The 255,134-nt window shown below is 47.8% G+C and overlaps 3 protein-coding genes, 1 long non-coding RNA gene and 3 pseudogenes across 30 annotated transcripts, besides 26 other annotated features; 4 read left to right on the top strand and 3 right to left on the bottom strand.

Annotated features, from left to right (window-relative positions):
- Nucleotides 3,707–4,208: an enhancer, noted in NCBI's record as "H3K4me1 hESC enhancer chr15:89574853-89575354 (GRCh37/hg19 assembly coordinates)". NCBI's record gives its function as "activates a minimal SCP1, AML or CMV promoter by ChIP-STARR-seq in naive H9 embryonic stem cells {active_cell/tissue: H9 hESC(naive)}" and the evidence as "EXISTENCE:reporter gene assay evidence [ECO:0000049][PMID:30033119]".
- Nucleotides 31,434–31,934: an enhancer, noted in NCBI's record as "H3K27ac hESC enhancer chr15:89547127-89547627 (GRCh37/hg19 assembly coordinates)". NCBI's record gives its function as "activates a minimal SCP1, AML or CMV promoter by ChIP-STARR-seq in naive H9 embryonic stem cells {active_cell/tissue: H9 hESC(naive)}" and the evidence as "EXISTENCE:reporter gene assay evidence [ECO:0000049][PMID:30033119]".
- Nucleotides 32,738–33,032: a silencer, noted in NCBI's record as "tiled region #4646; K562 Repressive DNase matched - State 5:Enh". NCBI's record gives its function as "represses a minimal TATA promoter and a strong SV40 promoter by Sharpr-MPRA in K562 cells {active_cell/tissue: K562}" and the evidence as "EXISTENCE:reporter gene assay evidence [ECO:0000049][PMID:27701403]".
- Nucleotides 33,050–33,661: an enhancer, noted in NCBI's record as "H3K27ac-H3K4me1 hESC enhancer chr15:89545400-89546011 (GRCh37/hg19 assembly coordinates)". NCBI's record gives its function as "activates a minimal SCP1, AML or CMV promoter by ChIP-STARR-seq in primed H9 embryonic stem cells {active_cell/tissue: H9 hESC(primed)}" and the evidence as "EXISTENCE:reporter gene assay evidence [ECO:0000049][PMID:30033119]".
- Nucleotides 36,166–36,969: an enhancer, noted in NCBI's record as "OCT4-NANOG-H3K27ac hESC enhancer chr15:89542092-89542895 (GRCh37/hg19 assembly coordinates)". NCBI's record gives its function as "activates a minimal SCP1, AML or CMV promoter by ChIP-STARR-seq in naive H9 embryonic stem cells {active_cell/tissue: H9 hESC(naive)}" and the evidence as "EXISTENCE:reporter gene assay evidence [ECO:0000049][PMID:30033119]".
- Nucleotides 41,762–42,663: an enhancer, noted in NCBI's record as "OCT4-NANOG-H3K27ac-H3K4me1 hESC enhancer chr15:89536398-89537299 (GRCh37/hg19 assembly coordinates)". NCBI's record gives its function as "activates a minimal SCP1, AML or CMV promoter by ChIP-STARR-seq in primed H9 embryonic stem cells {active_cell/tissue: H9 hESC(primed)}" and the evidence as "EXISTENCE:reporter gene assay evidence [ECO:0000049][PMID:30033119]".
- Nucleotides 45,522–46,608, top strand: LOC100129942 (capping actin protein of muscle Z-line subunit alpha 2 pseudogene; annotated as a pseudogene).
- Nucleotides 48,525–48,744: a transcriptional cis regulatory region, noted in NCBI's record as "candidate enhancer chr15.3129 targeted for multiplex CRISPR interference". NCBI's record gives its function as "positively regulates HAPLN3 and MFGE8 gene expression with high confidence in K562 cells {active_cell/tissue: K562}" and the evidence as "EXISTENCE:mutant phenotype evidence [ECO:0000015][PMID:30612741]".
- Nucleotides 49,502–50,392: a transcriptional cis regulatory region, noted in NCBI's record as "candidate enhancer chr15.3128 targeted for multiplex CRISPR interference". NCBI's record gives its function as "positively regulates MFGE8 gene expression with high confidence in K562 cells {active_cell/tissue: K562}" and the evidence as "EXISTENCE:mutant phenotype evidence [ECO:0000015][PMID:30612741]".
- Nucleotides 59,605–59,805: a silencer, noted in NCBI's record as "peak2418 fragment used in MPRA reporter construct". NCBI's record gives its function as "represses an SCP1 promoter by STARR-seq MPRAs in K562 erythroleukemia cells {active_cell/tissue: K562}" and the evidence as "EXISTENCE:reporter gene assay evidence [ECO:0000049][PMID:32103011]".
- Nucleotides 70,485–70,685: a silencer, noted in NCBI's record as "peak2417 fragment used in MPRA reporter construct". NCBI's record gives its function as "represses an SCP1 promoter by STARR-seq MPRAs in K562 erythroleukemia cells {active_cell/tissue: K562}" and the evidence as "EXISTENCE:reporter gene assay evidence [ECO:0000049][PMID:32103011]".
- KRT18P47 (keratin 18 pseudogene 47) lies at nt 74,715–76,110 on the bottom strand (annotated as a pseudogene).
- LOC124903572 (non-histone chromosomal protein HMG-14-like) lies at nt 82,981–86,644 on the bottom strand (annotated as a pseudogene).
- Nucleotides 85,649–85,708: an enhancer, noted in NCBI's record as "active region_10038". NCBI's record gives its function as "activates an Ori minimal core promoter by ATAC-STARR-seq in GM12878 lymphoblastoid cells {active_cell/tissue: GM12878}" and the evidence as "EXISTENCE:reporter gene assay evidence [ECO:0000049][PMID:35858748]".
- Nucleotides 85,719–85,808: an enhancer, noted in NCBI's record as "active region_10037". NCBI's record gives its function as "activates an Ori minimal core promoter by ATAC-STARR-seq in GM12878 lymphoblastoid cells {active_cell/tissue: GM12878}" and the evidence as "EXISTENCE:reporter gene assay evidence [ECO:0000049][PMID:35858748]".
- Nucleotides 114,955–115,220: a transcriptional cis regulatory region, noted in NCBI's record as "candidate enhancer chr15.3124 targeted for multiplex CRISPR interference". NCBI's record gives its function as "positively regulates MFGE8 gene expression in K562 cells {active_cell/tissue: K562}" and the evidence as "EXISTENCE:mutant phenotype evidence [ECO:0000015][PMID:30612741]".
- Nucleotides 117,487–117,607: a transcriptional cis regulatory region, noted in NCBI's record as "candidate enhancer chr15.3123 targeted for multiplex CRISPR interference". NCBI's record gives its function as "positively regulates MFGE8 gene expression with high confidence in K562 cells {active_cell/tissue: K562}" and the evidence as "EXISTENCE:mutant phenotype evidence [ECO:0000015][PMID:30612741]".
- Nucleotides 117,771–118,004: a transcriptional cis regulatory region, noted in NCBI's record as "candidate enhancer chr15.3122 targeted for multiplex CRISPR interference". NCBI's record gives its function as "positively regulates MFGE8 gene expression with high confidence in K562 cells {active_cell/tissue: K562}" and the evidence as "EXISTENCE:mutant phenotype evidence [ECO:0000015][PMID:30612741]".
- On the top strand, nt 122,451–137,147 carry MFGE8 (milk fat globule EGF and factor V/VIII domain containing). 10 transcript variants are annotated; one of them, NM_001310320.2, is made up of 9 exons: nt 122,451–122,583; nt 123,654–123,706; nt 125,907–126,038; nt 128,454–128,635; nt 129,052–129,204; nt 129,929–130,073; nt 134,095–134,279; nt 136,019–136,174; nt 136,298–137,147. In NM_001310320.2, exons 2-9 carry the CDS (start codon nt 123,658–123,660, stop codon nt 136,433–136,435), a joined length of 1,140 nt encoding a protein of 379 aa, NP_001297249.1. In that variant the 5' UTR covers nt 122,451–122,583; nt 123,654–123,657; the 3' UTR covers nt 136,436–137,147. The 10 variants fall into 10 exon arrangements, 9 of the variants coding, with proteins under 9 accessions (NP_001297249.1, NP_005919.2, NP_001297248.1 ...); XM_047432533.1 differs by lacking the exon at nt 122,451–122,583 and adding an exon at nt 122,662–123,402; XR_931838.4 differs by lacking the exons at nt 123,654–123,706; nt 136,298–137,147 and adding an exon at nt 135,072–135,173.
- Nucleotides 122,710–123,241: an enhancer, noted in NCBI's record as "H3K27ac-H3K4me1 hESC enhancer chr15:89455820-89456351 (GRCh37/hg19 assembly coordinates)". NCBI's record gives its function as "activates a minimal SCP1, AML or CMV promoter by ChIP-STARR-seq in naive H9 embryonic stem cells {active_cell/tissue: H9 hESC(naive)}" and the evidence as "EXISTENCE:reporter gene assay evidence [ECO:0000049][PMID:30033119]".
- Nucleotides 127,949–128,934: an enhancer, noted in NCBI's record as "H3K4me1 hESC enhancer chr15:89450127-89451112 (GRCh37/hg19 assembly coordinates)". NCBI's record gives its function as "activates a minimal SCP1, AML or CMV promoter by ChIP-STARR-seq in primed H9 embryonic stem cells {active_cell/tissue: H9 hESC(primed)}" and the evidence as "EXISTENCE:reporter gene assay evidence [ECO:0000049][PMID:30033119]".
- Nucleotides 130,796–130,985: a silencer, noted in NCBI's record as "silent region_6792". NCBI's record gives its function as "represses an Ori minimal core promoter by ATAC-STARR-seq in GM12878 lymphoblastoid cells {active_cell/tissue: GM12878}" and the evidence as "EXISTENCE:reporter gene assay evidence [ECO:0000049][PMID:35858748]".
- Nucleotides 138,158–138,452: an enhancer, noted in NCBI's record as "tiled region #11373; K562 Activating DNase unmatched - State 5:Enh". NCBI's record gives its function as "activates a minimal TATA promoter and a strong SV40 promoter by Sharpr-MPRA in K562 cells {active_cell/tissue: K562}" and the evidence as "EXISTENCE:reporter gene assay evidence [ECO:0000049][PMID:27701403]".
- Nucleotides 138,172–138,221: an enhancer, noted in NCBI's record as "active region_10036". NCBI's record gives its function as "activates an Ori minimal core promoter by ATAC-STARR-seq in GM12878 lymphoblastoid cells {active_cell/tissue: GM12878}" and the evidence as "EXISTENCE:reporter gene assay evidence [ECO:0000049][PMID:35858748]".
- On the top strand, nt 140,286–158,536 carry HAPLN3 (hyaluronan and proteoglycan link protein 3). 8 transcript variants are annotated; one of them, XM_011521261.2, is made up of 6 exons: nt 140,286–140,371; nt 142,718–142,802; nt 148,485–148,655; nt 154,105–154,473; nt 156,561–156,863; nt 157,574–158,536. In XM_011521261.2, exons 2-6 carry the CDS (start codon nt 142,718–142,720, stop codon nt 157,858–157,860), a joined length of 1,215 nt encoding a protein of 404 aa, XP_011519563.1. In that variant the 5' UTR covers nt 140,286–140,371; the 3' UTR covers nt 157,861–158,536. The 8 variants fall into 8 exon arrangements, with proteins under 8 accessions (XP_011519563.1, NP_001294881.1, XP_047288131.1 ...); NM_001307952.2 differs by having other exon boundaries at nt 142,718–142,856; XM_047432175.1 differs by lacking the exon at nt 157,574–158,536 and adding an exon at nt 156,362–156,412 and having other exon boundaries at nt 142,718–142,856; nt 156,561–156,653.
- Nucleotides 140,449–141,060: an enhancer, noted in NCBI's record as "H3K4me1 hESC enhancer chr15:89438001-89438612 (GRCh37/hg19 assembly coordinates)". NCBI's record gives its function as "activates a minimal SCP1, AML or CMV promoter by ChIP-STARR-seq in primed H9 embryonic stem cells {active_cell/tissue: H9 hESC(primed)}" and the evidence as "EXISTENCE:reporter gene assay evidence [ECO:0000049][PMID:30033119]".
- Nucleotides 149,857–150,568: an enhancer, noted in NCBI's record as "H3K27ac hESC enhancer chr15:89428493-89429204 (GRCh37/hg19 assembly coordinates)". NCBI's record gives its function as "activates a minimal SCP1, AML or CMV promoter by ChIP-STARR-seq in naive and primed H9 embryonic stem cells {active_cell/tissue: H9 hESC(naive and primed)}" and the evidence as "EXISTENCE:reporter gene assay evidence [ECO:0000049][PMID:30033119]".
- Nucleotides 156,705–157,280: an enhancer, noted in NCBI's record as "H3K27ac-H3K4me1 hESC enhancer chr15:89421781-89422356 (GRCh37/hg19 assembly coordinates)". NCBI's record gives its function as "activates a minimal SCP1, AML or CMV promoter by ChIP-STARR-seq in naive H9 embryonic stem cells {active_cell/tissue: H9 hESC(naive)}" and the evidence as "EXISTENCE:reporter gene assay evidence [ECO:0000049][PMID:30033119]".
- ACAN (aggrecan) lies at nt 160,477–232,394 on the bottom strand. Of its 9 annotated transcripts, NM_001369268.1 has the most exons (19): nt 232,021–232,394; nt 199,554–199,630; nt 196,784–197,167; nt 195,644–195,818; nt 193,963–194,090; nt 192,182–192,475; nt 189,948–190,325; nt 188,413–188,587; nt 187,792–187,919; nt 186,099–186,392; nt 183,797–184,036; nt 176,413–180,978; nt 175,391–175,504; nt 167,501–167,614; nt 164,290–164,448; nt 163,745–163,827; nt 162,805–162,949; nt 161,806–161,988; nt 160,477–161,425 (listed from the first exon to the last, which is right to left on the bottom strand). In NM_001369268.1, the coding sequence occupies exons 2-19, from the start codon at nt 199,621–199,623 to the stop codon at nt 161,349–161,351; spliced, it is 7,707 nt and encodes a 2,568-aa protein (NP_001356197.1). In that variant the 5' UTR covers nt 199,624–199,630; nt 232,021–232,394; the 3' UTR covers nt 160,477–161,348. The 9 variants fall into 9 exon arrangements, with proteins under 9 accessions (NP_001356197.1, NP_037359.3, NP_001398026.1 ...); NM_013227.4 differs by lacking the exon at nt 167,501–167,614; NM_001411097.1 differs by lacking the exon at nt 175,391–175,504.
- Nucleotides 187,689–187,856: a silencer, noted in NCBI's record as "fragment chr15:89391205-89391372 (GRCh37/hg19 assembly coordinates)". NCBI's record gives its function as "represses an EF-1alpha promoter that drives an FKBP-Casp9 reporter gene in an ReSE screen in HepG2 liver carcinoma cells {active_cell/tissue: HepG2}" and the evidence as "EXISTENCE:reporter gene assay evidence [ECO:0000049][PMID:32094911]".
- Nucleotides 187,914–188,414: an enhancer, noted in NCBI's record as "H3K4me1 hESC enhancer chr15:89390647-89391147 (GRCh37/hg19 assembly coordinates)". NCBI's record gives its function as "activates a minimal SCP1, AML or CMV promoter by ChIP-STARR-seq in primed H9 embryonic stem cells {active_cell/tissue: H9 hESC(primed)}" and the evidence as "EXISTENCE:reporter gene assay evidence [ECO:0000049][PMID:30033119]".
- Nucleotides 188,415–188,915: an enhancer, noted in NCBI's record as "H3K4me1 hESC enhancer chr15:89390146-89390646 (GRCh37/hg19 assembly coordinates)". NCBI's record gives its function as "activates a minimal SCP1, AML or CMV promoter by ChIP-STARR-seq in primed H9 embryonic stem cells {active_cell/tissue: H9 hESC(primed)}" and the evidence as "EXISTENCE:reporter gene assay evidence [ECO:0000049][PMID:30033119]".
- LOC105370960 (uncharacterized) lies at nt 232,312–239,681 on the top strand. 3 transcript variants are annotated; one of them, XR_001751648.1, is made up of 3 exons: nt 232,312–232,380; nt 237,026–237,174; nt 237,926–239,368. It is a non-coding gene; the product is annotated as an uncharacterized LOC105370960 (long non-coding RNA). The 3 variants fall into 3 exon arrangements; XR_932593.3 differs by lacking the exon at nt 232,312–232,380 and adding an exon at nt 236,770–236,891 and having other exon boundaries at nt 237,917–239,681; XR_932592.2 differs by lacking the exon at nt 232,312–232,380 and adding an exon at nt 236,770–236,891.
- The last annotated feature ends 15,453 nt before the right edge of the window (nt 239,682–255,134 follow it).

Below are 255,134 nucleotides of genomic sequence, written 5' to 3'. Positions count from 1 at the left end.
TCTTACAAAACTAAATATACTTTTACCATATGAACTAGCAATTGTGCTGCTTGGTATTGACCCAAATGAATTAAAAACTGGTGTCCACACAGAAATCTGCCCATGGATGTTTATAATCAGCTTTATTTATAATCATCAAAATGTGGAAGCAAGCAAGATGTCCTTCAGTAGGTGAATGTGTAAATAAACTATAGGTACTTCCAGACAATGGAATATTATTCAGCACTAAAAGAAATGGGCTTTGGGTGATAATAATGTGTCAATGTAGGTTCATTGATTATAACAAATTTACCTCTCTGTTGCAGAATGTTGATAGTGGGGGAGGCTGTGTATGTGTAGGGCCAGGGAGTGTATGAGAACGCTCTGTACTTCTAAATTTTGCTGTGAACTAAAACTGCTCTAAAAGATAAAGTCTATTTAAAAAAAGACTGCCAGTTAACTATATGACATGATGCCATAACGACAGCCTTGCATGACACATGATTGATCACACCAGCCCTTCATGGCTTTGAAATTTCTTGCATCTATTCTGAGAGATCTGGCAATTTCCCCAGTCTTAAATTGCATTGTCTGGCATGAATTTGAGTAGGTAACATTCCTTTTTCTCTTTTGGGTATCTTCCACTTTGGGGTCCTCAAATGGACCAAGCATGCATCAGCAGCATCAATATCACCAGAGGGCTTGTTAGAAACGTGGAATCTGAGGCCAGACGCCGTGGCTCACACCTGTAATCCCAGCACTTTGGGAGGCGGAGGTGGGCAGATCATGAGGTCAGGAGTTCGAGACCAGCCTGGCCAACATGGTGAAACCCTGTCTCTACTAAAAGTACAAAAAATTAGCCAGGCGTGGGGGTATGTGCCTGTAGTCCCAGCTACTTGGGAAGCTGAGGCAGGAGAATCGCTTGAACCCGGGAGGCTGAGGTTGCAGTTAGCAGAGATCGCACCATTGCACTCCAGCCTGGGTGACAGAGCAAGACTCCATCTCAAAAAAAAAAAAAAAAAAAAAAAAAGAAATGTGGAATCTGACCCATGCCAGACTTAGTGAATCAAAATCTGTGTTTTATCCAGATCCCAGCGGATTTGTGTGCACATTGCAGTCAGAGAGGTACTGCTGCTGAAAACCTCTCAATGGTTGCTCTGCAAGAAAATATGGAATGGAAATCATTACTCTAACAATTCATAAATTCGCTTCACTAATATCAATTTTGCACCTCACTGTTGTTTCTGTAACTTTCTGCATCCACAGTGACCTTTCATTTAAATGCTGATAGTACCGTCTTTTTGAAGATATTTTAAATAGCAAGTAAAGTCAGCGCATGTAGCGTCAACAATGCACATAAATCATTTGAAATGATGACAATACCAAAGCTATAGCCAAGTTTGCTCAAGTGCAGGCAATGGTATCAATGTGATGAGAGCCACCTAGCTGACAGCTATTGTAAGACACATCCTGATTTCAGAGATGTTAAAATGTGAAAAAACATGTATATCTTAGAAGTCAATGAAATATGGTAACAAAATAGGCTGCTTCTGGGGTAGGAACTGGATGGCTAGAGAATAAATGGGAGGGAGATATTTCATTGTATCTTCTATTTTGTAATCCCAGGACCCAAACCCCAAATCTCTGAATCACTTGTGTACTACTCAGTGATAGTAGACACTGTTTTTAATGTAATTTAAGATTGACTTGGCTTGGTGGTGGCTTATATCTGTAATCCCAGCACTTTGGGAAGCCAAGGCGGGTAGATCACCTGAGGTCAGGAGTTCAAGACCACCTTGGCCAACATGGTGAAACCCTATCTCTATTAAAAATACAAAAATTAGCCAGGCATGGTGGCGGGCACCTGTAATCCTAGCTATTCGGGAGGCTGAGGCAGGAGAATTGCTTGAACCCAGGAGGTGGAGGTTGCAGTGAGCTGAGAACGTGTCATCATATTACAGCCTGGGTGACAAGAGCGAGACTCTGTCTCAAATTAAAAAAAAAAAAATTGCCTTGGCTTGGCTGGGTGCAGTGGCTCATGTCTGTAGTCCCAGCACTTTGGAGGCCAAGGCAGGAGGATCACTTGACCCCAGAAGTTCGAGGAAACATGGCAAAACCCCATCTCTACAAAAAATTTAAAAGCTAGCCAGGCATGGTGGTGCTTGCCAGTGGTTCCAGCTACTCAGGAGGCTGAGGACGGGAGATGGCTGGAGCCTGGGAGGTCTAGGCTTCAGTGAGCTATGATCACACCACTGCATTCCAGCCTGGGCAACAGAGCAAGACCCTGTCTCAAAAAAAAAAAAAAAAAAAAAAAAAGACTGACTTGCCTTTTTGGAAGGCTCTATGTTTCAAGGTTATAGTAAAAAACAAAAGAAAACAAAAATCTCTAAAACTTCGGAGCCTTTTCCACAAATACTATTAAATGACTTATGCTCCTCATTTGTAACTGTTTTTTTTTTTTCTTATTTGGGTGTGAAGGGATGGGTGGAGATGATGGGAAGGCTTACATTTATCCCTGTTGAATAAGAGGCTGTTGGAGTCAGCCCACAGGTCTAAAACTTTGATTTTCAAATTCTAGTGTGCATCAGAGCCACCTGGAGGGCTTACTAAAACACAGATTTCTGCTGGGCGCGGTGGCTCATGCCTTAATCCCAGTATTTTGGGAGGCTGAGGTGGGTGGATCACTTGAGGTCAGGAGTTCGAGACCAGCGTGGTCAACATGTCGAAACCCCGTCTCTACTAAAAATACAAAAATTAACCGGGCATGGTGGCGGGCATCTGTAGCCCCAGCTACTCAAGAGACTGAGGCAAGAGAATTGCTTGAACTGGGGTGCAGAGGTTGCAGTGAGCCAAGATCACGCCACTGCACTCCAGCCTGGGCAATGGAGTGAGACTCTGTCTCAAAAAAAAAAAAAAAAAAAAAAAAAGAAAGAAAGAAAGAAAAAAAAGAGATTTCTGGGTCCCACTCCTGGAGTTTCTGATTTCAATAAGTCTGAGGTGGAGCCTAAGAATTTGCATGTCTAACAAGTTCCCAGGTGACGCTGATAGTGCTAGTCTGAGGACTACACTTCGGTCAGTTGCTATAGCCAGCCTGTGGAAATTCCTTTGGATCATGACGCCATCCTTAAGATATTAGCTGTCCCTCCCAGCCTATTTTCTGTACCTTCATCTAAATCATTGACAAAAGGTTGAACAAGGAGAGACTGAGGACCCAGCTTTGCAGCAAGAAGCTTCAGACTGCCAAGGATCTACTCATCAGTTCTTGTAGGATATGATGGGTTTCCATCAGCGAGAAACCAATAGTCATACTCCTCAGCCTACAAGCTCCATCCTGTTCGTGGAAACAGCCCAAGGAACTTTATGAAAACCTTGCTGACATCTAGGCAGGCACAGGGTTTATGTATTCCAGTCCACAGTTTTGAGGGTTGTTGCCATGCCCTGTTGAAGGCTGTGTGACCGTTGGCAATTGCCTAGTTTTCTTTCTCCATCTCATTTGGGGTGAGAGAGGCAGGAGCCAGCTCAGATGCATGAGTTTAAATTAGTCACACTCCTCAGCATCACTGGTCACCGAAAGATTCTCTCTTGTTTTATTTAGTTGATTATACCCCGTATTAATCAGAGTAGGCTAGGATTGAGAGGTGACAGCATGATGGCAGCCCTCACAGCCCTCGCTCGCTCTTGGTGCCTCCTCGGCCTCGGCGCCCACTCTGGCCGCGCTTGAGGAGCCCTTCAGCCCGCCACTGCGCTGTGGGAGCCCCTTTCTGGGCTGGCCAAGGCCGCAGCCGGCTCCCTCAGCTTGCAGGGAGGTGTGGAGGGAGAGGCGCGGGCGAGAACCAGGGCTGCCCGCGGTGCTTGCAGGCCAGCGCGAGTTCCGGGTGGGCATGGGCTCGGCGGGCCCCACACTCGTAGCGGCCGGCCCCGCCGGCCCCGGGCAGTGAGGGGCTTAGCACCTGGGCCAGCAGCTGCTGTGATCAATTTCTCGCCGGGCCTTAGCTGCCTTCCCGTGGGGTAGGGCTCGGGACCTGCAGCCCGCCATGCCTGAGCCTCCCCGGATCCGCTGAGGGCTCCTGCACGGCCGGAGCCTCCCCTATGAGCGCCACCCCTGCTCCACGGGTGCCCAGTCCCATCGACCCCCCAAGGGCTGAAGAGGGCGGGGGCACGGCGTGGGACTGGCAGGCAGCTCCACCTGCGGCCCCGGTGCGGGATCCACTGGGTGAAGCCAGCTGAGCTCCTGAGTCTGGTGGGGACTTGGAGAACCTTTATGTCTAGCTAAAGGATTGTAAATACACCAATCGGCACTCTGTATCTAGCTCAAGGTTTGTAAACACACCAATCAGCACCCTGTGTCTAGCTCAGGGTTTGTGAATGCACCAATGGACACTCTGTATCTAGCTACTCTGGTGGGGACTTGGAGAACCTTTGTGTCCACACTCTGTATCTAGCTAATCTAGTGGGGAGGTGGAAAACTTTTGTGTCTAGCTCAGGGATTGTAAACGCACCAATCAGCACCCTGTCAAAACGGACCAATCAGCTCTCTGTAAAATGGACCAATCCACTCTCTGTAAAATGGACCAATCAGCAGGATGTGGGTGGGGCCAGATAAGAGAATAAAAGCAGGCTGCCCGAGGCAGTAGTGGCAAACCGGCTGGAGTTCCGTTTTGCGATGTGGTTTCGTTCTTCTTTCGCTCTTTGTAATAAATCTTGCTACTGCTCACTGTTTGGGTCTACACTGCCTTTATGAGCTGTGACACTCCCCAGGAAGGCCTGCAGCTTCACTCCTGAAACCAGCGGGACCACGAACCCATCAGAAGGAAGAAACTCCAAACACATCCCAATATCAGAAGGAACAAACTCCAGACACGCCGCTTTTAAGAACTGTAACACTCACCGCGAGGGTCTGCAGCTTCATTGTTGAAGTCCGTGAGACTAAGAATCCTCCAATTCCGGGCACAGGATTATGCTGCAGTAACAAACAACCCAAGTCCCAGGAGCTTAAAACAAGAGTTTATTTTTCACCAAAATTATCTATTTAATAATGCAGGTTGGCAAGATGGAGACTAGGGGAGGGTTCAGCTAGTTGTATTTTTTCAGGGATCCAGGGTGATGGAAGTTTCTTCTCAACTTTTGTCTTCAGGATCATCTGTGGTAGTGGATCAGAGCATTCAATGATCTTCCACCACAAGTTAAATGCTCTGGTCTAAGCTAGCACACATGACTTCCACCCACAACTCTTCAGGTAGCACTGATTCCATGTCCTTGCCCAACTACAGGGTGGAGGAGGCAGAGAAGTACAATCCACCCAGGAGCTTGGGAGGAAAGGAGAATAGCCTCTGAATCATAGAAGACTCCATGGCAGCTGCTTTTGTCTCCCTTTGTCACTGCCACGCCTCCTCTTCCTCCATAAATAGACATTCCAGTGCTTTTGGTGTGTATCCTCTTTATTTGCATGTGTTCTTGCAAAATGTGTAGCGTTGTATTATGGACATGTGCTTGTGATGTATGTAGATCTATTGCGCTGCAAGGCTTTTAGTCTATTTTTCTCTTTTTTTTTTAATTTAACACTTTTTAATATCCATCCATTTTGCTAAATGTGAATCTAGTCTTATAACTGCTGCGCATATCACATTTTACTTATTTACTCTCTCAGTGATGGGTATCTAGATCACATCTTGCTGTCATAATACCACTGTGAACTTTTTTTTTTTTTTTTTTGCCTGATGAGAAGGCATTTTTATATATTGGGGCTAACCTTCTGTCTTTTACATTCCATGTGTATTTTTATCAGTCTGTGATATGTATGTTAACTTTCTTCATGTCTCCCATGGAATCAAAATCCTTAATTTTGGCCAGGCATGGTGGCTCATGCCTGTAATCCCAGCACTTTGGGAGGCCAAGGTGGGCAGATCCCTTGAGGTAAGACAGGCAGATCACTTGAAGTCAGGAGTTCAAGACCAGCCTGGCCAACATGGTGAAATCTCACCTCTACTAAAAATACAAAAATTAGCCAGGTGTGGTGGTGCACGCCTGTAATCCCAGCTACTTGGGAGGCTGAGGCATGGGAATCACTTGAACCTGGAAGGTGGAGGTTGCAGTGAGCCGAGGTCGCGCCACTACACTCCAGCCTGGGCAACAGAGCAAGACTGTCTCAAAAAAAAAAAAAAATCCTTAATTTTGTATTATCAAATCAGTGAAATTGTTGCCTATAGATATACTTTCAGAGTTTTAAAAAATTCTTCTGTATCCCTCTGTTGTCCTATATTATAATTCATATAATTTATTATTTTCCATTTTCAAATTTAGATATAGAATCCATTGGATTTCCAGCTTCATATATTGTATTAGGGAGATATGCAATTGTATTTTTCTTTATATGAGTAATCAGTCTTCCCAATGCAACTTATTAAATATTCTGTCCTTTCATAATTGGCATGTGGTGATTACTTTTTCTGTATCTATGGTGTCTGCAGCTGTCTCATTTATTTATTTGTATATTTTCTTTTTCTATATTAACTAGTCCTACCATAAGTCTATGTACTGATACATATTTTCAAAGAACAAACTTTTGGTTTTATGAATTTTCTTTGTTTTCTATTTCATTAAATTTTTAATTTTTAAATTCCTTCTTATTTCTTTATGCCTGCTTTATTACTCTTTCTCCAACTTCTTGAGCTAAATATTTACCCATTTATTTAAATCTATTTTGTTCTCTGGTAAATGTAAGGAAAGCTATATAATATTTAACTCTCTAAGTAAGTATTGCTTTAAGCATGCCACTCAGGATTTGACTTATATTAATCATCATTCAACTCTCAGAATTACATAATTTCCCCTATGGTTTTTTAACCCAAGAATTATAAAATAATGTTTTGTTTCCAGATATATGAGATTTTTGGTTATCATTTTGTCATTGACGTATATTTTTTAGTCAGATAACGTAATCTGTGAGATGTATTTTATTTAAGCTGCCTTCATGGTATTGTATATGGAAAATTTGTTGTAAGCATTCCGTGTGCTTAAAAAAATGTAGGCTAGATGCAGTGGCTCACATTTCTAATCTTAGTACTTTGAGAGGCTGGGGTGGGAGGATCCCTGAGCCCAGGAGTTCAAGACACACCTGGTCATCATAGCAAGACCCCATCTCTATGCAAAAAAAAAAGTTTTACTAGTTGGGGGTGGTGGCGTTTGCCTGTGGTCCCAGCTACTTGGGAGGCTGAGGTGTGAGGATTGCTTGAACCCCGGAGGTCAAGGCTGCAGTTAGTAGTGATCGTGTCACTGCACTCCAGCCTGGGTCACAGAGTGAGGACACACAAAAAATGTATATCCTCTGAATTGCTTGTATTAGTCTGTTTTCCTACTGCTATAAAGAACTGCCCAAGACTGGGTAATTTATAAAGGAAAGAGGTTTAATTGACTCACAGTTCAGCATGACTGCGGAGGCCTCAGGAAACTTACAATCATGACGGAAGGCAAAGAGGAGGCAAGACACCTTCTATACGAGGCAGCAGGAAGGAGAAGTGCTAAGTGAAGGGGGACGAGCTCCTTATAAAGCCATCAGATCTCATGAGAACTCACTCACTATTACGAGAACAGCATGGGGGAAACCGCCCCCATGATTCAATTACTTCCACCTGCTCTCTCCCTTGACACATGGGGATTACGGGGATTATAACTCAAGAGGAGATTTAGGTGGGGACACAAAACCTAACCATATCATTGCTTAAGCATACTAATTTTATTTTTCAGATCCTCTAGAGCTCTGCCTTTTTGTTATTATTGTTGCTATTACTTGATCTACCAGTTTTTGAGAAGAGTGAATTAAAATCCTCACTGCAGGCCAGCCACGGTGGCTCACGCCTGTAATCCCAGCACTTTGGGAGGCCGAGACCGGCGGATCACCTGAAGTCGGGGGTTTGAGACCAGCCTGGCCAACATGGTGAAAACGCAAATCTACAAAAATATAAAAATTAGCCGGGCATGATGGTGGGTGCCTGTAATCCCAGCTACTTGGGAGGCTGAGGCATGAGTATTGCTTCAACCCAGGAGGTGGAGGTTGCAGTGAGCCAAGATCATGTCATTGCACTCCAGCCTGGGCAACAGAGTGAGACTCCCTCTCCAAAAATAAAAATAAAAAGAATAAAATAATAAAATAAAATCCTCAATGCAATTGATTTACCTATTTCTCCCCAGTTGGTCAGTACTGCTTTATATATTTAGGTGGTATTGTTAGCCAAATATATAGTCCTTTATATGTTTACATGATATTATTGGGTAAAATATATATATATTCTTTTTATTTTTTATTTTTATTTTTGAGACAGAGTGAAGTCCAGACTAGAGTGTAGTGGTATGATCTCAGCTCACTGCAACCTCCATTTCCCGGGTTCAAGTGATTGTTGTGCTTCAGCCTCCTGAATACCTGGGATTACAGGCATGTGCCACCATGTCCGGCTAATTTTTGCATTTTTAGTAGAGAAGGGGTTTCGCCATGTTGGCCAGGCTGGTCTTGAACTTCTGACCTCAAGTGATCTGCCTGCCTCAGCCTCCCAAAGTGCTGAGATTACAGTTGTGAGCCAATGAGCCCAGCTAATATATATCTATTCTTTATATGCCAGTATATAATGCTCCTCTTGCCCCTTATGATATGTATATTTTGGTCTTAAATTCTGTTTTGTCAGTGATTCTGCTTGCTATCCCAGGTTTCTTTTGGTTCATATTTGCTTGGTATTTTCCCTGTCTCTGGATGATTTCTATGTAGACATTTCCTTGTGTATTCTTCAGCTTCATTAAAATGTTTCTAGATGTGAATTTTTAAAATTACGCTTTATTTATTATCAAAAATAGTAATTGGCCGGGCAAGGTGGCTCATGCCTGTAATCCCAGCACTTTGGGAGGCTGAGGCGGGTGGATCACAAGGTCAGGAGATCGAGACCATCCTGGCTAATATGGTGAAACCCTGTCTCTACTAAAAATACAAAAAATTAGCCAGGCATGTTGGCAGGTGCCTATAGTCCCAGCTACTTGGGAGGGTGAGGCAGGAGAATGGCATGAACCTGGGAGGCGGAGCTTGCGGTGAGCCGAGATAGCGCCACTGCAGTCCAGCCTGGATGAAAGAGCAAGACTCCGTCTCAAAAAAAAAAATTAATCTTTAAAATTATTTTTAGTCAGTTTTGGAAAATACATAGCTGTTATCATTTTAAATATTTCCTGTTGTGGCAGACACACTCTAAGGTGCCCCGTCTCTCCATCGATCTCTACCTCCTGGTGTTCATGCCTTTGTGTAATCCCCTCCCCTTGTGGGTGGGCAGAACCTGTGACCTGCTTCTAAGCAATAGGATATGGTGATGGTGATGGGCTGTCACTTTTGTGAGTGTTACATTATATAAGAGTCTGTCTTTTTTGACTCACTCCAGAGGCTCTCCTTGCTTGCTAGATGAAGTAAACAGCCAAGTTGGGAAAGCTCATGTGGCAAGGAACTGTGGGTGGCTTTGAGAAACTGTGGATGGCATCCAAGAGCTGCCAGCAAGAAGCTGGGGCCTTCTTGCCCACAACTGCAAGGGAATAATTTCTGACCACAATCTCAGCAAACTTTGAAGCAGACTCTTCCCCCATTGAGACTCCAGATGAGAATGCAGCCCAGCCAACACCTTGATTGCTGTCTGCAAAACCTTAAGCAGAGGATCCAGTTAAGCCATGTGCAAGCTCCTGGCCAACATAAACTGTAAAACAATAAATGTGTGTTATCTGAAGCCACCAATTTAAAAAACGAAAACAGTCAACCCCCTGTATCTGCAGGTTCCATGTCATTGGATTCAACCAGCTGCAAATTAAAAGTATTTGGAAAAAATACAAATAAAAAACCAATACAGTATGACAACTATTTACATTGTATTAGGTATTATAAGTAACCTAGAGAGGATTTCAAGTTTATGGGAACATGTGCACAGGTTACATGCAAATATTATGCCATTTTATATAAGGGACTTTTGTGTCTGTGAATTTTGCTATCTTTGGGGGATCCTGGAACCAATCCCCCAAGGTTATCAAGAGAATAACCATACATCTCCTTTTATCCTTTTTATGCTTTCCTTCTGAGACTCTGATTAGATAGATATTTTAGACCTTCTCATTCTGTCTTCCATATCTCTTAACTTTTGTGTCTTCCATCTCCTTGTCTCTCTGGGTAACTCCTTTATGTATAACTTCCAGTTAACTAATTCTTTCTTTGTTTGAGACAGGGTCTTGCTCTGTCACCCAGGCTAGAGTGTAGTGTCACGGTCTCACTGGCTCACTTCAACCTCTGCCTCCGAGGCTCAGGTGATCCTCCTGCCTCAGCCTCCCAAGTGGCTGGGACCACAGGCATGTGCCACCATACCTGGGTAATTTTTTGTATTTTTGTAGAGATGGGGGTCATACTATGTTGTTCAGGCTGGTCTCGAACTCCTGGGCTCAAGTGATCCTCCAGCCTTGGCCTCCCAAAGTGCTGGGATTACAGGCATGAACCACTGTGTCCGGCCACTGCTGGTCATTTTTGACAGTATCTTGTTGTTTACTTAGTTTTGTGATTCCTCAACATTTCGTACATAGTTATCTTAAGTCTGTAACTGACAGTTCAAATATCTAAAGTCCCTGGAGGTCAAACTCTATGGTTAATTGTCTCCAGACTTTCATTCATAGCGGTTGGTTTCCTTATGTTTTGATCACCTTTGATTGTGAGCTCATTTTAGCTGACCTGTCTGTGGAAAATGTGGAGACCTAAATTGAGAAATCCTTTCTCAGAGCAGAGAGGATTTGCACTTGAACCCATAGGAGCTATTGATCTGGATTTATTCCAACCCCCAATCCAGGCTCTTATGCTTAATCTGGGAAACTCAGTTACATTCTCTCTCACCTTGCCACAGGTCCAAGGCCTAGGTTTCAAGTAAATGCCACCCTTGATGGAGATGAATACTTTGGTTTTGTCTCAAAACATTTTACTTTTAAATTTTTTGGGGGGAGGCTTGGTGTTATCCCTTATGGCCTGTAAGTTTAGGAAATCAAAAAAGCCATATTTTACACGGAATTCAGTTGGTTTGAAGAATATATTCTCCCTATTTCCTGATAATCTAGTCCACCACTGCTAAAATCTTTTGGTTTCTTTTTAAATATGCCTATTGTAGACAATTTATTGCTGGATTTTTTTACCTGCTCTGAGAGTCTCTAACTTTTAGTTGATGAATTTATTGCATTTACAATGGTTGTAATTGCTGTTAGAAAAGTACAAATTTCTATTCCTATCTTGATTTTTTATTTATTGCCTTTTCTTTTTATCACCTCCTTTTCACTGGATAGATCAAATTTTCCTCTGTTGTCTTAAAAGCTACACATTCTATTTTATGGTTAAAAGCTACACATTCTATTCTGTGGTTACGGTTAAAAGCTATACATATCTATCTTATGGTTAAGAGCTTTGTTTATTTGCTTCTACTGAAATCTTAAATTTATCACTCTCTTATCTTCCCCTTAAAAGACAAGTAAAATCTATATTCCTATTTACCCCATCTATTTTTATTTTTAACTATTTTAATATGTAATATTTCCACTTGATTCTTCTTATGACTTCATTCCTGATATACTCGTTAATTAATATAACATCACTGCAGAACTTGGCATCTTAAAACAACAAACATTTATTTATGTATTTATTTATTTATTTTTTCTGAGACAGCGTCTCTCTCTGTTGCCCAGACTGGAGTGCAGTGGTGTGATTTCGGCTCTCTGCAACCTCTGCCTCAGCCTCCCTAATAGCTGGGATTACAGGCACTCGCCACCACGCTTGGCTAATTTTTTTTATTTTTGGTAGAGACGGGGTTTCACCAGGTTGCCCAGGCTGGTTTCAACTCCTGACCTCAGGTGATCTGCCCACCTCAGCCTCCCAAAGTGCTAGGACTATAGGCGTGAGCCACACCACCCAGCCATTAAAACAACAAACGTTTATTATTTCAGTTTCCATGGGTCAGAAATTTAGGAGTGGCTTAGTTAGGTGGCTCTGGCTCATAATCTCTCATGAGTTTGCGGCCAAGGCTGCTGTTAAGTGAAGACTTGCCTGGGGCTGGAGGACTGGTTCCCAAGGTTGCTCACTCACAAGGCTATAGGCAGGAGGCCTCAGGTCCTTGCTGACTCTTTGTAGGAGGGATCAGTTCCACAACACATGGGCCTCTCAGTAGCGTTTCTTGAGAACCCCCCTATATAGCAGCTGGCTTTTTCCAGAACCAACAACCCAACACGGTGAAAGCAAGAAGAAGCCATGGTGTATTTTATGACTGTCATTTCTGCCATAGTCCATTCGTTAGAAGTGAATCATTAGTCCAGCTCATACTCAAGGAGGAGGGAATTAATCACTACTTGAAGAGAGGATTATGAAATAATTTAGGCACATAGTTTAAAACGACCCCATCTGTTAATATTACTAATACTCTTAACTCTTTGAAGATTCCTATTTTAAATCCTTATGAATTTTGCTTCCCATACTATATTTTGTCCCATTTTCTCCACGTCTGTGTATGTACTAGGGTATGTACTCCTCAGCTATCTGTAGGTTTCCTTGGAAATATCCAATGCTCTATTTCTTGGGGACATTCATGTCCTCTCAGGTGCCCCGATGAGTTCATGGAGAATGACATGGGCCAGGCACGGTGGCTTATGCCTGTAATCCCAGCACTTTGGGAGGCCGAGGTGGGTGGATCACCTGAGGTCAGGAGTTCGAGACCAGCCTGGCCAACATGGCAAAACCCCGTCTCTACTAAAAATACAAAAATTAGCCGGGCATGGTGGCAGGCGCCTGTAATCCCAGCTACTCGGGAGGCTGAGGCAGGAGAATCACTTGAACCCGGGAGGCGGAGATTGCAGTGAGCCCAGATTGCGCCACTGCACTCCAGCCTGGGCAACAAAAGCGAAACTCCATTTCAAAAAAAAAAAAAGAAAAGAAAGAAAGAGAATGGCATGGATGGAGCCAAGCATACAGCCCCTGGCACCATGCAGTCACAACTGATTCCCCATCCTCCCCTTCCTGTTTGTCACTGGGCCACCAAGCAATGCCTCTGGTCAGGCATTCATGCTTGAACTCTTAGGAGGAAGCTGTGCTGTGAGGAGGACGCTTTCCCACGGGACTTCACCAGCCCTGGGGGTGAGACAGAGAAGGGGGGAAAAGTGAATGTTTGAGGGAATCTGGTCAACCCATACCTGTTCTCACCAGCTTCTCACTCCAGCTGTGCTACTAGGGTGCCCTGATATTACCCCACCATCACTGGAACCTGAGCTATTGCTCCTGACTTCTATCACAAAGAGGCAGTGGGGCAGCAATGACTGTCCCAATCAATGTGGGGAAGAAGTAAGAGAAGGCCCTGAGAGAGCTCTTCCAACCCTTCCTCTCACTGGTGGATCAGGTGGATGCCCACTGCCATGGACACTTTAGTTCAAAGCAGCTCTTGCTCTTCCTGGGAGCTCTGACAGTTTCTAGGTTTGTTGCTCAGGTCCAAGCTTCTCTGCTTCTGTAGTTTCTCTGGGGTTGACTTTGTGAACAGGAACCTGCAGCCCACCCTAGATTGCTATCTTCTGAGGAATCAGAAGTGCTCCCACTCCTGTTTCTTTTCTCTGAGTCTCTATAAAATAATGACAGGGTGTGGATTAGATCAGGGCCACACACTCAAATGCCTGCTGGAGCTGGCTAGATTAAAATAATAAATAGGCTGGGTGCAGTGGCTCATGCCTGCAATCACAGCACTTTGGGAGACCGAGGAGGGTGGATCACTTGAGGTCAGGAGTTTGGGACGAGCCTGGCCAACATGGTGAAACCCTGTCTCTACTAAAAATAACAAAATTAGCTGGGCATGGGGACGGGCGCCTATAATCCCAGCTACTCGGGAGGCTGAGGCAGGATAATTGCTTGAACCCGAGAGGCGAAGGTTGCAGTGAGCCAAGATCGTGCCACTGCGCTCCAGCCTGGGTGACAGAGTGAGACTCCATCTCAAAATAAAATAAAATAAAGTAATGAATGAAGCTGGTCAAGGGAGAGGCACTAGGGAATGGCAGGGCCAGGGTGGACGGGAGTGTGTATGCTGCATGTACCTGCTTCATCTATTGAGGGCAGTGATACCCACTGCTGGGCAGGAAGGAAGGTCAGTGCCATCATGAAGCCAGAAAGGCTGATTTGATGGGAAATTTTATTCATTTAAATATCTGAGGGTTGAATTCAGCTGGAGTCACCAGTTTGCCATCCCTGGTTTTTTAATCCCTAAAGGTTTTTTTCAGATTTAACAAGCCAGAAGTCTTGGAGTCTGGAGTATTCCCTTGAGTAACCTGCCAGGCTAAGAACTTTCTCAAATATGGTAAAAACGCCCATTTGGCACAGCCCGTCCTTAGTAAGCCCATACTAGAGCCTTGTCTAGTTCACCAGCCTGCAATTCTTGGAAACTGCTTGTTCCTCTTTTAGAAAATTAGAACAACATTTGCCCATTTCCAGTCAGGTGGGGCCTCACCCATTCTCCAAAATTCTTCCAAGATTATAAACACTAGTGGAGCCTTGGAATTTACCACAGCAGCCCTTGTTGACTTTAGCTTTTTTATTTTTTTCTTTTTAAACCAGCCTCACCTCTTTCTATGCTTTATTTCCCCCCTATATTCTCTTTCTATGGGACTCTATCGTTTAAAAAATATTTGTCTTGGCCCAGTATGGTGGCTCATACCTGTAGTCCCAGCACATTGGGAGGCTAAGGCAGGAGGATCACTTGAGCCCAGGAGTTCGAGACCAGCCTGAGCAACATGGCAAAATCTAGTCTTTATGAAAAATACAAAAATTAGCCAGGTGTGGTGGCAGCTACTCAGGAAGCTGAGGTGGCAGCTACTAGTCCCATCCACTCAGGAAGATGAGGTGGAAGGATTCCTTGAGCCCAAGAAGTAAAGGCTGTGGTAAGCCTTGGTTGTGCCACTGCACTCCAGCCTGGGTGACAGAGCAAGACCCTGTCTCAATAAAATAAAAAATGAAAAATAATTTGTCTTTACTCTGACAGACCAGGTTTTTGGTTTGCTTGTTTGTTTGTTTTTTGAGATGGAGTTTCATTCTCATTGCCCAGGCTGGAGTGCAATGGCACAATCTTGGCTCATCGCAACCTCCAACTCCCGGGTTCAAGTGATTATCCTGCCTCAGCCTCCTGAGTAGCTGGGATTACAGGCATGCACCACCACACCCAGCTAATTTTGTATTTTTAGTAGAGATGGGGTTTCTCCATGTTGGTTAGTCTGGCCTCGAACTCCCGACCTCAGGAGATCCGCCCACCTCAGCCTCCCAAAGTGCTGGGATTACAGGAGTGAGCCACTGCGCCTGGCCTCAGACCAGGTTTTGACTCTTTCTTCTCACATACCTCTTCCCCCACTTACATCCAGTCAAATGCAGAATCCCATCATAGTTGTGCCATCTTAGGCAAATCACCTAAATTCTCTGTAGCTCAGTGTTCTCTTCTGTAAAATGGAGGAGTTGAACTGGTTGGTCACTGAGGTCCCTTGGAAGACTATCTTTGGGTTAGGGATCCCTTTGACAATTGGTTAAAAACAGTGGCCCCGGGGCCAGGTACAGTGGCTCACGCCTGTAATCCTAGCACTTTGGGAGGCCGAGGTGGGCAGATCACTTGAGGTCAGGAGTTCCATACCAGTCTGGTCAACATGGTGAAACCCCGTCTCTACTAAGAATACAAAAATTAGCCGGGCACGGTGGTGGGCGCCTGTAATCCCAGCTACCCAGGAAGCTAAGGCAGGAGAATCACTTGAACCCGGGAAGCGGAGGTTGCATTGAGCCAAGATCACGCCATTGCACTCCAGCCTGGGTAACAAGAGCGAGACTCCATATCAAAACAAACAAACAAACAAACAAAAACAAACAACCCCCCCCAAACCAAACAAAACAAAAACGGTGGCCCTTCATTTCAGAAAAGCAATCCCATGTCATGTACTGGCTGACTTTGTTTTGTCTGCTACAACCATCATCCCCTTCTTTCAGGGGACATTTCTCCCCCACGCCTACTGTTTGGCTCTGGATGGGAGACCAATGAAAGTACCCCATCTCACTCTGCCCAGAAGAGTGGGTACTTCAAGTCCTTTTCTGTTGGTTTGTTTGGTTTGTTCTTCTTTTAAACGGAACTGGGAGGGAAGGTTTCTTTTCCTTTTTGGTAGAGGACCAAGGTTATGAATCTTGAACTGCCTGGGGCCATATTTCCTGGTGTGCATAGAAAGCCCTTCTGTGTGGAAGAGAAGAAAGGCTGCAGAGAGGGGGAAGCCCAGAGTTTGGGGAAAGTGGGTGAAGTAGGAAGGGGAAGGGTGGGGGTTATGGGAAAGGGGAGAGAAATTCTTGCTGGCATTCAGTCCCGGATTCCACTGTCACTGAAGCTCAGCACATTCTTCCTATCCTTTGGCTCAGTGAATCAATAAATTCCTTTTTGTTATTGTTGTTTAAGTGAATTTTAGTTGATGAACTGACATTAGCAGCAGAATGAGTCCTGATTAGCAGAGGCACTACCTTCCCCTGCTTTGCATTGTTGACCCTGATATTTTCATACTGCCTCGCGTTTCTTGTCCTCATTCTCATTGTCCTCAGATTCTAACCTCTTTTAAGGCATCTTTAAAATATCTTACACAACTCTTACACCAGTGCTCAATTGGGTCTGAGGGAATTAAACAGAACTTTATTTTCTCACATGTCCCCATGTTATTACCCTCTCTCCCACTGGACTATACATTTTTGGATGACAAAGACACTATTTTCTAATGTTTATAAGTTCCTTTAAAATAGGCCAGGCATGGAGGCTTACACCTGTAATCCCAGCACTTTGAGAGACCGAGGTGGGCAAATCACTTCAGGTCAGGAGTTCAAGACCAGTCTGGCCAACATGGCGAAACCCCATCTCTACTAAAAATACAAAAATTAGCTAGTGTGGTGGTGAGTGCCTGTAATCCCAACTACTTGGGAGGCTGAGGTACAAGAATCGTTTGAGCCCAGGAGGCTGAGGTTGCAGTGAGCTGAGATCATGTCACTGCACTCCAGCCTGGGTGACAGAGGGAAACTCTTGTCTCAATAAATAAATAATAAATGTTCCTGAAAACTGCTGTACACATAGTAGGAACCCAAAAATGCTGGAGATTGTGATGATGGTGGTGACCGTGTCATGAAAGGAGCCCATCTCATTGAGTGCCAGTGTCACTGAGAGGCTGTGAATCAAACGATTGACAAGGTCGCAGGGCCACAGTGGATATCCTTCTGCTAGGAGTCCTGAGGTCCAGCCTAGAAGCTAAGAGTACGTGTGACCCCCCTCACAGGCCCCCTGGGAATTTCAGTTGGGCCTGGCTGACTGGCTGGGCAGCAGCTCAGGAATTTCTCCTGATGAATGGAGCACTGGGCAGTGAGACAAGATACTGACAGGAGTGGCTAAAGCCATGGTCTATTTTTAACATTAGGGCCAGAGTGCCCTGGCACGGCTAGCGGATCTCTGACCTAAGGCCCTGAGAAGCTCCTGAAATTATAGTGAGGAAGCTCTGTGCATACGCAGCACACACATGCACACATCACGGATGTTGTCAGCAGATAATACAAATAATATGCCTTATCTATTTATGTAAGTGCAATTTTTCAGAAACATTTTCTCCAGCAATAGAAATTAAAAGCACATATTAATCATGAGTATTTCAGGAGTAGAGGGTGGATGCTTGAGGGTGTGATGCCGACATTGAGGTGTTTAGACTTGCAAAAGGATCCTTTATATCCGGAAAGCAGAGTCCGGTGGGCTCTGACAAGAGAAATGTCGTCAGCCAAACGCAGGATCCCTGGCAGAGCAGAGGTGGGTCAGTGTTTCCCAGCCTTGACTGCACACTGTGATCCCCAGGGGACGCCCGGATTGCATCAGGCCAATTAAGTCAGAATCTCTCGCAGGGGGAGGCGCGGATAGAGTCCGGTACCCAGGCATCGGTGTTTCGCAGGTCCCCGGGTGATTCCCACGCTCAGCCAAGGTTGAGAACCGCAATTTAGGTGGTTGGGGTTGGGGGCGAGAAAGCCGTGAGTCCAGTTAACCACGAGAGGGCGCGGTGGAGCAGGAAACTCAAGGTTGGGCGGAGGCCGCACATTTTTCTCTCCAGCATCAAATACCAGAGATGCGGATCTCTTTTACAGATAGAGACCGAGGCGCGTGGCCAACGGTGATCGCGCGGGAGCAAAACTGCACCACCCTGTCTTGTGCTTTGGCCATTTCACGGCTTCCGCTTCCAGGAAAAGCCAGGGAAGTTCCGCCTCTGTGGCTAAGCTTCAGCCGTGCAAGGCAGGGCTCAGCTTCGGTACAGTTCCAAACTGGGCGTCGTCCTGGCTGGGTTCTCCAGCCACCGAGACACACCTGTGTTCCTCCCTGCTCACTCTGGCACCTAGGACAGGTCCCTCAGGCAGTGAAGGGATTCCTTAAGGGGAGGCAAAGAGAGGAAGGCAGTAATTTCTTTTTATTTTTTAAATTGACAAATAAAAATTGTATGCATTTGTGGTATACAACATGATGTTTTGAAATATGTATACCTGGCAGAATGGCTTTGTCAAGAGAGTTAACATATGTACTACCTCACAGACTTACTTATTTGTTGTGGGAACGCTTAAAATCTACTCTCCTAGCAATTTTCAAGTATTGTGTACAATGCATTAATTATAGTCATCAGATTGTACAATAGATCCCTTGAACTAAGTCTTGCTGTCTAATTCTGTATCCTTTGACCAACACCTCCACCCTCCACCCCGACGCCAGCCCTTGGTGACCACCATTCCACTCCTCTCCTGTCTCTGTGTTCCGCTGGTTTAAATTCCTCATGTGAGTGAGATCATGCGGTATTTCTGAAAGCCGCCATTTCTGCCTACACTGAGCCTGTTTTTTCTGCAGGCAGCCACAGGAAGCACTCCTTTTGGACAGGAGCGACCTCAGTGTTTCCAGGTGAGTGGGTGTCCAGGAAGTGCCCAAGGAGTTGCCTCCAGGAGAATGAATCACTTAGTGGGAAAATAACAAAAGCACTTACTTGCCAAGACGGTGAAGACACTTTATCCAGCAACTGAAAGCGTGTCTTTTTCCACTGCTGCCCTGATGTTGTCACTGGCAAGGAGACTGACTGCAGAAGCCAAGAAAAGGATTCTTGCCCCTTAAAAAACCTTTTGGGCCACAGATGGTGGCCCGGGATGCTTCAACACTCTATGGGGGCGCCGAGATCTGCGGATCACTTGAGGTCAGGAGGCTCCCTGCACTTAGAAGGCTCAATGGAAACTTCCCCCAGTTGAAATCCTGAACCCGGTATCCCTTTTGCATCAGCAGAGCCCTCTGCCTTCTTAGTGAATGATCAGCTACTGAGCCTCAGCTGGGCCAAGAGGCATTTATTGAGTGTTCTGCATATAGTACATAAGGTCTGTGGAGTGAATGTCTGCTTCATTGAGAAAATAAAGGTTTTGGCCAGGTGCGGTGGCTCACGCCTGTAATCCCAGCACTTTGGGAGGCCAAGGTGGGCAGATCACTTGAGGTCAGGAGTTCAAGACCAGCCTGGCTAACACGGTGAAACCCCATCTCTACTAAAACTACAAAAGAAAAAAAAAATTAGCTGGGCGTGGTGATGTATGCCTGTAGTCCCAGCTACTTGGGAGGCTGAGGCAGGAGAATCCCTGAGCCTGTAACACGGAGGTTGCAGTGAGTCGAGATCACGCCTCTGTACTCCAGCCTGGACAACAGAGCAAGACTCTGTCTCAAAAAGAAAAAAAAAAAAAGGTTTAGTAATTCCTTAATTTCTTTCTCTTCTTCCTCCAAGTTTTATATGCATTTGTACTCTTTCTTTCTCTCACCTCTTCCTTCCTTTTTCACATACCATAACATTCATCATGTTAAAGTATACAATTCAATAGCTTTTAGGATACTCACAGAGTTGTGCAACAATCACTACTATCTGATTCGAGAAACTTTCCATCACCCTAAAAAGAAACTCTGTTCCCATGAGCAGTTGCTCCCCCTTTCCCTTCCACCCAGCCTCTGGAAACCACAAATCTACTTTCTGACTGTACCTATTTCTTATTCCGGACACGTCATGTAAGTGAAATCAAAGGATATGTGGCGTTTGTGACTGGGTTCTTTCACTTAGTGTAATGTTTTCAAGGCTCACCCATGTTGTAGCATTCATTAGCACTTTATTCCTTTTTATTGCTGAATAGTATTCCATTGTATGGATATACCACTTTGTTTATTACAGACATGTGATTTCCAAATGTCTTCTCCTATTAGGTGGGTTGTCTTTTCAGTTTTTTTGGTAGTATCCTTTGAAGTACAAAAGCTTTTAGTTTTGGTAAAGTTCAACTTGTCAAACTTGTCTGTTTTATCTTTTGTTACTGTTGACGGACATTTGGGTTGTTTCCACCTTTTGGCTATTATGAATAGTGCTGTAATGAACACTTGTATACAAGCTTTTGTGCAGATACATGTTTTTATTTCTCCTGGCCATACGCATAGGAGTGGAGTTGCTAGGTCATATGGTAATTTTATGCTTAATCTTTTGAGGAACCGTCACACTGTTTTACAACATGGTTTTGCCATTTTATATTCCCACCAACAATATATGAGAGTTCCAATTTCTCCACGTCCCCACTCACGCTTTTCATTGTCTGTGTTTTTGGTTTTAGCCATACTAGTGGATATGAAGTGCCGTCTCATTGTAATTTTGACATGCATTTCTCCAGTGATTGATAATGTTGAATATCTTTTTGTGTGCTTATTGGCCACTTGTATACCTTTTTGGAGACATATCTATTTAAATCCTTTGCCCATTTTAAAATTCGGTTATCTCTTTTTTCTTAAATTATAAGAGTTCTTTATGTATTCTCATATCAGACCTTTATTAGACATGCGATTTGCAAGTATTTTCTCCCATTCTGTGGGTTGTCTTTTCACTTTTTTTGGTAGTGTCCTTTGAAGTACAAAAGTTTTTAGTTTTGATAAAGTCCAGCTTATCTGTTTTTTCTTTTGTTACTTGTGTTTTGTGTCATATTTAAGAAATCCTTGCCTAACCCAAGTTCACAATAATTTACTTCTATGTTTTCTCTATGAGTTTTATAATTTTAGATCTTACATGTAGGCTTTGATCCTTTTTGACTTAATTTTTGTATATGGTGTGATGTAGGGGATTAAACTTTTTTTTTTTTTTTTTTGGATGTGGATATCCAGTTGTCTCAGCACCATTTGTTGAAAAGCTATGTCTTTTCCTCATCGAATGGGCTTGCCACCTTGTCAAAAGTCAATTGCCCATAAATATGTGGGTTTAGTTCTAGACTCTCAGTTTTGTTCTCTTGGTTTATGTGTCTGTCCTTGTCCCAGTACCACTTAGTCTTGAATCAGAAACTGTGAATCCTCTAACTTTGTTCTTCTCAAGATTGTTTTGCCTATTCCGGGTCCCATGCATTTCCATATGCATTTTAGGATCAGCTTTTCAATTTCTGCAAAACAGGCAGCTAGAATTTTGACAGGGATGGTGTTGAGGCTGGGCATGGTGTCTCACGCCTGTGATCCCAGCACTTTAGTAGGCTGAGGCGGGCGATCACCTGAGGCCAGGAGTTCAAGACCAGCCTGGCCAACATGGCGAAACTCCATCTCTACTAAAAATACAAAAATTAGCCAGGCATGGTGGCATATGCCTATAATCTCAGCTACTTGGGAGGCTGAGGCAGGAGAATTGCTTGAACCCAGGAGATGGAGGTTGCAGTGAACCGAGATTGTGCCACTGCACTCCAGCCTGGGAGACAGAGCGGGACTCTGTCTCAAAAACAACAACATTGTGTTGAACTTGTACATTAATTTGAATAGTATCGCCATTTTACCAAGTCTCCCAATCCAAAAACAGGCGGCATCTTCCTTTTATTTATTTCAATGATTGTAGTTTTAGATGTGTATGTCATTCCTTCTTTTGTTAAATTTACTTATAAATATTTTATTCTCTTTCATGTAACTATAAATAGAATTGTTTTTTTAATTTCATTTTTTGGATTATTTCTAGTGTATAAAATACAGTTGATTTTTATATATTGGTCTTGTATCCTTCAACCTTGTTGAGCTTGTTTATAGCTCTCATAGTTGCGCCAGTACATGTGTGTATGTGATTTCTTAGGATTTTCTATGTACAAGATCAAGTCATCGGTGAACACAGAGTTATACTTCTTCCTTTTCAATCTGTATGCCTTTAAATTATTTTTCCTGCCCAGTTGCTTTGGCTGGAAGCTCCAGTACAATGTTAAATAGATGGGGTGAGAACGGACATCCTTGTCTTTTTCCTGATCTTACTGGGAGAGCATTCAGTCTTTCATCATTAAGTCTAATGTTAGCTGTGGGATTTCTGTAGATGTCCTTTATTAGGTTGAGGGAGTTCTCTTCTACTCCTTCTTGTTGAGTATCACGAAAGTTGTTGGAATTTGTCAAATGCTTTCTCTGCATCTATTGAGATGATCGTGTGGTTTTGTCCTTTATTCTATTAACATGGTGTATTACATTGATTGATTTTCAGTGTTAAACCAACTTGGCATATCCTGGAGTAAATCTTGCTTGGTCATGGTGTATAGTCCTTTTTATATGTTGCTAGAGTCCACAAATTCTTTCTTTCTCTCTTATGTACCCTCCTTGTCTCATAGGTTTATTTTTATCTAGCTTCATAATATATGTTTATTTACGTCATAAAAATAATCCATGAATCTCATTCCTTTTTTTTTTTTTTTAGACAGAGTCTCACTCTGTCACCCAGGCCGGAGTACAATGGTGCAGTCTTGGCTCACTGCAACCTCCACCTCCTGGGTTCAAGCAATTCTCGTGCCTCAGCCTCCTGAGTAGCTGGGATTACAGGTGTATGCCATCACACCCGGTTAATTTTTGAATTTTTAGTAGAGACAGGGTTTCACTGTATCGGCCAGGCTGGTCCCAAACTCCTGACCTCAGGTGATCCTCCTGCCTTGGCCTCCGAAAGTGCTCGAATTACAGGTGTGAGCCACTGCGCTCAGCCCATGAACACCATTTCTTAATACTAATTCCCTCGGTTTAACAAAGTAGAACATGCAACATCAACGTCTCCTGCTTCATCTTCCCAACCCCATTCCTACCACCCAGAGGTAGTGATTTTACCACTCTGTTTTGTGTCTTTTCTGTTGTCAGTATTACACTAAATCACTGTTTCTGTCTTGTTTGAAATGTTTGTTCCCCGGTGCCATGAAGAAATAGCACTTGAACATTAATTTAATTCCTCAGCAAGGCCATTTTTATACTTTCTGCAGAAAGGGTACACTCATCAGCAGTTTTGCCATGAGAGCACACCAAACAAAGGAGACAGGGTCATTTATAACCTGACGTGTCTTCCCTACTGCTGTGTCTGGTTTCCACTGGCTTGAGCAGGACCTGACATTCTGTATTTGTCCCGATTGGCTAGCAACTTAGAACTTTTTTTTTTTTTTTTGAGACGGAGTCTCGCTGTCACCCAGGCTGGAGTGCAGTGGCGCGATCTCGGCTCACTACAAGCTCTGCCTCCAGGGTTCATGCCATTCTTCTGCCTCAGCCTCCCGAGTAGCTGGGACTTCAGGCGCCCGCCACCACGCCTGGCTAATTTTTTTGAATTTTTAGTAGAGACGGGGTTTCACTATGTTGGCCAGGATGGTCTCGATCTCCTGACCTCGTGATCCACCTGTCTCGGCCTCCCAAAGTACTGGGATTTCAGGCGTGAGCCACCTCACCCGTCTGCAACTTAGAACTTTTTAAAAGAGGCAAAGGCAGAGGAGAACAAAGGAAGGAGGAAGTAACTTATGGAATGCTGAAAAAGGTAAAAACACCTTCAAATAAGGAAGAGGAACAGGCCATGCTTGGACCAGTATAAGCATGCCAGGGCATATATTTAGGCTAAATTGTGGGAGCTAAGAGCATAAAGTACATTGATTTCTTTATTATGGCTGGCAGATATTTAAGAATGTTAGCATAGGTCTTTGAATAAATTTTGCTTCTAAGAAAAGTTACTATCTATTCCTAATTAGACAGGGAGGAAAGTCTTTGAAGAGGAACCTCTACTTTACTTTTTACAGTCTCATATTTATTGATTTATCAACATCTGACTGTATCCAGAGTAAATAATTTTCAAGCTAGCTCTCTCAGCTCCCTTCCCACCTGTCTTCTCCCCAAGTGTCTGTTATCTGTCTGTTTTCTTCTAGTGGTAGGGTAGATTGTGTTCTCAATGTTGGACGCAACGAGATGTCCCATCCTACGTGCTCTTTTGCAGTATTAATTTGCTTTCCCTCCATTAAGAGGCGGAGTCTAGTTTCCCTTCCCTTGAATTTTGGCTGGCCCTGTGACCTATTTCTATCAATAAAATGCACGAAAAGTGAAAATGTGTACCTTCCAAGGCTGGGGTTCTTTTTGGTTTTGTTTTGTTTTTAAGATGGAGTCTCACTCTGTCGCCCAGGTTGGAGTGCAATGGCACGATTTTGGTTCACTGCAACCTCTGCTTCCTGGGTTCAAGCAATTCTCCTGCCTCAGCCTCCTGAGTAGCTGGGATTACAGGCACGTGCCACCACGTCAGGCTAGTTTTTGTATTTTTAGTAGAGACAGGGTTTTGCCATGTTGGCCAGGTTGGTCTCAAACTCCTGACCTTAGGTGATCCGCCCGCCTAGGCCTCCCAAAGTGCTGGGATTCCAGGCGTGAGCCACCGCGCCTGGCCCCAAGGCTGGGTTTTAAGACATCTGCAACATCTATCTTCAGTTCTTGAGAGGTTCCTTCTTAGAACCCCTTCCCTGAGGAAGCCTGAGCAGCCTGGAGAGAGGCTCACAGGAGAACAGAGGTCCCTGGCCAGCAATCCCAGCTGAGCTTAAGCTGGCTGATAGCACCCACTGCCAGTCATGCAAGTGGGCCATTCTGGAGTCTCCAGCTATCCCAGTGCTTCAGCCACTACCATGAGAAATAGCACCCGCCAACCAAGTGTGACTTGCCTTCCTGGCCCACAGAACCACAAGCAAATAAAATAGTTGTTGCTTTAAGCCGCTAAATGTTGGAGTAGGTTGTTACACGGCAATAGACTGAAACAAATGGTTACACTATAATTCTAAATTCTATACTTAAATTTCTGTTGATTCACTTCCTACTATGTAAAATGTGTTCATCCTGTTATCTCCCCACATTTCCCAACCTCTGTGACTATATCCTTACTTTTACTTTGTCAGTGTTTGTAATACTTACATTCTATCCTCTATAATAAATTATCCCATCCATATAAACATACTTTGCAATAAATTACTCTGTGCATTATCTAGATTTGCTCTGTCCACCGTGGTAGCCACTAGCCATGTGTGGCCCTTGGAACAGGGACAGTCTGAATTGATTTGTGTTGTAGGTGTAATATACAAGATTGCAAAGACTTAGTGCTAAAAACAATATAAAAGGTAAACTCTCTTATTAATAATCGTATGTTGGTTAAATGTTGAAATGGTAATATTCTGGATGTTTCATTAAAATATACATTAGGCCAGGCGTAGTGGCTCAAGCTTGTAATCCCAGCACTTTAGGAGGCTGAAATGGGAAGATCGCTTGAGGCCAGAAGTGTGAGACCAGCCTGGGCAACGTGGTGAAACCCTGTCTCTTAAAAAAATACAAAAAAATTAGCTGGAGATGGTGGTGTACACCTGTAGTCCCAGCTACCTGAGAGGCTGAGGTGAGAAGATCACCTGAGCCTTGGAGGTTGAGGCTGCAGTGAGCTGTATCATGCCACTGCACTCCAGCCTGGGGGACAGAGACCTAGTCTCAAAAAAAAACAAAAAAAAACCTACTTATCTATCAATTACATTAAAATTAATTCTATCTGTTTCTTTTTCCTTTTGTAATGTTATTAGGGGCGGCAAATATGTGGGTTACCAGTGGCAAATACGTATCGGTCTGCAGCTACCTTAATTCTTGCTTCCTCAGAAAAAAGGTTTTGACTGAGGGGCATAAGGCAGAAAAAGAGACCGAGGCAAGTTTCAGAGCAGGAGTGGAAGTTTACTAAAAAGCTTTACAGCAGCAAAGGAAGGAAAGCACACTTGGAAGACACCCAGATGGGCACCGTGAAGGTCAAGTGTGATGTTGGATCTTTTGACTTAGGGTTGTATATGCTGGCCTACTTCCAGTGTCTTGTTCCCATTTCCCTTCATCCTTCCCATACGGCGAGCTGCCCGCATGCACGGTGCCCTCTCTGCGCTTTGGAGGTGAGCATGCACAGTGTGTTTTAGAAGTTGTATGCATGCTCACCTGAGGCATTCTTTCCTTTTCTGGTGGAATGCCCACGAAGTCATACTCCACCATTTTGTCTCTTAATGTGCATGCCTAAACTCACGCGCCCAATTCCGGATAAATTATTGGAAGCTGCTGATGACGAATTTCAAGTGTTTTTATCTATTGAGAAATTGCCTCTCCTTGGTGCCTGTGACCAATTATTTAGTGTGACAACTGTGGGCCATCAGGAAATTGCCTCTCCCTAGCACCAGCTGCCAAATATCATTTTTAGAGAGGCAGTGTGACAACTGCCAAACCATCACCTGATGGTTGCCTGACATTCCTGGTGGGTGAGGGGAGCCCTCTCCTGCCCCACTCATGCCTGATTCAACTTCCTACTGTAACAATGTGGCTACTAGAACGTTTAAAATGACTTAATGTGGGCATGGTGGCTCACATCTGTAATCCCAGCACTTTGGGAGGCCGAGGAGGGTGGATCACGAGGTCAGGACTTCAAGATCAGCCTGGTCAAGATGGTGAAACCCCATTTCTACTAAAAATACAAAAATTAGCCGGGTGTGGTTGCGAGTGCCTGTAATCCCAGCTACTTGGGAGTCTGAGGCAGGGGAATCACTTGAACCTGGGAGGCAGAGGTTGCAGTGAGCCAAGATCATGCCACTGCACTCCAGCCTGGGTGACAGAGCAAGACTCTATCTAAAATAAATAATAAAATAAAATAAAATAAAATAAAATAACCTACGTGGTTCACGTTTCCACTGAGATGTGGGCTTTAGGAATTGAAAACCAATTGTAGGCTGTGTGTGGTGGCTCATGCCTGTAATCTCAACACTTTGGGAGGCCAAGACAGGCAGATCATCTGAAGTCAGGAGTTCCAGAGCGGCCTGACCAAAATGGTGAAACCCCGTCTCTACTAAGAACACAAAAATGAGCTGGGCATGGCGCACGCCTGTAATCCCAGCTACTCAGGAGGCTAAGGCAGGAGAATTTCTTTAACCCGGTAGGCAGAGGTTGCAGTGAGCCAAGATGGCGTCACTGCACTCTAGCCTGGGTGACAGAACGAGACTCTGTCTCAGACAAAAAAAAAAAAAAAAGAAAACCAACTGTAGTGGGCTGAATGGTGGCCCCCCAAAGGACATGTCCATGACCTAATCTCTGGAACCTGTGAATATGACCTTAGTTGGAAAAAGGTCTTTGCAGATATAATTATATCTTTGCAGATATAATTGATTTAAAATCTCAAGATGAGGAGATTATCCTAGATTAGCCAAGTGAAGCTTGAATACAGACAGTGACAACTGTCCTTATAAGAGACACACAGAGAAGATACAGAGAAGGGGAAAAAGCAGTGTGACCACAGAGGTAGAGATTACAGTGATGTGGCCACAAGCCAAAAAATGTCTGGAGCCACCAAAAGCTGAAAGAGGCAAGAAAGGATTCTTCCCCAGGACTTCAGAGGAAGAGCAGCCTGTCAAGACATTGATTTCAGACTTCTGGCCTCCAGAACTGTGAGAGAATAAATTGTATGTTGTTAGTTTAAGCCACTATGTTTGTGGTAATTTGTTACAACAGTCCTAGGAAACCAATACACCCATAAATATTGTTTATAATGTTAGGACAAAAAATTGTGATGAGTGGCCGGGTGCGGTTGCTCATGCCTGTAATCCCAGCACTTTGGGAGGCTGAGGAGGGCAGATCACTTGAGGTCAGGAGTTCGAGACCAGCCTGGCCAACATAGTGAAACCCCGCCTCTACTAAAAATACAAAAATTAGCTGGGCGTGGTGGCGTGCACCTGTAATCCCAGATACTTGGCAGGATGAGGCGGGAGAATCGCTTGAACCCAGGAAGCAGAGTTTGCAGTGAGTCAGATCGTGCCACTGCACTCCAGCCTGGGTGACAGAGCAAGACTCTGTCTCAAAAAAAAGATCCATAAGGAATTAAATGTAATTATTTGCACTGCACTTGTGCTGCTTGAAGGAGACATTCTAAGAATCCAGGTGGAATGGCCACCCAGTTATCATACTTCATCTGTTTCTCAATATTAGCCTCTTTCAGATCAGCAATTGCTTTGGGGTGAGGAGGATTGACTGGGAAAGGACATGAGGAAAATTCTGGGGTGATGAAATATTCTTTGTCTTGATAGGGGTATATGTTAAATGAGGGTATTTCTATCTCAAAATAAATACAACATGAACCACAGATGTATTTTAAAATTTTCTAGTAGCCCCATTACAAAACAAAAAAGAAACAGATGAAATGAATGTTAATGCTATATTTTACTTACATTATTTGATAAAAATGGTTGGATGCTACTCTTAAAATCTGAGTATTTTTCCATGTGTACATTATACCTCAATTAAGAAAAATAGACTGGGTACAGTGGCTGACACTTGTAATCCTAACACTTTGGGAGGCTGAGGCGGGCAGATCGCTTGAGCCCAGGAGTTTGAGACCAGCTTGGGCAACATGGCAAAACCTTGTCTCTACAAAAAATACAAATATTAGCGGGGCATGGTGGCACATGCCATCAGCTACTTGGGAGGCTAAGGAGGGAGGATGGCTTGAGCCCTCGAGGTGAAGGCTGGAGTGAGCCGAGATTGCACCACTGCACTCCAGCCTAGGGAACACAGAGAAAACCTGTCTCGAAAAGAAAAGAAGATGGATCACGAGGTCAGGAGATCGAGACCATCCTGGCTAACACAGTGAAACCCCGCTTCTACTAAAAACACAAAAAATTAGCCAGGTGTGGTGGCGGGTGCCTATAGTCCCAGCTACTCGGGAGGCTGAGGCAGGAGAATGGCGTGAACCCGGGAGGCGGAGTTTGCAGCGAGCTGAGATCGTGCCATTGCACTCCAGCCTGGGTGACAGAGCAAGACTCTGTCTCAAAAAAAAAAAAAAAAAAAATATATATATATATATATAAATAAAAAAGAAAAGAGGAGAAAAGAAGGGAAAGAGAAAAGGCTTGCTTCACATATGGGCCACAACTTACATAACCTTTTGTTTTTCCTGGAGTTTTGTTTATTGCTTCTCTGGCTTTTTTACTGATGGAGAGACAAAGATCATCCTCTTTCATAAACATTATTTGTTGATTGGAATCCACTTTCTTCTTGAAATCATTTTTTAATGTAATTAAAAATTTGCTATTCTAACTGAACCACTAACTTTGCTGGTCTGTGGACAACTGTCATTCTGGGATTTTTTTTTTTCCACATTGTGCTCCTCAGTTAATTTCACTATTTCCTGTTTGTGAATTCGTTTTTTATTTTGCTGGAGTATGTCTTTGAACCTTTTTTTTCCCCAGAAAATGCACGCGGGTGTACATCTATAGCATCAAAACTCCCTGAGAACTTGGAAGGCGCTCTTTCAATATATATCTTAGACGTCTTCTAGAACCCAATATTGCCGATGACAAATTTGATGCTAGTTGCAGGTGACCTGTTTTCCTCACTCCAGAAACATGTAGAAAGCTTTTCATTATCCTTAGAGTGCTGCAGTATTACCAGGCTGTGTCTAGTTTTGTTTTTGGCTTTTCTTTGTCTTGCTTGACACTTGAACTCTTTCAATCTGAAGATTCATGTCTTTCTTCAACTTAGGGATTTTTTTCCTATTATTTCTTTCTTCCCCCCACCCAACCCCGAGACACAGTCTTACTCTGTCACCCAGGCTGGAGTGCAGTGGCATGATCTTGGCTCACTGCAACCTCCGCCTCCTGGGTTCAAGCAATTCTCCTGCCTCAGCCTCCAGAGTGGCTGGGATTACAGGTGTATGCCACCATGCCCAGCTAATTTTTTTTTTCATATTTTTAGTAGAGACGGGGTTTCACCATGTTGGCCAGGCTGGTCTTGAACTCCTGACCTTGTGATCCGCCAGCCTCAGCCTCCCAAAGTGCTGGGATTACAAGCGTGAACCACCGCACCCGGCATTTTTCCTATTATTTCTATCCTCTCTCTTTTCTCTCTCTCTCCTTTTTTTTTTTTTTTTAATTGAGACAGAGTTTTGCTCTTGTCCCCCAAGTTGAAGTGCTGTGGCGCGATCTCCACTCACTGCAACCTCCGCCTCCCAGGTTCAAGTGATTCTCCTGCCTCAGCCTCCTGAGTAGCTGGGATTATAGGTGCAAGCCACCAAGCCTGGCCAATTTTTTGTATTTTTAGTAGAGACGAGGTTTCACCATGTTGGCCAGGTTGGTCTCGAATTCCTGACCTCAGGTGAACTGCCTGCCTCGGCCTCCTAAAGTGCTGGGATTACAGGGGTGAGCCACCATGCCCAGCCTTTCTGTCTCTTTCTTCTCTTTCTCTGGAACTTGGAGATGGACTGCCCCTCCTGTCCCCCTTTTTCCTCTTTTTTGGCACCTCTTTACCTGCCAGTCCTTTGAATGCTGGAATTTCCTCAGCGTGGAGCCAGCACTTCTCCTGTCACTCATCACTTCTCTTCCACTCCTGCAACTTCACCTCTCTCCGGGATTTTGAGGCCCACCCAAACCACAGTGTCTTTCTCCACTGCTCTCCTGAGCTGTGGATCCTAACTTCCTTCTGCCTTCTCAGCCTGTCCACATGGGCATCCCACAGATACCTTCAATTTAACATCTCAAACCCAAATAACTTTCTTCCCACCCGCTCACCAACTCTTCCCCATATCCTGTGTCAGTAAAGGGCTTCACCTCCCAACCAGCCTCCCCAACACTACCAGGCCCTGCTTCTGCCCTCCGTGCCTCTGACCGGGCTGCTGCGCCTGCACCTGTTCCTGCCCTTCCACACCATGCAGTTGGCTTGATTCCTGTCCTTGTGCCTTGCAATCACTTCCCAGAGTGGGCCCTTTCTCTCCCACTGTATTCACTGTCTGCACATTTGTGGAAACTAGAGACAAGATGAGAAGGAGTGGGCAAAGGGAAAAGGTAGAAGGGAAGGGGAGGGGAGGGAACGGAAGGAGGAAGGGAGGGAGGGAAGAAGGGAAGGGGGAAGAAGGAAAGAAGGAAAGAAAAGACTCAAGGGATAGATACTTCCTGAAAGGGGAAAGGCTGCTGATAAGTCTTTGATCAATACACTTGTTTTTACATTGATGAAGTTGGGATAAATCATACTTAAGGACAACCTTAAAGAGGAAAAGAAATCAGCAAAGGATCACAGGCCTGCTGGGGGTTGTGTAAAACAGGAGAGGATGGGGCTCAGGGAGAGGAGGGCCAGGAGCGCGGGGATGAGTTCCAGCTCAGCGGTGTAAGGCTCCTAAGCACCAGCTGGGGGCACCCAGCTTCTCAGAGTCCTGCCTCACATCCCCATTGCACCCTGCAGCAGAAGCCGCAGAGACCCAGGGCCTTGCAGATCATAAGGATAGTTCTCGGCCTGGGAATACAGTAACACCTGGATTGGTTCTGGAGGTTGGGGGGTGGAGGGAGAGAGATTTATTGTAAGGCATGGGATGTCAGGGCTGAAATGTTTAGGGTAAGTCTGCACGCTGGACATCAGCAGGAGTCAGTGCTACAACCTTGAGGAGGTAACAACTCCCAAATCTCATGGCTTCTAACAACAATGGCTTGTTGCTTGCTCTCACGTTATATGTTGGTGGCTGCAGCTCTGCCCCTGTGACCTCTCATTCCAGGACTCAAGGTGAAGGAGGAGCCCCAGTCTGGAACTAGGTATCCCCGAGGCAGAGAGCAGGACAGCTGCAGGAAGCAACGCAATGGCGCTTGTGAAAGGAAAATAGAAACTCCGGACCCCAGTTCACTGTGCTGAAAGGGAAAAAAATTAAGCTGAAAGCTGCATCATGCAATCCACTGCCTTTCCTTTTGTTCCTAAGCAGGTAGCTACAGGTAAAAGGTTAGAAATCTCCACAGGTGGCCAGGCGCGGTGGCTCTCGCCTGTCCCTCAATTTGGGAGGCTGAGGCAGGTGAATCACGAGGTCAGGAGATGGAGACCATCCTGGCTAACATGGTGAAACCCCGTCTCTACGAAAAATACAAAAAATTAGCCAGGTGTGGTGGTGGCACACGCCTGTAGTCCCAGCTACTCAGGAGGCTGAGGTATGAGAATTGTTTGAACCTGGGAGGTGGAGGTTGCAGTGAGCTGAGATCGTTCTACTGTACTCCAGCCTGGTGACAGAGCAAGATTCCGTCTCAAAAAAAAAAAAAAAAAAAAAGAAAGAAAGAAAGAAAGGAATCTCCACAGGTAGCTACTGTGTTCACCTTATGTGAAGTCCTGATTACTGAGTGCCAGATGAATACATAATTACATAATTGACTGTCCCCTTCCTTGCTCCTTTTCTCTTGTAACATGTGAATTACTGTGCTGTCTTTTCCCTCCAGCCCACTTTCCCCTTTAAATATTGATACCTTCAAAATCATCTTTGGAGAAAGGCACTGACCTGTCTCTCAGGTGTGTCCTTAACTTTGGCAAAATAAGCTTCTCCATTGATTGAGACCTGTCTTGGATACTTTTTGGTGTACATGCTTAGAGCCTCTGCTCGGAGCTGGCCTGTGTCACCTCCACCATGTTTCATGGGCCATAATCACTCATGTGGCCAGGCCTGACAGGGCAGGAAAGGCACACTCTTTCCCCGGGAGGCACCACACATCTCATGGCTGGTGGGGATAAACAGTCTGCTTCTAGGAAGCGGGGCAGCGGATGACAGAAACCAGAATCTAATCCAATCGCCCACACCTGGTCAACTTTCTTTTCACAACTATAACTGGCCTTTTTAGCAGCATTATTTCATAAATGCAGCTGACAAGAAAGAAAGTCATTTTACACCGTGGAGTCCGTGGTAGAAGACCAGGCACTGGGATGAAAAGGTCAGCGCTGGGGTACAGGGCCCCCCTTTTCAGTTCATTCACGGTGCTCCTGCCGGGGTCAGGGGGTGGCCAAGCCCTCCTCAGGCCACTGGGATTCCCCTCACCTCAGGCTGCCCTCCCTCCCTGAGGTTATGGGTTCAGCCTGTCTGGGACCTTGGTGGTAGGGTTTTTTGGTGGTAGTCAGGCGTTTGCTTTTTTTCTCTAATAAACAAAGCAAGAGGTCAGTGGGATGAGCTGGCCACACTGTCTGAAGCAGGCGGAAGTGCTGTGGTTTCTGGCGACTGTAAACATCTGTGTGCAGGAGGTGGTGTGGGCAGATGTGCTGGCAGAGAGGAGGGCCACTCTGCAGAAGCCCCAGGCTCTGATATCTCTCTCTCCCTTGTTGTTTTGGCAAAAGAATCACATGGTTAAAATAGTAGAAGTTCAGATCAAAAATAGAACTAGATAGCCAGGGGCAGTGGCTCATGCCTGTAGTCCCAGCTACTCAGGAGCCTGAGGCAGGAGGATCATTTGAGCACAGGAGTTAAAGACCAGTCTGCACAACTTAGGGAGACCCTGTCTCTAAAAATAATAATAATAATAATAATAATAATAATAATAATAATAATAATAAAGATATAATCTGTGTACAGCACCCTTGACCCAACTAACTCCATCTTAGAAAAAGACTCCATTTTATATTTCACAGGGCACTTTGCCAACAAGGATAAGATATTTTGCTTAATAAGCAGAAAAAAAAAAAGATAAAGGCTGCATCCAACCAGATAAAGACACAAACAAGCACAACTCTTCCAACTGTCAGTTGTCACCAGAGAACTCTGTGACTCTAAAAGAGCAGGCCTGGCTGGGCACGGTGGCTCACACCTGTAATCTCAGCACTTTGGGAGGCTGAGGCGGATGAATCACGAGGTCAGGAGTTGGAGACCAGCCTGGCCAACATGGTGAAACCTCGCCTCTACTAAAAATACAAAAATTGGCCAGGCATGGTGGTGCATACCTGTAATCCCAGCTACTCAGGAAGCTGAGGCAGGACAATTGCTTGAACCTGAGGTTCCTTGTCTCATGGCCACAGAGATCAAGGATGCGGACACACAAAGAGTGAGGGGTTAAGAGTGGAAATTTAATCAGCAAAAGAAAGAGAATAGCTTTCTACTACAGAGAGGTGTCCTGAAAAAATGGGTTGCTGATCCATGGTGAAATGCAGGGGGGGTTATAGATGAGCTAGTGGGAAGGTGGTGTCTGATCTACATAGGGCATGAAAAACTGGTTGGGACCAAGTGTCCTACATCTGCCACCCACCTGCATAGGGTGTGAATCTCTGGCAGCCCCCACCCAGTCTTTTATTATGCAGGTGGGTTCCCTGCCTGAGCTGCGCCATGTTGCCCATTTCTTTCTTACTGTATACATGCTGACAAAAAACGGGAAGGTGGAGCTTCCACGGTGGACATGCTTGGCCCCCAGGTAGCCCTTTTCTATTGGTGCAGCTGCTGGCAATCCCCCATGCAAGCTTCCAGCTTTCTTATTTATGTTTGCAGCTTGATTTTTCAGGCTGCTCTTTGTTAGGGAAAAAAAATAATAATTTCTTGGGCTGCTTTTTGTTAGGAGAGGAGTTCTGCCAAGGACTCTTTTGCCCTATCTGCCTAAATAATTTCTATCTCCTGTGTCAACACCAGTGTCTTGACTGACACTTATCATGAGTGACAAGAACTCCACATCTGCACCCAAGGCCCTGCCGTCAAAAACTTTTTTTGTTTTTTGAGATGGAGTCTTGCACTGTTGCCCTGGCTGGAGTGCAATGGTGCGATTTCGGCTCACTGCAACCTCCGCCTCCCGGGTTCAAGCGATTTTCCTGCCTCAGCCTCCCAAGTAGCTGGGATTACAGGTGCCTGCCACCATACCCGGCTAATTTTTTGTATTTTTAGTAGAGACGGGGTTTCACTATGTTGGCCAGGCTGGTCTTGAACTCGTGACCTCGTGATCTACCCGCCTCGGCCTCCCAAAGTGCTGGGATTATAGGCATGAGCCACTGCGCCCTGCCAAAAACTGTTTCTTGCAAGACTGACTGATGGCCTGGCCCAGACCAGGACTCTTCACTCTACTTCGCTCCCCCTAGACTGGTTTGTTAACCTTTTCTCCTTTCTCTTTTTCCTCTTGATGTTAAATATGACTTTGTTTGTTGTGGCCTGTTTAACCTATAACATTTCTATATTAAGTATACTATTATGTATCGTTTGCAATATTGATGGACTTGTGGAATGGCTTGAGCCTGTGTGCCTGCGGCTCTGACTTCCAAGTGAACGGCAAGTACTGCCTCCTTGGGAACTCCCTGTAGCTCGTGGCTTTTGTGATGGAAACAGCATCAATAAAGGCCTGACATTATGGTGTGATCAGAAAATAAAAACTTGGGACCCCAATTCACTGTGCCAGAAGGAAAAAATTAAGCTGAAAGCTGAGTTATGCAGAAAGCTACAGAAAACAAACAAACAAACAAAAAGGTTAAATATCTGCACAAGGAGCTACTCTATGCTCACTTTATTTTTTATTTTTTTTTTTGAGATGGAGTTTTGCTCTTATTGCCCAGGCTGGAGTGCAATGGTACAATCTCGGCTCACTGCAACCTCCGCCTCCCGGATTCAAGTGATTCTCCTGCCTCAGTCTCCCACGTAGCTGGGATTACAGGCATGCACCACCACGCCCAGCTAATTTTGTATTTTTAGTAGAGACAAGTTTCTCCATGTTGGTCAGGCTGGTCTCGAACTCCTGACCTCAGGTGATCTGCCCACCTCGGCCTCCCAAAGTACTGGGATTGCAGGCGTGAGCCACTGTGCCCAGCTGCTCACCTTATCCTATGTAAAGTGCTGATTTGCTGAGTGCAAGATGAGTATATAATTGACTATTCTCCTACCTGCTCCTTTTCTCTTGCAACACGTAGACTCAGTAATGTGACCACACACTCCCCTTTCCCCTCCAGCCTGCTTTTCCCCTTTAAATAGGGAAACCCTCAAAATCATCTTTGGAGAAGGGCACATGAAACCACCTTTGCAAAAATTGTATCAGTGAGGAAAATTATAACAGTAAGCGAAGCTAACTGTTCAACCCCCATCTCGCCTTTCTCTGAATTTTTCCTGGGCTATTGGGCCACGATAACTTTGGAAGACATTTAGGCTATAGTTTAAATGATAATAGGCCTTGCCCCAAACTCAACTGCTTTTGTAAAGTTAATGGAAGGCCATCAGGTTCACTGGAGGGACCTGAGTCCTGCTAAGGCACAGACATAAAGGGATCAGCCATTATTCCGGAGGTTATAAGATGCAACTTCCCCAATTGCTCCTGCAAATAACACCACTATTGTAGATTGGCCTTTTGAGATATATTTCCAGTTTTTCTGTATGTCCGATGCCCATGGCTCCACCTGGACCGGATGGCTCCACCTGGACTGCCAACCCTGTTCCTGTGGCCCCACCCAGAAGAGATTCAGCCCACAGGAGAACTTCAACCCCTTATGATTTAATCCCCCCAACCAATCAGCAGCAAGTATCTGTTACTTGGCCACTCCCACCACTTCCCCTAAGCTGTCTTTGAAAAACCCCTAACCTGTGAGCTTAGGACAAGATGATTTGCATATGAACTCCCTCTCCCATGTGGTGAGGCTGGCCTCATGTCTATTAAACTCTTTCTCTACTACAATGCTGTGGTCTTTATGCAGCAGGCAGGAGGAACCCCTCGGGCAGTTACACACAGACCTGTCTCCCAGGTATGTCCTTAACCTTGGCAAAATACACTTCTAAGTTGAAGACCTGTCTTGGATACTTTTTGGTTTACAGTGGAAAGACACAAACATGCGTGGACCTGGTTATCGCTAACCTTACACCACTCATGACATAATCACAAAAGGCAAGATTTGAAAGAGACTCTGGAAACCAAGGTTTGCTGAAAAAACAGCTGACAAAAGGCAAATAGGAGAAAAGTCACACAAATTTATTTGGTCATAGTTTTATGTGACACAGGAAACTGCAAAATGAAGACCCAAGATACAGCAGAGTATGGAACCCCAAATATCTGAGGCAGATCTCAGTCGATTTATTTATTTATTGAGACATTCTCACTCTGTCGCCCAGGCTGGAGTGCAATGGCATGATCTCGGCTCACTGCAGCCTCCATCTCCTGAGTTCAAGAGATTCTCCTGCCTCAGCCTCCAGAGTAGCTAGAATTACAGGCGCCTGCCACGATGCCCGAATAATTTTTGAATTTTTAGTAGAGATGGGGTTTCACCATGTTGGTCAGACTGGTCTCGAACTCCTGAGGTCTCAGTCAATTTAGAACGTTTATTTTGCCAAGGTTAGGGAAGCACTCGTAACATAGCTTCAGGAGGTCCTGATGACATGTGCCCAAGGTGGTTGGGCACAGCTTGGTTCTAAGCATTTTAGGGAGACTTGAGACGTCAATCAATATATGTAAGATGTATTTAATACATTGGTTCAGTCTGGAAAGGCGGAACAACTCAGAGTTTTGTGTGTGGGGGGTGCTTCCAGATCATAGGTAGAAAAGACATAAACGGGTGCATTCTTTTGAGTATCTGATTAGCCTTTCACTGAATGCACAATTTACAGGAATATGCCTTAGTCTGGATTAGTGTGAAACAACAGGGCAAAGGAAGTCATCACATATGCATTTGTCCCATGTGAGCAGAGGGATGACTTTGAGTTCTGTCCTTTGTCCACAAGGAATTTCCTTGTGGGCAAATTGTGAAGGAGGTATGTAGCCTTTTTTTTTTAATTTTTATTTTTTTTATCTTTGTAGCTATCTTATTTAGGAATAGAATGAGAGGCAGGTTTGCCCAACGCTGTTCCAAACTTGACTTTTCCCTTTGGCTTAGTGATTTGGGGAAGATTTATCTTCCTTTCACAGGAGATTGTCCCTTTCTTTGCTTAGGTTCAACAAAGTATGGACAGCTGTATAGAAATATGATTGGACAAAAAGGGTGTGATGTAGTGCTAACAGCCCGAGTGGGGGAACCCAGCAAGGCCTGTTTGTGTAGATTCTTCTTGGCCTGTCTCTGCAGCAGTCCCTTTTTTTCTGGGTGTGGGGCAGGACTCTCTCCGGAATGGGGATCTTATGACCCACAGTCAAACAAGGTAGGTTAATTTCTTTATGACCAGTTTTTACACAGAAAGGGGGTGGGATTAGAGCAATATTTTGGGGTTTTATGGCTGGCTGTGGGGAAAAGGGGCTCTGATTCCTATGGCTCGCCTTGGGGAAAGGTTCTAGTTTCTATGGCTAGCCTGTGGGGGAACAAGGGGCCAGAGACAAAAGGGCAGAAGGTCATAGAAAAACTTATTTCTGGAGCTGCTTCTGAGACTTTCATCTTGGAGTATGGTATTGTGGGCCCCAACACACCTGTAGATGAAAAGAGTCAAACTCTGTAAAATATTTGAAGAGATTTATTCTGAGCCAAATATGAGTGACCATGGCCCAGGACACAGCCCTCAGGAAGCCCTGAGAACATATGTCCAAGGCGGTCGGGATGCAGCTTGGTTTTATACATTTCAGGGAGACATGAGACTTCAATCAAATACATTTAAGAAATACATTAGTTTGGTTCAGAAAGGTGGAAGTGGGGGCTTCCGGGCTATCGATAGATTTTAAAATTTTCTGGTTGACAATCGGTTTTTATCTAAAAATCCATCAGGATCAATAGAAAGGAAATGTCTGGGTTAAGATAAAGGATGGTAGAGACCAAATTCTTACTTGCAGAAGAAGCCTCCAGGTAGCAGGCTTCAGAAAGAATAGGTTGTAAATGCTTCTTATTAGACTTAAAGGTCTGTGTTGCTGTTAATATTGGAGAGGTATAATGAGGCATGTCCGATCCCTACTTCCCATCATGGCCTGACCCATCTCTCATGTTAAATTTTAAGAGCGATTTAGAATCCTTTGGGTATATACCCAGTATAGGGATGGCTGGGTCAAATGGTATTTCTGGTTCTAGATCCTTGAGGAATTGCCACACTATCTTCCACAATGGTTGAACTGATTTACACTCCCACCAACACGTATGTTTATTGCAGCACTATTTACAATAGCAAAGACTTGGAACCAATCTGAATGCCCATCAATGATAGACTGGATAAACAAAATGTGGCACATATACACCATCGAATACTATGCAGCCATAAAAAATGAATGAGTTCATGTCCTTTGCAGAGACATTGATGAAGCTGGAAACCATCATTCTCAGCAAACTAACACAGGAACAGAAAACCAAACACTGCATGTTCTCGCTCCTAAGCAGGAGTTGAACAATGAGAACACATGGACACAGGGAGGGGAATATCACACACCAGGGCCCGTCAGGGGGTCGGGGGCAAGGGAAGGGAGAGGGAGGGCATTAGGACAAATAGCTAATGTATGCGGGGCTTAAAACCTAGATGATGGACTGATAGGTGCAGCAAAGCAACATGGCACATGTATACCTATGTAACAACCCTGCACATTCTGTAAATATATCCCAGAACTTAAAGGAAAAAAAAGAAAAAGGCCGGGTGCAGTGGCTCACGCCTGTAATCCCAGCACTTTGGGAGGCTGAGATGGACAGATCACGAGTTCAAGAGATCGAGACCATCCTGCTAACACAGTGAAACCACATCTCTACTAAAAAAAAAAAAAAAAAAAATTAGCCGGGCATGGTGGCACGTGCCTGTAGTCCCAGCTACTTGGGAGGTTGAGGCAGGAGAATCACTTGAACCTGGGAGGCGGAGGTTGCAGTCAGCCGAGATCATGCCGCTGCACTCCAGCCTGGGCGACAGAGCAAGACTCCATCTCAGCAAAAAAAAAAAAAAAAGAAAAATTTAAGAGCGCCCTGGCCAAGGAGAAAGTCCATTCAGAGGGTTGGCGGGGTGGGGGGTGGGGGGCGCTTAGAATTTTATTTTTGGTTTATACACTTCATAAAAAGAAAACCTATGTATGTTAAGTGTGCAGTCCAAAGTCACTTAGGGAAAGCTGCATACACTGCATTCTGCCATCCCCAGTGCTCAGCACCCAGTGAGTATTGGGTAATGGGATAGATTCATCCATGAATCCTCGAGCTCCTGTACATTCCACTCCAGGGTTTCCAGCTGATAGGGCTCAGGCAGGGAAGCCTCCACAGCAGTGTAAAGGTCTTCAAGATCTGGGATTCCTTTTGTTCACTAGTCAGTGGGGAGGGACACCTTGAAGCCTCTCCTGGTTTGTATCTCCAGCTTTTCAAGGTAATGTCAGCCTAAAAGCTTCTTTAGATGTCCTGTGAACAATGTAAGATCCACAAGCGAGCCAAACAGAACACGTAACTGTTGGGCCCACAGATCTGACATTTCTTCTGGAAACGAGACTCCTGAGACTTTATTTTTTTGAGACAGGGTCTCGCTCTATCAAGCAGATGACTGCAGAGGCATGATCACGGCTCACTGCAGCCTCAAGGGATCCTCCTGCCTCAACCTCCCCAGTAGCTGGGACTACAGGTGTGCACCACCTTGCCCGGGTAATGTTTATATTTTTAGTAGAGATGAGATTTTGCCATGTTGGCCAGGCTGGTCTTTAACTCCTGAACTCAAGTGATCCTCCCACCTCAGCCTCCTAAAATGCTGGGATTACTGGTGTGAGCCACTGCACCCAGCTCGGTGCTGTAAACTTGGTCTGAGTTAAACTTCAGACTCTGGGATTCCACTTCAGAAGGAGGATACTTATAGATGTGAATGGAATTTGTAAAATGCCAAATTAGGCTGGGCACTGTGGCTCACGACTGTTAATCCCAGCACTATGGGAGGCCGAGGCAGGCAGATCACGAGGTCGAGTTCAAGACCAACCTAGCCAACATGGTGAAACCCTGTCTCTACTAAAAATACAAAAATTAGCTGGGCCTGGTGGTGCACACCTGTAATCCCAGCTACTCGGAAGGCTGAAGCAGGAGAATCGCTTGAACCCGGGAGGCGGAGGTTGCAGTGAGCTGAGATCGTGCCATTGCACTCCACCCTGGGCGACAGAGCGAGACTCCGTCTCAAAATATATATATATGCCAAATCAAATAGAATTCAACAGGTTGTGTTATCAGGGGCAAAGCCCACCTTTATTGAGCCCTCACTAATCTGTCATGGACTGTTCTGAATGTTAAAATTAAAAGAGTTCGTGTATTTAGAACAAACACTATGTGGTAGGTACTATGATGAAAACACTGGAGCACAGACAGAGTCAGTAACTTATCCCAGATCACACAGAAAGAAAGCAGCAGGAGCTGAGATTCAAGCCCAGGCAACTCACACTCTTGGCCCATAGCACACATTGCTACATAGTCTGTAGCAATGATCACTATTCACTGAGCATTTACTTTGCCTAGGACATGGAGCTAGTGTCTTAGAGCTACCTAATTTTATGTTGTCCTCAGCACAGTCCCTTCAGGTGAGAGGTATTATTCTCACTTATGCAGAGACTGAACAACTTACCCAGGGTCCTGGTGTGTCCGGAATATGGTTCCTTCCGGTGGGTTCGTGGTCTACGCTGACTTCAAGAATGAAGCTGCGGACCTTCGCCCTGAGTGTTACAGCTTAAAGTTGGCACGAACCTAAAGAGCAAAAGAACAAAGCTTCCACAGCATGGAAGGAGACCCAAGTGGGTTGCCTGCTGCAGGCTGGTGGTGTAGGGGGGTGTGGGGGTGGGGGCAGTTTTTATTCACTTATTTGTCCCTGCCCATGTCCTGCTGATTGGTCCATTTTACAAACCTGTAGCTAGTTACAGAAAAGTTCTCCAAGTCCCCACTTGACTCAGGAAGTCCAGCTGACTTCACCTCTCACCGGTGAATTGGTGGTGGGATTGGATTTGGACATGAGGTTGACTCCCAAATCCCTCCTCTCCCATATTCTTTCTGTTTTGTGAGAGGCAGGGTCTTGGTGTGTTGCCCAGGCTGGAGTGCAGTGGTGCGATATAGACTCACTGCAGCTTCGACCTCCTGGGCTCAGGCCATCCACCTCAGCCCCCGGAGTAGCTAGGATCACTAGCTAGCACCACTACACCTGGCTAATTTCACTTTTTTTTTTTTTTTTAGACACAGGGTCTCACTAAGTTGCCCGGGCTGATCTTGAACTGCTCAAGAGATCCTCCCACCTTGGCCTCCCAAAGTGCTGGGATTACAGGCATGAGCCACTATGCCAGGCTCTCTATATTCTATTTTTTTTGAGGCAGGATCTCACTTTGTCGCCCAGGCTGGAGTGCAGTGGCGCTATCACAGCTTACTGCAGCCTTAACTTACCAGGCTTGAACAATTTTCCCACCTCAGCCTCCTCAGTAGCTGGGACTACAGGTGCATGCCATCATACCTAGCTGATTTTTGTGTTTTTTGTAGAGATGGGGTTTCATCATGTTGCCCATGCTGATCTCAAACTCTTGAGCTTAAGCCGTCTGCCTGCCTCTCCCTTCCAAAGTGCTGGGATTACAGGTGTGAGCCACTGTGCCTGGCTCCTCCATATTCTTAAATGTTAATTGAGGAGAGCAAAAATCTCCTGGTGACCATCAAGCAGACCTCCGGAGACAAAAACCCCTGTCTCTGAGGAATTTAGACGTAATTAGGCTTCCCTATTATCTAAAGGCACCTGGTTCCAGGCCTCTTTTCAAGTTAAAATTAGTAAGTAACTAGAATTTCTATACATCTCTGGAATGCATGCATGCAGAACCCTTGCTGATATCAAGGCACCAAATGTCTAAAAATGTAATCATTTATCGTGCAAATTACCCTTCAGCTCCTGCTTTAGGTCCATAAATACCCCTGTGGAAAAGTCCGCTGTGATGCGCTCTGTCCTGTCTCGCTGAGGCCTCCACTGAACTCTGCTGCAGGGTTCCTTCTAACAAAACTTTCCTTTTTCTTTCTTTCTTTCTTTCTTTTTAAGATGGAGTTTCGCTGTTGTTGCCCAGGCTGGAGTGCAGTGGTGCGATCTTGGCTCACCGCAACCTCTGCCTCCCGGGTTCAAGTGCTTCTCCTGCCTCAGCCTCCCAAGTAGCTGGGATTACAGGCATGCACCACCACACCCGGCTAATTTAAAACTTTCCTTTTTCAAACTTATACTGTCAGTAAATTCTTCTTACTAACCCGCAAGTCGACCACTTTCCGAAGCCAGAGCTCTGACATGTCGCCTGGCATTAATAATTGTTGAAGGTGGATGATGGGTCCTGTATGGAGCCTAATGATCTGTTCAATCCATTGTAAAGGAAAAGAAAAATCTCAGAACCCCAAAACTCTTTGTACCAAAGTGAAGCCTGGAGACTGAGTCATGCAGTAACACCAACCTTTTCCCAAGCGGAGAGCTGCTGTTTCACAGGCTTGTGTTAAAGCATTATACATTAGCCAGACTCCCACAAGGAGACGAAAAGTCTCACGACTGCCCTCACAAATTGCTCATAAATTCTTTGCTGGCCCCTAAACCTTTCAAGATATATAGATCCTCCCATAAAACAAGCACATATTAAGTATAACTTTAGGTTTGTAACCTAAGCCTAACCCCTAAAACTAAAGTCTGTTAGATTTTTCACACTGAGAAGTTCGATTACAAACTCACCTCCTAACTCCCTCTTCCTAGGTGTCTTCTTCCCTTTAAAGACATTTGTAAATTCTGAAAACTGCTTCTAAGAGCATGGGCCACAGATGTTTCTGTGGCCTGTTTCTCCTGGGTGTGACCTCAAACTCTCACTCAACAAATCTCGATGAACTGAGACCCCTGGCTCAGTCTCTAATTTTGGGTTAACACTGTCTTAGTTCTGAAGTGGAATATCTGGCTGGGTTTAGGAACCAAATTAAATACAAGAAAGATTAACAAGAGAAAAGCATTCAAGTTTTTTGTTGTTTGTTTGTTGTTTTTGAGACGGAGTCTAGCTCTGTCACCGAGGCTGGAGTTCAGTGGTGTGATCACAGCTCACGGCAGCCTCAAATTCCTGGGCTCAAGGAATCCTCCCACCTTAACCTCCCGAGCAGCTGGGACTACAGGCATGCCATACCCAGCTAGTATTTACATTTTTTGTAGAGAGAGTCTCCCTATGTTGCCCAGGCTGGTCTTGATCTCCCAGGCTAAAGCGATCCTCCTGTCTTGGCCTTCCAAAGTGCTGGGATTACAGGCGTGAGCCACCAAGCCCAGCTACAAGTTTTATTAATTTTACATACACATGAGGATCTTCACAAGAGAGTGAAGACCTAAGAAATGACCAAAGCAGAAAGCCTTTTGGACAAAGAATGATCAGTTTTATGAAGGCACTGGGAGAACAGGGGTGTGGGGGGGAGAATGGGCTGGAGCCATGGGAAGTTTGCGCCCTTTGCAGGGGAGAGGAACCTGGCCTCTCCTGTTCCTGGGTGGTAACCTGGGATTCAATCTGTGAGGCGGGAAGCCTGCTAGCAGGACTCTTGCTTTGCTAAGAATCCCTGTTCCCTTTTTTTTGTTGTTCCTTTTCACCCAATAAATCCTACCCTTCTCACCCTTCAAAGTGTCTGTGAGCCTGTCATGACTGTGAGAAAAGAACCCAGTTTTTTCCACAACACTAATGAGAGACCACTGGATGTGTAGACATAAATGACTGCAGCCATTATTCTGGAGGTCATGAGATATGCCAATTCCAGCCAGATACGGTGACTCACACCTGTAATCCCAGGACTTTGGGAGGCTAAGGCAGGAGGATCTCTTGACCCCAGGAGTTTGAGACTAGCCTGGGCAATATACTGAGACCTTGTCTCTATTTATTTAAAAAAAAATTATTTTACACAAAGATATGGGTTGGGCGCAGTGGCTCATGCCTGTAATCCCAACACTTTGGGAGGCTGAGACGAGAGGATCACTTGAGGTCAGGAGTTCCAGACCAGCCTGGCCAACATGGTGAAACCCCATCTCTACTAAAAATATAAAAATTAGCCAGGCATGGTAGCACACACCTGTAATCCCAGCTACTCGGGAGGCTGAGGTGGGAGAATGGCTTGAACCCGGGAGGCAGAGGTTGCAGTGAGCCGAGATAGTACCACTGCAGTCCAGCCTGGCAGCAGAGCAGAACAAAAAAAAAAAAAGAGAGAGAAGAAAAGAAAAAAAAGCTATGCAAATTTCCCAGTTATTCCTGCAGATAACATCATTATGACAGAACCTAAGATTGGCCTTTTGAGATGTCTTGTTGCATTTCTGACAACCGATGACTCCACGAGGACCGGCCAGCTGCTCCTGTGGCCCCACCCAGAAGCAACTCACTACACGAAGACCATTTTCCACACCCCTATGATTGCACCCCGAGCCAATCAGCAGCAAGCACCCATTGCCCAGCCACCCGCCCTTCCCCCAAACTGTCCTCGAAAAACCTCAGCCTCCAATTTTTGAGGAGGCTGATTTAAGTAATAATAAAACTCCGGGGGTGGTGCGCGGCGCCGAGCACCGCACGGAAAGGGGTAAGTCACGTGGCCACTGCCCCCGCCCCCGCCACAGTTTGTTGCTAGAAGGAAGATGGCGGGTCTGGAGGAGGAGCTGTCTGATGAAGAGAAGGGAAAAAGCAGCCCGTGCGTCTGCACAGTATAACTTGGAGCAGTTTACTCCTGTAAAAATGGAAGGTTATGAAGATCAGGTATTGATGACAAAACATGGCGACTTGGGAAATGGAAAGTTTTAGGATCCAAAGAACAGAATCTGTTTTAAATTTGATCACTTAAGAAAGGAGGCAACTGATCCAAGACCCTGTGAAGTAGAAAATGCAATTGAATCATGGAGAACTTAAGTAGAAACTACTCTGTGAGCTTACGTAAAAGAACATTACCCGAATGGAGTCTGCACTGCGTATAGCAAAAAAAAAAAATAGATGGACAGCAAACCACTATTGCATGCATAGAAAGCCATCAGTTCCAAGCAAAAAACTTTTGGAATGGTCATTGGAGGTCAGAATGGAGGTTTATAATCACTCCTTCAACCACTCAAGTGGTTGGCATCTTGAAAATTCAGGTTCATTATTATGAAGACAGTAATGTTCAGCTAGTGAGTCATAAAGATATACAAGATTCCCTAACAGTGTCTAATGAAGTGCAAACAGCAAAAGAATCTACAAAGATTGTAAAAGCTGCAGAAAATGAATACCAGACTGCCATTAGTGAGAATTATCAGACAATGTCGGACACTACTTTCAAAGCCTTACATCGACAATTGCTACTTACACGCACTAAGATTGATTGGAACAAGATCCTTAGCTACGAGGTTGGCAAAGAGATGCAGAATGCATAAGATGGACATTGCATGACCCCATCATTTTAGTGTCTTTGCGTTAAAAAACTATTGCAAAAGTATTCTGAACTGTCAAGCTGCCCAGTCTGATGGGCTGTTGCCATTTTAAATCACTGTAATTAGTTTGATTAGAGCACAAAGCTTAGCTAATCCACCATTATTTTTCATTTTGTTCTAAGAGGATTGAAAATCAGTTTAGTTTAAATGTCTTACTTTCTGTTAGTCCTTTCTTTCGTACAATGAAGAGATGATTCTCTAGTTTATGGTTAAAAGTTTTTGAAGTGTTTCAAAAATATTTTACTTACTGTAACCCTAAAATTGTTATCTTTTGGTTTATGAAATGGTTAATTTTTGATATTTCCCCAGTTAGTGTTTGATGGATTTAGCCATATAGGCTGCTAAAGAAATTGTCTACCTTTTCTTCCTCACCTGTTCCATTTATGTAAGGTTGAGATTAGAGGGAAAACATTTTCTATATCAATTGTGTTTTTAAACCTTTCAAGAAGGTTATTTAGCTTAGTATTTAACTTAATTTTTTTTAAACAAGGCAAGGTCTAATGCTGTTTTGAGATTCTGAAATTAAATGAAAATACTTATTTCAGAAATGCATTTAATGCTTTTTTTCTTGTGACAGTTACGCAAATCAGCTTGAATTCCATATGTCCCTGAGTTATTTTTATCATAAAGCCACAAATGTATTATAACAAGGCAAATTGTAATATATATAATCCTGAACTCAAAAAGAAAAAAGAAAAAAAACTCCGATCTTCTGTGTAGCCGGCCCTACGTCTATAAAATTCTTTCTCTATTGCAATTCCCCTGCCTTGATAAATCTACTCTATCTAAGCAGCAGGCAAGAAGAACCCATGGGGAGGTGACAAAAGGGTGGCTCAGAAGGTCCTATCTTATCTACAACTGCTGCTTCTCAGATGCTTTCGGCTTGAAATAATCAATATGCCAGGTCAGGGTATTTTGGGGTGTTATGTCCTTAACTCCTTTGGTCCAAAGAGTTGATTTTACTAATCATTCTCCTTGTGTGTATTTGAAAATTGCCTTCAAAACAAAACCCATGCCTTAACCACTGTGTGGTCCCAACTTAGCAGGTTACTGTAGGTTTCTGAGATGGGTGGGGGAAGGGAAAGGAGGGGGAGGGTTGAACTTGGGTTAGCCAAATTCCTCAAACGTTTGTAGCTGTAGAACCCCTTTTGTTTTATTTGAAGCATTTTTAAGAGACTAGTAATCGAAGACCTTTCTTTGGGAAGCTGATGTCTCACTCCCTGGGAGGATGCTCAGCCTTGCCTGGCCTGGTGCCCTCAGAGAGCTGCCTTCTGTGGCTCTTGCGCTGGGGTCGGTAACAGCAGGAAGCCTGTTGACAGGTAACAGCAAGAGAACAGGGGCGGGGGTGCTGGGTCTGGGGAGAGGGCTCTCAGCGACCTGCTTATAGCTACAGGAACCTTCCAAGCAAGCACAGAGGAGACCTCTCTGAGTAGTGGCCTGGGAGGAGCAGGCAGGCCCCTGGGCAAGGGAATGGGTGGTTACAGCACTTCCAGGTCACTGCAGAAGACAGAAGGGGAACACGGCAAGTCAGGCTGGGACTTGAAATTTCCTGAGTTCATTATGCTAATTTATCTTTGTACACTTTCCCACACAGCAGCTCACTCCATCTCCACAACGCTTCAGGAAGTGGGCAACGTGGATGCTGCGCCTCCCAGTTTTCAGCACTGAGGGGAGAGTTTCTGTGACTTGTCAAGGTCACACAATCAAAGGTCACAGAAGGGAGGGCACCATGGGAGCCCAGGATGTCCATGCTCTTTCTACTCTGTCACTCAGCATCGGCGGGTTTGGAATCTTTAATTTTGGGGGATCCATTTGGTCTAGAAAGTGTGGGTGCGGCCTGAGGTTGCCTGGGAGAGGCAGACAAAGCCGGCTGAGTGCCCCTGGGAGGGGGGTGCCTCATGCAAGCTGTGCAATGCCTCAGACAGGAGCGGGAGTGCCTCATGCAGGCTGTGCAATGCCCCAACAGTAGAGGGGGTGCCTCATGCAGGCTGTGCAATGCCTCAGACAGGAGAGGGGGGTGCCTCATGCAGGCTGTGCAATGCCCCAACAGGAGAGGGGGTGCCTCATGCAGGGTCTGGTTTAGGAGGCAAGAGGCTGGATTCATGAACTGTGAGCGAGGGAATTGAATGTGGAGGAGGGGGCCTGAGTCCGGGAGGGGCAGAGAGCAGATCCAGGAAAGGGTTCCTGTGCCTTGGAGTCCTGATGGGCCAGATGCGTCCCCGGTCTGAGCCCAGCCTGCAGTGCAGGCCCAGCTGGGTGGAGGCACCGCCCCGTGAAGACACCACCCCGGGGCTCCAGGCTGATTCAGACCCTGGACGCCCCTTTACCGGGTCCTCACCTCCCACATGCCATCAGCTGCTGCTCCCTCTGGTATTGTTTACTTCTCTCTGGGTTTATTTACTCAGTCCCCAACCCCCTCATTATTGCCTTGTGTTATCACCCAGAGTTTTACCGTGAGTAAAACCTACCTGTTTTGTTTCTTTGTTTCACAACTTTCTTAAAAGTGAAAATAAAAATAAGAAAGAAGTCATTTGGATGTTTACAAAAAAACAAAACAAAACAAAACAGAAACAAGGTGGGCTCCTATCACCTTGGCTTGGAAAGGGGTGGGCACCAGTTACACTCCCGAGAGGCAGGAGCAGAGCTGTGACTCCAGCTTGATTAGTTTACCATGGTAAAGTGTGCATAATGTAAAATTCATCATTTTAATCATTTTAATTTATTACTTATTTATTTTTAGAGACAGGGTCTCTCTCGCCCAGGCTGGAGTGCAGTTGCATGATCATAGCTCACTGTAGCTTCAAACTCCTGGGCTCAAGCAATCCTCCCACTTCAGCCTCCTGAGTAGCTGGGACTACAGGAGGGGACCACTGTGGCAGGCCAGGTCTCACTAACGCAGGCTTCCAGCGCAGCTGTTTCAGTACTGACTGAGTGGTTAGGTTAAATATTAAAAGCTGAAGAAAAGCCAGTACCCTTATACAAATGATACAGGAGTTATTAAGAAATAATTTTTAGGCAGATAGTAAGTGCAAAGGTTCTTGGTGGAAATTTTCTTGTAATAAGAAACAACCCCTGAACCATCTCTTTTCTAACAGAAAAGGTGGCTCGAAGGGCTGGGCCAGCAAGCTTTAATATGCAAATGCCAGCCATTAGAAACTGGGCTCACTCAATATGGCGATTCCCACCATCTTCTCCTTGTAACCGGGAGTACCAAGTGTCATGGCCACCTCCAGATAACACCATGTGTTCGGAATATCATGGCGACCCGCATTTGCATATTAGAGGACTAAGGTGGGAGGGCCAGGTTTTTTGAGGGCTGTGTAAATGACTCACCTGGTCCAACCAATCCCCTGGGTCTTATGGAAACCAGACACCACCTCCTCCAGCATCGCAACATAAGCAACCACTTTTCTGCCACACATGGGGTTTTCTTTTTGTTGGAATCCCCCCTCCCTCTGTCTCTGTATGGGGGAGTTTTCCTCTTCCTTCCTTCTTTCTTGCCTGTTAAACTTTTCGTGCCTTAAAGTCACTCCACGTGTGTCCATGTCGTTAATCCTATCAGTGTGAGACAGAAGACGCTGGTGTTCCTCCAGTCATCGGAACCGTATCACAAAGGCTGGAATGTAACAAAAGCCCACCAAGAGTTTTGCCTAGGCCTTTTCTGGGCCTTAAAGCATGACAAAATAATGAAGGAATTCTTAACAGGACCCATTTAGAATTAAACAAGTTTTATTGGGGTTCTGAAGAAACTCCCCAGGCCTCCACAAACATGGTTATTGGAGGTCTGAAGGAACTCCTCAAACCTCCATGATTTAGCAGGAGACAAGATAAGGGTAATCACCCCAGCACAGCACCCAGACCCATTTAGATTAACTTACTGAGGCTCCTGAAGAAGGTCTTCCGGACTCAGACCTTAGTTGTAGAGTAAAAGAAGTTAATCACTTATGTCTTTAGATGAATGCACACTTCCACACGGACATAGAGCTTAGAAGGTATATAAGCTCTGAAAAACTCTGTAGTTTTGAGTTGGTCTGGTGATAATTTCCAGGCCTTCTTTCTGTAACGGGTTACAGAAATAAAAACTCTCTTCCTCCCCAGTTCATCTGCATCTCATTACTGGGCCTCGAGAAATAGCAGACTGACCCTCAGTTTGGTCCAGGAACACCGCCATGCCCAGCTAATTTTATTTTTTAAAATTTTTGGTAGAGGCTGAGTCTCACTATGTCGCCCAGGCTGGTCTCCAACTCCTGGCCTCAAGGCATCCTCCTGCTTTGTACTCCCAAAACACTGGATTATAGGCATGAGCCATCATACCCAGTCATGCCATTTAACCATTTTAAGTGTATAACTCAGTAGCACTTAGTACATTCACAATTTTGTGCAAACTTACCCACTATCTAGTTCCAGCATATTCCATCATTCCAACATTCCAAATGGAAATCTTTCTACCTATGAAGCCGTCATTCCCCACTCCCCTTTTCCCCTACCCCCTGCAACCACCAATCTATTTTCTGTCTCTACAGATTTGCCTAGTCTGGGTATTTCATATAAATGGCATCATACGGCTGGGTGCGGTGGCTCACGCCTGTAATCCCAGCACTTTGAGAGGCCGAGGCAGGTGGATCAGGAGGTCAGGAGATCGAAACCATCCTGGCCAAAATGGTGAAACCCCGTCTCTACTAAAAATGCAGAAATTAGCCAGGCATGGTGGTGGTACCTGTAGTCCCAGCTACTACAGAGGCTGAGGCAGGAGAATCACTTGAACCCAGGGCGTGGGGGTTGCGGTGGGCTGAGATGGTGCCACTGCACTCCTACCTGGGTGACAGAGTGAGACTCCATCTCAAAAACAAATTAAAAAATAAATAAATGGCATTATACAATATAAGGCCTTTTGTATCTGTCTTCTTTCACTTAGCAGAATGTTTCTTAGGTTGGTTCATGTTGTAGCATGTAGTACTTCATTCCTTTTTATGACTGAATAATATTTCATTGCATGGATATTCCACTTTTATCCATTTATTGGTTGGTGACATCTAGTTGTTTCTACCTTTTGGCTATTGTGAAGAATGTTGCTGTGAACATTTGTGTATACGTTTTTGTTCGAACACTTGTTTTCAGTTCTTAGGAGTTGAATACCTGGGAGTGGAATTGCTGGATTACGCCGCTAATTCTATGATTAACTTAGGAACATTGGTTTGATTTTAGTTGCGTAACTCAGATTCTAATTTTATGTCACCATGCCTCAGTTTCCCTATAGGAGAGGGTGCAGAGGTGTCAGGTCAGACTGGTACCAGAGCCTGCCAGGCAAGGGCCACCTGCAAGGATAGAGAGACTGTGTCTCCCATTGTGCTAGTTCTCCCCTTCTTGTTCCCTGGCTGCTAGGAATGTGCATGATAATGACCAGCATGGATTCAGTGCTTACCAAGTTCCAGACGCCATTCCCAATGGGAAGTGTGAATGAAATGGCACTTGTCCTTTTACCTGAAATCCTTCCTCATGGCACTCTCATCCATTTTATTTCATTTTTATTTATTTATTTATTTAGAGACAGGGTCTTGCCCTGTCGCCTAGGCTGGAGCACAGTGGCACGATCACGGCTCACTGCAGCCTCAACTTCCTGGGCTCAAGCAATCCTCCAGCTTCAGCCTTCTGAGTACCTGGGACTACAGGCATGCACCATCACACTCGGCTAATTTTTAAATTTTTTATAGATACGGGATCTCGTTATGTTCCTCAGGCTGGTCCTGACCTCCTGGGCTCAGGCGATCTTCTTGTCTTGGCCTCCCAAAATGCTGGGATTACTGGTATGAGCCACTGTGCCCAGCCCTTCATCTATTTGAATATTATTTCAGTCATTTCATCAAATGTCCAGGTGTGTATGGAATGGCGAGGTTATGTAACAAGGTTTGGCTTCCTGTGTCCCAGACCCCCTTAGTCACTCTTGTGGGAACGCTCTTGTGTCTGGGACCCCAGGACTTATGGGAGGGGCAATATGATATAGTGACTATGCTACCTCCTGGCTGTGTGACCTCGGCCAAATTCCTTAACTGCCTATACCTGAGTTCTCCATCTATCAAATAAGAGCACTTTTTAAAATAGGGTTGTTGTGAGGATAGAAGTTAGTACACGTAACAGAGAGGTCCATGTTCTAACCCCAAAACCTGTGAATGTCACCTTATTTGGGAAAAGAGTCTTTGCAGATGTAATTAAGTCAGGGATCTTGAGATAAGGAGATCATCTTGGATTATCCAAGTGGGCCCTAAATCCAATGACAATGACAGGGGCAGAAGAGGAGGAGACATGCAGGGAGGAGGAGACATGCAGGGAGGAGGAGGTTGGAGTGAGGCAGCCACACACCAAAGAACACCTGGGGCCACCAGGAGCTAGAAGGGTCAAGGAAGGAGTCTCCTCTTGAGCCTTTGGAGGGAGCTTGGCCCAGCCAAATACCTTTTCAGGTTCCGGTTTCCAGAACTGTGAGAAAATAAGTTCTTGTTGTTTTAAGCCACCCAGTGTCTGGCAATTTATTACAGCATCCACAGGAAACTAATACAATGCTTAAAGCAGGACTCTTCTTAAGGAAGTGAGAGTGAGCTGCTATTATGTTAGGGTTAGCTATGATTTTGCTCTCTGAGCTGTGTCAACCACAGCCCAGAGAGTGCTGGGCCACAGGAACCTCTGGGCCGTATGCTGGGACTACAGGTGGCTCTGGGCTCTCTGCAGCTTTTTAAATGGTCACTCAGGCTCCCACGCCTAGTGGATACTTCCTCTCCTGAGGATTGACTCAGAATTTCAGAAGACCTCTGGACTCAGGCCAGTTCCCACAGCATCATGGAATATCTGGCTACAGGGAGTCCTCCTGGGAGCTCTAGCAGGGGCCTGGGGCTGGGGCTGCGGCTGCAGCTCTAGCAACCTTCAGGGACAGTGGGGCTGTCCATCCTACACTGCCCCGTGCCAGAAGGTCTGTTCTGACCCAGTGTGCCCTGTCCCCTTAGATGCAGTGCCAGAGCCATCTGATTCAGGGCCGTCACCCTTGTCTAGAGCCAGCTTATCTGATGCCAGGTCAGAAGGCCTCGGCAGGAAATGCTGCCTCCCACTTTGTTCTTTTTTTTTTTTTTTTTTGAGCTGGAGTTTCGCTCTTGTTGCCCAAGCTGGAGTGCAATGGCGTGATCTTGGCTCACTGCAACCTCCGCCTCCCAGGTTCAAGCAATTCTCCTGCCTCAGCCCCCCGAGTAACTGGAATTACAGGCATGCACCACCACGCCCAGCTAATTTTGTATTTTTAGTAGAGATGGGTTTTCTCCATGTTGATCAGACTGGTCTCAAACTCCCGACCTCAGGTGATCCACCCACCTCGGCCTCCAAAAGTGCTAGGATTACAGGTGTGAGCCACCGCGCCTGGCCCCACTTTGTTCTTGAGGAAGGATCAGGCTGAAATTCTAGGAATTTCCAAATGGACTGGGTTGGCTGGAGGGAAGAGGAAGTTAAAGGAATGTGAGGCTCAGGACTTGGGGTCTAGCTGGGAAGATGGTGAATCCCTCTTCAGTCCAGTGAGTGAGAAGCCCCTTCTGGCTTCCAGCACTTCGACAGGAGCCGCACAGGATGCCAAAGGTCCGTTTATTCCTGTTCTCCGCAGGGTCTGCCCTCTCAGGATTTCAAAGCATTTATAGTGTCTCAATCATTGTGTTTGCTCAGTGGATGGATCACTGCTTTTAAGACATCAAGTAAAAATGTAAAGAGCCTAACAATGGTTAGTGAGTCATTTTATAACTAGAATTATTACCCACTGGCTTATTCTCGCTTCCAAAATTTGGGTTTTTGTAAATTGAGTTTTCTGAAGTGGTTACGTATTTAAAAGGAAAAAAAGGAGAAAAATAAATTCTGCAGTCATACGTTCCAAAGAAGTAGCTACTATATATTATTCGGGACTTTCTATGTGCCAGAAACTATTTCATTGATTGATTGATGGAGACAAGGTCTTCCTCTGTCGCCCAGGCTGGAATGCAGTGGTATGACCATGGCTCAGTGCAGCCTCAATCTCCCAGGCTCAAGCAATCCTCCCACCTCAGCCTCCTGAGTAGCTGGGACTACAGGCTCATGCCACCACTCCCGGCTCCTTTTTAAATTTTTTATAGAGATAGAGTCTTGCTATGTTACCAGGACTGGTCTTGAACTCCTGGGCTCAAGCAATCCTCCCACCTCAGCCTCTCAAAGTGTTGGGATTACAGGCATGAGCCATCATGCCCAACTCAGGCACTATTTTAAATCATTAAATATATTATCTCTTTTAATCTTTATAGTTACTCTGTGTGATAAGCATGATCATGCATCACTTAACAACAGGGATATGCTCTTTGAAATGCATCATTAGGTGATTTCTTTGTTGTGAGAACATCATAGAGTGTCCTACACAAACGTAGATGGCATGGCCTACTACACACCTAGGCTATATGGTGTAACCTATTGCTCCTAGGCTACAAACCTGTATAGCATGTTACTGTACTGAATACTGTAGGCAATTGTAACACAATGGTAAGTTTTGTGTATCTAAACATGTCTAAACATAGAAAAGGTACAGTAAAAATACTGTAAAAAAGATTAAAAATGGGCCCGGCGTGATGGCTCCTGACTGTAATCCTAGTGCTTTGGGAGGCCAAGGCAGAAGGAATGCTCGAGGCCAGGAGTTCAAGATTAGCCTGGGCAACATAGTGAGACCCCGTCCCTAAAATTTTTAAAAAAAATTAGCCAGGCCTGATGGCATGTACCTGTAGTCCTAGCTTCTTGGGAGGCTGAGGAAGGATGATCACTTGAGACTAGGAGTTTGAGATCAGCCTGGGCAACACAGCAAGACCCCATCTCAAAAAAGAAAAGAAAAAAATGGTATGGTATACATATGGTACATGTATATAGGGCACTTACCATGAATGGAGTTTGCAGGACTAGAAGTTGCTCTGAGTGAGTTCATCAGTAAACAGTGAGTGAATATGAAGGCCTAGGACATTACTATACATGTTTGTATGACTACAGCACAGTGGGTTTGTTTACACCAGCATCACCCCAAACATACAAGTAATATGTTGTGCTATCACCCTCAACATGTGAATAATGTCAGCAGCTATAATGTCACTAGGTGATAGGAATTTTAAGTTCCATTATAATTTTTTTTTTTTGAGACGGAATTTTGCTCTTGTTGCCCAGGCTGGAGTGCAATGGTGCACTCTTGGCTCACCGCAACCCAGGTTCAAGCGATTCTCGTGTCTCAGCCTCCTGAGTAGCTGGGATTACAGGCATGCACCACCATGCCCAGCTAATTTTGTATTTTTAGTTGTGGGGGTTCAGTCAGGTTGGTGGGGAAAATTATAAGCCACAAACCTTCTTGGAAGGCCTGAAGGTTTTTGCAAAAGTCTCAGGATAAGGTTATGGCTGAAGGCAACCTAATTCTTACCTTGAGTAAATAGCTTAAAGTGGGTACAAAGGAAGGTAGAGTAGTTTATCTAACTAGCTTGTTTATTCATGTGGTCTTAAGACCAACCTTTGATCATTCACCGGTGCGTGGTAGCTCCCTCCAGGGTGGGGGCGACCAGGTTAATTACTTACCCACAGGTGTGTTTACTCACGACCTTTCTCAATTAATCCTTACTGAATGCAAGTCTCGCTGATAAGTCGAGGCCATGGCTGCTGACTCTGTACAGAACCTTCCTTGGTGTCTGTAAGTGGCACGGACACTCAGCCGGATTGGCAAAGCAGAATATCTATATGTCAATGTACATTATTCATCCATTGTTGGGTCAGGGTCTGCAGGACAGACCCCCGCATTTAGTAGAGATGGGGTTTTTCCATATTGGTCAGGCTGGTCTCGAACTCCCGACCTCAGGTGATCCACCTGCCTCGACCTCCCAAAATGCTGGGATTACAGGAGGGACCCACCGCACCTGGCCCCATTATAATCTTATGGGACCACTGTCATATATGCAATCCATTGTTTACTGAAATGCTGTTTGTGACACATGATGTACTATTATTATTATTATTATTATTATTATTGTTGTTGAAACAGGGTCTCACTTTGTCACCCAGCCTGGAATGCAGTTGCACAAACATGGCTCACTGCCGCCTCGACCTCCTGGGCTCAAGTGATCCTCTTGCCTCAGCCCCCCACAAGTAGCTTGGACTACAGGTGTGCACCACCATGCCCAGCTAATTTTGTTTTTTGTATTTTTTTGTAGAGACAGGGCTTTGTCATTTTGCCCAGGCTGGTCTCAAGCTCCCGAGTTCAAGTGATCCACCCGCCTCAGCCTCTCAAATTTTGGGATTACAGGTGTGAGCCACTGCACCTGGCCTGACTGTACTGTTATTTTACCCCCTTCTTAGGGATGGATCCAGGTTTTATGAAGCTTATAAAATAGAGACGGCCAGGCATGGTGGCTTATGCCTGTAATCTCAGCACTTTGAGAGGCCAAGGCTGTAGGATCACTTGAGCCTAGGAGTTCTAGATCAGCCTGGGCAACACAGTGAGACCCCCGTCTCTACAAAAAATAAAAAATTAGCCAGGCGTGGTGGTGCATGCCTGTACTCCTAGCTAAATTTGGGAGGCTGAGATGGGAGGATCACTTGAGCCTAGGAGTTCGATCATAGTGTGAGCTATGATCACGCCACTGCACTCCAGCCTGGGTGACAGAATGAGACTCTCTTAAAAAAAAAAAATTCAGAGGACTTTCTTTAAAAGATTAAATTGCAGTGATACAGTTATAATACAAAATTAGGTAGAGAGCCTTAGCAAGTAAGTAGTCCCAAAGCTTAAGCTTCATTAGCTTCATGGCCTGATTTGAGGATGGAGAAAATTAGTTTAGAAGAATCTAAGTTTTTTTGTCCAAGGTCACACAGCTCAGAATCAGTGGAGAGGGAATTGAAAGCCAGGTCTGCCCAACTTTTCATCAGCAAATTACCCTTCTCTGAAAACGGGAATAACACATATATAGCATTCACTATGTGCCACACACATAGGAAGCACTTTACATATTTTAAATAGTTAATTTTCACAACACGCTATTATGTAGGTATTATTTTCATCCTCCACTTTTATATATGAGGACATCGAGGCACGGAGTGGTTAAGTATTAATAACTTGCCCAAGCTCTCACAGCTAATTGATGGGAACCATAAGAAACAATGAGAACTGGTTTGCTGAGGCATCCTGTTTGAGTTTGTAGTAAACAGAAACTAGAAGATGCACCCTGAGCCTCATAAAAGGCAACTTGAGCCTGAACCTCTGCTTTATGGCTTCTTTAAGATCTTACTTTCTAATCCCAACCAAATCCTTGGCTCTCAGCCTGCCTCTGTGAGAGCTTTGTCAGGTAATTTGGTTCATATAATTAGGATTTAAAGGAGAATGAGAGGTCGGGTGCCGTGGCTCATGCCTGTAATCCCAATACTTTGGGAGACCAAGGTGGCAGGATCACTTGAGACCAGGAGTTCAAGACCAGCCTAGACAACATAGGGAGACCCTGTCTCTACAGAAAAAAAAAAAAAAAAATTAGCTGAGCATGGTGGTGTGCACTTGTAGTCCCAGCTACTCAGGAGGCTGAGGTGGGGAGATTGCATAAGCCTGGTAGGTCCAGGCTGCAGTGAGCTGTGATGGTGCCACTGCACCCTCACCTGGGTGGCAGAGCAAGACTCTTGTCTCAAATAAATAAATCAATACATAAAAATAAAAGAGAATGGACCAGGTGTGGTGGCTCACGCCTGTAATCCCAGCCCTTTGGGAGGCCGAGACAGGCAGATCACCTGAGTTCAGGAGTTCGAGACCAGCCTGACCAAAATGGAGAAACCCTGTCTCTACTAAAAATACAAAATTAGTCGGGTGTGGTGGTGCATGTCTGTAATCCCAACTACTCAGGAGGCTGAGGCAGGAGAATCTCTTGAATCCAGGAGGCGGAGGTTGCAGTGAGCTGAGATGGAGCCATTGCATTCCAGCCTGGGCGACAACAGCGAAACTCCGTCTCAAAAAAAATAAAATAAAATAAAATAAAATAAAAGAGAATGAATTGTACCCTAAAAAGATAGGGTGGTAAGTTTATCATAATTCATGATAAACTTTTTGGGGTCATACTCTTTGACCTAATAATTCTTATGGATGCCTGGTCTGAAGAAATCATCTTAAAGACAATGCTTTATGCATAATAGTGTTAACCATGCAGTGAAAACTGGAAAACAATTCATATGTTCAGCAATAGCACAATGGTTAAGCAAATCATGGATGAAGTATTAGACAACAAGCAAACAAAGTTTACAGAGAGGTATAATAACCTGGCAGAGTGCTTATGTTATGTTGTTAGGCTTTGAAAATCATCTATAAAATTATATGCATGTTTTACCAGTTGCTGTGTAACAAATCATTACAAAATGTAGGGCTTAAAACAACACACATTTATTATTTCAGAGTGCATGGGTCAGCCTAGGCTGGGTTCTTTTCTTCAGAGTTTGTCATGAGGTTACAATCAAAGTATTGCCCAGGGCTGTGTTCCCATCTGAAGACTTGACTGGTGCAGTATCTGCTCCCAAGCTCAGTCTCATAGATTTTGTCTGGATTTAGTTCCTTGAGGCTGTTGGAATGAGGCTTCCCTCATCTGACCAGGCAGCCGCCTCTATCAGGGCAGGCATGTGAGAAGAGCCAAAGAGAGAAAATGCTGGCACGATGCAATTCAGTCTTTTATGACCTAATCTTGAAATTGACATTGACACTTTTGCTGTATTCTATTTGTTAGAAGCAAGTCACTAACTAAGGTTCAGCCCACACTCAAGGTGAAGGAATTATAAAAAAGTGTGAGTACTAGAAGATGGGATGAATGAAAGCCATTTTAGAAGGCTGCCTATTATACAAGTCATAATTTTTAACTTTGTTAAAACCACATGGATAGGATAAAAGTTGGAAAGACATACACAGCAAAATGACTATTGTGGCTCTTTCTGAGTGAAGGATTTGGATATTGGTTCTTTCCTTCTTAAATGCTTCTGTACTGAATAGGCAACCTAGAAATAAATCCATATATTTAGACCCAACTGACTTTTGAGAGGACAAACATTGGGGAAAGGATACCCTCTTCAACCAATGGTGCTGGAAAACTGAATATACATACGAGAAAAATGAAACTAGATGCCTATCACCACATGCAAAACCAACTCAAAATGGATGAAACACTTAAATATAAGACTTGGAACTCTAAAGCTACCAGAAGAAAACAAGGGAAATGCTTCAGAACATTGCTCTAGGCAAAAATTTCATGGCAAAGACTCCAAAAGCACAGGCTACAAAAACAAAAGTAGAGAATTGAGTCTGTATTAGACTAAAAAGCTTCTGCTCAGCAAAGGAAACAATCAGCAGAGTGAAGAGACAACCTGTTGAATGGGAGAAAATTGCCAGCTGTTCATCCCACAGGGGACTAATATGCAGAATATACAAGGAATTCAAACAACTCAACAGTGAAAAACCAAATCCCATCAAAAAGTGGGCAAAAAGTCAGGTGTGGTGGCTCATGCCTGTAATCTCAGCACTTTGGGAGGCTCAGGTGGAAGAACTGCTTAAGCAGGAGTTCAAGACCAGCCTGGGCAACATGGTGAAACCCTGTCTCTACAAAAAATACAAAAATTAGCCAGGAGTGGTGGTACACACTGTAGGCTCAGCTACTAGGGAGGCTGAGGTGGAAGGATGGCTTGAGCCCGGGAGGTTGAGACTGCAGTGACCCAAGATTGCACCACTGCACACTCCAGCCTGGGCAACAGAGTGGGGCTCAAAAAAGAACATGGATAGACATTTCTCAAAAGAAGACATACAAATGGCCAACAGATATGTGAAAAAATGCTCAACAACACTAATTACCAAAAAAATGCAAATCAAAATCACAATGAGACGTTATCCCACCCCAGTTAAATGGCTATTACTAAAAGACAAAAAATAAATGCTGTGAGAATTCTGAGAAAAGGGAACTCTTATAGATGGTTGGTGGAAATGTAAATTATTATAGCCACTATAAAAAACAGTATGGGGGTTTCCTCAAAATCTGAAAATGGAATTATCATATGATCCAGCAATCCCAGTGCTGGGCATTTATCTAAGGGAAAGGAAGTCAGTATATTGAAGAGACACCTGCACCCTCATATTTATTGCAGCACTATTCACAATAGCTCAGATATGGAGTCACCATAGGTTTCCAACAACAGATTAATGGATAAAGCAAATGTGGTATATATTCATAGTAGAATGCCATTCAGTCATAAAAAAGAATGACATCCTGTCATTTGTGGCCATATGAGTGAGCCTGGAGGATGTTGTTACAAACAGATACGATGTTTTGTTTTGGGCAGACAAGAGAGGGTGGATCCCCACACCTGCCTTCCAGAAAAAAAAAAAAAAAATATATATATATATATATATATATTTTTGTTTGTTTGTTTGTTTGTTTTTTGTTTTGAGAGTCTTGCTCTGTTGCCCAGGAGTGCAACGGTGTGATCACTGCTCAATGCAGCCATGACCTCTCAAGCTCAAATGATCCTCCCACCTCAGCCTCCTGAGTAGCTGAGACCACAGGTGTGTGCCACCATGCCCAGCTAATTTTTTTTAAATGTAGAGATGAGGTCTCACCATGTTGCCAAGGCTGGTCTCAAACTCTTGGGCTCAAGCAATCCTCCTACCTCAGCCTCTCAAAGTGCTGGGATTACAGCCGTGAGCCACTGTGCCTGGCTGAAAAATATCCTTTATAAAGCAAGCTTTCTTGATAAAGCATGCTGCTGGTCATGCTTCAGACTTTCTTGCGAAATTTGTAACCACTGAGGAGGAGGTTAAACATTCTTATGAGGGGTTATCTATGTTATAGGCATTGCTTCTTTGTGAGGGGTAATCTATGCTATGTACATTGTTTAAAGACCTTGCTGCAGAAGCAGAAGTCAAACATTACTCATTATGGCAGTTTCACTTCAAAATGGTATCCTTCTTGCCAAGCAACAGGCTGTTTTCCTACAGGGCAGACGGTGAGAGGTTGGTTAATGGATACAAAATTACCGCTAGATAGGAGCAATGAGTTCTGGTTTTCTGCAGCCCTATAGGGTGAATATGATTAACTATATCTATCTATCTATCTATTTATTTATTTATTTAATTTATTTTTTTGAGACGGAATCTTGCTCTATCACCCAGGCTGGAGTGCAGTGGCGTGATCTCGGCTCACTTCAACCTCTGCCTTCTGGGTTCAAGCGATTCTCCTGCCTCAGCCTCCTGAGTAGCTGGGACTACAGGCACGTGCCACCATGCCGAGCTAATTTTTGTATTTTTAGTAGAGATGGGGTTTCACTGTGGTAGCCAGGATGGTCTTGATCTCCTGACCTCGTGATCCACCTGCCTTGGCCTCCCAAAATGCTGGGATTACAGGTGTGAGCCACTGTGCCCAGCCAACTATATATATATATATTTAATATTTTCATAAAGCTAGAAGGGAGGATTTTGAATGTTCATGTATTAGGCCATTCTTGCATTGCTCAAAAGAAATACCTGAGACTGGGTAATTTATAAAGAAAAGAGCTTTATTTATTTATTTTTATTTTATTTTATGTTTTGAGACAGAGTCTCGCTCTGTCGCCCAGGCTGGAGTGCAATGGTGTGATCTTGGCTCACTGCAACCTGGGTTCAAGCAATTCTCCTGCCTCAGCCTCCGGAGTAGCTGGAGTTACAGGCGCCTGCCACCATGCCTGGCTAATTTTTGTATTTTTAGTATTTTACAGACGGGGGTTTCACCATGTTCGCCAGGCTGGTCTCGAACTGCTGACCTTGTGATCTGCCCGCCTCAGCCTCCCAAAGTGCTGGGATTACAGGAGTGAGCCACTGTGCCCGGCCAGAAAAGAGCTTTAATTGGGTCTTGGTTCTATAGGCTGTACAGGAAACAATGTGCTAGCATCTGCTCTGCTTCCAGGGAGGCCTCAGGAAACTTACTATCTTGGTGGAAGGTGAAGAGGCAGTAGGCAGGTCACATGGGCAGAGCTGGAGCAAGAGAGAGATGAGGGAGTGCCACGCAAATGGCCAGATCTCGCGGGAACTCACTCACTATCATGAGGGCAGTACCAAGGGGATGACACTATATCAGTCATGAGAAACCTCCCCCACTGAGGCAGGAGAATAGGGTCTGGAAGCAGGCAACTTAAGGCCAGTTGGTGCTGACTTCCTAAAGCTGAATCGAGGGAAAACACAAGGTCTGGGGGCAGGGAATCTGAGACCAATTCACGATAATTTCCTAAAGCTGCATCAAAAGGGAAAAACACCTGGGTCTGGGGCAGGGACCCTAAATGCAGTTAACACCAACTTCCTACAGCTGAACCAAAAGGAACCCCACCCCCGCCCCCAACCACCACCTGAGTAGCAAAGGGTCAAAGGCTACTCTCCCTACACCCCTCCCCCTTCCACCACGTCTCAGATGGAAAGAGAGAGTGCCTTGAATTGGCAGCAGGCCAAGCACGGGCCATCCCTTCATCTGCAAGGGGCGCCAGTTCACCTCAGCCTTTAATTAGCCACAGGCCAAATCCTTCATCCAGATCAGGAGTAGCTGACAGGGACCTCAAATGGAGTATTTAACACCCAGAAAACTTTGTAACTGGGCCCTTCAGCCACTTGCTCCAGCCCACTCCCACCCTGTGGAGTGCTTTCTCACTTTTTTTTTTTTTTTTTAATTTATTGAGATGGGGTGTTGCTCTGTCACCCAGGCTGGAGTGCAGTGGCTCAATCTCAGCTCAATGCAACTTCTGCCGCTCGGGTTCAAGGGATTCTTGTGCCTCAGCCTCCTGAGTAGCTAGGACTACAGGTGCACACTACCATGCTCAGTTAAATTTTTGTATTTAGAGGCCGGGCGCGGTGGCTCACACCTGTAATCCCAGCACTTTGGGAGGCCGAGGTGGGCAGAACACGAGGTCAGGAGATCGAGACCATCCTGGCTAACACGGTGAAACTCCGTCTCTACTAAAACACAAAAAATTAGCCGGGCGTGGTGGTGGGCGCCTGTGGTCCCAGCTACTTGGGAGGCTGAGGCAGGAGAATGCTGCGAACCTGGGAGGCTGAGTTTGCAGTGAGCAGGGATTGCGCCACTGCACTCCAGCCTGGGTGACAGAGCAAGACTCCGTCTCAAAAAAAAAAAAAAATTGTTTTGTATTTAGAGTACATTGTGTTTGAGTATTTTGATGAGCCCAGGTTACCACATTCTCATTGCTTGGTTAGTTTCCAAGCTGGCATCCTGCTTCCCTCTCTGGTCCTTCCCAAGCCATCCTACCAAGGCATGACTCATGGCTTCCCATTGCCAGGACCTTAAGGCCCCTTGAGCTTTCAGCCTTTCAGCCTCTTCTCCCATCATGACCTCAGGCAAGTCTTTCTGCTCTAGCTGAACTAGGACTCTAAACATACGGAACTCATACCTGCCTCCTGCCTTGGCTATTACTGATCCTCCCCCTTGGAAGACCCTCTTCTTTTTTCTCTGCTTCAAGGACCAGTTTAAGTTTCACCAGCTCATAGGGCCTGATATGGTTTGGCTCTTTGTTCCCACCCAAATTTCATTTTTTTTTTTTTTTTTTTTTTTTTTTTTTTGAGATGAAGTCTTGCTCTGTTGCCCAGGCTGGAGTGCAGTGGCATGATCTCGGCTCATCACAACCTTCGCCTCCGGGGTTCTAGCAATTTTCCTGCCTCAGCCTCCCAAGTAGCTGGGACTACAGGCCCAGACTGCCACGCCTGGTTAATTTCTTTTTTTTTTTTTTGTATTTTAGTAGAGATGGGGTTTCACCGTGTTGCCCAGGCTGGTCTCAGACTCCTGAGCTCAGGCAATCCACCCACCTCGGCCTCCCAAATTGCTAGGATTACAGGCATGAGCCACTGTACCCGGCCATCCAAATTTCATCTTATAGCTTCCATGAGTCCCACATGTTGTGGGAGGGACCCGGTGGGAGATGACTGAATTATGGGGATGGGTCTTTCCAGTGCTGTTCTCGTGATAGTGAATGGATCTCATGAGATCTGATGGTTTTTAAAATGGGAGTTGCCCTGACAAGCTCCTTTTTTGCCTGCTGCCATCCATCTAAGATGTGACTTGCTTCTCCTTGCCTTCCACCATGATTGTGAGGCCTTCTCAGCCATGTGGAACTGTAAGTCCAGTAAACCTCTTTCTTTTGTAAATTGCCCAGTCTTGGATATATCTTTATCAGTAGTGTGAAAGTGGACTAATACAGGGCCCTTCTTCTTCTTTTTTTTTTTTTGAGATGGAGTCTCGCTCTGTCGCCCAGGATGGAGTGCAGTGGTGCTGAGATGTGACAATGTGCTAGCAGCCCTCGCTCCCTCTCAGCACCTCCTTGGCCTCGGCGTCCGCTCTGGCCACGCTTGAGGAGCCCTTCAGCCCGCTGCTGCACTCTGGGAGCCCCTCTCTGGGCTGGCCGAGGCCGGAGCCGGCTCTCTCTGCTTGTGGGGAGGTGTGAGGGAGAGGTGTGGGCAGGAACTGGGGCTGCACGTGGCACTCGCGGGCCAGCGCGAGTTCTGGGTGGGTGCGGCTCGGCGGCTATTTTAGCTTTATTTTGAAATACTAGCTAAAAATTTCTCAAGTCTTGAGAGAGAGATGAACATCCAGGTACAGGAAGCTCAAAGAACCCTAAATAGATTCAATCCAAACAGGTCCTCTCTGTGGCACAGTATAGTAAAATTACCAAAAGTCAAAGACAAAGACAGAATTCTACAAGCAGCAAGAGAAAAGCATCAAGTCACATATAAGGCAACCGCCATTAGACTAACAGTGGATTTCTTAGTAGAAACCTTACAGGCTGGGAGAGAATGGGATGATATATTCAAAGTACTGAAAGAACAAAAACCTGCCAGCCAAGAATATTATACTCAGATTAGCTATCCTTCAGAAATGAAGGAGAAATAAAATCTTTCACAGACAAGCAAAAACTAAGGGGATTCATCACCACTAGACTGACCTCAAAAGAGATACTCAAGAGAGTCTTGCATCTGGAAGTGAAAAGGTAACAACCACCATGATGCGTATGAAACTACAAAACTCATTGGTAAGGCTGATATAGAAAAGAGAAAGAGAATGGACTAAAATCTTACTGTTACAGAAAACCACCCAACCATAAAAATAAACAATATGAGAGGAAGTAAGGAACAAAGGATATATAAAACAACCAGAAAACAATAAATAAAATGAGAAGAGTAAGTCCTTATCTATCAATAATAACCTAACCCTGAATGTAAACAAAATCAATTCTCAATTTAAAAGATATAGACTGTCTGAAAGGATAAAAAAGACAAGACCCAACTATATGCTACCTACAACAAACTCACCTCACCTGTAAAGACACACATAGGTTGAAAGTAAAGGAATAAAAAAAGATATTCCATGCAAATGGAAACCACAAGCAAACAGGAGTAGCTATACTTATATCAGACAAAACAGATTTCAAGTCAAAAGCTGTAAAAAGATACAAAGAAGAACATTATATAATAATAAAGGGATCAATTCAGCAACAGACTATAATAGTTGTAAATATATATGCACCGAACACCAGAACACCCAGATATGTAAAGCAAATATTATTAGACTTACAGGGAGAGATAGACATCAGTACAATGACAGTTGAGGACTTCAATACGCCACTGTCAGCATCGGACAGATCATCTAGATGGAAAATCAACAAAGAAACATTGGACTTAAACTACATCATAGGGACCAGGCATGGTGGCTTACACCTGTAATCCCAGCACTTTGGGAGGCCGAGGCAGGTGGAACTCTTTGAGTTCAGGAGTTCAAGACCAGCCTGAGCAACTGTCTTTAGAAAATACACAAAAATTAACTTGGCATTGGTGGTTCACACCTGTAGTCCCAGCTACTTGGGAGGCTGAGGCTGGAGAATTGCTTGAGCTCGGGAGGCAGAGGTTGCAGTGAACTGAGATCACTCCACTGCATTCCCGCCTGGGTGACAGCAAAATCCTGTCTCAAATAAATAAATGAATAAATAAATAATAAATAGAAAAATAAACTGCACCAGAGACCAAATGGATCTAACAGACATTTATGGATCATTTCCCCCAACAACCGAAGAATACATATTTTTGTTTTGTTTTGTTTTGAGATGGAGTCTCACTCTGACACCCAGGCTGGAGTACAGTGGTGCAATCTTGGCTCACTGCAATCTCTGCCTCCCCAGTTTCAAGTGATTCCCTTGTCAGCCTCCCCAGTAGCTGGGACTACAGGCACCCACCACCACACTTGGCCAATTTTTGTATTTTTAGTAGAGACAGGTTTCACCATATAGGCCAGGCTGGTCTTGAACTCCTGATCTCAAGTGATCCACCCACACTGGCCTCCCAAAGTGCTGGAATTACAGGCATGAGCCACTACATCCAGCCACGCGTTTTTTGTCAGCACATATAACAGTCTCCAGGATTGACCACATGTTAGGACACAAAACAAGTCTCAAAAATGTTTTAAAAATTGAAATTGTACCAGTGTCTTATCTGAATACAGGGAATAAAACTTGAAATCAATAAAAAGAAAATCACTCAAAATTATACAAATATATGGAAATTAAATGACATGCTCCTGAATGATCAGTGGGTAAAGGAAGACGTTAAGAATGAAATTTAATTGGTGAGGTTGCAGAGAAAAGGGAATGCTTATACGCTGCTGGTGGAAATAGAATTTAGTCCAGCCACTGTGGGAAACAGTCTGGAAATTTCTCAAAGAACTTAAATAACTATCATTTCGGGGCTGGGCACAGTGGCTCAGGCCTGTAATCCCAGCACTTTGGGAGGCCGAGGCAGGTGGATCACCTGAGTTTGGGAGTTCAAGATCAACCTGACCAACATGGAGAAACCCCATCTCTACTAAAAATATAAAATTACTTGGGTGTGGTGGCACATGCCTGTAATCCCAGCTACTTGGGAAGCTGAGGCAGGAGAGTTGCTTGAACCCAGGAGGCGGTGGTTGCAGTGAGCCGAGATGGTGCTATTGCACTCCAGCCTAGGCAGGAAGAGCAAAGCTCCATCTCAAAAAACAAACAAATACACACACACACACACACACACACACACACACACACACACACACACACTCACAAAACTACCATTTCGGGCAAGGTGCAGTGGCTCACACCTGTAATCCCAACGCTTTGGGAGGCCAGAGCAGGTGGATCATTTGAGGTCAGGAGTTCAAGACCTGCCTGAGCAACATGGTGAAACAACGTCTCTACAGAAAATACAAAAATTAGCCAGGCATGGTGTTGCATGCCTGTAGTACCAGGTACTCAGGACACTAAGGTGGGAGAATTGCTTGAACCTGGGAGGCGGAGGCTGCAGTGAGCTGAGATCACAACACTGCACTCCAGCTTGGGTGACAGAAAGAGACCCTGTCTCAAAACCAGAAACAAAAAAAAAAAATAAAAAACTACCATTTCGACCCAGCAATCCCATTTCTGAGTATATACTCAAAGGAATATAAATCATTTTACCAAAAAGACACATGCACCCATAAGTTCACTGCAGCATCATTCATAATGGCAAAGACATAGAATCAACCTAGATGTCCATCAATGGTGGACTGAATAAAGAAAATGTGGTACATCTATACTATGGAATACTATGCAGCCATTAAAAACAAAAACAATATTATGTCCTTTGCAGCAACATGGATACAGCTGGAGACCATTACCCTAAATGAATTAACACAGGAACAGAAAATCAAATACCACATCTTCTTACTTATAAGTGGGAACGGAACATGGAGTATACATGGACACAAAGATGAGAACAATAGACACCAAGGCCTACTTGAAATGGGAGGGTAGGAGGAGGGTGAGGGTCGAAAATTACCTGAGTGATGAACTCATTTGGACACCAAACCCCAGTGACACACAATTTACCTGTGTAACAAACCTGCACATGTTCCCCTTGAACTAAAATAAAAGTTTAAAAAGAAGGAACTTAAGGCTGGGCGCAGTGGCTCACATCTGTAATCCCAGCACTTTGGGAGGCCGAGGCAGGTGGGTCACGAGGTCAGGAGATTGAAACCATCCTGGCTAACACGGTGAAACCCCATCTCTACGAAAAATACAAAAAAATTAGCTGGGTGTGGTGGCAGGTACCTGTAGTCCCAGCTACTTGGGAGGCTGAAGCAGGAGAATGGCGTGAACTTGGGAGGCAGAGCTTGCAGTGAGCCAAGATCGCGCCACTGAACTCCAGCCTGGGAGACAGAGTGAGACTCCATCTCAAATAAAAAACAAAAAAAGGAACTTGAAATGAACAAAATTTTAAAATTTATTGCAACAAATAAAAACACAACATACCAAGCTGGGCATGGTGGTGCATGCCTGTAATCCCAGCAGTTTGGGAGGGAAAGGTGGGTGGATCACTTGAGGTCAGGAGTTTGAGACCAGTCTGGCCAATACAGTGAAACCCTGTCTCTACTAAAAATACAAAAAGTAGCTGGGCGTGATGGCACCCGCCTATAATCCCAGCTACTCAGGAGGCTGAGGCGGGAGAATCAGTTGAACCCGGGAGGTGGAGGTTGCAGTGAGCCCAGATCACACCAGTGCACTCCAGCCAGGGCGACAGAGAGAGACTCCGTCTAAAACAAAAACAAAAAACAAAAAACAAACAAACAAACAAAAAACAAAACAAAACCTATGGGACTCAGCAGAAAAACTATTAAGAGGCAAGTTGATAGCAATAAAGGTCTACATCAAAAAGCTAGAAAGATTTCAAAGAAACCACCTAATAATGCAACTCAAGGAACTAGAAAAGCACGAACAAGCCAGACTCAAAACTAGAAGGAAAGAAATAATAAAGATCAGAGCAGAAATAAAGAAAATTGAGACTAAAGAAATAATACAGCTGGGCACGGTGTCTCACTCCTGTAATCCCGGCACTTTGGGAGGCCGAGGCAGGTGGATCACCTGAGGTCAGGTGTTTGAGACCAGCCTGGCCAAACATGGTAAAAGCTCATCTCTACTAAAAATACAAAAATTAGCTGGGCATGGTGGCAGGTGCCTGTAATTCCAGCTACTTGGGTGACTGAGGCAGAAGAATTGCTTGAACCTAGGGGGCGGAGGTTGCATTGAGCTGAGATTGTACCACTGCACTCCAGCCTGGGCAAAAGAGCGAGACTCCACCTCAAAAAAAAAAAAAAAAAAAAGATATAATACAAAAGACCAACAAAACAAAAAGTTGGTTTTCTGGAAAGATAAAAAATGGACAAACTATTCGCTAGATGAAGAAAAAATGAGAGGATACATGAATAAAAACAGAAATGAAAAAGGAGATGTCATAATGGATACCACAGAAATAAGGATCATTAGGGACTAATATGAACAAATATATGCCAATAAATTAAAAAACATAGAGGAAAGGGATAATTTCCTGGACACATACAACCTACCAAGATTAAACCAAGGAGAAATAGAAAACCTGAACAGACCAATAACAAGTAATAAGATTGAGTCAGTAATAAAAAGTCTCCCAACAAAGAAAAATCCAGGACTGGATGATTTCACTTCTGAATTCTACTGAACCTTTAAAGAAGAATTAATAACAATTATTCTCAAATGACTCCAAAAAATTCAAGTGGAGGGAATTTTTCATAACTCATTTAACAAGGCCAGCATAACCCTGATACCAAATTTAGATAATGTCACAACAAAAAAGGAAAACTACAGGCCAAAGTCCCTGATAAACATTGATGCAAAAATTCCTCAATAAAATACTAGCAAACTGAATTCAACAACATATCAAAAAGATAATACAGCCGGGCATGGTGGATTACACCTGTAATCACAGCACTTTGGGAGGCTGAGGTGGGTGGATCACCTGAGATCAGGAGTTTGAGACCAGCTTGACCAACATGGAGAAACCCCATCTCTACTAAGAATACAAAATTACCTGGGCGTGGTGGTGCATGCCTGTAATCCCAGCTACTTGGGAGGCTGAGACAGGAGAATCACTTGAACCTGGGAGGCAGAGGCTGCAGTGAGCTGAGATCACACCACTGCACTCCAGCCTGGGCAATGAGAGTGAAACTCTGTCTCAAAAAAAAAAAAAAAAAAGATAAAAGATAATATGACACGATCAAGTGGGGGTTTATCCCAGGAATGCAAGGATGGTTTAACATACAAATCAATAAATGTGATACATTACATCAGCAGAATAAAGGACAAAAACCATATGATCATTTCAATAGATGCAAAAAACAGTATTTGATAAAATTCAACATCCCTTCATGATAACAACTCAACAAATTAGGCACTGAAAGAATGTCACTCAACCTAATAAAGGCCAAATATGATAAACTCACAGCTAACATCACAGTGAATAGAGAAGAACTCAAAGCTTATCCTCTATGAACTGGTACAAGACAAAGATGCTCACTCTCACCACTCTTATTATACACAGTGCTGGAAGTCCTAGCCAGAGCATTTAGGCCAGAGAAAAAAACAAAGGGCACCCAATTTGGAAAGGAGGAAATAAAATTTTCCCTCTTTGCAGATGACACGATCTCATATATTAAAAAACCCTAGGCTGGGCACAGTGGCTCACGCCTGTAATCCCAGCACTTTGGGAGGCCGAGGCGGGCAGATCACAAGGTCAGGAGATCAAGACCATTCTGGCCAACATGGTGAAACCCCATCTCTACTAAAGTAAAAAAATTAGCCGGGTGTGGTGGTGGGTGCCTGTTGTCCCAGCTACTCAGGAGGCTGAGGCAGGGGAATTGCTGGAACCCGGGAGGCGAAGCTTGCAGTGAGCTGAGATCACACCGTTGTACTCCAGCCTGGCGACAGAGCAAGACTCCGTCAAAAAAAAAACAAAAAAACAAAACAAAACAAAAACAAAAAAACCCAAAAGACTCCATAAGAAACTCCTCTTAGAACTGATTATGGATGGAGGAAAGTTGCAGAATACAAGATCGACATACAAAACTCAGTAGCGTTTCTATAAACAAATAATGAATTGCCTGAAAAAAAATAAAGAAAGCAGTCCCATTAACAGTAGCTACACATACATGCAAAATACCTAGGGATTTAACCAATAAGGTGAAAGAACTCTACCAGGAAAACTAGAAAACACTAATGAAAGAAACTGAAGAGGATACAAACAAAATATGCCACGTTTATGGATTGAAAGAATTAATATTGTTAAAATGACCATACTAACCAAAGCAATCTAGAGGTTCAATGCAGTCCCTATGAAAATACCAATGACATCCTTCACAGAAATAGAAAAAGAAATCCTAAAATTTACATGAAACCACAAAGACCCTGTTATTAGTCTGTTCTCACATTGCTATAAAGAACTACCTGAGTCTAAGTAATTTATGAATAAAAGAGGTTTAATTGACTCACAGTTCCACAGGCTAAACAGGAAGCATGATTGGGAGGCCTCAGAAAACTTACAAGCATGGCAGAAGGCAAAGCAGAAGCAAGCGCCTTCTTCCCGTGGTGTCAGGAGAGAGAGATTGAGAGTGTGAGGGCGGAAATGCCACACACTTTTAAACCATCAGATCTCATTAGAACTCACTATCACGAGAACAGCAAGGGGGAAATCCACCCCCATGATCTAATCAACTTCCCTAGGTCCCTTCCCTGACCCATGGGGATTACAATTTGACATGAGATTTGGGTGGGCACACAGAGCCAAACTATATCAGACCTCAAATAGACAAAAGAACAAAGGTGGAGGTATCATACTACCAGACTTCAAAATATACCACAAAGCTGTAGTAACCGAAACAGCATGGTACTGGCATAAAAACAGAAACACAGACCAATGGAACAGAATAGAGAACCCAGTAATTAATCCACATATCTATAGCCAACTGATTTTTGACAAAGTCAGAGAACATACATCAGAGAAAGGACAGCTCTTCAGTGAGCTGAGATTTTGTCACTGCACTCCAGACTGGGTGACAGAGCAAGACTCTGTCTCAAAAAAAAAAAAAAAAAAAAAAAAGGAACTGTCATATGATCCAGTGATTTCACTACTGGACATTTATCCAAAGGAAAGGAAATTGGTATACAGAAGAGAATAAATGGTGCTAGGAAAACTGGATATCCATATGAAGAATAAAACCAGATCCCCTTCTCTTGCCCCGTACACAAATAAACTCAAAATAGATCAAAGACCTAAAGGTAAGACCCAAAACTTTAACACAACTAGAGGGAAATATAAGGGAAATGCTTTAGGATATTGTTTAAGGAAAAGATTTTATGAACAAGAAGACTTCAAAAGCACAGGCAACAAAAGTAAAAATAAACAAATGGGTTTATATCAAATGGAAAAGCATCTGCACAGCAAAGGATATCCTGCAGAAGAATGGGAGTAAATATTTGCAAACCTTTCATCTGACAGGGGATTAATATTCAGTATATACAAGGAACTCAAACATCTCAATAGCAAAAAAAACAATCTAACTAAAAACGGGCAAATGATCTGAACAGACTTTTCTCAAAAGAAGACATACAAATGGTCAACAAATATATGAAAAAAAGCCAGCTGCGGTGGCTCATGCCTGTAATCCCAGCACTTTGGGAGGCTAAGGTGGGTGAATCACCTGAGGTTGGGAGTTCGAGACCAGCCTGACCAACAGAGGAACCCCATCTCTACTAAAAATACAAAATTAGCTGGGCATGGTGGCACATGCCTGAAATCCCAACTACTCGGGAGGCTGAAGCAGGAGAATCACTTGAACATGGGAGGCGGAGGTTGCAGTGAGCTGAGATCGCACCACTGCACTCCAGCCTGGGCAACAAGAGCAAAACTCCGTCTCAAAAACAAACAAAACAAAACAAAACAAAACTATATATATATATATATATATATATGAAAAAATGCTTAACACCACTAATCATCAGGTGTATGCAAATCAAAACCATGATAAGGTATCATCTCACCCCAGTTAGGAAGACTATGATCAAAAAGACGAAGATAACAAATGCTGGTGAGAATACTGAGAAAAGGGAATTCTTATACACTGTGGGTGGGAATGTAAACAAGTACAACCACTATGGAGAATAACATGGAGGTATCTCAAAAAACTATAAATAGACCTATTATACAAGGCTTGGCATGGTGGCTCATGACTATAATTCCAGCACTTAGGGAGGCTGAGATAGATGGATCCCCTGAGCGCAGGAGTTCAAGACCAGCTGGGCAACATGACGAAGCCCTGTCTCTACCCAAAATACCAAAAGTAGCTAGGTGTGGTGGCAGGCGTCTGTAATCCCAGCTACTTGGGACATTGAGGCAGGAGGATCACTTGAGCCCAGAAGGTGGAGGTTTCAGTGAGCCGAGATTGTGTCACTGCACCCCAGACTGGGTGACAGAGCAAGACTCTGTCTCAAAAAAAAAAAAGGAACTATCATGATCCAGTGATTTCACTACTGGACATTTATCCAAAGGAAAGGAAATTGGTATATAGAAGGGACACCTGCACCCTCACACTTATTGCAGTATTATTCACAATAGCCCAGATATAGAATCAACTTAGGTGTCCAACAACAGATTAGTTGATAAAGAAAATGTGGTATATGTACATAGTGGAATATAACTCATCCATAAAAAAGAATGAAATCCTGTCATTTGTTGGCAATTTGGATGGAACTGGAGGGCATCATGTTAAATGAAGTAAGCTAGAAACAGAGTTAGATACTGCATATTCTCACTCATATGTGGAAGCTAAAAAAAAAAGTTGGTCTCCTAGAAAGAAAAGTAAAACAGAGGCTAGAAAGGGTAAGGGGAAAGGAGCCATAGGGAGAGATTTGTTAAATGATACAAAATCACAGCCAGATAGGAGGAATAAATTCTAGTACTCTATATCACTGTAGAATGACTATAGCCAACAACAATATATATTATATAGTTTCAAATAGCTGGAAGGAGAACTCTGAATGTTCTCAATACAAAGAAATGATAAATGTTTGAGATGATAGATACGCTAATTACCCTGATCTGATTACTATACAGTGTATGTATCACAGCATCACTATGTACCCTATAAATATGTACAATTATTATGTTCCAATTTTAAAAACTTTAAAAGTAAAAAAATTTAAAAGAAAAAAGTGAAAAAATGAACAAAACAAAGAAGAAAATTCAACATATGAAAGTGTGTTGTAGGGACAGATTACGGGCAATTGCATTGGTTGACTTTCACAATCATTAACCATATTTTGAAGTCTTATATCACAATGAAGAGCTGCTTTTTTTCTTTTAGGACATGGCTCTCCTTGGAGAATATGTTCACCTTCATTTTCTTTCTTTCTTTCTTTTTTTTTTTTTTTTTTTCAGACCAATGACCTCTGAACTTTTTATTGGCCTCCTGCTTCCCAAAAGTTACCTGCTTCTGCTGGCTCAACGCCTCAGAACTTTGGTGTCATTGGTCTCAGACCCCACTTTGCCATCCACCAGCCTGCCGATGGTGCTCTTTTGGATGGTTTGTATGGAGTTGCTGCTGTACAGGGCATCACCGAGAATGAAGTCCTCCCTGTCTTCCAGCAGGCAGTGGTAGGTGGTGAACTCAGCTTCCAGCTTGACCTTGATGTTCATCAGGGCCTCGTACTCTTGGGTCTGGTGCTGCCCCTCTGTCTGGGTCTGTGCCGACTCTGACTCCAAGTGCAGCAGGACCCCATTGAGCTGCTCCCTCTGCATGGTGTAGTGAACCTCCACCACCCTCAGGCTGTTCTCCAAGCTGGCCTTCAGATATTGAGTCCAGGTCAATCTCTAAGGACTGAAGTGTATGTCTCAGCTCCGTGAGCATCATCTTAGCAGCTCCATGGACTGCTAAGATGACATTTACATCTAAGCGGACTGCGTGGTGACCACTGTGGTGCCCTCCTCAGTCTGCTGGGACCAGTACTTGTCCAGCTCCTCTCGGTTCTTCTGAGCCAGCTCGTCATACTGGGACTGGATGTCTGCCCTGATCTTGCTGATGTACCGAGATCTGGGGGCATCTACCTCCACGATTAACCCACAGCTGGCAATCTGGGCTTGTAGGTCTTTTACTTCCTCTTCATGGTTCTTCTCCATGAAGAGCAGCTCCTCCTTGAGAGCCTTGATCTCTGTCTCTGGCTGCAGCCAAGTGACATCAACGACCTCGCAGATCTCATGGATGTCACTCTCCACAGACTGGCGCATGGCCAGCTGTGTCTCATACTTGACTCTAAAGTCATCAGCAGCAAGACGGGCATTTTCAGCCTGAAAAATGATGCAGGCATTGTCCACAGAATTATCTGAGCCCTTAGGTTCTTGATGGTCTTGAAGTAATGCCCCTAGTCTCTGACCTGGGGTCCCTTCTATGCCAGGTGTTTCCAGATTTTGCTCTTGAGCCTCTGATTCTTGGTCTGCAGGCTCCTCGCTCTGTCCAGGTGGGAGACCAGGCAGTCATTCAGGCCTTGCATGTTTCCTTTTTGCTCTGGATGCCCCCCATTCCCGCCAGACCCTTGGCCATCCCTGCAGCCAGGTCCCCGGACTCCCAGCCTCCTTGGAAGCTGGTGGAGCAGGACATGAAGATCCAGGAGAATAAGCCCCCAGCACCTGCATAGACACTGGCCACGCTGCTCGTGAGCCAGACACTGTGCCTGGGTGACAGAGCTCAGCGACCAGTAGTTGGTGGAGAAGGTGGTGGAATGAGAGATGAAGCTCATGTTGTCTCGGGAGGAAAGAAAGGGGACAGGATTCAGGTTCTGTCCCCACCTTCATTTTCCACGTAGCACTGCTCTTTTTGAAATTCTTCTGGTTTGATATATGCTGACATGAGCATTCCCTATTAAAATTTCCCATCTTCTGTCTTTTGTGCCATGCTTCTATGTTTGTTGTTGTTTGTTTCTTTTTTAGACAGAGTCTTGCTCTGTCACCCAGGCTGGAGTGCAATGGTGCAATTTTGGTTCACTGCAACCTCCACTTCCTGGGCTCAAGCAATTCTCCTTCATCAGCCTCCCAAGTAGCTGGGGCTACAGGCACATGCCACCGTGCCTGGATAATTTTTGTGGTGTGTGTGTGTGTGTGTGTGTGTGTGTGTGTGTGGACAGATTTTGCCATGTTGGCCAGGCTGGTCTCAAACTTTTGAGCTCAGGTGATCTGCCCGTCTCGGCCTCCCAAAGAGCTGGGATTATAGGCATAAGCCACCGCGCCTGGCCTTGTATGTTGTTTTGGGTATGCAGAAATCCATTCTGCATGCCCCAGTAAAGGGGCCCCAAATTTGGTGGAAACAATACTAGTGATTGAATAGCAACATTGTTGCATAGGTGTCTTATTATTCTACCAGGCACATAATTATTTTACAACGATTCAGTAACTTTGTTAGCTTCTTCAGGTAAATATGCCTTTAATTCATCAAACACTCTTGGAATGTCATCAGCTGGAAGGAACATCAATGTAGACAAATTATGCCTTCTTAAACTGAAGTTATTGTTGTTGCCATATTGCTTGGCCAGTCCACTCATCTGAGTTTTCCACCAAATGCACTGGACTGAATGGAAAAAAAACAAACTTTATTGGAAACACCTTGAAATTCACTTTTAGTAACCTTGATCACACCTAATTCCAAATCTGTCATTATGGTTTGGGGATTCAATTGAAATCCATTTTCTTCTGCATAGTTCACCAAATCTTCAAATAAACTTTTATAAATTGCATCACTTTTTTCAGTCATTAATACATAAACAAGTGGATAAGTTCTAGGGTTTTCAGACCCAACAGGGGCATGAATTGTATATAGTTGATTTAAAAAAAAAATGAGTGACAGTTTTGAAAGTCCCATTTATGACTGGGCACAGTGGCTCACGTCTGTAATCCCAGTACTTTGGGAGGCTGAGGCAGGCGGATCACCTGAGGTCGAGAGTTCAAAACCAGCCTGACCAACATGGAGAAACCCCGTCTCTACTAAAAATACAAAATTAGCCAGGCATGGTGGAGCATGCCTGTAATCCCAGCTACTTGCTACTCGGGATGCTGAGGCAGGAGAATTGCTTGAACCTGGGAGGCAGAGGTTGTGGTGAGCCAAGATCGCGCCACTGCACTCCAGCCTGGGCAACAAGGGCGAAACTCTGCCTCAAATAAAAAAATAAAAATAAAAATAAAAAAGAAAGTCCTATTTATTCGCCAAAGTGAAGTATGTGCAAGTTTTTTTTAATGTTAGAGTTAGTGATAAACATAAAAATTCTATCTTCTTCAACAGTCAAACCCCTAATCAAGAATAGTTTGGCTGAGTGCAGTGGCTCATGCCTGTAATCCCAGCACTTTGGGATGCCAAGGCAGGAGGATTGTTTGAGCCCAGGGGTTTGAGACCAGCCTGGGCAACATGGCAAAAATTCTTTCTCTACAAAAAATACAAAAATTAGCCAGGTGTGATGGCACATACCTGTGGTCCCGGCTACTCAGGAGGATGAGGTGGGAGGATCATTGGAGCCTGGGAATTTGAGGCTGCAGTGAGCCATGATCATACCAGTGCACTCCAGCACAGGTGAAGAGTGAGACCCTGTCTCAAAAACAAACAAACAAACAACAACAACAACAAAAACTAGCTCACCATTTAATGTGTTTTGCTGGAGAAGCCTCAGTATCAGCGAGCATCTTTGGTTCAGAGGTCGCTGAGCTTGTTGGATTCTTTTTACTCCCTGATGAAGCACATTTTTTGAAAGCAAGCATGGCATGATGTGTGAAGGGGCAGAAGTCCTACATGATTCAATAATTCGGTAGAGGAGATTTCTTGCATTTTTTTTTTTTTTGCCAGCAGTTTCACTTCTATCATCTTCAAAACATTTGCTGCAATTGCATTTGGAAAGTGGTTCTGGCCTACAAATTTTTTAAGTATATGCTGTTTATTTGAAAGTCTGGTTATTGCCTGGCCATTGCAATTAAGTGATTTTCTATTTTCACAGAACTAAATTAGGTTCACACATCCACCCTTTGTGAACTCGGAACCCATATGCATCTCCTTGAGCTGTGCTTCATTTCCAAATAAAGACAGTAACAAGGTAATAGTTCCACCTAACATGATCTGTGATAGTGATTTTCAGGATTTTAGAATTTATGGATTTTGATCTTTTAGGATTTCAACATTCAGGGTTTTGTCTTTCGGGATTATTATCCAAAACTGCCTGACATATCTTCTGATTAAACTAGAAGCTCTGAGGGATTCCTTAGACCTCTTGGTGTTCCCATGGCCTGGCTGAATACCTAGCACAGGGTGGCATGCAATGTTAGTGAAGGAGAAGTCTGCTGGGGAGGTAAGAGGCTGGGTGCATTTTGAAAAGGGATTCATCTCCAGCAGATGCCAAGCTTGGGGCTGGGAGGAGAAACCACAGACCAGGAACATGTGTTCCCTTGGCAGATGGGCCTCTTGGGGTTGATCTGCTCCAGCAGGAGGCTAGGTTCTGACATCCAGCCTCATTGTCTCAGGCCCCAGTCCAAAGTCCCTGCCCTGATCAGTCAAGACCCGCATCCTTTGCTCTTCTGAAGGCTGGACTTGAAAGTCTCATTATCCTGGGAGAGTCTGATTTTCACCTGGCACTCAGGTCTCCAAAGATCCTAATAGTTTTTCTAGTTTCTACAAATGTTCTCAGCCCTGGGAATGGGACTCATGTTCAAGATGCATCCTTTATCACTTCCATCTGTGTGACCTTGGGCAGGTTCCTTCTAGACCTCAGGTTCCCATCTGCACTGCAGGATGCACTGTGCCTGCTCTGCACCCTTCCTCGCTCAGCAGCATGAGCCAGTGCATGCGCTGCCTGTGTATTAGTCTGTTCTCCCACTGCTATAAAGAAAGACCTGAAACTGGGTAATTTATAAAGAAAAGAGGTTTAATTGGCTCACGGGTCCGTAGGCTGTATAGGAAACATGGCTGGGGAGGACTCAGGAAACTTACAGTCATGACAGAAGGCGAAGGGGAAGCAAAGCACCTTCTTCTCATGGCGGCAGGAGAGAGACAGAGTGAAGGGGGAAGTGCCACACATGTTTAAACCATTAAATCTCGTGAGAACTCACTATCATGAGACCAGCAAGGGTGAAATCCGCTCCCATGATCAGTCACCTCTCACCAGACCCCACCTCCAACGTTGGCAATTACAATTCCACATGAGATTTGGGTGGGGACAGAAATCCAAACCATATGGACCTGTAACCCCTAAGGCTCTACACCACTTCCTGAGGGCCTGCATGCAGGGTGCCCTGCTGTCATCTATGTTAGCTCATTTTATTCTCAAAGCAATTGAGGCAGGTCCTCACTGTTACCTTTGTTTTTCTTCATTGAAATCTCATTTTAAATATATATAATTTAAACAATTCACACTCCCACCTGTAATCCCAACAAGTAGGGAGGCTGATGTGGGAGGATTGTTTGAGGCCAGGAGTTTAAGACTAGCCTAGGCAACATAGTGAGACCCTGTTTTTACAAAAAAAAAAAAAAAAAAAAAAAAATTCAAAATTTCAAAGCTCTAAAAGGTACACTCTGAAAAAGTCTTCCTCTGGCCTGGTGTGGTGGCTCATGCCTGTAATCTTAGCACTTTGGGAGGCTGAGGCAGGTAGATCACTTGAGGCCAGGAGTTTGAGACCAGCCTGGACAAAATGGTGAAACCTCATCTCTACTAAAAATACAAAAATTAGCTGGGTGTGGTGGTGGGTGCCTGCAATCCCAGCTACTTGAGAGGCTGAGGCATGAGAATCACTTGAACCTAGGAGGTGGTGGTTGCAGTGAGCCCAGATTGTGCCACTGCACTCCAGCCTGGGCAACAGAGTGGGCAACAGAGTAAGACTCTGTCTCCAAAAAAATAAAAATAAATATATAAATAAAATAATTATTAAAAAGTCTTCCTCCTTCCCCTTTTCCTTCCTCACCACCCAATTTTTCTTCCTGGAGGGAACCCGAAAGCCCATTTTTTGTTTATCTTTTCTGAGACATTTTTTGTTTTATGCATACACAAGTAAATGTGTGTAAATGTTATGTCTCTCCATCTCCTGCCTCGATTGGTGGCACGCTATACATGCATTCTGCACCTTGCCTTTTTTATTAACAATATACCCCATCCTCGTTATTTTAAATGAGAGGACTCTGAGGTTCGGCTTATGAAGCCTAGCTGGTGAATGCAGGTCTCTTTGAATGCACAGCCCGTGCCTCTCCTAAGCGGGGAGGCTCTGACTGCGAGGGAGCGTCAGCTGGCCTGGGCCCCCTGGATGTGCCCATTCAGGGCCTCTCCTCAATGAGCCCTGGGCAGCTCTGACTGCCACATCTCCTGGTGCCAAGGGAACTGGGAAGGAACTAACCAATGGTCCGGCCTGGCAGAGGGTCCGAGGACCTGGAGAAAAAAGGGCTTTGTTCCACACCCCCTGAAGACTGGCAGGAGTTGGCCTGCCCGGCCATGCTGCCTTTCTCTGCACCCTCTATAAGAGCAAAAACATTTTCTCTTCCTGCCAAGACCTGATGGCAGCCTGGCAGGTCCTGTGGTGGCCCCTCCGAGGGCCGGCTCCCACGCCTCACCGCCTTTTGATGGCCTTGCTGGAGATGGGCAGCTGCAGTGGTCCCTGCCAAGGCCTCAGGACTGGCCTCCCTGAGAATGTGAGATCCCAAGTCTGGATCTCATTGCCACACTGGGAAGGAACTCTCCCTGCCCGTGCTCTGGGCCAACCAGCCTAGTGGGGATTGGCGCAAGGGCTGGGGGCCAGGGAGAGCTGGCCAGCCTGAGCTAATGGGGAAGCATCATTGGTAGTTAAATGTGTAGTTATGTTTTTCCCTACAAAAAGCCCCATGACCTCTTCTTCCTCAGGCTCTCCTCTCTTCAAAAGCAGCTCAGCCTGAAAGGTCCCCTGGGAGGCTGCAAGCAGCTTCCGGTGCTGCGTGCTTGTGAGTGCTTACTCCTGGGTCCAGGCCTGCTGGCTGGGCTGGAGGGGAGTGCCAGGAGCCAGGAGCTGCCCGAAGCTCACAGCTCCAGTGGGGTTTCTCCTCAGAGGAGCCAGTGCCCCAGCCCGGATTTACTCTCTTTGCTCTCAGACGCTAAGCAAGGCGTCCAGCAGGTCCATCCCTGAGCAAACAGCCAATGGGCAGGGTCTCTGTGCCTCATCCTCCCAAGTGTGAAATGGTCACAACAAGGAGATTTGTTTGTTTGTTTTTTTCCATGTGCTTCAAAACACTCTTCCATAATTGAGATTTTATTGGTTGTGTTGAGGCTCAATACACAGACATTTCAGTTTGCACACAGTTCTTATCATATGTACTGAAAATCTAAAAAGCCATGTATTGTAATTCTTTTTAAAAGTTATTCCAGTGACTTTCCAGCTTAAAATTTGGAGGTAAATTTTCCTTAAGAGGCTATCAAGTACCAGTATTTTCACATGTGGATAAGCTGTTACAAACATCCCACCAATACACAACTGAACAGCAAATACACCACATACTCAAATTTTCAATCTTTCACAGCACGTTAACAAAGTTACTAGGAAAACAAGACTACCACGACCAAGGATGTTACAGAGTGCACACAATTCTCACAGGGACGGCCGTGATCAAGTGGATTTCTTTAGGAAACAATTCTGCTAAAAATCAATATGAGTAGGCCCGGCGTGGTGTCTCACGCCTATAATCCTAGCACTTTGGGAGGCCAAGGAGGGCAGATCACCTGAGGTCAGAAGTTCGAGACCAGCCTGGTCAACATGGTGAAACCCTGTCTCTACAAAAATGCAAAAAATTAGCTGGGCATGATGGCAGATGCCTGTAATCCCAGCTACTTGGGAAGCTGAGGCAGGAGAATCGCTTGAACCCGGGAGGCAGAGGTTGCAGTGAGCCGAGATCACGCCACTACACTCCAGCCTGGGTGACAGAGCGAGACTCCATCAAAAAAAAAAAAAAAAAAAAAATTAACAACAACATGGGAATAGAAGTAATTTAAAATGCCCAGGACATTAAATGCAGGACTGTGACTCCATATTGCCATTTAGTATGCTTTCTATTATAGGATATAAACACTAACCCTCCATCTATGGAATGTTAAGCTGACACCCAAGACAGTCAAAGCCTCCCAGAATTCAATAGCCCACACTATTTTCTGGTTGTACCAAAAAACAAACAAGCAGCAAATGGTTTCACCTTTTTAAAATAAGCATTTACACTTAAAAAATGAGATTAGATGTGATTCCCTCCTTCTTAAAAATGTTTCTAGGCCGGCCATCGTGGCTCACACCTGTAATTCCAGCACTTTGAGACACCAAGGCAGGCATATCTCTTGAGCTCAGGAGTTCGAGACCAGCCTGGGCAACAAAGTGAGACCCTGTCTCTACAAAAAATGCAAAAAAGGAGCCAAGCATGGTGGCATGCACCTGTGGTCCCAGCTACTCAGGAGGCTTAGGTGGGAGGATGGCTTGAGCCTGGGAGGCAGAGTGCAGTGAGCTGAAATGGCACCACTGCACTCCAGCCTGGGCATCAGAGCCAGACCCTGTCTCAAAAAAAAAAAAAAAAAAAAAAAACACTATTATTTTGTAAACTTGCATTTACAAAATAGTTGATGAAAATATATACTCGATTGTACAAAAAGGGAGATGGGGACCACTGATAAAACATGGTATGTGATTTAATCAGACTTGGCTTCCTTCTCTCCAGCTTCATCAGAGGCTGATTTTAGTTTCTCCGTTTTCTGCAGGTAAATCTTCTTTAGTTTCCTAGTTAGCCACTTAGCCTGTTTTCCCTTTGCCCCCCTTTCCCTTTTTGTTTGCACTTTTTTGTCCGAAGATTTATCCTTCTCTGCTGCCTGTTTCAGCTTTGTTTCCACTTTTGCAAGAGCAGGTTAGTTGACAACCGTGCCAACCTCCTCCTGGGCTCTTCCTTGGCAGCAGCGTCTGTGGAGCTGATCTTCCTCTTCCTCTTTGGCAGTGGGGAGGGCGTATGCCCAGTGTTGCCGGCCGTGGAGGAGCTGGGCTGCCTCAATGCTCACAATAAAAAGATTTGATGAAGGTGAGGAGGATTAAGGGAGGAGACCACCCCTCATATTGTCTTATGCCCAATTTCTGCCTCCAAAGAAAGAAGAAGTAAAAACTAAAAGGCAGAAATGGAATCTACAGGCAGATAGCCCAGCACTGCGCCCTGGGCCTGGTAGTTAAAAATCAACCCCTGACTTGGCTGGGCGTGGTGGCTCACGCCTATAATCCCAGCACTTTGGGAGGCTGAGGTGGGCGGATCACCTGAGGTTGGGAGTTGAAGACCAGCCTGACCAATATGGAGATATCCCGTCTCTACTAAAAATGCAAAAAATTGGCCAGGTGTGGTGGCATATGCCCGTAATCCCAGCTACTCAGGAGGCTGAGGCAGGAGAATCGCTTGAATCCGGGAGGCGGAGGTTGTGGTGAGCCGAGATTGCGCCACTGCACTCCAGCCTGGGCACAAGAGCAAAACTCCATCCCAAAAAAAAAAAAAAAAAAAAAAAAGAAAAATCAACCCCTGACCTAACTGCTTGTGTTATCTGTAGATTTCAGACATTGTATGGAAAGGCATCATGAAAATCCCTGTCCTGTTCTGTTCCATTCTGATTACCGGTGCATGCAGCCCCCAGTCACGGATCCCCTGCTTGCTCAATCAATCATGACCCTTTCACGGGGACCTCCTTAGAGTTGTAAGCCCTTAAACGGGACAGGAATTGCTCACTTGGGGAGCTCGGTTTTTGGAGACATGAGTCTGCCAGTGCTCCCAGCTGAATAAAGCCCTTTCCTTCTACACCTCAGTGTCTGAGGGATTCTTGTCTGCAGCTCATCCTGCTACATGATGAAGCCGGGAGAGGAGCAGGCTGTAGCCCAGCCTCTGCTGGGAGAAACTTTGCCGGAAGAGCAAAAATAGAGGGGCCTGTTGGTGGCAGGTGGGGAGAGGAGAGAGCTTTGTGTTGGCTGGGGTCCACACTCAACCCAAGTGTTACCAGAAAGAGGTCCTGATCCAAACTTCAAGAGAGGGTTCTTGGATCTAACCCAAGAAAGAATTCAGGCATGTCTGTAGACTGAAAGCAAGTTTATAAAGGAGTGAAGGAATAAAGAATGGCTATTCCAGAGGCAGAGCAGCCCTGAGGGCTACTGGTTGCCCATTTTTGTGGTTATTTCTTGATTATATATGCTAAACAAGGGGTGGACTATTCATGCATCCCCTTTTTAGACCATATAGGGTAACTTCCTGACGTTGCCATGGCATTTGTAAAGTGTCGTGGCGCTGGCGGGAGTGTAGCCATGAGGACGACCAGAGGTCACTCTTGTGGCTATCTTGGTTTTGGGGGATTTTGGCCGGTTTCTTTACTGCAACCTGTTTTATCAGCAAGATCTTTATGACCTGTATCTTGTACCAATCTCCTATCTCACCCTGCAACTTAGGATGTGTAACTGTCTGGAATGCAGCCCAGTAGGTTTCAGTCTCATTTTACCCAGCTCCTATTCAAGATGGAGTTGCTCTGGTTCAAATGCCTCTGACACTGGGACGTCGGCCCCCAAATGTGGTACCAGGGGGACATGGCCCAGGGCATCTTCAGCATGGGCCTGTCCTGTGGGGGATGGCAAGGAGAGACATCAGTGTTCTGGATGTAGGTCCGGTCCGGTACCCCGAGAATGGAGTGCCCCAACGTAGGTCACAGCCCACTTGAAGCAGCTGCAGATGGCAGCCTTGTAGAGGCAATGCAGCCTGCAGCCTTTCCCAGTGGTGCAGGGGCCAAGAGAAAAACATTCTCTTTGCCATCTGAAGGTCCACTGAGAATCACTGACAAAAGGCAGACTAACAGGCCAAAAAGCATACAAACTTATTTGATCACAATTTTATGTGACAGAGGAACCTTCAGAATCAAGACCCCAAAGATACAGGGGAAGCTGTCTATTTTTATGCTTAGGTTCAGAAAAGTATGAGTGGTTGTGCAGAACTATGATTGGACAAAACTCTAATGCTAATAGGTTGAGTGGGGAAATGCAGCAAGTCCTGTCTGTATATTTTCTTCTTGGCCTCTCTACGCAGCATTCCTTCCTTCTGGGTATGGGGCAAGACCCTCTCTGGAACGGGGATCTTGTGACCTACTATCAAACAAAGTAGGTTAGATAATTTCTTTTCTTTTTTTTTTTAAGACAGGGTCATTCTGTTGCCCAGCCTGTAGTGCAGTGGTGTGATCCTGGCTCACTGCAGCTTTGACCTCCCAGACCCAGGTGATCCTTCCGCCCCAGCATACCCAGTGGCTGGGACCACAGAGCATGCACCACTGCACCTGGCTAATTTTTAAGTTTTCTGTAGAGAGGAGGTTTCACCATGTTGCCTAGGCTCATCTGGAACCGCTGGGCTCAAGCCATCCACCTGCCTCCTCCTGACTAAGTGCTGGGATTATAGGCATGAGCCACTGCACCTGGCCTGGTCAGATGATTTCTTTACAGCCATGTTTTACACAGAAAAAGGGAGGAAGTTAGAGTAATATTTTGGGGTTTGATGGCTGGCTTTGGGGAAAAGGGGTTTGGTTTCTAAGACCTGCTTTAGGGAAGAGAGACTCTAGTTTCTGTGGCTAGCCTTGGGGGCCAGAAACAAGAGGCAGGAGAAGATGAGATCGAAACTTTTGCTTCTGAGGCTGCCCTTGAGGCCTCCAATTTGGAGGAGCATCTTTTGAGCCCCAGTCGCAGCATAGGGGAAAATGGTCATAATACTTGCAGAGGGTAAGAAGAAGGCTATGGGTCCCCCCGGGGAAGTTCAGGACAGCAATTGTGCAGGAGTTCTCTGGGAGGTACTGGAAAGCAAGCAGGGGACTGTCACCCCAGGAATGCAGGAACCAAGGTTCGGTGCTAACTCAGAAGGGGGAGGGTGTTGGGAGACCCTCCCGATCCTCCCTTCCAAACACATCCTTCAGGGAGTTCAGGCAGCAAGTGGGCATCCACGTGCTTCTTCATGGAGAAAATAGAGTTTTCTCTGGCATGGGGTTTTGAGAGTTCGGCTGACATCCCTGGCAGCTGAAAGGCATTAAACCTGCAGCCAGAAGGCCTTACGGAGAGACATTCAGAGTGTGCTGTGTGTGATTCAAGCAGTCTGACCTGTCTCTGAGAGCCACTGTGGTTTTGTTGAGATGGGCACTGGGCACTTGTGCTTTGTTAGTCCTGGATGAGCTTGTTTCCCCATGGGACTTAGAGCTTCTCCTGGTCACCTTCATGTTCCGTTGGCATCCAACACAGGCTTGCCAGGTAGGACATGCTCAGTATGAGGATGGAAAATTTAATAAACCATTTGAAATTTTCCAGAGCCATTTTGCAAGTATGAATCAACTGAGGCTTGTAAATAATTAGAGGGATCTGTCTGGTGTAGGACACCCTACTTTTGTTCTTTCCCCTCCCACCCTAGTAGAAAAGAAATTTTTAGCATGATAATGAGGCAAAGTCAGGTTAGGAGAGGTCATGAAAAAAGGTTTGGCCTGGCGCTGTGGCTCACGCCTGTAATCCCAGTACTTTCGGGGGCTGAGGCGGGCGGATCACGAGGTCAGGAGATCGAGACCATCCTGGCCAACATGGTGAAACCCCGGCTCTACTAAAAAATAAAAAAAATTAGCTGGACGTGGTGGCATATACCTGTAATCCTAGCTACTCGGGAGGCTGAGGCAGGAGAATCACTTGAACCAGGGAGTCAGAGGTTGCAGTGAGCCGGGATCGTGCCAGCCTGGCAACAGAGAGAGACTCCATCTCAAAAAAAAAAAAAAAAAAAAAAAAAGGAAAAAGAAAAAAGGTTTGTCTGCCTGCAGATTCTCACCTTGGTGAATCTGAAAGACCCAAGCCCCCTAGAGTAGGTGAGTCCCCATCTCTGCCCACTCCTCTAGGATGGAACCAGGAACAAGGTTCCAGGACCACACGTGGCAGCTGTCAGGGTGGCACCAGGCTTGCAGGGAGGGCAGAGAGGACAAAAAAGGGAAAGGGAGGAATACCAGAGAGAAAAAGGGATGCCTGGATCTCTATGCAAGCCTACCCTTATGGGAAAAATAAAAAGTAATATTTTGCACCACCCTATGAAATTGCTCATTGACTAAGAAGATTTTGTTCCAGGTAAGGAATAAGATCCGCAGTACCTTCTTGAGTATTGCAATGAGGGAGTTAAGCTGCCAAGCATGTTGCTAATATTTTGAATGAACCCAGGAGATATCACCCCCCAAAATGCCACATTGGTATGCTGATTGCTTCAAACTGAAGGCTTCTGGGAAAACAATGGATACACAGAGGGGCTTTTCCTGAATTTCCCTTATCTGAGTAAAGGTAGATTCTCCAGAAGGAAGCCAATTGTCATGAAAACCCTCCCTAGAAATTTGTATCTATCAGGAAGATTAACATGAGGACTCAAACCTAGGAGAGATTAAAGTTGACATTTCATCCAGACAGTCTATTACCTATTCTTCTGAAGTCTCATCTTCTTTTTTTCTTTCATAACCATTTGTATGTTGGCCTATATATCCCACTTCCCTCACCCCCATGAAGAAGGATATACAGTCATGTGATGGGTAGGGATGTTTCAGTCAATGACAGACCACACGTAAAATGGTGGCCCCATGAGAATAAAATGGAGCCAATTTTTTTTTTTCTTTTTTTGAGACAGGGTCTCACTCTTGCCCAGGTTGCAGTGCAGTGGCCTGATTCATGGCCCACTGCAGCCTGGACCTCCTAGGCTTAACCAATCCTTCTGCCTCAGCCTCTGAGTAACTGGGACTATAGGTGCATGCCATCATACTGGGCTAATTTTTTAAATTTTTTTGTAGAGACAGGGGTCTCACTATGTTGCCCAAGCTGGTATTAAACTCCTGGCCTCAAGTGATCCTCTCATCTTGGCCTCCCAGAGTGCTGGGATTACAGGTGTGAGGCCATAGGCCTGGCTGAGCTGAAAAATTTCTATCGCCTAGTGACACCTAGCCTTGGTAATGTCATAGTGTAACATATTTTCTACAGTTAGACATGTTTAGATATGCAAATATTCACCATTGTGTTACAGTTGCCTACAGTAGTCAGTGCAGTAACATACAGTAAAGTTTATAGCCTAGGAGTAATAGGCTATACCTATAGCCTAGGTGTGTGGTAGGCTATGCCATCGAGGTTTGTGTAAGGGCACTCTATGATGTTCTCACAATGATGAAATTGCCTAATGGTGCATTTCTCAAACATGTCCCATTCCTTAAACAGTAATGATTAGAGAATGTCATTGGGTTACTGGGTATTCGCTTTTCTGTGATGCCTCTGTTGGGGGTCATAAAACAATAGCCCAAGAAGAAGGCCTCAGAGGCAGCTCTCTCTGACCTTCTAATCTCCTGTTTCTAGACTCTCATTTTCTCTAGAGGCTAGCCATAGAAACTAGAATCCCTCTTCCCAAGGGAGGTCATGAAAACCGGACCCCTTTTCCCCAATGCCAGCCATAAAACCCAAAATATTACTAACTCCTCCACCACCCCAGCCTTTCTGTCTGTGTAAGAACTGGCTGTAAAGAAATTGACCTTTTTTTTTTTTTTTTTTTTTTTTGAGATGGAGTCTCTCTCTGTTGCCTAGGCTAGAGTGCAACGGTGTGATCTCGGCTCACTGCAACCTCTGTTTCTTGGGTTCAAGTGATTCTCCTGCCTCAGCCTCCTGAGTAGCTGGGACTATAGACGCCCACCACCATGCCTGGTTAATTTTTTGTATTTTTAGTAGAGATGGGGTTTCATCATATTGGCCAGGCTGGTCTCGAACTCCTGACCTTGTGATCTGCCCGCCTCGGCCTCCCAAAGTGCTGGGATTACAGGCGTGAGCCACTGCGCCCGGCCTTTTTTTTTTTTTTTTTTCAGATGGTTCAAGTGATTCTCTTGCCTCAGCCTGCCGAGTAGCTGGGATTACAGGCATGCACCATCATGCCTGGCTAATTTTTTGTATTTTTAGTAGAGACAAGGTTTCTCCATGTTGGTTAGGCTGGTCTCAAACTCCTGACCTCAGGTGATCCGCCTGCCTCATCCTCCCAAAGTGATGGGATTAGAGGTGTGAGCCACCATGCCCAGCAGAAATTGATCTATCTTATCTGACCTATCTTGTAGATCATAAGACCTCTATTCCAGAGGGGGTCTTGCCCCATACCCAGAAGGAAGGAATGCTGCACAGAGGCGCTAAGAAGAATTTACACAGAGAGGGCTTGCTGGGTTTCCCTGCTCAGTCTATTAGCGCTACATCGTACCCTTTTGACCAATCACGTTTCTGAATGACTGTCCATACCATGCGGAACCTAAGCATAAAAATGGACAGTTTTCCTATATCCTTAGGCCTTCTTTCTGAAGGTTCTCATGTCACATAAAACTAAGATCAAATAAATTTGGGTGCCTTTTCTCCTATTCATCCACCATTTGTCAGGTGATTTTTCACTGAATCTTCAGAGGGTGAAGGGTAAGTTTTCCCTTTGCCCCTACACCCTGCTTCCCATTCCCATGCAAATAAATTTGTATGCTTTTTTTCCTGTTAACCTGTCTATTGCTGGTTTTTTGTTTGTACGTTTGTTTTGTCTTTTGCTAGCAGACTTAAAGACTGGAACCAAAAGTTTCATCAGTGGAAGAAAACTAGAGAATTGAAAGATCTGATCCCTGCAGTAGTGGTGGAAATTCAGGAGGTCCAAGGGCCCAGGGACTTGAGCAAAGAAGTAGGACACTGAGTGAAGTACCTGGCAGAACAGTCTTCTTTGAAAGGGAGGCTGGGTCTAGGTTCAGCAAGAGCTTGAGAACATGATGCGTCTGTAACATTTATTGAGCACCTACTGTAAGCCAGGCACTGTAATCACAAAGAAGGAAGAGACTGTAATTTCTCTTGAGGAACTAATGGTCTTGGGGAACAAGAAAGGATATGGGAACAAAACAAATTTTAACTCCTTTTATATACCTGGGCTGGTGCAAGTTACAACTACAGTCGGCCCTTTGTATCCACAAGTTCTACATCCTTGTATTCAACCAGCTGTGGATTGAAAATATTTGTGGAAAAAAATACAACAATAAAAAATAATACAAATTTAAAAATACAGTGTAACAAGTATTTATATAGCACTTACATTGTATTAGGTATTATAAGCAATCTAGTGATGATTTAAAGTATAGGGACTGAGCACAGTGACTCACTGTGGGAGCCCGAGCACTTTGGGAGGCAGAGGTAGGAGGATCTCAGCACTTTGGGAGGCAGAGGTAGGAGGATCTCAGCACTTTGGGAGGCTGAGGTAGGAGGATCTCAGCACTTTGGGAGGCTGAGGTAGGAGGATTGCTTGAGCTTAGAAGTTTAAGACCAGTCTGGGCAGCATGGTGAGACCCAGCCTCTACAAAAAAAAAAAAAAAAAATTAGCCAATATGGTGGTGTGAGCCTGTGGTCCCAGCTACTTGGGAGGCTGAGGTGGGAGGATTGCTTGAACTTGGGAGGTCGAGGCTGCAGTGAGTTGTGATCATGCCACTGCACCCCAACCTGGGCAACAGAGGGAGACCCTGTTTCAAAAAAAAAAAAAAAAAAAAAAAAGAAAAGAAAGGAAAGAGAGGAAGACTGTGATAGTTATCATTTAGTATTATTTCCTTGTTAACCATTTTTATAGCCTGTGAAGTTCAAGTGTTTACCTAAGTAAGAACATTAAATTTAAATAAATGTTTTTTGTTTTTTTTTTTTTGGCCAATAACTCAGGATTTAGCTGTTTCCATCAAACCAACAATTTAATTAAATGCCTTAGTTATACAAATTTACACAAAGATAGTAACCCTCATGCCAAATATATATATATATATATTTTTTTTTTTTTTTTTTTGAGACAGAGTTTCACTCTCGTTGCCCAGGCTAGAGTGCAATGGTGTGATCTCAGCTCACTGCAACCTCCGCCTCCCAGGTTCAAGCGATTCTCCTGCCTCAGCCTCCCAAGTAGCTGGGATTACAGGCACGTGTCACCACTCCCAACTAATTTTTGTATTTTTAGTAGAGATGGCGTTTGGTCATGTTGGTCAGGCTGGTCTCAAACTCCTGACCTCAGGTGATCTGCCCACCTCAGCCTCCCAAAGTGCTGGGATTACAGGCATGAGCCACCATGTCTGACTGACACCTTATAATATTTAGGAGAGATAAATATGAAACCACTTGACCAACGAATCTAAACAATAATGTATGTTAAGAATTCTGAAGACATTTCTAATTTTATCAATTAAAACCAGCTTATTAAGGATTTACTTAAGTCACATGAACTTGAGAAAGCATTTGGGCTTAAAGTTCCTATTTTTCTGATAAAGTTTTTTTTTTTTCTTTTTTTTTTTGAGACAGAGTTTTGCTCTTGTTGCCCAGGCTGGAGTGCAATGGCACGATCTTGACTCACTGCAACCTCCGCCTCCCAGGTTCAAGCAATTCTCCTACCTCAGCCTCCCGAGTAGCTGGGATTACAGGCATACGCCACCACACCCGGCCAATTTTTTGCATTTTTAGTAGAGATGGGGTTTCTCCGTATTGGTCAGGCTGGTCTTGAGCTCCTGACCTCAGGTGATCCACCCACCTTGGCCTCCCAAAGTACTGGGATTACAGGTGTGAGCCACCATGCCTGGCCCTGATAAAGTATTTAAGAGCTTTTTTAAAAAAGTCAATTAATTAGAGCTCTTTTATATATTTTTGGTAGTGAAACATCATATACATGACACATAAATACATGGACTTATTAGACATGCAGATAGAAGCTCATAGATTCATAAGACTCCCCTTTTCAGTCTCCTATTTTAGAGTTCTAATTTCTTGATAATCCGTGTCATTTCCCTAGGCAATTGTCAGCTAGATAGCTCTAAATTTGCATACCAAAGGAACAACTCTAAGTGAAAATCAGAGAGTGAAATTTACATCTCAAAGTACAGACGAAGTCTAGGTGTGTTAGCAGGAGATTAAAAACGGATACCAAGCCAAACATAAAATGATAGAAAAATACCATAGGATTTGATAAGGAGACAAATTTTGTTTAGATAGGTAGTTTTAAATTTACTCTCTATCTTTTAACTGGACCTCTGAGCTCTGGGTGGAGCCCACACTGAATCCTAGTTCTCCAAACAGAGTGACATCATGGGACTAGGCCATGTAATGTGCTTAACGGTGCACTGTTACAAAGATATTTCTCTAAGTGTTTAAACCACACCACTGAGGAGAATTGCTTGAACCAGGGAGGCGGAGGTTGAGGTGAGCCGAGATCGCACCATTGGGCCATGAGACCTAGGTTTGATACCTGACACTGGAAAGGGATTAACCATGAAGACTTCAGGAAGTCACTTAACCTCTCTTCAGCTCAATTTCTTTACTGAGATGCCAATCTACATAGACTAATAATTAGCCTCAGAGGGACTAGCGTATAGTATACATGTAATACATTATTATCATAATTTCTATAGATTGGCCAGTATGGGAAAATAAGAGAAAACTACCTCAAACCTGCCGAAGGAAGTTATGGCAAATTTCCTAGATCTCAATTGTCTTAAGCCAGCCAGGCTGACAAGGGAAACACATTCTATGCAAAAGGAATTACATATGCAAAGAGACAAAAGTATGGAAGATAATGACATGATATTGTATCAGGAACACAACATTGAGGTAACTTGGTCAGGGCATGTCCAGAAGGGTCAGAAGGTGAGCTGGAAAATGTCAGTTGGGGCCAGATCATTACAGAGTACTCCATCTTGAGTATATCACTTAAGAACTTTAAGAAAAGGAATGCAGCTCTCCCTCTCCCTCTCGCTCTCCCTCTCCCGCTCCGTCTCCCTCTCCCTCTCCCCACGGTCTCCCTCTCATGCGGAGCCGAAGCTGGACTGTACTGCTGCCATCTCGGCTCACTGCAACCTCCCTGCCTGATTCTCCTGCCTCAGCCTGCCGAGTGCCTGCGATTGCAGGCACGCGCCGCCACGCCTGACTGGTTTTGGTGGAGACCGGGTTTCGCTGTGTTGGCCGGGCCGGTCTCCAGCCCCTAACCGCGAGTGATCCGCCAACCTCGGCCTCCCGAGGTGCCGGGATTGCAGACGGAGTCTCGTTCACTCAGTGCTCAATGGTGCCCAGGCTGGAGTGCAGTGGCGTGATCTCGGCTCACTACAACCTACACCTCCCAGCCGCCTGCCTTGGCCTCCCAAAGTGCCGAGATTGCAGCCTCTGCCCGGCCGCCACCCCGTCTGGGAAGTGAGGAGTGTCTCTGCCTGGCCGCCCATCGTCTGGGATGTGAGGAGCCCCTCTGCCTGGCTGCCCAGTCTGGAAAGTGAGGAGCGTCTCCACCCGGCCGCCATCCCATCTAGGAAGTGAGGAGCGCCTCTTCCCAGCCGCCATCACATCTAGGAAGTGAGGAGCGTCTCTGCCTGGCCGCCCATCGTCTGAGATGTGGGGAGCGCCTCTGCCCGCCGCCCCATCTGGGATGTGAGGAGCGCCTCTGCCCGGCAGCTGCCCCGTCTGAGAAGTGAGGAGCCCCTCCGCCCGGCAGCTGCCCCGTCTGAGAAGTGAGGAGCCTCTCCGCCCGGCAGCCACCCCATCTGGGAAGTGAGGAGCGTCTCCGCCCGGCAGCCGCCCCATCCGGGAGGGAGTGTGGGGGGTCAGCCCCCCCGCCCGGCCAGCCGTGCCATCCGGGAGGGAGGTGGGGGGGGTCAGCTCCCCGCCTGGCCAGCCGTGCCGTCCGGGAGGGAGGTGGGGGGGTCAGCCCCCCGCCCGGCCAGCCGCCCCGTCCGGGAGGGAGGTGGGGGGGGGTCAGCCCCCCCGCCCGGCCAGCCGCCCCGTCCGGGAGGTGAGGGGCGCCTCTGCCCGGCCGCCCCTACTGGGAAGTGAGGAGCCCCTCTGCCCGGCCAGCCGCCCCGTCCGGGAGGGAGGTGGGGGTGTCAGCCCCCTGCCCGGCCAGCCGCCCCATCCGGGAGGGAGGTGGGGGGGGTCAGCCCCCCCGCCCGGCCAGCCGCCCCGTCCGGGAGGTGAGGGGCGCCTCTGCCCGGCCGCCCCTACTGAGAAGTGAGGAGCCCCTCTGCCCGGCCAGCCGCCCCGTCCGGGAGGGAGGTGGGGGGGTCAGCCCCCCGCCCGGCCAGCTGCCCCGTCCGGGAGGGAGGTGGGGGGGGGTCAGCCCCCCTGCCCGGCCAGCCGCCCCGTCCGGGAGGTGAGGGGCGCCTCTGCCCGGCCGCCCCTACTGGGAAGTGAGGAGCCCCTCTGCCCGGCCACCACCCCGTCTGGGAGGTGTGCCCAACAGCTCATTGAGAACGGGCCAGGATGACAATGGCGGCTTTGTGGAATAGAAAGGCGGGAAAGGTGGGGAAAAGATTGAGAAATCGGATGGTTGCCGTGTCTGTGTAGAAAGAAGTAGACATGGGAGACTTTTCATTTTGTTCTGCACTAAGAAAAATTCCTCTGCCTTGGGATCCTGTTGATCTGTGACCTTACCCCCAACCCTGTGCTCTCTGAAACATGTGCTGTGTCCACTCAGGGTTAAATGGATTAAGGGCGGTGCAAGATGTGCTTTGTTAAACAGATGCTTGAAGGCAGCATGCTCGTTAAGAGTCATCACCAATCCCTAATCTCAAGTAATCAGGGACACAAACACTGCGGAAGGCCGCAGGGTCCTCTGCCTAGGAAAACCAGAGACCTTTGTTCACTTGTTTATCTGCTGACCTTCCCTCCACTATTGTCCCATGACCCTGCCAAATCCCCCTCTGTGAGAAACACCCAAGAATTATCAATAAAAAAATAAATTAAAAAAAAAAAAAAAAAACCACACCACTTATTATCTTAAAATATGCAAGAGTAACCCCTGTACAGGGTAATCACGATTTTGGTAAAAAAAAAAAAAAAAAAAGATCAGGTAACATAAGAACAAGCAGTTGAAGATCTGTAAACCAAAAATAAAGTTCCAAGCTCCTCACCCAACTGAATGATCATTCCTCTTGGCCAAGGGCATTCCAAAATGAAAGTGAAAAACTAGTTCAGCCCATGATGGGAAGCAGGAGTCAGACATGCCCTATTATACCCTCTGACCATTGCAATTCAGGCACCGCTGACCAGCACTAACATCAACACAGACCTTAAGACCGATAGAACAGTCTGATAATAACACTTTCTAAGTCTGATAAGAAACATTTACGATCTACTCTCTCTGAATCTGGACTGAACCAATGTACATCTTATATGTATTGATTAATATCTTATGCCTTCCTGAAATGTGTAAAACCAAGCTGTAGCCCTATGACCTTGGGCACATGTTGTTCAAGACCTCCTAAGGCTGTGTCACAGGCTCGACCTTAACCTTGGCAAAATAAACTTCTAAACTGATTGAGACCTGTCTCAGATACTTTTGGTTTACAGATCTGAGAGGAACTTGTCTGTTTACACTCTTGGGGTTCCATAAGGAAAAACAGAGGTTTCTCCCAAAAAGAAACCTGGCGCCTTCTCTGTTTTCTTAAAGGAATCCTAGGCTGTTAGGAACTATTTATGTCCTTCATGCAGCAGAGGGTGGTAAGAGGAAGGAGAGACAGGCAGAAGTAAATGGACAAAACAGAATTCAGTGGATTGAGAAGAAAAAAACCTTTTTCTCAAAAATCAAGAACCTAGGAGAGAAAAAAGTGTGTGTGTATATATATATGCTTATATGTGTGTGTGTATATATATCTTAGATATTAGCTTTTAGTTAAGCTGACTTAACCATTGAGCTCTTAAAAAATCCTTTTAAATCTCCTATTATCATATTTTTGCTGGGAAAAACTGCTGATAGTTTGAAAGTAACACAAATATCAAATTAGAAAGGACTTGACTTAGGAACCAAACCCAGGCTGTCACCATGTAAAAAACAAGAGGCAGAATCATAGCTACAGAACTACAGCACGGACAGCTGCCATTGCTCTGTCAGTTTGGGCTTGGCTAGCAAAAGGTGGCCTTGTCATGTAAATAAAACTCCTCAGATAGTCAAAATCTTCCCCTTCCCTTTCCCTTCTCTCTCTCTCTCTCTCTCTCGTTCTTTCATTCTCTCATTCTTTCTTTCTCTCTCTCCCTCTCTCTTTCTTTTTTTCTGTTTCTTTTTTTTTCAGCTGCAGGGATTTCGCAAATTCAGAGACCTTGTTTCCCATGATTTGGAACTTTCCTTTGGATTTGACCAAGTCAGGTAGAGTTGGTCAAACCCAATGGGAAAAAGATGGAAACTGACTTTACCCTGGGCCTGGAAGCTGGGGGTGGTGGAGGGTGGTGAATAACTCTGCCCTTCTCAGGCCCAGTCCCAAAGTAAAGACCACTTGCGCCAGCGGCATGCGTCAGCAAGATAACAGAAGCAGGAAGCAAGCTAGCTGGCTGGAAGGCAGGTACCCCCTGAAGACCGAGAGAAAGGCTGTCCGGGTACGGCGTAGCAGTTACATCAGACTGAGACACTTCCTGTTTACAGGAGACTATAAAATCTCTGCCCCATCCTCCTTAGGTGCTGAGCCATTTTAGGCCTCAGCCTGTCTGCCCCCACGCGGTGCGCCTTAAAACTGTGTTGCTCTACACCGCCTTGTGTTGTTTGTTGGCGACTCTCGAGGTTCGAACTGATACAAGAGCCATGCAGAAACAAACAAACAAACAAAAAAACAAAAACAGAAAGAAACAAATGAACAAAAATAAGCTAAGAGAAACAAACAATTGCACAGTTCATATGATTACTCAGCACTCTAATGGTAAGGAGAAATTAAGACCAGCTGGCTGTTAATCTTAACTTTTAGTCATTAAAAAGAATTTCCTGGCCGGGCCCGGTGGCTCACGCCTGTAATGCCAGCACTTTGGGAGGCCAAGACGGGCGGATCAGGAGGTCAGGAGATCGAGACCATCCTGGCTAACACGGTGAAACCCCGTCTCTATTAAAAATACAAAAAAATTAGCCAGGCGTAGTGTCAGGCGCCTGTAGTCCCAGCCACTCGGGAGGCTGAGGCAGGAGAATGGCATGAACCCGGGAAGTGGAGCTTGCAGTGAGCTGAGATTGCGCCACTGCACTCCAGCCTGGGCGACAGAGCAGCGAGACTCCATCTCGAAAAAAAAAAAGAATTTCCTAGAGAAAACCCCAATTCAGCTACTTACCTAAGAATGGGGCCCAGGCTGAAAACTGCTACCATCCTAGAAGCAGGAGAAGACTCAAACTTGCCTTCCCTGTTGGAAATGAGCTGAGACTCCCAGAAAGGAGTTGCCTGCCTTCCATTATCATGGAAGCAGGAAAACTCACCTTCCTTGTTGGGAAGCAAGTAAAACTCCAGAAGAGGCATACAGCAGAATGAATCTTACATACAGCAAATGTGCCATAAATCCCTTCTCTGGGAGAGTTTTATGGTCTTGAAGAAGACAGAAGGCCCACTCATACATATATAGACAAACGTTATCACACATTTTCCTATCTCCTATTTGTTCTCCTGAAAACTCCTTGTCTTTCTTAAATAACCTATTTGTTTCAACAGTCTTGCTCTGTCGTCCAGGCTGGTGTGCAGTGGCGTGATCTCAGCTCACTGCAACCTCCAGTTCCCAGGTTCAAGCGATTTTCCTGCCTCAGCCTCCCAAGTAGCTGGGATTACAAGTGTGCACCACTACGCCAAGCTAGTTTTTGTATTTTTAGTAGAGACGGGGTTTCACCATGTTGGTCAGGCTGGTCTTGAACCCCTGACCTCCTCTTGGCCCGCCTTGGCCTCCCAAAGTGTTGGGATTACAGGTGTGAGCCACCGCGCCCAGCCCAAAATAAATCTTAGATCTCAATCAACATTTGGATCAGAGGTTCTATGGAGGGGGGAAGGTCCCAGGCCTTAGAGAATTGTTCTATTGGTTTGAGCAATCAAGATAGCCCAAGCTGGTGCCAAGCACTGAAAGGAGATTTGTCAAACATCCGGGCCACTGCCACTCAGAGTCCCTTCTGTTGGTTGCCAACTTGTAAACCGAAAAATATCTGAGACAGGTCTCAATCAATTTAAGGACATGTTCTTAATCTTGGAAAAATAAACTTGTAAATTAATTGAGACCCATCTCAGATACTTTTTGGTTTACAGGGGAGAACATCCTCGCAGAGCTGAGTGGGGAAAACAGGTTCTGCCTTCTCCTTGTGTCTGCCCCCATAGGAACACCCCCATTTCCATAGCATGGGCTGCCATTTTACAGCTGATGGTTTTCACATCTATCTGTAGGGATCAATTCACTGCAATCTCTGACTCCCTGGTTCAAGGGATTCTCCTGTCTCAGCCTCCTGAGTAGCTGGGATTACAGGCACACGCCACCATGCCCAGCTAATTTTTGTATTTTTAGTAGAGACTGGGTTTCACCATGTTGGCCCGGATGGTCTCGATCTCCTGACTTCATGATCCGCCTGCCTAGGCCTCCCAAAGTACTGGGATTATAGGTGTGAGCCACCACTCCTGGCTACTCCTTGGAGCTTTATTTTCAACTGCCTAGATGGCGTAAGCACCTCAACTTTACCTGCCCAAATGCTAAGATCAAGGGAAGAATGAACTTCCCCCTATTTTCCACCTCCAGATAGTGGCATAGAAGAAGAGCCAGCCCCCACCCGCTAGCCCATGAATGCAATTGTGCATTTATAAGTGGTAATTTCAAAGCCTCTGCCGTTTCTTTGTGTGTGTAGCTGACAGCAGCCTTTAAGAAGTCTTGGCTCAACCTGGGACTCTTTCTTGTTCCTGGCAAGCCCTAGGGTGAGTGAAGTATTAGCTGAGGATTGGAGAGGTTGCCTTACAAACTATAGGGCTCTTACGAATGGTTTCCTTTCCTTTTTAGGGTTAAGCAGTACTATTTCTGAGAAGGAAAGTTTGCCCTTTGGAAATAGGTGGGTGTCTGATTCAGCAAATATAAGCTGGATTATCAGAAAAATGATCTGCAACTCACTTTGCTTGTGAGATTTTGAAGGGGTCTGGACTTCATGCACCAAAGCTCATGTGGCCAAAGGCCACCACACTCCCTGGCAGGAGCCCCCCAGGCATTAATCTAGATTCTAGATTCTAGACTTAGACTTGAGGGTGTACTGGGAAATGAACCTGGCTCACGACCCATGCCTCAGACAGTTCCTCTTCTAAGGTTAGGGTACACTTGGAGAGTGAGGACAGGAGGGGAACAAGGCTAAGAACTGGGACACCCTGAACAACCCTGTGAGAAGGGTTTGTTGTTTGAGGATAAAGAAGTTGGCAGTTCTAGATGAGGGTCTTAGGGGGTCCAGGCCCTGTTGAGAACTGGAGGGTAAAACAAGATTCAGTACAAATGCTGTTGGGAAGAAAAAACTTTTCCTCTACCCTCTTATGTTCAATACCTGGGGACATGCACATTAAACTAACAAAAGACAGATTAGCAAGAGAAGAGTTTATTCATGCCTGCAATGTACATACATCAGAAAATTCTCAGTAATGAGTAACTCAAAGGGGTGGTCAGAAGCAGGGGCTTATACACCTCATTTAGTAGAGGTAAGAAAGGAGGGAGAAAAGTCTCCTATAGGAGGAACAAATAGGTTTCTTTAGGAAAGACAAGGAGTTTTTAGGAGAACAAATAGGAGATAAGAAAGTGTGTGATAATGTCTGTCTATATATGTATGAGTGGGCCTTCTATCTTCTTCAAGATCATAAAACTCTCCCAGAGAAGGGATTTATGGTACATTTACTCTTTAAAAAAATTTTTTTTGTTTGAAACAGGGTCTCACTTTGTCACCCAGGCTGGAGTGCAGTGGTGTGATCTTGGCTTGCTGCAGCATCCATCTCCTGGATTCAAGTGATCCTCCTTCATCAGCTTCCCAAGTAGCTGGGACTACAAACATGCACCCAGCTAATTTTTATACTTTTTGTAGAGACTGGGTTTCACCATGTTGCCCATGTTGGTCTCAAACTCCTGAGCTCAAGCAATCTGCCTGCCTTCACCTCCCAAAGTGCTAGGATTACAGGCGTGAGCCACCATGCCCGGACTGGATTTACTCTTAATTTCTTTCCTGGGAGCAGACCTGCCACCAGACGGACTTTACATCAGTCTTCATTTCTCAGAAGTTTCTGCTTTTAATCACATAAAGGAAGCTACGAGAGGCTTCTTTCTACATCTGTTGAATTTCAGGTGTCTTTGGTTTAAAATAATCTTTATGTACACTCTAGAGTTCCAAGTTATTCCCCACCCCACATGGCTTGGTAGTTGCTCAATAAATGTTTTTAATGAATGAATGAATGAATGAACACAGTAGGGGTTAGGTAGAGAGGCTATTGTTTGATGGCCAAGCATGTGGCCCAGGGATTTGTACTGTTGCGGGAAGTCAGGGACCCTGAACAGAGGGACTGGCTGAAGCCATGGCAGAAGAACATAAATTGTGAAGATTTCATGGACATTTATTAGTTCCCCAAATTAATACTTTTATAATTTCTTATTCCTGTCTTTACTGCAGTCTCTGAACATAAATTGTAAAGATTTCATTGACATTTATCACTTCCCCAATCAATACTCTTATAATTTCCTATGCCTGTCTTTACTTTAATCTCTTAATCCCATCATCTTCGTAAAATGGGGATGTATGTCACCTCAGGATCCTGTGATGATTGTGTTATCTGCACAAATTGTTTGTAGAGCATGTGTGTTTGAACAATATGAAATCTGGACTTCCAAAAGGAAAAAGATGGCTGCGATTTTCAGGGAACAAGGGAGATAACCATTGGGCCTGACTGCCTGAGGGGCTGGACAGAACAGAGTCATATTTCTCTTCTTACAAAAGCAAACAGGAGAAATATTGCTGAATTCTTTTTCTCAGCAAAGAACAGCCCTGAGAAAGAGAATGCATTCCTAGGGGGCAGTCTTTAGAATGGCCGCTATAGAAGTGTCTGTCTTATACAGGTGTGGATAAGGGATGAAATAAGCCCCCGTCTCTTGTAGCGCCCCCAGGCTTATTAGGATGAGGAAATTCCTGCCTAGTAAATTTTAGACTGGTTGTCTGCTCTCAAACCCTGTCTCCTGATAAGATGTTATCAATAACAGTGCGTGCCCAGTGGGACATGAAACTTCATCAGCAATTCTAATTTCACTCTGGTCCTGTGATCTCACTCTGCCCCCATTTGCCTTGTGATATTTTATTGCCCTTGAAGCATGTGATCTCTATGACCCATACCCTATTTGTACACCCCTCCGCTTTTAAAATCCATAATAAAAACTTGCTGGTTTTGCAGCTCAGGGGGCATCATGGAACCTGCTGACATGTGATATCTCCCCCGGACACCAAGCTTTAAAATTTCTGTCTTTTGTACTCTTTCCCTTTATTTCTCAGACTGGCTGACACTTAGGGAAAATAGAAAAGAACCTACGTTCTTTTCTGTCCTATTGGGGGCTGGTTCCCCTGATATGGACAGCAGATGAAGTCTAAATTTCCCCCTTTGGTGGGGGGGTTGTCCCATACAGCCAAGCTGGGACCCCACTGGACTCAGTGGTATATCTGAAAAGTGGCAGAGGCTGGGTCAACCAACTCTTTCACTTGGCGACTCCATCATTCTTGACATCTGCTAGGACTCAGGAGTTGAGTTCTAAAAGGCTTTGAGGCCAGAGCTATAGAGCAGTAGGTTTGGAGCAAGGAGTCAGAAATTTTAAGCTGCTGCTCAGTTCATTGACATGGTTGACTTTTTCTTGGATAAAATGGGAAAATAAGTGTCTGACAAGTTCTCCTGGGCTGCTGGCTTGAAAAGGGGAACAGTGGGTGGGAGAAAGAGGGCATTCACCTCCTAAACAGGTCAGGTATCTTTGCATTGAAAAGGCCCCCATGCAGGGCCAGCCACGGTGGCTCATGCCTGTAATCCCAGCACTTTGGGAGGCTGAGGGGGGTGGATCACCTTAGGACAGGAATTCTAGATCAGACTGGCCAACATGGTGAAATCTCTACTAAAAATACAAAAATTAGCCAGGCATGGTGGCAGGTGCCTGTAATCCCAGCTACTTGGGAGGCTGAGGCAGGAGAATTGCTTGAACCTGGGAGGTGGAGGTTGCAGTGAGCCAAGATTGCACCACTGCACTCTAACTTGGGTGACAGAGTGAGACTCTGTCTCAAAAAAAAAAAAAAAAAGAAAAGAAAAAGAAAAAGAAAAAGAAAAAAAAGGCCCCCATGGCTTAAAGAGAGGCATTTCCAGTTGAGGGATGAAGAAGGAGGGCGGTATTGGAGAGGCTGGGTGTTGGGTAGGGATTAGCCAGCAACAAATCTTCCTGGACTTGTGGTTCACTGCCTACCCCTCAACCCTGCCCATTCTGGGGCTCTTGCTCTTGGGTTTGATTTCCAACAAAGAACTTGATGTTCTTCCGGAAATGGCCTTACTGTGGACTCAGGCATGAGATGAGTTGTCCAGATGTCCAGCTGGCCCAGTTAGAAAGGTTTTGAGCAGAGCCCTATAAAAATAAATCTTTCTAATGTATTTCTTCCACATCCTTCTTATTCTGCAACTAAATACCCAACTCAGGCCTGAGTGTGTTCCTTTATCCACAGGAGATTCAGGCTCCTAGAACTGTTCTGGGCCAATAGATGCCACTGATCATCTGGGAAAGAGGAGAGGAAATGACCTTGTATCAATGAAATAAATGTGTCTGAGCAACAGCTCAGCAAAGGTCATCAGCCAGATAAAATGTGAAACTGGGGCTCAAATCCAAATCTCAGGCTCTAAATCTTTCTGTGCAACACCCAGCTGCCTGTCTCCAAACAGCAGACACACTGGGTGAGAAGACATACCAAGGCACCACCCAACTGTGAATAGGAGACCACTGGCTGCTTCCAAGTGTCAGGGCTGCAGGATTTCAAAGAAGGAAACTAGTCAGACTGGAGGGAGTGGCCAGAGGAATTCAGTGGAGGACAGTAGTCAACAGAAACCCAACTGAACTATGGAAATCACATCAAGGAGCCTCAGAATTTGACCCACCCATTTGGTTTCAGTGAGAAAACACGTTTACATTTTTAAACTGAAGGCATATTTATTCCCCAGCACTGGCCTCTGGCCCTTAGCCTCTGGATTAGAAACAAAAGGCGGTTGTTTGGTCCCTGGACTGGGATGTTTGCTCTGATTGTGATGTATGCTCAGAGCATCTGGTTTGGGATAGGGGGTGTGCATTTGGAGGGTGTGAGTGTGCGGCTGCCATCCTGTTTTGCTCAAGCTCATGTGATGTCTGTGTTGGAGAATACTGGAAAGTGGAGGAGGAAGAGCTGGCCTGGAGAACCTCTTCCCTCCTTTCCAAATCGATGGAGTTAGGCAGTGTTGACACATACTTGTAAGCCCGCACCTTAGAGAAAATGTCACTTGGCCCCATGATCCCTCTCACTGTCCTGACACATGCCTTTTGCTTAAATTCCTCCAATCACAGGGACTCACCCCCAACAAGAGCAGTTCACCTCTCTTTGGAGAGCACTTCCTCTCCTGTATACATCTGCTGTTCTGTTGTCTCCACACTTAGCTTCTGGTTCTTCCATGAGGGGATAGTCATTCTATTCATTCAACAAATATCCAAATATCCTTTTTCTTTTCTTTTCTTTTCTTTTTTTGGAGATAGAATCTTGCTCTGTCACCTAGGCTGGAGTGCAATGTCATGGTCTCGGCTCACTGCAACCTCCACCTCCCGAGTTCAAGTAATTATCCTGCCTCAGCCTCCCAAGTAACTGGGATTACAGGTGCGCATCACCTTGCCTGGCTAATTTTTTTTAAATTTTTAGTAGAGACGGGGTTTCACCTTGTTGGCCAGGCTGGCCTCGAACTCCTGAACTCAGGTGATTCGCTGGCCTTGGCCTCCCAAAGTGCTGGGATTACAGGCATAAGCCACCATGCCTGGCTCATTCAACAAATATCTTAGAGGTACTTCCATCATGCTGGGCCCCACATCCAGTCTTGGAGATAAGGAGCTCACCTAGCAAGGATAGATAGGTAACAGGCAACTTATTTCAATATAGGCACCATCATCCACTTAGTTTTTCAGGCCAGAACCTGGGTAGCATCCTTGATTCCTGTATACTTAACCCCACACATCCTACCCACCAGCAAGTCTTGTTGGTTCTATTTCCAAAATACATACGGTATTCTTCCTCTTTCTTCCAACTCCGCTCCTTTACTCCTGGCCCAAATGACCCTTGTTTATCTTCTGGACCACTGTACTAGCCTCCTAATTGGCTTTTGGGCTTCTCCCCCGTCTCCATAGAACCCATTCTTCACATAGCAGCCAGAACCATCTTTTAAAACTATTGGCACTCTCCTCCTTAAAGTCCTTTAATAGAATTTTAAAAAATGTAAGCTTTGTATGAAGTTCAACATATCTTCAAAACATGACACAAATCACAACTATACACCCTGGTGACTTTTCACAAAGTGAATACACCCATGTAACTAGCCCTCAGAACTGGAATGTTTCCAGCCTCCCGACCCCCCAGGAGCCCCACTTGTACTTCTACATCACTAGTTTTCCACCAAGATTAACCACTATTTTGACTTCTAAACCATTGATTACTCTTGCCTGCCTCTGACCTTTGTATACATGGAACCACAGAACATGTCCTCTTTTGTGTCTGGTTTCTTTTGCTCAACATTCTGTTTATTGAGGTAATGGTAAACAAAGTGGATTTGATTGTATATGCGAAACAAAAACAAAACAAAACAAAACACATAAAATCCACTGGAGGGGTACAAACATTTTGGAACACTGGCAGCATCTACTCAGCTAAGTATGTGTGTGCTTTATGATTCAGCAATTCCTAGGTAACCACTCAACAGATATGTAGGCATATGCTCACCAAAAGACATGTACAAGAATGTTACAGGCCTAGGCTAGAAATAACCAGATAGGCGTTATTATTACTCCATGTTACAGGTTAGGAAACTGAGGCTCAGGCAGAGATTGAGGAACTTGCCTAAGATCACCTACTTGGTATATGGCAAAACCAGCCTTCAAACCCAGGCTGACAAAGTCCTGCCAGGGCTGGCCCTTGTCTGACTCCATGCCTCTTGGGTTCTACTCTCCTGCCCTCATTCTCTTGATCAATCAGCCAGGCTTGTGCCTTTCTCAAGGCGTTTTTTTGTTTTTATTTTTATTTTTTATTTTTTTGAGACGGAGTTTTGCTCTGTTGCCCAGGCTGGAGTGCAGTGGCACTATCTCGGCTCATGGCAACCTCTGCCTCCTGGGTTCAAGCAAGCATGTCTGGTTAATTTTTGTAGTTTTAGTAGAGACAGGATTTCACCATGTTGGCCAGGCTGGTCTCGAACTCCTGACCTCAAATGATCTACCTGCCTCAGCTTCCCAAAGTGCTGGGATTACAGGCATGAGCCACTGCACCCGGCCGCATCTTTCTATATTCCTTTTTATTTGGGTAATTTTCTTTCAGCATATTTGTCCAAAGCTGAATACTTGTGTAACTGCCCAAGAGGTTCACCTTGCCCACTGCCTAGACAGAGCCAATTCATCAAGAAAGGGGAATTGCAATAGCTAAAGAGTAATTCCTGCAGAGCCAGCTGTGCTGGAGACCGGAGTTTTATTATCACTCAAATCAGTCTTCCCAAGCATTCAGGGAACAGTGTTTTTAAGGATAACTTGGTGGGTGGGGGGATGCCAGTGAACCAGGAATGCTGATTGGCCAGGGATGAAATCATAGGGAGTTGTGGCTGTCTTCTTGTGCTGAGTCAGTTCCTGGGTGGGAGCCAGAAGATCAGATGAGCCAGTTTATTGATCTGGGTGGTGCCAGCTGATCCATCCAGTGCAGGGTCTGCAAAATATCTCAAGCACTGATCTTAGGAGCAGTTTAGGGAGGGTCAGAATCTTGTAGCCTCCAGCTGCATGACTCCTTAACCATAATTTCAAATCTTGTGGCTAATGTTAATCCTACAAAGGCAATCTAGTCCCAGGCAAGAATGAGGTCTGCTTTGGGAAAGGGCTGTTACTGTCTTTGCTTAAACTATAAACTAAGTTTCTCCCAAAGTTAGTTCAGCCTATGCCCAGGAACGAACAAGGACAGCCTGGAGGTTAGAAGTAAGATGGAGTCAGTGAAGTTAGATCTCTTCCACTGTCTCAGTCATAATTTTGCAAAGGTGGTTTCCATCCCTCCCTTTGGTTTTATAACACCTTAATCTTAAGGTGTAGGCTATGAAGATGGGAAAAGGCCGTTGATCACTCTGGCTTCTTTCTGCTGACAGGGAATGTAGTGGGAATGGGAGTGAACCCCAAGGTGAGAAGAATGGAACTACTTTGCAATTGTCTGAGTATACTCATGCAGGCCTGGTTGAGCTTCTGAGGCTTGCGTGGCAAAAACATTAGTACTCTCATCTATAGTTTTACTACAGTGTTTAAGTGAACAGCCTACTGTAAGGTAAATAATAAGTCCTAGGATGAAGAGTACAATTCTAAATTTTAAAAGCAAAGATTTGAAAACGTTAGTTTGGGGACTTCTAACCCATAAAGAATTTAGAATTTAGTCTAAACTGCAGGAAAAACCTCAAGAACAGCTAACAGTGTACTATAGTTTTTCTTCTGAAGCATAATTTTTCTCTCTCCAGTCCCCATTTTTATTAAAAACCTATTATGATGGAACTGATTTGTTTATAAAATAAACTTTAGCCTTACTGTACTCAGCCTGATTATTTACATAAAGTGAAGCAAAAATAATTATTTTCCACTTAGGCTTTTAAAAATTGGCTTTAATAGAACTCTGTTCCATGAGGAATCTCAGATAAGACTTTTTAATAGCCGAGCCCAGCCATGGGTTTGTACCCTCAAATACCTATGAGTTGGGCAAATTCCTCTCCTCTTGGGGTCCCAAGGTAACTTGGGGTTCCTGGGCCAGTTAGAAAGTGACATTCTTTACTTATCACAGGTCAGGAACCCTGCACAGGGACTCTATTGTGGACAGGGCATGAGGCCAGATGCCCTAATGGGCTTTAATTGGCTTTATAAGTCAACTTTGATTCCTTAAAAGAAGCATGCCATTCCAGTCAAAGCCTTCATAAAATAACCAATTTCTCCAATTGTGTCCTGTTACAAAAGAAAACAGATTCTTATTGCACTTATGCAATTAACTATGCTGCCATAAATTGAGAATACTCACAAATAGTTTCCAAATTCTGGAGAAATAAAGTAGAGAGGAATAAATATGCTCCAAATTTTGTTCACAGGAGTATATTTTACTCAGTTGTTGAAAGTTGCAAATAGCTCTAAAGAAATAAGTTCTCTTGACTCTGAAAACAAAAGGTTTAGCAATATTTAACACATTAGCTCTCCCTGAGAGTCCTAGAAGTTTGTTTTCTTCCTCTATTCCAATAGCACAATTTTTAAACTTATCTGAGACCTGCACTGAGAGTCCTATATCTGATTATAAACTGTGTTTTGAAAAGGACTAAAGTAGGCTCGGTGCGGTGGCTCATGCCTGTAATCCCAGCACTTTGGGAGGCTGAGGAATGTGGATCATGATTTCTGGAGTTCAAGACCAGCATGGCCAAGATGGTGAAACCCCGTCTCTACTAAATATACAAAAAATTAGCCAGGCTTGGTAGCGGGCATCTGTAATCCCAGCTACTTGGGAGGCTGAGGCAGAGAATTGCTTGAACCCGGGAGGCGGAGGTTGCAGCGTGCCAAGATTGCACCACTGCCTTCCAGCCTGGGCGACAGAGTGAGACTCTGTCTCAAAAAAAAAAAAAAAAAAAAAAAAAAGAAGTAAAGAAGAGGACCAAAGTAAGACAAAAGATCTGTGGATGACAAAAGTCTATAGCCACTATTAAAGCTACAATTGACTAGGAATTTTGGTTACTTCTGTGGCATACAACAATTTTACATAACAATTATAATTATTGATAATGTATGCTAAATTATCTCAACATTATAGAAGTTTCCCATAATTTTGGAACACATACCAATAACATATTTAAACAAACACAGTCCAAAGAAAACGAAACACCATTCACTCTTCTATTTGAAGGGTTTTTTTCTATTCTAATGTCACAATCTCCCAGAGTTATTCATCAGAAATCTGCATTTAGGAGCACCTGTTAAATTTTACAGTTGACTATAAAATCATCTTTTAAAGAGGACCAAAGTGAGATAACAATTGTCTGGGATGACAAAAACATTTTAGGGCACCACAGTTAAAGGCAAAATTGACAAGGAAATTTACCTCTGTGGCACACAGTCATTTAACATAATAATTATAATTATTACTGATAAAACATACTAAGTCATATTTGAGTTACAGCAGTTTTACATAATTTTGGAACATATACCAACAACACATTTACACAAATATAGACCAAAGAAAGCCAAACACCATTTCATATTTGACAATGCTTCCTGTATGATTTTTGTACCAAATAAGCCAAATGTCATTTTTGGACTTTAGAGGACCTAATATCTAAAATACTGGGCTACAAAGAGACATAATCTATAATTTGATTTTGGAAAGTTTGTTAAATATCAAAGGCTTAAAACACTGGATATCACAAAAGAGAATCCCAGGTCACTATAAGTTATTCATTTGCCCAAAATGATAACTCCAAAAAGAAGTTTTAAAAAGAAAGCCTTTACTCTGAGAGAGGAGACTTAGCTTTCCAAACAAGACCCAATAAAGATAGTATGAGGCTAACTAAATTTGTCTCTTCTCTCTTTTCCCTTTTTTCCCTGCCATTTACCCAAAGGAGAAAACAAAACCATTTCATTATCTTTTATCATTACATAAAAATCATTTTCAAAAGAGAAAACCAAATTTCATGTTTGCTTTAGTGCATCTTTAATGTTAAGGCTAGTTTCCTAAATAAAATTTTATATCTCTATTCAGTTGTAATTAGTTTGACCATAAGGTAAGGTTTTCTAGAACCCTTTACAATTTTCCATCAAACAGCAGATCAATTTTCTAAGAAAACTGTGTTATTCAGACACATGGGCCCAAATTCTGGTCCCAAAACAGTATCATTTTAAAGTTTTAACCTATAGAAAAAAAGCTAAATAATTTCTTTTAAATCTCAGCCAACTTGTTTATACCCACAGAATTTTTTTTATAAGATTAACCATTTACTAACCCTTTCACTTTGCGTAAACCTTCAGTTTTGTTCCATTACTCTTTTAGGTTAAGACAATCTTTATTTTATTTTATATATTTTTTGAGATAAAGTTTTGCTCTTGTTGCTCAGGCTGGAGTGCAGTGGCGTGATCTTAGCTCACCACAACCTCCACCTCCCAGGTTCAAGTGATTCTCCTGCCTCAGCCTACCAAGTAGCTGGGATTACAGGCATGTGCCACCATGGTCAGCTAATTTTGTGTTTTTAGTAGAGATGGGGTTTCTCCATGTTGGTTAGGCTGGTCTTGAACTCCTGACCTCAGGTGATCTGCCCACCTAGGCCTCCCAAAGTGCTGGGATTACAGGCATGAGCCACTGCACCCTACAAGACAATCTTTAAAACCCTCTGAACTAGACAAAATTACATTCCCTTTAACAAAGCCATATTCCCATACCTTCTTATAATCTTTTACCAAAAACACATTTCCTACACACCTTGTATGTAAAACTGTTTCTCCAGTGGTCTCAATTACATGTTACAATGTTAACTCTTAGCAACTTTTATTTTTAGTCAGAAGCTTGATAAGTAAGCAATTTTAATTATGTACTGGGGTGGAGCCTAGGACATCAGACAGAAATGAAAATAAGGCCTGACTCTTTAGCATAGCTAGCAGGCATGGCTCTCCACATGTCCCCAGGCCTTATCTATCACCTAATGCTCCAAAGTAGGTAAATTGAACAATTTTCAAAAGTCAAAGAAACAGTTTGACCTTAAAGCATTTAGCAAATCTGATATCTGACCTTAATTTAGACCAAATATCTACGTTTTCAAGACCTTTTATTTTACGAATAATCTTTTTTTTTTTTGAGATGGAGTCTTGGCTTGTGGCCCAGGCTAGAGTGCAATGGCATAATCTTGGCTCACTACAACCTTCACCTCCCGAGTAGCTGGGATTACAGGCATGCACCACCATGCCCGGCTAATTTTTTTATCTTTAGTAGAGATGGTGCTGAGACCAGCTTGGCTGGGGAGACCCTAACCCAGAGGTGCTAGAGAAATTAAAGACACACACACAGAAATATAGAGGTGTGAAGTGGGAAATCAGGGGTCTCACAGCCTTCAGAGCTGAGAGTCCCGAACAGAGAGATTTACCCACGTGTTTATTAACAGCAAGCCAGTCATTAGCATTGTTTCTATAGATATTAAATTAACTAACAGTATCCCTTATGGGAAACGAATGGATGGGCCAAATTAAAGGAATAGTTTGGGCTAGTTAACTGCAGCAGGTGCATGTCCTTAAGGCACAGATCACTCATGCTATTGTTTGTGGCTTAAGAATGCCTTTAAGCGGTTTTCCGCCCTGGGCGGGCCAGGTGTTCCTTGCCCTCATTCCAGTAAACCCACAACCTTCCAGCGTGGGCTTTATGGCCATCATGAACATGTCACAGTGCTGCAGAGATTTTGTTTATGGCCAGTTTATGGCCAGATTTTGGGGGGCTTGTTCCCAACAAGATGGGGTTTCACCATGTTGGCCATGCTGGTCTCGAATCCCTGACCTTGTGATCCGCCCATCTCAGCCTCCCGAAGTCCTGAGATTACAGATATTACCAATAATCTTTAAAACTGTCTTTATTTCCAAAAGGTTACTAACATCACATGAACAAAAAGGCATTAAAGTTTCCATTTTTGTGACAAAATATTTAAGCCCTTATTTTTCTAAGCCAATTCATCAGAGCTCTTTTACATATAAACCTCACAGACAACACATATAAATACAGACAGAAGATACGGCACTTGTAAGATTTTTCATTTGCCAGTTTCTTAATTGGATTACTGGCTTCAGGGTGGAGGCTGTGGAGGAACAGGGCCAGGAAAGCATGCGTTTCTAGGGCCAAACAAGCAGCAAATAAGTAGCTGAAGACAAAGACAGATCCCCAGAATTAAGGGTGCCATTTTATACTGGACCTTCGATCCCCAAAAGGAGGGAAATACTATGGGAGAAGACCATGCAGTGCTTCTTTTTTTGAGATGGAGTTTTGTTCTTGTCATCCAGGCTGGAGTGCGGTGGCAAGATCTCCACTCACTGCAACCTCCACCTCCTGAGTTCAAGCGATTCTCCTGCCTCAGCCTCCTGAGTAGCTGGGATTACAGGCGCCCGCCACCACGCCCGGCTAATTTTTGTATTTTTAGTAGAGACGGGGTTTCACCATGTTGTGAACTCCTGACCTCAGGTGACCCACCCACCTCGGCCTCCCAAAGTGCTGGGATTACAGTCATAAGCCAATGTGCCTGGCTGACAGTGCAGTGCTTCTACCCTGCATTTCATTACAAGGCAACCCAAAGCCAATGAGCCCATTTTGTCATCAGCACATCCCTCATGGGAGTCTCATCTCTCAGTCAGGGGTGGGGATGTTTTCTTATCTTCCAGGCGGCCAAGAGCACGCTTCTCTGATCCAAGTGTGCAGAGTCAAGTATTCCTCCGTAACTACTATTAGCCATCCTTACAGTATATTTCCTACTTAGTTATTACACACCAAAGCTCTCTCATAATGCGAAGTAATTTCTGATATCCCCCAAACTCAAAACTGTCAGATAACACAATGCAAAACAGAACAGAGCCTTTGATTTTGAGAGAGATCTATCTGCTTTTGCTTCCTGGGTTTCATGAGGAAAACAGAAGTTTTTTTTGTTTTTGTTTTGTTTTGTTTTGTTTTCCCAAAATGGGGTCTGTGGTGCCTCCTCTGTTTTTCCCCAATGAGTCCCAGACTAGCAGAAGTTATCTTAGGGCCTCTCATGTATGCATTAAGAGTGGCAAGACAAAAAAAAAATTGAGAAAAATAATTCAGTCGACTGAGAAGAAAAAATCTTTTTCCAGAAAAACAAGTTCCAAGAAGAGAAAAACATAAAGGCCTTTAAATATACTTAGAGCTTGTTTATCCACTTTTAATTAAGCTGACTTTTAGCCATAGCACTCTTACAAAAAAAATCCTTTAAAATTTTTTTATTACCTGACTTTAGCCATGCCAAGCGGCCGATATTTTTGGCTCTTGAAGTCTATCACAGGTAACTTCCCACATGAAATTAACCCGTTTTAACTAAGGTTACAACTTAACCATGACACATAGGTGTCTCAAAGGGATGGTAAGCAGTTTCTTTTCCTTTTCCTTCTTTTTTTTTTTGTTTTTACAAAATTTAGAATCTCCCCCAGGGTAGTTTAGAGAAAAAAAAATTCAAGACAGGGAATCAGAAGCTATCCATGGGGTGGAGGGAAACCTCAGTAAATGGCAAAGTAACATAAATAAAAAACCAGAAAAGAATCATTCTGGAAGGCAAGAATAGAACCCAGGCTGCCATTGTCAAAAAGCAAAGCCTTAGCTCCTGAGTTAGAGCAATGAGCAATTTCTATTGCTTTTCCCAAAAGGATCCTAGAGAAGTCAATTTCAAGCTTGCAAAGGCTTTTAACCGCTCAAGATAATTTTTAGGGCTAACTATGACATGAACCTCAAAATTCCTGTCCTCTCGATGGTGGGAGTGGGAGCCAAGAGAAAGTATACCTACATGGTCACAAGGTTAAATTAAGCTCTTAAGGACACAAGACAGACATTTCTTTCTTTCTTTCTTTCTTTTTTTTTTTTTGAGACAGAGTCTTGCACTGTCACCCAGGCTGGAGTGCAGTGGCCTGATCTCCGCTCACTGCAACCTCCACCTCCTGGGTTCAAGCGATTCTCCTGCCTCAGCCTCCCAAGTAGCTGGGATTATAGGTACCTGCCACCATGCCCGGCTAATTTTTTGTATTTTTAGTAGAGACAGGGTTTCGCTATGTTGGCTAGACTAGTCTTGAACTCCTGATCTTGCGATCCACCCGCCTTGGCCTCCCAAAGTGCTGGGATTACAGACATGAGCCACCGCACCCGGCCTATACAAGACAGAAATTTCATACAGTATTGGTTTCAGAGACCCGTCCGTAGCAAAGTTTGTAACTGACCTGCTTTTGTCTGGCTTGAAAAGCGGGCTGATAGACGTCCTAAACTCACATTCTATCCTGTGATGCCCCTCTCTCCGTTACAGAACACAGAAAGACAAATTCTTAGCACAAAGTACACCAGATTTGCTACTGCCTAAGACTAGTCTCACAAATCCTTTTTCTATTAATCAGACCCTTGCAGAGAGACAAATAGTGATGTTTACCATTTACCCAGACAGAGAAACAGAGAGAGACCAGAAACTTGGCTGGTAAGAATTTCTTACCCTGTTTTGCCAGCATACCAGGTTTCTGGACTCTCTTTCTCAACGGAGCGGCTTCTGATGATCCTGCTCACTGTGCCATAGCTGTGGGGTTCAAGAGAAAATCACCATTCACCGTTTTATGGAACCATAGGCAAGATTCTTAATTTGCAAGATGCTGCCCAACAGGCTGCACGGGGAATGGAATTAACATTTTCCATCCCAGCAAAACACACCTAATAAAATGAACAGTAGTCACCTCGTTCAGCACCCAATATCAACCTGGCAAAGCTCAAACTTTTTCCCCATTGATCCCTGTTGTCTTTGATCCATTCCAGGTGGGAAGGGATGACCTCTGAATGGTAATTCACAATGGGATCTCTGGGCAAGGCAAAGAGCAGATAGTCACCTCAAGAGACAGGTCTGTTGAGCCTTCTTTAGGGCTCATGGAATGTGACCAGACAAATAAGTGGGGTTCTCTGAGTTAGGCCCCTTCCATCATCAATTCCTTTTGAGATCCCTTCCACATTTACAAACATACACAAAGATGAGATGGACGGAAGGCCTTCCAAATCATATTGCTAACCGAGAACTCCAAGAGTATCCCTTCCAAACTATCCTCCTATTCTCCATCTGAGAAACCTCCTTGAAATCTTCCTGATTGAGAAGTCTCTCAAACCAGGACTCTTCCTACTAGTTAGAAAAAGCCAACTGAGACCACCCAGGAGCCGAACAGACACCCTGCAATGGGGCTACAGACACAGACACCCCATGGTGGAGCTACGGACAACCCCCATAGGGCTACAGAACCAGTCGGGAAAAGGAAGGAGGCATTGGTAGCGCCTAGGATACTCGCCAGTCCAGACACCCCACCATGGGGCTACAGAAAGACACCCTGTGATAGGGCTACAGTTAAAGGACATCTCCCCAGGACTATTTCTCCATTGCAACTAAACCCATGCACATTAGGTCGGCAGCACCCCGCCAGTAGAGAGAGTACCAGAGAATGAGTAATTCATGCAGAGCTGGCTGTGCAGGAGAGCGGAGTTTTAGTATGACTCAAATCAGTCTCCCTGAGCATTCAGGGAGCAGAGGTGTTTTTTTTTTTTTTTTTTTTTTGAGACGGAGCCTTGCTCTGTCACCAGGCTGGAGTGCTGTGGTGCGATCTTGGCTCACTGAAACCTCTGACTCCCTGGTTCAAGCTATTCTCCTGCTTCAGCCTCCCGTGTAGCTGGGATTACAGGCACATGCCACAGTGCCCAGCTAATTTTTTTTTTTTTTTTTTTTGTATTTTTAGTAGAGACAGGGTTTCACTACGCTGGCGAGGATGGTCTCGATCTCCTGACCTCGTGATCTGCCTGCCTCGGCCTCCCAAAGTGCTGGGATTACAGGTGTGAGCCACCATGCCTGGATCAGGGGGCAGAGTTTTTAAGGATAACTTGGTGGGTGGGGGGAAGCCAGTGAGCCAGGAGTGCTGATTGGCCAGGGATGAAATCATAGGGAGTTGCAGCTGCTTCTTGTGCTGAGTCAGTTCCTGGGTGGGGGCCACAGGATCGGATGAGCGAGTTTATTGACCTGGGTGGTGCCAGCTGATCACATCCAGTGCAGGATCTGCAAAGTATCTCAAGCACTGATCTTGGGAGCAGTTTAGGGAGGGTCAGAATCTTGTAGCCTCCAACTGCATGACTCCTAAACCATAATTTCTAATATTGTGGCTAATCTTAGTCCTAAAAAGGCGATCTAGTCCCCAGACAAGAATGAGGTCTGCTTTGGGAAAGTGCTGTTACTGTCTTTGTTTAAACTATAAACTACGTTTCTCCCAAAGTTAGTTCCGCCTACGCACAGGGATGAACAAGGACAGCTTGGAGGTTAGAAGAAGCAAGATGGAGTCAGTTAAGTTAGATCTCTTTCACTGTCTGAGTCATAATTTTGCAAAGGCGGTTTCACCTGGTCGAGTTTTGTAGCTTTTGTTACAGACTGTGATCCAGAAACACTGAACCAACTTATAGTTCCGTCAATTAGGCATAAATGTATTTATTTTCCCCATAGCCCCATTCATTGACTAAGTTTTATCAGTTTAATTGATTTTTGTTAAGTCTCTGGAAAACAGAATATGTTCTGTGCGTGTGTGTGTTGGGGGCGGTAGCGGGGACTAGCTAAAGAGTGAAGGTATCTCTGGTTTCCCTGCTTTTTTCTTTTCTTTTCTTTTTTGAGACAGGGTCTCACTCTGTCACCTAAACTGGAGTGCAGTGGTGTAATCTTGGCTCACTGTAACCTCCGCCTCCCCGGCTCAAGCAGTCCTCCCACCTCAATCTCTCCAGTAGCTGGGACCACAGGCGCAAACCACTGCACTTGCCTGATTTTTGGTAGAGATGCGGTTTCACCATGTTGCTTGCCCAGGCTGGTCTCAAACTCTTGGGCTGAAGGAATCCCCCTGCTTCAGCCTCCCAAAGTGCTGCGATTATAAGTGTGAGCCACTGCGCCCAGCCTTCCCTGCCATTTATATAACAAAAACCTGAAAGTTTTCAATGGCCTGCCTGTTTAATATGATCACAGTACGATACTATTGTTAGAAAATCTAACCAAATTCTGGCCAGGTGTGGTGGCTCATGCCTGTAATCCCAGCACTTTGGGAGGCCGAGGTGGGTGGATCACTTGAGGTCAGGAGTTCGAGACCAGCCATGACCAAAATGGCAAAACCCCGTGTCTATTAAAAATACAAAAATTAGCTGGGCGTAGTGGCACAGGTCTATATTCCCAGCTACTTGGGAGGCTGAGGCAGCAGAATCACTTGAACCCAGGAGGTGGAGGTTACAGTGAGCTGAGAGCCACTGCACTCCAGCCTGGGTGACAGAGTGAGACTCTGTCTCAAAAAAAAAAAAAAAAAGAAAGAAAAGAAAAGAAAATCTAACCAAATCCTATAATGCTATGATGCTCTCGTACTGGATAAGAAAAATGTTCAAGCCAAGGAGATGCCATCCCACTGAACTCTATAAAGATAAAATCATAGAGGAAAATCCCCTTCCTCTCCATGCCTCCCCTCCCCTGTTAAACCCCCTTGTAAACTCCTGGTCCCCAAACCTAGGTCTTTCGTTTCTTCTCACAGTGGGTTTATCCAGTAGTTCTCATCCTAGTTGTACATTAGCCTCATCTGAGGAACTTAAAAAACACTGATGCCCAGGCCCCACCTCAGTGATTCTGATTTGATTCCTCTGGGTGGAGCCTGGTCATCTGTGTTTGAAGAATCTTCCCAAGTGAGGCTAGTCTGCAGCTGAGGTTTCCAGTCATAAAGCTAACCACAGTCAGTGCTCAATGCATGTTTCTTGAATGACTCAATGATTAAATGTGTCTTAATTGGGTAACTGTGCAGTTGTTTCACGTGGGTGGCAGAAAGCCAGTGAGGGCGATTAGGAAGTTCCGTTCTGCAAGAGTAAGTGGCATTAACTGGTAAGGGTGCTATGCTCGCAGCATTCTCTACCTGCCATCTGAGATGGATTTCTGAAGTGTTGTATTTATTTTTTATTGAAATAAAATTCACATAACCAAAAATACACTCTTAAGATGTACAGTTCAGAGGCTGGGCACAGTGGCTTATGCCTGTAATCCCAGCACTTTGGGAGGCGGAGGCCAGCGGATCACGTGAGGTTGGGAGTTCGAGACCAGCCTGGTCAACATGAGGAAACCCCGTCTCTACTAAAAATACAAAAATTAGCTGGGTGTGGAGGCACACGTCTGTAACCCCAGCTACTTGGGAGGCTGAGGCACAAGAATTGCTTGAACCTGGGAGGCAGAGGTTGCAGTGAGCCAAGATTGAGCCACTGCACTCCAGCCTGGGTGACAGAGCGAGACTCCATCTCAAAAAAAAAAAAGTACAGTTCAGTGGTTTCTAGTATGCTCACAAGGTCATACAACCATTATCACTAAGTTCAAAACATCTTCATCATCCCCCAAAAGGAACTCTGTATCTACGAACAGTATTCCTCATTCTCCCCTCACCCCAGCCCCTGGCAACTGCTTATCTAACATTGGTCTCTATAGATTTGCCTTTTCTGGACATTTCATAGAAAAGGAGTAATACACAACATGGTCTTTGTGACTGGCTTCTTTCACTTAGCATAATTTTTTGTTTGTTTGTTTTTTGAGATGGTGTTTTACCTTCCCAAAGTGCTGGGATTACAGGCGTGAGCCATCGCACCTGGCTTTACCAGTGTTTTTATTTGTTTACTATGTATGTATCATTAATTTAACCCCAGAGGGTGACTGGTGAGCCTTCTTGGCTCAACCCTGAAGACCATGAGGGAGCCTGTGGTTTGGGGATGGGTCATATGTCCCTGAGCAGGGCAGCTTCCTTCTCTGGGAGAAGGCTTGGTCACAGGGAGGCGACTGAAAGTAACACTGCTGATGGATCTCTTTCTACATAAAAGGTGCTGGGCTAGGGTGACAAGAATACATATGACATTATTCCATATACCAGGACTTACAATCGAGTGACAGGTATTGCGACCATCATTCCAATATGAGGCAAAGTTTGATAAGAACTATAGGAGAGACTGCAAATTTAAGAGAGACAGGTTGGGAACAGTAAATTCTAATTAGAAGACTTGATTATTATAGCTTTGTAGTAAGTTTTGGAATTGAGAAATGTTAGTCTTTCAATGTTGTTCTTTTTTTTTCCTCAAGATTGTTTTGGCTATTCTGGGTCCCTTGCATTTCCGTGTGATTTTTTTTTTTTTTTTTTTGAGACAGAGTCTCGCTCTGTCACCCAGGCTGGAGTGCAGTGGTGTGATCTCGGTTCATTGAAAGCTCTGCCTCCCAGGTTCACACCATTCTCCTGCCTCAGCCTCCCGAGTAGCTGGGACTACAGGCGGCCACCACCACACCCGGCTAATTTTTTGTATTTTTAGTAGAGACGGGGTTTCACTGTGTTAGCCAGGATGGACTCGATCTCCTGACCTTGTGATCCTCCCGCATTGGCCTCCCAAAGTGCTGGGATTACAAGCATGAGCCACTGCGCCAGGCCTCCGTATGAATTTTAGTATCAACTTGTCAATTTCCGCAAAAAGGGCAGATGGAATTTTGACAGAGATTGTATTGAGTCTGTACATCAATTTGGGGGTGTACTGGCATCTTAACAATACAAGTCTTCCAACCTATCAACAGGGGATAATTTTCCATTTGTTTAGATCTTCTTTAATTTTTTTGATGATGTTTTGTAGTGTTCAACGTACTTGTATTTCTTTTTCTTTTTTTTTTTTGAGACGAAGTCTCTCTCTGTCACCCAGGCTGGAGTGCAGTGGCACGATCTCAGCTCACTGCAACCTCTGCCTCTCAGGTTCAAGCGATTCTCCTGCCTTAGCCTCCCGAGTAGCTGGGATTACAGGTGCCAGCCACCACACCTGGCTACTTTTTGTATTTTTAGTAGGGACAGGGTTTCGCCATGTTGGTCAGGCTGGTCTTGAACTCCTGACCTCAGGTGATCCACCCACCTTGGCCTCCCAAAGTGCTGGGATAACAGGCATGAACCACCGTGCCCCGCCATGTCTTGTATTTCTTTTGTTAAATTTATTCCTAAGTATTTTATTCTTTTTAATCCTATTGTAAATGGGATTTTTAAAAATTATGTTTTTGGATTGTTTATTTCTAGTGTAAGAAATACAACTGATTTTTGTATATTAATTGTGTATCCTGCAACCTTGCTTAGCTCATTTATTATCTTTAATAGTTGTGTGTTTGTGTGTGTGTGTGTGTGTGTATGTGGATTCTTTAGGGTTGTTTTTTTTTTTTTTTTTTTGAGATGGAGTTTCGCTTTTGTTGCCCAGGCTGGAGTGCAATGGCGCGATCTTGGCTCACCGCAACCTCCGCCTCCCAGGTTCAAGCAATTCTCCTGCCTCAGCCTCCCGAGTAGCTGAGATTACAGGCATGCACCACCACGCTCAGCTAATTTTGTATTTTTAGTAGAGACGGGGTTTCTCCATGTTGAGGCTGGTCTTGAACTCCTGATCTCAGGTGATCTGCTCACCTCAGCCTCCCAAAGTGCTGGGATTACAGGCATGAGCCACTGCGCCTGGCTCTTTAGGGTTTTTGATATACAAGATCATGCCATCTGTAAGTAGAGATAGAGATAGTTTTACTGCCTCCTTTCCAATGGGGATGTATTTTCTGTTTCTTGCGTAATTGTCCTGGCTGGAACCTCCAGCACAGTGATGAAATAGAAGTGATGAGAGCAGAACACCATGTCCTATTCCTGAGCTTAGGGGAAACATTCAGTTTTTCACCATTAAGTATGATAGTAGCTATGGGTTTTTCATATATATACATATATATATATATATGTATATATATATACACATATATATACATATATATATGTATATATATATACACATATATATACATATATATATACACATATATATACACATATATATACACATATATATATACATATATATATACACATATATATATATATACATATATATATATATATACACACTTTTTTTTTTTTTTTTGAGACAGAGTCTTACTGTGTCACCCGGGCTAGAGAGCAGGGGTGCAATCTCGGCTCACTGCAACTGCCGCCTCCCAGATTCAAGCGATTCTTGTGCCTCAGCCTCTTGAGTAGCTGGGATTGCAGGTGTGCACCACCATGCCTGGTTACTTTTTGTATTTTTAGTAGGGACCAGGTTACACCATGTTGGTCAGGCTGGTCTCGAACTGCTGACCTCAGCTGATCTGCCCGCCTAAGCCTCCCAGAGTGTTGGGATTGCAGGCGTGAGCCACTGTACCCATCGGTTTTTCATAGATTTTTAAAAATCAGGTTGAGGAAGCTCCCTTTCACTTCTAGTTTGTTGAGTGTTTTATCACGAAGACGTGTTGGATATTATCAAATGCTTTTTCTGTGATTATTGAGTTGATCCTATATGTCTTTTCCCCATATATATATATATGTTTTTTTTTTTTTTAAGACGGAGTCTTGCTCTGTTGTCCAGGCTGGAGTGCAGTAGCGCGATCTCGGCTCACTGCGAGCTCCGCCTCCCGGGCTCACGCCATTCTCCTGCCTCAGCCTCCTGAGCAGCTGGGACTACAGGCACCCACCATCACGCTCGGCTAATTTTTTTTTTGTATTTTTAGTAGAGACGAGGTTTCACTGTGTTAGCCAGGATGGTCTCGATCTCCTGACCTCGTGATCCGCCTGCCTCGGCCTCCTAAAATGTTGGGATTACAGGCATGAGCCACCACGCCCAGTACCCGCTTCTGAATATTTTAAGAAGGGCATCTTGCCAGTGGACTCTAGTCCCAACTTAGGTCTCAACACAGCTAGGAGGGGAGATGTGTGACTGTTCTATTTTGTTTGTTGGCTAGTCTGACTTAAATACTTATTAGTATTAGTATTGTTATTATTTTTTGAGACAGTCTCGCTCTGTTGCCCAGGCTGGAGTGCAGTGGTGCAATCGTGGCTCACTGCAGCCTCGACCTCTTGGGATCAAGCGATCTTCCCACCTCAGCCTCCTGAGTAGCTGGGACTACAGGCATGCGCCTGGAATATTTTTGTATTTCTTTTTTTGTAGAAACAGGGTTTTGCCATGTTGCCCAGGAAGGTCTCGAACTCTTGAGCTTAAGTGATATGCCTACCTCGGCCTCCCCAAGAGCTGGCATTACAGGCTTGAGTCACCACTCCCAGCCTGAAGCATTATTATTATTATTATTATTATTATTATTATTATTATTATTAGAGACAGAGTCTCACTGTGTCACCCAGGCTGGAGTGCAGTGGCATGATCTCGGCTCACTGGGACCTCTGCCGCCTGGGTTCAAGCGATTCTCCTGCCTCAGCCTCCCGAGTAGCTGGGATTACAGGCACCTGCCACTGCGCCCGGCTAATTTTTGTATTTTTAGTAGAGACGGGGTTTCACCATCTTGGCCAGGCTGGTCTTGAACTCCGACCTCAGGTGTTCCACGTGCCTCGGCCTCCCAAAGTGCTGGGATTACAGGTGTGAGCCACCGCACCCAGCCAAAACACTATTATTAAAATCACTTATTTGTAAACAGGTAATATTTGCACATGATAAGTACAAATCATTTAGTAAAAAGTCAACGGTGACAGGCTTGCTTTGTTTTATTCCCTTTCGGCAAACAGGTGCCCATTTCCTCGCATTTTGTCTATGGTGCCTTTCTTGCAACAAAGGCAGAGATGAATAGCTGCTACAGAGACTCAGGGCCTACATATCAGAGAACATTTTCTATTAGGCCCTTTACAGAAACCTTCGCTGATTTTTTTTTTTTAGTATTTTACCATTTCAGACAATGTTGCTATGCTATCTTTGTATATCTGTCATTTTGCACATGGGAGTTTCTGTAGAATGAATCTCTCTATGTGGAAATGCTAGGTCTTAAGGTGTCAGCATTTGTCGTTTTGATAGGTGTTACCAAATAGCCCTCTAGGGAAGTTGAACTAATTTATACTGTCTTCAGCGAAGCATGCTTGGACCTGTTCCCCACAGCCTCCACTAACCTTGTTAACATCTTGATACTTGCCGATCCGAGAAGGGAAACACGATGCTCATTGTAGTTTTAATTTGCATCTATCTGATTATGAATAAAGAGTTAGCATCTTTTCAAGTCTAAAAATCTTAAAAACAAAACTCCTGAACTTTTCCCGCCCAACAGACTCAAGACTCGTGACCCGGCCGTTGGCACGACGCGGGACGCCGGTGTGGCAGTGGCGGAAGAGGCAGATATCGCGGACCACCCCCGCGCCCCCCAATTCCTTTCAACCAATTCCCTCCCAGCCGCGGAGCCCCGCCCCCAGTCCGCCTCTGGCCAGCTTGGGCGGAGCGCACGGCCAGTGGGAGGTGCTGAGCCGCCTGATTTATTCCGGTCCCAGAGGAGAAGGCGCCAGAACCCCGCGGGGTCTGAGCAGCCCAGCGTGCCCATTCCAGCGCCCGCGTCCCCGCAGCATGCCGCGCCCCCGCCTGCTGGCCGCGCTGTGCGGCGCGCTGCTCTGCGCCCCCAGCCTCCTCGTCGCCCTGGGTGAGTGGATCGCGCCGCCCTCTGCCCCTCGCCCCTCCTCCCCGCGCCGCTCGGAAGTTTGCCCGGCGCCCGCCCTCCACCTCCACTGTTGACAAACTTAGACAAAGCCCCGGGGACCGGGCTGGGCAGAGGGGCGGCTTCTTCCGCTGCGCCCTGGCGGGACAGGGGGATGCGGCCCTGCTGTCTCTGCGCTGGGGCTTTTGGGCTGGGACTCGGGACATCGGGTGACAGCCCTGCCGCCCCCAGGGATGCGGCTTACAGATAATGACAAAGGAATCCGCTGTGTCGGGCCTCTCTTTTCCCTGGTGAAAAATGAGGCCAGGGAACTGCGTTTGACTTTCGAACCCCTTCCACCTGGGAGATTCTAGGACTCTAGTATGGATAAGTCTTGTCTGGATAACTTTGTCCTGGCCATCTCCCTGCCAACTCCAGTTGGCTGGACAGTTCATTGGATTTTTGCGCTCCCAATTGTCCGTGCCTGGTCACATAAGGGAAGGGCCGGGGAGTCGGTGCAATGGACGCAGGCCGTAAGTGGGGCCCGGGAGGGGACCCAGAGGCTTCGAGGAGCTTGGAAGAGGGCTGCCTGCTGATGGGAGTCTCCTGACTCCCTCCCTCCCGCGGCCTTGGCCGGCTGCTGTATCTTCCCCGGTCCTCCTCCGCCTCCCAGGAGGCCTCCGGAGGCCAGCTGGGCCCCTTGCAGGCTGGACTTGCGGATGCCCCGTGCCATTCACCGTGGAGCGCTGGGAGGGAGTCAGGGCCAGGACTCTTTAGGTGGCCCCTCCATCATTTTCTCATAGAAATGGGATTGACTGAAGCAAGGTAGGTAACAGCTGAGCCCCAGCCCTATGTCCTGTGATCTGCCTGACCCTCGGGGCTAGAGCTTCCAGAGTGCTCCAAGCTCCCAGGAACTTGGGAGCTCCTGGCCCTCCCCGGCCACCATGAAAGACAGCTGGATCTTCTTAGCCCCTTTCTACTCTTCCCTGTACCCCCCAACCTGAACTCTGGCCAAATGTTACTGGAAAGTCCCCGAAAGAGCAGGACTCTGAAGTCCCAAAGATGTTTTTATACAGGGTGATGTGGCCTTTTCCAGAAGGAGGAAACACCATACCTATCTTACACACAGGTAACGTGGCTGGGTAGAGTACACCTTTCCCTTTCCCTTTTTCCCACTGGACCGTTTTGCCCTGGAGCAGTGTAGGGAGAGGGCCGGTGCAGTTGGGAGGGAAGAGTCCATTCCCAACCCAAGCCTCTGTCTGTGTCAATGCTCGCCCCCGCCTGCCAGGTCAGAGGAAGGATTACCTGCTATTTAAAGCCAATGACTAATAGCTCCTTGGGAGCCACTTTAAGCTCCTGAGGCCCCTGGAGGGGGAGCTCTGAGGGCAGATCGCTCATTAATGGTGTTGTTGCCTTCCCTGGAGTGGGATGAAGGGGCTTTGAGATTTCAGGAGGACTCTCCAGCCTTAGATGGGTGACTCTGAGGGGGAGGCAAAAAGGTTTTTTTTTTTTTCTTTTTTCTTTTTGAGATGGAATCTTGCTGTGTCGCCCAGGCTGGAGTGCAGTGGCGCGGTCTTGGCTCACTACAAGCTTCGCCCGCTGGGTTCATGCCATTCTCTTTCCTCAGCCTCCCAAGTAGCTGGGACTACAGGCACCTGCCACCACGCCCGGCCCGGCTAATTTTTTGTATTTTTAGTAGAGACGGGGTTTCACCGTGTTAGCCAGGATGATCTGGATCTCCTGACCTCATGATCCTCCCACCTCGGCCTCCCAAAGTGCTGGGATTACAGGTGTGAGCCACCATGCCCGGCCAAGGCAAAAAGATGTCTCATGTCTTGCTCCAAATGACAGATTTGGGTGTAGGGTCTGGGGCAGCCCTTCTGGGATGCTAATGTCGGCTAGAGGACTCCTGTTGGGCCCGGCCGACCCACCAGAGTCAAGGGATTGAGGACAGGCCCTCCTGTTCCTTCTCCTGTGTTCTCCACCACCGGGGCTGATAGTGTACATCTGTCATCCAGGTTCCCATCCAGAAGCCCTGGTGGCCTCTCCAGCCCTTGCCCCCTGGTGGTTCTGAAATCACCCTTCCTTTTCACTCCTCTGCCCTGACTTCCTCTCTCACCATGCTCTCCTGCTCTCCACCTTCACCCTCTTCAGTGGGATTTCTGCATTTCAGCCAGAGGGACCTGTCTGCAGCTACCAGATGCTCCCCACCCTGGGAGAGCTCAGCGGCATGTCTGCACATGGGCCTTTTCAGCCTTCTTCATCCCGCAATTGGAACTGACTTTCCCACTCCCATCTCACACTTGAGAATCTCTGTTTCTTGTTTCTTGTTTTTTATTTTATTTTTATTTTTTCTCCCCCCTGGTGGACAATGGTGAGGAGGGTGAAGGAAGGTTAAAAGCCACTGCTCTACGGGATGAAAAACTAAACTTGTCATTCTTCAGATCCCTCCCAGTCTGGCCCCAGCCTACCCTTCCAGCTGCATCTAACTGTGCTCCAACATACCACACCCTCTGTGCATCTGCTTTTCTTGGAACATTCTTTACTCATTGCCCAGTCTGGCACCCCCCTTACTTTGTCTTCTAGACCCAGCTCAAATATTCCCTCCTCTGGGGAACTTCTAATTCCCCAGCAGAAATCATGCCTCCAGTGACGGTCCATGCAGGCTTCTGGAGCGTTGGGCAATCTTCCTCATCTGTGGACTTGCTGGCCTCTTTCCCCTTGGCTTCTTGAGGCCTGCGCTGCATCTGATTTCTCTGTCTCGGGGGCCTAGCATGGTCATTGGCCCTCCCAGTGTTTCCTGGATGATCATCGTGCTGTTCCTGAGTCAGGGCTGCCATTGGAGGTGACATCTGTGACTGCAACCTGTGCCTGAATTGGTGGGCGGAACCTGCTCAATGGGCCAGAACAATGCTTCCTTCCACTGCCCCTGCCTGAAAGTCCTCATGGGCCTCCTTTGCAATCAAACTGCTGCCAAGAGACCTGCCCTGGACCTTGCCTGCCTCTCCAGACCCCAGCTGCCAGCTCTTCCACCAGTGGGCAGTGGTCCCCAGCACCACTGCCATTGTCAGCCAGCACTTTTCTGGACACTCCCAGGCCACTTGGAAAGCTGGGCGCTTCCCTTATGTGGGCCGATTCGCCTACACATGGACTTCCTTGGCTCTAGGCGGACTCAGGCTCCATCCAGCACACGGGGGAAGAGGGAGAGGAAGAGATAATGGGCGAGTTTGAGTGGAGGGTCCTTTTGGGCTGGACCCATCTGCTACTTCTCACCTGTGTCCCCAGCTCCTTCCTGATCATCTGCTCATCTTACCTGTCTCTGTCCCCAGATATCTGTTCCAAAAACCCCTGCCACAACGGTGGTTTATGCGAGGAGATTTCCCAAGAAGTGCGAGGAGATGTCTTCCCCTCGTACACCTGCACGTGCCTTAAGGGCTACGCGGGCAACCACTGTGAGACGAGTGAGTATGTGGGGGTGCTTGTTGCCTGTTTCTAGCAGTAGACCCTGAGCCACAGCCCTGGTGGCATAGGCCATATGCTGGCCTTATTCTCTGCCTGTGATCCCCACCCCAGTGGAGGTGTCAAGGCCTCCTCTGGGGAGACTCAGAGAGAGAGACAGAGCCTCAGTTAGACCGAGGGGGGAAAAGGGTCCTGTTGTTTCTTCCTTCTTTCTGCCTGGCCCTCTTTCCTGAGACTGCCGGCCAGGCCTGATGCTGATGCAGAGGAGTGAGGGGTTGTGGTCACCCTGGAGGTCACGGGAGTGCTGTTTCTTGAGTCACCATGAGCCAGACACACAGCATTAGGGTTAAGTTGCAAGGATTTTTCTACCTAAGAGGGGAAAACAAACACATTCTTGGTCTTTTGAGGCCCAGGAACTCAGTAAATCAGCCTTGGTTTCAGAGTCTGACAGTTCCTGGCCCAAGTTTGACCTGCAGCCTCATCGCAGAGCTCGGGGAGAAGGGAGAGGCCTGGGCCAGCTGAACCATCCCCACGCGGTCAGGTGGTCAGAGGCCTTGCATGCCCAGAGGGGCTGTCCGCGTGTGACCTGCCTGGTTATCCACTCGGCCACAGAATGGCCCTAGGTGGGGTGGCAACAGCAGTTCCCCTGCTGTCCTCCCTCCAGGCCCAGCTGGAGTCCCTCCCACTTAGTGCTCCCACCCCACTAGGACTCCTCATGGGGCAGGCGGGTTGCCCACATGTGGGCCCAGGGATGGGTGGAGCGGGGGGTCCTAGGTTTCTGAATCCAGCAGGTCAATCGCTGAGCATCTTGGGTAGGGGACAGGGGACATCTTGCCCTCCTCAGGGAGATGTGGGGATGGGTTCTGAGGTTTGCTGGCCTCCAGAAGGAGGGGGCGGGGGGCTTGAGCCAGCTGGGTGGCAGCAGGGGCCCTGGGAGAGAGCAGGTCAAGTGAGTAGGATGCCTTTTACCTCCCAAGTGGCCCTGGGGCCTGTGCCTTGGACCCTGCCCTGAGGCCAGATGTGTTTGAGATCCTGGTGGAAGGGTGTGTGTATGGTTTGGCGGACGGGTTGCTAAGGCAATCAGAGCCCTGGGTAGGGCCAGGTGGAGCCACTAACAAGTATCCTGGGAGCTGAGGTAACAGTGAGTGTGCCTGAGTGGGAATTACCCACCTTGACTTCTAGCTTCTGGGCCTGGGATCTTCCCCAGGCTGGATATGGCTGCACCCAGGAAGAAGGCAGGGGTGACCACACAGCGGAGGAAGCCCTCAGAGGGACCTTCGCAGCTCTTCCTTGCCTTTTACGTGGTATGTTTCCTTGGAGCCAACAAGGACCCTGCGGGCCCAAAGAATGCACACTGGACTCCTTCAGGGTGTGAGCGTGGTGGGGTATGGGGATAGTCTTGGAGGCAGACTGGGGTCAAATCTCAGCTCAGCCACTGGCCGAGCTCTGGTCTTGAGGCTCTGGCCTCACTTTGCGCGTTCCCCTCCCTGCCAGAGTGCGCTAACACTGAGCTCGTCCGCGCCTGTGATGTTGGAGGAAGACTAGATCTGTCTGTGGGTTCTCTGCTTGGCAGCTGGAAGGCCCAGGCACACGCTGGGGGGATCCCCAGGTGATGAGAGAAGCTTGGCCTGTAGGTGGGCCTGGTAGCTGTCCTGGGTTCCTGGGACCACACTGCTGGAGTGATGGTGAGGGGGGTGGGGCCTTGGCCACGGGCATGTTCACAGATGGCTGGGTGAGGGCCCACAGGTGGAAGGCGTAAAGAGGGAAAGCAGAATGGCATTTGTGCCCCACCCAGAGAACTCCTGCCAGTGGGATTCTAGAAAACTCCAGGCAGATTAGCTTCTTTCTTTGTGTACAGTGCTGGTACTGTTCACTGCTATCCGAGGTAGCCCTTCTCCCAAAGCCACCCTCCTGAGGAAGCCAGGGGCTGGGCTGAGGATGGCGTCCCTTCCTGGTGGGGGGAGGGGACACTGAGGAAGAGGGGGTCACACCGGTATTCTGTGCCACCAGTCTAACCCCTGCACCAGACTGATTGCTGCCAGATGCCCTATATGAACGAGGCCACCTCCCACAGCCTGGCGGGGGGGACTCTACTTTCCATGAGTGCCAATCATGGCTGTCCCCACAGTGCTACCCTGGCTGGGATCCTCTGGCAGCCCTGGGTCCCAGCCTCCCGTGACTCTGCCCACCCCCCTCATCCTCACCACCCCTGGCCACATACCTTTTCTTGGCACCTCGTCCTGGGCACTGCCTTCATTGTCCCTTTGTGGTCTTTGTTCTGAGAGAGGCTCTGAGGTTCTCCCTGGCCCTGGGGCTTAGGCAGAGGTCATACAGTCTTATTTTCTTGTCCGCTGGGTCCCAGCTGGGCCCGGGAACCTGCTGGGGTAGCCACCTGACTGCCACCTCCCTTCCCTCAGAATGTGTCGAGCCACTGGGCCTGGAGAATGGGAACATTGCCAACTCACAGATCGCCGCCTCGTCTGTGCGTGTGACCTTCTTGGGTTTGCAGCATTGGGTCCCGGAGCTGGCCCGCCTGAACCGCGCAGGCATGGTCAATGCCTGGACACCCAGCAGCAATGACGATAACCCCTGGATCCAGGTATGCCTGGGGATGGCCCTGGGGCGGGGCAATGGAGAGAAGGCTCGATGAATGTTTCTGCATTTGGGGGTTACCCCAGGAGGGTTCATCACTGGGGTTCAGGTGGCAAGGTAACAGGTTCCCATGGATGAAGTATCTGTAAGTGGATGGCATCCCTGGAGGAACCTGGTATGGGGTCAAGGTGAGGGGGGAGGAGGCCCCAGGCTGTGGAGGAGCTGTTGGTGCTGGATGAGGCCTCTGGAGGCCTGGGCAGAAGAAGAAAGCCCTTTGTGCGGGCAGTGTGCTCAGCTACCCCTCCTCTGTTTTGCTTGAGTTGTTCCCCCACCCAGTGGGGGAGTGAAGGGATGGGTCTGCTTGGATCTTGAGTGGAAAGAACCCAGGAGATAAGGGTGCCATCTCCCCTGCCCTGTGTCCAGGTGAACCTGCTGCGGAGGATGTGGGTAACAGGTGTGGTGACGCAGGGTGCCAGCCGCTTGGCCAGTCATGAGTACCTGAAGGCCTTCAAGGTGGCCTACAGCCTTAATGGACACGAATTCGATTTCATCCATGATGTTAATAAAAAACACAAGGTAGGTCTTGTTGGGGCCCGAAAGAAGGGCTGTGGTCCATACCCCCTAAGGTTCTAGCATTGACTGAGGACCCCCAGCGAGTCCAGAGAACCCTAGGTGATTGGCTATGATGTGGGTCTTCGGGTGCATCTTGGCTTCTAGAAATTGGGAAACCCAGACTGTGTCCATGTTCTGTGGTTTATAAGCAATAGTCCCACTTTAGAGATGAGACTAGTGAGATTCAAAATGGCACAGTGACCTGTTGAGGGTGATAGTGGTGGTGGAGCTGGGTTTCATTCTGAGCCTTCATGGGTACATGTACAGTTGTGTAGGTTGTACACTGCTCAAGGATGTCATTGCTAAGCAGGCACCATTCACAGTACAGGCATTGTACATTTGTGGAACTCTGTCAGAAAATTGTCATAATAAACTATTTGAGAAAGGAGTGCCTTTTCCTAATTTGCAAAGAGGTACCCTGTAGGTTACAGGTGGCCCTGTGTCAGCTATAGGGGTTTATGCCCAGGCTCCATGATGATTAAGGAAAGTGAGAGGAGAATCTTTGTGGAGGGCCGTGGGGTGGCCAAAGGAGAGGCTGCTGTGTGAGCCTCTGCTGGCTCTTCCAAGTCCTCTTCACCCTCCCAGCCCCACCTCTGCCTCCCAGGTCTGAAGAGGAAGATGAGGTAACCCCAGGGAGGGGGACTGCTCAGATGGACCCCCTTCTCCAGTCTTGTCCCTTCCCTGCTAGGAGTTTGTGGGTAACTGGAACAAAAACGCGGTGCATGTCAACCTGTTTGAGACCCCTGTGGAGGCTCAGTACGTGAGATTGTACCCCACGAGCTGCCACACGGCCTGCACTCTGCGCTTTGAGCTACTGGGCTGTGAGCTGAACGGTGAGTGCTGGGGGTGCGGGTAGGGGGGCACTGTTGGCCAATCCTAGGAGGTGGCCCTCCCTGCTGCCTCTTTTCTCAGCCAAACTGAGCTAGGTAGGGCAGCAACAAGGCACGGGGACCAGGCTTCACTCGGGCAACGCACTCTAGGGGGTCACCTGGCCATAGCAGCCCCACCCAGGTGTTTGCTGTCTGCCAACCCATGACCCAGGGCATTCTGATTGATAGAGAAAAAGACATCAGTTTTCAAAGTATTTTCCCTTCTTCTGGTTGGCTCCTCTCCTGTAGCTTCTAGAACATGTAGCGTTAGGTGTGTTTGGCAGATGTCAGCTTTACGAGGGCAGAGAATCTGTCTGTTTTGTTTGCTTCGGTATTCCCAGGGCCTAGAATGGTGTCTGGTTTATAGGTACTCAATAAATATTTGATGAATGAGCGAATGAATGAATGAGGGGCGTGGGGCCCCGATGAATGATTTATTAAGGGTACACATCTGGTAGGTATTAAGACTTGGTCTAGATCTCTGGGCTCCCGACCACACCCATCCAGAGCTTTCCCTGCCAAACTCTTAAGAGTCTGCACTCCAGAGAAACACAGGGGCTTCTTGGACCACAGGGCTTGGAGCTGGTGCTTCCTGCTGCCTTTTCCAAAGAGATTCCCAGATGAAGAGCTGGGGAGACCATAAAGGGACAGATTTCTGCAGAGCCAGGGGACAGCCTGGGCGAGGTCAGAGTGCCGGGTTTGGGCTGACAGACATTAATTGTCTCAGCCCAGCTCAACCCAGCTTTCCTGAGGTCTGGGTATTTCTCTCTCTTTGCAGCCACAATGCCACCTGCTGGCCATCAGTGGAACTGTAGGGCTCGCTAAGCAGAGCTGCAGAGTGGAGGTTCTTATCTTACCCGCTGGCCTTTTGATCTTACCTGCCCTCCTGTGCCCCGCCTTTCCCCTCTGTGACACCTCTTCCTGTTGTCTCATTTCAGACACCACCCAAATACCCCTCAGAGCTGAGTTCAGTGCCTGGCTGGGTTCAGTGTTTTTAGTATGAACTTGAGTAGGTATGCTTCCTCCACCAGGGGCCCTTTTGAGCCGTATTGTTTCAGTGGGGAGTATAAGACTTTGCCTTCTGCTAGAAGGAAATGTAGGCTACTGGGAAAGGACAGAGCCAGGTCTGTGTGCCTCTCCCTGGAGTCCCTGACACTTGCTGTTTTGGCTTGAAGCCTTTGGCCATTAAAGTTGCCTGTATCCAGGCATGACTGGCCCCTGCTCAGGGCCAAGAGAGGGTGAGTCTTGCAAACCAAGGAAGCCCAGGTACCCTGTCTGCTTCCTTCAGGGTCTGGACCACTCCTTTCCCTATAGGCCTTCCAGTCGGCTGGAGAGTGTTGGTGCATGTGTGCATGTGTGCACGTGTGCATGTGTGTGGGTGGGGCTGAGGTCTGGGGGTACCTGGGATTCCACAAGGGATTCCTCTTTGCAGACATATGGTGTCTTTGGTAAATTAATTATTTAATTCGATGGATGTTTATTAAGATATTGATTAAGCCCCTCCTGGGTGCTTGGCTCTAGGGAATGATTCCTTGACCTCATGTAATTTGCATTGTAGCAAGGAAGGCAGACTTGAGGCGAGGAGCAGATGACAGAGAGCAGTAACAGCTCTGAAGAAAAGCTAGAGGCTGATGAGATGACCATGACTTGGGGTGAGGGGAGAGAGCAAGACAAGGACTGCTCTGTCGGGAAGGCCTTTGACTGGGGGCCTGAATGATGGAGAGCCAGCCACATGAAAAACTTAAAAACAGCACTGCAAAAAGAGCACTGCAGGCAAGGAATTGGTAAATGCAAAGGCCCTGGGGCATGTTGAAGGGTGGAAGGAAGGCCAGTGGAGCTGGAGCCAAGAGATGGAGGGGCAGCTTGGTGGGTGAAGAGCCCCAGGGACCCGCAGTGTCATCACCTAGGAGCTTCTTAGAAATGCAGACTGAGGCCGGGTGCGGTGGCTCACGCCTGTAATCCCAGCACTTTGGGAGGCCGAGGCGAGCGGATCACCTGAGGTCAGGAGATCAAGACCAGCTTGGCCAACATGGCGAAGCCCCGTCTCTACTAAAAAAATACAAAAATTAGCCAGGCGTGGTGGCAGGTGCCTGTAATCCCAGCTACTAGGGAGGCTGAGGCAGGATAATTGCCTGAACCCGGTCAGAAGGTGGAGGTTGCAGTGAGCCGAGATCATGCCACTGCACTCCAGCCTGGGTGACAGAGCGAGACTGTGTCTCAAACAAACAAACAAAAAAACAAAAAAAAAGAAATACAGACTGAAAGCCCCAGCCTAGACTTGCTGAAACATAAGCTTTTTTTTTTTATATCAAGATCCCCAGGTGATCTGTGAGAATTACTCCCCTAGTATCTCATTTTATAGATGGGGAGACTGAGAGCCAGAGAGAGGAAGGGACTTCCTAGAGTGCTGGAGCTGACAGTCCTGTCCCTGCCCTGGTGCCCCTTCCAACTGCATTTTACCAGAAAGGCTGTCTGACTTCCTGGGGAGGCTGAGAGTGAGGAGGGTATGAACCACTAGAAGCAGATGATCTGTAGAGGGGTCTGCGTTGAGCACATTGTGCAGAATTGGTGTCCTCTGCAAAGCTGCCCAGGTTTTAGCCTGCCTCAGGCCTCTCCTCTTCTGGGGCCAAGGGACAACCAGCTCTCAGCCCGGGAGCCTCTCTTTGAGGGGGAAGGTGGTGGTTCCCTGGTGCATCACCATCAGGAGATGATGGTACCATCAGCAGGCATTGTCAACACACCCTGGAGGCAAATGTCTTGAGTGGTGAGAGTACAGGTGGGCAGTGATATAACTTAGCTGGCTCCCAGTACTCTTGAGTGGTGAGAGTATTGGAGGGCAGTGATATAACTTAGCTGGCTCCCAGAGGGCAGGGGGCTCTCCAGTCCCACCGTCCACTCCTGCCTCCCTCAATTCCCCAGAGGGATAGACACTTGTGGAGTGAGGATTCTTCCAGGTGGGAGACACCCCCATCATTCTCTTGGGAGTTGTATCTCTTGCCCATCCCCAACTGTTCTATCCATATGCAGGTGCAGATACAAGTGCAAGGCAGCCCGGCACATTCCTGAGTGTTTGGGGCAGGGCTGAGTGAAACAAAGGCCAGCTTCCCGGGCCAGCCCTCACAGGCCTGTGTGACAGCATCCCCAGAACATTTGAGTGTGCGAAGGCCCTCTGGGAGACACTAAGTCAGGGGGCTTCTGGGGAATGGAAATAGAGATGTTCCTGTGCCCCAGGAGTTGTCTGATTTCTCTAACTGCCAGCTGCTGGAGGGCAGGGATGTTGTCCTGTTCATCACTGGGTCGTCACTAGGCAGGCCTTCATCATCTAGCTGGGATGTGTAGCTGGTAGAGGTGACGTCATAGTGTGACATTAGGAGTTTGTATGTGACTTGAGCATGATGCTTAATGTCTTTCAGTTTTCTCATCTATAGAATGGGCTTACTAATTTCTACTTCATTTAGTGTTTTTTTTTCTTTTTTTTTTTGGTGGCAGGTTAAATGACTGAAGTAAGCACTGAATAAACAATGTGGTTGTTATTAAAGTAGATAGTGACTGTGCCATGGGACGGATGGGAGGCCGAGGCGATGGGGGCAGTGCTGTGAGTCCAGAAGAGGAAGAAATCCTGCCCAAGTGAAGTAGTCAGGGCAGACTTCTTGGAGGAGGTGTCTCCAAAGTCAGGCATTGAAGGAGGGCAGGAGGTGGTGGAGCAGGGGCCTTCCCTGGTGCAGAGGAGAAGGGTGGTGAGTGGGAGGTCTTGGGTGATCTGTGAGGAGCTGAGCCCGGCTGGTTGAGGTGAGGAGGTGGTGGGGTCGGCAGTGAGAAGGTCGCACAGTTGGCCCTGCAAGGCGGATGGAGCTGCTTTCTGTTGCCCAAGAGCATGACAGGGGCTGGTCAGGATCCACAGAGTTCTTTCTGCTTCATCGCCTTGTGCTCCTGCCCCTGGGAGCTGTGGATCCCAGATCCAGATGACAGCCCACCTTGCTGGCAGGATGCGCCAATCCCCTGGGCCTGAAGAATAACAGCATCCCTGACAAGCAGATCACGGCCTCCAGCAGCTACAAGACCTGGGGCTTGCATCTCTTCAGCTGGAACCCCTCCTATGCACGGCTGGACAAGCAGGGCAACTTCAACGCCTGGGTTGCGGGGAGCTACGGTAACGATCAGTGGCTGCAGGTGGGTCAGCCTTCTTGGGATATGGGGCTGGGGTTGGGTGGGATGAGGTGGGACTGCCAGATCTTTGACCTCTCTCCAGCCCAGGCTTCTCTTCTGCTCCCCAAAAGAGTTCTGGAAAAGCCTTGTTTTTCTTCGGCTTTTCTTTCTTCTTCCCACCTGTACTCCCTTCTCTTGATCCTGCTTCCACCAAGGTGGAGAAAGGGTGTGTGTGTGTATGTGTGTGTGTGTGTGAATGTGTGTGTGTGAGTGTGTGAATGTGTGTGAATGTGAGTGTGTGTGAATGCGTGCGTGTGAATGCGTGCGTGTGAATGTGTGTGTGAATGTGTATGTGTGAATGTGTGTGTGTGAATGTGTGAATGTGTGTGTGAATGTGTGAGAATGTGTGTGAATGTGTGTGTGAGAATGTGTGTGTGAATGTGTGTGTGTGAATGTGTATGTGTGAATGTGTATTTGTGAATGTGTGTGAATGTGTATGTGAATGTGTATGTGAATGTGTATGTGTGAATGTGTGTGAATATGTGTGTGTGAGAATGTGTGTGTGTGTGTGAATGTGTGTGTGTGAATGTGTGTGTGTGAATGTGTGTGTATGTGTGTACACAAGGGGAGAGCCATTCCATGGGCTGCCACAGGATTGACAAGGCTCAGCCTATGGACAGACAGCAGGGCGGAGGCGGAAGAGGGAGACATGACCCAGGCATCTTGGGACCTCTCCCTTGAGCACAGCATACATATTCTCTGACTCAGTGTCTAAGAAGCCACCATGTGACAGCCCTTGTCTGTCATTGAAACTAGGAAACAAAAGAGAGCCATGGAAAACCGGAGCTTGTTTTATAGATGAGGAAGCCGAGAGCTGGCAGGACGATGATCTGCCTAGTACCCACCTGCTGGCTGGCAGTGAGTTGGGTTTACACCTGGATGTTGGGGAACTGTGTGTCCAGGTGCAGCTGGCAGGTTCTCCAGGGAGGTCAGGGACCGGGGACAGGAGGTCTGTCTCAGGGCCCCATGGAGCACACTGCGGAGCTGGGTTCCCTGAGGAGCTGCCTGCCTGTGGACACCCTCAGGACCAGTGTCAGACTGTGGGCGGCGCCGCAGGGAGCCTCTAGAGCAGTTCATGCCCCTCCAGGCTGTGGCCTCTCCTGTCCTTCTTCCCATCACAGTGCAGTGCAGGTCTCAGGCAGGGGTGGTTGGCGTGGAGTTGGCCAGGGCCCAGACCCTATGAGCTTTATAGCAGTGAGGTACCGAACACCATGTGTGGCAAAGTAGGTGGTATTATTTATGCCCCCTCACCGCTTTTTTTTTTTTTTTTTCTGAGACAGAGCCTTGCTCTGTCACCCAGGCTGGAGTGCAGTGGCGCCATCTCGGCTCACCGCAACCTCCGCCTCCCAGGTTCAAGCGGTTCTTCTGACTCAGCCTCCCTAGTAGCTGGGATTACAGGCAGCCACCATCATGCCCAGCTAATTTTTTGTATTTTTAGTAGAGACGGGGTTTCACCATGTTGGTCAGGCTGGTCTCGAACTCCTGACCTCAGGTGATCCACCTGCCTCAAGTCTCTCCCAAAGTGTTGGGATTATAGGCATGAGACACCATGTCCGGCCTTATGCCCATTTTATAGCCAAAGAAACTGAGGCTCACCCAAGTAGTTTTTTTCAAAACTAGAATTCATGCCTCAGTGTGTCTGCCTCTTTTCACCTTACTGGAGATGGTCCAAGCAGAGAAAATGTGGTTGGTTTCTTCTGTAGGTGGACCTGGGCTCCTCGAAGGAGGTGACAGGCATCATCACCCAGGGGGCCCGTAACTTTGGCTCTGTCCAGTTTGTGGCATCCTACAAGGTTGCCTACAGTAATGACAGTGCGAACTGGACTGAGTACCAGGACCCCAGGACTGGCAGCAGTAAGGTGGGTGTCTGTCCAGCTGCCCACCCTTTGCCATTCCTTCATTACTTCCCTGGGAGTCTGGCCTGGGGCTCTGAGGGGAGGGGGGCTGGCTCGGGGTCCTCCTGACACCCGCTCTGCCTCTAGATCTTCCCTGGCAACTGGGACAACCACTCCCACAAGAAGAACTTGTTTGAGACGCCCATCCTGGCTCGCTATGTGCGCATCCTGCCTGTAGCCTGGCACAACCGCATCGCCCTGCGCCTGGAGCTGCTGGGCTGTTAGTGGCCACCTGCCACCCCCAGGTCTTCCTGCTTTCCATGGGCCCGCTGCCTCTTGGCTTCTCAGCCCCTTTAAATCACCATAGGGCTGGGGACTGGGGAAGGGGAGGGTGTTCAGAGGCAGCACCACCACACAGTCACCCCTCCCTCCCTCTTTCCCACCCTCCACCTCTCACGGGCCCTGCCCCAGCCCCTAAGCCCCGTCCCCTAACCCCCAGTCCTCACTGTCCTGTTTTCTTAGGCACTGAGGGATCTGAGTAGGTCTGGGATGGACAGGAAAGGGCAAAGTAGGGCGTGTGGTTTCCCTGCCCCTGTCCGGACCGCCGATCCCAGGTGCGTGTGTCTCTGTCTCTCCTAGCCCCTCTCTCACACATCACATTCCCATGGTGGCCTCAAGAAAGGCCCGGAAGCGCCAGGCTGGAGATAACAGCCTCTTGCCCGTCGGCCCTGCGTCGGCCCTGGGGTACCATGTGGCCACAACTGCTGTGGCCCCCTGTCCCCAAGACACTTCCCCTTGTCTCCCTGGTTGCCTCTCTTGCCCCTTGTCCTGAAGCCCAGCGACACAGAAGGGGGTGGGGCGGGTCTATGGGGAGAAAGGGAGCGAGGTCAGAGGAGGGCATGGGTTGGCAGGGTGGGCGTTTGGGGCCCTCTATGCTGGCTTTTCACCCCAGAGGACACAGGCAGCTTCCAAAATATATTTATCTTCTTCACGGGAACTCTTGGTGTGGTTCGTTATTGTTTCATGGGAATGGGATTTAAATTGCGCTGGTTTCCCCATCCCCCACCTGTGGTCCTCCCTGAGCCCCAGCTTGCTTGCTTGCTTTTTTTTTTTTTTTTTTGAGATGGAGTCTTGCTCTGTCGCCAGGCTGGAGTGCAGTGGTGTGATCTCGGCTCATTGCAATCTCTGCCTCCTGGGTTCAAGCATTTCTCCTACCTCAGCCTCCCAAGTAGCTGGGACTATAGGTGCACACCACCATGCCCAGCTAAGTTTTATATTTTTAGTAGAGACAGGGTTTCACCGTGTTGGCCAGGATTGTCTCAATCTCTTGACCTTGTGATCCACCTGCCTCGGCCTCCCAAAGTGCTGGGATTACAGGCGTGAGCCACCGTGCCCAGCCCCATCTTTCTTTATGTCACCTGCCTGACTACACATAGCTTCATAGCAGGAGGCTGGAGACTTTGGTCCAGGGCGGCCTGAAGGAAGTCAGGACTTCCAGGTCCTCAAAACCTGACTTCCCCTCTTCCCTCTGCTTTCTACCTCCATGCCGTCTGGCCCTGAGCCCTACAACTGCTGCCTGGTCAGGGGCCCAGCGAGTGCTGGCAGACACTGTCTCCTGAATGCTTTTGCTCCCTTCCTGCCAGGAAGACTGGCTGGGGCAGCTGGTTTTCCCCTTCAGCAGTTTCCATTCTCTCTGCAACTGGAGTGGTGGGCTGGAGAAACTATAAGAAACTCAGTGAACCTGGATGCCTTCCGAACTGCGGGAGTTCCTGGGGTGGGTGCAGCGTGGGACTGGAGGAGGGGGCCGGGGCTCTGCCAAGTGGGCATGAGGCCTCCTGCCTGAACACACTGGTTCCTGGTAGGCCACTGGCGTGTGTGCTCCAGGGATACCCTCTCTGCCCTCCCCTGTGTGGGGGTCATCAAGAAGTGGGGGTGGGCCTTGCGGGCCAGTGTCTTGGTGATCTGGAAGGGTGACTTGCAGGCAGAGGCTTGGCTAGCTTGGGAAGGGGTGTAGGAAAAACCACCCTCTTTGTCAAGGTGAATTTTTCCAAACTTTGGGAGCCGGCTGTGTTCTGCAGGCAGGGGGTGCATCTGAGCAGCAGGAGGTGGGGCCGCCTCTGAGCAGCAGGAGGTGGGGCCGCCTCTGAGCAGCAGGAGGTGGGGCCACAGGGCTGCCAAAGGGAGGGCGTGGCTTTGCTGGAACCACATCAGGGAAATGTGTCTGGAAGTGGTTCCTTTCTGAGACCTGCGGTTGCTGGGCTCCTGGGCCTAGCAGGGTCTGAATAAAAGGCCCAGGCCGTGGTCTTCGTAGGAACTGAGGATGGGGGACTCCCTTCCCCTGGGTGTCCCTTGGCCTACTGCCTCCCGTTTCAGAGCTCTCTTCTGCGGAGCGGTGTGGATTGGGTTTAGAGCCAAGCCTTTCTGCGTGCTTCCAAGCCTCAGGTCTCCCTCCCGGGGGAGTTTCCTGCCCTGAACCCCTGTTCCAGCATACCCTGGGGATAAGCAGACAGTGGGAGAAGCATCTCTGCTCTGGGATGGGTTGGCCACAGCCTTCTAAAAGTCCCCCTCCTGGGACCCTGGAGTGGAGTCCCCTCACTCCTGACCCCCTCCTTCCTTCCTTGGCTTCTCTCCCTCAGCAGTGTCTTCCATTTGCCCAGCTTTTACCATCACCCCTACACATTGACTTTTTTCTGCCCCACTGCAAGGCAGAGGGTGAGCGTTCAGATTCCACCTGCTGGCTACCCCTACCCCTGGCTGGCATGTTCAACTCGACTTAACTGTAGCAAAATGTGCTCTCCCTACTGTCCATCCTCTCCCCTGTCGGGAACCTGCAGAGGGACCTACCTTGGCTCCCCTTTGCCCATCAAGCCTGGCGTTCCTTTTAGGTGTAGTTTACCTGTTGATCACAGTTCTTTGTGCTCCAATGTGCCCCTGGCTGTGTGTAACACACACACATGCACACACACACACACACTCATGGGCCAACTTGAGCTGTGTTTAGGAAGAGGCTCTGAGCTCTGTGACCCTGTGACCCTTCGACCCTTCCCCCAGCCAAAGCTGAAGGACCTCCTTAGTCTTTTCTGCTGAGGAAACATCGGGCTGTCCAGGCCAGGGCCCCCATTGGTCTGGACAGGAAAGAAAACACCCTGTCCAAACAGAGGCATCCTGAGCGGCTGCCTGGATGGCTGTGCTGATTAGCAGGATTCCGAAGGGAGGCCCACCCCTGTTGGAGGACCACTCAGAAGCCTGATTGCCCCTGCAGGCTGCAGAGGTATCCCACCCTGTGTCTCCCCTCCCAGCCAGGGCCACTCATTCAAGCCCCATGTGCTGGGGATAGCACCTGCTATGTGCCTGACAGTGAGTTGGGAATCTGGCCAGTGTTTCATGATGGCCAAACTCAGGGGCATGAGGACATCAGCAACCCCTTGCTTTTTTTTTTTTTTTTTTTTTGAGACGGAGTTTTGCTCTTGTTGCCCAGGCTGGAGCACAATGGCATGATCTCAGCTCACTGCAACCTCCGCCTCCTGGGTTCAAGCAATTCTCCTGCCTCAGCCTCCCAAGTAGCTGGGATTACAGGCATGCTCCACCACGCCCAGCTAATTTTGTATTTTTAGTAGGGACAGGGTTTCACCATGTTGCCCAGGCTGGTCTTGAACTCCTGACCTCAGGTGATCCACCGGCCTCCACCTCCCAAAGTGCTGGGGTTACAAGCATGAGCCACTCACTGCACCTGGCCTCACCCCCTTGCTTTCTATTTGGAAAAGAAAGTAATACAGAAGTCTCACCCCTTCCACAATCAAAGGTGGGGAGCAGCCTTAGCCCCTAGCAGAATGCTGGACAGGGGCTTCCCCTGCTTACTCCCACTGTTTTTGGTATACCAGGCTTTCTAAGGGGATCCCCCCTCCCCAAACTCTCCTATTCCACCCCTACTCTCCTTTCCCAAGACGTGAGGGCCTCAACTCTTGCACACCCTCTTTGCGGTGGTTCCCAGCGAGTCTGGAGACCGCTCAAGCCTGCAGCAGCTCCTCCCTTCGAGCCCAGCCCTTGGGAGGGAAAGGTGCGCGTGTTCCTTTAAGGGGCTGGTCTGGCGGGAGCGCGGGGGTTTTTCTGCTGCCGCTTCCTTTCTGCCCTTTTAATTTCCCCGAAATCAGACTGCTGCCTTGGACCGGGACAGCTCGCGGCCCCCGAGAGCTCTAGCCGTCGAGGAGCTGCCTGGGGACGGTACGTGGCTTAGGGGTCGCTGGGCTTCTGGGGCTGTGTGCGGGCCGGGTTCCTCCCTTACCGCTTTGGGTGCCCTGCGGGTCCCCACACCTCCCGGGCAGGGTCCGGGGAAGGGGCAGGAGGCGTGGGCCGGGCACTGCGGAGGCCCGGGCTGAGATGGGCTGTGATCGCGGGCGAGGGGCGCCCGGGGCACAAGTGGGGAGGGAGCGGCGCGGGGATGCGGGCGCCGGACCCTCGTGCCCACCGTGAGGGAGCAGAGCCCGAGCGGACCCCGTGGCCTCCGAGACCACCGTCCGCCTCCAGCCCCCTTCCTGCCAGGGTCCGCTTGGCTCTCTCCCCTGTCGTCTGTCCAGGGTCGGCTGCCTCCAGTGCCGTCCGCGGCGCCCCAGGCCCTGCCCCTGGGTATCTGTTGGATGCTCCGGGGGCCCCGGGAGTCCTGGGAGGGGCTGAGGGCAACCTGCGAGGCGGCTGGCGGACCTGCGCCTCTGGACCGCAGCTGGCCGGCTCTGGGCGCCTGGGGCAAAGGCAACTGATGCCTATGGGTTCCAGACCTCGCTCACCGGGGTTCTTGCCCCAGGGACAGCGAGGCCAGAAGGGTAGGGAGGGTGGAGGGCAGAGCCCTGGGTGGGAGATGGCGACCCTCAGGGAGAAACGTAGGCTTGTGCGCAGCCAGTATGGAAACAGCACGGCACTTGGACCCAGTCCTGCCACCAGCTCGTTGGCAGCCACAGGCCACAGGCAGCCTGTAAACCTGTTGGGACCTTGGTGTCCAGCGCTGACCCGCGGGAGTGCCTGTGCTCCCTGGAGTAGGGGGCAGCGATTGAGAGGGGCCCTGGCTTCTCTCCCTCGACGCCGCCCGGGCCAGCGGATTGGGAAACACCTCCGGTTTTCATTCTCCTGGGGGCTGCAGGTTTCAAAGGCGGAGATCAAGCCTTGTGCAAACAGGGACAGGGATGTCAAATTTCTCGCTGGGAGCAGCGCTCGTGCAGACCTCGCGGGCGATGCTGCCTCCTGCTGGTACCTGGGGGACTTGTACTCACGGAAGGCCCAGTGCGGACATGCACCTGGCAGGGAGGTGGCACCTACCCTCCCTCCAAGCCCAGGCTTATTGTTCTTGGGTGGAGGGGTCCCTAGGCTGGGGCGCCTGGGAAAAGCAAAGGGCTGGTCATCAGGAAACCTGAACTTTCTCTAAGTTCGAGATATTTGACAAAGATAACGCCTTGGGTAGTTCACTGACCTCCACTCTCTTGGCCTCAGTTTCCTCAACTGTGAAGAGGAGGCAGTGGTGACCACTTTGTCTCGTAGGCAGTGAGAGAGGAGAAAGAGCCACTGAGATGGTGTAAGACTTCACTGTGTGAACTGCTCACCAGAGTAGTAACAGGTCATATTTTCCCAGTGCTTGCTCCTTATCAAGCATCAAGCAGTATTTTCAGTGCTCTGCAGCTATTCTCTCCCTTAATCTTCACGAGAGTGTTTTCTGTTTGGTATTGTCGTGACCGCCCCCCCCACCCCAACTTTTTTTTTTTTTTTGAGATGGAGTCTCACTCTTCTTGCCCAGACTGGAGTGCAATGGCTCAATCTCGGCTCACTGCAACCTCCGCCTCCTGGGTTCAAGCGATTCTTCTGCTTCAGCCTCCCGAGTAGCTGGGACTACAAGCGCTCATCACCACACTCGGCTAATTTTTGTATTTTTAGTAGAGATGGGGTTTCACCGTGTTGGCCAGGCTAGTCTTGAACTCTTGACCTCAGGTGATCTGCCCACCTCAGCCTCCCAAAGTGCAGGGATAACAGGCATGAGGCACTGTGCCTGGCTTGTGACCCCCATTTTAAAGATGAAGAAACTGAGGCTCAGAGAGGTGCAGCGACTTGTCCAATGACAGAGGGTTAGTAAGTGGGTGGAGCCAGAACTGAATGCAGGCAGCCAATCTGCTTCTAGAGCCTGAAATCTTTGCCATGTTCATTTGTTGAGCACCTGCTGCATGCCAGGGACCAGACATCATACATCTTCTATAATTGTCACCACAGCCCATTTTTTTTTTTTGAGCTGGAGTCTTGCTCTGTCGGCCAGTCTGGAGTGCAGTGGTGTGGTCTTGGCTCACTGCAACTTCCGCCTCCTGGGTTCAAACAATTCTCCTGCCTTAGCCACCCCAGTAGCTGGGATTACAGGCATCTGCCACCACACCCAGCTAAATTTTGTATTTTCATTAGAGATGGGGGTTTCACTGTGTTGGCCAGGCCAGTCTCGAACTCCTGACCTCAGGTGATCCACCCCCTCAGCTTCCCCAAATGCTGTAGGATTACAGGTGTGAGCCACTGCACCCGGCCTTAAGTTCCTTTTTTTTACAGATGAGGAAATGGAGGCACAGAGAGGTGAACTTGCCCGAAGTCACTCAGCAGGATGCAGTGTGTCCAGCTCCAATACCGAGCCCAGGTCTGAGTGCCCAGACAGGACTCCAGAAGATTTGGGGAACTATCCACTGCCAAGGTGACTGGGCTGGACTTGGTCTTGGGCCTTCCAGCTGGTGGCACCTCTGTGGTGGTCCTGAGGAGTTGGTGGCTGGATAGCCATGGTAGGGGAGCAGAGGCTACCCATCCCTCCCCTCAGTGGTAGTGGTCAGGGATGGTCAGAGATGGACCTGAGGCAAGGCAGCAACCAAGTGGCAATTGCCACTCCTGACTCCCACACAGGACTCTGTCCTGTGCACTGACCTTAGCATTCAAGGCTGTGCTTGTCCTCAGCCCCCGAGTTCCCCTTTAGTCTTCTCTGGAGAGAGGAAATTTTCTGTTCAGAGAGGTCAAATGACTTTCCCAGGGTCACCCAGCTAGCAGGTGGCAGAGCCAAGACCCAACCTCAATGAGTTTAACTTGAAACCTTGGGCCTGTGTGCTGCTCCTCTCTCAGAGAGGCCTGGAAAATGGCCAGCTTCCTCCTGGCCTTTTGTTCTTGGGCACAGGGCTGATCTTTTCTTATAATTCCTTTTGTTTTTCTTTTCTTTTTTTTTTGAGATGCAGTTTCACTCTGTCGCCCAGGCTGGAGTGCAAAGGTGTGATCTCGGCTCACTGCAACCTCTGCCTCCCAGGTTCAAGCAATTCTCCTGCCTCAGCCTCTGGAGTAGCTGGGATTACAGGCACCCACCACCACACCCATCTATTTTTTATATTTTTAGTAGAGACGGGGTTTTACCATGTTGGCCAAGCTGGTCTCAAACTCCTGACCTCAGGTGATCTACCCTCCTTGGCCTCCAAAGTGCTGGGATAACAGGTGTAAGCCACTGTGCCCAGCTAATTCCTTTTGATTTTCTTGGCATCCCCCTCAATGTGAGGTTACATTACTGCTGAGTTAGCATCCAACAAAGAGGTGTTACTGATGTCACTTAGTGGCAGAAACGCCTGCATTTGTTTACCCTTAGGAAGCCCTTTCTCACTAGGGAGCATTTGTGCTAGATGAGCCGCTGTAAGAGGCTGGAAACATTATAAGCAGCAGCTGGGAGCCCCTCTGCTCAAGGAGACTCTAGGTGCCCAGGGACAGCGGGGAGCCCAGGACATCAAGCTCAACATCAAATCTTGGCCCCACTTCCCTCCTGGTTCCAGGTGTGGAGCCTGAAGGAAGGCAGAGGAAACGAACTCTTACAAGGGTTTGCTCTGGGCCACTGGGCTGTGTGTGCCACACAATCACCTCCCTGAATTTGGCATGGTTCCAGGCTTTGGGGCTGGAGTGGGTTCGAATCCTAGCTCTGCCACTTCCTAGCTGGATGACCTTGGGCATATGACTTAGTCTCTCTGTGCCTTGGTTTTTCCATCTGCAAAATGGGAACACTACTAGGCTCACATGTCAGGGTAGTGGTAAGGATTACATGAGAGATACCAGGTGTGGTGGCTCATGCCTGTAATACCAGCACTTTGGGAGGCGGAGGCGGGCAGAACAATTAAGCCCAGGAGTTTGAGACCAGCCTGGGCAACATGGTGAAACCCCATCTCTACTAGAAATACAAAGAATTAGCTGGGTGTGGTGGCACACACCTGTAATCCCAGCTACTTGGGAGGCTGAGGCAGGAGATTCATTTGAACCCAGGAGGCAGAGGTTGCTATGAGCCGAGATCTTACCACTGCACTCCAGCCTGGGCGACAGAGTGAGACTTGGCCTCAAAACAAAAACAAAAATAAAATAAATGAGAGAGTAAGTGCTCAGCTGTTAATACTTTTATACTGATCATAGTAATGCTGTGGTGTGTGTATTTGTTAGGACAAGTGAGGCTAAGCTGTGTTGACAAAGAGATGCAGGCCGGGTGCAGTGGCTCACGCCTGTAATCCCAGCACTTTGGGAGGCCGAGGTGGGCAGATCACCTGAGGTCAGGAGTTCAAGACTAGCTTGGCCAACATGGCGAAACCCCGTCTCTACTAAAAAATTACAAAAATTAGCCTGGTGTGGTGGCAGGTGCCTGTAATCTCAGCTACTCAGGAGGCTGAGGCAGGAAGAATTGCTTGAATCTGGGAGCAGAAGTTGCAGTGAGCCGAGATTGCACCATTGCACTCCAGCCTGGGCGACAGAGTGAGACTTAGTCTCAAAAAAAAAAAGATGCAAAAAAGTGGTGGCTTAAATATGATAGGACTCTGTTTCTCTCTCATAGGACAGTGCAAGTGGAGGAGGTCCAGGGCTGATGGGCAGCTCTGCCATTCAATCTGTGGTTTCCATCTCTGACTCTAAGCTGGATACTGTGGTTTCCAGAAGGTTGGGGGAAGGAATACCAGGGAAAGGCATCTGTAATTGTTTTAACTGCCAGACCTGGATGTGGCATGTTATTTCTGCTTGCTGCCATTGATGAGAACTGAGTCACATAGCTCTCCTAGCTGCGAGGGAGGCTGGAAATGCAGTCTTCAGCTGAACGGTCGTGCACCCATCTAGACCTCTGTTACTTTAGGAGAAAACTAGAATGCATTGGCGAGAAATATACCAGGGTGAGTTTTATGATCTCCATTTCGCAACCGAGGAAACTTGCCCAGAATCTCGCAGTGAATAAATAGTAGAGGTGGGATTTGAACTCTGATCTTCCAGTTCCCAAACTCTGTACCAGGTTGCCCCATTGTGCTTAGGCCTCCCAGTTCTCCATCACCAAGGGGGCTTACAGGAATCAACAGGGGAATGAATTCCTCTTGGACAAGAAGTGGGGTTTCAGAGTTGGTAGTGTCCTGGCTGCAGTGCACAGCACAGATGGCAGGTCTGGGCCTTGGGATTTCTGTGGTGTCTAAGGGAATGGTGGATTTGGCCTCTCAACTTTCTTTACATCCATTCTCTCCAGCAAGAGCTCCTAACTGTTCTGGAAACAAGAATGTTTCCTCCACAATCCCATCACTCTAACAAGCCAATGCTGTGTGTGTCTGCCTGCCTCCTTTCCTCCCTCCTTCCCTTTCCTTCCTTCCTTCCTTTCCTTCCTTCCTCCCCTTCCTCCCTCCCTCCCTCCCTCCCTCCCTTCCTTCTTTCCTTCCTTCCTTTCTCCCTTCTGTCCTCCCTCCCTTCCTCTTTAAGTGTTTCCTCATCTTCTGGGTCCTGTACACAGGCATTCACAAGACCACATGGTTGCAATCATAGCAGAGGCAATTGTATGTTCTGCTTTGTCTATTTTAACTTACACCCTAAGCATTCTTCCACGTTGCTACATGATAATCATAGTTATGTTTGCAGCTGCCTGCTGTCATTCTGGTCTTGCTGCCCCCAGGTCTACCTTCCACTCAGCCCCTGCAGGGAAGTGTCTTAAGATGTGAGTCTGATCCTGTGACTTCTCTGCTTAAAGCCATCACTGGCCTCCAGGACAAAGGATAGACTTCTGGCCAGGTGTGGTGGCTCATGCCTGTAATCCCAGCACTTTGGGAGGCCGAGGTGGGCGGATCACTCGAGGCGAGGAGTTCGAGACCAGCCTGGCTAACATGGTGAAACCCCGTCTCTACAAAAAATACAAAAATTAATGGGGCATGTTGGCGCATGCCTGTAATCCCAGCTACTCGGGAGGCTGAGGCATGAGAATCACTTGAACCCAGGAGACGGAGGTTGCAGTGAGCTCAGATCTTGCCACGGCACTCCAGCTTGGACAACAGAGTGAGATTCTATCTTTAAAAAAAAACAAAACAGGATATGCTTCTGGGCCTGACACCCAAGGCATCCAGACGCTGGCCCTGGTGACCCCCTTACCTCCTCTCCCCCATGCAGCCAGGGTCTTGGCAGGAAGCAGAATTCAGCCCAGATGATTCCAATAAAGAGACTTTAATGGAGGAATGACTTCTAGAGAGTAGGGTGAGGGGACCCAACAAGGAAGTGGGGGACGCAGAGGCCAGCAGCAGCAGCAGACACTCTATGGCAGAGGCACTGGGGTGGCAAGGGAGCTGGGAAGCAATGCCCCGTCTTCCTCCTCTTCCCTCTCTGCCATCTTCTCTGAGTGCCTCCCATTGGCTCAATCCCACTGGAAGCCAGAAGGCCTGGGGAACTGGGACAACAGGGACCAATACGTGTCAGAGAAGGACAGACGATGGACCTGGTGGGTGTGTGGGGCAAATGGAGGACCTCCTGTATACCCCCAGCACCCCCAGGCTTGGGACTCTTGCTGGCATCTGCACCTTTGTAGTGGCAGTGCCCTACTGGATAAACCTGTCAGTCCTTCTCCACCTGGCAAACTCCTGCATCTTCAGTCTCATTTGGACATTCCCGTTTCTGTACCTCCATCGTGGTACTCAACACACAGCAATCAAGACTGCCTGCCCACGACTCTGCCCCCTCCCTGGACCAAGCTCCTTCAAGGAGTGACCCCATCTTTTAATTGTTGAGAGCACGCAGTAAATGGCAGGTGAGCAGGGCTAGGGTGACATGAGTGAGGCAGTAGCCCTTGGTGTGAGATTTAAGCGGGGGAGGAAGGGAGTTTGCTAGAAATCTTAGTAATCAAGACAAAATATTTGAATACAATATTTAAAAAAAAATCAAATCATCAAACTACAGCCCATGGGTTGGCTACCTCTTTTGAGCGCCCACCCAAACTGGAATAGCTCCCAAGACCTCTAGCATGGTGTTCAAAAATTATTTTTGAGTTGGGCGCAGTGGCTTATGCCTGTAATCTCAGCACTTTGGGAGGCCGAGGCGGGCTGATCACTAGGTCAGGAGATTGAGATCATCCTGGCTAACGCGGTGAAACCCCGTCTGTACTAAAATTACAAAAAATTAGCTGAGCTTGGTGGCACGCACCTGTAGTCCCAGCTACTCGGGAGGCTGAGGCAGGAGAATTTCTTGAACCCAGGAGGCGGAGGTTGCAGTGAGCAACCTCCACTCCAGCCTGGGCGACAGAGCGAGACTCTGTCTCAAAAAAAAAAAAAAAGGGTTCACAATGCAGGACTCATCTTTACTTAACATACCCTCTATTCACCCTGATATTTTCTATTCTAGTCTAGTTTATTTGGCGTCATTAAAAAGTGCTGCTCATACCTTTCTTTTCTTTTCTTTCTTTTTTCTTTTTTTTGAGATAGAGTTTCACTCTTGTTGCCCAGGCTGGAGTGCAATGGCATGATCTTGGCTCACCACAACCTCTGCCTCCTGGGTTCAAGCGATTCTCCTGCCTCAGCCTCCCGAGTAGCTGGGATTACAGACATGTGACACCATGCCTGGCTAATTTTGTATTTTTAGTAGAGACGGGGTTTCTCCATGTTGGCCAGGCTGGCCTCAAACTCCCAACCTCAGGTGATCCGCCCGCCTCAGCCTCCCAAAGTCCTGGGATTATAAGCGTGAGCCACCATGCCCAGCCTGCCCATAACCTTTCAAATTCTGGCTTGAAAAACATTGAGCCTGTCATATCATCCTGCTTAATTTTCTCTGCTTTTAGCTGCCTGATACTTCCTTCTTATGATTTGTCTCTTTGCTGATCTCCCGTCTTGCCTTCGGGGTACAGCTCCCTGAAAGCAGGAACCCCATCTAGCTTGTCACTGCTGTCTTCTCAGCTCCGGGAACAGCGTCTGGCACGTAGGCGGCAGGTGTCCCGCAGTGAGCTGTTGAGCAAGCGAGTGAGTGGTGTTGGAGCAGAGGGGATGTGGGCCCTGGAAGCCAGGCTTTTCTAATTGCCTTGTTTTCCTCCCCTTCCCAGTTTGCCCTGGGGCCCCAGCCTGGCCCGGGTCACCCTGGCATGAGGAGATGGGCCTGTTGCTCCTGGTCCCGTTGCTCCTGCTGCCCGGCTCCTACGGACTGCCCTTCTACAACGGCTTCTACTACTCCAACAGCGCCAACGACCAGAACCTAGGCAACGGTCATGGCAAAGGTAGGCGACCTCCTGCACCCGGCTCTTTGCTCCCCTGGGTGACCTAGACCTCCTTGGCTCTTGCTGTGATCTGAGGGTTCCAGGCTGGGACAGGGACAGCAGCCCTGTTCCAGCAGGGCCCTTGTAGTGGGCCAGCTTGCTTCTCAGACAGGGGAAGGGGTGAGTTCATTTTCCTGTGTTCGCCAGCCCCTTCGTCATGGGGCCCAATTCACTTAGGCTTTTTACTTTCCCTAAAAGTCTTGCCAGTTGTTCAAGGTCCAGCTTGAATGTGTCCTCCCCTGGTCCCCCCAGTGGAAAGGGGACCTGGGGTCGAATAGATGTGAGTTTGAATGTTTTTTTTGTTTGTTTTTGAGATAAAGTCTCACTCTGTTGCCGAGGCTGGAGTGCAATGGCACGATCTCGGCTCACTGCAACCTCTGCCTCCCGGGTTCAAGCGATTCTCCTGCCTCGGCCTCCCGAGTAGCTGGGATTACAAGCATGTGCCACCATGCCTGGCTACTTTTTGTATTTTTAGTAGAGAAGGGGTTTCACCATGTTGGCCAGGCTGGTCTTGAACTCCTGACCTCAGGTGATCCACCTGCCTCGACCTCCCAAATTGCTGGGATTACAGGCATAAGCCACCATGCCTGGCCCGAGTTTGAATCTTATAATTCTACCTCTTACTAGCTGTGTGGCCTTGGGCAGGGAACGTTTTAAAGTAGCAGTTATTGTGCACCCAACATGGGTTGGGCGCGCTTCTAGATATTTTGCATATGTCGTCTCCTGTAATCACAAAAGCCCTGATGTAGGCAAGGGTGAAAATATACCTTTTTTTTTTTTTTTTTAAGATGGAGTCTCACTTTGTTGTCCAGGCTGGAGTGCAGTGGCGCGATCTTGGCTCACTGCAGCCTCTGCCTCCCAGGTTCAAGCGATTCTCCTGCCTCAGCCTCCCAAGCAGCTGGGATTACAGGCATCTGCCACCACACCTGGCTAATTTTTGTACTTTTAGTAGAAATGGGGGTTTCTCCATGTTGGCCAGGCTGGTCCTGAACTCTTGACCTCAGGTGATCCACCCGCCTCAGCCTCCCAAAATGCTGGGATTACAGGCGTGAGCCAACGAGCCTTGCCGAAAATACACATTTTTAACCATTAGTGCAGCACGGGTGCTGACCAGGCTGAATTGATGCTGTCTGCCCTCACAGCCTGAAAGTAGATTCTATTATCATCCCTTCTCATAGATGAGCAAACTAGGCTCAGAGAGTTGATCCAGTTGTCCAGGTCAAACAGCTATTAAAAAGACAAAGCTGAGGGCTGGGTGCAGTGGCTCATGCCTATAATCCCAGCACTTTGGGAGACTGAGGTGAGTGGATCACTTGAGGTCAGGAGTTCAAGGCCAGCCTGGCCAACATACCGAAACCCTCTACTAAAGATACAAAAAATTGGCCAGGCGCGGTGACTCACACCTGTAATCCCAGCACTTAAGGAGGCCGAGGTGGATGGATCACGAGGTCAAGAGATCAAGACCATTCTGACCAACCTGGTGAAATCCTGTCTCTACTAAAAATACAAAAGTAGCCGGGCGTGGTGGCAGGTGCCTTTAATCCCAGCTTCTCAGGAGGCTGAGGCAGGAGAATTGCTTGAACCTGGGAGGCAGAGGTTGCAGTGAGCTGAGATCATACCACTGCACTCCAGCCTGAACGACAAAGTGAGACTCCGTCTCAAAAAAAAAAAAAAAAACACAAAAAACAAAAAATTAGCCGGGTGTGGTGGCGTGCACCTGTAATCCCAGCTACTCAGGAGGCTGAGGCATGAGAATTGCTTGAACCTGGGAGGAGGAGGTTGCAGTAAGCTGAGATCACACCACTGCACTCCAGCCTGGGTGACAGAGTGAGACTCTGCCTCAAAAACAACAACAACAAACTTGTTCCACTTGTTTGTGGAAGGAACGAACCAGATGGCTGGTCTCAGTAATAGCCAGCACCTGCCATGAAGAGCGCACAGCCTGGTTCAGAGACGACACATGAGCCTGCAAGTGCAGTGCTGGGTGTTTCTCACCTTTCCCTCTGCCTTTGAGTAGATGATTGTGCCTGCAGAGGCATTTTCCCTCTTTTGATTAGTCTCCTAGGTCAGCTGTAACAAATTAACACAAACTTGGTGGCTTGAAACAACAGAAATGTATTCTCTCACTGCTTTAGGCACCAGAAATCCAAAATTAGTTTCACTGTGCAGAAATCGAGGTGCGGATAGGACTGTACCTCCTGTGGCTCTTGGGGAGAATCTGTTCTTGCCTTGCCTCTTCCGGTTCTGGTGGCTGCTGGCATTCCTTGGCTGTAGCTGCCTCACTGCAGGCTCTGCCTCCTTGGTCACGTGGTCTTCTCCTCTTTTATATGCAAATCTCCCTCTGCCTCCCTCTAAACAGGTACTTGCGCATTTGCATTTAGGGCCCACCTGGGAAATTCAGGATACCCTCCCCATCTCGACATCCTTAGTTTAACCTCATCTGCAAAGTCCATTTTGCTACATAATTAGGATTTAGGGTATTTTGGGAGGCCATTATTTAGCCCACCACACCCTTTTCCTTCAGAATTTATTTTGTTATACAAGCCCTACTTTATTTATTTATTTATTTATTGAGACAGAGTCTCGCTCTGTCACCTGGGCTGGAGTGCAGTGGCGCGATCTCGGCTCACTGCAAGCTCTGCCTCCTGGGTTCACGCCATTCTCCTGCCTCAGCCTCCCGAGTAGCTGGGACTACAGGCATCCGACACCATGCCTGGCTAATTTTTTGTATTTTTAGTGGAGATGGGGTTTCACCGTGTTAGCCAGGATGGTCTCGATCTCCTGACCGCCTGATCCGCCCGCCTTGGCCTCCCAAAGTGCTGGGATTACAGGCGTGAGCCACCGTGCCCGGCCTACAAGCACTACTTTAATGAGATTTGCGGAATTTAAAAAACTTAAACTTCCTACTCATAGTTTCACTACACTACCAGGCCAACATTTCATTTTTGTCTTTCCCTTTTGTCCCTGAATATGTAAGCAAAGTCATATATAATCCCCCCACCCAGGGGAACCACTGTTAACTTTTTAGGTATCTCTTTCTAGCCTTTTCTTTTTTTTTTTTTTGAGACAGGGTCTCACTCTGTCACACCAGTGCAGTGGTGTGATCTCGGCTCACTGCAACTTCTGCCTCCTGGGCTCAAGAGATCCTTCCACTTTAGCCTCCTGAGTTAGCTGAGACTACAGGCGTGCACCACTGTGCCCAGCTAATTTTTGTATTTTTAGTAGAGATGGGGCTTCACCGTGTTGGCCACGCTAGTCTCGAACTCGTGGCCTCAAGTGATCTGCCCGCCTTGGCCTCCCAAAGTGCTAGGATTACAGGCGTGAGCCACTGCACCTAGCTGAGCCATTCTTTTATGATTTAGAAAACTTTCTCCAACAAAAACCAGCTCATGTCATACATGTGATTTTTGTATTCTCCCTTATCACCTCATAGAATAGAACTCGTTTTCTAAGTCAATGATTGAATGTACATCTACCAGATTATTTTACATGGCTGTATAGTATTTTATCATATGGATGTACATTTTCATTTTATTCAGGTTAAAGCTTCAAAGGTAGTTTACTTAAGAGAGTTGGGAAGAACCAAGGAAGTGGCCCCTAAATGATAGCCCTGCTTCATATTTATTGGACACTTTCTGTGTGCCAGGCATCCTGCCTTACCTGATTTGAACCTTACCACAGCCCTCTGTAGGGACTGTAATTAACCCATTCTACAAATGGGGAAGCTGAGTCTTGACTTCCCTGGATTACACAGCTGGGAAAAGGTGGAACCAAGGGCAAGCCCGAATTGCCTGACTCCAAACCTCTGTACCTACTGCCTCTGCAGAGCAGGACAGCTCTAATCTGAATGAGCCTGAAAGTCCCCTGGAGGCTGGACCCCATTCCCAGAGTCTCTGAGGCACTGGGACCCCACAATGTGCATTTCTGACAAATTCCTGGTGATGCTAATGCTGCTGGCCCGAGGGCCACACTTGGAGACTTCTGCATATGGCAATCTGCTACATTAGGTATAGCTCTTTTTTAGCACGATTCCTCTACAGGGAACCTCCCTGTCTGTCTCCTGCTTACCCATGAGGCTGTCCCCTTGCCTCCACCTTTTTAATTAATTAATTTGTTTTTATTTTGTTTTTGGCAACAGAGTCTTGCTCTCTCACCCAGTTTGGAATGCAGTGGTGCGATCATGACTCACTGCAGCCTTGACTTCTGGGCTGAAACAATACTCCCACCTCAGCCTCCCGAGTAGCTGGGACCACAAGCATCTACCACCATACTCAGCTAGTTTTAAAAATTTTTTTGTAGAGACAGGGTCTCACTTTATTGCCCAGGCTGGTCTCAAACTCCTGGGCTGAAGCGATCCTCCTGTCCTGGCCTCTCAAAGTGTTGGGATTATAAGCGTGAACCACCGTGCCTGGCCCCTGTCCCCACCTTGAGTAAATCAAGCATGTCTTGAAGTCTAGACCCAAGAGAATGAATCAGTGAGGTCCCAACAGGGGCTCCCAAGTTAAAGATGAGGCAGCCTTAGCCTATGAACTTGATTCTTTTGTTGCATGTTGAGTTCTGTGTGTATTTGTAACTCTGAGCCGTGAGCGTAGTCTCCTTTAGAAGTTCTGCCCTTAGCTCAGTAGGCTGCTCCGTATTTGGGAAGAGTTATGGTGGACAGCTGGACCAGAGAGTAAAGCCAGGGCTGTGCTGTCCTCTGGCCAGTGTGGTGGGGAAGGAAACTCCGACGGATCCCTATCAGGGCCACTTGTCCTGGCCATGTACCTCATGTGGGGTGGCTCTTGTTGCCTGCTCCATTGGTTAGATTTTATGCATAGCAAACCACCCAAAACTTAGTGACTTCTTTAGGATGACAGCCATTTGTTTAGCTCATGATTCTGTGGGTCAGCATTTTGGAGTGGGCTCCATTTCTTCAGGTCTTGCGGTTGGGTCTTGCAGATGTGCCTGCCCATGGTGGGCAGGTCAGCTGGGGGCTGGTTGCTGTAGGATGGCCTCAGCTGGGGCGCCCTGTCTCTGTTCTGTGTATTCTCTCATCCTCTAGCAGGCAAGCCTGGCCATGTGCTCATGGTGGCTGGCAAAGTCCTAAAAAAAGAGTGGAAGCAGCAAGGCCCCCTGGGACCTATGCTCAGAGCAGGCATGATGGATAACAGTCACTTCCAAGGCATTCAGTTGGTCAAGCAAGTGGCAAGGCCAGCACAGATTCAAGGGGGTGGGGGAATAACTGTCATCTCTTGATGGAAGGAGATGCAAAGTCACATTGCAGAGCATGTGGATACAGGGAGGGGTGGAGCATGGTGGCCATTTTTGCAATCTGAGCCTGTAGGAGCCGTGGATGAGGGTGTGCGGTGGCCCTTGCAGGGGTACAGATGTGCTTCAGCAGGTCTCATCTGCACCCTGTCTCTCCCCCAAGACCTCCTTAATGGAGTGAAGCTGGTGGTGGAGACACCCGAGGAGACCCTGTTCACCTACCAAGGGGCCAGTGTGATCCTGCCCTGCCGCTACCGCTACGAGCCGGCCCTGGTCTCCCCGCGGCGTGTGCGTGTCAAATGGTGGAAGCTGTCGGAGAACGGGGCCCCAGAGAAGGACGTGCTGGTGGCCATCGGGCTGAGGCACCGCTCCTTTGGGGACTACCAAGGCCGCGTGCACCTGCGGCAGGACAAAGAGCATGACGTCTCGCTGGAGATCCAGGATCTGCGGCTGGAGGACTATGGGCGTTACCGCTGTGAGGTCATTGACGGGCTGGAGGATGAAAGCGGTCTGGTGGAGCTGGAGCTGCGGGGTGAGATGCTAACGGGGACTGGGTGACACTGGGACCTGAGAGCAGAGGGGAGAGGACCAGAGAAAACATCCAGACCTCTGTGCTTTAGACATTTAAAAGTACTTAATTCTCAAAACAACCCACATGGAAGCTACTGTTGTGACCCCCATTTTACAGGTGAGAAAACTGAGGCACAGAGAGGTCAAGTAACTTACCTAAGGTCACACAGCTTGTAAACGACAGAGCTGGGGTCTGAACCCAAGCACCCAGCCTCTAGAATCTGTTCCCCTCTACCCGCTGTAATTCACATCTCATTCAGAGAGAGGAAAACCAGAGCTGGTCCCACAGCTTATTAGAGACAGAGCTGAGATTTAAGCAAGGTTAGCGGGTAACACAAGCGAATGAGGCAGCCCACTGTGAGACGATGGGAGTGGTGGGGACTGGGCACACTCCTGAGCCCTTGTCCTGTGCCCAGGGAGCTCCCACACTACTCAGGCCCAGCTGATGATGCCACGCCAGAATGCAGACCCCACTGCCAAATTTTCTGGCTTGACAAGATAAGCTTATATTTTTATGTGAGATCTCCTGATTTTTATGTAAAAACCTCCTTTTTAAAAACAAAACAAAACAAAAAACAAACAAAAAGCCCCCCCAAAACCAAAAACAAAAACCCAGTGCTGTCCAAACCAGCCACACCCTGCAAGCCGGATCTTGTATGTGGGGTCCCTGTTTGATCTTTAATTTGTATTTACCTTCTCTGTCTCTAGGATGGGGCTGTGTGTCCTCACATCTCTCCCACATGTTAGGGAGGCAGTTCGGGGATAGAGGAAGGTGACCTGACTTTAGCCCCAGCCCGTCCCAGCTATGACATGTGGGTAAATGCCTCATCCCCCTTAGAGCCCTGGGCCTCTCAGGTGTAAAATGGGGTATCACAATCTTTCCTCCTTTACCTCCCTCAGAGGCAATGAGGATAAGATGTATGTCCTTAAAATGCGTTCTCTGTCTTTGCCACCAGTGTCCACATGGCTTACATGGTGGCTCAGAGGGGCCGCATTCCTCATTCTTGAAGTTGGGGTGGCAGTGGAGTTGGGGAGAACCTGCAAGAGTCATTGGTCTGGGGTCTGCAGGGGCAGCCTAGAGAAACAGGGAGCCCTCACCCCATTCCCGGGGCTTCAAGGGCTAGGAATTTGGGGTGGAACCAGGCATGAAATAGTCCCCCTGCAAACACACGTAGAGGCTGCAAGCTGACTGTCAGGGCCCATGGGCTTCTCTGCCGCCCAACCTGGCTTTGCCCAGGTGCCTGGCTTCCGGCCCTGGTGAGATCGGAGGTTTGGGGCTCAGGCTGTTCCTGGGTCCTTGGCCACACGGAGGAGATTCCAAAGTGTCCTTCCCAGACCCCTAGGGTCACCTCCACTCCCTAAGGTTTCATTGACTTGGTAGAGACTACATCTCAGAAGTTTAAAAACTTTTTATTAGAGTAAAATTTCAAACACGAACATATCTTTTCAGGGCCTGTGGCCTCTATCAGACCCTGACCACAAGGAGAGAAACCGCCTGCCCCAGACCTCCCTGCCCTTGAGCCTCCTTTATGGAAGGCCCTTCCCCAACCCTCTCCCCACGGCCTCTAGGGCCTCTCCTTCTCCTGAAAATCATCTGCCACACGTGGAAAGTTCCTTGCATTTTCCTAGGAAATTTCCACATTCATAATAACGTAGACGATCGGGTCCCAGCTAACGAGTGGGGAGCTGGGAGTCAAACCTGGCCCCTAGAGCCCAAAGCCCGGGCCTGTCTGGAGAAGATGGCACAGCCTCACTGGGGGTCTGGCGACAGCCTTGCGGATTAGGTTGGGGACATTGTTGGGGACATTAATGGACTAATTAATTACCTTAACTCATGGATGTTTTCTGAGTACTGCTGTGAACCAGCTGAGTCCCAGGAGAGAGGCGGCAACGGACAGGAGGTCAGAGGTTTGCTGAGTTTTTCTGAGGGATGGTGTATGTGTGTGTGTTGCAGGCAGCACATGTCCCAGTGAAGGTGGGAGGAGAGCGGGGTGTCCAGCCAGCTGGGCCCCTGGCCACCCCCTAAGCTCCTCTTTCCTTCCCCTGCAGGTGTGGTCTTTCCTTACCAGTCCCCCAACGGGCGCTACCAGTTCAACTTCCACGAGGGCCAGCAGGTCTGTGCAGAGCAGGCTGCGGTGGTGGCCTCCTTTGAGCAGCTCTTCCGGGCCTGGGAGGAGGGCCTGGACTGGTGCAACGCGGGCTGGCTGCAGGATGCCACGGTGCAGTACCCCATCATGTTGCCCCGGCAGCCCTGCGGTGGCCCGGGCCTGGCACCTGGCGTGCGAAGCTACGGCCCCCGCCACCGCCGCCTGCACCGCTATGATGTATTCTGCTTCGCTACTGCCCTCAAGGGTGAGTGGAATAGCCAAGCGCGGGCCTGTGGGTTTGGTGGCCACCTGGGACCTGTGAGAGGGCAGCTTCTGGGGAGCTCTGGCCCCCTCTGCTGGCTCTGCTGGTACTGCCACCTGGAGGCCAAGAGCACCAGCCACCCTAGAAGCAGCATCTGGTTGAGTTTTGAGTGCTTTGCTGCTGCTGCGTTATGCAGGGCATAAATCATTGGTTTCTTCATTCATCAAATGTTTACTGAGTGCCTACCATATGCTGGGGCCTAGACTAGGCTCTCGGGAATCACAGACGAATAAAACACAGCCTGTCTTCACAAAGCAGCTCATTTCGTAGGAAGATGAACAAGTAAAAACAGAAACTGGTTCAGTGTCATATGCCAAGCCCTTGGAAAAGTGTCTGACACATAGTAGGTGTTCAGTAAATGACCGAATGGGCAAGAGACTCTGACTGGTCCAGCCTAGGTGGGGTGCCCACCCACCTAAATAGGGAAGGGTGGTGGGGGAGTGCAGACATGTCTGGAGGGACCTGGGTTCTATGGCAGGTGGGACAGAGCTCTCTGGGACAGGGTGAAGATTAGAAAGTGTTCTCTGCAGATGCCTGCAGTATGGTAGCTCCCTGGGCTCAGACGGGTCTTTGGGGCTGGCATCTCTGCAGACCCCGCTGTGCTCTCTGGCTGCCCCCTGCGCTGTACGGCACTCACGCCCCCTTTCCCCCAGGGCGGGTGTACTACCTGGAGCACCCTGAGAAGCTGACGCTGACAGAGGCAAGGGAGGCCTGCCAGGAAGATGATGCCACGATCGCCAAGGTGGGACAGCTCTTTGCCGCCTGGAAGTTCCATGGCCTGGACCGCTGCGACGCTGGCTGGCTGGCAGATGGTAGCGTCCGCTACCCTGTGGTTCACCCGCATCCTAACTGTGGGCCCCCAGAGCCTGGGGTCCGAAGCTTTGGCTTCCCCGACCCGCAGAGCCGCTTGTACGGTGTTTACTGCTACCGCCAGCACTAGGACCTGGGGCCCTCCCCTGCCGCATTCCCTCACTGGCTGTGTATTTATTGAGTGGTTCGTTTTCCCTTGTGGGTTGGAGCCATTTTAACTGTTTTTATACTTCTCAATTTAAATTTTCTTTAAACATTTTTTTACTATTTTTTGTAAAGCAAACAGAACCCAATGCCTCCCTTTGCTCCTGGATGCCCCACTCCAGGAATCATGCTTGCTCCCCTGGGCCATTTGCGGTTTTGTGGGCTTCTGGAGGGTTCCCCGCCATCCAGGCTGGTCTCCCTCCCTTAAGGAGGTTGGTGCCCAGAGTGGGCGGTGGCCTGTCTAGAATGCCGCCGGGAGTCCGGGCATGGTGGGCACAGTTCTCCCTGCCCCTCAGCCTGGGGGAAGAAGAGGGCCTCGGGGGCCTCCGGAGCTGGGCTTTGGGCCTCTCCTGCCCACCTCTACTTCTCTGTGAAGCCGCTGACCCCAGTCTGCCCACTGAGGGGCTAGGGCTGGAAGCCAGTTCTAGGCTTCCAGGCGAAAGCTGAGGGAAGGAAGAAACTCCCCTCCCCGTTCCCCTTCCCCTCTCGGTTCCAAAGAATCTGTTTTGTTGTCATTTGTTTCTCCTGTTTCCCTGTGTGGGGAGGGGCCCTCAGGTGTGTGTACTTTGGACAATAAATGGTGCTATGACTGCCTTCCGCCATCCCCAGCCCTTTTCTGTGTCTCCATCTCGTTCGGTCTCAGGGCGCAGCCCCCTGCCTGGTGGGTGTGGTGGGGGCAGTTCTAGCCCAGGCTTCATAGGTTGGCTGGGTCAGGTCCCTGGGGTGAACAGGGAACTCTGCGGGCTGGTTCTAGCCTTGCCTGCTCAATGGTTCACCCGGTCCTGGGTGCTGGCCTAGTGGCAGAGGACCTGGCTTCTGTCTTCACCATCCCCACCCCTTGGCAGTGCGTCTGTCTGTGTGAGGCTCAGCAGAAGAGCCAGAGGTGTCTGTCAGAAGACAGAGGAGGCTACGCCCTCCAGAGGACCTCAGAGGCCAGGGATCTAGGGGCCAGTGCTCCGTGTGCCTCACCCTCTGCCTCCCACTCCCACCCCCGCCTCAGGAAACTTGACTTGTTGCCTTGCGCAGGAACGCCTCTGCCACTCACCAACCAGTTATTCCTTCGGTTCTTCCCTTAGCTCAGTGCTCCTCATAGTGTGGTCGGCAGCATCAGCATCACTGGGATCTTGTTAGAAGTGCAAATTCCTGGGCCCCAGCAGAGACCTGCTGAGTCAGAAAGTCTGGGGTGTGGACCGGCACCCTCTGTTGTCACCAAAGCCCTTTAGGTGATTCTGATGCACGTTCAAGTTTGAAAACCACTGACAGTCGCACCACCAACTAATCAGTTAATGAAGTAATGATTGAGCGCCTACTATGTGACCAGTGCTGTACACTCTACTTTGGCCCACTGTTCTTTCTAGAGGTAGAGATGCAAGTATGTATATATATACGAACAAACAGCTGTACACACGCCCACGCCTGAAAAGATACCAGGACCCAGGAACTCACACTGGCCTGCAAGAACCAACACACACACATATTCACACAGACTCAATGGCGTGTCCAGCGACTGTGACGAGGGAGGCGTCTGAGGAGGTGGCACTGGTGGAAGGATACTGCCTGGCATGCGTGTGTGGGCTCAACTCTCAAGGTTTGTCAGGGGAATCCGTAAACAATTAGAATTGTTTTCATTGCTATTCTACAGTGTACTTTTTTTATTTTTTATTTATTTTTTATTTTTTTGACAGAGTCTTGCTCTGTTGCCCAGGCTGGAATGCAGTGGTGCGATCTTGGCTCACGGCTCACTGCAACCTCCACCTGCCGGGTTCAAGCAATTCTCCTGCCTCAGCCTCCCGAGTAGCTGGGATTACAGGTGCATGCTGCCATGCATGGCCAATTTTTGTATTTTTTTAGTAGAGACAGGGTTTCACCATGTTGGCCAGGCTGGTCTTGAATTCTTGACCTTGTGATCCACTGGCCTCAGCCTCCCAAAGTGCTGGGATTCCAGGCGTGAGCCACTGTGCCCGGTCTCTATAGTGTACTTAAGGGCAGGATGCCCAGACCTTTTTGCTAGTAGCTGGCAAGCAGTTTACCTTGAAAATGTGTAAGCAAGATTCACTGTTCTCAGACTGTCTGCAGTTTGTTTTTTCCTTCCCTTCTTATAAATCCTGATTTTTGCCTCTGTTCTTGGATTCAGTCTACCAACCCACCAGAGCAGTGTGATCACAAAGAACCAAAGCATGCAAGGTGACCAGATGTCTGGCTTGAGTTGCTCTTTGACAGTGCCCACTTGTAAATCCATATGGCACCGACTGACGCATGTCACACGTGACAGGCACAGCCAGGTACACACATGTAGAGACATATCACATGTGCTTACATGCAGATCATCTACCAAACACATTGGGACCCTAGGAAAAATAAAGCACGACAGATGTGACTGTCCTAGGCGCTCTGAACAGACCAGAGTCACAGAGTCACACCAATTTGAGATCATTTGATCAAAACCTGTCTCCACTGCCACCATTCCTAAGACCCCTTTGGGGGACTCCGGGTCATGATTGCCTTCTTCTTAAATTAAAAGAGGGAAAAGAAAAGAGATAGATCTCTTCCAATGTCTTTATTATTATTATAATATTATAATCTTCAGTTTTCAAAAATATAAATAGGTGCACGGAACCCTGGTGCCTGCACGGTCCCGGGGGCGGGGGTGGGGAGGGGAGAAGGTTGGGCGGCACCCCCCACTGGGCAGGAAGTGCCCCCAGCAGCCCTGCCGAGTTGCCACCTGTTAGGGTGGCAGACCCAGGTGAGAGAGAGGACACTGAAAGAGGGACCCTTGGAGGGAACCCAACTCCCAGGCAGCGGAGGTCCCTCTGATGGCTCTCTCCTGCCGGCTTACCCTCGGCAGGAGGCAGGAACCCACCCCTCTCCCCCAAGGCTTTTCCCTCATACAGATGGTGTAGCCCTCCTGGCTCCTTCTCATCCAATACATTCAGCTGCGGTTCCGAGTTCTTCCTGCTCTCAGGCCTCTGCTCCTTCCAGCTCCTTTGGAGCCCTCCTCCCTCCTCCCTAGCTCTCCCTGGAGGTGAAATAACCAACGATTGCACTGCTCTTGGATAAAGTCAGGAAACAAAAATAATCTTCTTTATTTAACTTAACCCCTCCCCTTCTCCCCCTGTCCCTGCACTGGTCCCTGGAAAGGCACGATGGGAAATTGAAGAAATGTCTCTAAACTCAGTCCAAGGGTTATAATAAGTTTGCTTTGCTTTGGCATTCGGCGGACAAATTAGATGCGGTTTTGCTGATTTGGAGGGGTGAGTGGGTGCATACACAAATGTGGGATTTATTTTTTTCCTTCTTTAATGGGATTCCTTATATGACAAAAAGCGACAAGAAGAGGACACCGTCTGGGTGGGATGCACGTCAGCCTGGCAGGCTCCTGGGCTCAGCGTCCTGGGTGCGTCCTGGAAGCTCTTCTCAGTGGGCTGTGCTGGGGCGGCTCCTCCGAGGGTGCCGTGAGCTCCGCTTCTGTAGTCTGCGTTTGTAGGTGGTGGCTAGGACGAAAGGGAGATGGAAAGATATCAGTGGACCTGGAAAGAAAGTGGGGCGAGCCCAGGCTCTCCCCAGACTACCCTCTCTCCCTTGTGGAAACCAGGACTCAGGCGCCTGAGGCTTTATCGGCTTTCCTGATTTGGATTTTTCTTGGACTTTCTGGCTTTTTCTCCTTCATCCTCCAAGTGAGCCCTCTCCTGGGACAAGTACGTGGCCCTTCTAAGGGCAGTGGTCAGCTATTTGTGACTGAGCAGCCCCCCGACCTCCCTTCCCTTGCTCAACCCTGTGGACGGTGTAGGGTCCCCAGGAGAGGGGACGGGGGGAAGGCTGTGCTGGCAGAATCTAACCCTGTGCTCAGCGAGATGGCCGGGGTGATGCTCACGGTCTGTGCAGGTGATCTGAGGCTCCTCCCAGTGCCCGCTGGGCTGGCACCGGATGGTGGGCATGTGGCGCTGGACAAACCCCTCTGTGCACTGGTACCGCACCAGGGAATTGATCTCATACCGGTCCTTCTTCTGCCCGAAGGTCCTGGCATGCTCCACCACAGGGGGCTCTCCGCAGGCCACTGAGGGGCAAACACCCTTTATAAAGGGTCTCATAGGGTCTCCTGGGATGACCTATGCTGGTTGTGACCCGAGGCACTGTGGGGGACACAGCCTCAACATCTGACAGTGAGCCCTGGACGTTTTCATGCAGCGCTAAGAATCTGGAAGCCGCTGGCTGTAACATCTGGGTTCCTCAACAATTTAGAACAGCAGGAAGGGAATACAAACGGGGTGGTCTTTAAAGGGATGAAGAGAAGATGAAAGGGAGGTAGAAAGGTGTGGAGGGCGAGAGCCAGGCAGACTCAGGCTTCTTGATGAAAACATCTAGTTCAGGGGAAAATGAGACTGAAAGGAGGCCTGGGGGACGCAAGGTGGTGAGCAGGGGCAGTGGGGCGCATCCTACCAGCACCTCAATGTCCACAGACTGAAAGCCAAAGGATCGAGGCCTGACAACTATGACTCTGTGATTGATGGCCTTGGGAATCCCAAAGACAGGGAGGCTCCCCATCTGGGGGCCCTTGTGGGTAACTCTGCTGCTGCTATCCAAGGGACTGTGTGGAGTGTGGAGTGGGGGTCCTGTCTTCTAGCCTGTGACCTTCATGTGCTTGCTGTCCCTGCAAACGGTCCCTGGCAGCGAGCTTGCCCTTGCCATTGGCCCTGGGATGCCGGTGCTAGGAGGGACCCCTAGGTCAGCTCCAGTCTGCCTTTTGGACAAGTGAGGAGACACCAGCAGCCAGAAGACAAGGGACTCACCCCAGGCCACACAGCAAGAGCCTCACCTGTAGCTGGAGGTCTTGATCCTATCCTCCCCTGACCCCTCCCAGGCGCCAGCTTACCTGTGCCCTTTTTACACGTGAAGGGGAGGTGGTAATTGCAGGGAACATCATTCCACTCGCCCTTCTCGTGCCAGATCATCACCACACAGTCCTCTCCAGCGGCAAAAAAGTTGTCAGGCTGGTTGGGGCGCCAGTTCTCAAATTGCTGTGGGTGGGAGTGGGGAAGGAGTAAGGAGAGGGCAGGACAGTGCGGGTTGGCCTGCTCCGACTGTCTTCCCCGTGGAGCCTCTTCATCATCTCCTTTCTCTTTTAGCACCAACTTCAGGCTCATCTGATAGCAGCACAAAAACTGCTGGGAATCTGATCAGGGCTGTTCTAGGGGCCATGGAACCCGGTGGCCCTCTAGGGAATCAGTCACACAGCTTGGCTCAGGTCCTTCTCAGGAGCTCAGAACCCCCAAGACTCACAGGCTCTGTACATGAGCTGATTCCACACCTCTTATCCAGAAGGGCCAACCAGGGCTGACCACATTGGGTAGGGATGGATGGTAGGAACACAGCTCTTAAGTCCAGCTTCTGCCCACCAAGAAGTCCTCCCAAGACTTATCCTTCCAGCCTTGCTTCAGGACAAAGAGAATCACTGGGTGCCCGTACCATTCACTTGGCATCTATGTTGCTTTCTGTCTGTCTCCTTGAGTAGACTCGAGTTCAGTGTGGGCAAGAAACCTCTCTAAAGCTTCCGTATACTCCTCATGGTGGTGGCTGTTATTCCTTCATTTCCTTCCTGGCTCCTTGCCTCTTGCCATCATTAGCTCAATCTGTCCAGCCCCGGGCTGGGTTCCAGAGGCAGAGATGAAGGAGATAATCCCTGCCCTCAAGGGTTCCCGGTCCAGCAGCTGGTAAGCGGCTGTCTGCATGGGGTTTGAATGCATCTCTCTCCAGGGGTCTCTATCCCACTCCCTGTCCCCTGGGCCACCAGCTGTGCCTACAGCAGAACTCACCATGGGGTGTCCATCTGACCAGCGGAAGTCCCCTTCGATGGTCCTGTCGTTCAGGCCGATCCACTGGTAGTCTTGGGCATTGTCTGGGGAAAGGGTGAGGGTGTCAGGCATCACACTGGACACCCTGAGGGTGTCTGAGAAACTTGAGCTCACGGAGGCAGAGGGGATGGAGGAGGAAAGGAGGTGGGTGGGCTCCTAGGAGCAAGGCACGTGCTTCTCAGGTCCTCACAAGAGGCTCAGCACGTGCATGCCTGGAGTGCACTTCGGGCCACCTCTCCAAGCTGGCATGGACGGGTGACAGCCATAGCTTAGTCTTGGGCTGACTCTGGCTGGCAATGGGTCTGCCCTGGCTGCAGCCACAGCTTCTGGCCCCAAAGACCGTTGTCTTCTCTCTGGGAGCTCAGACTGTGGGAACACTGTTCCCCCTCCCCCAGGTCCCTGTCCTGCAGTCTCACGAGGCCCAAATCTGCTGCCTTCTGAAAGGTGAGGCCCTTTGCCTACACCGCCACTCTCCTCTCAGGCTCCAGAGGCCCCGCCGCACTCACTGTTGACAAACTCCTGCTCCTCGGGGGTGACGATGCTGCTCAGGTGTGACTGCTGCTCCCGACACCGGCGCTCAGCATCCACCCAGGTCTCGCGGTCCGGGAAGTGGCGGTAACAGTGGCCCTGGTACTTGTTCCAGCCCTCCTCACATACCTCCTGGTCTGCAACACAGGTCAGGGGCTTGAAGGGAGGGGCAGAGGCCACCAGGGGATGGCAGATGCTGCCAGTCTTATGGCATAGGTTCCTGCGTTCACCCCACCTTCCATGCTGTGCCCTCAAGGGAAGGGAGAGGCACAGCTGGAGGAGTTCAGGTTGGAAACTGGTCTGGTCCCTGGGAGCCTCTGCACATGCTTCCACTCGGGAAAATGCCAGGGGCCCTTTCCTTCCCTGATGCCACGCCCTCCCCCCTCACCCTCTCCCAAGCTTTCCTCCTCTTGATGCCTGCTCTGCTGGGCCGGCAGAGGTCAGCAGTCCAGTTCAAAAGAGGTGGGAAGGTGAGAGGTCTTGAGATTTAAGGCAAAACATGGTTCTGTGGCTCTGGGGGGCTCCAGGGAGAGAGGGAGTGGAGCTGTGGGGAAGTGTGTGGAGGCAGTGGAAGCTGGTAGCGCTGGGGCATGGAGCGGAGCTGGCAGTTTCCTTCCTGCAGAACCTCAGGTGGGAACAGAGGAGCAGAAATAAGTCTGCTTGGGGTCTGGAGAAGACTCAGAGCTCTAAGGCTGTTGATCAGAGTTGGCTTTAGTTAAGCACACTGTGCCTGCCTCTTGCAGGGGTCAGATAGCCCATTGGGGGTCTGGGATCCAGGGGCCCTGGCTTTTTATTTTGGGGGTGAATGGGAAGAGGGGAGGAGCTTCTCTCCTCACAAACCTAAATTCGTAATGGGTTCTCAGTCTGGAGAAGGGGCTGGCTTGGAGTTCTTGGACAGCCTAGGGGACAGGCGGAGCCATGCTGAGCTGGCTCACTCAGCTTTGAGAGAGCTCATTGTTAGTGTCTCCTCTCAACCTCGCCTTCAGTGACATCATGTTGATAGCTTTAAACTGGCCCCGGTGGAAGCATTTACACCTCAGGAATTGGCAGATGCTACAATCAGGGCTCCTTTCTCCTCTATGAGAGCTGGTTGTTAAACATCTGCCAGCACAGTGTGGGACAGAGTGAATTCCAAGGCCCCCCTTCTTCCTTCTTCCCCTGGGATCTCCCAGGTGGAGGGTCACAAACCCCTCAGGCTGCATGGTGGTCTCCCTGATTGGGTGCCACCATACTCTGGCTGTCCTGGAATGGAAGGACCAGTACCCGAGGGGAAGGAGTCTTAGGCTGAAGGGGTGGATGCTTGGCAAAGTGGGGGAGAGACAGTTGGGGACAGTGGAGGGAGAGCAGAACAGGGGGTCAGCAGCTTGAGAAGAAAGAACAGAGCTGTAGGAGGGGCCGTGGAGGCCTCTGGTGCCTCAGCTATGAATGCCTTCCCCAAGGGGTGAGGCTGCAGTCTGGAAAGAGGTGGAGAGGCCTCAGACTAGCTCAGCACTCTGAAGAGGCCAGAGATATCATCTTAGGGCTGACTTAGGGGGTCAGTTTTTGGCCCCTTCAGTGGCTAAGGGCTGAGCTGGGCAGGCAGAGCTGGAGGGTGCAACTTCTCTGGGAGGTGGGTATGGGAGGGCAGGGCTGTGCAGGCTGAAGATTCTTAGGAAACAGAAACAATTCCAGACTGAAAGAGGTAACAGGGACAGAGCCAAGGCAGGAGGCACCGTGGAGTGGTGAGGACTCAGGATTGGAATGGGAGAGGAGATGCAGCCCTGCTTAGCTGGGCCCCCAGGCCCAGGGCCGAGCTGGGTGGCTCTGTCACCATCTCTCTGCCCCATCAGGGTACAGAGCCCTGTGAGGGTCCTGCCTCCATTCCAGCAGAGCCCACTTTTCCAGTCTGGAACCAAATAGCTGTTGTCGGCATGGAAGTCCCAGACTCTTCTACCCTGTGGCAAATGTTGTGGTATCATGGGGAGAAAATCCTTGTAGTCTCTGCTTCCACCCCAGCCAAGACCCCATATACCAATTTCTTGGGGTCTTGGGGTGAGGATGGAGGGTGGGAGGCTGCAAGGGAGTAGGAGTGTCCAGGCCTTTTTTTTCCCAAAAGTCTTAAGTTCCTCTACCAGTCTGTAACCTTGGCAGTGCCTCAAAGGAATATGAAACCCAAAACTACCTCCTCACACTGCTTAGGACCAAAGGGAGACTTCCCAGGAGTTTCACCTGCCTTCTGGAAGTTTCTGGGTATCCAACTTGAGAGTTCATTGAAAAGGATTTTAAGCCCCTACACACTTCCAGTTCTGTCTGGGCCACTGAGACAAGTATCCAAAGGTCTCATCTCCCCTTTTCTGAGCTGGGAAATCCCCGAGATCCAGGCGGCTGGTGGGGAGACTAGGAAGCACCAAAGGTGAGAGAGCTGAGGGTTCAGTCTGTCCCTGGGAGGGTTCCTGGTGCACAGCTCCTTTTGGTAGAAGTGGTGCAGAAATGGAGAGGTTGGCAAGGCCCAAGAGAGGTAACTCAGTCCTCCCCCTTGTAACACAGTTCTGTTCTCTCTGGCCACCCTTTGCCTTGCACAAGGGAGGGAGAAAGGAAGCATAGGCTGGCATGGCATTGCCATGGCAGCTGTCACAATAGTGATGAGAAGAAGGTGACATGCAGCAGTCCTTGCTCATGCATGACTTGAGCATGCTGATGACACGGGAGATCTCAGGCAGACCAACCACAGCTCTTGCCCCAGGAGAAGAGAAAGGCAGCTTGGCCAATGTGGCACAGTGGCTCCCAGGGCCATGAAGGAACCACAAAGGTCCCATGCCCATGACCACACTGAGAAGATCCGTGGCTGTCATCTGGAATGAGAACCAATTACTCCCACCCCATAGCTTCCTTCAAGACAAGTGCTCAGAATCAGCCCTGTCCTCTTAGTCTGAACCATACACCAACCTCGGTGGTGGCATCAGTAGATCTGGAAGCCCTGGAGAAAGTCAGATCAGCCAGTGCTCCAGAAAAGGGTTTTCAAGGAGGAGAGCAAGAAAAAGAGTGGGAATCAGTGGGGCAGAATTTTCAGTTGTGGCCCCTGAAATGGCTCTCCAGATGAACCTCGGGGGCCCCAGCCAGGGCCTGGAGCCTGTTGTTAGGAGGGAAAGGTGAGGGAGGAGGAGGGGGTGCAGCAGTTAGTAACATTAGCTGAAGCCAAGACGGCCGTACCAATCTCACACAGGTCCCCTTCGTAGCTGGGAAGGCATAAGCATGTGAAAGAGTCGATGGCATCCACGCAGGTGGCTCCATTCAGACAAGGGCTTGAGAGGCACTCATCAATGTCTGCAAGAAACCAAGGGCCACCATTAGGACTCCTGCCGGCAACTCCAGCCTCACAAGCACTGTGGCCTCCTTTTGAGTGGCCAGTCCTGCTGCTCTCCAGACCCCTGGGAGGGAACTGGCTGGTTTTCCTGAGAACTGTTGCTGCTGCTGCTGCTGCTGCTGCCATCTTGGAGTGCTGAAGCAAAGATCCAGACAAGGGTTTTCTTGGGCGTGTGTGATTCTTGATTGGTAAACTTGGAGCACTGGAGCCAGATTTCCCAGTGGTTTGAAGAGATCTGATAGGTCTAAAGCCAAATGTCTTTTCTGACGGGGAACATAGAGTTCCTCCAAGATGCCTTCTCTTGTGAATATTTTGAGAGACCATGGATTCTGAAGTGGTTATGAACGTGGTGGTGAGCAAGGAAACTGAAGTCAAGTTCCTGAAGCTTGGTTAGAGGTCTTTCTTTTCCTGGCTTCCTTTGTAGTTATGACCCAGAGAAAGAGGGCAAGGCTGTGTGGGGCTAGAATGAATGACCTCGAAATGGTCTGAAGAGTGTAGATCCATATGAAAATGGCAGCATGGGATGTTTGCGTGAGACCCATCAGAGTTCTTGGGCTGCAGACATCTTTGTCTTCAGTAGATATTATTTTAGAATCTCTTATAAAAATGAAGCCTGAATCTTTCTCTCGGGAGAGGGATGGAAACCCTGTCCAACATTTCCCCATATAATCTCCTTTCAGCTTAAGGCCCCAGAAGGTGGCTATCTCCAGGGAGACACAAGTTCTAGAGGGACTCCATCCTGGCCAGTGGGAGACAAGCGTTCGGAGCTACAGAGGTGGTTAGCAAGTGGTCGCACAACAGCACTGGCACCAGTCTGGGATACAGGCACATCCCCATCCTCTGCCTCTTTTCAGATAGGCTCTTCTCTTCTGTTCTTCTGGTCCTGAGATATCCTTTCTGATCAAACTTCTTTGTGGTACTTGAATTGGTAAGTCATTGGCCATTGCCTCAAATTTTCATGAATTAGCCAAGGTGAGAACTAAATCTCCTCATCTGGTCTTTCTGCATCTTGCTGAGAAACCAGAAGACCTGGGGGATCTCTTCTGCTTTCTTCATATTTGTACTTCAAAGGTTCCTGCTGTTTTATCCCCCAACTTGGTTTCCTCCCCTGGGAACATGATAAATGCTATTATGAAGCTCCTCTTGCCAGGAGATCAGTAAAATTCTGCAGTGAGTGGGTTCCACTGGCTATGGGGCACCATGACATTGGTTTGAAGATACTGAGCCTCAGTATGTGCAGCTGTGTTCACACAGCCTTCCAGATCCAGTGACATGTCTGTAGGTGGGCTCTGCAGGACAGCGAAGCCCTGTGGTGGGAATAGGATCTCAGAGTCCTAAACATGTGCCAAGACTTAGTTCTTGCCTCCCATAAGAGCAGACCAGACCTTAAAGTCAACCTTCTGATGAGATGGTAAAGGCGGTTTCCTCTGAGTCCTTACGCTGGTGCATAGTAGACATCTTCTAGGCCAGAGGCGGATTTGTGCAACAGGTGGCCTGAAAATCCCCAGCTCTCAGGCATCTTGCTCATCCACGAAGGCCCTAATCTCCAGTTGTTGGGCATCTCTTTCTTCCCATGAAGTCTTTAACTTCATCTCGGGGGGGCACACCATAGACTAGAACCAACAGTTCCAAGTTGGAACTGTTCCAAGCAAACCCAAAATGCATGGAGGAACAGACTGAAATCCCAGCATGCACTTGGATTCCCAGCATGCCCCAGGATTCCCAGCAGCAGCAGTAGCAGCAATAGGTCAGGCCAGTCGGCAGGGCGGAAGCTGGGGGCGGCTCTCCTGCCTGTTCTCTTTTATCCATTAGCGTCATTATGGGAGATGGGAAGCACTGGGCAAGGGGAATTAAGCAAATGTAGGTGCTAAAGCAGTTGTACAGAGCAGGGAACAGGAGTGGCCTCTGGGGAGAAGAGTAAAACATCAACCCTGGGGCCTCTGGCTGCCCATGGGAGAAAGGGCAGGAAAGGAAAGACACCCCAGCGGAGGTCAGGCTGGGGGGTATCCAGTTGTCTCAGAGGCTGGTCGCATAAAACCTGCTCCCAGGCTGCCCAAGTTGGGGTGAGGGGGAGCGTTGCTTTCTTTCTGTGTTTGACCAGGGCACAAAATCTGAGAAGGCTGCGGGGACTGAAGGAACAAATTCCGGGGCTCAGAATTTTTTTTTTCACGGCCCTGGATTTACAGATGAGGAGGGAAAGAAGGGCCACAATCCTGAAAGTCAGAAAACCTGTGTTTGCAGTCAGGGTAGTTTGGAGAGGCTGAGTCAGCATCTTCAGCAGCAGGCAGAAGGCCAGGTGTCCGGTGTGGGGCTTTCTTATTAGCTGTTTTGGCCTGTGCTGTCTCATCTCCTCTTGTTCTGGCTGGAAGGGCCGTTCTGGCCCTGCATGGCCCACCTCTTTCTGAGAAGGGCAATTAGGACATCTCATGCCTTCTGGAACTGATAGAGGAGTTGGGCTGGGCCCTGCTGTGAATGCAGAGTGATGGATCCTGGATAAGGAGCTTGCAAGTGGAGGGAGGGAAGGGCTTTGGGCAATGGGCAGGCTTCATAGGGAAAGAGAGGAAAGGGAGGAAACCAGTAACTCTCAAGAACCTCCTGTGAGCCAAGTGCTGACTCACACATGTTCTCCTTCATTATCCTTCCAATGGCCAGGTGGCAAGACGTCACTATGCCATTTACAGGTGAGAAAACATGTGAATTCTTTAACATGTTTGAGATGTAAAAACAAAACAGAAAAGAAAGAAAGAAAGAACAGAAAGAAAACAAGTGAGGTGACTTGCCCAACCTGGGTGTTGGGGAGACAGAGTGGAAGAGATGGAGGAGTCAGGAAATGAGACTGGAAGTTGGCTTCTGCCCCACGTGGAGGGAGAGAGACACTGGAGTCCTGGACTGTCAGCACCTCCTTAGCATTGCTGCTACAGCTACCCAGGGCTCACTCATCATCACTGAGCAGGGACTCTGGGGAGCATCAGGATTCTCAGGGTCCTCTTCCCACTACTATAACCAAAAGGGCTGGTTTGTTCCTGAACAAGGCCCTCCAGCAATATCTCTAACTTGGGAGAGAAAATAACTGAGAGCCCCTGATAAAGGCCAGGGGAGTAGAGATAGTTGCAAAGCATCACGTGGTTGTCTGAATTGGAGACGTCAGGCCTCCACCTTGAAAAGATCTTGTCCAGCTTTTGCCTAGGTCACAGCCCAGGACCTCCAAGTGAGTGAGAGTTTATTTGCTCATAAAAAATGCTGAACGAAGAGCAATGCAGGTGCTAAAACTCAAATGATACTGAACTAAAAGGGTTGCCACTCATAAAGACTACAATATGAATGGAACTCCTCAAGCTGTTCAGTGCATACTTGTGCAGCTGTATGTGGTGATTCTGGACATAACTTTCCTGGGCAAGGATGGGGGAAACCTCTTAAGAAATACAGATAAAATTTCTCAATTCAATGGATGCTCTGCATGTTGCAAAGACCTGGGATCAATGAAGATGAACAGACCTGAGTAGATACACTAACTTTCTGGTTGTCTCTTACACAAATGAAAGAAGGATTATAAAAGCATATTCACCAGTCCTAATTTGCTTTTAAGATAAATTAATTAAATTAAAAATATAGGCCCAGCGCGGTGGCTCACACTTGTAATCCCAGCACTTTGGGAGGCCAAGGCGGGTGGATCAGAAGGTCAGGAGTTCAAGATCAGCCTGGCCAACATAGTGAAATCCCATCTACTAAATATACAAAAAATTAGGCAGGCGTGGTGATGTGTGCCTGTAATCCCAGCTACTTGGGAGGCTGAGGCAGGAGAATCGCTTGAACCCAGGAGGTGTAGCTTGCAGTGAGGGGAGATTGTGCCACTGCACTCCAGCCTGCATGACAGTGCGAGACTCTGTCTTAAAAAAAAAAAAAGGTTATAACATATGCTATCATTATTTGTACTATTTCAAATCTTTTGTATTTTAAAGGTTGATCTTGAATATAACTTTAATATCTTGCTTTATTTTTGAGACAGGGTCTCACTCTGTCACCCAGGCTGGAATGCAGTGGCACAACCATGGCTCACTACAGTCTCAACATCCTGGGCTCAAGTGAAACTCCTACCTTAGCTTCCCAAGTAGCTGGGACTAAAGGCATGTGCCACCATACCAAGCTAATTAAAAACATATATTTTTTGTAGCAGTGGGATCCCACTGTGTTGCCCAGGCTGGTCTTGAACTCCTGGGCTCAAGTGATCCTCCTGCCTCGGCCTCCCAAAGTTCTGGGATTACAGGTGTGCACCACTGTGCCCAACAATATCCTGCTTCTTAAATCAATCAGTTGCCTGTTAAAATCTGCCCAGGAACTTTTTGGTTAAGTCAAGAAGGCATACTTTGTATTTTCACTTGCAACCCTATATTTTCATTTGCTTTGAAAACATTTCTTTCTCAAGGATAGAGGTTTCTCTGAAATTCAAACATCTCTCCTAGAGGAAGAGAGAGTGGAAAGTCATAGATCAGAGCTTCAAACCTAGAAACTGAAAAATAGCAGTAAGATAGGAAGGAAACTGATTCAGTTTAAGGTCGTGCCCTCCTAACAGAGGAGATAAGAGAAGGCTACATAGCACCAGTGATGACTGGAAATTGGATGTGAGATCTGGTTAGAACAGTATTTTTCATCCTTGGCTGGCACATTAGAATTACTGGAGTAGTTTTTAAAAATATTCCTATTTAAAGATTTTTTAAAAATACCAATGCTGAAGTTCCTCTTTAGACCAATTGAATCAGACTATCTCAGAGTGGGGCCCAGGCATGATGCTTTTTAAAAGCACTCCAGGTGATTCTAAGCTGCAGCCAGGATAGAAACCTTAGAGTCTGAAGCCTAATTCCCTTGGGTGATGTCAGTAATGGAAGTGGGGAAAGACGCTGCTGTTTTTGAAGTGGGTCAGAATAGAATAGTCTTGCTTTTAATTGCTAAATAACTTATAATAACTTATCAAGAACTTATTTATGGAAGATTGACTAAAAAAGATGACAGTAATTGTCAATTTTTTTTAAGGACTAAATACAGCTTCTGACCCCCTTGACCAGGTGGAAGTTTTCCCTGAGGATTCAAATATTACTGCAGGAATCATGCTGCATTTTGCTCCCTATGGCCCCCCGAGGATACTGATCCATGGTCTTGTTTCTTTTTTTTTTTTTTTTTTTTGAGACCGAGTGTCACTCTGTCACCCAGGCTGGAGTGCAGTGCAACAATCTCGGCTCACTGCAACCTCCGCCTCCTGGGTTCAAACAGTTCTCCTGCCTCAGCCTCCCGAGTAGCTAGGATTACAGGGGTGCGCCACCACACCAAGCTAATTTTTGTATTTTTAGTAGAGATGGGGTTTCACCATATTGATTAGGCTGGTTTCGAACTCCTGACCTCAGGCAATCCATCCGCCTTGGCCTCCCAAAGTGCTGGGATTACAGGCATGAGCCACTGCACCTGGCCGATCCGTGGTCTTTTTAACAACCTGTAGTTCCTGATTGTGGTGCAAGACAATCGTGGGTCACCCGTGAAGACTGGCCACTATCTGCAGTCCTTCTGGAAGCACTTGAACCTTGAGCTAAGTTGAACAAGAGTGACCTGGGACCCCAAGGTACAGTCATGGGAAAAGAGACCCAGGTTTTGTGCTGGGCTGATCCCCACCACTCACTCTTTGGAGATGCTAAAGCTTCTCTTAGCCAGTAGAGTGAGAGATGGGGAAAGGGAAGCAATTTTTATTAAATGCCTCTTCTGACCAGATGTTGTACATGGGTGATCTTCACCCTCACAGCAGCGGTTCTCAGTCCTGGCTGCACATTGGAGTCGCCTGGGAGTTTTAAAAACCTCAATGCCAAGGCCACAGAACCACTTCAATCACAATCTGTGGGGGTAGATCTCAGGCATCATAATTTTTCAAAGCTGAGAACCATTACCATCGATCCCTGTTTACAAATGAGGAAAATGAAGGCTGGGCTGCAAGTCTTGAATCCGACCACCTCAGATTCCTCAGCTCCTCCCCATTCTGGCTCCCCTGAAGTCCAGCTTCAGTTTTTTGAGACCAGCAACTGGTTGTTATGTTCAAGAGGGAGTTTCTTATTTAGCCGAGTGTGTTAAACACGTGAATTAAGGTCTTGATTCTTGATTCAATCCACTTACTCAGTATAGTTAGGCAAATTACTTAACTCCTCTGAGTTCCAGTCTCAAATGGGGGTAGTTACCAAGCTGCTTACAGAGCCATCTGGGGAGAAATCGTGGGAACAAAAGCCCTGTGGAAATATACATGATCACAGAGAGGCTGTCCTTACAGCAGAATAGTTACGGCCCACTGACACTTACTCCTATTAATTTCAGGGCTGCCAAGAACATGAGCCTTGCTTTGACTTCTGATGCTAGTGTCAGATTTTTGCCTCAAGTATCAGGTTAAGAAGGATTTCCCAAGAGTGGAGTCACCCATCAGGGGTGAGTGATGGTGGGGTGCAGCTATGGTCCCTGGGGTCACTATGGCCCAGTGGAAATGCTGTCCCCTTCTGCAGTAAGCCCGGGACCTTCCCAGGATAGCCCACCCTCTCTGTCCTTGCAGCCCACACGTTGGGGAAAGAGTGAATGAATATCTACCCTAACGTCTGTTTATATATACATATATAGTTACTGCATATGTACCATGTATACAGCATGTTTATATGATATATAATAATATATAATGATGTATTAATTTGCATGTATATTAATATATATAGACACAGAATTCTTCTCTGTGTTTGATGTAAAGGCTATCGAAGGATAATTGCCCGACATGAGGTTTACGTGGAAGTGATTGTTTTTTCTCCAGGATTCGTTTTTTCATTTTTGCACATGTCCTAGGAGTGACCCCTTTTATGAAAGACCCTAGGTCTCTGATTCTTGACCTAGGAGGGAGGCTGGGGATAAGGGCACTGGGGTTAGTGGGAGAACTAATGAAAGAACATGAGCTTGGTGGTAACTGGGCATTTCTTTCCTCAAGGTGGTGATGTTGATAAGATGAGATGAGATGTCCTCATGACCACGGGCCTCCCGTGTGTCCGTGGAACAACAGGTAGATTCTAACCATCTCCTTCCGGGGTCCACCTCAGATCAGAGGGTCCCCAGCCTCTCCACCCATCCCACAGGCTGCTTCACCCATAGCTAAGGACAAACAGGCTCATGGTGGGTGCCTGGGCAGACGTGCTGCTGGGTTACAGCTGCCCTACATCCACGAATCCCTGTGCTGGGTGATTACCGTTGTTTGTGTCATTTCCTTCAGGGCAAGAAGGGGACCCAAACCCCACGCAGACCCAAGCATGGAGGCAACTTGGTGGGGTTCACTCTGCACGATACAAGATGGCCCCACTCAGACACTCCTCACCAGGAGCGGAGAGGTGTGACCCGCTGTATTTAATACTCACCCCATGCTCGATATTTCTTTGAAGTCTCATCTCCAAAATTCAAGCACATTTTTCATTCTACTCCTACAATAGTCATCAGCCTGATATAAAAATACTTAGCAACTTAATTACTTGACTCTTTTCTCCTAAACCTAGACATTCGAGAAAGATAAGCCATGTCTGTCCTGTGGCTTCTGCCCCTGACATGTCATCATGCAGCTCCTTCCCAGCCTGAGCCTCAGTGGACCTTGGTTGCCTCCTCCCACCTGGGGACCCTTTGGGGGATGAAGAAGTCTGTCCAGCGCCTCCGCCCTCACTCTCCACGGCCAATGAGGGCCTTACCTATGTTACAGTGCTCGCCAGTGTAGCCAGGGGGGCACAGGCATATGACGTGTCCCTCTGTCTCCTTGCAGGTCCCAGCTCCACAGGGCTCCTCTGCACAGGACCTGGCGGGGGCTGCAACCCCCAGGGGAGAGGTTGAGCATCAAGAACACAGTCACCTGGCTACCATGGCCTCCAAGACCTCAAAGTTGGGGCATGAGGTTCCTGAAGTCCACGAGGCTGGCTTTGGGTCAGCACTTTTCTGAGGCCTCTGTCCCTCCTGGGCACCTGGCCCACAGCATCGGGGGGAGCTCTCTAGCTGTGAAAGCTCTCTCAGCACAAAGGAAGGTACAAGGGACCCCAGAGCAAAAAAAAAAAAAAAAAAAAAGGAAAATCAGCTACCGCTACCAGTGCCCGCTGCCCGGCACTTGGAGTTATGTCACGGTGAGACAATCATGATAGTACAGGAGCCCCTTTGTACACGGATGGGGTTGGGGATGCAGAATCTAAAACCAGATAGCCAAATGACACTTCATAGTTCCTTAAGTTGTGCAGGTTTTAACCCTGCACAAAATAAATATTCAGACATAAACACCATCAGCAGATTTACTCTCTCATCTTACACTCACTCCGGGGCAGGGTGCATGAGCAGAATTTCTAGCACTATCTAGACAGTCATCCTTCTCTCCCTGTGCCAAGTACAGATAGTTGAATTCACGTGTAAAAACTCACGGACTGTAACTCCGCTGTAACGATAACATCACTCATCTTTACAAGTGTGCACTGCATGCAGAGCGTGATGCTAAGTGCTTGCTTTATCTATCTATGTTTATGTTCTGCCTAATCTTCCCTGGTAGAGTATTATCCTACTCTTACGTTACAGATGAGGCTCAGAGAGGGGAAGACTATTGCCTGAGGCTGCACAGCTAACCTTTGGTGGAGTTGTTCTTGGAACCTTAAAGCTATGCTGCCTCCTTCTGTGCTGCAGTAGGCTACAGTCTGAACTACCTAAGCACATTTAAAGGGGGAAAAAATCACAATACCTGCAGCAGTTGATTCTGATTCACGTTTCCATTCCGGAGAAGCTGGGATGGAAGCATCTGTTGGGGAGGTGGCTGTTTCGACTGTGTGAGTCTCTTCTCCTGAGTACAGGAGGCTTGAGGACTCAATTTCTAGATGCGTCTCTGCAGGGCGCTGGGTCTGCTGGGTCCACTCAGACTCTGGGATGCTGGTGCTGATGACAACGCCCAGCTGCGAGGTGTGACCAGACAGGTCTCCGCTGATTTCAGTCCTGTCTCCAGAAGCCGTGGGAGTGGCTGAAGGCAAGCCTGGTGCCTCTGTCCCCACATCACTGGTGGTGGTGGATTCTCCACTCACTTCTGGGGCAGCGGACGCCTCGCCTTCTTGAAATGTCAAAGTGCTGCCGCTCACTCCTAGGCCAGAGGATCTCTCAAGGTTAGCTTCGTGGAATGCAGAGGTGGTTTCACTCAGATCAGGGGACCCAGAATCTTCTCTGCTGGCCTCAGGGGCGGCAGATGCCCCGAACCCAGCTTCAGGATAGGCGGACGTCTCACTGCTAGATTCTGGGACTGATGATACTTCTACTCCAGACCCAGGGAGCACTGGGGTAGCTCCACTAATGTCCCCAGCTGTGGAGACTTTTCCACTGGACTCAAAAAGCTGGGGTGTGTGTGTCACAGGGGGCCTTTGGCCTAGTTCCTGAGAAATAGTTGGTTCAGTAACACCCTCCACGAACTCAGAAGTGATTAAAGTAACTTCTGGAAGTCCTGAGGCCTCTCCACTGGTGCCCATGGCTACAGAGGATTCTCCACTTACATTGGTGGTGCTGGCAAAATCCCCACTAAAATATGGAGTACCTGGTGGCTCTCCGCTGGGCTCTATCAGCCCGGACTGCAGCCCACTTAGGTCCAGAAATCCAGAATGCTCCCCAGACATGTCTGGTGCTCCAGAATGAGCACCACTGAGTTCTAAAATGCCAGAAGGCCCTTCTCCTGCCTCTTGGGCTGTTGGAGCCTGGGTTACAGATTCCACCAAAGTTCTGTCTACAAGAGAGACAGTGGGGAAACTAGATGGAGTTCCACTGCCATAATATGCTCCCGAGGGCAGGCTGCTCCCAATCTCAGCTCTGGAGGATTCTCCACTGACCTCAGCTATGCCACTTGGTAGGCCACTGAATTCCGGAGTCTGGGATGTAAACCCACTGGAATCGACTGTTCCAGAAAACTGTCCACTGACATCCACCATCCCAGATTTGCCTGACAGATCTGCCTCTCCGGAAGGGAGGCCACTGAGTTCCACAGACCCTAAGCCTTCTTCTTCTTTAAATGTAGTAGGGGCCACTTCAACCAAACTGGTGTCCACAAATGTAATCCCAGAAGATTCACCGCTGCCACTCGTGGTACCAGAAACCAGGTCAGGGACTCCTGATGTTGCCCCACTGAACCCTGGTAACCCTGAAGGCTGCCCACTGAGATCAGGGACCCCAGATGTTTCTCCACTCAGATCAGTTATGCCAAAGGGTTGACTAGTGCCATAAAGAACTCCAGATGCTTCTCCACTAATACCTGGTTGTCCAGAGGACAGCCCGCTAAGCTCAGTCACTCCAGATGTTTCCCCACTAGTGTCAGGAAACCCTGATGGCTGTCCACTGACACCAAAGAGTCCAGGTATTTCCCCACTGACATCAGGAGACCCAGATGCTTGGCCACTGAGTTCAGTTCCTGAAGGGAGTCCACTAGCTCTCCCACTAATGTCCAGCTCACTGGAGGGCAGTCCAGATATTTCTCCTGCACCACTGATGCCAATGGTTCCCCTCCCTTCCAGTTCACTTGCAGTGGAGGCTGTGACCACTTCCACCAATGTAGAATCCACTAGGGAAACAGTTGGGAATCCAGATGGAAGTCCACTAAAGTCAGGCAGGCCAGAGGGTGGGCCACTTCCAAGGTCCACCCCAGAATACTCACCACTAAATCCAGAGGGAAGACCACTTGTTTCTGGAGCTTGCCCACTTCCTAGAGTTCCAGAAGGCAGTTTGCCCAAGTCCAAGTCTCCAGAAGCTGACCCCACCAAGTCTTCTTTTCCAGAAGGCAACCCACTGAGGTCCTCAGCTCCAGAAGCTGAAGTCTCTAGACCCTCCCTTCCAGAAGGAAGCCCACTGAGGTCAGTCCCTACTTCAGAAGCAGAGGTCTCTAGACCTTCTCCTCCAGAAGGAAGTCCACTGAGGTCCCCAAATCCAGAGGCAGAAATCTCTAGAACTTCTTCTCCAGAAGGGAGCCTGCTGAGGTCCTCTACTCCAGAAGCAGAGGTCTCTAGACCTTCTCCTGAAGGAAGTTCACTGACATCCTCTATTCCAGAGGCAGAAGTCTCTACAACCTCTCCAGAAGGAAGCCCACTGATGTCCTCTACTCCAGAGACAGAAATCTCTAGAACTTCTCCTCCAGAAGGAAGTCCACTGAGGTCCCCTACCGCAGAGGTAGAAGTCTCTAGAACTTCTCCAGAAGGAAGCCCGCTGATCTCCTCTACTCCAGGGGCAGTAGTCTCTAGAACTTCTCCAGAAGGAAGCCCACTGATCTCATCTACTCCAGGGGCAGTAGTCTCTAGAACTTCTCCAGAAGGAAGCCCGCTGATCTCCTCTACTCCAGGGGCAGTAGTCTCTAGAACTTCTCCAGAAGGAAGCCCGCTGATGTCCTCTACTCCAGGGGCAGCAGTCTCTAGAACTTCTCCAGAAGGAAGCCCGCTGATGTCCTCTACTCCAGGGGCAGCAGTCTCTAGAACTTCTCCAGAAGGAAGCCCGCTGATGTCCTCTACTCCAGGGGCAGCAGTCTCTAGAACTTCTCCAGAAGGAAGCCCGCTGATGTCCTCTACTCCAGGGGCAGCAGTCTCTAGAACTTCTCCAGAAGGAAGCCCGCTGATGTCCTCTACTCCAGGGGCAGCAGTCTCTAGAACTTCTCCAGAAGGAAGCCCGCTGATGTCCTCTACTCCAGGGGCAGCAGTCTCTAGAACTTCTCCAGAAGGAAGCCCGCTGATGTCCTCTACTCCAGGGGCAGCAGTCTCTAGAACTTCTCCAGAAGGAAGCCCGCTGATGTCCTCTACTCCAGGGGCAGCAGTCTCTAGAACTTCTCCAGAAGGAAGCCCGCTGATGTCCTCTACTCCAGGGGCAGCAGTCTCTAGAACTTCTCCAGAAGGAAGCCCGCTGATGTCCTCTACTCCAGGGGCAGCGGTCTCTAGAACTTCTCCAGAAGGAAGCCCGCTGATGTCCTCTACTCCAGGGGCAGCGGTCTCTAGAACTTCTCCAGAAGGAAGCCCGCTGATGTCCTCTACTCCAGGGGCAGCGGTCTCTAGAACTTCTCCAGAAGGAAGCCCGCTGATGTCCTCTACTCCAGGGGCAGCGGTCTCTAGAACTTCTCCAGAAGGAAGCCCGCTGATGTCCTCTACTCCAGGGGCAGCGGTCTCTAGAACTTCTCCAGAAGGAAGCCCGCTGATGTCCTCTACTCCAGGGGCAGCGGTCTCTAGAACTTCTCCAGAAGGAAGCCCGCTGATGTCCTCTACTCCAGGGGCAGCGGTCTCTAGAACTTCTCCAGAAGGAAGCCCGCTGATGTCCTCTACTCCAGGGGCAGTGGTCTCTAGAACTTCTCCAGAAGGAAGCCCGCTGATGTCCTCTACTCCAGGGGCAGTGGTCTCTAGAACTTCTCCAGAAGGAAGCCCGCTGATGTCCTCTACTCCAGGGGCAGTGGTCTCTAGAACTTCTCCAGAAGGAAGCCCGCTGATGTCCTCTACTCCAGGGGCAGTGGTCTCTAGAACTTCTCCAGAAGGAAGCCCGCTGATGTCCTCTACTCCAGGGGCAGTGGTCTCTAGAACTTCTCCAGAAGGAAGCCCGCTGATGTCCTCTACTCCAGGGGCAGTGGTCTCTAGAACTTCTCCAGAAGGAAGCCCACTGAGGTCTCCTACTCCAGAGGCAGAGGTCTCTAGAACTTCTCCAGAAGGAAGTCCACTGAGATCCCCAACTCCAGAGGCAGAGCCCTCTAGGATCTCAGCTCCAGAGGGCAGTTCACCAACCGTAGGAGTGCTGGGCCACTCAATTCTCTCTTCATCCCCTGAGGGTAGTCCACTTTCCACAGGCAGGCCTGAGCCCACTGTGGAAGTAAGACCACTGGAGTCCAGGTCTCCAGAGGGCAGTCCACTTGCCCTGTCCCCTGACAGCTGCCCACTGAAGTCAAGGTGTCCTGAAACATCTCCACTGCCTGTGAAGTCACCACTGACATCAGGGGCCCCAGATTCCTCCCCAGAGCTGGGCAGCTCAGTCCAGCTGGGCACGGGGGGTGAAGGTGTATACGGCTCTTCCGAGGCTGATGGTTCCTCTGAGGGGGATGGCTCCTTGGAGGGGAATGGCTCCTCTGAGGGGAACAGCTCCACTGAGGGGAATGGCCTCACTGAGGGGAATGGTTCCTCTGAGGGGGATGGCTCCTCTGAGGGGAATGGCACCTCTGAGGGGGATGGTTCCTCTGAGGCAGAGGGCACTTCAGTTGCAGAAGGGCCTTCTGTACTTTCCTCTGTTGCTGCGCCAGTGGGAGGCCAAGTAGGAAGGATCCCTGTAGGAAAGAAGGAAGAAAGATGAAGTGTGGGTTTATTAACTCTGCCCCACTTTAAGCTCAAATGTAGAATCTAAACTCCATTCTTTCCACAGTAAAATTTTTCTCTCAAGAGCTCAGCAACGTGTCCAAATGCTTTCTAATGGAACTGTGTAAAGTGTCTTGGAAATGAAGAAAGGAAAGAAGGAAGGAAGGAAGTATAGGGAGAAAAGAAGGCAGAAGGACAGGGAGAAAGGAAGGAGGGAGGTAGGGAACTGGGAAGCTCCCCCAGGTGCCCACAGGGCCATGGGCTACACAGGTTGTACTTTGTGTGAGATGCGGGGGCCACCATCCACACAACCCACTGGATGTGGGGGCCTGCCCACCACTGAAGACCACCAAGGTCATCCTGCAAGTACTTCCACATTACCATCTCATTGATTTGGTCCCATGGTTTTCAAAGCTTGGACTCGCAGCAAGAGCACCCTCTGGGAGCTTGAATAGAAAAGCAAATTCCTAGACCTCACCCCAGCCCCACTGATGACCTCACCCCAGCCCCACTGATTCAGCAACTCTGGGAAGAAGTCTGGCATACTGTGTTTTAGCAAGCCCTCCTTGTGATGCTGGGGCTCACTTCAGTGTAAGAACTGTGCATTTTAAGCCATCCTTCTGAGGAAGAAAGGGCCAGGTGGTGATGTTTGTAAACATACAGTGACTTTCTCCAGTTCTGAGAACTCTGTTACAGACAATTTGAAAAACAGAGAAATGAAAAAAGGAAACCCCACAATTCTAACTAATCAAGGCTACATTCTTTGCTTCAGCTCTTCTTTCCTTTGGCATTTGAAAAACAGCCACACTGCATTTTAACCTTGTATGTACTTTGGGGCCTACTTCCCAGATGGGGCCCCTGAGCACTGAGGGTGCTGGGTCCACTGAGCAGGTTTAGTTTGTTCTTGCTGAGAGGAGAATCTTAGAGGGGGAGGTGGGGCATGAAGCATAGCAGTGGTGCCATGAAAAAAAAAAAAAAGTTAGCTGGGCAGGACCCGAAAAAGATTCTTTTTATTTTGATAGGTATGTATGTATGTACGTATGTATGTATGTATGTATGTATGTATGTATCTATCTATCTATCTATCATCTATCTATTTATCTATGAAACACATCAGGATGACCATTTGCAGTCATAATATAACAGTTCCCTCTTCAATAAATTTACATTTCTTTCTTTTTTTTTGGAGAGAGGGTCTTGCTCTGTTGCCCAGGCTGCAGTGCGGTGGCACCATCTTGGCTGACTGCAACCTCCACGTCCTGGGTTCAAGTGATTCTCATGCCTCAGCCTCCCGAGTAGCTGGGACTACAGGTGCGTGCCACCACACCTGGCTAATTTTTGTATTTTTAGTAGACACTGGGTTTTGCCATGTTGGCCAGGCTGGTCTTGAACTCCTGGCCTCAAGTGGTCCTCCCACCTTGGCCTCCCAAAGTGCTGGGATTACAGGTGTAAGCCACCGTACTCAGCCCTACATTTCTTTTTTTTAAAGCAAGTCAACTTAAAGAAAAATACATGGAGCAAATGATAGTGCAAATCGTTCCCAGATATGGCTGAAATCAGCAAGGTGGTCAGGAACTGAAGTCTAGAAAACATTTCTACGGGGCTGCTGGAGCCACTTTCCCACTGGTAACTCCCCACTCGTGGTTGCCAGAGTCCTGTGCAAAGTCACACCCCGATGCCAAAGAGGACTCAGTCATTCTTCTCCTGGTGAAGGGCGAGGAAGGTCACAGGCAGGTGTGGCTGCTGGGTGAGGCTGCTAGGTCAGACTCTCCCCTGCTCTACAGAGGCATCCTAACCTTCTGATATGGAGGGAGGCCAGGCTTTGCATCTCCAATGCCCAGAAGAGCACCTGACACCACCAAATTGCTCTGGAACCATGCACAGAATGCTGATGCATAGCTGGATGAGTTAGTGGGAGCTCGGATATACTCCTTTCTTCAGATGCACATACCCCCAGGGAAACTGACTCTACCAGGTATACACACATACTACTGTACATTGTTTTAAATCAAGCTTTCCCCAGTTGGAAGCTGCTAGATATGAACAATGCTCTGTGGGAGTGGGGGGAGGCTCTGTGGTTCATTTGGGACACTCTACATCTATCACCTCCTCTTGGAGACTCACAGTGCACATTAGCACATTCAAGGCTCTGAGAAGGTCTGCAGTGAGGAAACCTGTTAATCTCTGTAAGCCAGCATTTCCCAAACTTTAGTGGCCACCAAACACTTTATCCAACAAGGTTTAGGGACTGCTGCTTTCATCCTGTTAAGTCTCATCTGGTTTAATTGTGACAGAGTTCAGGAAGTTCTGCCTGAGGAGGCCTGGCCCAGAAGAGGGAAATGGAAGGAGGAGAAAGGCAAGGAGACAGGTCACAGTCAGACTTCCAACAGTAACCCCCTCCCTGATTCTTTCTCCTCTATTAGAGATCTTCCCACAAGAGAGGGTTGAGGTTAGGGTAAGGGTGTCAGTGCAGGAGGACAAGGTAACTGAGGGCCCTCTCATCAGCACAGTCCTGGGCATTTGGGGGTTCATGCAAGGGAAATAAGGTCCAGAAAAGTAAATGTGTAATAAAAAAATTTTATGGACAAGGCTGTTTTTGTCACTCTGGGGCAGGTCCTAGAGGCCAGCTGAGGTGGCTGAAGTTGCCCATAGCAGAACACCCAGCCAGTGTCAGGGCTGGGGAAACAGCACAAATCCCAGGGAGGGAACCCCCCCGCCCCACCAGGCACACTGTAGGAAGACAGGGGTATGCAGCTTCAGGGTGTGCCCCAGAACCCAAGCCATACCAACCTGGCAGCGGGGATGTGCCCACTGGGGTATAGGCTGGTTCCCATTCTGTCTGGTTTTCTGGCTCGGTGGTGAACTCTAGGATGGCAGTAGTCTCCCCTGAGGGTACAGCAGTTGTCTCCTCTTCTACGGGGACAGCAGCCACACCAGGAACCACTTGGGTCACGATCCACTCCTCCACACCAGAGGGTGATGTGGGTGTGCCACCCTCTTCTTCTCCTGGAGAAGGAACCGCTGAAATGCCTAAAGGAGATGTGGGTGGTCAGAGTGAGTCCCTCTCTTACCAGTGACCCGTCCTTGGCTGGCCCTTCTTGAGGGGAGCTAGGGGACTCTGAGGTGGCCAGGCCCCACCTCCTAGTTCAGCAGATGGCTGTTTGCCTTCTCGCTTAGTAAGAGCCATCGGCACCAATGATATAATATCCATATGCACCATCAGCACTTTAGTTCCAGTGATCTGGGGCATCTCCCCTGCAGAATTGACCATATATGCCGGGCATTGCTCTAAAGCCTTGTGTATCTAAAATCACTTTATCTCACAACAGCTTTATGAGAGAGATATGATTATCTCATTTTACAGATGGGGAAACTGAGGCACAGAGTTACATGATTTGCCCAGAGTCAATGGCTTACAAATGTCAGATCTAGTCTTTGAATTTAAGCATCTGGTACCAGACTCCACGCTCTCAACTACTGAACAACCTTGGGGGACAGGGATTATGTTCCAAGTGTGTCACGACCAAAAATAGGAGGATGGTACTCAATTCCATGAAACCATCTCGGCATTTGAAAGCGTGAAGGCAGGATTCATGGGCTGGGGGTAACTGTACTGGTGTGGGGGAAACCAGCAGTGGGCTTGGTCAGCAAGGAAGCTGAACTGTGCAGGATAATACACAAGGCTGAGTTCACGGAGGGTCAGGGGTGGGAGGCTGGGGGCAGCATGGCTGGGAAATTTCTGGGAGGTTAACTGGCTTGGTTTCTGCTTCCCAGAGCAGGGAAGGGGCACTGGGACAAGAGCCTCATCAAAGCCTCTGGGAGAGAATTGGACTTGACTTATTGAGGCTGGCTGAACTTTGAATTTTTTTTTTTTTTTTTTGAGACAGAGTCTTGCTCTGCTGCCCAGGCTGGAGTAGAGCAGAATAATCTCGGCTCACTGCAACCTCCGCCTCCTGGGTTGAGGTGATTCTCCTGCCTCAGCCTCCCTAGTAGCTGGGATTACAGGTACACACCACCAAACTAGGCTAATTTTTGCACTTTTTTTTAGTAGAGACAGGGTTTCACCATGTTGGCCAGGCTGATCTCGAACTCCTAACCTCAAGTGATCTGCCTGCCTTGGCCTCCCAAAGTGCTGGGATTACAGGCGTAAGCCACTGCTCCTGGCCTTGAATTGGGTTTTAAAAGGTGACCCTGGATGTCTGGGAAACTTGGGGACACTCAAGTTTTTTCCCCTTAAGTTTATTTGAGAATAATTCTAGATTCACAGGAAGTTGCAAAGACACTCAGTTTTGATGTAAACTATAAAACATGGCACAGGCTGTTATTACAATCTACATTCTGGTCCATGCACCCAGACCCTCCATGGACTCTGCAGGAACTCATCCAGAGCCCAGCAATTCCGTGGCTATGCCCTGGCCATGCTTACTATATTGCTTGATGACATCACTCTCAGAAGTCCAGTGGGGAGTGATGGTTGAAATGGTAGCATATCCATAGCATAGGTCAACGAAAAACTTGAACCACCAGTGCTTAGTGAAGAATAATAGAATAATTTGACTAAACTCATCACAAAAATATTTGCAAGCAGGAGAGAATTTGACAAGAGTGTACAAATTACAGGTTGTACAAAATAAAGCTATATATTACAGCTTTACATATAGATATGTATATGAAATAAAGCTAACATTTATTGAGCATTTACTGTGTCCCAGGCACTATGCCAAGGGCACCACGTGCACTTAATTAATTCTTGCAGCTCTCTCTGAAGTAGGAACCATTATATCTCCATTTTCACACAGCTATTAAGTAGCAGAGCCATAACTCAAATTCAGGTCTGCTTCATTTCTAGTAGACATAAATACCAGCTCAAGTTCTTATTTATCTCTACTTGTCTCTGGGGAACTTTAGAAGGATGACCTTGCCTTGGGGTCAAAGCCTGCGTTGTGCTGGTTTCAGAGCTGGCTCTGCCCCAGAGGGACTGACATTTTCTTGCTCTGATGGATGGGATACTGGGTGGTGGCAGGATCCGGTGAACCCAGTGGGGTCCTCTCCAGACAAAAGGGGCTGTTGGAGCCGAAGTGAGGCTGCATACCTCGGAAGCAGAAGGCATGGTGCCGGGACAGTGGGTCTGGGAGGCCCGTCTGGTTAGGGTAGAGGTAGACCGTTCTCACGCCTGGCTTGTCCCCACCGCAGGCAGGCCTTGGGGTGACGATGGGGTAGCGGAGGCTGCCGTCGGCCAGCCAGCCGGCATAGCACTTGTCCAGGCCGCGGCTCCAGGCGGCGTAGAGCTGGCCCGTGGTGGCCAGCGTAGCATTGTGAGATTCACAGAACTCCAGTGCTTCCTGGAAGGTGAACTGCTCAAGGCGTGTGGCGAAGAACACCTCCCCTGGGGGCAGAGGCAAGGGGTAGAATATGACCCCCCCACACTCAGGCCAGGTCCATCCCTGCCCACCCAGGACAGAGTTCCTCTAACCCTCCTCACCAGGGCTAAGACCCAGCCCAGCTCCATCACCCCTTTTTTGACCACTCCCCCTTAGATTTTCTGGGACCCTGGGAAATAGGTGACCACCGCTCTGGTTTGTACTGGACTGGGGTTTCCCGGTACATAGGACTTTCGGTGCCAAAAAAGGCAAAATTCCCGTAAAACTGGGCTGAGTTGTTTCCACAACAACTTCTCCTCCGTCCCTCTTTTCTGGATTCTCCACTCACACTTAGGCACCCCCTCCCTTGGCTAAGCGAGGCAGCTCGCCTGGGCCCCCTCCAATCCCTTTGCACCCCTACACCACTGCACTTATCACTGTGACTGCTGTGGACGTGCTCACCCCACACCCTGGGAACTCATCCAGGGCAGGGGCTGGGTCCCAGCACCTAGCGATGTACCTGATACCTATCCGGTTTAGGGGGAGGAGGGCTTACACTTACTGAACACCTACTTGTGCCAAGAACTTTTCATACATATCTCATTTAATACTCAAAAAAACCTCTGATGTACATATAAATCAGCCCCATTTTATAGATGAAGGAGCTGAGGCCTAGAGAGGTTAAGTGACTTGCCCAGGGTCTTGAAACGAGTGAGTGGCAATGCCGAAATCTTTCTGGAACACCAGCATTTCCAAAATTGCGTTCAGTGGAAATTTGGTAATTTTCATGGAAATTAAAAGAAATGAAATAAAACAAAATAAAGGTCTGTGGTTAAAAATTGGGCAATGCTGAGTTAAAGAGAGTTAAGGAAGTTTTTCTTTTTCTTTCTTTTTAAATAAGTAGAGACCGGATTTGGCCATGTTGCCCAGGCTGGTCTCGAACTCCTGGGCTAGAGCAATCAACTCACATTGAGGCACCTCTGCCTCTCAAAGTGCTGGGATTACAGGTGTGAGCCACTGTGCCCAGCCTAAAAAGGTTTTTTGTTTTTGTTTTTACTGCAGGACTTCTCAGTGCCTTTGATTTGTGCCCAGGCATTGGGACTCTCCAAGAAGGAGTTGGTGTATATAGCGTTTATTTATAATAAACTGAGATTTACCCACAGACCTCATTGCTTTTTAAAGGGACTGATGCTCCCCTGCAATGCTGGAGGAGACCACATGAAACATTCAGTAGGAGAGCAGGCACTAGATCTGAGGGAGGGGCTGGGGGCCTTCCTTTTTCAGCAGGACCCTTTCCCACCTGGAAAGCTGGGTGGAATCAGGGGTGGGTGGGTGGTAACCCCCTCTCTTCTTTGTATCGCCCTGTCAGCTCCCTGCCCACCCCCTGCCCATCTAGGGCCCGAAATGTGAGAATGTGGCTTGTACCCTCAAGTCTGTCTACAAAGCAGTAGACATCGTAGGTCTCTGTTGATGGGCGCACGCCATAGGTCCTGACCCCTGGGCTGCTGTCCTTGTCACCCACGCATGGGGTCCGGGGGCTCACAATGGGGTATCTGCAAAGGAGAGTGGGAGGAGAAGATGAAGGCCTGTTCCAGGGGCTGGTAGATGCACGGCCCTGGGCTGAGGCCAGAGGCTACTCAGGGACTTGGAGATGTCTTCAGTTGTCTGGTGGTATTCAAACCAGGAAAAAGCCCCTTATGCAGCAAGTTCTCTGAGCAGCCTGGGGGAAGGATCTGGTGGCTCCTGGGGGATTTCTGGCTTCAGGAGAGAGCAGCTGCATGGAAGGGCACTGGGTCAGGCTGGAGGGGAACGGGGCACTTGAGGAGGGGGCTGCTGCCTCTGTCTGATGGGGAGAAATGACCAAGAACTGAACATTACTCGGTGCCCTTCACCACCCTTTCGGGATATGCCTCAGTTGAGTCACTAATTCATTCATTAACCCACAAGGTATTGGGTGCTCAGTGTGCTGGGGGCGGTGTCAGGCTGTGGCTCCTTAAGCCTGACCTCTTCAATTGGGTTTGGGCTGGGCGAGGAGCATGGCTTCACCTGACGGTCTGGTCCCGCAGCCAGCCGGCGTCACACTGCTCATAGCCTGCTTCGTAGGCGGCCTGGAGCTGCTCCGGCGAGGCAATGACCGCCCCCGTGCGCAGGCAGGCCTGCTGTGCCTCCTCAAAGGTCAGCGAGTAGCGGGTGGGTCCCGGGCGGTAGTGGAAGACGACCCCTGGGTGGGGAGGAGGGAGCGGTCAGGTTCAGGGACCCACGGTGTGCAGCTTCCAAGGCTCCATGGGCACAGAGGGGGGCCAACTCCTGCTGCCTGACATATTGGATTTATCTGGGCAATGCAGGCTGAAATCCCACTTGGTAGCCACGTGGGTGTGATGGTGGATGGCAGCGTCCATCTGCCCCTCCCCTGCGTGGGAACCCCACCAAGGCCATTACGGAACAAGGCCACACCAGAATGTCCTTGTTCATAGACTTGAGTTTGGGAAGCACTGGGCTCTATGCTACCTGACATCCCATTTTCACACATGTATTAAGCACCTAGAACACTGTCATCTTAGAACAGGAGTTGGAAGCGTTTTCTGGAAAGAGCCGAATGGTAAATATTTTAGGCTTTGTGGGCTATGTGGCTTCTGTTACAACTACAGTTATCCTTCGGGATCCAGGATCTCCTCAGATACCAAAATCTGCAGAGTCTCAAGTCCCTGATATACAAGTGTAGTATTTGTATAAAAGCATCTCTAGATTACCTATAAAACCTGATACAACGTCAATGCTATGTAAGTAGTGGTTATATTGTATTGTTTTAAATCTGTATTACTTTTATTGTTGTATTGTTGTTATTGTTTCTTTTCTTTTGGAATATTTTCCATCTACGGTTGGTTGAATCCAGACATGAAAGACTGACTGTATTCAACCTCGCTGTGATTGTCCTCAGTTAGTCATAGACAACTTGTCCACAGATGGCTATGGCTTTGTTCCAATCAAACTTTATTTGTGGACATTGAAATTTGAATTTTATATAATTTTCATGTGTCACAAAATATTATTTTTCTTTTGACTTTTTGCCCCTAACTATTTAAGAATGTAAAAATCATTCTTAAGTCATGGGCCATATGAGAACAGCTAAACCCAGCCCACTGGCCACAGTTTGCTGGCCTTTGTCCTGGGAGGTCAGAGCAGTGAGAGGCCTCAGGGGTCATCCAAGGCAGTGGTTTTCTAGTGGCTCTGTTTTGTTGGGGTGTCTGATGGGGCAAGGAGGGGCCCTGGACAGAAGGAGCCCAGTTGTTCTCCACGCTACTTCCCTTAGAACTATGTGGCACATGTGCCTGCTTGATACAGAGACTGGATTCCACATATGACCTCATTTGAAATAAATCCCTGGTGGCAAGAGTGTGGACCTGACTAGTCTGGCCTATTGTTTTTGTTCCACAGATGAGGAGAATAAGGTCTGAGAGGAGAGAACATTGTCCCACGTGCCAGGTTAAGTAGAAGGTACAGCCTTCAACTGCGGGAATCCCTTCCCTGCAGGCCAAGTTCTCTCCACCTGCCCCTGGATGCACCCACGGGCAGCTACTTACCCCCTGGCAAATGCGGCTGCCCAGGGACAGCGGTCACCTGCACGACGAGGTCCTCACTGGTGAATGCCGTGGCAGGGCCCAGGCCAGGTGTGGGAAAGCCCCAGGGCCTGGTGGCCTCTCCAGTCTCATTCTCAACCTCAGCGAAGGCAGTGGCCCCTATTTCAGGGGCAAACGTGAAGGGCTCCTCGGGTTCCAGGGGACTGGGGGAGACCTCGAAGATGGGCTTTACGGTAAGGATCACGCTGCCTCGGGCTTCACCCTCAGTGATGTTTCGAGGCAGTGGCAGCTCCATGTCAGGCCAGGTCACTGTCTGGACGGTGATGTCCTCCTCACCCCCCACTCCAAAGAAGTTTTCTGGGATGTCCACAAAGTCTTCACCTAGGGGAGGGGCAAAGACAAGCTTTAGCCTCTCAGCCTGGGACCGGCTTGAGGGGGATGAGGAGTGGGCTGGAGATGAGCATGGCTCCCCCTCCTTCCCTGCTGGGGCAGGAGGGCACCACTGTGTGCCAGGCACCTTGCCAAGCCCATTTCAGGGGTACTCAGCTATCGGCATTCATTGTAGGAGTCCCCACAGTTTCAAGATTGCAAGAGTGCAAGAGCTATCAGAGGGCAAGATATTGACCAATGAGCTGACGGCTCATAAAGATCAGTTCCCACCCCAACAGCCCTTCCTGCTCAACACAGCTGCTGCTTCACTCGTCTCATGAGCACCTTACCAACCATCTGATGCTGTAACTATCCAACAGGACCAGGTAAGTCAGTTATAAGGAGAAATCAGAAAATCTTGCAGAAAGTGCAGTTTGTGAAGTTGATGAAGGTGGCTTTGGAGAACTGCCTGTCTCATAGTCATGGAAAAATGAGGGTACCATGAGAGTGATACTACTTCCAAAAGAGTGGTTAGAATACCAAAAGGTTAAGAGAGGCTTCGAGGGGGAAATCCCAGCTATTAACCCTCTTCCTGTAAGATCAGGTTGTGGAAATGAAACGTGTAATGAGTTGTCATTGTGTTATCACCACTTAGTACATAAAAGTTTTGCAACTCCTCATTCATGTGAGGCATTGTTTTTTCCTCCAAGAATTAGCATGTAATTATAATTATAACCCAAAATGTGTTAAATGTAAGATAAAAACTTATTTGAACATTTTGGTCTAATTTTTCAAAATAAAGTCCCCATCAAACTTTCCCCTACTCTTTTCAATAACATTTTGTGGCCGGGCGTGGTGGCTCACGCATGCAAGCCCAGCACTTTGGGAGGCTGAGGTGGGTGGATCACCTGAGGTCAGGAGTTCAAGACCAGCCTGGTCAACATGGTGAAACCCATCTCTACTAAAAATACAAAATTAGCTGGGCATGATGGTGCACACCTGTAATCCCAATCTACCTGGGAGGCTGAGGCAGAAGAATCGTTTGAACCTGGGAGATGGAGGTTGCAATGAGCTGAAATAGCACCACTGCACTCCAGCCTGGGTGACAGAGTGAGATTCTGTCTCAACAATAATAATAATAATAATAAAGTAAAATGACATTTTGCCCAGCCTGGGCAACATGACAAGACCCCATCTCTACCAAAAAAAAAAAAAAAAAAAAGCAAAGCATGGTGGTGCCTGTATTCCCAGTTGCATGGGAGGCTGAGGCAGGAGGATTGCTTGAGCCCAGGAGGCTAAGGCTGCAGTAAGCTATGATTACACCACTGAACTCTTGCCTTGATGACAGAGTGAGACCCTGTCTCAAAGAAAAACAAAAAAACAAAACACAACAAAACCCATTTTGACCCTCCTTTTAGACATATTCAATTTAAAAAGGCAGATAGCAGCACCCTCCCATGGGTGCCAGGGTCACATGTCAGACCCCCAACGTCTTTGCAGGCGGGCACCCCATCTCCTCACTAGACAGATGAGAAGAGTGAGGTTCACAGCCTTGACTTTGCCAGGGTTGCACAGTAGTAGGTGACAGAGCTTTGATTCAAACTGGAGAAAACAGTTTGGAGGTTTTTAAGCCTCGTCTGTGCTGATCCGATGAGACAGAGCTAGATACGCTGCAGTCTCAAGAGTCTCTACCTTAGGGCTTCCTAGGAACCAGTGAAAATGGAGGGGTGTCCTAAAAACATGGGGTTCAGGTACCCCGTGGCCCCTTCAAGGGCAAAAACCAACCCTCCCTTTCCAAGATCCCCTCTTCCCTCTAGGACCCCATTTTAGTGGCATGAACTCCCTTCCCACCACCAGCCGTGCCCCACCTGTGTAGCAGATGGCGTCGTAGCGGGATGAGGGGTCGGGGTAGCCCGTCTGGTTGGCATGCACGTAGACGGTCCTCACGCCCAGGAGGTTGCCACCGCAGTTGGGCCGGGCCTTGGAGATGGGGTAGCGCACGCTGCGGTCGGCCAGCCAGCCGGCGCTGCACATGTCCATGCCAGCCTGCCAGGCCAGGTAGAGCTGGCCCGTGGTGGCCAGCCGGGCACCCAGCCGCCGGCACTCATTGGCTGCTTCCTGGAAGGTGAACTTCTCTGGAGATGTTGCATAAAAGACCTCACCTGTGAAGGACACAGCCAGCTGGGTAAGGGTCTTCTCCCCCCTCCCCCTGCTCTGCATCCCCAGAGAGATCCACACTTTTCCACGAGGTCTTGGGAGTCCTTTAACTTCCCAAAGTCCTGGTCCCATATGTCTGCATCTCAGATCTTGCCCTTCATTGCTTATTTCTGGGCTTTTGTGTAGGATGACATCAATTTCCTAAAACAAGGGGACCAAGAAAGAAGCAGCAAAAGTGGCAGGGAGATTGGGCAAAGGGTGGAGCAAACTTGAAATCTGGGAGGAAAATTCTGCTCAAAAGCCTCTTTGCCCCATTTGCATTCCACCACAGGGGGATCTTTCCTAGGAGTTAAGCATTGCCTACTCAAGGCAAATCCTTTTAAAAACCTCAAATTTTCCTGGGAAAAGCAGGCATCAGACCTTGAGCCCTTGGAGCAGTGGTTCCCAAACTGGGGTCTCTAGACCCTGAAGAGTCCGTAAGAGCATCATTCGAGGACCATGAGCTTAAAAAAAATTTCCCAAAATCTAACAAGGTTGTGTCAGGGGTAAGGGTAAGGGGTAAGGGTGGGGGCGGACGGCATCCACTCACAGGGGTGGTTCTGGCTACCCCTGCTCAGTGGCAGCTCTAACTGGCAGTTCTATTTGTCTTTGGTTAGCCAAATGTGGGAACACACAAATAACTTGTTACCTAATAGGCAGGTTTGCCCCCTGGGGTGGGAATGCGGCAGGGGGCCTACGATGGTGAGAAAGCCTGGCCGGGGCCCCTCACCCAGAAAGTGCCAGTTGTCAGCTCTTCTCCCCAGCCTGGAGGAGCTGTGGGCACTGTGCTCAGGTAGGGGGGAGGGGGGATGGGCAGGGAGGGAGGAGATAGACATTGCAGAGTCTGGAAAGTACAAAGGAATATATGGGTGCAGATGGGGGAAAGGGTGTCATCCACGTGCGTGGGTAACTCTGTGACTAAAACTGGTGCCCTTTACAAAACAGAAAAAGCCCAGGTTCCTCTCCACTGCCCCCAGCTCTGTCCAAGAACAGAGCTGGGGCTGCCCACAGGGACTCTGGGAGAGGGTGGCTGGGTGGCCAGCTGCCCTGGGAGCTTTGTTGCAGGTGTAGTGTCGCTTGCGAGGGTAAGGCTGGGCTGGACTTTGACAGCATGGTGGACCTTAGAACAGGGATGTGCTTGTCACAGCAGCCAGGGTCTCAGCTGGGAGGGGCAATCCCAGGTGAGAAACCTCCTGTGACATGTGCTCTTGGGTCCAGTGGCGACATCAGACATTTTGCAGATGTTGGGGCCACTGAGACCCTCTCCAAAGTGGAGTGCGAGGGGTGCAGACCTGTAGGCCTCAGCCCACCTCCCTTCATGGCAGAGGAGGACAGAGTGTGTCAGGCCCTGAGCTGGCAGCCTGTGTGATCTCAGGTGTCAGTGGGGAGATGGGGAGGGGAAGGTGGCCTTGGGAAGGGAGCTGGGTGCCTCCTGGTGGGCAGGGCAGCTCACCCTCCATCTCCTCGGCGAAGCAGTACACATCATAGGTCTCGTTGGTGTCTCGGATGCCATACGTCCTCACACCAGGAAACTCATCCTTGTCTCCATAGCAGCCTTCCCGGGGAGTGTGGATGGGGTATCTGCCAGGAACCCGAAATGGAGGTGTGACACTCAGGGGACAAAGGGAAGCCCATGGCCTCTGCCTTTGAATCCTCCTCCCGTGGGAGGAAACAGCAACTTAATATTGCATTTGACAATGTCTCTTCTGAATATGTCAACTGCCTATCTGTTTTTACAGTGAATCATGATTAAAGGCAGCCCCCACTACTGAATATTTAGTGGTACAAAACACACTTTCTCTATCAGGGGCTCACATATTTTTTTCTATAAAAGGCAAGATAGTAAATATTTTAGGTTTTGCATAGTCTCTGTGGTGACCACTCAACTGCCACTGTAGCGTGAAGCACCCACAGATATGCAAATGGGTGTGACTGTGTCCCAATAAAACTTTATTTACAGAAGCAAGGGGTGGGTTGGACTTGGCCTCTGGGCCATAGTTTGTTAGGCCTCACTCTATATCATTTGAGTCTCATGTCAACCCAGTGAGGTAGGTGCTATCATCAATCTACTTTACACTTGAAGAAACTGGGGCTCAGAGGTGTTAAATCATTTGTCCACAGTCACGCAGCTTCCAAGTGCCAGAGCTGGAATTTGAGTACAGTTCTTTTATTTTTTGAGACGGAGTCTCGCTCTGTCACCTAGGCTGGAGTGCAGTGGCGCGATCTCGGCTCACTGCAAGCTCCACCTCCCGGGTTCACGCCATTCTCCTGCCTCAGCCTCCCGAGTAGCTGGGACTACAGGAGCCCACCACCACGCCTGGCTAATTTTTTGTATTTTTTAGTAGAGATGGGGTTTCACCATGTTAGCTAGGATGGTCTCGATCTCCTGACTTCGTGATCTGCCCGCCTTGGCCTCCCAAAGTGCTGGGATTACAGGCATGAGCCACTGCGCCCGGCTGAGTCCAGTTCTTTATGCCCCCAGGTGTGGGCTCTTGCTCTATGCTAGACTATTATCTCATCTTTTTTTTTTTTTTATGGCTATAGTTTTTGTATCCTAAGATCTGTTTTCCTACCCCGAGACTGCAAAGACATTTTCCTTCCTGAGGCTTTGTGTTTTTGGCTGTTGGAGCTATGATGCTCCTGAAATGGGTGATATCATCTTGCCTTCACAGTGCATTGAGATCCCTTGAGGGCAGGGTCTATCTGGACTGCTCTGCACCTCACTCCTCAGCAACTACGCTCAGGGAAGGATGTACCAAGGGGTTCAATTTATAACTTGCCTTATTAAAAACAAAAAGGATGGAAGTTTGTTTATAAAAATACAGAGGACACCAAAGTTTAAACGTGAGGAAATCATGGCAAAGAAAAAAATGGGTAGGAAAAATAATGACATGTAGGGCAAGGTTGCTAGCAGTCCCTCATCCCATTTGCAAGAGAGAATCACAATAACAAGGGTTTGGGATGGGTCATTGAGCTGCTGTTTGGCCAAGGTGTGACCACGGCCTCTAACCTAGGCTGGCCACAGTGTCATGCTGGCACCAGCTCAGTGCTGGCCAACGTTCCACCCAGCACCCGCCCCACTCCCCTGTGGCTGCTGACTCCTGGCCCCCACTAGCTGATGGGCTAGGGCTCACCTGACAGTCTGGTCAGCCAGCCAGCCGGCGTCACACTGGTGGAAGCCGTCTTCGTAGGCGGCCTGCAGCTGCTCAGGCGTGGCAATGATGGCACTGTTCTGCAGGCAGGCCCGCTGCGCCCTGTCAAAGTCGAGGGTGTAGCGTGTAGAGATGGCTCTGTAATGGAACACGATGCCTGCAAGACACATACACGCCCACAAGCGGAAGAGCTGGTCAGGCACAGTCTCTGATCACCGAGGCCCTCGCAGAATTATGGCAATAGTCAAAGGGACCTTAGGGAACTGGCTGGTCTGGGCTGATGCATGACTCCCTGTACACCTTTGCACGTGATCCTTCTGAATTTGCTGGAACACCCTGTAATGGGGAGCTCACTACTTTATAAGGCATTCCTTTTTAAAGACTTATGATAATACTGATAAAGAGAAAGTTCTTTGAATTAAACTAAAATCTGCCTCCTTATAATTTTTTCTTATCACTCCAAGACCCCCATATTGCATTAAGAGAAACAGACACTCAGAATGCCCTGCACCCTCAGCCCAGGGCCACCCTAGTGGAAACCTCATTTAAGGTGTGCCCAGGAGTGAACTGTCTTTGACAGAGTCTCCCACTGTACCTCCCCCTGGGAAAAATCTGGTGTTGACCAAAGTCCTGAAGCTAACCAAAGACCTGACTGTTCTCCTTGGGCCATGGAGAGAAAGAGACCAGGGAGTCTTCAGCCCTTGCTTTGGCTTCTGGAACTGAGAATAAGAGTGGAGAGGGGGAGGGAAAAGACACCAGGATGAACTGTCAGGAGACTGCTCTGACTCATTTCCAGGGTAACCTCAGGCAAGTCACTTGCCCTCAGTTTGCTTGTCTGTAAAATGGGCACGATCACAAGACCCACCGGATCACAGGATTCTTGGGAAGCACAAACTGTCAGTTACCTGTGACCACAGCCAGGAAGTATTTAATGCTCCCTAAGTCCAGAGAGAATGATATTACCAGCTCCATGTCACAGAGGAAGCAGCTGAAGTTAAGTAACTTGGCTGAGGTGCGTGGAGGAGCTGGTTTGAAGGCCAGCCTGCCTGCGCCTGCACTGCGGAGACTGCTCTGGTTCTTTATGTGGGTGAAGCAGCGTCTGTCCCTGTGGGAGGCTCTCACCTTTCACCACGACTTCCAGGGTGGCCTCGCTGTCCTCGATGCCATGCATCACCTCGCAGCGGTAGACCCCAGAGTCATTGGAGCGCAGGCTCTGGACTTCCAAGGTGGCGTCACTGGGGATGGCCGGGTAGTTGGGCAGTGAGACCTTGTCCTGATAGGCACTGTTGACCCGCACGCGCCCTTCAGTGGCCACCAGCAGCACTACCTCCTTCTCCTTGGACACACGGCTCCACTTGATTCTTGGGGCCAGTGGGGCGGTAGAAGGGGCGGTGGTCACAGGGTGCATGGGGTCGATGAAATAGCAGGGGATGGTGAGGGAGGTCCCCAGGAGGACCCTCAGCGGGGACGGTTGGGGGATGCTGACACTCAGCGAGTTGTCATGGTCTGTGTGGGAGAGGTGGGGTAGAAGAGAGACCTGTTAGTGCCTAGAGAGGACCACCCCGCCTCCCCATCCATCCTTCCAGCAATGCACTCTCCTGAGAGAGCGAAATCCGATGAGTGTGTCTGTCTCTATGATGGGGATGCTCCCGTGTCATGTGGGAATTCCCAGAAAGGCTTGCCACGCCCTTTCCAGAGCAGTGTTCCTCAAGACCCCTGGCCTCTGCATCTCGAGACAGAAACTATGGAGCTAGAAAAGGATTCCAGAGGAGGGAGGGGAGACGTCAGAGTCAGGACCAACTCCCTGTTTCTCAAACTGGGGTACTGCAGTGGGCACCAAAGCGTGGAATAAAACAGGACCCATCTCCTTGGAGTGACAGCTTAACTCAAAGATTTTGGGAAAAATTATGTTGGGGTAGAAAAGTAATCTACACAATTTTAAAGCTGAGACAGAAAACTTCTAAGATGTGTCCCATTTGGGGAGGTCTGCTTTTGGGTGCGAGCCTGATTTTGCCACCGGGACAAGTCACTCTCTTCTGCTGTTTGGGAGTCAGGGGACTCAGGTGGAGAAGCATCCGAGAAGATCAGACCTTTTGGTGTGCAAACAGTCAGATGCAGGAGAGGCGATGGGATAGGATCAGACTCCAAACATGTTAATATAATGGAGAGTGTCAATAGAGGAGGTGCAACAAGCTTACCAAATCTTGTTAGAAACAAAAGATCTGCTGGGAATGGGGAAAAAAAAAAAAGAAAAAAAACAGCTTTCCAAAAAAAAAAAAAAAGCACCTTTCATGGAGACTCATACATTTATGAAACCTGTTCTTTCATGGGGGCCTACAGGTTGAAATAAAAAATGTTTCAGATATTTGTGGGTTGTAGATACATCACAGGGCAAGGGGAGGGGAGCGAGGAATGCTTAGAGTCCAGGCCTTAACCTTCTGATGTCCTGGGCAGTCCCACTGGCCCCTTCCACAGGCATCTTCCTCCGAGTGCTGGGCCCTCGCACCCTGGACATGGCTTGGTTTTAGCAGTAGTGGTTCTCAGGGGAGAGCTGAAAGGGACTGTCGTGCCCAGCTCAGCAGTTTTTAAAGCCCCACTCAAACCTAATGAACTGGTTTCCCTGTGTGGGCGGACCACCCCTGGGTACAGCCAGGGGCTGCATGGCTGTGGGTCTCCCAGCAACAGTACAAATGAAGGCCCTTGTCCCATATGTCTACAGATGCAAAAGTTGTAAATCAGGCCAACAGATTGTTAAGTTCTATGTCCTATCTTCCTATTTGACAATGGTACCTTTCAAAATGACCTGAAAGCACAGATTTAAATTCAGAATTCTTGGATTACTTGGTGTTTTGCCTTGGGCTGTAGTGGCTGGGTGGGAGCATGGGGAGCTGGGCCGCCTTCTTTTTCCCACACTGACTGCACTGTGAGGGGGTCTCATGTGCTGCTGTGCTTATCTCAGCCCCACAGCCCTGCTCTGCCCACACCCCATACAAACAGCCACTCCTTGGCCCCTCCCTTGGGCCCAGGGTGGCTCCCACCAGGGGTATGGTGTCCCCGTAGGAGGATGGACCCATGCAGGCCCTGGATGTGGCCTGGGCCCACTTGGAGGGGAAATTCTGGGCATCCTGGGACCCCAGAATGTGCTCTAAAGGGGAAGTGCAGATTTGGGCAGACACATTGGCCCTGCTGACTCCCCTTCCTTTGGAGAGGGTTGAGGCTGGAGGATGGCCAGTGGGGGCCTCTAAAATACACAGCCAAGAGCAGAGTCCTCTCTTGTCTGGGCCTGGGGAAGACATACCTTCCCTTCTGGGGTCAAGCCCATCCTGGGGTCAGTGGAAGTTTTGCTCATTTGGTCCAATGCTGGATTAGCAGTAGACCCAGTGCCTTCCACATGCACGAGACCAGGCTGGGGCTTCCCGAGGATGGTTTGCAGAAAAGGCAAAGACCTGTCTGATTCCCTGGGGCTTTTCTCTGGCTGTCTCCCAAGTGACCTTTCTTCTTTGGTGCTCCAGCCGATCCTCCCTCAATGGTCCTTTCTCCACTGGTTTGTCTATGTCCTGCCCCTCCGGCAAGCTCAGTGCGCAGCAGTCCTCACTGAGATCCATGGAGGGAAGGAGGGCACCTGCCGGGAGCTCTCCCTGCCAGCTGTCGGGGCTTGAGGGCAGTCAGGAGCAGTGTTATCTGAGCAAGGCTCCTGCAAGAGTGTGCCCGCGCATGGGTGCTATCCCATCACAGTTATGCATGCATCAACAGGGGAAGGGTGGGGCCAGGAAAAGTCCAGGAAAGGGGAAATTATATCCCTGGGACCAGTAGCACCAGGTTCAGTACCCAGTACTCAAACCCACTACTCATGCCTACTGAATACGTGAAACATGTATAGGAATGTCCTCACCTGAAGTTTCTACAGTGACAGCTGCAGTGATGACCCTCAGAGTCACGAAAACCCAGAGTAAAGTGGTCATAGTTCACCTGGAAGAGGGGAGGCAGAGGCGTTATTTAGACAGTGAAGGCATGGTGAGGTCAAGCAGAGTCATGTGACATATGATGCAAAGTGATAATTCCACACCCAAGGACCTGGAATCATCTCCAGAGAAGGAGGCTGCACGTGGTTTGTGAGATATTTTCTTAAAAAATCCTTCCCTCACAAAACCTTCACAGGTTTCTCAGTTTAATTCCGGGCATTAGGCTAATAAACCTAACCTCCCATCTTTCAGCCAGTGAAGTCTCATCTGAATGAGTTCCTGTGATGGTTAATTGTATGAGTCAACCTGACTGGGCCGGGGCAACCAGACATTTGGCCAAGCATTGTGCTGGGTGTGTCTGTGAGGGTGTTTCTGGATGAGATTGACATTGGAATTGGTAGATTGAATAAAGCAGATGGTCCTCCCTAATGTGGGAGGGTCTAGTCCAATCAGTTGAAGACTGAATAGAGAGAAAAGACTGACCTGTCCTGAGAAAGAGAGAATTCTTTGTGCTGGATGGCCTTTGAGCTAGAACATTGCTTTTTCTTCCCTTTGGACTTGAATTGAAACATCTGCTCTTCCTAGGTCTCAAGCTTACTGACTTTCAAACTGAAACTACTCCAATCATTTCATTTAGGTCTCAAGCCTTCAAACTTGGACTAGAATTACACCACCAGGTCTCCTGGTCTAGCTTACCAACTTATCATGCAGACCTTGGGACTTGCCAGCCTCTATAATTGCATGAACCCATTCCTTATAATAATTCTCTCTCTCTCTGTCTCTCGTGTGTGTGTGTGTGTATGTGTGTGTCTGTGTGCGTATGTGTGTGTCTGTGTGCATGTGTCCTATTGGTTTGTTTCCTTGGAGAACCCTGACTAACACAGTCCTTCAGGCCCAGAGAAGTGATGAGTTGCTCAACATCCCTAATGAAACTTGGGCCTGCCACCAACTTCAAATCCAGAGATCACGTGTGTTTTAGAATGGACTAGCCTCCAAGGTTTCAGGCAAGGTTTAGGGGCCTGGTTCATGTCAGGGAAAAGATGTTCACCTAGAGAGCTCTTGAGGAGGTTATGGGATGAACGGATTAATATTTTAGGAGAGAAATTAGACCTAGGAAGCTGTAGCTCTCCTGCTAGATCAATGACTTCATGTGGATTAGAAAGACAAACCTTCCTTATCGTCATCTGCTGTAAAGCTGTCATAATAAGTACACAGGTCTGTGACAACCGCAGTGTAAAGGTGCACAATTGGAACCCTGACTCCAGCATAGGTGGACCCAAGAAGACCCAAGAGAATGTACAGGAGACCCACCAGAGCAGTGCTCTCAACCTCAGCTGCACACTGAAATCACCTGGGCTTCAGCCTGGACCTCAGGATTTTTAGAGCTTGGAAGGTTCTAAGGTGCAGCCAAGATGGAGCACCGCTGGCCTAGAACACGTGCAGTCCCATTACAGACACCTCCTGTGACCTTCCCTCCACGGTGCATGCCTGGTGATGTTCCCCGAGTTGTTCTGTTGGATGGACTTGCATCAGCACCTACCCTCCCCTTTTGGTTTAAGAAGTGCTTGCATCACAGAGGGAGGGAACCTTGGAGCGGATGGAGGATCTGGGACTAAAGAAAAGATTGGAGATTTCAGCAACTCTCGCCCGTGGCATTCCCAGACTTTTGCTCTATCAGAGTCCAGTGGCCCAGCAGGTGTCGCTCTTGGCTCAGTCACCGCCGGCTGGGGCTGGATGGATTTGGGGATGAGGGGGGCACCCCAGGAGTCCCTAGGCTCAGGAGGGGTGTTGGGAGGGCACTGGTGTTCCCATCCAGGAATGCCAGGGGCAGGGGCAGGGTGGGCCCAGGACTCCGAGTGACCCTTTCTTCCTGTTGATTGAGTGTGTCATCTTTCTACCACCTATGCTACATATACGAGTCACCCCAGAAATGAAAGGGCTGTCTGTGGGTGCTGCTGGGGGTATGGCGTGAATGCATGAGGCACGTCATCCTCACACTGGAGAAAGTCTGGAAAATCCCAAAGTTCTGAGAAGTAGCCCCTGTGTCTCCTTAGGGATTTTTCTACCTAGATGCTGCCTTTTAAAGAAAAGTCTCTGGCTGCAGGCTGTGGCACCATGAGGGGCTCTGGTTCAAGCCCCATGTGACGAGTTGCGGCTGGGAAATAGTTCCCCAGAAGGCAGAGGGCAAAGTGTCTTCTCCACTCTGGGGAGGGGTCTAGACTTTCCGGCTCCTCTCTTCCCAGAGCCTTAGGGATTCGTGTTCAGACACAAGGCCCGCCTGTTCTTCCCTCAGAACACCCTTCATTGGGAGGTTGTGTGTATGTTTTCGGAGCTGTGTTTCTTCCCTCACTCTCTGAACAAGCTGGACATTGTCCGGGGGTGTAGGAGTGCTCTGTGGGGCTTGGACGGCTTGATTTCTCTCCCTGGCCTAAACCAGGAAATGGGAAGGAATGAAAAGAGGTGGGGAGGAGAGTGGGGGTAGGGGGATAGGGGTGGAGTGGGCAGAGAAACTAATTTTATTTCTTTTTTTTTTTTAAAGACAAACTTTGGGATAGAAATATCGCAATAAATATGCTCTTGTGTTTGTGTGTGTTTTCTCAGCTGTAAAGAAAATAGGGAGAAATTCCATTCTGTCTGGCTTCCAAGTGTCTCCAGGACTCACTGAGCCTTTTATGCGAGAAGACTGACTTTGGCAGCCCTGAGTCCCAGCACGGCCCTGTCAACAGGGAGGCCTTTCTCCATGGGAAGCTGAATTAGGTGCTGACAGGGCGACAGCATAGGTGAGGCAGAGGAAGGGGACGGGGAGCCTGAAATGAAGTGGAGAGGGGAGCTTGGGGAGCAGGAAGGGGATGCTGGGTGAAGGCCGGGTGAGAGTCATGTGGTTTGGGTTCATCACCAGGGAATTGACTTTCTCAGAGAGCATTATGTGGAGATTTGGTAGGGGAAAGTGAGGTGCTTTTAGCTTGAGCTGAGGCTATGTGTCTGTGTGAGCATGCGTGCATGTGTCCAGGTTGCAGACAAGGAAACCTTCACCTCCTCATCAGCCAGACTCTACCCCATGGTTGTCTACCTGGCCAAGGTCTTGGCCTGGATTCCATCAAATTATGGGATTGAACAGGCAGCTCACCCACTCTCCCTGAATGCATCTTCCAGCAACATGTGCAGTGGAGACCCCTCCTCGACGTGGGTGGACGCCTACTGCTTAATAATCTAGGACCTGCCCCACGGCTGTTTCAAAGACTGAGTGAGATAATGTGACTGCCATCATCCCTCCTCCAGGCCGGACACTGTTTCTTTGGCTCTGCACCCAGCACAGGCTCTGGCACTCAGCAAGCATCCATCAGTGTAACTTTCCTCCCACCTCCCTGGTTGTCAGGCCTGAGTGAGCCTCTCAGAACTGGGGGATTGGAAGAGAGTTTAGTGGTTGTAGAGAGGCTTCCTGTCCCAGGATGAGGGTTGGACCAGATGACTTTCCATAAATAATAAAACTGCATTCATTTCAAACACAACATTATCATACTACCAAATATTTGGAAAATAGGACAATGGGGAAAAAAATGACCATCATCTACAATCCGAATCCTCATTATTAGTGTTTTGATAGTTTGCCTTCTAGTCATCCAGGCTGGAGTGCAGTGGCATGATCTTGGCTCACTGCAACCTCTGCCTCCCAGGTTCAAGCAATTGTCCTGCCTCAACCATCGAGTAGTTGAGACTACAGGTGTGTGCCACCATACCTGGCTAATTTTTGTATTTTTTGGTAGAGACATGGTTTCACCATGTTGGGCAGGCTGGTCTCGAACTCCTGTCCTCAAGTGATCCACCCACTTTGGCCTCCCAAAGTGCTGGGATTACAGGTGTGAGCCATGGTACCTGGCCATTCTAGTCTTTTTTTTTTTTTTTAAGGTATCTACTTGTGTTTTTCTGTAATTGCAATCTTTTTGCATGCTATTTGTCTTTTCCACATAATACAATGGACCACACAACTTCTTTTTTTTCATTCCTTCACTACTGACGATCATGATGCTTTACAATAATGACCTCCCTGGCATGAATCCTGTATATACAGCTCAGCCAGGTGGTCTTTGGCCTCTGATTGCATGTTAGGTGCTCATTCCATCACAAGGTGGCCCATTCCTTGGCTGAGCAGCTCCAATTGTACTCAAGAACTTTCAAGATTGAGTCAAAATGGCTCAGCCACATTATAATTTACATCCAAGAGTTCCACCATCAGAAGCCACCCAAAACACATCCCCTCCTCTTTCATGGGACTCATGGTGAATCTTCAGAGGTCCAATCTGCTTCCTGCCTGCTGTTCCTCCATGGAGACATTCCTGGCCCCTCCAACCAACGCTTCCTCCTGTGGCGGCCTTCTGGACCTCTCTTTACCCCCTGGAGCCACAGAAGGTCTAAGCTGTGAGAGACCTTAGTGAACATCAAGCCTAACTTCTTCATTTTACAGATGAAGAAACTGAGGCCCAAGGAGGAGGCTGAGTTGCTCAAGGCCATATGGTAGGTTGGAAGTGGAGCCCAAACCAGAACTCAGTGCCAGGGGGCCTGGCCCTCATAATTCCCAGCATTAATGAACTTCACAAGGTAGCTGCTGTGTCTGTCTTGTTCCCCACTGTCTCCCTGGCACCCAATGTAGTGTGTGGCACAAAGAGAGGAAATTGCTGAATGAATGAATGGACAAATGGCAGCCCGTACGTCTTAGAAGTGATCTCCTTCAACCCTAGGCCTTGGGGGGCGGAGGGCTGAGGATGGGACTGGAGGCTCACATGTGATGAGCACCTAGGTGGTGCCCAGCCAAATGAGGTAGACCCCTTCACATTCAGTAAGTCTCAGGTAGAGACACGCTGCTTCCTTGTGATGTGCATGGCTGTATTGATTAATGATAGCGCTTTAGTGCAGCATGTGATTTTGGGAAGGTCACAGGCCATGTGCGGCCCAGAGGAGGAACAATCAGGGTCACCCCTTCCCAGGGCTCCAAGGAGAACCAGTGTTATGCTACAGCCAATTGGCACCAGCCGGCCAGAGTCCATTTTATGCATCTCTTTCAAATTTTGTGTTCGGTGACATCACACTGGTAGTTTGAAACTGGTTATGATGGATATCAGCAGACACTATCAACGAGGTGAGACTTCTTCTTTTTCTTTTTCTTTCTTTTCCTTTTTGAGAGTGGATTTACCAGCATACTACTGGACGTAACTACAGCCATGGGCCACATAACATTTCAGTCAACAACAAACTGTACCTACGATGATGGTCCTGTAAGATTCTAATGGGGCTGACAAACGCCGATCACCTGGTGATCACCTGGTGATGCTGCAGCCGTTGTAGCGTCATAGTGCAATTACTTTATTTATTTTTACAAATTTAGTGTAGCCTAAGTGTACAGTGTCTATAAAGCCTACACCAGTGTACAATAATGCACTAGGCCTTCGCATTCACTCACCACTCAGTCACTCACCCATCCAGAGCAACTTCCAGTCCTGCAAGCTCTGTTCATGGTAAATGCCCTATAGGTGTACCATTGTTTATCTTTTATACAGGATTTTTACTGTATCTTTTATAGGTTTAGATAGGTTTAGATACACAGAGGGAAGTATTTGTGTATACACAAAGGCAAGTATTTGTGTATCTAAACCTATCTACACATACAAAAGGTACAGTAAAAATACAGTATTCAGTACAGTAACATGCTGTATGGGTGTGTCACCTAGGAGCACTAGGTTATACCATATGGCCTAGGAGTGTAGTAGGCTGTACCATCCAGGTTTGTGTAAGTACACTTTAGTGGAGGGGTCTCCACTGCACATGTTGCTGGATGACAAAATTGCCTAAGAATGCATTTCTCAGAACGCATCCCTGTTAAATGTTGCATGACTATAATAGTAAATAAAGAAACGGGCTGGGGAAGGATAATGAGCACTTTTCTTTCCTTTGAATGAAGCCTCATTCTCCATTCATTGTGCTGTCCTCCATGTGTCCCTGGGGACATTGAGGCTGGCCCTAAAACCAAGGCCAGTTTGCCAGCCCTAGGGTATGGTCAGGAAATGTTCATCTCCATGTCACCTCCCCTGGCCCAGCGTGAGTCCACATCAGTGTAGACTCAGCAAATGTTTGCTGGCTACGTGAACGCCCACCCTCCTCTCCCAGATCCTGCAGGCCTCCTCCCTGAAACCTCACCAGGCCTTGGCCCTGGGTTGTATTCCCCCCAGCTATGACTTTCTACACACTGTTTAGCACCCAATTTTTCTTCTGTTGTTTTATGTGTGCTAACTCTGTCTCATCACGCAGACTGTGACCTCCTAGAGTTTGAAAATCAAGTCTTAAATGAAAACAAAATCCCTTTATGCTAACTCACACAGTACCAGGAATAACACAAAATGGTATTTGACACCTCCTTGTTAGATGAGTAAGTAGACGTTGGGGTTTGGTAGACTGGTAGACCAGTAAGATTTGCCTGCGACCAGGTGGCTCTGTGTCCCTGACTTAAGTCCTAGAAGATGGATTCGAAAGGACCAAGGTGCCCCATTCCTGTAGTCACCAGTCACCAGCACATCACTTATTTGCAGCCTAATCTCCCAATAGCACCTTTTCTCTTGTCACTCGCTCATGAACAAGATCATCCTGATAGCTGTGCATAAACGCAGTAGCATATGCACTCGAGGCTGGGATTTCAAACCCAGCATAGGGAAAAGGCCAGGGACCCTACACCAAGAGCATATCTGGCCAGAGTCACCCCAACTGCAGCTGTTAACTTCCCACATATTCTAAACAGACGTGGTGGGATGGTATAGAAACGGGAAGCCAGGAAGCTGATTTCAGTCCCAGCTCTGTCCTAACTCACCAGGAAACTCATGTAAGGCCTCAGTTTACAGTTTTCCCTTCTGTAAATTGGGATCATCATGCAAGCATCACCCCCAGGGAAATTGTGAAGGTAATTTTTGTAGCTGCCAATACTCTTTTGATATTTCCTCCTCTTTCTCTTCTCCCCACCTTCTTCAACACCTTGTCTTTTTCCGTATCTTTGATTTCCTTTTTCCAAATTTGTTACTTGCTCTGTCATCACTGAAGCATCTTAAATCAAATTCCATGTGTTTTTCTCCATTCCGGGCAAGTGTGTAGGTCCTGTGAAACAGACAGTTGGCAGCAGGGTGGGGAGTGCTGGAGATAAACCCTTCAAGGCCATACTTTTGTCTAGGATTGGCCTTGAGCAGCTCTGTGCTAAGACAGAGGGGCCCAGTGAAGGGAAAGAAAGGTTTTTCCTTGGAGTTGCTTCTAGCCTAGTGAGTGCAGACAAACCTGTATCCAGAGATAGCAGACATGAGTGAGTCGGCTCTGGGTCCTAACCTTGGCCCTGACTAAAATGGCTGCCTGACCCGGAGCCTCGGATTTTCCATCTCTGAAATGGGGGCAGGTGGGAGAATTAACTCTGGAGTTCCCTGAGATTCCAAATGCCAGCTCCACGCAGTGCAGAGAAGAGTTCCACCTTTTTAACTTCTGGGAACAGAAGGAACTGCATCTCCACCCTCTCAGCCTCCCTCATGGCCAGGGACCTGCTCATTGCTTGCTGTTCTGCTGCAACATCCAGGGCAATGCACAAGGGTTTCGCTTGCCTATTGAGCACATTCTCTGGGAAGGTCCAGCCTATTCAGAAAGATGCCCCCATGCCCTCACTGTGCTAGGGACGAAAAGGCAGAAAGGAGAGTTGTGAGGTTGGGAGGGTGGTGCACACATCTAACAGAAGTGAGGGGAGGCTCTCTGGGGAGCAAAAAAAAAGGCTCGGGTAGTGGAGCTGCGAGAAAAGAAAATAAGAAACCGAGAAATGACACCACGGAGAGTGTCATACCTGCAGGTTATACTTGTTACCTGACTGCCGATGTGGCATGGGTCTTATCCCCTGGCAGTGCCCTATTTGAATCTGGGGCTAGGGTCTGGCCCTGTCCTTTCACTCCCTTCTTTTGCTCACACAGTTCCATTCCTTCAAAAAACACCCTCTCTTTAGCTCTATGTCTGACCTATTCCCACCTTCCTTGAGGCCCCATGCAAATGCCACCGCCTGGAAACCTCCCCCAGCCTGAAACGCTCTCCTGTCTGCCTGTGTCCTTTGTCATTTCTTGTTGTTATGACCAACTTATTAGCAGACTCATCTTGGCTTGTGGCTTCTTTCCCACTTTTGTTTCAAACTACTAGGCCAACCACTTAAGGGATGTGTGCATGGGTGGGTGCGATGGCCAGGGTGGGAGCAGGCCCTGGTGCAACAGAAAGAGCATGATTGGGAGTCAGACAGATGTGGCTGAATCGCAGCTCTGACACTTTCCTGTGAGCATATGACCTTGGCTCAATTATTTAACCTCTCGAGGCTCAATTTCCTTACCTCTAAAGTGCTGATTAGATAGGATCTATCAAATAGCATAGGACGCTGTAGGACTTAAATGAGAGATGCTGAGTTGGCCTCCTTTCTCAAGGTTTGTCTGGCTGGTTCCTCCCTCACTGAGGAGCAAGAACACCTGCATTGTGTATGCCCCTCACTGCATTTCAACTAATATGGATACACCAAGCACCTACTATGGGCACTGAGGTCAGTTTCTGCACAAAGTAGCCACCCAACTAATGGGTGCTAGCCTGATAAAAAGTGCCACTCACATGCAATTTGCATCTATATCGAATTTAAATGATGGTCCAAGTGAATGGGGCACTGAGGTCAGTTTCTGCACAAAGTAGCCACCCAACTAATGGGTGCTAGCCTGATAAGAAACACCACCCACATACAATTTGCATCTGTATCTAATTTAAATGATGCTGTAAGTGAATGGTCATTTGTTCTGCAGTGACAGCAAACAATGGGGCCCCCCACCCCACCAACTATTTTAGCCTAGGGATCATTCCTCTATTCACCCCAGGACTAGGATGTGAGTTCAAATAAAACTGTGGACTGTAAAGGAAGAGCCTAATCTGCCACTGCCGTCTCCACGGCTTGCCACAGAGCTCTTGGAGCTTCTCTGTGGTCAGGGAGGGCAGTCACCCCCTCTCTATCTTCAGGCAACAGTGGGCATTTTATAGCCAGAATCCACTTATGCCATGGCTTCAGGAACAATCTAGGGGCCATCTTTAGGAAGGGCCTGCTGTATGTCAGGAACTCCTCTCTGAGCTGTACATGTGCCGTTTCTTATCCTTAGAACAGTCTTCATAGGAAGGAAGACAATGGCTCAGAGAGGTTAGACAACGTGCCCAAAGTCACACAGATAGTGAGTGGCTGAGTTTGGTTTGGAATCCAGGTCCTGTGGCTACAATGCTATGGTTTTCTCAGCATTTACAGTCCCTTTACGCTCATTAGCTTTACTCATTAATTCCATTATTCAGTCAACAAACACATTTCAAGGGGGAGACAACATACTAGGTAACAAATATAAATCAAGGGGGATATGGGGAATGTTCTCATGGAATTTCAGATCCGGAAAGTTTTAGGGGTTGGTAGATGGGAAAATGCATCACTAATTAGTTCACGAGAGAGGGAAACCCAAATCTCTTCCAGTTCTGCCCAGGAATATGGGCAGAGTGCCTGGAATATGCGCACGGTTGGTGGGATCTTGCCAATGAGTAACACAGGGTCCATTTTGGAGGAGGGGGTTCCCAAGTGGGACTCCTGATCCACTCCTGGACCTTCCATCCACAGGGCAGGGCCCTGCTGGGGCTCTGAGTCCTGGCTTTCCCTGTGTCTCCAGGGGTCCCCTGCAAAGCTGGCTCCTACAGCCCAGCATGGTGGCTCTTCCACAGTGTCCTTCAGGCAAATTTCCCAGGGGCTCCAAAAAAAAAAAAAAAAAAAGAAAAAAAAGGCCACTATACAAATGCCCTGCTCCGTGGCAGGGCTGCAGACAGTCCTGTTAACTTCCTCCAGGGGTTTTCAGGATGAGCTTTTTCAAGAGCTCTAATCAAGTCATTTCTGATTAAATGGGCTATGTCTCAGCCAGCACCTACAAAAGCATGATCATCATCTGCTCAAAAATATCTGGATTCCTACTAGTCAACCTGTGGGTAGTCAGTAGAGCCCCCCGACGTGAGCTGAGTCTCTAACCTTTTCTAAAGTCCCATCCTACCATGAGAGACCGCGTACCTCTGGCAGTTGGAAGAGCTGACCAACTCCTGCTGCTTCCTGTGTTGCTGATCACAGAGGGACAGGGAGAGGGGTGTTTTGAAGCCTCTTCGAAACTTCAGCTTCAGAAATCAGCCCACGGAGCTGTTTCTGCCACTGCCAGTCCGAGGCCAACCTCACTGTCCTGACCAGGAGCCAGGCGGATGCTAGTCAAACAATAAAAACAGAGCTGGCCTTGGTTTGCCGAAGGCCTGTGTGAGCTTTTAGGTGAAGGTTCTGCCTGCTTCTGGAGGTGGGGGTGGGCACAGTAGGAAGTGGAAGGAGCAGGCTGGGGTTTAGGACGTGTAGTACAGAAATACTTGAAAAGATGACATCAATCTCTCCCCTCTCTGGCCTCTCTGTCGTGATTCCCTTCACTCACTGATCTATGTCCCTGCTAGTAATACCTCTTTGACTTGGACCTGTTGGGACAAGAGATACGCTGTTCTTCATCCTCTCTCTGAGGTCCACTTTGGACCCAGTCTCTATGCAGTTTCCTGAATAGCCTCTTCTCAAGCCTCTTGGGAGATAACATGGTACACTAGAAGGTGGGTATCTTAAGAACACAACCTGAATTCATACCTTTGACTCATAATGTACTATCTAGGTGAATCTGGGGAAGTTTCTTGGCACCTTTGGCCAGAATTTTCATAGGTGAGGCCTCTGGAAATTACTTATTTCCAGTTAGGAGAAGAGATACAGAGTGATGATTCCTTGTGGCAACTTACTTGGAACTTCCTCTTATTCCTTCCAAGTCACCCACCAGAAGTCCTCGTGTTCCCTGGGTAGTCTGATCCTGCTGGAGGGGGTGGGAGCAAAAGGGAGCTTGGCCTATGGACTTCATGGCAGAAAAGGATGAATGTTCTTGGAGAAAAATCCAGCTCCTTCCCAGGGCCTGTGAGGCCCCATGTGATCCGCTCCTGCTCCTGCTCAGATCACTATTCCCCAAACCCTCAACCCCGCCACATTCTAGCTGTGCCTTGACCACACGAGCTGATTTTGTCCTAAGGGTTTTGTGCTTGCTCTTTCTTCTTCCAGCACACACTTCTGGATCTTTCCCTCGCTGGCCATTGTCATTCTAGCCTGTTTAAATGTCCCTTCCTTGACCACCCTGCTCCCCTATCCCTCCCTCCCTATCATGTTACCCTGTTAAAGTCTATTTATAGCTTTTTTTTTTTTGACAGAGTCTCGCTCTGTCAGCCAGTCTAGAGTGCAGTGGTGCTGAAGGCCTGTCAGATCTTGGCTCACTGCAACCTCCACCTCCCGGGCTCAAGCAATTCTCCTGCGTCAGCCTCCCAAGTAGCTGGGATTACAGGTGTGTGCCACCATGTCTGGCTAATTTTTGTATTTTTAGTAGAGATGGGGTTTCACCATGCTGGCCAGGCTGTTCTTGAACTCCTGACCTCAGGTAATCCGCTTGACTTGGCTTCCCAAAATGCTGGGATTATAGGCATGAGCCACCACACCTGGCCGATAGCATCATTATTATTTGAAATTATTGTCCTTTTTTGTTTGTTCACTGTCTGTTTCAGCTACTTGAATATACACCCCATGAGGGCAGGGAGTTTTTTTGGTTTTTCTCACTGCTGTATTTCCGGTGCCTAGAACAGTGCTTGGCACATAGTAGGTGCTCAACAAGTATTTGTTGAATGAATGAATTCTCTTAATCACTAGGCAATGTCCCTTTGTATTAGGTTTGGAAGTAGAAGGAGTGTTAATCTTTTTGTTGTTGTTGTTGTTTTTTTTTTTGAGACGGAGTCTCGCTCTGTCACCCGGGAGTGCAGTGGCGCAATCTTGGCTTACTGCAAGCTCCGCCTCCTGGGTTCACGCCATTCTCCTGCCTCAGCCTCCTGAGTAGCTGGGACTACAGGTGCCCGCCACCACGCCTGGCTAATTTTTTGTATTTTTAGTAGAGACGGGGTTTCACTGTGTTAGCCAGGATGGTCTTGATCTCCTGATCTCGTGGTCTGCCTGCCTCGGCCTCCCAAAGTGTTGGGATTACAGGCGTGAGCCACTGCGCCCGGCCAGGACTGTTAATCTTAAGACCGATCATAACTGTTGAGTGTCACCTGATCTCACAGTCTTCCTGCCTCAGCCTTAGAACACATAAGAAGCCCCAGGAGGGAGGGTAGCTCTGAGTAGAGCTGTCAGGGGTAGCCGGGAGTGCACACACGGCCCATGGAAATATCCATTCTCACTCCTTTTCTGCTAAAAGAGGTGCAAGAGTGGAGAAGGATGGGCCTGGGCCACCAAGCAGGGAGTAGTAGGTGACCCCAGAGACATCTAGGGACAAAAACAGAACTCAGAGCTGAGCTGTGTGCTGAATGAAGGCTGCATCTCCAAGAGGCTGGGAGTGATGCTGAGTCCAGGTACCGGAAAGGAAGGCCAGTGGTGCTTCCTAAGGATGGGGTGGCTGCAGCCGTGGATGGCCCCAAAGCATGTGCCTGTAGAAGGGTGGGCACGTGAAGGATGAATTTGGCTGAACACCATCAGCCTTTTCCCACGATTCTTACCCCTCCCCACTCTCAATTGCAAATTCCCAGGAAAACCAGTTTAAAGTGGAGAAGCACTGGGCATGATTAATCCTCCTGCTTCACTCATCCAGGGACACTCAGCTTTGCCCTGTTCTGTGAGAAAAAACAAGAAAAAAAAAAACCACCAAAAAACCAAAACTAGTACCAGGGACCAGCCCCTTCCTGTTCTCAGCCTTCTGCTCCAGTCCAAGCACTTGGAAGTTTTCTCTGCATTAATTTCAGACTTTGTGTAAATATCAGACCTGAGTTTTTGGAAAGGAGTATACTTCAGCCCAAAGTTTCCAGCAGGCGCAAGTACCTTTCCTGGGCAGGGATCTTGGGCCAAGAGCTAAATTCCCTTTACTTGGCGCTGACTGCCAACCCTGCAGGACAGAGAGATCTTTCCTCTATGAGAAGGGGCTGGGAGACCCAGTGTGATGCTTCAGTAGCCTCCCTGTGTGGAAATTGAGCCCAGGTTTAATAAGTGACCTCCAGTAAATGTGTCTGGCAGCTGAGGGTCCTGATGGAAATGCCTGCTTGCCAGAAAGGGCCATCAGATGTGTGGAGTTATAGCTGAATTTCTGGACAAAGCAAGGGCCAGGTGCCTGGGATGTGGCTGTAGGGAAACAAGGGGTGACTAGTCCAATCCTTTCAGTTTTGGGGACAGATGCTCGGGTTCTTGGAGTTTAGTCCTTGGATCTAGTCAAAGGTAAGAAAGGAGATGGGTTATCTGTAGTCCAACCTCATTATTTGGACCCTAATTGCAACCCCTGATTCCAGGGTCTGGGAAGGACCTCACCTCATAGAACACATGTAGTTAGCGGCCAGGCGTGGTGGCTCACGCCTGTAATCCCAGCACTTTGGGAGGCTGAGGCGGGCAGATCACCTGAGGTCAGGAGTTCGAGACTAGCCTCAACATGGAGAAACCCCGTCTCTACTAAAAATACAAAAAATTAGCCAGGCATGGTGGCTGAGGCAGGAGAATTGCTTGAACCTGGGAGGCGGAGGTTGCAGTGAGCCAAGATCACGCCATTGCACTCCAGCCTGGGCAACAAGAGCGAAACTCCATCTCAAAAAAAAAAAAAACATGTAGTTAGCTCCTTGGATCATGGTTCTCTTTGAGAGCTGATGGAAGCTATGGACACAGTTCTTAGGAAATAGTGTTCACGCTCCTGGGATTTTCTGTATGATTTCAGGGCATTCACAGAGCAGTCCTTCTGTGCAGCAAAGGATTAACTTTGCCCGAAGAAAGGTTGGGCCCTTGACCCTGGCTGCCAGGAGGCAACCTCTAAGCCCTTGGAATGTCCTGTCTAATAAGAATCTGTTTATGTGGGAGGCTTGGGCCATGCTGGATGGCCTAGGCTAATGGTGTGATGTACGGTGGGGACCTTGGGGCACGAGGTATCAACCTGACCTCTGGAGGGACTGGAGACTAAGGTCAGCCATGTCTATATGACCACACCGCAGTATAACCCCTGAATACCAAGGCTCAGGTGAGCTTCCCTGGTTAGCAAGACTCTGTGGATGTTGCACATATTATTTCTGGGAGAAGGCAATGCTGTCTGCATGACTCCTCTAGAAGAGGACAACTGGAAGCTCATGCCTGGTCTCTCCTGGCCCCTGCCCTTTGTGCCTCTTCCCTTTGCTGATTTTCATCTGTATCCTTTTGCTGTAATAAACCGTAACTGTGAGTGTAACAGTTTTGCTGAGTTCTGTGAGCCCTTCTAGCAAATTACTGAACCAGAGGGTGGACTTGGACACCTCCCACCCTGATCCATGAGGTCAGTACATCCTGGCCAGGATGGTTCAGTGTTGGCTGAGTGGACAGTGAACAAGACCTCTTCATCCCATGGGCATCCTTCAGTGACACTGCTTTCCCTCCTTGGGACAGCCTTCTTTCTGGACCTCACATGGCAGGAATAATTGCCTTTCATCCAGAAAAGTTCCAAGCACTTCTTGCCTTTCCTCCTCTTTCCTTTCCTCTGTCAAACACTCACCATATGGAAGACTCTGTAGCAGGTGCTGACAGGGAACTATAGATGGACCAGCTGTGAATCTACCCCCAGGGGCTCACTGTGTGAGGCAGGGATGCAATGGGGGAATAAATCCTACAATATTGGGAGGCCAAAGCCAGAGGATTGCTTGAGCCCAGGAGTTTGAGACCAGCCTGGACAACATAGGGAGATCATCCCCGACAACTTAGGGAGACCACCCCTCATCCCCCAACCCTTCCCCCTGTCTCTACAACACTAACCAGCCATGGTGGTATGCAACTGTGGTTCCAGCTACTCGGGAGGCTGAGGTAGGAGGATCGCATGAGCCTGGGAGGTCAAGGCTGCAGTGAACCCTGGTTGTGCCACTGATATAGTTTGGCTGTGTCTCCACCCAAATCTCATTTTCAGTTGTAGTTCCCATAATTCCCATATATCATGGGAGGGACCCAGTGGGAGGTAATCGAATCATGGGAGTGATTACCCTCATGTTGTTCTCTTGATAGTGATGAGTTCTCATGAAGTCTGATAGTTTTATAAGGGGCTTTTCCCCCTTTGCTCAGCACTTCTCCTTCCTGCCATCATGTGAAGAAGGATGTGTTTGCTTCCCCTTCCACCATGATTGTATGCTTCCTGAGGCCTTCCCAGCTGTGCTAAACTGTGAGTCATTTAAACCTCTTTCCTTTATAAATTACCCAGTCTTGGGTATGTGTTTATTAGCAGCGTGAGAATGGACTAATGCAACCACTTCACCCCAGCCTGGGCAATGGAGAAAGACCTTATCTCAAAAAAAATTCCTACAATACAAGGAGAGCCCTTCTCAATGAGGGGCAGAGAGAGCGGGCTCTGGGAGTTGAGAGGATGCAGAATCTGCATCATCTGATTTGGGAGACCTGGGAGAGCTTCAAAAAAGAGGTAGGATTTGAGTTTAGCCTTGATGGACAGGTACAATATGACATGTAGAGGTGGGGAAAGGGCCTTCTAAGAGTAAGAGACTGAACACACAAGGCAGGGAGAAAGGAGCAGGTCCAAGTGGTGTAGCATTAAATAAAGTTAGAAACAAAGTGGGGCCAGATTCTGAAGAGGCCTCCAAGATTGGGCTATAGAAATTGACTTCATTCTGTAGGTGATGAATAGGCTCTCAGGGTTTCAAGGAATGACTCAGGTATGTATCAGGGAGAAACTACAGTCCTCACGATCTTTGGTGGTGGGCCCTTCCTCCATGAAGTCCCCCATCATGTTCCTATTATGATCCAGTTTGCCGTCCTCGATCACAGCAGGAGCACGTGCTGCCTGTAGCACCTGTCTGCCTCTGCAAGGAGACTGACTGGGAGGAGCATGCACTGGGTTTTATTCATCCTTGGGTCTATAACTCATCTGTGAGCACCTATCACAACTACGTCCTTTAAAAATTGCATATATCCAGGCTTGAGTCCATGCCAGCATGGTGCCCAGCAGCATTTTGAACATAAGCCTCATCTCGTTTAATGCTCACAATAGTCCTGGGAGGGGCACACTGTGATTAGTCCTATTTTAGAACCAAGGGGACAGAGGCTCAGAGGGGGTAAATAACTTATCTCATCTCCCTCAGCCAGTGAGTGGTAGAGCCAGAATTCAAACCCGGATTGGTCTGACTCCAAAAGCTGGGCTCTCAACTAGTTCCCTGCTTCCCATGTGTGTGCCAGGAATGATGCTAGGGGCTGAAGATAGTACCCCTTGGAGGTTTGTTCTAGTCCTCAAAGGGCCTTTGATAACTGTGCCCCCAGATTAATTTTTTTTAATTAAAAAAATGTTTTTTAGAGATAGGGTCTTGCTGTGTCACCCAGGCTGGAGTGCAGTGGTGAGATCATAGCTCACTGCAGCCTTCAATTCCTGGGTTCAAGTGATCTTCCTGTCTCAGCCTCCTGAGTAGCTGGAACTACAGGTGTGAGCCACCACACCAAGCTATTTTTTTTTTTTTTTTTGTAGAGACGAGAGTCTCATTATGTTGCCCAGGCTGCTCTCAGACTTCTGACTTCAAGCAATTCCCCCACCTCAACCTTCCAAAGTGTTGGGATTACAGGCATGAGTCCCTGAATCCAGCCAACTCCAGATTTCATTTAAATCATGGATTCAATTAACAGACATTTGCTCAGTGCCTGCTACAGACGGGTTCTCCACATGGAGCGAGTTCAACATCAGATTTGACTCAAAGAACCAAGGTACCTCAGGGCTGCAGAATAAGGCCTCCAACCCCAGAAGAGGAGAGACTTGCTCCCTAAGCCCCTCAAAGACCTCCCTCTAACAGCCTACCTGTCCCAGAGCAGTCACTGAAGAGCTGCAAAACCTTGACATGATGTTGCCCCCCGACACTTTGTTTCCTTCCTTTCCAGCTGTCTCTGGCATGTCCCCAGTCCTCTGCCAGCCTGTACTGGCTGTGTGACTGTCCCCTGCAAGGCTGTCCGGATTATAGTGCTTAATAGCCTCCCAACAGGATGCCAGAGCAGCTGCCCTCACAAAAGTGCCTTCTGGGGACTCATGCTGTCTGCTGCCTCTCAGTTCCTTCCAGTCAGGGTTTCTCCAAAGACATTATCCTCACTAGGAAGCTACCTTTCCTTACTTTAAAAAATTGATTATGTTTTCTCCTAAATTGTGGTAAAATATACATAACATAAAATTTATCATCTTAATCTTCTAAAAATGTACAGTTCAGTGGCATCGCGTATTCACATTGTTATGCAACCATTATCACCATCCATCTCCAGAATGCTTTTCACCATGCCAAACTGAATCTCTTCATGGGGTTGGCCCCTAAAGCTCCACACAAGTCAGAAACCAGGTACGATCAAAATTCCCCTTGAAAATCTTGGAGGAAGGCACCATATTGGAGACCCCCATGTTATCTTCCAATGAGTCCAACACAACCATCTGCCTTCCATTGCTGAGTCAGACTATTGAGTATTTGAGTGGCCAATAAATTAATTGGCTTGCTATGAGGGCCATATCGTATGAGAAATAAATATCATCAAACACCAGACACATGCTTGGTGCCTCAAGGTGCTCACACCATAAGAGAAACAAGGGAACTGGGGCCAACTCTGGGAATGGCAAATTTGGGTCTCTTGTCTCTGGCTCACTGAGGACACACACCTACCAGGAGGAGAACCTGCGGAATTTCTCACTAAAGTATTCTTTCTCCCAATGGCACACCACTGCATTGCAGCTGAACCTCAAATCCATTCAGACTTGGTGGGAGCAACTGTGCAGATTTTCCCTTATGGAAGAATGCACTCACAGTTGTGTTATCAGATGCAGTGCTGGGGCAAAGAACTAGGGCTCTTTGCATTCTACTGACAAGTACTTTTCATTGCAGACATGGCTCTCTCCTACCTAGACTGTGGGCTCCCTGAGAGCAGAGAAAACTTCTATCCCATCTTTTCTATCCCTTCCTGTCTCTGGTAGAGAGCCTGGCACATAGAATAGTCAAGTAAGGAAAACTGTTTACTTACTTGGAAACATGTTCATGCTATATCATTAAGCACAAAAAGTAAACTGCAAAATAACACATAGAATACAATTCCATTCTATTTTTCTGTATATCTATTCAATGGGAAAAAGACAGGAAAGACAGACAGAAATTTAACTCTGGTTATCTTTGGGTGGTAAGTCTATAGTATATTTTTATTTTTTCTTTTTTTTCCTTTTCCCTTTCTTTCTTTTTTTTTTTTTTTTTTTTCAGAGTCTCACTCTGTTGCGCAGTCTGGAGTGCAGTGGCATGATCTGGGCTCACTGCAACCTCCGCCTCCCAGGCTCAAGCAATCCTCCCACCTCAGCCTCCTGAAGAGCTGGGACTATAGGCATGCACCACTATGCCTGGCTAATTTTTGTATTTTTTGTAGAGACAGGGTTTCACCATGTTTCTCAGGCTGGTCTTGAACTCCTGAGCTCAAGTGATCTGCCTGCTTTGGCTTCCCAGAGTCCTGGGATTACAGGCATAAGCCACCGTGCCTGGCCAATTTTTTTTTTTTCTATCTTGAACCTTTATATTTCCTAAATTTTCTATGATGTCCTTTATTATTTTTAAAGGAAATCTGTCTCTAAAAATAAAGTGAATTTTATATCCTTTAAAAAAAAATCTACATTTGGCCAGGCACAGTGGCTCATGCCTATAATCCCAGCACTTTGGGAGGCCAAGGTGGGTAGCTCATGAGGTCAGGAGAGCAAGACCATTCTGGCTAACACAGTGAAACCCTACCTCTACTAAAAATACAAAAAAATTAGTCGGGCGTGGTGGCACACACCTGTAGTCACAGCTACTCTGGAGGCCGAGGCAGAAGAATTGCTTGAACCCGGGAGGCAGAGGTTGCAGCGAGCCAAGATCGCACCACTGCACTCCAGCCTGGGTGACAAATCAAGGCTCTGTCTCAAAGACAAAAACAAAAACAAAAACAAAACTACATTCAAGACAATCACAGGAGAAAATAGATTCCAGCCTTGGAAGGTCATTAGGAGAGCAGGAGTTTTATGTAAAGCCAAAGGGCTCCCCAGTGACCAAGGTGGCAGCCGACTGGGGATAGAAGGGGAAGGAAAGTCTCAGTGGGGAAGGGAGTAGGCTCCTGGTGTGTTAAAACTCTTGAGAATCAGATGGTGGGAAACAGAATTTTCTTCTGTTACTGTGTTCAACAGATTTGGGGCTCAAAGTTTTTCTCGCTCACAGCCTCTGTCTCCTGAAGGTGGCTCTGACTCTGAGCTGAAGGAATCCATATGAAGTTCTTGGGCATGGTGCGTTGAAATAAACAGGAGCTTACACACATACCTTGATCCATGGGGCCCATTCTGGGTAACAGGCCTCTTTGCTTCTTTTTCTTATGGTAGATATCAGGGTATGTGAGTAAAGACTGAGAAATTTGCCTTTTCTCTAAGCATAGTGCATGGAACAGCCAGGCAACCATGAACTTTGGAATCAGAGTCATGAGTTCAAGTCCTGGTCCTACCACTTACCAGCTATGTCTCAGTGTTGTTATCTATAAAATGGGAATAATTAGACCTATTTCACAGAGCTTTCTGCTGCTTCAGTGTGAAGTATGTGCACACCAGATTTCAGCTCAGATCATACAATGGCATTCAAACACTTTCTACTCAACCTGCCCAGTCTCTAGTTAGCATAAAAGCACTGACCGATGGGAGAATACATCATTTGTTTAATCCATCTCCCCCAAGAGAATGACTTCCCTTAAATCCCTTTGATGAAGCACAGGTCTAAATACATTGACAGCAAGTCAATAAAGGGTGTTATATGTTGAACTGAGTCCCTCCCACCAAAAAAAGATACCTTATGTCTAAGCCTGAACCCCCATTGCCTGTGAATGTGACGTTATTTGGAAACAAGGTCTTTGCAGATGTAATCAAGTTAAGATGAGGTTGTTAGGATGGCCCCTTAGTCCAATATAGCTGGTGTCCTTATTGGAGGGGAAGATGTCCTTGTGGAAATACAGACACACAGGGAGATCACCAAGTGACAGCCGAGGCAGAGATGGGAGTGACGCAGCTGCAAGCCAAGGAACACCAAAGATTGACAGCTGCCACCAGAAGCCAGGAAGGGGCAAGGAAGGATTTCCCATAGGTTTCAGAGGGAGCATGGCCCTGCCAATGGCTTGATTTCAGACTTCTGGCCTCCAAGACTGTGAGACTATAAATGTCTATTGTTTTAAGCTACTCAGTTTGTGGCACTTTGTTATGGCAGGCCTAGGAAATGAATACAAGGTAACTTTTTATTATAACACTACTACTAATCTAAAAACTTCTTTATAAACAACAGTCCCCAATCTTACTTGGTAGTCAACCTCAGGGTCGCTTAGATTTCTCAGGAAAACTATTTCCTATGTCTGATCTCAATGGCTCCTTCTTTTTTTTTTTTTTTTTTTTTTTTAATCAGTGCAGAACATTTCATGTCTTGAAATTGTTCTTGATGGTTTTTTTTTTTTTAAGACCTTTCTCTTCTGCACTTCTACTTTTTTTTTTTTTCTTGAGTTGGAGTCTCGCTCTGTCACCCAGGCTGGAGTGCAGTGGCATGATCTCAGTTCACTGTAACCTCCTCCTCCTGGGTTCAAGCAATTCTTGTACCTTAGTCTCCCAAGTAGCTGGGATTACAGGTGCCTGCTGCCTCACCCAGTTAATTTTTATATTTTTAGTAGAGACGAGGTTTCTCCATGTTGCCCAAGCTGGTCTCAAACTCCTGACCTCAAGTGATCCTCCCACCTCGGCCTCTCAAAGTGCTGGGATTACAGGCATGAGCCACTGCGCCTGGTCTTCCCCTTCTACTTGGAATCCAATCTTTGTGGCTTTCTTGGCCTGGCTTCCTGACCCTCAAGCTACCACAGGACCTCCCCTTCCATTCCCACTGATACACAACGTGGGCTCTCTATTTCTAGTGGAACCAAGAGAGGGGAGAACCATATTCCAGATCCTCCCTTTTATTAAGGAAAAAACAAGAAGTGAATGTTTTTTCCGGATTTCTGTCCTGTCTGGACTCAGAGCATCTTTTTTTTTTTTTTTCTGGGGTCCACACAGGACAAGAAAAACCAAAGTTTCAGCTGGAGGTAGAACTGAGTCTGTTCAGCCACCTTAACTGGCTGAGAACCACCAAAGGTTCTTCTGGTACATTTAGGATTCCCCACTCCCTAGTCCCAGGAGAGGAGGACAGGGGATGGAGGCAGAGTTCGGTAGGGCCAGAGGCAGCCCCCAGCCCTGCACCAGCACCTCCTGCCTCACAAGCTTCCTGATAGCATGGACATGCTGGCTAGCAGCTATGACACCTGAAGAGGAGTTCTTGTTGATCCAGCCTTTGTAGTACAACATCTGCAGCGCAGTCCCAGAGAAGGGTTGAAGGAGTCGGGTACAATCAATTGCAAAGGCTGCACACTGGCACAACTCGAGGAGTCGCTATTCCCATGGACCACAATGGAATGGCGCCCTCTGGAGTGATGCATTGTGGGAGCCCTGTGTACAGCAGAACCTGCCACACTTTCCAGGCCTATCAGGAGCCAGCCCTGGCTTTCGTCATCTGTCCTGTCCCTCAGCTAGCTGCAGGGTGGCAGACAGCATGTGGCTCTTCTTGCATTCCTGAGGCCCCTTTCTGCTCCAGGATGGTAAGACTATCTTAAGAGCATAAGTAGGCAGAAAAGCAGCTGAGAAACTTCAGTTTGGGCAAGAGGAGGCAGTCATGATCATCCAAAAATTCAGGTTCAGAGATACCAGGAACGGGTCTGGGAATGTTCATGATTTACAGCAGTTACTGTTTTGAGAGCCCTTGCTCTGTGGGAGGTACTGTGGTTTAGCTATATTATCTCATTTTACCCTCCCAACAAATCTATCGGGAAGGAGTCATTATACCCAATTCACAGATGAGGAAAACGAGGCACAGCAAGACTAATCAACTCTGTCAAGGTCACACTGCTGATGAGGGATGGCTGCTGACGAAGTCACTTTGGTGAGCCTGGAGCCCTTCTATCCCATCCACTCCTGGAAGACAATGGCTGAATGGATTCTTTTGTGAGTCTAAGCACTAGATGTCATCAGGAGGGGAACTAGGAATAAATATGTAGGTACCAATGTGCCAGAGTCACCATCACAACTGAGGAGAGACCAGAGGGAGCTGGAGGGTCAGGGGAGGTCCCCAGGGCATGGAGCTGGAGAGGACAGAAGCAGATTATTCTGGAGGTGAGGTGACAGATATTCAGTGTGGACCCTAGTGGCTGAGAAGAGGTGCTCACTGAGATCTACAAAGTCACGAAGGCTGAGTAGCCAGGGAGACTACATCTTATTCTCCATCCTAGCCCCACTGCCTGACCTGCTTCCTACTGTGGCACAGAGGTGCTAGGACCCTGCGGCTCAAAAGATGTAAAGGAAATGAGGTGAAAGATGGCCCTGGCACATGCTGGGTAGCCCAGTAGTGATAAGGCCCCAAAGGTGGTAGCACCTAAAACTATACATTTATTCCTAAAAGCAGCTCCTCCCTGACGATGTTTGAGTCATCACGAACTACTGAGAGAAGCTGGGGAGATTTGGGGTTGGCATATGGAAGTGGCCATCCCTCTCCTCAGTTGGGTCACTGGTGGCAGAACATGAGCTGGCCCAGGTGGTGGCCATTCTGACTGTGCAGAGTCCCTGAGCCATGGCCACAGTAAAGACATATTCTTTTCTGAGTCCCAGATTTCCTATATATGACAAGAGCAGAGTGCAACATATCAGTGGCTTTCAAAAGACAGAAAACTGGAGATGTTCTAATAGAATGTGGCTGTACACTTCTTGACCCACCTCTCTAGCCCCCATGGGGTATCATGGACTGACCCCCGCGGACTCTGAAGCATGGTTTGAAAAGCTCTGAAGTTATTTGTCCAGCCAACAAACTTTTCTTGACCACCTACTGTGTGCCAAGCATTTCCTAGGTGCTGGAGACACAGAGTGACCAAGACAGATGGGGCTCATGTCCCATGCAGCTTTTGCTGCATGGAGATTTCCAAGGTCCATCAGCATATTAAGAAGGGACCCAAAATTAACTAGGGTTAATTTTGTTCAACCTTGACTTTCTCTGAGGGATGAGATCCTTTTCACCTACAAAGCCTGTTGCTGGCCTTGGAAGGCATGTTCTATAGAAACCATCTTGGAGAACCAAGGGAGAAAAGGTCCCTGTCTCAGGAAGGGAAGTGGAGACAGGAGAAACTGGCCATGACCTCCTCACTCCCCTTGGTGCAGTGAGAAGGAGTGCTCTTTGTGGAGCTCAGGAGGGCAGAGAATCACCAAGGAAACTGACCAGCCAGAATTTCTAGATAATGATAAGTTAAAGAAAAATGCAGGGGATGGGAGTGGGGGTGTTTGTTTTCTTTAAATCAGATGGGCACAAAAAGAAAAGCTTCCCAAGAGGAGGTGACATTTGAACTTGCATGACCAGAATGAACCAGCCATGCAAAGCCCTGTGGGAAGAGCACCTGGGCAGGGGGACCGAGAGGGCAAAAGTCCTGAAGGAAGTGAGAGGCCAGGGGCTGCAGGGAGGTGGAGGAGGGGAGAATGATGTGAGGAGGAGGGGATACCAGCCAGCTTGGGGGCCTGTAGGCCAAGGCTAGGGATTGGGCTTGATTTTAAGTGAGACAGGACCATCTCTAAGGTCTTCTAAATGCCTCTGCAATCCCCAGGGGGCTGAGAGGAAATATGCAAATAACCTTGATCAATTGCTGTGTGCATCCAAGGGCGAGTCATTCTGTGCAGTACTTGCAGTGACTTAGGAGGGGGTGGGAGTCCTGTTTTCCAACCGCTGAAGCATCAGCCTTATCTGGTGTACATAAGTCTTGCTGACCCTGCTGTGTGCAAACCCGGGAGTCCCTGGGTCACTGAGAAGGCAGATCCAGAGAAGAGGGCAGATGGGGAGGGCCTAGATGGGGCTGCAGGAGGCCGAGGCGCTAACCCGAGGGCTAGGCTCCTCCTTCGCTAATGAAGCCATCCCCACTCCTAACCCTCCTCCCGCTCAGGAGTGGGTGTGGAGGCAATCTAAGCAATCAGGTCTCCCACACCAGGAGACCCTCTGTCAAAATATTGACAAGTCACAACAGAGACCCACTTGGGTTGCGTTTAGGAAACAAGTGGGAATCTCAGAACAAGGCTGCTTTAGGGGGATGGGGGAGAACAAAGCACCTGGCTGGGTCACGTGAGTCTGGGGTGGGGGTGATGCCCATGGATGGGGCAGTGAAGTCAGGCGACAGAGACAAGCATGCAAGCAGGGCACCTCTTTACTCAGCTCCAGGGGGCTGCTGTTCACCCCCATTGGTGCTAGTCCAAGTCTTCCAGGGGACTGGCACCCACTGGAGTCACCCAACAGGCCAGGGAACAACAGAGGGTTAGGCCCTCAGCTCACATAGGGGAGGCAGGTGGCCAGGTATGGATAGGGAACAAGTGGAGAGGCAGGAATCCCCTGGGGTCAGAGCCCCACCCCACCCCACAGTGAACTCCACTGAATGTTCTACCTCATTGTTGTCTTCTAATCCACAGAAAAAGGAAGAAAATGAGTACCCAGCATGGCCAGCCTTTAGAGGGAAGGTTACAGATGTGAGATGTGGGGCTTGGAGAGCGCTTGCTGGGTCAGTGAGTTCATTTGAGATTTAGGATTTTAAGCCCTACCTGGTGGGGTCTCCCCTTGCCCCTTGGCCTGGGTGCAGCTGCTGTATTCCTGCTGCAGGCTCAACCTGGGCCCGTGCCTAGATTAGCATCTTTTTAGGCTCAAGTCCCTCCATCTGCTTTAGGAAAAAAAAGCTTCACGGTCAAATTCAGTTTGAAAAACTTGGTGATTTCCAAGGTCCATCAGCATTTTGAGAAGCCCTGCAGGGAAGAGACCCAAAATTAACTAGGGTTAATTTTGTTCATCCTTGACTTTCTCTGAGGGATGAGATCCTTTTCACCTACAAAGCCTGTTGCTGGCCTTGGAAGGCGTGTTCTATACAAACCACCTTGGAGAACCAAGGGAGGAAGGGCCCCTGTCTCAGGCAGGGAAGTGAAGACAGGAGAAGCTGGCCATGACCTTCTCACTCCCCTAAAGGACAAACTGGGGGCAGTGGCTGTAGTCCTGCCCTTGGGGAAGGAAGAGAGCAAGTGGCCCAAGAGGCAGGGCTAGAGAGAAGATCTTAGAACCAAATACACTCTGAGGAACTGTTTTGGGCTTTAAACTAGGAGTTGACAAACTAGACCACAATGGAATCACCTGGGGCAATTTTGAAAACCACAGATTCCCCGCCTCCAAGCCCCCATCTCACTGAAGCAGAATCTCTTGGAGCACATTAGGGCTTCAGCCACCCGTATTTTTGAAAAGCTCCTTAGATGCAGCTAATTTTAGGGACTGAAGGCTAACTCTAATGACACCTCCAGGCCTCCTTTTCAGTGTCTTGTGACGTTGAAAAACATTTACTACATTCCTGCCTGAGTCATCCTAGAATCCAGGCTTCCCCTGAGCCATCTGGATATGCAGGTCAAAGGGAGATGGGCTGGAGGGGAGACAGGGAGCATCTGCTTGGGGAGGGATGGAGTGAGGGGAGGGTCAGGCCAAGGGTCCAGACTTTGCTGGGAAAAATCCCCTACACAGGACCCGAGGCGGCGGCTGAGGCGAGAAGGCCAGGTTTTCTGAGGGAGATGGGAGGCTGAACTCTGACTTGCCTTACACGTTTCTCTTCTAGAGGTTTTTTTTTCCCCCCAAAATTAGCCCTGGAAACAGCGAGGACATGGAGGGACAGAGCCAGAAGGTGTCCCAAGGGTGGACAATGGGTAACCCAAGGACCAAATCTGTTTAGAGTTGGGTTCTGATTGGATGTCACAGCATTGCTGTGATCTGACGCTTCCCTTTACTGGCTGGAATGGGACCTGCGTGGTGTGAAGGGAGGAGCCTCAGAAGCCTGGGTGCAAGAGCAGCCTGTGAACCCCCATCCAAGTGTCCTCCGCTCTCTGGGACTCAGCCTCCCCCTCTGCATAATGAAGAAGACGCTGTGGTGACCCATGAATCCCTTTCTGCTCCAGTGTTTCATGACTCTGTAAAATAGAAGTTCAGGAAAGCTTGACAGTTTACCCAAATCCACCCCTTTGGCTAGTGGCTTTTAGTTAGGCCTTACTTTATCATGACTTCAACTCCATTTTACAGATAGGAAAGTGGAGGTATTCAATGACATGCCTGCATTGAGATAAATCTCCAGGGTCCTGATCCTCATTTGGTCCTCTTTTCAGTAGCTGGGCTCACCTCAGCTCTGGAGAACCCCCACCCCTCTACCTCCCACTCCCCATGGGGATGCCCCTGTGGGGCTGTCACGGTGCAGCTGCTGTATCTGCAGTGCTCTCTGGAGGATGCAGCTGCCCGGTGCTGCAACCTGATGCAGCACGTTCTGGGAACCAGAGGTCCCTGCATCTTGCAAAGGATGGAGGAGTGACAAAGTGAAGGATTGCCCAACTGGGTATTCTTGGTGCTCTCTTTGTCAAGAACTGAAAGGAATTTATAGTACTATGGTTCATTCAACTAGTCTGTTGTATGTGCCTGGCCCTGGGTTAGGGACAGGGCACACCAGACACCAAAGGTGCCTGCATCGGCTTCAAGGCACCCCCACAGGCCTCCTTCGGAGGTCCTCACTGGATCTTGGCCCATGAGGGCAGGCTTAGCATCTCCGTGTTATAAATAAAGAACCTGAGGCTGAGAGGTGAAGCAGTTTCCCCTAGGTCATATGGCCATCAGTGCCCAGTCCATGTGACTCCAAGTGCAGTGCTCCTCCCACCACACACACTGGAGGGAGATGCTCACACCACCCACTGCCCCTCCCCCAAGCAGAGGGAATACTATGGCAACCCTGCCCCAAAGAGCAGCCTTCTTTGGCTTCCTGATCACACGTGTGGATGCTGTAATTTTCCATAGTGGGGACTTTAAAAGCCTCAAATATACTAATAACAGTTGCCATTTTATTGTATGTCTAATTTGTGCCAGGTCCTTTATTTGCTTTCAAACCTTCACAACTGTACCATGAGTCCATCTCACGGAAACAGAAACGCAGTGAGGCTCAGAGAGGATAACTGACTTACCCAAGGGGATACAGCTAGGATTTCAACCTCAGTCTGGGCCACCAAAGCCCACATTTTTTCTAATTTACCATGGGGGCTCGGACTTTTCTTTTCCTTTTCATTTATTGTCCCCTCTGCACTGCCTACCTAACTTTCCTTCTTGTCCTATCCCCTCTTTTCCAGTTGCCATGCCCAGTTGGGCATGGCCTGGCCCATGAACTAAATGAAGGTCTGCAGCAGGGTGTCTCAGCCTTGGGACTATTGACATTTTGGGCCAGATAATTCTCTATTGTGCATGTATGTGGGCGGGGGCTGTGCTGTACACTGTAAGATGTTTCACAGTACCCCTGGCTCTATCCATGAGACGCTAGCAGCAAGCACCTCAGTCTCCAGTGGTGACAACAAAAAATGTCTCCAGACATGGCCAAATGTTCCCCGGGGAAGGAGGGCAAAATAGCCCCAGGTGACAGCCACTGCTGTATAGAAATGAGGGGTCAGGTTCAGGTTGGTTACAGTCCGTCTTCCCCATTAGACTGTAAGTAGGTGGAGGGCAGGAAGAGTGAGTTGATTTATTCACTGCTATGTTATCCATGCCTAGCACAGTGCCTGGCATGTAGCAAGTGCTGCTGAAAGAATGAATGAATGATCTCTGGGAACACGACATATTCTGTGATGAGAACCTGAAGGTCTAGATCCCAGTCCAGATTCTTACCAACCTGCTCTGGGGCAGCAGCCTGGGGCATATCCTTCCCCTCTTTGGGCCTAGGTCCCTTTTGCGATCTCTTAAATGAGGACCATCACAGGCCTGGAAGGCCCTGGGCATCTGTGATCTGGGGACTGCCAGAGACCAGGGAGCTGAGGGAGGCTGTCTCCCAGGTCAGGCATTGCAGATCTGCCATGTCCTGTGTTTCTCCTTCTTACCCTCACCCCTCCAGTCAAATCAATTACAGAAAGACAGGCACCCCCGCCCCCACATACACCAAAATAGTGACCTACACAGAAGAGGTGGCTCCTTTTTTGAGTGTGTATCTTAAGAGGAAAAACATGTAACCTCAAAGGTAACCAAATATCCAAATCGTGATGCCCAGCATCACACACCCCAAATCCACCTATTCATGAGTTTAACAAAAAGCTTCTTTAGGATACACTGTAAGGCCATTGAGAGGGAGAGAAGTCACCTCTCACAGGCCTGGCCAGCCCGCAGGGCCCGCCCTGCCAGCATGCACACACACACACACACACACACACACACACACACACACTCCACCACTTATAAGGAGGCTCTGAGTTTTTAAAAGTAAACTCCACCGTTTCCGTTCTTGCCCTGGATTCAACTTTTGAAAAAAGAAACCGTTTTACCGTTTTCTCTACAAATTCCCCCTCTCTGGTCCTCCTCTCGCCTGCACTCCCGCTCCTTCTCCAGCCCTCCCCTTGTTCTGCCGGCCTCCCAGTGGCCCTTCTTCAACTGCGTCCAGGGGCCCAGACTCCCTCGCAGGGATGGCTGTGTCCTGTTGGATCTGGGGGAAGGGGAGCTGCCACTCCCAAAGTAGCTGTCACAGAAACGGGCCCTTCATCCCATTGAAGGGGCTTCCTTTAAGTTATCAGGGCGGCAGTGCGGCTACCATCAGGACACGAAGCATGGCCACGAGGCCAGGCCGTTGACAGCAGGAGAGGAAGGCTCCTGTTCCCAAGATGTGCTCCTGATCCCCTTTCCCAGGGCAGCTGCTGGCCTGTCCCCTCCCCTGCTCTACTTATAAGCAGACCTTCCTCCATGCCCTGCTTCCTCTCTGACTCTGGGTCCTCTTCCTTGAACTTGCCTTTCCCCAACTCCAGCTTCCACCTCAGCTGCCTTGACTCCCCAGCACTTGGTGCAGTGGCAGCAAGGATGCCCCAGCACCTGCCACCTAGGGCCACAATGCTGAAATTTCTGAGACAGAAACATCATTGGGACCAATATAGTAAAAAAAAAATTAAATAAAAATATATGCAAATATCAAATTTGTATATATTTGCATATATACATTTATATTATAAACATACATACCCTTATAGAGGGCTTCAAAATAAATAACAGAAACAAAAGTTTCCAGAAACAGTACTTACCTTTGCTACATAGGAGGCACTATGAGATTATCTGGTATTTCCTATTTTATTAAGAACCCCGCTAAATTGATCTCACAACCTGCAGTTGGACAAATCTGGTGCTAGACATCCCTGCAGCAGCAGAGACAGACTCAAAGTGGGACTCTAGGCAGGGTCTCATGGGCTTCCTTTGGCTCAGCTGAGGTCCTCCTAAGGGCCCAATAAGAAGGGTCTTGGGAGGAACCCAGTTCTAGAAGGAATCATTAAAAAGAAATTCACTGGCTGGGCATGGTGGCTCACGCCTGAATCCTAGCATTTTGGGAGGCTGAGGCAGGCGATCACCTGAGGTCAGAAGTTCGAGACCAGCCTGGCCAACATGGTGAAATCTCGTCTGTACTACAAATACAAAAATTAGCCGGGCGTGGTGGTACACAAGTAACCCCAGCTACTTGGGAGGCTGAGGCACAAGAATCACTTGAACCTGGGAGGCGGAGGTTGCAGTGAGCCAACATTGGGCCACTGCACTCTAGCCTGGATAACAGAGCAAGACTCCCATCTTAAAAAAAAAAAAAAAATTCACACCAAAAGTTAGGACACACAGTCTCTTATCAAGAGAAAACATTTGAAATTTTTGCTATCCATAACTTGGGGTTTGTGACCCACAAGGGGGCTTAGGAGCTGTTAGAGGAGAGGAATTAAAGTTTGTGGTGCTTGCTGAGAGCTGGACAAGGCACCCACTTTATGTCTTTTAATCTTCACAAAAATCTCTTATCGGAGGATTTTCTCCCCTTTTTAGAGAAGAGGAAATGAAGCCTCTGGGAGGCTCAGTACCCTTATCAAAGCCATGTAGCCAGCGAGTGGCTGAGCTGGAATTTGAATCCCAGTCTTCCTTGCATGCAGGCTGTCCACCCTCCTGGCTCTTGCCGACTGTCTCAGGAGGTGAGCTCTCTCTTGGAGCTCCCTCTCTAATTGGGGAGGGGGCATAAGAGGAGGAGAACGCTCTGCCTTGGCATGCAGGGGTGAGTGGCTGCCTGGGATTGGGCGTGTGGGTGTGAGAGAGATGGGGAACAGGGGCAAGAGGTGTGCCTGGGTGTGTGGAGGGCTTCCGAACATTAAACAAAATATTCCCTTTTAAGTATGATTGTCAGTGAATATTCTAGAAAAAGAAAAACATTCATTTACTACTAGAATTAAGAATGATAATAGTAATATTAATAATATGAAACAGTTACTGAGTACTTGCCCAGTGCCAGGCACTACGCTAAGCCCTTTGCTTGGGTCATCTCATATCTGCTGTTTATTGAGTACCCGCTGTGGGCCAGCATTGAGCACAGAGCCTGGCACCTAGGTGGCGCTCAGCAGATATTGGAGAATGAATGAAAATACCAGGCACAGCACTAGAAACTACACGTAAGAATATCTAAATTAAACACAGCTCAAGGTAACCTGTGGAATTCCAGCATCTCTCCAAGAGATATCTTCTTCCTTTGGACAATTCCTTCTTCTGAAACTTTTTATACTGGGGAGATCTACTATTCTGCAATCTTTCTTTCAGGTTAGAACCTCTCCTCCCCACTGCCGCTCAATGCTTCCTCCCCCAACGAGCTTCAGGGTTTTCTTCCCCATTGCCTTTCCATTTCCTGCAGTTTCTCCCTGGAGCCTGTGATTGACAAGCCAACACTCCTAAACCGTATCTTCATAGTGCCTCCAAACCCACCTTGCCCAGGGTGCATGAGCAACCTGATTGCTCCTTGTCCATGGCAACCCAGGACAAGAAAGAGAGATAAGGATTAGAACCCAAGAATTCTGGACTCTTAAATCAGGACGAGGGACCGACTATGGCCTCAGAAAACCTGGATTCTAGTTCTGCCCTTGACCCTAAGTCACAGTTCAACCTTCAGAAATTCATTGCACCTTTCTGGGTCCACTTGCCCTCCTCTTCAGACGAGGTGGGTGAATTTTCAAGGTCCAGAGTCCCCTCTAAACTGTCAGACACCCACCCACTGCAGCACCCAGGACCCCAAAACACCGTGCTAACCCAATTCAGCTTTGTATTTTCCTCCTGGCAGCCAGCCCCACAGAACCAGAATTTACACATCAGTCAACATGCTGGAACTCCAGCTTCTTCATGGTGAAACCCTAGTAGGATCCTGTCAGAACCCAGCTCATGACTGAAAGGAGGATAATGATGGAAAAGTTTGGGTTGGATCCTGTCTCACAACCAGAGACAAGCCCCCACCCCCGCAGCTTGCTCTGCCCAGAGTGTGGTTCAGTTGACATACTGACAGCCTCCAACCCAGCCCCAGGGTTGGAAAGGGCTCCTGCTCCACCAGCATTGGCTTCGTTTGAAGAGGAACCCACAGACGGAAAAACCGCTCGTGGTCGTGTGTCCTCAACTCCCCTCCCCTTTCTTCCTTGAGAAATGCCCCTTCTTGGTTGGACACCCGTGTGTTCAGGGCACTGCTCTCCTCTCCCCTGCTGGCAGTTCAGTAGCTCTGTCCCAGGTTCTGCCACTCTCCCCTGGGCAGACTCTTCAGGCACTCTGGTCCCTGGAGTAAGCCAAGTGGCCAAGGATGGACTATCTAGCCTCGGCTTAGGACCCGCTGTGTCCCTGACATAGTGTCCATATGATTTCATTTATTCTTCCAGACCCCGCGAAGGCCTTTTCCCTCTCAGCTGACAGACGGCAGGCCAAGGCTCAGGAAGGTGAAGCACACCTTCCAGCTCAAAAGTAGCACCTCGGGGATTTGAACCCACATTCCCTTGACTCTGAAGCTGCTACTCTGTCAACCATGGGTCTTTCCAGACCCTAGGATTTAAAATCACCTAGGTGTTTGGAGAAAAGGCTCCCTTGTTCCTTCATCCTGGCGGACTAGGAGACAAGTGCCCCTCCTCACGTGTTCCTTTGCCCCATTCACTGAGTCTGCAACAGCCAAAAAGTTTGCTCAACTCCACCGCGGACGCAGCCGGTGGATGTGCTGCGCCCCCGGCACACATAGCTCTAGGGCGGAGACCAAGGCAGTGCAGCCCCCAGCCCCGGGGCGTGCAGTCTCAGTCCCGTTCCTGGCTCGCCGGGCGCCCTGGGAGAGCCTCGCTCTGGAGGGAAGGAGACAGTTACCTTGAAGAGTTGGACTCCCTTCTCCAAGAACTTCAGTCCCACACACCTGGCGAGGCAGCTGGGGGCTCCTGGGGCCGGGAGGCCCGGGTCTCGCTGCGTAGCGAGGGAGACGCTCTGCGCGGGCGCTGCGCACCCCTCCTCCTGCCGGCGTCCTGTCCGCAGGTCCCCTCGGGCTGTGGCCGCAGCGGCAACTGCTGGGTTGCGGAGTCCTGGCTGGCTGAGGGAATGGACACTGAAAGGTGCCCGGAGACCCTGGCACCCGCGTCAGACGCCGGCCGGCGAGGGTGCTGAGAGAGAGAGACCTTGAGCAGCGCTGCGCGCGTCCTCAGCTCTGCGAGCCCCCTCTGGAGCGGCGGGGAGGTAGGTGGGCGGGCGGGCGGGCATGGCGCGCTGTGACACATACATAGGGACGGGCGGGGGAGGGGAGGGCCCGTGAGGGGTGGGGGCGGGAGGGGGCGAGCGCAAAGGGAAACCCCACCCCCAGGGACCGAGGGGCGGCCGACAGGGGGAGGGGAAGGCAGAGGCGTCTGGAGCGCGCTGGACCCTGGCTCCGGACCGGCGCGCCGATGGGGAAGCCGGCCTGCGCTCAGGGCGGGAGAGGAGCGCTCCCCGGGGCGGCGCGGACCCGGCAGCTCCGGGGCTGGCGGGAGGAAGGCGGCGCGAGAAGGGCTGGAGGGCCCGCATCTGCATTGCGGTCGGCAGCTCCGCAGTCGGAGGGGCCCAGGAGGGCTGCACCCTCAGAGAATCCCCAAGTGCCCGGACTCTGAGGCCGCCGCGGCGGGACAGGGCTCCCGGGCGCCCGGCGGGGTTCTGCAGCTGAGGCTGGCCACGACGCGATCTAAGGAGGGTGCAGCCCGCTACTGTCGGCCACGATTTGGAACGACCCTCACCGAGGAGCTGGCTGAAAGTTTTTTTGGGGGTGGCGTACACCGGGATGGCAGGGGATGGTGGAGAGGGGGAGGTAAGGCGTCAGCGGGGAGGCTCACGGGGAGCTGCGAGTCTCTGGGTCTTCAAATTCCCCGGGAGAGACCAAGGACATCTCATATGAAGCAGGAATTCTCCAGTGTCTCTACAGTACTCTTTAATACCGTTTTCAGGAAAAGGAGAAAAAGAACTAGCAGCTTTTGAATCCCTCCTATGAGCCCGTTGTGTAACATACATTAACATTTCATTTAATTTTTCCAAAGAGCCCAACAAGGTAAATATGGCAACTTCCCACCTGCCCCTAACCAAAGATGTGAAAACTGAGGCTCAGAAAGTGGTGGAGATCCCTCTTGAAGGTGGGACTGAGTTCGAGTCCCAGGTCTTGTGCTCTCTGCTACACAGGCTGCTGGTTGAGCCACAGCACCTTCGGAGGACTCAAGCTGGCTGGTGACCTTCAGAGTTCTTGTGGAGGAAGCTGGTGGTGCTTCACACCAGGATGTGGTGGCCACAGTCAGGATGGTGGTGGAAGCTTCCTGACCCTCTCATTGGGCAAGAAGAGGAAGAAGTGGAATCTTTCGGGACTCCCCACTACAGAGATAATAGACCACACTTTAATCAGTTCCTTGATGAAAAGGAACTGAAGTGCCTCGGTTTCCCCAGGGCGACTCCACTGGAATTATGTGGTTATTTTACTGGCCATCTCTGCCTGGGGGCGGGACTGGCCCTGGCCCAGCACATGCTCTGTGAGCCGCCTGTCTCTCCCCTGTCCAGGGCAGTGAAGCCCCGTCGGAGGGAGCATAGTGCCCACTCTATCCACCCACCTCTCAGAGCAATGGCTAAAGTGTTCCAGTGGTTGGCCATTCTTGATTTCACCCTTTTTCTACCTGAGCGTATTGAGTCAGGTCTGTAAGTCTTGAAGCATTTAGGACACAGACAAAATGCTGGTGACCGAAGCCCCTTAGGGGGTGATAGTGGCTTCTCTCACAGATAAAGAAATGAGATGAGGCCGGGCGCAGTGGCTCACGCCTGTAATCCCAGCACTTTGGGAGGCCGAGGCGGGCGGATCACGAGGTCAGGAGATGGAGACCATCCTGGCTAACACGGTGAAACCCCATCTCTACTAAAAATACAAAAAAATTAGCCGGGCGTGGCGGCGGGCGCCTGTAGTCCCAGCTACTCAGGAGGCTGAGGCAGGAGAATGGCGTGAACCCGGGAGGCGGAGCTTGCAGTGAGCTGAGACGGCGCCACTGCACTCCAGGCTGGGCGACAGAGCAAGACTCCGTCTCAAAAAAAAAAAAAGAGATGAAATCTTAATAGTTACTGGCCTCAATGCCTGGAACAGGGAGAAATGACCCTCTGGGAAAAAAACAGTCCCTGAAATTCCAACGAGGTCATGGATTCTCATGCCTGTGTTTACCTGATGCCTTGTGGGAGAACAAATTGCTCTCATTTGTAAAATGGGTTCATGTCAACATTCATCCTAGGGCAGGTGGGGTTAATGAAGAACAAGTCAAGGGCAAATATTAATTAGGCGATTTATCTTTGTATTGAAGGGAACAAATGTTTATTGATCATCTGGTTTTGTAATGAGTCTAAGAAACATATATTGGGCACCTATTATGTGTCAGATGCTGCTTGGTACAGCAGCCTCTCAGATGGATGCCATTCCCATTTACACACTAAGAAACCAAGACTCAGAGGCCATCAAGGTAGTGAATGGGATTGGAGTACAGGCTGGTATGAATTCACACTCCCTAGCCCTAAAGGATACAAAAAACCCAGGATAATGGCAACGCATTTGGACACTTTAAAGACAGTATTCAGAGAGTCAAAGGACATGCGTGTCAGAAGGCCCTTGGTGGCATACACAGGCTCTTCCTGTCCAACTCAGGAGCTCTGTTCCAGTGTAATATTTCTGAAGCTGGTCATCTCCTCTTCTGCTAGAATACTTTACAGTTGCCTAATGCCTTTTCCAGGCTGCCCGATGCAGTCTGCTGTAAACTGGCAATTTCTAACCTCTTGCTGCTCAGAGTATGTTCTATAGACTGGCAGTGTCACCTGGAAGCTTATTCAAAATGCAGAATGCCAGGTTCCCCAGACCTACTGACTCACAATCTGCATTTTAACAAGATCCCTCCCGTGTTGTATATGCCTGCTGAAGTTTGAGAAGCACTGTGCTGACATCATTCAGCAGGTTCTACTCATTCAATCACAAATCACAGAATAAGAGAATCTCAGAGCTGGGAAGAGCTCTTGGAGAACTTTAAGGACACCCCTCCATAGAGTATGTCAGTCCTGTCCATGATGTTTCCCTCAAGTAGGACATCAGACTCTGCTTGGATGTGGCCATGAGTTTGACTCCCTTCTGAGGCCACATCCATTTTTTTCACGTGGTTCTTGTATTTAGGCAGCTTTCAGCTTTCACAGAAGCTCATGCCCAATACTGTGGATTCAGCAGTGAACAAGACAGGCCCATTTCCATCCCCCCAACCCTAACCTGTCCCAGGACCTCCTGCCACGTGATAAACCTTTCTGTTTGGAATCAGTGATCTCAAGTCTCTCCCTTCTCCCTTTTGGATTGGGTCCAGAGGAGAGCTCACCTCAATAACCTGGGTCCTGTGCTTCTGGTAATGCAGCCAACATTTATGTGCTTTTATGACAGCCTCATCATGACTCATTTGGAGCCTGCAGCCAGCTCAGACTTCCTTTTCACAGTGCTTCTGCCACCTAGCATCTCCTTTGGCTTATCCTGGTACAATGGGTTTTTCCAATCCAAGTGTGGGGCTTCATTTTTGCTTCTTTTAAACATTACACTAACTAATTCAGTTTACTACTTCAGATCATCTTGGATTCTGACTCTATTATTCTGTGTGTTTGCCATTCCTCTTAGCAGCAGACATTCTACAAAGCTAACTAGTGTGCCACTTCTATGTTTTCATTCAGGCTGCTCATAAAAATATTGCCTGGGACGGAGATTAGGGCTGAGTTCTAGAGCAGAGCACTAGAGACAGCCCCCCTGGAATGAACGACATAATCCGATATTCCAGTTATAATGGCTGTGTAACAAATCACCTCAAAACTGAGTGTCTTAAAACAATAGTTATTTAATATCTCTCATGGTTTCTATGGATCGGGAATTTGGGAGAAACTTCGCCAGGCAGTTCTGGCCTGGACTAGCTCTTGAAGTTGTAGTCAGATGTCAGTTACAGCTGCAGTTAGCTGAAAGCTTGACTGGGGCTTGAGGATCCATGTCCAAGGTGGGTCGCTCACGTGATTGGTGAATTGGTGCTGGCTGCTGGCCAGTGACCTCATTTCATCTCCATAGGGCCTCCCGATGGAGCTGCTTGAGTGTCCTCATGACATGGCAGCTGGCTTCCACCACAGTGAGTGACACAGGGAGTGCAGTGCTTCTGTGTCATAGCTTTGGAAGTCCCACACAGGGCCAGCCCTGAACTAGTGTGGGAGGGTCATACAGGATGTGAATACCAGGGGATGGGGATCACTGGGGGCATCTTGGAGGCTGGCTTCTACACTCCATTAAACTAACTCATAGAGCATGGCCAGTCCCCCCATCCATCTGACTGTATTACCATGGAGTGCTTATTTCTGTCCCATACATGGGGACACCATGAAGGTACCTTGCTAAGTCCCAATATAAGGTGCTTGCAGAATTCCTCTGAAGCATTCATTCCAAACTCTTTTACAAGTGAGTGGCCCAATTCTGCTCTCTAGAGCAACACAGTCTGCCCCCATTTCAACAGGGGCAGCCTCCAGTTAGTGCAGGAGGGTTCTCACATCACCCTTCATGTCTCTCCTCACAGGGTCTTTGACTGTTTCCCAAGGGAGTGTTCTTCTGGAGTTTGCTTCTGGATTCCTCACTCTCTGCGAACCTTGTTTGTGGATGCCCCTCAAAAATGCAATGCCCGGCATTAGATGCACAAGCCCAGGTGTGGACTGATTAGAGGGGAGCCAGGACAACTCTTTTCTCTAACCATTTGGATATTCTGCTCCTACCGGTATGGCCAAACATCGTTGAGTTTCAGAACTACATCTCACTGTTGCTTGATATTTAATCTTGCAGGCAATTAAAATGAAGACTGTTTCCATGCGGGCCCCCGTGAAAGGGATTCCTGTGTATCTCAAGCAACAAAGAGAGCTGTGGAGCAAGGAGATTCCCTGTGTAATCGGGAGCACTGGATGTGAATCCCAGGTCTGGCATGGGAACCTTGGGTGAGTTTCTTAACCTCTCTGGATTTTGGTTTCACATCTGTAAAATGGAGCTATCTTATGGAATTGTTGTGAGAATTAAAATAAGATATGGAATGTCAGCCCCTAGTAACTGATCTGGCTCAAAGTGCAAGGATGGTTAATTTTCTTCCTTCCCCCTAGCCCCCACAATTTGGTGTGCCTGAGTAAGTACATTCTCTCCTGTGTGCTGTTTTCTGTGTTTGTAAAAGAAGCTAAAAATACCCACCTCATAGGAGTGTGGCAACAATGAATACTATATGTAATATGTGTAGAGAACGTTGTGATCCTTTTTGGAAGCAAAGGGCCATAGAAACATGATATAGAAAAGCCTTCTTATAGCAGAACTGGGCCAGGGAGTGGAGTCTAGTGAGAACTAGTGGAACACTTGAAAAGTGCTGTTTTATTACTTTAACACTGTACTAGTGGCAAAGTAGGAGGGAAATGTTATAATAAAGAACATGGAGACAGTTAATGAAACACTCACAAGCCTCCACGGGTCTGTGTGGAATAATGACATACAGTAACGGGAAAGTGCTGTGTCACCAAAGACATAGAAATTGAAGGGCACGTTTAAGGAAACTCTCTTAAAGCTTCAGTTTCAATTTTTTTTTTCTGAATTCATAGCAGATTCTTATTTTTAGTAAAACCCTACCATTTATAAAAGAGGAAATTATGGCAAGCATTTTATTCATTACTCACTAGTGTTTTTTTTTTTATCATTGAGAATACTCAGTGAGTGATGCTGAGTGGAATGTTACGTATCACCATCATCATCAGCATCCATCCCACCACCATCATCACAACCACCACCACCACCATCATCATCATCATCATCATCAACAGCTTTTTCCAAGCAAGTCTGGAATAAGAAGAGAAGTCGGAGGATTTAGGCTTTGTACTTCCTGGCAGCCCCAGCCCCTGAGGCTCATGCGATCCTGCTCACCTTCTCTCCCTGACCCCGAACCCTAAGGGGCTCCCGCACTCCAGATCGTAGCTGGCTCTTCTCTATTCTTTTCCTTATTCCAGCCATTAGAGTCTTTTGGGACTGGCTTCTCAACCTTTGTCACATTGGGCTTGATATTTTTAGTTTCTTTCAGTGGTAAATATTAGATTATTCAGAAAAATTGTTGTCCCAGATTTCCACACATGATGGTATAGATACAGAATATACACTTATAAAATAAGCAGAAATGATATCTCATGAACATTTGCTAGAATTGAAATAGAAGAGGTGCAGGCAGCATCCCCATAGCTTAAAAATGATCTGCTAAGATGTGGGCATGACTTTTCCCCACAAAACTTGCCACTCATTTGATATTATAGTGCGGGGGAATAGTCTTCCTGACATTTTAGTGGTTGTTATTGCTGTATTTTTTTTTTAGGGCATATTTTTTTAAGGGGAGAAAATGAAGAATATGTAAGGAAAAAAATCAGTACTTAGCTGGGTTACCTTTTATTCTTAGGACATTTACTTGTTAGCATTACAGTCTTAAAATAGTCTTCTACCAAATACATTACCAACAGGCATTTCCAAAATGCTGAGAGTACTCTATCTAGTCTCAAATTCTCAAGTTCAAAAAAATGGAATGCCAGTTCCTCCATGGGCTGACACAGCCTCATTATTATGGCCATATTTATTTACTTATTTATTGTAGTAAAATATACATAATATAAAATTCATCATTTAAACCATTTTAAGCATACAGTTCAGTGCCTTTAAGTACATTCACATTGTTATATAATCATCACTACTATCCATCTTCAAAACTTTTTTTATCTTCTGCAATGAAAACTATGTACCCATTTAATAATAATTCCTAATTACCCCTACCCTCTGCCCGTAGCCACCACCATTCTACTTTGTGTCTCTATGAATTTAACTACTGTCAGTACCTTATGTAAGTGGATTAGCGCCAAATTTGTCTTTTTGCGATTGGCTTAGTCACTTAGCATCATGTCTTCCAGGTTCAGTCATATTGCGGCATATGTCAGGATTTTCTTCCCTTTAGGGTAACACTTATTGAGCTCTTACTGCCTACCAGGCCTTGTGCTATGCGCTTCAACAGACCTCACAATCACCCTATGAGGTAGGGAGTCTCACTAACTCCATTTCACAGATGAAGAAACTGAAGACAGGAATGTTTAGAAAGCTGCCTGATATGGTTTAGCTCTGTGTCCCCACCCAAAACTCATGTTGAATTGTAATTCCCAGTGTTGGGGGAGGGACCTGGTGGAAGGTGATTGGATCGTGGGGGTGGATTTCCCCCTGGCTGTTCTCGTGATAGTGAGTGAGTTCTCACAAGATCTGATGGTTTAAAAGCGTGTAGCACCTCCCCCTGCACGCTCTCTCCTGATCTGCAATGGTCAGCTGTGCTTGCTTCCCCTTCGCCTTCCACTATGACTGTAAGTTTCCTGAGGCCTTCCCAGTCATGCTACCTGTAGAGCCTGCAGAACCGTGAGTGAATTAAACCTCTTTTCTTCATAAGTTACCCAGTCTCAGGTAGTTCTTTACAGCAGTGTGAAAACAGACTAATACAGTGCTCTACTAGTTAGCAATGGTTGCTAACTAGTAGAAGCAGGGATCTAACCCAGGCCACCTGGTTCCAGAGCCTTCATACTTTACAACTTTTAGGCCAGGTGCGGTGGCTCAAGCCTGTAATCCCAGCACTTTGGGAGGCCGAGGCGGGTGGATCACCTGAGGTCAGGAGTTCAAGACCAGCCTGACCAACATGGAGAACCCTCGTCTCTACTAAAAATACGAAATTAGGCAGGCATGGTGCCGCATGCCTGTAATCCCAGCTACTCAGGAGGCTGAGGTGGGAGAATCGCTTGAGCCTGGTGGGGCAGAGGTTGCGGTGAGCCAAGATCGTGCCATTGCACTCCAGCCTGGGCAACAAGAGCAACACTCCATCTCAAAATAACAACCATTTACTGAGTACTTACTACATACCAGGGACTAAGCTAGGCACTGTGCCAACACATTTCCCTCCCTCTCTTCCTTTCTTTTATAATATGTGATATATATAAAGTGCATCTTAAGTGTACAACTCAGTGAACAACATTGTAGTCACACCCAGGTCAATATGAAGAAACTTTCTAGCTCCTTTGAAGATCCCCCCACCCCAGGGCGACCACTATTCTGACCTGACTGATAGATCAATTTTGTCTATTTTTGAACTTGATTGGATGTTATTTTCCCAGGTGTACTCCTTTGGGTCTGCCTTTCACTCAAACTGGAGGTTTTAAGTCCCATTCATAGGGCAGCACTAACTACCCAGCTCCCACTGAATGCTGGCACCAGGAACTCAGGCTCACTGTTGCTACATCATGTTGTTTCTGTAGTAGCAGTAGTTATTATTTTTTCTTTGGGAAACCAAACATCTGGATTTTTGTGTAAAATCAGATGATGATTAATTTAAAAATTTAAAATATGGCATGTGCCAACACATTGAAGGGTACGTGCAATGACTGCATCTGCAGGTGGTGAAATAATTCTATGGTGACGGCAGTGAGAGTGGACAGGAAGGGACAGGAATCACGGATGGCCTCGAACTTCCGAACCTGAATGATTGACAGAGGTGGAGTTGCTGCAACAGCAACAGGAAAGTGGGGAACTGGGAAGCAGCTGGCTTGGGGACAAAAGATGGAGCGGGAAGTGCTTGGCTTGGGGAGAAAAGACGGAAAGTTTAGTTGTAAACAAGTTGGGTTTTTAGAGGTAGAGGGACATCCAGGGGGAGGCAGCCAAATGGCAGAGAAATGTGGGTCTGGAATTCAGGGAACTTATTAACCTAAGATAAGAATGGAGCATTAAGCCAGGTGTGGTGACTCTCGCCTGTAATCCCAGCACTTTGGGAGGCCGAGGTGGGTGGGTTTCTTGAGCCCAGGAGTTGGAGACCAGCCTGGGCAACAGGGCAAACCCCATCTCTACAAAAAATACAAAAATTAGCCAGGCATGTTGGTGTGCGCCTGTAGTCCCAGCTATTCGGGGGTGCTGCGGTTGGAGAATTACTTGAGCTTGGGAGGTCAAGGCTTCAGTAAGCAGAAATCATGCTACTGCACTCCAGCCTGGATGACAGGGTAAGATTCTGCCTCAAAAAAAAAAAAAAAAAAAAAAAAAAGAAGAAGAATGGAGCATTAAATTGTATTCAACAAATGCTAAAATATATCTTAATTGCTTACTAATTAAGGGAGAAAATGGAAGCGGCAGAAAAGATGAAGAAAGGGCGGCTATTGGACAAAAATGTAAGGATGCTGAGAGAAACAGAGAGATCTAGAAACATAGGGAGGGAATGCCAGAGACCCTCACACACCCAAGAAAAGGTGCTGCGTGTGAGGAGGTTCTAGAGAAAAAGAAATAGAGACATTGTCAAGCCACGAACTTTCATCGGGCAGACAGCTGGAGTTTAATTGCATGACAGCTGCATCTTGTGGCTTCTAGGACTTTGTGGCCAATGAACTTCATAAACAGTTGCATTTTTGCAGCTCTGTGCATCAGTGAGGCTGGAGCTTCTTGGCGCTTACTCCCAGACCCAAGGACATGAGATCAACTACAAACTTGGGGATCAGGTCCACCCTGAAGTCCCATATCAAGTCAGAAGTCCAACCCCCTAAAAGTGACGCCAACCTTCCTGAGGATCCCCGGCTTAATAAGGGTCTTGTGTAGCCTGGTCTGGAATGTACAGGGCCGTTAGAGCCAGTTTAACCTTTGAAGGATGAAGGCAAAGAGAGGAGATATGTGTTGAAATTCCCTCAGCAGGAAGATACTTTCTTGTTACCCCTTCTTGCCTCCTGTTTTACACAGTTGGAGAAATAGCACCAATTTGTCCTGCTGTATTGCCTATAGAGTAAAACCCTCCACCAGGTTTAAGTTGTGTGTGTGTTAAAGAAACAGTAGGCATACAGCTGTCAAAGGGACACATACAATGTAATTAGGTAGCAAAAAATTGACAAATCAGAGTGACTTAAAGCCTCTTAAAACCCCATCTCTACAAAAAATACAAAAATTAGCCAGGCGTAGTGGCGCATGCCTGTAGTCCCAGCTATTCAGGGGGCTGAGGTGGGAGAATTATTTGAGCTTAGGAGGTTAAGGCTGCAGTAAGCAGAGATCATGCCTCTGCATCCCAGCCTGTGTGTCCAGAGTGAGATTCTGGACAGATATTGGACATTTTTGTCCAATAGCCTCCTTTTCTTCAGCTTTTCTGCCTCTTAAAGTCTTAATGAGCAAATACGTAAGAAAATTAATACCCAGCAAAACTCACTGATAAACTGGAGACAGATGGCAGATATGGAGTAGAGAATGGCTAGATTGGAGTGGGGCTAATCAGGTAAGGCTAAGAGAGCAAGAAAAGTCCATGAATTACTTGGGGCATAAATAAGTAGAAATGACACTGGAGGGGCAGAAGGGCTTCCTCCCAAAGCACTCCCAGTCTGAAAATCAGTTTTTCCCTGTGCCCAGGTGAGCTGGGTCTCACTCCCTGTCTGAATCTCACACGCATGCATTTTCTCCTTATCCCTGCCCCCTCTGCATGCCAAGGTTGGAAACGCGGCTTTTCCAGAGTCAAAAGTCAGAACACAAGGCACCTATTCACCCTGCTGGGTTTGAAATTCTCCTCCGAAATTCCTTTAGCGGCAACGCCTTCTCTCAAGTACTCTGTGCATCTTTTTAAATTTCAGACATAAACAGCGCCGTGGCCCCGCCTGGCAACCCCCTCTCACTCTCCTGATAAAAATAGAAAGGGCTGAGGTGGGGAAAGCCGTGGGCACAGTGGGGGTTTTGTGGATCAGCTGTTTGCACGAGTGTTCCTGACCCTCTTTGCCTATTTTGGGGAGGGGTGTCTCCGGGGGGAGCTTCGAGCTGGATTCCCGGAGGATTTGTCATCCCTGGCACCTTGGCCCTTCCATTCTGGACTTGAGACACATCTCTGTGGTTGTGTGTTTAACTCCGTGTCCCAGGGAGAAACACGTTTACCTGTGGTTATTGGCTTGGGTGTCAACTCCGGTAGTTGTGGGGGATGGAAACGGTGGGGAAGGAGCGCAGGGGAGTGTTGTTTGCACAAGCCATTGGCATGGAAACCTTTGCTGGACCCTCAATTGTGCATGGTGGTGTGAGTTTAAGTCAAGACAGGCACCACGACCCCGTGATCAGGTGAAGGGCTTTTGGAGAGTTCGTTCCTGCTGTACAGGAGAGGGTGAGAAGTAGTAAACTGGCAAGTTTGCTGAGCTGGGGCTGATGAGAGCTGTTGTAGTCCCAACCACATCATTTACCAGGGATTTGAGCTTGGGCCTCAGTTTCCTCTTCAGTGAAAGGAAAATTGCAGTATGCCCATTGAAAGATGTAAGATGAGATCCTGTCGCTTCTCTGCTTGTAACCACCTTGTGGATTGGGGTTGCACTGAGGACACCAACCATAAGGCCTGAGTGACCTGGCCCTGCCTGCCTCCCTCCCCTCATCTCCTTCATCTCCCTACCCATCTCCCTTGCACTTCCCCTTGCTCTTTTCCAGATAGCACCACCTCATCTTCACATTGTCCTTTAAATATCAGAAGGCTTCCCTGACCCACCCCCACCTCTCCTCTGCCTCCGTCAACCTCTGTTACAGTGCCTCCATCCCTCCTAGCCCAGATCAGTTTGCTATTCACTGGTTTACTGTCCTCCTCCCTCCCTCACCAGATTGTGAGCTTCATGAGGGCAGAGACACATGTGCCCAGCTCCCATCACAGTGGGTGACACATGCAGTCCCTCAATGAATATTTGTTGAATGAATGAATAGGTCTATTTTGTTCTCTTTGTGTGCCCTGTGTCTGGTACATTTAGATACTCTGTGGGTGAATCATAATAACTCACATGCACTGGGCACCATGCTAGGCGTTGTTCTAGCATACACTTTATGTCTAGCAACTCATTCAGTAACCATAGCAATGTGATGGTTTGTTAATACCCATCACAAATCACTCCTTTTTGGTTTTTTGTTTGTTTGTTTGTTTGTTTTGTTTTGTTTTGTTTTGAGACGGAGTCTCCCTCTGTCGCCCAGGCTGGAGTGCAGTGGCGCAATCTCAGCTCACTGTAATCTCTGCCTCCTGGGTTCAAGCAATTCTCTGTCTCAGCCTCCCGAGTAGCTGGGATTACAGGCGCCCGCCACCATGCCTGGCTACTTTTTGTATTTTTAGTAGAGACGAGGCTCTCTAAATGTTGGCCAGGCTGGGTCTCGAACTCCTGACCTCATGATCCACCCGCCTCAGCCTCCCAAAGTGCTGGGATTACAGGCGTGAGCCACCGGGCCCGGCCACATTGCTGTTTTATACAAAAAGTAAACAGAGGTCCAGAAAGGTGAAGCAGCTTGCTTAAGATCACACTGCTAGCAAGTGGCAGAGCTGAGACTCAACACCAGGCAATTCGGTTCCAGAACCTGTACCTTTAATCCCTCACCATCCTGCATGAGTCATGGAGTCAGTGAAGGAGAATGACTAGCTCATTGCAGGTCTCATAAACGTTCATTTATTTCTTCTCCCCTCCCTACTCACTTGATTGAAAAGATCAAGTTTGGTCTTTCTGAGATGTAGTAAAGATGAGGTAAAGTATATAATGGGAATGGGTAGGGAATGCATGGGAACTCCACGGGTGGATGGATGAGGTCTTAGTAATATTTAGCCAGCCTCTATCCATTAGGGGATGGTGGGGTTGGGAGCTGTTTCAATGACAGAAGAGAAGGATGATTCTATAGGCAAAGGCCATGGCCTGAGGCTTGAGCTCACAACGGTTGGGAGAAAGGAAGAAGGCTAGAAGCCACATTCTTCATGACATAGCAAGTTAGAGAGTTGATGGGAGAACTAGAGTCACACTAGGATTCACGGGGACATGAGGCTGAAGACAGTGCCCCAAGGGAGACTTCAGATGAAGACCCACAGGCAGGAGCTCTCCGTGGCCGAAGAGAAACCACGGAAGAGGCCAAGTTGGTCGTCTTTAGTTGAAGCAGGCAAGAAGTGCTAGTACTTTGGAGGCTGATGTCAGACACCAGTTCCTGTGTCACAGCTCAACTCCTGGGACTCCATGGACAAGCTGGGCTTTGCCTCCTATAGCAGTCTAACCCTCACCCTGACCCCCACTGGAATCCACTGAATCCCGAAGAGCTGGCATCTTAGGCTCAGAGAACATCATCCACTTGGAGTCCACACTGGTTTGGCTTCTGAGGCACCTTTCTCTTTTGTTGTGTTAGGACTGAGGCATGGCTTGGACCCAAAGTCAGAAGTAGGCGATAGGGAAATAAGGTTAGACGGGGTCCCTGGAATTGGGTGATACTGAACACGTGCAGCTCTGGTTGGCCTTTGACTCATATTCCAGTGAGGACAGGCTGGGTTATGCTGCAGTAATAACAGCCCCCAAATCTCAGTGACTTGAAATAACAAAGATGTCATTCTTGCCCATACTCATGGCCAAGAGAAAAGGCTGGGAGCTTTGCACCAGGTCAACATCATCCTCACTCCAGCACAGGCTGACTGGAGCAGCCACCATCTGGAACACTGCTGGTTGCCATGGCACAGGGAAAGAGAACTCTGGATGCTCATGCATCAGCAATTAAATGCTCCAGCCCAGAGGTGGCACATGACACTTCTGGTTAGAGCTCATTGGCTGGAACTAGCCATATGACTTCATCCAACTAATGTGGAAGAGAAAGTGCAATCCTATGTGTCATGTTAGTGAAAAGCTGAAATATTGTGAACAGCCTCAGTTGCTATCTCTAGTCAGTTTCCCAGTGGCGGAATAAGGTTTGGGCTCCACTTGGCTATTTCAGTCACTGGGTTCCCTTCTTTAGGGGTCCAAATATTCCCAGTGTATGTGAGGGTCATAATGGTGCACTGTGAGGCCTGGCTGACCCCATCACTGGGTCCCTGCTGCCAGAATAGCCCATCACACCCTGATGGGGGCCCTGGACCTTTGGTGGAGCCCCATTTAGTGCCCAGTTTGCCCATGGTCTAGGCAAAGAGAGGAGGGCAGCCTCCTTCCTGTGACTGTTCCACACCAGGGCTTAAGACATGTTCTAGTTCGAAATCTTTCAGTTAAGGTGGTGGGTTCAGGGAGCTTGCCAGGGTGAGGTTTCCTCCTAGTCCTAGGATTGTTAGCTCCTCAGAAAGCCCCATTCCTCCTTCCAGCTTTATTCCTTGTCTCCTGGGACCAGATATTGGAGACCACCAAGCTTTCCAAAAGGCAGAGGCATCACGAAGAGGTGGTTGTGAGCCTGCAGGCTGCAAACTTCGCATCTTGGGACCCTGTACAGGCATAACTACCCATCTAACCAATGGGGAGCTCTCCTCACTCCATGAGGATGGATGCGGGCAAAGAATGGAGAACCTCATTGTGAGAACAAAGAAACCCACCCAGAGGCATTCCTGGAGTACACAGGGCTCAACGTGCCGTTCATGGCTTGTAAATAGCTCTGGGAAGTCTGCCCTTCTTCATTTGGCAAAGGAGGGAGTGGTAGAGCTACTTACTGGGAGTTGGGGAAGAAAAAAGCTAAGAGATTCCAAGTTGTCTGTCTTATGCAAGGCACATGGGACCAAATCCAGGGACTTGTGCTGGGATCAGAGTCTGAGAAGGTTTAAATTGCTTCATTTTTGGTCCAGAGAGGCCCTGGGGCCTTGGCCTGGTTCCATCCTTGTGAGTTCAGGAGTTGAGTAGTGATGGCCTAGGGAGAGCCAGGGATGGGGAATGGAGGTGGGGCTGAGGAACCAGGTCATAGGAGAAGGCCTAACCACCAACAGTGTGCCTCTGCTGTGGAGGGCAGGGACCACCTGGAAAGCCCATAGAACTAGGTGGAACTTGATGGATATTTGAATTATGTCCAGATTCAGGCTATTATGAATAAAGCTGTTATGAACAAGCATGTGTGTGTGTATTTTTATTTCTCTTGGGTGATTGTTAGTTTATATGATAAGTATATCATATAAATATAGTACATATCCATATACTGTATTTCTGTAGAAGTTTAAGAGAAACCAGAGTCAGAAAAGACACAGAAGGGACCAAGGAATCGGGTCAAAGAGGTTGAGTCCTTGGAATTTGAATGTCTGGCTGGAGCTGTGGATTGGGATCTGGGGGTGGAATAGTCAAGAGAAGGGACAACCAGCCTGGTTCTCTGCAGAAGTAGCCTCCCCAGGGTGCCTTACTGAAGGCCAAGTCTTGTTTTTGGGGCTTTGCTGATGAAGAATCTAGGGAAGGGATTGGCATGGCCCAGCATGGGCAAAAGACAGAAAGACAGGAGGCAGGGAAGAATGCCTGGAGAGAGGCCATCCTAAGTGAGCTTGACTCAGATAGGGAGGACCAAGGGGAGGACAGAGGACTCAGGGAGGACCAAGAGGACATGAACAGGAGGCAGCTGGTGTTGACCGTTCCATGTGTCAAAATCCTGCTCCATCATCAGGGCCCAGCTCGAATGCTGTCCCATCCAGAGAGCTGTTGCCAGTCTCTGGGTCAAAATTCACCTTCCTCTGTGATTCTATACCTGTCAGTTCTTGTCATAGCTGCGTTGGGCTGGAGTGAGTTGTGGGCATGTCTTTCAACAGCCTGAACTTACAGTGGGCAGGACTTCACTGCAGGACATCCCCAGCTCTGCACCTGGCACTTGGCTATTTGTGGAACCAAAGGGAAGGCAGCAAGATGTGATGGGCCCTTTCTTCAACTTCCAGAGCACTCTTTCTCCCGTGAGGTTCCAGGACCACCTCCTGAACAGGCACCTGGGCTGTTTATTTAAAATGCACCCTAGACTTGTCAAATGGGACTTTCCAAGTTTGGTCCCCCAAATCTACATTTTTTTTTTGCTTTCTTTTAAAATGAATTATATTTGTGTATAATAAAATACACTCATTGTAAGGGTATAGTTTGATGAGTGTTGATAAACTTACACAGTCATGGAACCATCACCACCATCATAATATAGAGGACTTCCTTCCCACCAGAAAGTTCCCTGATGCCATTTTGCAGTCAGTCACCTCCACCTCCTTGGCCCCAGGCAACCACTGCCTTTTGTTACAGCAGATTAGTCTTATTCCTTCTAGAATTTCATGTAAATGATATCATTCAATGTAGTGAGTTGAATGGTGGCCCCGAAGATTATATGTCCTGTTCCTGGAATCTGTAAATGTCACCTTCTTTGAAAAAAGTGTCTTTGCAGGTGAAATTAAATTCAGGATTTTGAGATAAGGAGATAATTCTAGACTATCCAGGTGGGCCCTAAATGCCATCATTAGTGCCCTTATAAGAGAGAGGTAGAGGGAGGGTCAACACCACACACACAGAAAGGATAGGCTATGTAAAGATGGAGGTGGAGACTGGAGTGATGCAGCCACAAGCTAAGGAATGCCAAGGAAGGCTGCAGCCACCAGAAGTCGGAAGAGGCAAAGAACAGGTTCTCCTCCACAGCCTCCAGAAGCAATGTGGCCCTGCTGACACCTTGATTTTGGACTTCTGGCCTCTAGAATGGAGAGAATAAATTCCTGTTGTTTTTAGCCAATAACAGTGTGGTTGTCACAGCAGCCCCAGGAAGCTAATACATACTGTATGCATGTACTGTATTTCCTGCATCTAATTTCTTTTCCTCGGCTGGATTTTAATATTCTTCCATATTATATGTATCTATAGTTCATTTTTAAATTACTGAGTAGTATTTCATTGTATGGATATCACAATTCACTTACTGATTTCACCTGTTGATGGATATTTGAATTATGTCCAGATTCAGGCTATTATGAATAAAGCTGTTATGAACAAGTTGTGTGTGTGTGTGTGTGTGTATGTGTGTGTATTTTTATTTCTCTTTGGTGATTGTTGGTTTATATGATAAGTATATGTTTAATTTAATATTTTAGTAAGAAACTACCAAATAGTTTTCCAAAGCAATTGTACCATTTTGCATTTACTTCACGTTCTCAGCAATACTTGATTTTGTCAGTCTTTTAAATTTTGGTTACTTGAATGTATTGAGGATTTTGAGATGAGGAGATAATTCTAGACTATCCAGGTAGGCCCTAAATGCCATCATAAGTGCCCTTATGTGGTTTTAATTTCTTTTCCTAATGACTAATGGTGTTGAGCATCTTTTGGTGTACTTATTGGCCATTTGTATATCTTCTTATTGAAATATTTGTTAAAATCTTTTGCTAGCTGTGTGTGTGTTGGGGAGAGGGGGTACATTGCTTATCTTCTTGTTGATCTTTAAGAGCTCTTCTTATATTTTGGATACAAGTTCTTTATTGACTACGAGTATTGCAAATACTTTCTCTGAGTGTGTGGTTCTCCTTTTTATTTTCTTAATAGTGAATTTTAAAGAGAAGTCTTTAATTCTGATAACATTCAGACTTTCATCTATTTCCCTTTATAATTAGTGGGGTTTTTTGTTCCTACCTAGAAAATCAATGCCATAAAGATTTATTTTTGTGACATCAAGGTCACAAATTTTTTTCTGTTTTCTTTGAGAAGTTTTATAGTTTTTTGTGTTTAGGTCTATGACCCATTTTGAGTTACTTTTTGTGTTTGGTGTGAGGTAAGAGTTAAGGTTCTTTTTTTTGTTACAGATATTCAATTTTCTAGTACCATTTGTGGAAAAAATTAGCTCTTCCCCATTGAATTGCCTTGGCATCATCGTTGAAAATCAAGATATAGGTCTGTTTCTGGACTGTCTATTCTGTTCTATTAATGTCTATCCTTATACCAATAACACACTCTCTTGATTGTTGTAGGTTTGTATTTTATAGTTTGTCTCAAAATAAGTAGGGTAAGTTCTTTTCCAAAATTGTTTTGAACATATATTTGTATATAAATTTTTAAATTCGCTTAACAGTTTCTACAAAATGCCTTCTGAGATTTTGATTGGGATTGAGTTGAATACATTTGGGAAAATGGACATTTTAACAAATATGATATATCTCTCTATTTGTTTAGGTTTGTTTTTTAAAAAATTCTTAGCAGTGTTTTGAAGTTTTCAGAGTATAGACATATTGTATGACCTAAAATTTCAAATGTTGCCTTGATATCTTCAGCCTCACAGGGCCTCAAAGTCCTAACCATGAGTTCCCTTGCTCTACCAGCTATGCCTCCCACCCCACCCAGCAGGAAAGACTCCCTACCTGGCCAGCTTCCCCTGCTAGATCAGCCAGACCAGCTGCACCCCACCAGATCCTCAACCTAACAGGCTTCAGTTCCCTACCAGCCGGTGGACTTGTTCAAACAAATCAATCACATCCTCCTGTGGGGACCAGCGGGTATCTCATCTTCCTTGCTATAAAGCCTGCCTCCCACAGCCCCTGCTGGTTCTCTCTGATTCCAAGTGTCACCCCTGCATGCCCCTGCATGGCATGTGGTGTCCTTCTCTCCTGGGCTGTGAGTCTATATGACTAAAAAATTGCTGTCATCTCATCTGTTCAGTATTGGGTGTTGCGTGTTTAACCATCTCATACTTTTTTTTTTTTTTTTTGAGTTGGGGGTGATGAAGTCTCGCTCTGGGGGATGAAGCCCAGGCTGGAGTGCAGTGGTGCGATCTCGGCTCACTGCAAGCTCCACCTCCTGGGTTCACGCCATTCTCCTGCCTCAGCCTCCCGAGTAGCTGGGACTACAGGCACCCACCACCACGCCTGGCTAATTTTTTTGTATTTTTTAGTAGAGACGGGGTTTCACCATGTTAGCCAGGATGGTCTCGATCTCCTGACCTCATGATCCGCCTGCCTCAGCCTCCCAGAGTGCTGGGATTACAGGCGTGAGTCATCGCACCCGGCCCAACCATGTCATACTCTTTAGGGCCAGGGATCCTTCTCTCACTAACAGGGTAAATAGGAGGCAGTCAGAACAACAGTTCTTATCTGTCTTTTGTTAAATATATCCCTAAAAATATTTATTTTAAAACATTTTGGTAAAATATACATAGCATAAAGTTTATCATTTTGACCATTCTTAATGTACAGCCCAGTGGCAGCAAGTACATTCACATTGTTGTGAAACCATCACTATCATCCATCTCCAGAACTTTTTCTTGCAAAACCGAAACTCTATATTCATTAAACAATAACTCTCCATTCTTCCAGCCTCTGGCAACCACCATTCTACCTTTTGTCTGTGAATCTGACTCTCTAGCTACATCATGTTCATCTGTATTGTAGCATGTGTCAGAATCTTTTTCCTCAATAATATTCCATGGTATGTATGCACCACATTTTATTTATCCACTCATCTCTCAAAGGATCACATTTTTTTGATGCTATTGGATAGTATTACTTTTGAGATTTCTTTTTCCAAATCATTTGTTGCTTAGATCTGCATTTTTACTAAGCACCTCTGGTGATTCTTATGCCTGCTAAAGTAAGAGAACTTCTGATTGCAGAGCTGTGGTTCTTAATGAGAATATGATTAATAATACCCTAATGCAAGGGCCTCACCTTCAAAGCACCTGACTTAAAGTGTCCCAGTTAAGCCCGCAAACTTGTATATTTTGAAAAAACAAAACTTCCTAGGAGACTAAGAGCTGGTGATTCTTTGCTTAAGAACAGTGGACACATCTCCTATTTTCATTCATGTGTTCATTAGACACATAATGACAAACACTTCTGTTGGGCTCTGAGATACCACAGTCAACAGGGATTAGTAGAGTCAGGTAGATAAACCAATCGGCCATTGCAGCCCCAGGTGTGGGGCGCAGATGAGGGTTGGGAGAGCTTTAGGGGCAGAGTGGGTAAATTTTGTGGTCCTAGCTGTCATTATGGCTGCTGCAGTTTGTGGATCTAAGGGTGCCTCTCTTTGTCCTACAAACATCCCCATGAGACCTGGCTACACTCCCATGCTGGTTGGACTGTGAGCGTGAGGTTAAGACTGCATGTTAAGTCCCTACTGTTGTGAATTTACTGGCTTTGTCTTGGGACAGCCACTTCACACTGCCTCCAGATGCCCTGTCCCTAGTGGAAAGTTTTGGTGTCTGGAGGTACAGAGGTGGCAGCTCTGTGGGCTCTGTTGGAGTTCAGTGACCGCTGAGCTGTCCGCATAACTTGGTCTCAGTCCACCTTGCCCTGTTTGTTTGCCGTCTGGGTTGCTTCTCCTCATAGGATTGACTGTTCCTCATGCCCAATTTCACACCACACCTGAAGTCATTTGGCCTTTCTTCCCTGCCCTCCTTCACCTGATCAGTGCTTCTGGGAATGTTGTGCAGCGTGATTGCTCAAAATGTGCAAGCCCAGCTAAATGGCCAAAGCACCCAGGCCCGAGAGGTGTTAACCCAGCTCAGCTTTTGATGGCTTTCTTTCTGGCCTGGGCTAGAGCCTTGCAGTTCTGTAAGGAGAGGGGAACTTTGTTGTTCTCCTCCAAAATGGCCCAGAGACCCCTGAAACTGCCTTTTGGCCTTGGAAGTGGGTGTAGACTGAATGTTGGGAGAAGCAGCTGCTCCTGCTCAGAAACGGCCCTGAAATAGTGGTTCTCAGCCCTGGCTTGCACATACGCAACACCTGGAGAGCTTTTGGAGCCCTTGATGCCCCGGCTGCACCCCAGACCAGCTCAACCAGAATCTCTAGATGTGGGACCCAGGCTGCATGATTTTCAAAGCTCCCTAGGTGATTCCCACATGCTGCTAAGTTTGAGAGCGACTGTTCTAAAGAGGCCAACATCAGTGAGATGAGGTGAGGCAGAGTGGGAGGGTCTAAAACCAATCTTAGTAGTCTTGCCTTCCTGGAAAGAACATTTCTTTCTCCATTTCTTTTTCTGTGTTTAAAATTAGAGGGGTATCATTGCTTGCTTTAAATGTGTACTCCAGCCCTGACTGATACTCTTCCAGTGTTAGGTCCTAGGATCATCACCTTTGGGTGCAAAATATACTCCCTCAGGCAGGGGAACAGGATGCAGAGGGCATTGGATGTGTTTGGCTCTGTGCTTTCAGTGATCAGCACGCTGTCACGATGTTGCAGGATTGGTGACATCTGGTGGAACAGGGAAGTACACTGGACTGTGACTCGGGAAGTCTGGTTCTTCTGGGGGCACCACGCTGGAGGCTTTTCCTGTGCCCATCTCACCACTCACGGCCTGATTCTCACGTTGGGCTCATCCTCCTGAGTCCACACCACCCCACAAATTCCGAACGCAGGCACCCTGCTTTTTGACCACAGCCACTTCCCCTTCAGCCCACTTTTAGGCCCTATTCTATACCCTCATTGGGATCTCTGCCTTTTCCTATCTTTCAGCCCTCTCCTTCCCTCTTACCTAGACTATTATTCCAATAACACTTTCGCCAGCCCCCTGAACTCCTGCACTCCTCCTATATTTTGTAGGGAGATTTGAGGCTGTAGATTACAATTCTGCAACTTCCAAACCCACCTGTGCCCTCACTCATCCTCTCCTTCACCTTTCTGTTACCATAGTGGAGCCTCTGTCCTTCCCTCCCAGGCTAATTCTCCACCTCACTGGGGTGCCTCCACCTTCCCCTTCTGTGTAGTCTCAGAACCTCACACTCATGACCTCTCTCTCTTTTGTATATTCATCCACTGGCTCTCATCTCCATCATTCTATTGAAACAGCTCTGGCTGATGCTGCTTGTAACTTCTGAGTTACTAAATCTGATGGATTTTTCACTCTTTGTTTGCCTGCCCTCTTGACCTCTCAGCAGCATGAGGCACAGATGACCACTCCAAAGCTCCCTCCTTTGGCTCTCTCCCAGTTTCCCTTTAACTCCGTGCCCACTCTTCCTTAGTTGCTTTTGTGGACTCATTCTTTTCTCACAAGCCATTAAATATAGACATTTTCTAGGCTAGGTCCTAGGTGCCTTTATTTTTCTGTTCATAGCTATTTACACCCTGAATCTTAATTATTTTACTTTATTTTATTTTTTTGAGACAGTGTCTCGCTCTGTTGCCCAGGCTGGAGTGCAGTGGCATGGTCATAGCTCACTGCAGCCTCAACCTCCCCAGGCTCTGGTGATCCTCCCACCTCAGCCTCCTGAGTAGCTGGAACTATAGGCACACGCCACCATACCTGGCTAATATTTTCATAATTTTTGTAGAGATGGGGTTTTGCCATGTTGCCCAGGCTGATCTTGAATTTCTGTGCTCAAGGGATCTTCCCACCTTTGCCTCCCAAAGTGCTGGGATTACAGGCGTGAGCCACCATGCCCAGCCCTGAACACTAATAATTACTGAGTCCTAGGTTTTGCACATATTTCATCTCTAGTCTAGATATTTCTTTTGAGCTTCCTTTTGAGTTGGATAACTACTCCTTTGTCCTGTTTGTCTTTAAAATTGTGATAAAAATGTGAACATAAAATTTACCATCTTAACCATTTCTGAACATACAGTTCAGTAGTTTTAAGTATAGTCACAGTGTTGTGCGATCAATCTCCAGAACTTTTCCTCTTGCAAAATGGAAACTCTGTACCCATTAAGCAACATTTATTTCCCCCCACCGCTTTCCCCAGCCCCTGCAGCCACCACTCTATTTTCTCTATGAATCTGACTACCCTAGGTACTTCACATAAATGGAATCATAGAGTATTGGTCTTTTTGTGGCTGTCTTATGTCACTTAGCATGATGCCCTCAATGTTCATTCATGTTGTAGCATTTATCAGAATTTCTTTCCTTTTTAAGCTTAATAATATTCCATCATATTTATATACCACATTTGGTTATCCATTCATTAGTGGATAGACACTTGGGTTGCATCCACCTCTTGGCTATTATGAATAGTGCTGTTACGAATATGGGTAGGAAAATACCTCTTTGAGATCCTGCTTTTAATTATTTTGGATATTTACCCAGAAGTAGAGTTGCCGGGTCACATAGCAATTTTATCTTTACTTATTTGATAGCCATGCTGTTTTCCACAGCAGCTGCACCATTTCATATTCTCACCAACAGTGCACAAGCATTTCAGTTTCTTCACATCCTTGCTAACACTCGTTATTTTCTGTTTTTTGATTGTACCCATCCTA

The sequence above is a fragment of the Homo sapiens genome, chromosome 15, assembly GCF_000001405.40.
Source record: "Homo sapiens chromosome 15, GRCh38.p14 Primary Assembly".
Lineage (NCBI taxonomy): Eukaryota > Metazoa > Chordata > Mammalia > Primates > Hominidae > Homo > Homo sapiens.
This window is presented reverse-complemented; position numbering and strand designations above follow the sequence as displayed.

Bases quoted from the DNA above. Each gene is read 5' to 3' on its own strand.
- ACAN (NM_001369268.1), bottom strand. From the start codon at position 199,623: ATGACCACTTTACTCTGGGTTTTCGTGACTCTGAGGGTCATCACTGCA. The intron at 192,476-193,962 runs GTGAGCTGCCCT...TGTCCTTCACAG, and splicing joins CTTCGCCGAGGAGATGGAGG to GTGAGGTCTTTTATGCAACA. The intron at 180,979-183,796 runs GTTGGTATGGCT...TCTTTCCTACAG, and splicing joins GGGCACATCCCCGCTGCCAG to GGATCCTTCCTACTTGGCCT.
- HAPLN3 (NM_001307952.2), top strand. From the start codon at position 142,718: ATGAGGAAATGGAGGCACAGAGAGGTGAACTTGCCCGAAGTCACTCAG. The intron at 148,656-154,104 runs GTAGGCGACCTC...CTCTCCCCCAAG, and splicing joins AGGCAACGGTCATGGCAAAG to ACCTCCTTAATGGAGTGAAG. The intron at 154,474-156,560 runs GTGAGATGCTAA...CTTCCCCTGCAG, and splicing joins GGTGGAGCTGGAGCTGCGGG to GTGTGGTCTTTCCTTACCAG.
- MFGE8 (NM_005928.4), top strand. From the start codon at position 122,511: ATGCCGCGCCCCCGCCTGCTGGCCGCGCTGTGCGGCGCGCTGCTCTGC. The intron at 128,636-129,051 runs GTATGCCTGGGG...CCCTGTGTCCAG, and splicing joins ACGATAACCCCTGGATCCAG to GTGAACCTGCTGCGGAGGAT. The intron at 134,280-136,018 runs GTGGGTCAGCCT...TTTCTTCTGTAG, and splicing joins GTAACGATCAGTGGCTGCAG to GTGGACCTGGGCTCCTCGAA.